The 288358-nt window shown below is 38.4% G+C and overlaps 3 protein-coding genes, 1 long non-coding RNA gene and 1 pseudogene across 9 annotated transcripts; 2 read left to right on the top strand and 3 right to left on the bottom strand.

Annotated features, from left to right (window-relative positions):
* The first annotated feature begins 337 nt into the window (after nucleotides 1-337).
* STK3 (serine/threonine kinase 3) lies at nucleotides 338-140154 on the top strand. 2 transcript variants are annotated; one of them, XM_088149092.1, is made up of 12 exons: nucleotides 338-549; nucleotides 2079-2147; nucleotides 10499-10579; nucleotides 15635-15763; nucleotides 18688-18802; nucleotides 24165-24329; nucleotides 25034-25201; nucleotides 66549-66686; nucleotides 68533-68658; nucleotides 81210-81411; nucleotides 85620-85795; nucleotides 136052-140154. In XM_088149092.1, exons 2-12 carry the CDS (start codon nucleotides 2143-2145, stop codon nucleotides 136208-136210), a joined length of 1464 nt encoding a protein of 487 aa, XP_088005218.1. In that variant the 5' UTR covers nucleotides 338-549; nucleotides 2079-2142; the 3' UTR covers nucleotides 136211-140154. The 2 variants fall into 2 exon arrangements, with proteins under 2 accessions (XP_088005218.1, XP_007424857.1); XM_007424795.4 differs by lacking the exon at nucleotides 2079-2147 and having other exon boundaries at nucleotides 339-549.
* Nucleotides 140155-146010: 5856 nt separating this feature from the next.
* Nucleotides 146011-148217, bottom strand: LOC103065546 (elongation factor 2 pseudogene; annotated as a pseudogene).
* An 8333-nt stretch (nucleotides 148218-156550) lies between these two features.
* Nucleotides 156551-157984, bottom strand: KCNS2 (potassium voltage-gated channel modifier subfamily S member 2). The gene has a single exon (XM_007424797.1). The coding sequence runs from the start codon at nucleotides 157982-157984 to the stop codon at nucleotides 156551-156553; it is 1434 nt and encodes a 477-aa protein (XP_007424859.1).
* Nucleotides 157985-232345: 74361 nt separating this feature from the next.
* LOC107326054 (uncharacterized) lies at nucleotides 232346-241984 on the bottom strand. Of its 2 annotated transcripts, none has more exons than XR_003084329.2 (3): nucleotides 241810-241984; nucleotides 233071-233357; nucleotides 232346-232620 (listed from the first exon to the last, which is right to left on the bottom strand). It is a non-coding gene; the product is annotated as an uncharacterized LOC107326054 (long non-coding RNA). The 2 variants fall into 2 exon arrangements; XR_001559809.3 differs by having other exon boundaries at nucleotides 233071-233360.
* A 77-nt stretch (nucleotides 241985-242061) lies between these two features.
* On the top strand, nucleotides 242062-284326 carry NIPAL2 (NIPA like domain containing 2). Of its 4 annotated transcripts, none has more exons than XM_007424798.3 (11): nucleotides 242062-242300; nucleotides 246517-246585; nucleotides 247791-247962; nucleotides 253630-253689; nucleotides 261956-262077; nucleotides 265829-265925; nucleotides 269574-269709; nucleotides 276664-276752; nucleotides 282372-282435; nucleotides 283646-283740; nucleotides 284075-284326. In XM_007424798.3, the coding sequence occupies exons 1-11, from the start codon at nucleotides 242205-242207 to the stop codon at nucleotides 284173-284175; spliced, it is 1101 nt and encodes a 366-aa protein (XP_007424860.1). In that variant the 5' UTR covers nucleotides 242062-242204; the 3' UTR covers nucleotides 284176-284326. The 4 variants fall into 4 exon arrangements, with proteins under 4 accessions (XP_007424860.1, XP_088005219.1, XP_088005221.1 ...); XM_088149094.1 differs by lacking the exon at nucleotides 284075-284326 and adding an exon at nucleotides 244086-244125 and having other exon boundaries at nucleotides 242148-242300; nucleotides 283646-284068; XM_088149093.1 differs by lacking the exon at nucleotides 284075-284326 and having other exon boundaries at nucleotides 283646-284068.
* Nucleotides 284327-288358: the final 4032 nt, after the last annotated feature.

Raw genomic sequence — 288358 nt, forward strand, 5'->3', positions numbered from 1 at the left:
CAGACTAAAAAAACTACATAACCCAAGATGCATCCTTCCACAAAAGCGACTCATCGGCGCGACGCATGATGGGCAGAGAAGACCTTTCTCCTCCGCGTTCCTCTGTCCGTGACGTCATACCCCACTCCCTCGCCGGCCGCTATAGCGATTGCACCACGCAGTTTCGCTCGGCCTGAAGCAACTTTCTCTTCCGTCTTCTCCGGAGTTCCGGCTGGTACTTGGAAAGACCAATGCGCGTTTTGGATCCGCGCGTTTCCCGCCAATAGGAGGGCCGGGAGGGCGGTATTTCTGGAGTAGCCATCGAGCGCTGAGCCGAGTATTGGAGTCCGGCAGCGGCCCCCGCGCGGCGGGGGGAGGAGGCGTGCTTGATTTTTAAAGGGCCAGTAGCGGAAGAAAGTTGCGGGGAGAGTTTCCTGAGGGGGCGCTTCTTCGGGCTTCCTGATCCGTCCTCGTCCGGCCCCTTCAGGGTGGCAGCAACGCACCGCGCCTTGGTGGGGCCGACCGTCTGGGGAGCCTCGGCCGCAGAATGGAGCAGGCAGCGCCTAAAAGGTAACGGTTAGGGCCTCCCTCGTTCCCGGGAGACTGAGGCGGCGGCGAGGTTTATTTTGGGCGGAAGGGGAGAGGCCGGTGTAGGCCGCGTGCCCCGCAGTTTGCCGCTCCGGAGTGCCTGCCCCGCACCCTGGTCTCCCCGTCGCCGGGGAGGCCTCCCGGGCTGAGGTGTCACTGGCGCTGCCCCATCTTTGGCTCACCCTGTGCGCTTTCTCTGTGCGTGCATGTAGGTGCGAGAGGGGAGGCTCATCCCTCCCGTTTCTGGATAGCGCAGAAGGGCGGCTTTGTCCCAGCCTTCCTCAGCGTAGTGCCTCCCACAGGCTGGCTAGAGGGGATGGGAGTTGTAGTCCAATACGATTGGGGGGCATCCCTTGGAAAGGCTGCCTTAATCCATGCGCGTAGAGAAATCCTCAGTGCACCTCCCCTGAAGAGACACTGGTCCTTCTTGATCCCATACGTGTTTTTAAATACACCCGTACAACTCCTGGGTTCATGTCCTTGTTCTCTGGCTCTCTACAGCTCTCCCATACAGAGCAATTTGTGCCTGCAAACAATCACGTGGATGTGTGAGGCTTGCTGCCTGCTTTCCTAGAGAAATAATGTGATCTACTCACTTGTCATTCCTTAATCATTCACTTCTTGGTATGGCAGTATGATGACTGATTATGTGCCATCAAGTTGTTTTTGACTCCTAGCGACCGCATAGGTAGATTTTCTCCACGACAATCTATCCCTAACCTGGCCTTTCAAGTCTCCCAATGGTGCACTCATCACCACTGTAACTGAGTCTGTCTACCTTGCTGCTGGTTGTCCTCTTCTTCTCTTTCCTTCTACCTTTCCTAGCATTAGAGCCTTTTCCAGAGAGCTGGATCTTCTCATAATGTGTCCAAAGTAAGATAATTTGAGCCTGTTCATTTGTGCCTCGAGTGACAATTCTGGGTTGATGGCAGATGATATGATATGAAAGCTTCAACATCTTGTTAATGTGTCCTTGGTGTGTACTATTGCTTAAGCCCACACAGAAATAAAGACCTCCCACATAGCCCCATCTGTGGTCCTGGTAGTAATGGGGCAGAAATTAATCTCTCACGAAAATATGCGTGCATACCGCCCACCTAAGACCTCCCTGCTGGTGTCTCCCTGGGGCAGTGAATATGTCCCTATTGGTTTTCTTGTCAATGACCGCCAGAGACATTTGACTCTCTGTCTTCATGAAAGAGTATGAAAATGGAGGCTTGGGAAATCTTTGCGTGTTGGCATTACCACAGTGGGTTTTGAAAGTATGTGCTTGAAATGGACAGTGGTGGAAGACTGTGGCTCATTTTTATACTGTGTTTTTGTTCAAATTAAATTGTTACATTATATTTACATAGGCAGTAGATGAGAAGCTCAGTCATGAAATACTAAACTTTTGAATAATGGAAACATACTTTTTAAAACAGCATTTCCAAAATATTTTCAGAGAAAACAAAGGTACTTTAAGTTATCTTTATTGTAATATTAATATAATATTGTCATCTCCTTGAAAGAAGTAGGTCAGTGATTGGTGGTACATGTACTGCAGGTGGGATTCAGAAGTAATCCAGGTGGGACATGGGGTAAGTCATTAAAACTTTAAGTTTTTATCATAAACAACTAACATTAACGCCTATAAACATACAGTGGGGCAAAAAAGTATTTAGTCAGCCACCAATTGTGCAGGTTCTCCCACTTAAAAAGATGAGAGAGGCCTGTAATTTTCATCATAGGTATACCTCAACTATGAGAGACAAAATGAGAAAAAAAATCCAGAAAATCACATTGTCTGATTTTTAAAGAATTTATTTACAAATCATGGTGGAAAATAAGTATTTGGTCACCTACAAACAAGCAAGATGTCTGGCTCTCACAGACCTGTAACTACTTCTTTAAGAGGCTCTTCTGTCCTCCACTCGTTACCTGTAGTAATGGCACCTGTTTGACCTTGTTATCAGTATAAAAGACACCTGTCCACAACCTCAAACAGTCACACTCCAAACTCCACTATGGCCAAGACCAAGGAGCTGTTGAAGGACACCAGAAACAAAATTGTAGACCTGCACCAGGCTGGGAAGACTGAATCTGCAATAGGCAAGCAGCTTGGTGTGAAGAAATCAACTGTGGGAGCAATAATTAGAAAATGGAAGACATACAAGACCACTGATAATCTCCCTCGATCTGGGGCTCCATGCAAGATCTCACCCTGTGGGGTCAAAATGATCACAAGAACGGTGAGCAAAAATCCCAGAACCACATGGGGAGACCTAGTGAATGACCTGCAGAGAGCTGGGACCAAAGTAACAAAGGCTACCATCAGTAACACACTACGCCGCCAGGGACTCAAATCCTGCAGTGCCAGACGTGTCCCCCTGCTTAAGCCAGTACATGTCCGGGCCCGTCTGAGGTTTGCTAGAGAGCATTTGGATGATCCAGAAGAGGATTGGGAGAATGTCATATGGTCAGATGAAACCAAAGTAGAACGTTTTGGTCTAAACTCAACTCGTTGTGTTTGGAGGAGAGAGAATGCTGAGTTGCATCCAAAGAACACCATACCTACTGTGAAGCATGGGGGTGGAAACATCATGCTTTGGGGCTGTTTGTCTGCAAAGGGACCAGGACGACTGATCCGTGTAAAGGAAAGAATGTATGGGGCCATGTATCGTGAGATTTTGAGTGAACACCTCCTTCCATCAGCAAGGGCATTGAAGATGAAACGTGACTGGGTCTTTCAGCATGACAATGATCCCAAACACACCACCCGGGCAACGAAGGAGTGGCTTCGTAAGAAGCATTTCAAGGTCCTGGAGTGGCCTAGCCAGTCTCCAGGTCTCAACCCCATGGAAAACCTTTGGAGGGAGTTGAAAGTCCGTGTTGCCCAGCGACAGCCCCAAAACATCACTGCTCTAGAGGAGATCTGCATGGAGGAATGGGCCAAAATATCAGCAACAGTGTGTGAAAACCTTGTGAAGACTTACAGAAAACATTTGACCTCTGTCATTGCCAACAAAGGATATATAACGAAGTATTGAGATGAACTTTTTGATATTGACCAAATACTTATTTTCCACCATGATTTGCAAATAAATTCTTTAAAAATCAGACAATGTGATTTTCTGGATTTTTTCCCCCATTTTGTCTCTCATAGTTGAGGTATACCTATGATGAAAATTACAGGCCTCTCTCATCTTTTTAAGTGGGAGAACTTGCACAATTGGTGGCTGACTAAATACTTTTTTGCCCCACTGTATAAGCCACGTTCTTGAAACGGTAGGCTATTTATTTCTATCATGGTGGGACCTAGGTTCTTTGATAGAATGACTAGTGGCACTTAAGATTTGAAAGTTTGAAAACTATTGAATAAAATAATTTATATCTCAAGTTTCCATATTGTTCTACAACCACACTAAAAAGGAAGTTGGTATCAATGGGTGTGTTTAATGTCCTTAGCTTGTGCTGCTTAGGTTAATGAATGTATTAAACCTTTAAACTGATCATGATTAAAACCTACAACTCTTTCTTCTGTCATTTTAGATCTAGATTGAATTCCAGTTTCCCCACCTCCAAAAAGTATAAACTGTCATCCTGTTTATTTTCCATTTGTAAATTATATGGGTCCTGATTATACTAGTTATTGGGACTTTCCCTTGGAATCTTTCTGATGCAGCCTGTCTTTTACAGCACCACCCATTTCACTTAAAACTGCTTAGAAAACATTATAGTGCAAAATTCACTACTCTGGATAACCATCATGTTGTTCCTTCTCATCTTTCTTTACCTGAAAGTGTTTCTCTTCCTTGGAAGAATTAAGTCCTTCTACCTTCAGTTGAGCCTTGTAGTTAAGCACCAGCCTAGTTGGCCAGAAATTTCATGCAAGTGAATGAATGAATTGATGGAGGAGGGGCAGACTTGTCTGCTCCCATTTTGTCCCTAGTAGAGATACCAAGTAAGCTGCTAAAAGAAACTGGGACCATTTCTTTTGCATCCCACATAATAATATAGCTTTCCATTTTTTCTGTGTTAGCCCCCAGTAATATAATAGAATCTCTTTTGCTTCTTTCTTAAGTTTATCTTTTCCTTTTAACTGTACTGGTACACTTCTGAACAGAAGTTTCAGAAGGACATCCAGTGCTAGTTTTATGATGTGTGTGACCATATCAAGTATTTATTGCTATTCATTTCAAGAGAACAGATGAAAAATTGAGCAAAATCTGAGAATTTTTTACCCTAAAAATCAAATGCTGCTTCAGCAGGCTATATTCAAGCTTTGTATATTAAAGCATTGAAATCATACCCTTGTGTACATGTACACTGCACTAAAAATAGGAATAACATTATTAAACCTAAACCAAAGTAGAATGTAAAGTATACTATTAGCATGAATCCATCATAACCATATATGGTGTCTAACTTCTGAGCATATGAATATTCTCAAGAAAAAAAACTCGGAAGTTTTCATGCAGAGGTATTTGTAGTCTCTTTCTTTAAAGCTGTTTTATTAGAATAAATGTGAATATTATCTTGTTTACAAAGTGAAAAAAAGGTTTTCAGTATAAAGCCTTATACAATATAAGCTCAGATTAAATTCCAGCAATCTCTGAAAGGCTAGAGGTATAATGAAGCAGTGATGAGCTTTTGGGCTGAATGGCTGTGATCTACTTTTCTTTTGTCCTAAGTTTTGCCAGCAACTGTGGTTGACATCTTTAGAGGCAGAGTGAGCTGCTTTGTGGTATACCTCTCAGCAGTTCACAGCAATTCACCTTGGCTGACTGGGCTTTTGTATTTGAACTTGGCAAACTGATATCTGATTGGTCCATGTCACAGGCATCCAAAGAAGTTGGTTCCTGATTGGTTTATTTATTTAGGTAAACTCATTTAGGTAGACTTCCAATTGGTCTATTTTGAAGAAATTCCAAGAGAATTGGCTCCCAATTGGTCTGTCGAAGCAGGTTGCTGATTGGTTCTTTCCATAGGTGGATCTCTGGTTTATTTTGGAGAATTCCAAGAGGGCTGGTTCCTAATTGGACTGTTTTTGAGCCAGGATACTGCTAGGTGTTCTTTCTGGTGAGGCTGTGCAGATTAGTTTTGATTAGATAAGTGCTTTTATTCTTGGTGTGGCTTAGAGCTGGGATCCATGCTTTACTGATTTTCAAACTCTCCTCCTTTCTGTTGAAGTTGTTGGAATTGAAATTTCAATTTGGGTACCATTATCTGTTAAAATAACTTTCTGAAGACCCATATTTTTACTCCTCTCAAACATGTAGTAAGGAGGGAGTGGTCCAGATATCCAGGCAAACTGTTCTGAGGCTTGAGCCCAGGGCCCTGAGGATGGCCTTCCCTCAGCAGTGAATTTCCCAATTTTTTTTGGATAGACATTCCATTTGGAAAAGGAAATAATGGAGATATCCAGGCCCTGTGTCAGGTTCAGCCCAAGAACAACAGCGAGACAGTCCAGAACAGTTTAGCTTCTTTATTAGCTTACACCTAATAGACAGAATCTCACCAGACTAAATCTATACCACAATAACAGTAACTATAACCATGAGGCCCTAGGGAGGGGCCAGTCTCATTTTCTTGGCTTTCCCACACTCCGGCTGGGGACTGAGGAGGTGCTTCCCCTGGAATGTCTCTCCCCCCTCCTGGCAACCTTGAAGCTCCATTCCAGAACCTTCCCTGCTCATGCCTTCCATCACACCCTGAGCCATATGGGGCTTTAAAGGTGCCGACTAGCACTTTGAATAGTACCCAGAAGCTAACTGGTAGCTAGTGCAGCTCCAATAGTAATGGGTGTTACATGGGTGCCCATAATAATTAGGGCTACTGCGTGTTGTACCAGCTAAAGCATTTGGTGGTCTTCAGAGGCAGTCTATGTGATGGAAACTGCAGTAATCCAGCTGTGAAGTGATAAGAATATAAGAATATGTGAGTGAAGCTCCTGATATAGGAGAAGCTACAGCTAGTGTACCAGTTATAACTGTGCAAAGCCCTCATGGTCACAGCTTCCATATACTGTTCCAGCAGGCGTTCAGAGCCAAGGAAGATCCCCAAGTTGTGGGCCAGCTACATCTGGGGAAGGACTATCACATCCAGAGAAAGATAGACTATCTTTGGACTCATTCGGCTTCTAAATCCATAGCCGTTGTGTCTTGGTAAGATTCAGTTTAAGCCAGTTTCTCTCGGTTCCAGTTCCCAACAGTCTTCGGATACCACATCAGTACCTCTACCACATCTCTTGCATGCTCTGGGGTAGAACTGTGTAACTGGTATTGGTATATTGATGGTATCTCCCTCTCTGCTGGCATATTGCCTTTCCCAGTGGCTTCATATAGATATTAAACAGTATGGAAGAGAGAACTGAGCCCTATGGCACCTATAATGGAGTAGCTCAGGGCTTAGCTTCTGTCTCCCTGCTCCAGCCACCAATTGGAGCAGTGAACTGGCTGCTCACAAAGGAGGAAGACCACTGAAAACAATGTCTCCCACTCCCAAACCTTGCGCTTTGTCTAGGGGAGCCTTTCTCAACCTTTTGACCCTGGAGGAACTCTTGAAATATTTTTCAGGCCTCAGGGAACCCCTGCACATTCAGGCTCAACTATAGACCAGAAATTGCAAAATTATTATATTTGTTTCATGTGTAGGCCTGTATATATGCATTAACAGTATTCTTAAACCAAAAATAAAGAATGAAACTTACCTCTTTAATGTGAAACCTGTGCTTGTTTTTTGCTGCACAAATATTTCTGGGCTGAGCTTGACTTTTGGAGATCAGTTGTGGGAAATCTTTGGCCTTTGCGGGTTGTGTTTTTTTGGGCTACTTTTAAGGGCATGTACAGTTTTTGAGCAACATATCAAACTGTCATGAATGATAACTGCAAAATGCATCACAGGGACACAGATGATGCCAGCATGCTGAGTCAGGTTGGCTGGCCTCCTCCCCTCTCCCTGCACCGCCATCACCTCTTTCCCCAAATCCAGCTTCTCCTTTCTCACCCTCCTTTTCCACCTCCTGTCCCAAGGACCCCTTTGCAAAACTAGAGAGGGGCTGACACTTTGCAACCTCCAACACCCCTCCCCTTAATATTCGGACTCCTCAACTTCTCCTGAAATCTTGGCACCCTGATGCCAAAGCCTTCACCACCACCACTTTTTCCTTTCCCCTGCCTCCTTCCTCCCCGCTTTTGTGGGTGGCTCCTGCTGCCTCTAGTGCCCGGGCCAGCCCAGCCCCAGATCTCCTGCACCTGCCCTGAGACAGAGCCCCCCAGGCAGAAAGGCAGCCGTGCACCTGCAGAAAGACAAAAAGTGTGCCTGCAGAAAGGCAAAAAGTGCTCCTGCAGAACAGCAGGCAGACGCCTGCAGAAAGGCAGAAAGTATGCCTTCAGAAAGGCAGAAAGTGCACCTGTAAAAGGCAAGAGTGCACCTGCAGAAAGGCAGGTGGGTGCCTGCAGAAAGGGCGCCTGCAGAAAGGCAGGCGTGTACTGGCAAGGAGAGCCCCACGACAGTCGGTCTGTCTGTCTCTCTTTCACCACCTGCTGCTCCTCTCTCCTCACTCAGTTCGGCTCACTCCTCACCTCCCCGCCTGCATGCGTGTGTGCAATCCCTGCCCCTGCCTGGGGTCCGTGCATTCTCCGCCAGGCCAACCCAGTGTTTGAGGTCGGAGGATTTTTCTTCGGTCTCTGCTTTTTTTAAATAAATCATGATCTCCCAGGGAACCACTAGTGAGCTCTCATGGAGCCCTAGGGTTCTGCGGGACCCTGGTTGAGAAACCCTGGTATAGAGTACTATATAATACAGCCTCCCAGAGTTCCTTAGGTAGATGGGCAGCTATATAAAATTGTTAAATACATGAATAAATAAATAATAATTGCAAAAGATTCTAATTTATCTTCTGGAATTTAATGTTTATAAATCTTTTTGTAAAAGCCTACTTATATGATTCTCTTGAAATACAGTATTCGATAGAATAAAATTTAAGTATAAAAATATGAATTGAGTGAATTGTAACTATAATAATGGGATTTTGTATGTGTATGTGTAATTAGAAGACTTCATATTGCAGTGTGATAATATATTGAAGTTCAGCGTAGGGGTATGTGTTCTGTCTGAAAAAGTGAGGGAAGAAAACCTCATCCTGTATTATTATTACATCAGAACCTTTATTCTTTTTCCCATTATGTGATGTGTCTTAAGTATCTGCAGAGGAGGGGTAGAAAAGTAATTTGTTTCCTTAATTTGCAATAGATAGCAATAGATGATTACAGACATTGTAGTAAAGGACTGCTATGTATGCCTATTCAGAAATAAATTCCATTAAGCACTATAGGATGTATTCTTAGTTTAGTATTATTTTTGCCAAGTTGTTGTTTTGGAGCAAGGAAATCAAAACAGAATTCTTGCTTCATCAATTCTAGTTGGGTGACTTTGGGCCCGTCACTCTCTCTCTCAGTTCTAGGAAGAAGGTTATGGCCATTTCTGAAAATGCTACCAAGAAAACCTCAGGGACTTGCCCAGCAGTCTCTAAGGTCATTTGAAGCACACAGACACAAAATGGAAAAAAAAAATAATGAACATATGATGATTTGGGTTTCTTTTTCCCATATCTGGTCAATACCATAGCATCTGCACTACAAAGAATTTTAATAGACCTGGAATTCAAAATAGAATTCATCTGTTGGGCTTCATACAAACAGTTCATATTTTTCCATCTTAAATACAAACAAATTGGGAAGACATTATGTATTTATTTATATTTCAAATTTATGTACCCCCCATCTCACAAAAAGTGACTCTGGGCGGTTCACAATAAAACAGCAATAAAAAAAAATACAATAAAACAATATAAAATACAGTAAAAATAGAATAAAACCAAACACATACACAAGTAATATCTTCCAAGATGTTGATGGTCAGTAAGATGTTAACATATGGGAATAGCTTATTTTAAGTGGTGATTGAGAGACGTAGTATATATCTTCTAACTTATGGATATATTTTGATAATAGAAGAAAACAAACATTACTTTGTATATTTCTTGAAATGTATCACTTTGGTCATAGTTTATGGTTTTTATGTTTTGTGTTGTCATTTGGTAGGTATTCTTATCAGACTTGGACTGTAATACATTGGGATCAGTTTTGTCTTGTTTATATAAGATCAAACAGCTTTTCAAAAGGAATTATGGCAGTTTTTAAATTTTATGAATGATGCTGTACTATAGCAGACAAGTATCTGTGTTAGAATTAGTAACACGTATACGTATATGGAAGGAAAATGATACCATTTTATTTTGTTTTAGTTTAGTTTATATGGTGCTCCAATCCAAGTAGGATTCTGAGCAGTTTGCAGTATGATACATGTTGATAAATAACATCAGTGAGAAAGCAAAAAAGCCAAAGCAGTAATGCCTTAATGAACAAACAACAAAATTCAAACCCATAACAGGAGTGCCCCCCTCATCTCTATTCCTGAGGCTCTCTGGAATAGCCAGGTTTTGATGGCTTTCCAAAGAACAAGTAAGATGGGAGCCAGTTGGACAACTTGTTCTGTTTTCCTGTTGGACAGATATTTTTTCCCTCCACAAGCTGTGATCTGCTTGTTTCTGCTATTTCCCTTTTGTTTGCTTAGTTGTCCATTAAAAGTGCATTCAGGTGGGAAATTGACTACTTGTGAGTGGAATATGCTTGTGTTTAAGAATTGGCTATGATTCTGACATTAACATATTAACACGTTAGTTTATATTTTGAGAACAATTATAGATAATTAAATAAAATACTGGAAGTCTTTTTCTTTTTAGAAGGTATGTGGTGCACATTGAAACCCTGCAGCTCTCTATTTATTATTAAGAAAATAAAAGTATATATTTATATTTAGTAAAGATAAAAGTAAATTGCAAATTACTAATTGTAGACTATTTCAAATGTTTTTATATTTTTATTAGCAAGCTAAAAAAGCTCAGTGAAGACAGCTTGACTAAACAGCCTGAAGAAGTATTTGATGTCTTGGAGAAGCTTGGTGAAGGGTATGTACAACTTTGTATATGTAGAGATGTAGAGATGGCTGGGGAAACCTAAAACATGTAGCACGCAAACATAGAGGAGGATAGTGAGCTTGACCTTGGAGCTGAAAAAATCCTCCATGTGTAGACTGGTGCCTACATCCAGCTAGCCTAATGAGACTGTGTTCAGGTAGTCCTCACTTAACTATGCTAATTGGGACTGGAAGCCCCATCGTTAAATGACATAGTTGTAAGTCGAAAAACCGTGTGATCATGCTGCTTTCGACAGTTCTGACCGTCCCAGTTGCTGTAGTTAAGCGAGGATCTCACATGACTGCGACTTCCTGCCAGGGGGAAGGTTGCAAATCTCAATCATGTGACCATGGGATGCTGCAATGGCCATAAGTACAAGAACTGGTCATAAGTACCACTTGTTCAGCGCTGTCGTAAGTTCAAACAGTCACTGAATGCATGGTCATTAAATGAGGACCACCTGTATTATAAAGAAAAACTTACAAATTGTTCATGTATATGTAACAAGCTCAGTGCATGCATTCCCAATATATTAAAAATAATGGGAAAATGTGGTTTTGATTAAAGGAGAAATTCTTTTGTGAGCCTTTTCTGTAGTTTCAAGCTAGGTGTACCTTAGAGGCTCCAAATATATGTTTTGCTTATTAGTAAAGCTGAATGTGTCCCAGTTTAACTTCCATATATATCCTAGGTTAACTAATATTTTCCTAGATTAAGGGTTGTGTAGAATTGTGGGGAACCTACCATGCCAGCTATATTCCCTTGTTCTTAGGATGAGAGCTCTAGAGACATAGAACTTCTAGGACTGCTTTTTCTCTCTCCATTTCAATGTTTGTCTACCTTGCAGCTACCATAGAAGGGAAAGAATGGATGGGGACAGAGAGAAAGATCCGTACTACCAGCTAAATCTCTCTGTTATGGCACCAATCCTAATTGAGCCATTGCAGGGGATTTTTTGTCCAGTATGGACTTGCCAGCTTTCTTTGCAGTGACTAGGAAGACATTGACAATGATTGCCAGGATATAAATAATTGTGTACTCACTGTGGTCATTCTTTGCCATGGGGTCAGCCATGTCATGCGAGTAGTCTCCTTTGGTGCTTTCAGAGGGATGGTTCCTGACACTATCAGTCTCAGATAATTTATCCAGCAGCCTTATTTTTCTTCGCAATGCATAATTGTGCCTAAACTGTATTCTAGTGATGCCTCCAAGACTTGTAGTATGTTAGAGCATTCATTGCTGTTTTTGTTCCATGTCTGTATTGTGCTTATTTACAAGGAAATGATAAATGATTTACTTCTTAGTACTATTATTAGTTAAATTACTTCTGTGCTGGAATCATCAATACATACAGTATAATATGTGGGTATACACATCCTCTCATCTGAGGAGGGTGCCTGAATCTACAGAATTTTTCTCTTTTTCCATACTTATACATACACATGTACTATCCAGTATTAATTGTTGTATACCACCCAGAGTTACTTTGTGTGAGATGAGCAGCTATATAAATGTAATAAATAAATACCGGTATTTGAAAAAGAAAAATTTCAGAACCAGAAATCCCTGTTATTAATTAGATAGAAGGCAAGAATATAACATTCTTGTCTTAAAACTTGCAGTTTACTGTTCTCCATGTGTACTCCGTTGAGCACTCAAAGAAAAAGCAAAATATAAATGTATTAGATCAATGGCTCTCAAACATTTTGGTCTCAGGACCCACTTACATTCTTAAAAATTCCCCAAAGATCTTTGGTTTATGTGGGTTATATCTATTGATATGTAGGGAATCCCCAGACCACACTTTGAGAACTCCTGCCTTAGATATATGTTAATTCTGATAAAATAAAAATCATTACAATTAAAATGAAATCTAGTATTGTGCAAGGGGAAATCTGTTTACATGATAGTATTTTTTCCTTCCCATGAAGTTGCCTCCCCCTCAAAATCTGCTTTGGAGGTTGGAAGAATCTCTGGAGCATACATGACAGTAAATGGAGCTGCAGGAAGAGAGGGTATCATATTTTTCTTATCAGCAGAAACATTCAGTTAGTTGTTTCTTCTAGATAAGTTTTAGTTAAGTTCCCAAATGCATGAAAAATTATTGGACTTCTGCTTTTTTGCAGCCTTTCGGATCCACCTAATTTTTTCCTAATGAATAAAAATAGCTATGTAGAAAACTGCTGCAAAATGCACTTGATATTCTTTATCTGAATATTCTGTCTGACATATTATACGGAAATCTTGATTTAATTTATCCCTATTTATTGGACATCAGCTGCAGTAGACCAAATTCCATCTAGATATCTCCTTGAAATAATGAATAGTTCTATTGCACCTGAAATGGTCCAGATGAGCAGTTACATCTACATTACAGTGGGGCAAAAAAGTATTTAGTCAGCCACCAATTGTGCAAGTTCTCCCACTTAAAAAGATGAGAGAGGCCTGTAATTGTCATCATAAGTATACCTCAACTATGAGAGACAAAATGGGGGAAAAAATCCAGAAAATCACATTGTCTGATTTTTAAAGAATTTATTTGCAAATCATGGTGGAAAATAAGTATTTGGTCAATATCAAAAAGTTCATCTCAGTACTTTGTTATATATCCTTTGTTGGCAATGACAGAGGTCAAACGTTTTCTGTAAGTCTTCACAAGGTTTTCACACACTGTTGCTGGTATTTTGGCCCATTCCTCCATGCAGATCTCTTCTAGAGCAGTGACGTTTTGGGGCTGTCGCTGGGCAACACAGACTTTCAACTCCCTCCAAAGGTTTTCCATGGGGTTGAGATCTGGAGACTGGCTAGGCCACTCCAGGACCTTGAAATGCTTCTTACGAAGCCACTCCTTCGTTGCCCGGGTGGTGTGTTTGGGATCACTGTTATGCTGAAAGACCCAGCCACATTTCATCTTCAATGCCCTTGCTGATGGAAGGAGGTGTTCACTCAAAATCTCACGATACATGGCCCCATTCATTCTTTCCTTTACACGGATCAGTCGTCCTGGTCCCTTTGCAGAAAAACAGCCCCAAAGCATGATGTTTCCACCCCCATGCTTCACAGTAGGTATGGTGTTCTTTGGATGCAACTCAGCATTCTCTCTCCTCCAAACACAATGAGTTGAGTTTAGACCAAAACATTCTACTTTGGTTTCATCTGACCATATGACATTCTCCCAATCTTCTTCTGGATCATCCAAATGCTCTCTAGCAAACTTCAGACGGGCCCGGACATGTACTGGCTTAAGCAGGGGGACACGTCTGGCACTGCAGGATTTGAGTCCCTGGCGGCGTAGTGTGTTACTGATGGTAGCCTTTGTTACTTTGGTCCCAGCTCTCTGCAGGTCATTCACTAGGTCCCCCCATGTGGTTCTGGGATTTTTGCTCACCGTTCTTGTGATCATTTTGACCCCACGGGGTGAGATCTTACCTGGAGCCCCAGATCCAGGGAGATTATCAGTGGTCTTGTATGTCTTCCATTTTCTAATTCTTGCTCCCACAGTTGATTTCTTCACACCAAGCTGCTTGCCTATTGAAGATTCAGTCTTCCCAGCCTGGTGCAGGTCTACAATTTTGTTTCTGGTGTCCTTCGACAGCTCTTTGGCCTTGGCCATAATGGAGTTTGGAGTGTGACTGTTTGAGGTTGTAGACAGGTGTCTTTTATACTGATAACAAGGTCAAACAGGTGCCATTACTACAGGTAACAAGTGGAGGACAGAGGAGCCTCTTAAAGAAGTAGTTACAGGTCTGTTAGAGCCAGACATCTTGCTTGTTTGTAGGTGACCAAATACTTATTTTCCACCATGATTTGCAAATAAATTCTTTAAAAATCAGACAATGTGATTTTCTGGATTTTTTTTCTCATTTTGTCTCTCATAGTTGAGGTATACCTATGATGAAAATTATAGGCCTCTCTCATCTTTTTAAGTGGGAGAACTTGCACAATTGGTGGCTGACTAAATACTTTTTTGCCCCACTGTAATTTTACATCATAAATTGGAGTAAATGATGTAAATCAACACAAATGACATAACTTGCAATTTGACAGCATTCTGGGGTTACGGGCAGCTTTTCCTTACAACTGGTCCCTTCAGTTCAAGTGTCACTTTGAAGTGGGTCTGGGTCCAGTGTTATGTTGTTGAATGGAAATCTATCTGGAAATGTTATTTATGCCACATTTTCTTCTACAAAGATAGAAATGTGGGTCCTCTTCTTTTCATGTCTTTAATTTTTCATGTCTTTAATTTAAATTAAATTAAATATTATTTACTCCTTTTTCTGTGCTAAACATATTACCCTAAAGGAATAGCATGATGGGGAGATATTTACAAAAATGCATATATTAGTGGAAAGTGTGTACAAAAAGCCTAAAAGGAAGCTAAAACTTAAGAAAAAATACATGCACTATTCACTCCTATTCATTTGCTTGTTAATTGTGTGAGTGATTATGTGCCATCAACTCAGTGTCAACTCTGTGTACATACATGCTAACAGTGGGTTCACTCTCCAAATGCCAGTACATTTCTGTCTAAAATGTCAGCGCCCATGCTTAAAAGGGAGGCACTACCACCTTTGCAGAAAGCAGTAATTTTAATATGGTTGTTGGGAATATGTTGGGATGCCCAAGCTTCTCCTCTTAGCAATTCTAAAGAGAGAAGAAGGTAGCATCAAGGCTTTATAGATTGCTGGTTTCCTCCTGCCATTAGGCTGATCACTGGCTACTAGAAGAGGAAAGGCATTATTTTCCATTGTTTTGCTGATCAGGGTCTTACAGATGGAAAAATGAACAGGCAGCTAATGCAAAATAAAAATAATTAAGAAAAAAAAGTATGTATAACCATGTAACAGCTTGCAATGCATAAGTAATAAAAAACTGTATTGGAATGTGACACAAGCCCATTTATTCTTCCTCTTGTACTTCATAATGCTGTAGTTAATGTTGGGTATAAGCAATAAATGTGTCTGTTGCAGAAGCTGTTGTAATCAGTGGCTTGAGTCGACATGGTGATTTTGTTAACAACAGTCTAAATATTAATTTCCCTTTTAGGTCTTATGGCAGTGTATTTAAAGCTATTCATAAAGAATCTGGACAAGTCGTAGCAATTAAGCAAGTCCCTGTTGAATCGGATCTACAGGAAATAATTAAAGAAATTTCTATAATGCAACAATGTGACAGGTATGGATCAATTTATGGTGCAAACTCTGCCATTTTAAGAATTTTTTTTTATTAGATAGTGATCTTTTGAAAAATGTAAGCAGAGTCTGAAAGCCACTTGAATTTTTTTTATAAGATGGTGATAAAAATATAGATGCTTTATTTGCTTTTCCATTCTGCTTGCTGGTGTAGATGAATGGATAGAATGGACTGATGGAGCCAGTGGTGTGAAAACAGTTGCTGCAGGTTTTTTTGGTTCTATGAAAAGTTTTAAATGTTTAGTCCTGGCAAATGCTACACATATCTTAAAGAATCATAGAGTTCAAAGGGGCAATTTAGGTTTTTGAGACCAATTCCCTGTTCAGTGCAAGAATCCAAAATTTAAATATCCATGCCGGATAGCTGAACACATCCAGTTAAGGGAGACTATTAACTTCCTAGGTAATTAGTTCCATTTGTATTCATCTTAAAACATGCAACTTTTAAGTAAAATCATTCTTAAAATCAGAAGCAAGATAAATAGTGAAGTGAAATAACCAGTGGAAGAAGGTGTGTGTTTGTGTGGAGAGAGAGAGAGCACGCTGTTGCCTAGCAGAATATACTATTATGTAAGGTGGGATAGAATGTCTGTGAGCTGACTAACTAGGAAATAAGTGTGTGCAAGCTTGGGAATGATTTGGAAGAATTTTTTTGGACCTCATGTGAGCACAGTGTCTGTCTCTTCTATTTCCATCATTTTTCATGCCTCCATCTGTGCCTGAAAAAATGTGGTTGCTTTAAGAGTCACATTAATTTTAGTGATTCCTTAAAGCAGCTGCAGCTTTTTCAGGGTCACATATAGCCTGAAAAATAATGGCCTGCTTTAATGAGTAAAAGAGAGTTATTGTGCTCTTACTTATTACAAAACCATTTCTAAATGGCACAACTGTACTATATAGTGTGCTCCATATACAGTGGCCCTCAATTTAAGGTTATTTAAATGTTTCCTAATAGAAATGTTATTTATGTTCAAGTGTTTATGTCAGACTGAAAATCTTAGGAATATTGTTGGATTTTTTTTTTTTGCAAATACTATTTGTTTCAAATAAATGCTTATATTTTTATTTAGTTACTGAGACAATCTCCAGGCTAATAAAGCCAAGAGAAAAAAGCCAATATATTAACATGCAGAAATTTCTTAAATTATAGCAGAGTTGTTTGTGTAAGTAAGAGTACAAGACATTGGAGCTTTATAAATGGTTCTTCAGATAGATTACAAAGGTAGACAATATAGTACAAAGGATTAAGTGGAGTTTCTTTACATGCCAAGGTTGGCAGTGATTGATAGGTGATGAACAAAGATAAGGGTGTGCCCTTAGTAAAATATTGGTGAATCGCTCCCTTGTAAAATATTTGCAGGGAGAAAAACTCTCTTTCTTTTGAGGTTTGCTTTATATCAGTAAAGATCTTTATGGACAAATTACAAATGCTCAAAAACACACAGTAGTTAAAGTAAGACTAACATAACCTGACTTACAAAATTGGAAGAAAACTACTTGACTCTAAATATTCAAATATCATATACTTCGGCAGTTCTTTAATCATTCCTTTTATTGCAGGTTGCTAATCTTTAGGGTAAGGTTGTCAGAATTTGTTATGGTGATGGTCCCAAGTATTGTATCTTAGGAATAGCACAGTTGTAAGGTGGAAGGTTTAAAGTCTACTATATATCTCTGATAAGGATATAATAGATTTTATGTACTTTCATTTAGAGTTAGATACCTGTTCAGATGGGGGTTGATGCTCACTGAACAGTGTTGAGATGTCATGATAATATTAGTATGATGTAGTAATAGGTGTACATAACTTGGTAGTAAAAGGACAAAAATAGAGGTTCCCTCTAACTTGAAAGCTACCTAGCTTCAGAAGATTGAAAGTGTTAAATTCTGCCATTATCCAGTATGAGTTGTCTCAGTGCTTTAAACAGTATAATCACTAGAGGGATGAAATCACTTCTTTTGAGTCAGATTATGGGTCTACCCAGCAACTGTTAACACCGACCAATTGCTATTCTGCAGAGGTTCAGGCAGAAGTTTTTTCAACTCTTCCTGGAGATGCAAAGAATGGTCTTAGGGTCCTCTGCATACAAAACAGGTGTTCTCACTCAAGATAACTTGGATGGTCAACTAAAAATTTTAGGGAGCACTTTGGACAAAGTCAGTTAACTGTGAATTGTGGACAAACATGTACCTCAGCCTCAGTTGCTGACTGGAAATTGCAAAAGAGTGTCGTGCATAAGGTTTCCTTGGGATGCCTGGGAGTATCAGATGGTTGGTTGATGCAGTTGACCAGCATTTGTTCTAGAAGGTATATGCAGAAACATTCAGTTTGTAGACTCAATATATTGCCTGAATTGCAAACCTCATGTTCAATTCTGGACTACTTTCTGGACTTTCCTGATAAAGATTTTTGGAAAAACTCAAAAGCTTGTAGAATCATGTGGGTTATTTGATTGATCCTAATAAAGGAATTTGCCAAATATATATTAGAGCTCATGCAGATTTTTGGATGAGAGGTAGACATGTTTTTTCTTTTAAAAAAACTACTTTTCAGATTGTAGTTGTATTTGAATGCTTACTTGAAAGTCTGGTTTGTGAATATTTTCCATTTGAGAATATTTCCATAATCATTTTTTTTTCTTTTACTAATCTTACATGTCTTATATGGCTTATATAAATATTTAAAAAGACATCTGTTTTTGTACAAATTGGTAAGTGATGATCTGTTAAGGACTTTTTATCATTTGCAGGTGCTTAGCAGTTTTTTAAAAAATTCTTTTGAAGATTAGCAAATCTTATCATAAAATTTAAGATCTGTGCAGCTGCTCAGGGGGGAAAAAAACAACTGCTTCCTAATATCCTTAAAGGTTAACTTCTATATGTTGACAGCCATGTTTTTATGTTTAGCCCTTATGTTGTCAAGTACTATGGCAGCTATTTTAAGAACACAGACCTCTGGATTGTTATGGAGTACTGTGGAGCTGGTTCTGTCTCAGACATAATTAGATTACGGAATAAAACGGTAAGTTTTTATTGTTTTATAAAATATTATATCTGAAATTTTTGCTCTAGGGACATGTTTGTACAGGCCCCTTGAAAAATTAGCATATAGTTCCTTTAAATTCTTCAAAAAAGGTTGATATTCTGTAAAGGGCATTAGTAGAGAAGGGGACGATGTTAATTTTTGGCAGTACTTTTGCCAGATTTCTATAGACGATTTCAAAAAGGGATTTTGTAGATTTCCTCATGCCATTTTAAATTTATTCTCTCATAAATAAGATTATACCCAGGCCTTGAGTGTACAAATTGGATAATTTAATCTCTACCCATCTTTTAAATTTATTTCTTAATAAGATGGAGATAGCATGTTTCATTTTGAAAGTTATAAAATAAAACAATATATTTGAAAATCTCCATCCTTCTGAGATTTTAGGTTATAGTACTTTTCTATTTATACCTGCCCTATTCTTTTTGAATACACATTTTAAAATTTATTTGCATGATGTTAGAGGTTTTCCTGATTAAGTAGACTGATAGTGTCTGAAAAAGATATAATAGGTAAGAGAGTATAATTTTTAAGGATACAGTTTTCCTCCAAATAGATAAGTTTAATGAATGGCATGACTTAAGTTGTTGACTTTAATATGCAACATACAGTATATAATTTGGAAACGGGTTAGAGAATTAAAATCCCTAAATATTGTATAAGTTTATGATAAATCTTGAAATAATATTTATCCCTTAATTTATTTTGTAATTTGGCACAATATATATTTTTTAAAAATAAGCCTGTTACCTCCGGATATTTTAATGTTCCTCTATGACCTAAGGGAAATCCTTATTTGACTTAGATAACAGCAAAACAATATGGTCTGCAAATGAGCTCGCAAGCCATTCCCTATAGGGTGTTACTACTATCAATAGTTGAGTTTTTCTTAATTTTGGAAAAAGGCCTTCAATGGTAGTAGAATATATACTACTTATATACAGTAGAGAAGAGAGTGGTCAAATCTGTTTTGCTCCTCTTGATAAATTACTGTATGGGTTGTGAATCCCAATAATTTAGCCTTAAATAATTGGTTTAAAATAAAATATGTGAATTTAATCTATAAACTTAACTTCTACTTTGCATTTTTCCAATATCTTAAGCAATAATGGCCATTCCAATATACTGAAGATCTTATAGGTATCTAAATAAAATTTATTTAAATAAATCTTTTTGATCTAGATTAATATAGTTACCAATAGTTGAATTTAATCTATTGGTCAATATTGATGTAGATATTTTAATATCTTAGTTCAGTAATGAAGGTCTATACTTTTAAATGTGCATATGATCCTTCCTATCTTTTGAGATGACTTCTATACTAGATTTGAACTTAGAGTCCCAAATTAAACCCTCTTATGGGATAGAGTAATAAAAGTAGCAAAAATATGGCAGTGTTTCTTAAATACCTTATAAAAATAACTGGTAAACCGATTTAGACCATAACTAGCTGTATTTTAAGCATATTAGTTATTTCCTCAAGTTCCATTGATAATATACTAGTAAATTGATTTCTATGTTGTTCTGTAATAAGTTGGATTGAGTTTTAATTCAAATAATTATTTATATCTGTTCTTTAGGCTGATTAGTAGTATCAGCTTAAAAGTAGTATCTTTTCAGCCTTGATTAACTGTATCGTCTAGGACAGTGATGGCGAATCTTTTGGGCTTGGTGTGTCAAAAATTCGGAAAATGCCTAACTTGACTTTACTGGCATGTCACCCCTCCCCCCAAAACAGAAACAATTCTTTACGTATTCATTTATTAAAAAAAAAATACAGCCCAATCATATGTGGTGCTATGTATTATATAAAGAAATGTCAAATAATTACAAAAATGAAATATGAATAAAACAAACTCAGTTTCTTTGGTAACTCAAACAGGGAGAATAGTTGTTATCGGGTGTTGGTGAACGCTGGCATGTCACCCAAAATGTGTCATAGGTTTGCCATCGCTGGTCTAGGATTAGATTGCCATGTTCATTTTTCAAAAGGTGAAATTACTTTCCTTATTCAAAGTGTTGGCTAGTAATGTAGAACTTTTTTTAGCTGTAGTAATTTTATGTTGCTGTTCCAATTGCACTGTTTCTTCTTTTAACTCTATTTGCCTTTTCAGATTGGTTTTTTTAATTGAAGCTGATGCTGTAGAAGTATATTGTCACTTCTACCATGATGACAATTTTATTGAAAAATTCATCTACTGCTTTGGCAATCCTTCCTGATGCCTTCCTTCTTTGTTAATAAAGTTGTATGAAGACTCCAGATTATTATTTGCTTTCTTCTCTCTTACATTTACTTTCACTTGCGTGATCTGATATGGTTCTAGAGCCATTTTTTTGTGGATCGCAGATGCTCAGAATATCTGAAACAAGAATATAATCCTTGAATATGTATATCTCATTGATTCATTAATATTAGGTTTAAAATCTCTCCAGTTGTCCCTTAATATACATTTTGTTAAAAATCTCTGCTTTTTAAAAAAAATACTCTTTTTTTTTTACTTGTATCTCTATACAAATTGCTCGGTTAAAGTCACCTCTTAATATTATTTCCCCCTTCCTGAATGTATTTACTTTTGAAGTATTCTATTTACTTGCCTGGTCAAATTGTTCTTCAGATTTGGCAGGTTTCTTGAAGGAACAAAATTTCAGGTTTAATTTTAAAGGTAACACCTGCAGTCCTCTTTTGCTTAATTGTACCCTATTCCTCTTACATTCCAAGCCAAGCAGTATACATACTCCGAGATTTTAGATTGTCAGTAAAGAAGATAAATTTACATTTTCCTTTATGATCCATAAGGCTTTTGCTAGAATAGCTTAGCTTTCCCACTGAGTTTAGGTAATTATGTCATATTAAATGAAATTCAATCTTTGATATACAGGAATGAGAATTTGTTAGCATACTTTCGAGTTGTTCTTACCCTTCATCATTCTGTGATATGTGTTTGTAGTCACTGTATTAGATAATGCAATCCCCTTTACAGTTTTTAGTGCACAATTGAGTTCTGTTTTTTTCTTCCTTTAATGTAGTTGGGTTATAATCCCTTGCATCCATTACATATGCATTGCACTGCTATCCCATGTAAACTCATACAAAATACTGGTCTAATGCCTTAATATTCTTAGTTGTTATGGATAAGCTGCCATGAAAATCTGCAGGACGGCAAGGTGAAGCAAATGATAACATGTGCATCAATACAAATAATATGACTTACATACTGGTGTCAGGCATCATGACATATATTACATAATCACATAATTTGTGCAGTGATATGTTGCAGATGTCATTATTTTAATGTCATGACTTGTAACATGAGTAAGCTAGTTTTTATTACTACAACTAATATAATTGTCAGTTCGATTAAAAACCTTTAAGTTGAATAGAATGTGATAATTATTCATAAGCATTTAATCTTTCAAGTTTTGTTTTAATCTTGGGATGTGAAAATGCAGTATCTGTTCAATGGAACTTTATTTCTTCATTATTAATAAATCTGTAGAGGTAGAAGAATGATACTTGAAATAATTAAAAAGTACTTAAAGTTCATGGCCAGTTTGTACCCCTATTGTGCAAAGACATAAGTTGTTTAACTTAGGATAATTAAGCTACAAATGGGAGACTTCACAATACACACTAAGCCAACCAAAAATAATCCTCATTATGATTTTATTTATTTCTTTATTTAAATTTATATGCTGCCCATCTCCCCCAGAGGACGACTCTGGGTGGCTCACAATTAAAATCCAAAACAGTAAAAACAATAAAAATATAAATATCTGTATTAAAATTAACTAATAACAATTCTGTATAAAAAGACTGTATACAATTCAAGATGATGCGGGGGAGCAGAATCGATCATCCCACCAGCTAATTCCAACAATGCGAGCCCCCATCAGGCCCCCAGGCCATCTGGCATAGCCATGTTTTCACACTCTTTTGGAAGGCCAGGAGAGTGGGGGTGGCCTGCACCTCCAGCGGTAAGCTGTTCCACAGGGCAGAATGGTCATAGCTTCAGTGTTAAAATGTTTACTCTAGTACTTGCATGTTTTGAAAAAAAAAAAAAATATTGGACTGCCTAGTTGATCATTTTATACACATGTGCTACTTATATGTGATACCCATAAAAAGGAATGAAGTCTTAAGACTTATTCTGGCTTTGTAGCAAAATGCAAAAGAACAGGATCTGAACCTCTGGGTTTGGTTTATATCTTTGTTCACATTTGTAGTCCTATTTTGGCTATGAGGTCCTATTGGTCTCCATAGGTATCTTCTACAGAGATAGAGCAGCAACATTTTCAACATCTGTTTTTGACCTACGTGAGCTATTCACAAATCCAGCGACATATATTGTATTGATTTTCATATAACTGTTGTGTCTCTTCTGTTGGAAGCATCCTAAGGATGAAGGACAAACTAAAACATAGTCTGTCCTACTTAACACATGAAACTTGAAATCAAAGATGGCTGATTTAGAAATCTTAACTTCTATGGAAAATGATTTATTTCTATTGCAGTGGTACTCAAGGATTTTAGATGGTATTGGGGAATTATTTATGTTTATATAGCGTCATTTTATTTTTGTATATAATTTTGAGTTCACCACAAAAATAAAAAATAACATATACACTATAAGGTTACAAATATACAGGGATATTAGAGCCCAAATGAAATTTAAAGCAGGAATAGAATGAATATTTAGAAAGAATAAAAATCTGGTATGAAATTATTTTAGAAAATGTTCAGCTATCTTAAGAAAAAACTTAATTTGGATAGGTGCATATGGAGATAAGTGATTTTCATTTACTTAGGGTATTAACTGTGGAGGGTCATGCAGTCAAATCCAGCATATTGAAATTTATGTTTCGCATGTTGGTGTACTCTGTACCTATATATCCCAATGTTATATTATCTGAAGAGTTTTCATCCTAAACTTATTAAATTGCATTTAGAAGGTGTAGAAAATTGAATGTAATTCAGAATCCAGGCTTTGCACATGCTTGTAATCTTTTAGGCATTTCTTACTGTATTTGTTTAGGTTTTTTGTCTGCAGTGTTTGCTTTGTTATTAGTATCTCCGTTTCCTTCTTGAACTTGTTGACTGATTCACAATTTTATGTAGGCTCAAAGAAGCCATATGGCATGAATGGGTCCTTGATGAAGTCTTGCTTTCTGCATTTTAAAAACATTTTGTATAATATTTGTATGCCACATGAGTAATAATTATAAGATAGTTTGTGTTCTTTTGTGTTGTAGTTTGATTCACAGTGTTTCTATAAGTGTGCAATCACTTGGAATGTATATATATCAAAGAGAAACTTTGGTACCTTATTTATTCTTACAGCTTACAGAAGATGAAATTGCAACCATTCTTAAATCTACCCTTAAAGGACTTGAATATTTGCACTTCATGAGAAAAATACATAGAGATATAAAGGCTGGAAACATTCTCTTGAATACTGAGGGGCATGCCAAGTTAGCTGATTTTGGAGTGGCTGGACAGTTAACTGTAAGTGTAAAGCTAAAAGTACTATTTTATGTTAGTACACTCAACAAATAAATGTCTGTTACGCTTGCTGTTTTAGTAATAAAGTGTGAGAGGCTTTTGAAATTTTTAATAGTGAGCTTTGTTTTGCTAATTAAAATTAGTTTGACTTACCAGTTTTATGGGGATATTTACTGTTCTATATGTGATCTGTAATGGGAGAGAAAGCTTTGTCCAGTGAGCTCTTGAATTGTAGCTTTAAGCAGAATAACTCTGAAGAAGGTTTCGCTTCACTTTCTCTTAAGCCCTTTTCTGTGATGTAGAAAGCTCTGAAAAATAGGGTTCTTGGTTATATAGAGCTCTTGCGTTTAGTTGTTTAGGGGGATTTTTCAAGGTTTTGTCCAAACAGTGATTTCCTGGATAGATTTTGAATAAAGATGGAATCTACTATAGTTTATAATGCTCTGAAATATAATGTTCATAATGTAAATAGTTTAATGTGGGACTCTACTGAACAGGGTGGCTTCAACATTTGAGTGATAAACTATTAAAGAAAAACTTTTGGCTGATGGTTGTTGCTGATAAACATAGGCTCAGAGGTTTGGGGATGCTTCATTCATTACACAGTGGCTGATGCAGTTGTCTTTCCATGTAGGTGTGTGTATTGAGCTATCATCAGTCCAAAATGCTGCACATTTTGTGTTAAGTTAAAAAAAATTGTCTTACAGGATACAATGGCAAAACGTAACACTGTCATAGGTACTCCATTTTGGATGGCCCCAGAAGTAATACAAGAAATCGGATATAACTGTGTGGCAGACATTTGGTCCCTTGGTATTACTTCAATAGAAATGGCTGAAGGAAAGCCACCATATGCTGATATTCATCCAATGAGGGTAAGAAACATAAATTGTGAGTTTTTGAGTAAGTGGCTTTGTTTTGTAAACTCTTTTCATTGAAAAGCAGAAGCAGAACTTGCTAAGCTGACTCTTTGTTTTATGCAATTGTTACAGCGACAGAGGGTGTTAAAGTATTTTATGGTATGCTTATGACATTTAAATAAAAGAATGATTTCAAATAGGATCTAAGAAAAATAACTGCTGTTATTAAATTGTATAGTTATACATCTGAAGTGTGCAACTATTTTTCAAAATGCCATTTATTGTTTATTGTTGCCAATATGCTTATGTGTTAGCTTATTTTGGCATTTTAGGAATCATCACTTTAGTACAAGTACAGCTAGCATTCCTAAGGGATAGTAATTTTATCCACTCAATATAGTTTTCTAAATATTCTAGCTGATAAATACTGTGGTTTTTCAGAGGTTAGTGTGGAACTGCCATTTTATGTGATATTAGCTAGTTCTTCTCTCTTGAGATGGCAGGCAATATAATTTGATTCATAATTAGAAAGGAGACTAATTGTTGTCAGCAGTTTCAGATATTAAACTGCAGCTGTCTTTCTCAAGGCATCCTTTAGATGTTCATTGTGTTTCACTCAAGGATGTTGAAACAATGGGTAACAGAGTATAATGAGAGAGAGAGACAATGTATTTTTTAACTCTAAACCTGAGACTTCAAATTGTCCTATCAGGCCATTATTCCTTCCAAAATCATGTGTATAATTCTCACCACATTTTTAAAGGTACCTCCTGAGGGAGCATGGTTTCCTTTCTGGTATGCGGGGAAAAACCTTCAGAATTAAACATCTACTCTTTTAGCCTTGGAGAAAAGCTTTTAAATCTAGGCTTGGGCTGTTGAAGATATTATTCCTAACTTTTAGTTTCTGCCCTTGTGTCCTACTAGTTAGGAAAATGCTTGATTACAATAGTGGGAACATACTGTATTGTATGAATCCAGCCACTGTGGTTTGTAAACCATAGTTTATTGCTTAGTGCAGTATCTGAACCCTGCTAGTTGACCAATATGAACCAACAATTCATATTGGCTATTAAATGCATTGCTACATATATAGATTAGAAACAGAGACATTCACAAAAATGTTGGATATTGTCTGTAATGGTTAAAACAACACTGTAATGGTTAATAAAAAAATTGTTAAATGATATCTTCTTGAGCGTATCTGGAATAATTTTGACATAGTTGTTTATAAGATATACTAAATAATGAAAAGAATTAAATTATTAGAAAGTATTTCTTTTAGTATGAATGTAGCTGCTTCTAAGTAAAGGGTCAGTGTTTCAAACTGACAGATTGTGAAACTTTTTAATCCTTGTAATCAAATGTATTAAAGGGCAAAGCCATTTTAAAAATAACAATTCTGTCTTACACAGAACACATGTTCTTGTTAATAATTTGTGTTCTGGCCTTTAAGGGCTTGTATGCAGTTAATATTCTTTTGTATATTCGATACCCCATAGTTCTTCTTAATTTTTATTAGTGAGTTGTTACAGTGGTTAAGAAGAAATACACAGATTTCAGTTGCGATAGTTTTCCCAGTGTTATATGATCCAACTTCATAAGATTCCTGGACATATGTAGATGCTTTTCTATTTTGTTTTAGTTAAGACATTCAATTGATACAGGCAAGCATGAAAGCTTGGGCAAACTTTCATTGCTTTTTCTGGATCTTGCTTAGATTCTGTGGTATTTATGTAAAACACTGTTTTGTTACTTGGGAATGCATGCTGAAGTTATTCTGTATGCTATTTTGCTGTAGGCTGGTTGGCGCTGCCACAAAGGTAATGCTTTGTCAGTAGGCCATTTCCTTGTCAATTGCATTTACAGTCTAATAGAGATATTACATGACTTTTTAAACAAGTGTTTTGGCAGGGGCGGAAATAGCAGATTCCATGCAAACAAGCATAGCTTCCTCTTTCTAACCACACACTAGCTACTCAAGGAGTTGTGCTAAAGTTTGTGAGGTTGCAAAGGTAAGGAAAGGATTTCGGGTTGAAAGACTGCACTAAAGTACTTTAGGGCTACAGTTATGGGAATATATATCAGATCTTTATACAAAGCGAACACATTCTTGTTGTGGCTGGAAAGGTGGTGACAATCAGAGTACTGTAAACTGGTTGGTTACAGTATATTTTTAAGCTTGCACTATGCCTGGGGCTTCTTTTTATAGGTGACCCTAATGTTGATAATAGTTTTAGGAATGTTAGATAGAAGGCCCACCTGCTTTATTGGCATCAACAAATATTCTTTTTTAGGTATTAAACCTTTTAACTGTCAATCTTTTGTGGCAGGAAGTCTCAAGGAAAGGAATCTAATTGCTGCTTCAGAGTTCATATACTAGATAGGAAACCAAAATGGAAATAAAACTGGAAATAAAAGGGTGACTGTAATTGTGATATTACAGATAAAATTTCTGTTCAAATATTGTGGCTTGTCTAGCTGCCATCAGAATAATCTTTTATAATATATGTAGCATAATATCACTATCCTGAAAGTTTTCTTACCTACCGAACTGTTTGCCAATTAAATAATGTAGAGGTGGGAACATTTACAAATAAATTAATATAATGCCTTGCCCTTAAAAATTCATGATAAAGCAGGGGAAACTTGAACCCTATGATGTTACATCATGCTTTTGGTAGTAGTGGATATTATAGATGGTGGGGGAAAGGAAAAAGTGCATGGCTATTATTTTTGAAGGAAAACATGAGTTTCGTGACAGTATTTCCTTTAACCAGTACCTGATTTTTTCTTTAAAAAATCCTTTAAATCCTTTTAATCTCTGTTAAAGCAACCACCACAAATGTTCCAGTCTGTGTTAAAAATAGCTAATGTAAAGTTTCTTGTCGTATTTCTGCAATTTTTGATTAATAATAAATTTTAAATATTAATTTAGATTTATATCCTACTTTCCCCTCCGGAGCGCAAAGCAGTATACATAGTGCTCTATCCTCCTATTTTTCTTAACAACAGTCTTGTTATGAACACTGTTACTAGGGTGAAAAGCAGTGATTGAACTACTTTTGAACTAGTGAACTACTGTGAACTACTGTGGCTGAGGGTAGACTAGAAACCTGGGTCTTCCTGCTGCTAGTCCAGAACCTTAATCATTGTACTCTGCTAGCTTCCTGGAGATGTTCTAAATTAAACAAACTTCAGGACTCAGATAGATGTAATGGCTGCTCCTTAAATATGGAATATGTTTGGCATGTTTAACCTAAGATTGGACTTAGTATTTGTGTCTTGAACAAAAGTTGCATGAATAATGAAAACTGAAGTACTTCCCACTTGCACTTTCTTTTCCCCAAGCATTTTTCTGTTTAAACTAAGTGTTGCTTACTTTGCATTTATATTGGGAAAAAAGTGTTTGAAAAGAAATATTCTGGGGATATAAACCGGAATAGGGAATCGCGTTGTATTTGACTTTCCATTTTTCTGACTGTAGCTTATAGTTAATGTCTGCATTCAATAGGTGCATACTTTTAATGTTGGGTGGTAGTGTTAATAGACAAATTCGAAAGTAAAAACATACATTCTACTTCAAAATGCTTTTAAGCATGTGTGCGTGCACGCATGTGCATACACGTACAAATGCACTCATACATACAGCTCCCACATGGATAATTCTGGAGGACACAAATTGGCAGAGCATACTTTGATGAATGTACTTCATATGTGCATTGTGTCTAGATGAAGGACATTCATACTTGTGTTCTACACCAAGAATTAAGGAATAGAATTAGCAAGGAGTAGAATATGTATCAACCAGCAAGTATTTGGGAAAGCAAAAAATAGAGAGGCGTCTGAAGCCCAGCTGGAACCTAACCCTGGGATAACTTTAATGTTCCTTCCTTTATCCTTTAGATTACACCCGCATAAGCTTTCCAAGAAGGCTTCAACCCTGGTGGTACTCCAAGAAAACATTGCCAGCCTTTTGTATAAGTAAGCTAGCATTGCAAATTTGCCCCCTCCCCTAATTTATGCTGTTTTGTCTTGGGAGAGGCTTGTAATGCAATATCTTGAAAATATATCCAGCCTTTGCCTTTATTGTGTTCTGTGCTAAAGTTGTTGGTAATGGACATGTGGACATCATATGTTCCACAGAATACTGTAGGAAGCCAATTTGAAATGTTTCCATTTGCCTGAAGTCCAATCATGATATTTATTTTTCCATGGCACTTACCCAGATTATCCATACCTCCTGCTTAGCTTGTGTCACTGCCACCATGGACTAATCTGCTTGTGATCACCAGTTTCTTTCCAATGTATCTTACAAGCAGCTGCCTGTCTCCAGAGTTCTTGATGTTGTTTATATTGCCTTATAGCTTTAGTCTAGATCGGGGCATTCCGTTGGAAACTGGTACCCTTATAAAAAGTGGGGGGAAAAAGAACACATTATCTTTGAGCACCTATAGCTGCAGTTTTCCCTCCCCCCTCCTTTTTTTTTGATAACTGGAGTAATATTGGGCAACTGCAGAGGTCCTCAAACTTTAAACAGGGGGCCAGTTCACGGTCCCTCAGAATGTTGGGGGGCCGGACTATAGTTTGAAAAAAACATGAACAAATTCCTATGCACACAGAGGATCCCTCCCGCGGAGTATGAGGAGAGGAGAGCTGCCGGACCCGGCAGACCTGTCATATAGAATAGTCCGGCTCTGCAATCTCCCTCCTCGTGTATCACCTGCAGCTCCTGACACAGCCCCGACACTTCTGCTTCTGACAGACAGCGGCGGCCAATCAGGCGGGCAGGCCGGATAAATGACCCTGGTGGGCCATATCTGGCCCGCGGGCCATACTTTGAGAACCCCTGGGCAACTGGATATTCTCCCAAATTCCCAAGATAATGCTGAATAATATATAACATGATTGGTAATGAAACATAAGAAAGTATATTCTTACCTTTTTTCTGCAGAGACAATTGCACCTGAAATTGTAGTTTCCTATAAAGCTGCCACTGCAGACTCTGTTTACTCACACCATAGCTCCTCCATTGATCCTCCCCTGATTCTTCTAGAGAGGTTAATTGTTTTTAATAGACTACTGCAAAACATACTTGGTAGTTAGGTTTATTTAGAATTAGACATACTATATATTCCAGTTTTCAGCCAATTCAAAACACAAAGAAGCATGATCTTCTGTAAATTGATTTTTTTTCTTGAATTCTAATAACTTCTAATCACCTGGATGTCCCATTATTTTTTGTGGTAAGAAAATAAACTTATGGTAATAGCAGTTAGAAACTACAGTACAAATGGACAGTGCTGAAGTTCTTCTGTGTGACTTTTTGAAAGAGTTGTATCAGAGATGGTTTGTACTTTGGTTTAATACTTCTTTTAGGCTTGATTTTTCTTAATAAGTTAGAAGAAAACTTGATGTAATCTTGCTGCAATTGTGAATAGACACACATTGGACTCAGTTGAAGGGTCTTATCTGAAAATATTATCAAAGTGATATTTTAGTCTGTAATAAATATACTGTAAATTGCCTCCTCCCAGAAATTGGGAAAATGAAATTTTCCTTATTTAAGTTATATTGTATTTGCCCCTATATACAAATACAATTTTCTTTAACTCAAACTATGCTTTTTTTTTTTAAGTTTAGATGGTTATAGAGTACAAAATGATGACTATTTGTTATTTCTGACAGGTTATTTTGATTTAGGAAATGGTTCGTGACTTGGGGGTCCTCTTGAACTCCCATCTCCTGCTGTAGTAGTGAGTTGAAACCACAGCCACATTTGGCTGGTGTACCAATTACAGCCATACTTCTCCCATGATGTGCTGGAGATGGTAATGCATGCTTTGAGCACTACGCAGTTGAACTATGCAGAACTGCCTTTGGAGAGAACGCAGAAACTACAACTGATGCAGAATTCAGTGGACAGATTACTGATAGGAGTATCTTAGAAAGAATAAAATAACAAAAATTCTTAAGTTGCTGCTTTGGCTGCTGGTATATTTCCAAGCCCAATTCATAGTGGTGGTTATTATCCTAAAAGATTTTTATGGTGCAACACTGGAATATGCAAGGTAATGACTTGCCAAGGCAGAAACTGCCTTTCTGGTATGGACATCTAGAAATGACCTGTTGAGAGTTGCCCCACTTTGTAAGATTCATGCGGCTAAAACACATATATGCAAATAACTATATTTCAAAAATAAAATTACATTTTTAGGAAAAATATTGCAAATAAAGAAACTTAGATCAATGACAGTCAATTAACACCACTCAGTACTTGACTGTGAACCATTCTTGAACCATCATTTTATTCATTCCTTGGTGGACAGTACAGGTCACATAGGGAGAATATTCCAGAACGGTGCAGGGATTGAACAATCCCTGTTGTGCATATACCATCTTCTGTGGGTGGAATATGGAGTAAAGCCCTATATATTTTCATTGGAAAAGCAGGCATAAAGAATGAAGTGACCTGATAGATATAGGAAAAATTGAGCCTGGAAAAGATATTTGTAGATGCTTGAAAGTGATCCTTTTTAAAATGGTGTACCAGTCCTAAACACACATACTCTGGAATGTATGCCATACTTTAAAATCAGTTCCTTGACTGAATTCTGGCTCAGACAGACCACCAGCACATTCTTGATGGCTCTTTTACTTATTTGACATTACAGGTGTTCTTTGTTCTTTATAGAATTGTGTATGCAAAAGACTAGCTTGTGCACTAAGAAATGTATAATCCCTAAGTTTATTTGAGGTGGAAGAAAAAGAGATAAAGATAGAAAACAAAAGGAAGAGAGGGTCACACAGAGTGAACATAAACAAATTTAACTACATGTATTTATAGCCTTAACATTGATTTTTTTCACTTAAGGTGTATCTTCCATGGTTTTTGGTAATATTTTTTTCCCAAGTATGCATGTTTAGAATCGCAACCTCTAGTTTCATTGGAATTTGTTTCCATTGTAAAATTGCTGCTGGAGGGTACATTCCTGTATACTACATTGACAGTGATAAGCTTAACTCTTACTGTAGTAGCAGACGTTAGGCACATAGAAATACTGATCACAAGGTAGGTTTAATTCACAGAATGTAACACAGGAAGGTTTAACTTTGAGAATACGTTTATTATGTTAAAAATATGTTAAGTATATTCTGATTAGAATTGGGGGATAATTTTAGGAAAATGAACATTTCTGCTGTACTTTAAAATGAAGTAGGCTTATTAGTATTAGTGTAGTTAGTGTAGTTAGTATTCTCATTGGGACCAACATTTAACTTCATGCTTTGCTTCACTATGCATTCCTTTAGTGCTTACATCCGAAATGAAAATATTATAACATGTTTTTTTGCACAGATCTGTACAAACTGCATATAACATGCATAGCGTGCTTTCATCTAGAGTCCTTTCCTAGATTTAGACAGAAGGGATTTTTTAAAAAACATCCTTCACAGATGTCTTTGGAGCATGGGAATCTGACTCCAGTCAAATACACTGGAGAAACACTGAGTTTGGCAAATACCATACTTTAATGAAAGAATAAAGAACCCCTGTCTTTTCATATGAAGTTATAGAGTGGCTTGAGTGGCGAGAAAGGAAAAGTTTAATTTTTCTTTGCTAAAGTTGTTGGTGTTTGAAACTGTTTTTGCCCAGAGCACAATAACAAGAAATCTGCCTTTTTTCATTCCAGATTGGCTGGGGCTTTGTCTTTCTTCCTCTTTCCTGTTCTAAGTGGGAAAATGCATGCCAGTCTAAAAAGAAGTATAATTGACTTTGGGGCAGGAATTTTTCACTGAGTTTACAAAGCAATTCTTTTGGATGAGGCCTCACGCAGGTTTCTGCAATCCTGGAAGACGGTCTTATTGTGGGACTTAAAATGTGTATTGTTATTAAGTCTAGGAAAAAAGTATTTGAAATCTTTTATGTAGTTGGGTGTATAAGTAGGAAAACATAATTGGGAATGTGTAATAGAGTAGCAGAAGGAAAGAATATATGAAATCTGGACTACAACTCAAGTCTAATTGAAACCTAAATAGAAAACATTTATTTCAAACTTCTAAATGAGGATTTAATTAAAACAAAATTAGCTCATCTTTTTAGTTTTATCCTTGAATAGGAAATTTGAAACATACTTGACTTGATGGTTGGCTTTCTCTGACTTTGATTAATCACTTTCAAAGTAAGCAGAGGATCAGAACAATAATTTCATAATTACACGCCAGCGAGTTAACTTGAAACCTTAACTAAAATAACTGTAAAGGAAGTATGATGATGGTAAGTTTCATGTAATGCTGATATTTTTGTTACATGTTTCGAATACTTACAAGTGCTAATCTGAAAAAAGAACAGTTCCATGGGTATTCATTTATTTTCAGGATGTTTTAATAGGAAAATGTTTAAGCTGGGGCTATTAATTTCAAAGACACCATGGCAATAGTTAAGAGCTTATTCATTCTCTGATGTCAATAGAAGTCTCCTTTTGTATTGTTGTATTCTTTGGATCAGAACCTAACATTTTTAAGCTTTGTTGAAGATATATTTGATGCAACAGTCTTTGTGGTTAAATTTCTCAACAAATCTTGCTTAATGTGAATTATTATTGTGTGGTAATAAGCTAGCTTGCTTTTCCTAAGAGGAAAGTTAGAAATAGAAGTATGAACTAGATTAAATTGTTTTAAATTGCTCTGCAACATGATTGCTTAGGATGTCAGAGACTAAAATCTCCAGATGGTCAAAAGTGCAAGGAAAAATTATTTTGCAAAAGTTCATAATTTAGTTGACCATGGGGATGTAGTAAACACTGTGTACCTTGACATCAATAAAGCATTCAACAAAGTTTCCCATGAGATCCTAATACAGATGATGACAAAAAGTGAGCTGGACTATGCTACTGTTGTAGGGATACAGACTTGGTTGAACAACTGTACCCAACAAAAATCAATGGCTGCATGTTAAGCTGGAGAGAAATGTTGAGCGGAATGCTGCAGGTCTTCTAGGCTGTGTGCTGTTCACATGATTTATAAATGAATTGGACAAGGATTAGAAAATATGAATATCAAATTTGCAGACAATGCAAGTTGTTTAGAATTATTCCAGAAGACAGGACAAGAAATAATGATCTTAAATTACAAGGAAATATTTTGGTTGGATAATAGGGAAACTTAATGGTAATACTGACCCACAGGACTTCCCCAACAGATGGCCATCCAGCCATCCAGCCTCTGGACTTGCCTCCAGAGAAGGACTGAATCTCCTTCTCAGGAGGTATTTTAGCAGAGGCTGGATGGCCATCTGTTGGGGATGTTGTAGTCATGGATTGGACTTAATATCTCCAAGGTCCCTATGAACTCCTATATTCCATAATTTTATGATTCTGAAGCTCCTGCTGACTGTATTCACCTGTCATAGTATATGTTTCCACATAGTCATTTCTGAGGTGTAATTTGGACTCCTGGAATTATAGATTCTAAACTCATAGTTGCTGTTGGTGTTGCAGAAAACCTACCTATGCTGGGGTTCCAAACCAAAGTGTATGGTGTTTTATTTGTTCCTTGGAACTGAAATGCATTTTACTTACCTATTCTGTTGGCAGATAGAGCCTTCTCTCTCTTGTCATTGCAAATTCAGTTCAGACAAAAATCATTTTATATCCATTGGTTGGAGCATAGTATTTTGTAATGGGATTCCTTAAATTATGATAAAACTTATGTTGGATGGTAACAAAAAGCTAAGCAGAGTCAGACCTGATAGTACTTGGAGGACAAACCATCCAGGGAATCCCAGGGCTGTGGAATTAGACTGGGAAGTGAAAAAAAAAATCTCAGCAGTAGTAAACCTCTTCTGTACTGTTGCCAAGAAAACCTCATGGATGTGTCCATGTTGTCATCAACTTGACTTTACCTTTTCATCTACAATGTACAATCTATATATTTGTGAATCAGCCCTTGGTTGTTCTTTCTGTTCACAGTTCTGGACTCTGCTGTCTTTTCTTTTGGATACTAATGCGAGGTAAAAGGCAAAGGGAACAGCATTTAAGCTGGCTTGGATGACTTGGGGCCAGTCACTCCCTCTCAGCCCTAGGAAGAATTCAATGGCAAACCACTTCTCAAAATGTTGCCAAGAAAATTGCACAGAGTTGTCCATGTAGTTGCCAGGAATTGACTGATTTGATGGCACAATATGTATACATCTAAAGAATATGCATCATTTTAATTGAATTATTATTTACCTTTAATTAATTCCAGATTTGCTGGGTGTTTTTCTATGAATTCAGTTGAACAATAGGGAATCTGATTGTTAATGGGTACATGACAGTGACTTTTGTGATTATTGTCTATAAAAACAAAGATCAGCACTCAGATTTACATTAAATATGAATGTGTATCAGTTTTTAAAAATGCTCCATTATTTCTCACAGAAAACTGATTTGACAAAATCACACGTAGAAGTTTGGCCAACAAGCATCCACATTTGTAACACATTATGCTTTAAAATGTAATAGTTCACTTAGGTTTTTGTGAGGGTTTAAGATTATTATCAAAGTTTTAATCACAAAGTGAGATAAAACCTTACAGTCTGGAGAATATAAAGCTTCCATCCTGCTCTTCTCTTAGTCCAGTACGATGATTGACTGCTGAAACCATAAGATTATTTAGACTAGTAGATAGTTAAAATATAAGGTTTAACTTAAATCCATTAAAATCTTTATGTATGCAATGCCTTTACTTAGCTTAGTCAAAGAAGCATAATACCAAGATATCTTTTGGTGAATATGATGTATATTTAATGTAACAGGCTTATTTATAAAGAATAGGTGCCAATCAATTTAAATTTGTTGCAGGTAGAATTTGATGGTCTATGGATAACTTATAATTCCTTTCTTGTTATAAAATAGTCAATTTTTTGTAGTAGTATCAGTTAAGGAGTTTATGGAAACTTGGTTTAAGATTGTTTAAAAAAGCACAAAATCTTTAATTTGAATTTGATGGCACCTGGTTTTATTTTTGTTCCCACAGCAACACCAATGGTACCAAAAGTTACCAATAGACCACCCTGATTTAAGAATGAAATCACTCTGGCCTTCTCTTTTTAGCCCTTCAGTTTGCTGACTAAATATTTAAACAGAGGTAAAACACATCTGTTATAGTTTGTGACATAGCTGTAGAGCAAAACTTCATGGTGCATAATTTGCAATTTTAAAACAAAAATTCTGGATTACTTTTAAATTTGTCTTTATGTTCAGTGCTCTGAATGAAAACAGAGTTAAACTATGATTTATGTTTTACAAAGCATTAATTAAGAATGTGTATTTTAAATGAAGAGTAGCTCCCTTCTTGAGAAATAGACTTAAAAAGTACATATTTTTAGCTTGCATGGTCTATTTTTAACATTGCTTGAATCCAAGGTTGTTTCCAGATGTGAGTTAGTTTTCATTATTGACATTCCCATGGGAAAGTAAGAGAGCCAACACAAATGTTACCTCCAGATTTTTACCCTTGTGTCTTTTTGACAGTGTCAGTAAGTTTACATTGCCAAGAACATTGGTTAAACTGTATAAAGATGTGTATGAACTTTTAAGCATTATAGGTCTTGTCTTTTCCTTTCCTTTCCTTTCCTTTCCTTTCCTTTCCTTTCCTTTCCTTTCCTTTCCTTTCCTTTCCTTTCCTTTCCTTTCCTTTCCTTTCCTTTCCTTTCCTTTCCTTTCCTTTCCTTTCCTTATTCAAAAAGGCAGAGCAAGGGAGGGCAATAGAACTTGGAAAACTTTGCTGCCTTTCCTAATACCAGAAGGGTTTGAAGAATACTTTTTTGCAACTATATACAAATGTAATGAAAAATGCAAAAGTGTCTTGAAAGTAACATAGATTTTATATAGCATATTCTTTTCTTCCATACAAATGGAATAATAATTTTGGATCCTGGTGGCCAAAAGGAAATTGGATAGGGAATTATTTCTTTTAAAAGTAATAACTATTTTTTTGCAGTTAAAAAAAAAATCAGAGTTGTCCCTTCAAAATAGCAGTCGTGGGTCAACTGATCTCTTGTGTAGCATATATTATTTTTTCCTTCTCCCTATTCTCCTTTGGGAGGAATAGTTCTCTGCTAACATAATTTGCGATTTGCTATTTTCCAGAATCAGCCAAGTTTGCTACTCCCTTGCTCAGTCTGGAGCGGATCTGCTCTAATTCCATCATGTGTAAAACACTTGCTTCTTTTGGCTGTGGACCATTTTTCTCCTCCAGTTTTTCCCACTTATCTAGCATTTTCAGATGAGCATTTTGAGACATTATATGCCAATATTTTCAGTATTGAATTTAAATTGCTGGTCTAGTTTATTTCTGTACATCAAATTGGGAAGAAGGTGCTATTTTACCCTTTACTTCAGGCCATAAATCTTGAGCCAGCTCTGACTTGAGGCTGTGTCCTGTATGAAATGATAAGGTAAAGACAGTTTCTCTTACATGGCCATTCAGAAATCATGGATGTCATATTTTTCAGTATAGACATTTATGCAAGACTATATTGAAATGAGACCCATTTGTACACATTTTGGGAGAGCTCTCTAAAAATCTGCCATCTTAACACAAAGGTTTGCTTTCTAGGGTTGGGAACAGGCAAACTGGCTTTGTGAGATGAAAGTAACTATTTAGAATGTTTCAAGAGTCCTTGTTTACTCAATGTCACAAACCTTTTTTTGATCCATTATTTTTCCTTAGGATACAACCACAAAGTCAGAAATTCAGGAAATGGATGTAGGTAGAAAGGACAATTTCATGTTTGTGTTTGACTGATATTGAGTCATTCCCTTATTCTTAGGAATTTAGTTTATATTATAAAATAGGTAATAAAAATAGAATCATGTATTATGTTGCAAGACAAATATATGGATAACATCTCTAGGACTATGCAGTGTTTTAGATTCAGTAAAGGTGCTTCAGAACATGTGGGAATGAGAACACAAGAGCTGTTTGTAACTTGTTAAAAGCACTTTACTATTTAGAATGAAAAAAAGGATGAACATTTTCTCTGGATATATGGAATTTCTTAAGAAGGAAATATTAAATCCTCCCATGAACTGGATTGTGACATGTATTGTTGGCAACTTTAAGAAAATGTGGGACTATTTTATGTATTCATTCTGGCTATTTTATGCTATTCATCTACTGTGAAGATGATGTAGGAGAAAAATGCTATTAATCTTCCTAACCATGCAACTTCTACAGATACGTTTACTTCTTCTTCTATAATACAAATAGAATGTATTATAAGAGTTGAATGCACAACCTGTGAGTTAGGCTACATATTATGACAGTAGCTCCATGACTTATTTCCTTGCTAAAGCAGAGTCCTGGCTGTGTTCCCAGCTGGCACAAGAAGAGAAGAGTAGCAGACATCTGTGTCATCTGGAATTTTTGTAGCCCTGATCAAACATCCCTGAGAATATGATGCTGGCAATGTAAGAATACAATGTATTTCTCTTCCATCAGTTTTGTGAAGAGTTGGCAATTATAATTTATGGTTGACTTTGCAAAAAAGAAAAGAAAAGAAAGAAAAATGCCATTGAATGAGCAATATTCTTCCATATGCTCTACATGTCTATAGGCACCAAGTTGTCAAAAGTACTGTTGACAATAGTCTGAAGAATGTACTTCTGCTAAAAGGCCTGCTTTATAGTAATCTTTTGCCAGAATGGGAGAAGTGCTATTCTCAGCATATTTCCTATAATAGAAGTCTTGAAGTCTATCTATTTTAACCTTATTTTTGAAAATCTGTATCTAGTTAAAACTTACCTGAAGCTCCGAGAGAACGCTTTGGCAACCCTCAATAAGGAACTGAAGTTCCATACATTTAAAATAAGTCTTAAATTATTACATACCCTTTATCTCCATGAATTTAAGAATCTCCTTTTCCAAAACCACAAAGGATGCTGCAAATTAGAAAATATTTTTGTAGAACTTTTTAAATGTGTTATAAAGCTTAACATGAATATGAGAATGTGTACCCCAAACTACACTTACGCTGTATGTTTTCTATGATATGCTTAATGTTCAGGTAAGGCCCAGTATTTTGTTTGGATGCCAAACACTGTCAAATGCTCTGGGTTCATGCCAATATGAGTAGGAATCTAGCACTGTGCCTGTGAAGTTTTGGACCACCACAAATTGCAGATATAATTATTGATATCACACTGGTATGCATGACAGTGGCTTCTGTCCAAAAGTAGTACTGGACCAGGTGATGCTTGGATATCTCAGGAGCAATCTGCTGGAATTTTGGGAGTATGTGTGCTTATGAGGTGGCCAAAAGCTTAGTTTGGAGGATACCCTTCTGCAAAAACAGTGAATATATTTGTTGTATATTTAAATAGATAATTTGGTCATTTATAATTGCCCAAGTTTATTTTAGGATTGATGAGTCTATAATTTTTACTGATACTGCATGTGCAACTCTGTTTTAAATTCACAAAAACAGAATTGGTATTTCTGGACAAAAAAAAGATTTGGGATGGTGAACAAGATAAAACAACTGCTACCCTTTAATAAGGATAAACTTTCAAAACCAAGAACAAAGGGAGTGTGTAAAATAAATTGCCAGTGTGCGTACAGTTGCACTATCAGAACTGGACATTCTGTAGTGTGCAGAATTAAAGACAATTAAAAGAACATTAGGTTGAAATTGGGACCATTAGGACAGCATTTACAAGGGCCAAACCACAAAAAGACAACAGCATCCTGGCATGACATAACAAATACAGTAGTTATGTTCATATATGCCTGTGTTCTACTTTTTCTTGTTTTTTTTAATAGGACAAAATTATTTTTATTACAGGACAGCTTTTCCTGCTGATCAGTATCTTCACCTAAAAAACTGTTTTTTCCTATGAAGAATAGATTTGGTAATCATTCTAGATTCTTAGCACAACTTTTAGTGTATCTATTTGAATATTGGTTAGGTGCCATCAAGTTGGTGTCAGCTCTTAGTGACCACATAGATACCTTCTCCAGGATGATCTGTCCCTAGCCTAAAACTTTAAGTCTTCAAACAGTGTGCCATTGTAATTGAGTCCATCCACCTTGCTGCTGGTTGTCCTCTTACTCTCTTTTCTTCCACCTTTCCCAGCATTATAGACTTCTCAAAAGAGCTGGGTGTTTGCATAATGTGTCCAAAATATGATCATTTGTCTAGTCATTTACATGTCAGATGAGAACTCTGGATTGATTTGTTCTATACAGTATTTCATTTGTTGGTTTTTGGCTATCCATGGTATCCTCAGGAGTCTTTTTCAACATCTAAATTCAAAAGTGTCAATACTCTTTCTACCCTGTTTCTTCAGAGTCCAGAGTCTTTGCTTCCATAAACGTCACAGGGAAAATCATTGCCTGCAGTGATATTTGTGAGTATAGGCACATCATGACATCTGAGTATCTTTTCCAAAGCCTTCATAGTTAACTCTACCAAGTTCTGGTGTGTGCTGTATTATGGTATATCTTATATATGGTACATATATAATATGAATTATGGTGTGTGGTATATTCAGCACAAGCAAAAGTGAGGGTAAGAGAGTTGGGAGAGTATGTGTGTTTAGTATATACATACTAAGTTTTGTACATTATATTTTCACATGTATATATTAGCTCACACTAAACTCCTCATTTGTTTCAGTGCTTCCATGTGTGTGTCTGTATTAGCTGTTATTCTGACCCACCCTCCAACAAGTAGTTCCTTTTTTATGTATAAATTTTATTAAAGTTTTTACAAAGAACATAAAAACTAACAAACTAATAAAGAGTGAAAAGAACAAAGAAAGAAAAGAAGACAAAGTATAAAAAGAACAAAAAGAAAAAGAAAGAAGCTTCCCTTTTCTTTTGCAGCAAATACAAGTACAATTACAAAATTAACTCTTACTCTGTGATTACAAAAAAGCTCACTTTTTTCTATTATCCTATTTTTTTCTAATCATCAAAACCACAAATCATAAGTGCATTTTTTTCCGTTTCATGCAAAAAGTCTGTATAGGGTTTCCAGTCAGCCATAAATGTAGATATTGTTTTTTCTGTAATCAAGGAAGTTACTTTAGCCATCTTTGCAAGTTCCATCATCTTCACCATCCATTCTTCCATTGTGAATAGTATCGAGCCTTTCCACTTTTGAACAAATAATAGTCTTGCTGCAGTTGTCGTATATAAAAACAAAGTTCCATGACTTTTTTCTAATTGGTTGTCCATTAGTCCTGAAAGAAAAACCTCTGGTTTTAGTTGCATTTTAACCTTTAAAATCTTCTGAATTAGTGTATGTATTTGTATCCAAATTCTTTTGGCCTTTTTTACATGTCCACCAAACATGGTAAGATGTCCCTTCATGTTGTTCACATTTTCAGCAAAGATTGGAAGTACTTTTATACATTCTAGACATTTTCTCTGGTGATAAATACCAACTATACATCATTTTATAAAAATTCTCTTTAAGGCTAGAACATAATGTAAATTTCAGTCCTTTCAACCACATATTTTCCCATTGATCTATTTGTATGTTATAGCCAAAATGTATAGCCTGTTTTATCATACATTCTTTCACTTGTTCTTCTTCTGTCTCATATTTCAGCAAACGTTTATACATTTTAGCAATAACATAGTCATCATTGTACACAATTCTATTTCAAACTCAGTCTTACTTTGTTCAAAACCATAAACTCTTTTATCCTCTTTAAATCTTTCTTATAATTGTACATAAGAAGACCATTGACAAGAATATCCTTCTGTTGTCAAATCTTCTCTTGATTTCATTTTACAATCTCCTTGAGAAAATTCTACTATATCACGTTAGGTTAACCATTTATGTTTACTTATCATTTCTCATCTATAGAATGCTTCTTGTGCTGAAAGCCACAAAGATGTTTTTGGGCAAAACCTAAATTTATATTTATTCTATAATCTAAGGTTAGCCCATCTGATATAATTATTTTTAAAATCTACATTCACCTTAGCTTTATTGTACCATAGATATCCATGCCATCCAAATCTCAAATCATGACCTTCTAAATCCAATAATCTATTTCTTAACAACACCCATTCGGTCATCCAAACTAAACAGCAAGCAGCAAAATAGAGTTAATTGCAGAAACTGAAACGTTTTTTCAGCCAGCTCAGGAGTTGAGCTGCCGGGAGACTTGGAATTCCAGCAAGTAGTTCCTGACTTGTTCCATGGTCAGCCTCTGGCCAAGTCTTTTCTGTAATAACTGAGCTCTTCCACCTCCATATATCAATAATATAGTCAGTTTGATTTCTTTATATCTATTTGGTAATGTCTATGTATATAGTCTTTATTTTGATTGTTTGAATACAGTACCAGTAGTGAAGAAATCATTGGATTGGTAGAAATTTATAAGTTGTTCCCCTGCTTCATTTCTGTTTCCTAGGCCATACAATCCAACTATGTTTTTTCCTCCTTAATATTTCCAGCTTTGACTTTCCTGTCTCCAACCACAAGCAGCACATCTTGCTTGCATGGTCTGTCAATTTCAGATTGAACTTGACCATAAAACTTGTCAGCCTCCTCTTCTGCATCTGTGGCTGTAGCATAACTGAGGATAACCATCATATTAAAAGATTGTCTGCAAAGTCTCATTTACATTATTCAGTCACAGACTGCATTGTACCCAAATACTGTATTTGCCATATCCTGTTTAACTATGAAAGAAACACCATTCTTTCTTTGTTTTTCATGCCCTGAGTGGTAAACATTAGATCTTCTGACTGAAAGTGCCCAATTCTAATCCATTTCAGTTTGCTACTGCCTAAGATGTTAATGTGTAGTCAGTTCATTTCATCTTCCACTGTGTTGAGCTTTCCTGTGTTCGTGCTTCTTACATTTCATGTTCCCACTATAATTCTCTCTTTGCAACTTCAGCTTACAAACTTTATATGTATGTAAGTGTAACAATGTAGATTTTGTCAACCCCTCTTCCCCTTTTTAAAATGAATATTACAGATTTTGTATTAGTTTTCAGAACACCTTTAAGTGCTTTAGTGAGAGTCCATAGTTTCCCATCAGAGATTAGCAAACAAGGATGATAATAAATAAAAGCAATTTGGTGCACAGTGTAACATGTTGACTTCTTTTGCCTTTGAATTTCAGTCAGTGATGGTTTGGATTATGACACCCAGTGCTTTGTTTGTGATTCTGTAACTTTTTTCAGATGCATCAGCTATGCATTGCCTAATTTGTTATGAAAGTGAAAAAAAGTTGTTCAATAATTCTAGCTAAATTATGCTGCTAACATATGTTTCTGATGAAATTATTGGTAATATGATAGAATTGAAAGAACTATGTGATTGGTTAGTTTTAAATAACCTTTCCAATAACAGTCTACCAAAAATGGCTTTTCCTTCCTTTTTTGAAGATCATTTATGAGATGTTATTAAGTCCAAATGGCAGAAATCTAATTCTGTAAGATATAGTGAAATTTAACCAGCAGAGTTGTAAAATGAGTGCTCCTTGAATTTAACATTAAGATTAACTATGGCTTTATTTTATAATTTAATATAATTTTACTGAGGTAGTCCAATTAATCCAGGGGTCCCCAAACTCTTCAGCTCATCGACCCCTTCATGAAATTTCAGATTGTTCATTGACCCTCAAACATTTATTAAATGAAAATAATTTAATAAATGCTACTTTAACTAATAGTACAACTACTACTAATAATAACAGCATCCCCTTGGATAGTCCCATTGACCCTTGGGGAACCCTGAGTTAATCCCAGTTTTAACTCTTCTGTCCAAGATAACACTTGGGTTTAAGTTATTTTTAAATACATCTGTGATGAGTGGATGTACTAGACATATTCCTTTGTGTGTGTGTGTGCCTTTGAATCTTGACTCTTGGCAACTGTGTGGACAAGCCCATATAGTTTTCTTGGCAATGCTTTTAGAAATGGTTTGCCATTGCCTTCTTCCTATGGCTGACAGAGAGTGCCTGGCCCAAAGTCACCCCCCTGACTTCATGTCTTAGGCAGGACCAGAACTCATAGTTTCCCAGTTGATAACCTGGTACCTTTAACCACTATGGTAAATTAGCTCTCTGGACATATTCCTGTAGTATGTATTATATTATGTTTGATAATGAAAAACAGATACTCAAATCTGGATAGTTTCAGGGTGACTTCAAGTATGTTTATTTTGTGTGTGTAGCTATAGGCCATTATACTAGGTGTATGTAAAGAAAGGTATAAGATTTTTTTTTTTCATATCTTCACCAGGTGTATATATATACAGAACACTTACTGTTTTAAGTGAGATACTTAACTCTGAGGCTACTACTTTCAAAGAAGCCATGATTTGCAAGATCAGGGTAGTCATTCTGATTACAAATCAGACAAGATGTTTTTATTTTTTATCTAATTGATCAAAGCCCAGTAGTTAAGAAAATTTTGTTTAGTGACATATGGGGAAAATGAAAGAAGGACATCTTCAACTGTGGGTTGGCAACATACACAGATTCTTTGTGCCAAGGGAATTTAATGATATCTTCCTATCCATTCCAGCTATGGGAATAGAAATCTTAAGGCTATGAAAGCCTGGCACAGTTTATTTCACATTTGAAGGCAAATAACAGACAGCCTCAGAGTCTGTTTTCAGAGACTAATGATTTTCCCTTGTCAGTCCTAGAGATGCCAGATTTCATATTTGAGTTGACTGATTCAGGACACATTTTTTGGATAGGAGAGAATATCAGCAGAGTAGACAGAGGTGGGCAAACCTACTGCTGGGGGTTGCAATAAAAAGAAAAAAAATCAGTCTTCAAGACTTGCTGAAGGCATGGCAGTGACCCAGAGATGTCATTAAAAGGGAATGAGGCTAACATTTTTGGTAAATATTTTTTAAAAGGCATAATAGATATGCTAATCCTATTAGAAGATTAAAAATAAAAAAAATAAAGGCTAACATAAGTTTGCTAAAGTAGGGATAAATAACATTTGTTGATTAAAATTCTTTTGGGAAATTCAGTAGGCTGAAAAAAAAATGGGGCTAAGAGGCTATACATTACCCACAGGCTCTAGGTTGCCTTCTCCTGGATTATATTGTCAAGTAAACATTTGCCATACTGTCTGATATTTGAATAAAAGTTACCACTACAGGTAGACTAAGCTTCATCCTAAGAAGGGTAAGTGTTGGTAATGAAAGTACCAAATCATGTAACTCAAAAGATTAAGATTAATGTAATAATGTAATGTAAGATTAATTGGATATGCCATTTAAATAATATCCCCTTTCTGTCTTTAGACAAACACACAAACATTTATACTGAAGATACTTTGTTTTTTGATAATGTAGGCAAAAAGGCACAGTTTTTAGCAGTTCTCTCTCCTAACTACAGCAGAAAATCTTCCAGTGCACAATCAGTTCCAGAGGCTTAGAAAACACTTTGGAACCATCCCATCCTATATATACCCACTCTCTGGGTGTCCAGGGAGGGGTAGTACCTCTGGTGGAAGGTGGACCCTTGTCGAGGTAGGGGATTTGTCTTTCCCAATGTGTGAAGTCTGGCTTTGGCAGATTGAGCGGAGGATTTTGATCAGTGGTCCAGTGGTCAAGAAGGCAGGCCCAGCAGGCGTTGTAGAGTACTAAGAGCACAACTTAGAATACCCTAGGTTTTTCAAGATGGCGCCTCGTTTGGCTGCGGCTGCATTGGCTTCCAATAGTTTGGTGATTGAGCAGCAGAGCTGTGCAGTTAGATTGATATATGACCAGCAACACATACTGGAACTGCAGTCATACAACGGGTGTCCTGCTGTTTTGGGGAGACTATGACGCCTTGGGCTGCTGTGTCGGCAAGGTCTGGAGACTTATAGGATTGCGGGGTCTCTCACTGGCATTGGCTGCTTTTCGAGGAGATGGAGAAGACAGAGGAGGAGGCGGTATGATAGAAAGCAAAGGCGGTGGAGCCAGGGAGGACTAACAGCAAGGCTGAAGGTTAACCCACATAGAGCACCGCTTCCATCCATTTTGTTTACTGATGTTGGTTCTCTGGAGAACAAAATGGATTATTTGAAGTTGGATTTTACAACAAGGCATGAGGTGAGAGGCTGTTGTGTTATAGTGCTGACGGAGACATGGTTAAAGTCATCTGTTCCTGAGAAGGCTGTTAGTATGGAGGGGCTAACGATGTTCTGGCTAGACAGGAGTCTCGCTCTTAGTGGAAAAACTCAAGGTGGTGGTGTATGCATTTATATCAATAACAGAGGGTGCATTAACTGAAAGGTGGTTTCAACTTATTGTTCATCTGATGGAGAGTTGTTGACTATCAGATGCAGACCTTTTTATCTGCCCAGGGAATTCACAGTTATTATTATTACAGCTGTGTATATACCCCCCTCTGCAAATACGAAGGAGATTTTGAAAGTCCTTTAGCACACCATCAGTGACTTGCAAACTATCCACCCAGAGGGTGTGTTTATTTTACTTGGAGACTTTAATCAGGCTAATTTGAAAATAGTTCTCCCTTATTTCCATCAATATGTGGATTTTGCAACTAGGAGTAGGAACACACTGGATTTAGCCTGTTCTAACATCAAGAGTGCATTTAAGGCTTTTCCCCACCCCAATCTCGGTTCCTCAGACCATCTCACTGTAATGCTAATTCCAGCATATAGGCCTTTGTTAATTAGAGAAAAACCAATTGTGAAGCAGGTGAGAGTTTGGCCCGAGGGAGCAATGGAAGCATTATGAGGCTGTTTTGAGTGTACAGACTGGGATATGTTTAGGGAAGGTGCAACGAATAACCAACATACGAATGTGGAGGAATACGTTTCATCTGTAACTGCATATATTTCGCACTTTTATATGTCGCACTTTTGGATGATCTCTGGCGAGAGCGGGATGGGAGTAGTGCATCCATCCTTGCTCTTCTTGATCTCTCGACAGCTTTCGATACCATCGACCATGGTATCCTTTTGGGTTGGCTGCGGGAGTTGGGGCTGGGTGGCACAGTGTTGTGCTGGTTCAGCTCCTTTCTCCAAGGCCGAACCCTGGTAAAATGGAGTGGCTGTGGGTACGGGGAGCCTCAAGATCTAGGAGTTTATCATCTTTGGTTCTTGATGGGGCCACGCTACCCCAGACAGACCCGGTGCATAATCTGGGGGTCCTCCTGGACTCACGACTCCTGTTCGAAGAGCAGGTGGCAGTCGTGGCTAGGAGGGCCTTTGCGCAACTTCATGTTGTGCGGCAGTTATGCCCCTTCCTCGATCAGGAGGCCCTCCACACGGTTACTCATGCCCTGGTCACCTCCCAGTTGGATTACTGTAATGCGCTCTACATGGGGCTACCCTTGAAGAGTATCTGGAAGCTACAGCTGGTACAGAATGTGGCAGCGTGGACAGTTCTGAATGCCCTAGGAGGGCACAAATAACACCACTGTTACATGAGCTGAATTGGTTGCCAGTTTGTTTCTGGGTCCAATTCAAGCTGTTGGTCATCACCTTTAAAGCCCTTCATGGCACAGGACCAGGTTATCTGAGGAGCCATCTCATCCCAGTTACTTCAGCCCGCCCCACTCGGTCCAGCAGAAGGGGCATGTTGCAGACCCCACCAGTCAAGGAATTTCGACTGGTGGGGTCTAGGCAGAGGGCCTTTTCTGCTGTGGCCCCCACCCTATGGAACAGTCTGCCTCCAGAGGTGCGGTGTGCCCCCACTCTCATGGCCTTCAGGAAAGGGGTGAAATCCTGGCTGTGCCAGAAGGCCTGGGGGCCGGATGGGGGCTCACACCAGTGGAGGTGGCTTGTGGGGTGATTGATCATGCCCCTGCATCATCTTGAATATTTTTAGTATTGATGTACAGGGTTTGTTTTTTATACTTGATTTTTAATGGATTAATTTATTTTAATTATTTATGGGGTATTTTTAATTGTTGATGGGGTTTTTGATTTTACTGCGAACTGCCCAGAGTCACCCATTGTGGGGAGATGGGCGGCATACAAATTTAATAATAAATAAATTCGGAAGTCTATGGAAGATGTCAGTGTTACTAAGAACATTATCTTACAGGCGAATCAGAAACCTTGGATGACTCATGAAGTATATGTGAAGTCGAAAGTGAGGAACGCTGCTTTTAAGTCTGGTGATATGGGGGCTCTTAGAACAGCCAGAGCTGATCTGAACTGAACTGAGCTATAAGAACAGCAAAGCGGGCTTATGGTCAGAAAGTTCAGAATTTCTTTCAAAATCCTACAAATACCAGGTGGATGTGGCAGGGTATTTAGACTGATTATAAGGCTACTCCAACATCATGTGAGGAGAATATAGATTTTCTTAATGAACTTAATAGGTTTTTTGGTAGGTTTGAAGCATTTAACAATACTCCTGCGAGGAAGGTTGTATCTCATCCTGACGAGCAGGCACCTACCCTTGATATAGTTGATGTTTGGAGGAACCTGAGAAAAATTAATATTTGAAAAGCAGCGGGCCCAGATAATATTCCAGGGCAGGTACTGGGGGACTGTGCTGAACAACTGGCCAGTGTCCTCACAGACATATTCAATATTTCCTTTCACCAGGCTGTGGTCCCGGTAGGCTTTAAGACTGAGACTATTATACTTGTGCCTAAAAAATCTACGATCATATGTCTTAATGATTATCACCTGATAGCAGTCACTCCCATTGTGATGAAATGTTTTGAGAGGCTGATGAAGGATTACATGTTACCAGACTCTCTCCTTTGTTTGATCCACTTCAGTTTGCTTATCGGTGGAATCGCTCTGTAGAGGATGCAATCTCTTCTGTTCTTCATTCAAGTCTGGTACATCTTGAGGAGCAGAAGAGTTATGTGCAATTGCTGTTTGTAGATTTCAGCTCAACATTTAATATGATTGTTCCCCGGCATTTGGTGGACCAACTGGGTTCCCTGGGTTTCAGTACTTCCTTGTGTAACTGGCTACTTGACTTCCTTGTTGAGAGGTCTCAGTTGGTGCGAGTTGGAAATAATATCTCCAGCTTTATCTCTCTGAGCATTGGCTCCCCACAGGGCTGTGTTCTGAGCCCATTGTTGTTCACCCTGATGACCCATGACTGTTGTGCTAGGTTTACCACCAATTCCATTGTGAAATATGCAGATGATACAATGGTGGTGGGTCTTAGCAGGGATGACAATGAGTGGGCTTATAGGGAGGAGGTGAAGGGTCTGGTGGAGTGCTGTAATAAAAACAGTTTGGTCCTAAATGTGGAAAAACCTAAGGAGATTATTATATATTTTAGGAAGAACCAGTGTAGTCACACTCCACTTTTTATTAATAACAAAGCTATGGAGTCAGTTAGTGGCATTAGATTCCTAGGGGTGCAGTTAATGAATAGTCTGACCTGATCCCTTAATATTGCATTTTTGGTAAAATGAGCACAGCAATGTTTGCATTTTTTGAGGAAAGTACATCTCTCATCTTCCATTCTCCTTACTTTCTATAGACGTACTATAGAAAATGTACTCACTAATTGTATTTCCATCTGGTATGGAGACCGTAGTGCCTCAAACAGAAAGTCTGTGCAGAGGGTAGTAAGGGCAGCAGAGAAGATAATTGGAATCTCTCTGCCTGTCATCGAAGGCCTAGCATATGTGCGCTGTTTGTCTAGAGCTCAAAAGATTGTTAGTGATGCCTCTCATCCTCATCATGGCCTGTTTTCTTTGTTATCGTCTGGGAAGAGGTTCCGTTGTATCCGATGTAGAACAGCCAGATTGGGAAATAGCTTTGTCCCCCAAGCTATTAGATGTTTGAATGGTTAATGTCAAATGTGTATAGAATGTATATTTTATAGTAATTATGGTATCTCAATTGTATTTTAGTGTTTGATTGTAATTGTGAGCCAACTGCAATGGAATTTCATTTTATTATGCACTTGGTGTATAGTATATAGTGGAATGACAATAAAGCTATTCTATTCTATTCTATTCTATTCTATTCTATTCTATTCTATTCTATTCTATTCTATTCTATTCTATTCTATTCTATTCTATTCTATTCTATTCTATTCATCCATTGTAGCAGGAGAGGTCTCCAGCCGTAATGGTTGTCTGTGGCACTGGATTAAGGTCTCTTAAGAGTGGGACAGCCTCTGTGCAACAGCTGTTCCACTTAAAACTCTATCATGCACAGGTTTCTGTTGTGCAATTCATCTTCATCTACAATTCATCTCAGGCCAAACCTAATTTGCTGAGCCCTGCGGCTATGGGGGAGTGGGTAAGCAACAGGTAGAGATGACCACTAGCAGTGGTAGTCAGCATCCAGGGCAACTGGGTAACCCTTTTTAGGATAGCATTGCCCATCCTTGCATTGGGGGGGGGATTAGAAAAGGTAGCCCTAAACATTGCCTGCCCGACACCATCTGGCTAGCTAACTGTGGCTGGCAGATCATCTCCTTAGCGGTCAAGTATAAAGAAAAACAAATCAAAGAAAATTTATCTTCAGAGCCTGGAATGTCCGCACCTTGCTGGATAGAGACAAGGTGTCAAGGCCTGAAAGACGAACAGTACTCATAGCAACTGAAGTTCGCCATTATAGCATTGATGTCGCTGCATTCAATGAGATTATTACAAGAAGCAGCGAATAGATATATGTTCTTTTGGAAAGGGAAACCACAGACTGACAACAGGACTGATGGAGTAGGTTTTCCAATCAAAAGTTCCCTGCTTTTCAGTTGTAAATCCACTTTCAATCTCAACTCTATCTTGTCAGATAAAATTTGTTCTACATCTGTCATTTCTTCAATAACATTTTTGGACATATTCTATCCACAGAAGCAGACATCGTTACTGACATTATTGATATTGTGGCTACTATTTTCTGATTCCATTCTTCAAAAGTCTCCTTTGTTATTTTTTTTTTTTTATATTTTTTTTATTTTTACAACAAACACAAAACATACATGGACAAACAAAACCACAAAAAGGCATAAAAAAAAAGCATCTTCCATTTTATAGCGTGTGTCAACCAGTTACCAACTCGTTGGTGCCCCTTTCATAATCTTAAATTCTCATATCATCTATTCAAAATATACTTGTATACTTATCAATTAACAATTATTAATCATTCATAGCTAATCTATAAAATCATTTATTACAAGAAATTTTAACTTTCAATAGGATTAGTAATACATTTTCATCTATCGATTATATGTGTATATATATAATAATTAATATCAAATTTCTATTATAAAGTTTCCTAATCCATTACATTACTATATTTTCTCATCCAATCATTAATAAAAACAAGTTACTTATCTTCTTACTCTAATTTCAAATCTCAGTTTAACTCATCTCTGCACATTTCATAATTTTCCATAACTTCCTCCTGCATAAGTAATTTTTAATTTTTCCAATTCTTAAAAGTTACAGTTCTAACCAGTATCAGTTACAATATCAGTTACAGTTCTAACCGGGTTACAGTTCTAACCAGATTCTTCACTACATGTTTCAACAAAAATATCTCTAGTTTAAAATCTATATGTTACTATATTCAACCATATGTAAATGTCTAATCTCTTAAAATATTTAGAATCAAATACAATTTTTAACTATATATCTCAGATTTATACTTTATTCCAGCGCTTGCATAATTTTGAGTTCACCCTTTTCATTCAACATCCCAAAATATCTAGCTGTTTATTCCTTTTTCTACATTATTAGATAAGAGAAAGCAATGATAAATGTCCTTTCAAACATTCTGCTTTTTGAAGCTTCTGTCAGTTCCATCATTGTTGTATTCCCCTCGTTTTTTCTTTAAACATCTGAAATAGTTTCTTTCAATATTGTTTTACTTCTTCTTTTTGTGCATTCTTTTAGTACGATTTTCCATTATAATCTTGTATAATCTTTTTCTCACCCTCAGTGCCAAGAACAAGTCTGTCCCTCTTCATTTATCAGTTAATTAACCACAATAATTCTGTTTAATATTTCTGATTTCTTGTACTATTTCTTCCTTTTCCATTGATCCCGTTTTATGTTTAATTAAGTCCATTTTAGCTTTAGTATCTTTTTTTTTTTTTTTTTGCGGGAATTTCTGCAGCTCTTCTTCCAGTTTTTTATAGTCATCCTCAATAGTTTAGAGATCTTTTTCTGCATTGTGTTTCTCGTATAGTTTATTATCTTGATAAACCTTCATTGAGTCAAAGGATTCTTTATCTTTGTTCTTGCCAAAAATAAGAAAAAAAAAAAAAAAAAGCAAGAGAAGAAAAAAAAAAAGGAGGGAAAAGATTAAGTCTCTTTAAAAAAAAATCCAACTGAGGGGGGAGTGGAGAGCAAAGCAGAGCTTCTAGCAGAAAGAAGAGCTACTGCCACTAATCAGGGCTCTTGTGACTAGCTCAAACTTTCCATCTTGATATTTTCAAAATCGCTTTCAACTCCACTTTCTTGTTTATAGTTACGGATGGCACCTGTATAAACATGCACATCCCACTATCTTTTTAGAAAGCACAGGGTCCTTGAGCATGCGTCACAATAAAAGAAAAAAAGCACTATGTCGAGCCTCTAGATGGCAGTGCAACTTTCTTTCATTTACTTTCTCTTAACTCCACTTTCCCCATTTCAAAATCAAAAAGTATAAATTTCTTACAACAATAAAGAAATCTTAGTCAAAAAAAGGCTTAAAATAAAAAGTTATTGAGTATTAAAAAGAAAAAGCCAATCCAGTTAAAAATATATTTTTTTTAAGAGAAAAACATCTTGCCAAATCCACTAAAAAGGGAAAGTTGAAAAAAAAAAAAAATTCCCCCCCTTTTTTTATAAGGCTTGATCTCGCCGCTTAATCCACTTTTCTTCACTTTTAAAAATCTCTTTAAGTTACTTAAGGTGTTCTCTAAGAATAGTTAAATAGTAAAAGTCCATCTCACCCAGTTGACACCCTTCTCTTCCTTCTTCCTTTGGAGCTGCCCCGGCTTTCGCAGCCATTTTGGCTGGCTCTCCTCCGCCGGCTTCAAGAGCTTCTCCCCGGATCAATCTGGGACTTGCGGCGTCCCTGAGATCCGCGGGACGTGCCCTTTGCGATCGCCATCTCTACGGGACGGCTTAGGTCCATCGGGACCGTCCGGGGGAGGAGATATCGGCTGCCATCCTGGGAGCCCAGGATCGCCCGCCGTATCGCCGCGACGCCAGCTCCGCCCTCCTCCTTTGTTATTTTCATTGTTATAATCTTTTGCAACATTTTACAGGCTTGTGGATCTTTCCTCTACCTAAAAACTTTAGTCCCTCTCGTGTCCAGTTTTTGAAATCATGAAATTGCTTATCTTTGTTTTGTCTTATGAAACTCAAAACAGAATCTATTTCCCGTGAGAAGCTGTTTGTTCTTTATAATGAATTCCAAAATCTTATTGTAAAAAGGTCAATATTCTAATTTTATCTGGACCCTTCATCTATTTATAACTTTCTAAGTTCAAAATCCTATTTAGCTTTTTGCTGTTTATTTCAGATTCTTTAAATTCTTAAGCTTATTATTAAATTTTCTTTTGTTCAGGATTAAAGGCAGACTTACTTCGTGTTTTCAAACTTGTCATTCTGAAGGTCTCTAGTAGCTTTAAGATGATTAATAGGCGATTTCTGAAAGTGATCAGAAAGTGAGGCTTGCAAACTTAATATCCTTTAAATGGCTCTGCTGCGGTTGCAAGCAAGATGGCTAATCTCTGCTCACCAGTTCCTTGGTCTTTGCTGCAGTTGTCGGCTCCACTTTCACAGAGGTGTCTTCGATTCACCATACCTCCCTCAGAAGTACACTTTGGAACCATCCTTTATGACTATTTTTCATTTAGTTAAATGAAATTTAGTGAAAAATTTTGAGTTAATTATAAAAACCTGAACATTTCCAGATAATTTCAAATAAGCATGTAAACATGTTGGGCAGCAGAGAGATTTCTTGGTCACATAAATGCTTGCTTGTTTGGAAATTTTGCCCTGTAAGTTAGTAACTTTAATAAGTAACTTGAAGATTGCATATTAATTATATAAACCAGGAATTAAATTTGTATAAAATATATGGACTTTTGTTCAATGTTTTCATTTTGAAATAAGCAAATTAATCTGTATCTGAAACAAATTTTACTTCAAAAGCTTTTTTTGTCCCAGTATTAATCACCCAATACTTTTATTACATTTCATTAGCTATTTTCCTTGTTCAGCTGGTTTCAAGCCAGTCTTCTAAAGCTTCTTGTAGGGCACTTGGGTTTTTATCATCCTAAATAATTTAATATTCACAAACTTAATTCACTTCTTTTCTCATCCAACATTGCATTATTTATTAAGTAGTACTAGTGTCTGTACAAATCTCTGTGGAATCCATTTCTTAGTTAATGAGTCTATGGGAGTGATGAATGCCTCACTATATTAGTGATAATGCCTGCTGACTTATTTTGACAGTAGCCTGGCTTTCTTGGAAGAAGAGCTCCTTTGTTCCATAGGTATATGAAAAATGCTAGATAGTTGCTAATATCACCAGCACTTCCACTGCTATAATGCCCCTCCACCTAGAGACAAAGTGCTTGAAAGAGTGGTCATAGCCACCTTGAGATGTTCTTATAAGGAATAGATTATTTAGATCTTACTTAGAACTATTCCACATCAGTTTTGGTCCAGGACTTGAGACCAAGATTGCCTTCATTGTGCTGAGAGATGACCTGCCCTGGACAAGAGCCATCTGGATATCTTAGTAGATCATAGAGAATTTCCAGTAGTTAGGATTGGAGGACTTCTGTTTGGCCTCTGACTTGTTAACTCTATGGTACCACAAGGTTCCATTTTATTTTCTGTGTTGCTTAATATCTATGTGAAGCCATTAACATTGTCAGGGAATTTGTAGTTGACATCAATGATGTGATAACAATTGCCAATTCTATTTTTTCCTGTCATCAAGATCAGATTCAGATCTTTTGGATGGCTATAATGGCTTAAAGCTGAATCCTGATATTATGTTAGTTCTATGGAGTGGTGGGTTCCAAGGCTGGAAAATTAAGTAACAGATATACTTTGAATGGATGGATTTACACTCCTTGAAAAAACATATTTGTAGCTTAGGAATACTCTTCAAATAATCTTTTTCACTAGAAGTTTAAGAGTGCTTTTGGCCAGCTTTGATGGGTTCACTATTAGAAACAAAGACATTGTAGTTTAGTACATGTGTTCATGGAAATTTCAGTTAGTGCAGAAAGTAGTAGTTAGATTGGCATTGGCTACCAATACATATCTAGCTTGACTTCAAGGTGTTAGTAATAACAATGAAAGCTACAGTTATTGGGATATCACTACTTAAGGCAGCACTAGTCTGGTACCTGCTTGTGTATTGATGTTTACCGAGGAGATGTCCTCCAATCCTAACTACTACTTTCCATCAATTTATCCAGGATAAACATTAAACTAAATGGCTGTGATTTTCTACATATGTACATAATCATTATGGTATTCCTGTTCAGGATAAGTAACATGATGCAAAGGGTAGAAAGAGTAAGAAATTGTAAGCCAAACAAAGATATGAGATAAGAAACAGAAAAGGAAAAAAACTAAATCGACTTTACACCAACCCTGTTCACTATACCTCTCATGCACACTTTTCTTGTTTGTACCGCATTGCCTTTTGTTTTTTTAAATTTCTCACCTCTCTTTTGAGAATCCTACCAACCCTATCCAATCACAACTTTTTCAGTCTTCCTGTTCCTCTGAGTCCATCTACTCTTCCTTCATATATTTGTTTTGCAGTTCAGACCCTATCCATTCTGTCTATACAGCAAAGCACCTCAACGTACTTCTTTCACATTGGTTGCTCACTTTTGTATTCAATTCACATTCATTCAGTGTCAATTCATTCTTGACCATATTGACTTTTAAGTAATCCATTCCTGCTGCATTTAACTCAATCTTATGTTTCTCCTGATCCAGCTCTCATTTCCATTTAACAATGTGAGCAGAAGCACAGTCTGACAGAAAGCCGTTTAAGCTTCTTTTGAAAAATTTACTCTTTGCATGAAAACTCAAGTGCTTGCACATCTTAAAATTTCTTGTTTTTTAAAAAGAATTTAGCATTATATTGGCTTCTTAGGTATATTGGCCAAATTTATTAGGCGCTGTAAATTTAATAAAGCAGGGAGGTTCAGTACTAGTAAAATATATCTTTAATCAACACATAGTTAAATTAGGAAATTTGCTATTGATGTGGCAATTAGATTAATTCAAGGATCATTAGGCAAGTTCAGTTTGTCTAGGAGATTAGACAGATTCAAGGTGGAAGAGCTATTAGTCATTGTTAGTTTTGATAAATACGAACTAGATCCACGATGAAAGGCACCTGCTTAAAATTCAGTTGCTAGGAAGTATCATTGAATGAGGGCTGCTACTTCCAGGATACTTCTGGTTGTCTATTGTGTCATACAGAGTGCTAGAATGGAGAGGCGATGAATAGGCCATCCAACAGTTTGCAAGATAAACTGTTTTGTAGCTTCGTAGCTATGTTATATCCCCCTGTATGGTTAAGATAAAGTCGTCACTGACAAAATTTCATTTAAGGTTTTTGTCTTTCAACCTTGAAATCCATTGATGTTAATAAGACCAACCAGTGCTTAATTATTTAATTCAGGTTGTCTTGAAAGAATAAATATTGTTGAAGAAGCAGGGCAGGTTTAGACCATTGCTGGTTTTGATAGTAAACCAATCATGACCTTTGTGTTTCCCTTGTATGGAATAGCTTCAAATCATCAGACAGGAAAAAAAGGTAGTCAGTTGACATTTAAATAGAAGTGCAAATTATATTGTTTCTATATCAGGTGTACCAACAATGCATTTTAAGCCAAGAGTAGAAAAGAAAAATAGGAAGCTGATGTTTTTACCTTTTGACTGACTATTAAGTGGTTCTAGTGTAAATGCCAATTTAAGCTTGAGGAAAATAGAAATAATGCAAACTGTTAGTTGCTGCTAACTTCTGTTTTGGGGTTAAGCAAGACAATCATACCTTATAGCCACTGTGTGACCTACCCAATGGCAATCAGAATACTTGCTTTTTAAAAACCAATTGTTCCATGTTTAGTTTAGTAAATGTCATCTGGACTCAGTAAAAAGTAAATGACCTGCATTGAATTAGTATAATTGAAAGACAAACAAAATATCACATAGTTGAGGACTCATACAGGAAAAGAGAAAGTTGGGAAAATTTCCCTGTATGATAAATAAAATGCGAAGATATAAAACAGGTTTAGACATCTGTTTTGGTTGTTACGATCTCTTTAAACTATTGAGTTGAGCTTGTAACATTTGTTCTTCACTACTAGAATACTGTATGACTCTACCAAGACATAAGGTTATTGTGAAATTTTAGCTTATTTTGGAGTTAAAAAATTCTTAATAGTTTGATCATATCTTAACTATTTTGTGGTAATAGCAAAATAGACTGGGTTATGAATTACTTAAGATAATTGGAACTTGCCAAGAGCTTACAAGTTTCTCTTATGAAAGCCTCTCTGATTCTTAGCCTCAATCTTATATACAGGATGGACCTATAAATGTTGAAAAGCTTTTCAAAAGTCTACAAAATTATATCTGTGATCTGTCCTAAACGTTCTTACTGTCTATAAAAATGTCACATGTTTATTTTCCAGCTCAAAAATGTATTTCTTTACCAAAACTTAAATGACTTGCAAAAGAAATTCTGTATACTTTGTTGGATAGGTATTTTGCTACACTGAATCAGAATGGAGTTTTTAAAATTATAATCTAAATTTTACCCAGGATATATTCTTCTTTAAATGCCCATGTTGGTCTCAGTATAAACTGAAAGTTGTGGTTTAAGAGCAGCTAATGTTTCTAAGGTTAAATTTGTAGCTTATGCAAGAAACCTAATCTCACTAGTAGCGATAGGAAAGTGATTTGATCAACGAATTAGCAGTTTAAGAGGTAGGAGGAAGCTCAAGAAGGTACAGATAAGATAAGGAAAAGTAAGTATGAAAGTGTACAATGGGGGAATTTGGGGAAGGTTCAAGAGGGTGTTACTGTTCTGTTGTAATCCAGTTAAAAGTCCTCCTAACTAATTATTTAGGCTGGTGACTGGAAAAACATAGTGTGTAATGAAAGGATTAAGTTATTTTCCATAAATACTCTGGACCCAGTCCTGATCTTCCTCTCTGGAGCTATTATGCATCGTTTTAAATTTTACTTCAGTATAAATGATATGCATCCATTATTGACTTTTTAGTTCTGTACTTTTTTTTTTTTTGGAAAGTTTCCTTCCGTTAAAAAAAAATCTATGCCAAGTTTCATAACAGAAAGCAGTAGTTGCATTGCTGGCATATGCTATTGGTAGCCTGTTGAAAATGAAGTATGCTAGTTTCTTTTGAAAGCAGTGGAACTTCAAATGTTTTAGTCAGCTTGTAGAAACTGCTTTATATAGTCCTGATGCCAGTTTAATGGGATATCTAAGCAGTACTTGGCAACCTTACTGGATTGGTGTTTTCTTCCTATTCTATTAATTACAGCTTCTATTCCCAAGATCTTCAATGCAATGAACAACATACCTCAACTTTTATGTTAAGTATTGCACACAAAAGTCTCAATTTGTATGGAACTCTGCCCCATAGAGAGATTTTAGTGGCATCTGCATAGTGTTCATTAACTGAATCTCCCTGAATCTTGAATTACTTTTGAGCTATGGAGTATACTAGTTATAAATGGTCCAACTTTGTGTATTGTTTGCAACACATCTAGCCTTCACAATTAACTCCCTTTCTCCTTACATATTTATTGTATCCTTTACATTATCTTATCCCCCAGGATTCAGGAAGAATTATTTCCATGTTTTTTTCAGCCTGATTAAACCTTGTTTAAAAAACTGTTTCCGGGATTGCATTCTGTAGACTTGGGTCATGTTAAAACAGTGATGGCTTTTAAATAGTTTATCAACCTTTGGAGTTTACATCAGAATGGATTTTATAGCAAGCAAGCAAACAAAGGAGGGAAATGGAACATAAGCTCATTCTAGGTACATACAGCCCTCTTACCAATGAAAGGCAAGTTACAAGTGTACACATTCTAATGATGGACAACTTATTTTGCTCTAAAAATTATTATTTTTCCATGGGTTCTCAGGTTTATCTTTATAATTTTGAAAATGTAAAATGTCCCTTAAAAACAAAAGAAAAGAAAGGAAAGGAAAAGAAAAGAAAAGAAACAAATAAATCCAGAGGTTCTTGGAATATAAATAGCAACCATTGGCCTGTTTTGCAGTATTATGGGATACATTGTGTTACCTTTCCTTAAAAGCACGCCCTGTCAGACAGATCTGCTTTTAATGTTAGAACATGGTTGGATGAAAATGTTTTAGAACTGAATTTATTCTAGAGTGCAGGAAATTGGGATGTGGAAGAGTTTAGTCATCTGAGCCTGTAATTTCTATTGGCACCTCAGATTGCATTTGTGCTCTCATCTGTGTATGTATTCAGAGTAAGTGTGCATTCAGAATAAATGTTTCTTACCTCTCACATGCAGTTTGATTCCAGGTTGCATATAGGACCTTCATTTATGTGCATAACAAATTAAGTTTCTTTGAAGGATCTGAGTGTGAAAAGTGTTCAGAAAGCCATTTTTATTCATTTGACCTTTTGCATTGCTATCACAATGTGAGTAAAACTGCAGAATAATCTTGTATCTGAACATAGAATTCCTATCTCAGTAACTCATCTTTACTCTTAATCATATGGCAATTGTTCCCTTATCTTTTCCTCCCTCTATGTCAGTTATTACTGCACCAATTTAAGTGCACCACACTTTGCATGAAATAATATCCAAAGGTCATCATTTTAAGGGAGTATGCTGTTCATAGATACAGATTTATAGATAGCCAAATTACTGGCACAAGATACAAAAGCAAAACATTCTAGCTGAATTCCATACAATATTAAAAACATAATTTAAACAGAAAAGCTTAGATGCTATTTATGGTTGCCTCTGTGTGGGAATACATACTTCCGTAATTCAAACTAAGTTTAATTTCCTTAATTGATATTTTAAATGCAAGTACTGTAACTTCTTAAATTTTTCTTCTTCTACTATGGCCTACTATTTCGCTATAGTAGGAAATTACTACTGGATGACTGGAGAGAGGCAAAACTCAATTAAGCTAGTTTTTCAGAAACACTAATAACACTGCTTTCTTTTTCTCCCTCTACTACAGTAATATTGAATCATTACTAGAAGATTTATTCAAACCTGGTCAGAACAGCTGTTTTAGACTGTGCATGATAGTGATAAAAATGTGACAATTTGCAGTGCATTTTGTTGGATATATTGTTTGTATGGCCATAAAATCAGTTATTGTGTCATGTAATGAAATAAGATGGACAGTGCAACATTTTGAATTATAAATACTTGTTCTATAACGTTTGGTCAAAGTATCTAGACAAACGTTTGCTAGTCATAGCTGTTAAAAGAGGACTTGGATTTCAGAGATAGTTAATTATCCTTTGAAGGAAGTCATAACCTCTGATGTTTTTATGGGAGCAGAAGTGAAATACTTACAAAAGAAACTAACATTAAACCTCTTGACTTTAGACAAATATAATAAAGTAACACGTTTTCCTTTGTTCAAGATGCTTTGTGGAAAACAGATTGATTAAATCCCTTCCAGTTCAAAAATAGAATAAAAATAGTCTTAGTTACTGTAGTAAATTAGTTACTTTAATGAATTACTTGTATCAGGCATTTGACTGATATTTATTTATTGGTAGCATTTAATACTACCAGTAATGGTATCCATGCCTGACCAGTGGGCTTCTGATTAGAGACGCAGTAGTTCTTATCCTATCTCAGTGGCCATTACCAGAAGTTTGTATTGAATTTCCTTCCACGTATAAGTAATCCTTGGATTATGATGGCAATTGGAATGAGAATTTCCTTTGCAGGGTCTACAGAGCATGGGTGGGTGTGTGGGTGCTGCGGGCGGGTGCTGCAAATAGGTGCTGTGGAGCGTGGTCAGGTGGGTCTTCAGTCTTCTTTTTTGCAGTCCTCAGAAATTTATTTACAAAGACCAAATGTCCTTTTGTAACCTGAAAAGAAATAATTAAATTAATCTGAATAATCAAAACAAAAAGAAAGAGGAAAAATGAATAGATTCTTAAGTAATAAATAGATTGTTTAAATAAATAAATGGATTCTTAAGCGGTAACAGAGATAGAGCAGGCAGGGGCATTAAACCTGGTTATCCTATGTGGTAAATACAAGATATAAAAAAGTAATTGCCTGTGATGAACAATATATAGACAAACCACACCATTCTGAAAGGGGTTGTATTCCAGTCTTTCTGGAAATCAGCATCAAAATCAATATATGTTTATATTGGCTCTCTCAGTCCCAGGTAAGACCAACTAATGGGTTGATAAGCCATAGCGTCTAAGGTACAATTCAATCTCTTCTGTTAGGAATGATGAAAAACTAGATATTGGGCTCTAGATACAAGAACACCGAAGACAGATACTTAAAAATAATTTTTAGCCAGAATTTAAGGTAGCAAATCTATGTCTATGAGGAGGTTGGCACATCTTCCAAATACAGAAGGGAATTTGAGATGCAAGCTAGATATTAATTAATTAGATTTAAAGGTCACCAAACTCAACCAGTGTGACTCTGGGTGGCATGCAGCATAAAAATAAACAATAAGTCAACGGGAAAAAAAAACATATTAAACAATACAATATCCAAGATGTGAGAAACCTGGATCATACAGTGGAGCAAAAAAGTATTTAGTCAGCCACCAATTGTGCAAGTTCTCCCACTTAAAAAGATGAGAGAGGCCTGTAATTTTCATCATAGGTATACCTCAACTATGAGAGACAAAATGGGGGGAAAAATCCAGAAAATCACATTGTCTGATTTTTAAAGAATGTATTTGCAAATCATGGTGGAAAATAAGTATTTGGTCAATATCAAAAGTTCATATCAATACTTCGTTATATATCCTTTGTTGGCAATGACAGAGGTCAAACGTTTTCTGTAAGTCTTCACAAGGTTTTCACACACTGTTGCTGATATTTTGGCCCATTCCTCCATGCAGATCTCCTCTAGAGCAGTGATGTTTTGGGGCTGTCGCTGGGCAACACGGACTTTCAACTCCCTCCAAAGGTTTTCCATGGCGTTGAGATCTGGAGACTGGCTAGGCCACTCCAGGACCTTGAAATGCTTCTTACGAAGCCACTCCTTCATTGCCCGGGCGGTGTGTTTGGGATCATTGTCATGCTGAAAGACCCAGCCACGTTTCATTTTCAATGCCCTTGCTGATGGAAGGAGGTGTTCACTCAAAATCTCATGATACATGGCCCCATTCATTCTTTCCTTTACACGGATCGGTCATCCTGGTCCCTTTGCAGAAAAACAGCCCCAAAGCATGATGTTTCCACCCTCATGCTTCACAGTAGGTATGGTGTTCTTTGGATGCAACTCAGCATTCTCTCTCCTCCAAACACGACGAGTTGAGTTTAGACCAAAACGTTCTACTTTGGTTTCATCTGACCATATGACATTCTCCCAATCCTCTTCTGGATCATCCAAATGCTCTCTAGCAAACTTCAGACAGGCCCAGACATGTACTGGCTTAAGCAGGGGGACACGTCTGGCACTGCAGGATTTGAGTCCCTGGCAGCATAGTGTGTTACTGATGGTAGCCTTTGTTACTTTGGTCCCAGCTCTCTGCAGGTCATTCACTAGGTCCCCCCATGTGGTTCTGGGATTTTCGCTCACTGTTCTTGTGATCATTTTGACCCCACGGGGTGAGATCTTGCATGGAGCCCCAGATCAAGGGAGATTATCAGTGGTCTTGTATGTCTTCCATTTTCTAATTATTGCTCCCACAGTTGATTTCTTCACACCAAGCTGCTTGCCTATTGCAGATTCAGTCTTCCCAGCCTGGTGCAGGTCTACAATTTTGTTTCTGGTGTCCTTCAACAGCCCTTTGGTCTTGGCCATAGTGGAGCTTGGAGTGTGAATGTTTGAGGTTGTGGACAGGTGTCTTTTATACTGATAACAAGGTCAAACAGGTGCCATTACTACAGGTAACGAGTGGAGGACAGAGGAGCCTCTTAAAGAAGTAGTTACAGGTCTGTGAGAGCCAGACATCTTGCTTGTTTGTAGGTGACCAAATACTTATTTTCCACCATGATTTGCAAATAAATTCTTTAAAAATCAGACAATGTGATTTTCTGGATTTTTTTCCTCATTTTGTCTCTCATAGTTGAGGTATACCTATGATGAAAATTACAGGCCTCTCTCATCTTTTTAAGTGGGAGAACTTGCACAATTGGTGGCTGACTAAATACTTTTTTGCCCCACTGTATTTCTTAGAAGTTTAGTATAGACCTTTTCTATAGATCATGGGTCTTGATGGCTAAAATTATTGTGAGATTTTGGACTTTCTACTGACAGAAAGATGGGGTGTAAACCATATGAATAAAATTAATAAATAATACAGTTATGTATGCCTTTGCATTTTTATCATCTAAGGCTCTAAAGAAGGTGAACAAAGTCTTAAATGGATTTCTGACTGTGGTATTGAGGTAGTTAAATTAGAAGAAGCTGAAACTTGATCCAGGAAAGATAGAAGTTTTATCTGTTGGAAGTTGGCTGATTTGAATAGACGTATGAATTTGGTTCTGGATTGAGTTGCACTCCATTTGATTGTCTAAGTACATACATTGAGTATACAGTGGAACCTCGAGTTACGAATTTAATCCATTCTGTGACTCTGGTTGCAACTCGAATTGGTCACAACACGAGGCAAATTTTCCCATAAGGTTCAATGTAATTACCGTTAATCCGTTCTGGCGTGGAGGACAGGGAAGCGGCTATTGCTTGGAGGGAGAGTCAGGGGCGGAAAAATGGCCACGGACCACGTGTCAGGGGCGGAAAATGGCCACGGACCATGCGGCAGGGCGGAAAAACGGCTGCGGACCACGGGGAACAGGTGGAAAAACGGCCACGGACCATGTGGAACGGGCGGAAAAATGACCGCGGACCACGTGGAACGGGTGGAAAATGGCCGCGGATCCGGTTCGTAACTCGAGGTGGTTCACAACACGAGGTAAATTTTTGGGGCCGGAGCTGGTCGTATCTTGAAAAATTCGTAAGGAGGGGCGTTCGTAACTAGAGGTACCACTGTATTTTTTGCCTGGTGGATTACATGAGTGGCCAGTGCTTTTTATTATTATTATTATCATCAGGTTGTATGGAAATTGCAAGTATCTAGAACTATTTGTTGTTAGTCACTCAGGCACTGGTTACTTTCAAACTAAACTAAACTAAACTAGTTGCAGCTTCAGAATTGTTCTGAAGCTGCAACTAGTACAGTGTTGCTGGCAGGAACGTCATATTGTAAAATATATGAGTAACAGCAGTTTGATTCCAACAGTAAAATTTTGGTGCTAAGTGTGGGTCTAATGTTTGAAGCCATTAGTTAACGCTACTATATCTAGGCTGCAATCATCTGGATAACCTCTAAATGGCAGTAAAGAGATCGTCACTGCAGTGATTATACAGATTTGTGCAGTCCAGATATGATAGTCTTCCCTAAACAACCTTTCTGTTTAAATCTGCCTTTGACTGAACTTGTAATTTTTTCCTTTGATGAAGACATTTTGTTATTCCTTATGCTTCCTGCTAGAGTTGTCTTTCATCTGACGGTGCACATCTTTATATATTGCTTTATGAAGGTGTAGATCAGAAGAGCAACTGAAAATATACTTTGAGAAATCCAATAAAATTATTTCATCTTATTGTTGAATTATTACAGATTTTTTTCAGTAATACAGTAGCAACAAAGTATTGGAAATTTGTCTTCTATAATCTTGTGCCTTGAACAAAACTTGCTGCTTTTCTATGCAAGTCACTAATTCAGCCTAAAGTTGAAGTTAATGAGCCATATTCTTTGTCAAACTTCCAGGTGCTGAATGTATTAAGTTTTGGATGTGTACAGATGTGACGGGGAATGTTAGGAGTGGTGGTAGCTGTGATTAATTCTGTGGTGACTAATCACTATGCAGGAATGGGGTGGGGGTGTGGAGACTCAAACTATTGTCTTCTCCTTGTTGCCTGAACTGATAAGTCCATTTGTCAGGTAGCTATATGAAGCCAGTGAATAAAATGACTTTTTGGTTACAGCTGTAGTATTATTGATGTATAGCATGGGATGTGTCATTTTAACTGTTTGCTCACTCCATTATTACCAGGCTAGCAGTTGGGTTTAATCTGGTTCTTTGAGTAGTCATGTTTAAGAGTAGGCCATGGCAATCAATAGTTCTGACTGTTGTTTTAATTTCAGTGGGGCTATGACTACGTCTGGATCCAGCCCATAATAGCTTGTATAAATAGTTGTATGTACGCTTGTTTTAAGTAGCCTGTTATTTGACCTTTAAAAAGTAGTCATTTTTATCATCCTGAGCATGGCACAGAAAAGAAGCTCAAACCTTATCATTCTAGAGCGCAGGTCATGAAATAAAGTCTGAAGCTAAGGAAAGGCAGATTCAGATTAAATACTAGAAGAGAGTTCCTAACAGTATGCATTGGAACCAGAGATTTATCAGGCATGCTTTAACTTGGATTCCTGCACTGAGCAGATGGTTAAATTCAGTAGTTTAAATTGTGCTTTCCAACAATGTGATTCTCAAATGGCCTTAAATAAAATGCTGAAGACTTCGGAACATCTTGAAAGGCTGCAACCTTTTCTAATATATATGTATGTAGTGGCTTATGTAGCAAAATTTATACTGAGTCAGTATGTCATAGAGCAGTGTTAATTATTATATAGACCAAGCTCATTTTGTGATGATGACACTATAAAAACAGTAGTTAAGACATATTTTTCTTATGGATTTCTGAAAGCTACTACAAATTTGCTTTGTTAAGTTGAAGATAAGTTGGTAATTTACTAAATCAAAGTTCAAAAGCTGATAATTGTCAAGGTCAGAAGCAAATGTATATCTTCAGCATTCTTTAATTTAACATTCATTTAGACAAGTAAAGAATTAATTTGGAGGTATAATGGTTAATCTTTTTACCAGATGAGCAACTTTATTTGTTGCCAGCCTTCTCTGAAGGTAGAAATAGTTTCTGTGATGTATTCACAAAAAATAAATATTAGAATATTTGAACTGACTTGGGGAAACAATGTGACATACAGTGTAATTCTGATGTGTAAAGCGTTAATGGATGCTTTTTTCCATTTGCAAAAATGTAGCTATCACCATTTCCACAATTCCAGTGAGATCTTAGTTGTACTACTTATTGTACTGAACGTGGTAGTGGAAGCTTGGTTCTAAAGCACTTCCTAGTTGTATTACTGAAATAGTGACATTATTTATTTATTTATTTATCCCCCCCCCCCAGGCAATATTTATGATTCCTACAAATCCCCCTCCAACATTCCGGAAGCCGGAGCTTTGGTCTGATGAATTCACTGACTTCGTGAAAAAATGTCTAGTGAAGAATCCTGAGCAGAGGGCTACCGCAACCCACCTTCTGCAGGTCAGTATGCCGTTAGTGTTTTTCAGGAAGCTCTCAGCCTTTGAATGTGTGCTCAGTCAGATGAAAATCTCCCTGTGTGCCCGCACTGAATTGCTCTTTCTCTACTTAATAGCTAATACAAAATTCTGCAGTGTTTCCACAATAAGTGAAAAGGGTTCACTGTAATTTGCTTCTGGAACTGCTTGGTAAACAAGAAAAGGGAGATCTCTTTAGCGAGTGGCTGATTCTCTCAGAAAAGCAGATCTGGGGAATCCTTTTGATTTGCCCTGAGTTCTCCACATATTTGGTATTCAAACTGCTGTTTGTTTTGAACATGTTATATTTGGAATAACACTATCTCTGCAGTCAATATTCCTGCTCCAAACATTTCCTGAATATTTTTCACTAGCCAAAATTTTTGGATATGAATTATCTGACCCTTTTCATCCTTCCCGTTGATTCTTCTTTTCATCCTTCTCTTCTGCTGTTGTCACCCTTTCTTTCTTTGTGCATATTTTTATTCTTTAAATATTAAATTTTATCCATCCATCCATCCATCTCAAAGTAAACTCAGATATTTGTTCTTGTGCTAAATTTTTATCTTTATGTTTTTTTTCTAATTATAATCCTTTTAAGGATTTGCACTGTAATTTTGATAATCTTTTTCTGTTGTGAAAGTCAAGAAAAGTGACTTCAAAAGTGCCCTCACTATTTTTGTGATGATGATGATGATGACGATTTTGCCCAGTATAGCACTGGTAACAAATATGTTATAGAAAAATACCAATTCTTTGTTATATATATGAATCTGGATGTGTGTATTGAGTGGAAAATCAACAAAAAAGATTTAGAAAAAGAAAAACAGAGTCTGTGGACAGTACAGGAAGAAAAAGGGCATAATTTTACTGTTGTTTACATTTGGGCAAATTCATTTTTCCTAACTGATGTCATGGGGCTGTAATACACAGCAACATTTGATTTGGCAATCACAACGGCTTTGGCTATATAATATGAGAGAAAAATGCCACTTTCCATGTTTTAACTCCACAACTGAAAAGAAACTGGTATCCCTGGAACTTATGCACAGTCTTGTGGGAAGGTATCTATGTTGTATGCAGGAAATGAGTAATGATTTTCAGGGTAGGCATCCTGTGAAACTCCAGATGTTGCTGAACTTCAATTCCCAACATCCTTCACCACTGACTATGCTTCCTAGGGATATGTTCTAATAAGGTCCAAATTCACAGTACTGATAGAGGATGCATGAAGGTTTTTAAACAGGAGTGTAAGCTGTCTTTAAATAAATCTGTTTTTGTTGAATTTCAATTGCCCATCCTGATGATTTTAATTTTGCTTCATTTATATTTCATCATTGCCAATGACTCAGTGATTTGTATTCTGTTAGAATACAGGTTTCTCATGCTATAGTGGCTGCTCTCCTTATGACTGCTAATTTGCATTGTCAGCTTGTTAAAATGAATTAAAATGATATAACTGAATGCATTATAAAGTTTGTTTTTCTATGTCAGGCTATCTTCTCTTTGTTTATTTACCACTTAATTCACATTTCCTTTGGACAATTATATCCTTAACTGTAAAGCAGTTGTGTTTTGTTGTAACATTCTTCTCATGGTTGCTGTTTACCTAAACAAACAAAAAGGAAAATCCTATTTAGTTGTAAAGCAGTTAAACAGATCATATGCTCTCTTATTCCAGATTTTAATTGCTGTCCAAAGGGAAATGCTCTCTCATGTGCTGGTCTGTGAAGTTGATTGGCATGTTGTTCTAACATGTTACTTTATTTATAGTGTGAGTACAGATTGTCTGTACGCTCCATGTTGTATAACTGTATGGGTTTATTTTCTAGCATCCTTTTATTAAAAATGCCAAGCAAGTCTCAATTCTGAGAGACCTGATTACTGAAGCTATGGAAATTAAGACCAAAAAGCATGAAGAACAGCAGAGGGAACTGGAAGAAGAGGATGAAAACTCGGTGTGTGAAAATTTAATTAAGTTTTCAAACTACTTTTGGCCTGTTAAATCTACATATTTAAGTAATATAGTTCTGATTAAGAGGGATAGCTTCACTTTAATTTTTCTGAGTTTCCTTCCTCCTTGACGATCCCCAGTTCAAAAAGCAGTTTGTGACAAAAATGTTTTCTTGTTTTTTTTTAAATCCATTGATGTATATATGTTATTTGAATAGCACATGAACAATGATGTTCAGTTCCTTTTTAAAAATGATTGTTACTGATTTCTTAGCTGATCTTTCAATTTATGGGAAAATAAATAGCTTCTATGGTAGAATCTTCTAAGAAGAACACAATTTGAATGGATGCAAAGATCCAACGTGCCCTCTCTCTAAATATGGCTATGTTTTGCCATGTGCACTTTGCATTTTCCACATGTCAAATTATACAGTTCTGTTCTTATAATATTCATCCATCTAACTCAGTAATGATTGGAAGCAGTTTTCCATGGCTTCACAGGAATCTTTCATGAAATACTTGGGGAGAAGGTTGCATTCCTTCCTTGGTTTGAGAGATAAATCTTTCAAGTACATTAGGACTAGAATTTTTAGGAAAAATAATAATAAATAAAAACATACAATCCTTTAGTGACTGATCAGAAATTCTAATAATTCTAGTATGGCTGATTTTGTGTAAGTTCTTTCTCTTTTTTGGTTTTTATTTTAAAATACTATAGGGGAACAGTTATTTGGAACATGTTAGAAAAAAATAGCATTGCTAAATACAAATGTCAGGTTGAATATATGTTAGGTCTAATGGAGTAAAACAGCAATTTACATCTGGTGGCTTAACCAGGGTGTTTGTGTTATGTGTTTCATGATGAGATGCTACTTCACCAGATGTGACTCAAAATACTTGCATTAGAAAGTGAGTTTGGTTTTGCTATATGCATACAGAACTCTACAGGCTTCCCTTCTGCCTGACAAAGATTTCTCAATAATATGAAAGGCAGTGTAATTTTCAAGGGTGAAAGGCATGGCATTATATTAGACTGCATGTATTAAGAAAAGAAAAATTACTTTTGCAGTCTCTCTTACTAGATATGCTAGAAGAAACAGAGACAAGAAAATGATGTAACTTTTACATACTGGTTAGGAAGCTATTAGAACTTGTTCTGACTAGGTACTTTCAGAGGCACAGGTATAACAAAAGACTCTTAAGTTTCATATTAATTTTGAACTTGCAAATAAAGTTAAGATAGGTTTTCCTACTGTGCCTTGGACTTCATGAAAACACAGCACCTCTCTGTTACTAATTAAAGCAGGCTTCTGTGTGTGTCTCAAAAGAGATGCTTTTGATTTAAGGAGTGGATTAATTAAAGTGACTCTTAAAGTCTGAGTGTCTAAGTGACTCTTAAAGACTTTTAAACATGACATCAGGCCTGGTTACTTGAGGGACTGTCTATCTCCCCTAGTACAGTATCTGTCCGGCCAATTCAATCTGGCAGGGTTGACGTGCTCCGGGTTCCTTCAGTTAAACAAAGCCATCTATTGGGATCCCAGAAGCAAGCCTTCTCTGTCACAGTGCTTGCTCTCTGGAATGGGGTTCCCCCTGAGGTCTGAATTGTCCCCACCCTGCTGGTGTTTTTGAAGGGGTCTGAAGACTTGGCTTTTTGCCCAGGCCTTTGGTGAGGATGACTGAAGCCTCCTAGGTTGTTTTCTTTTGTTTCCACCCAATTTGTTATTCTACCAATTTATAAATTGCCCAGAGTTGCTGAGAACTGGGTTGCATATACTACTACTACTACTACTACTACTACTACTATTATTATTATTATTATTATTATTATTATTATTATTATTATTATCTGGGACATTTAATTTGCTTTAATTATGTACTTACATGGAATCCAAAGCAATTCTTCTAAGCCATTTTTGAAGTGTAAATGATTATTAAAGGAAAATGGCTATAGTAATTCAAAAATGATATTTTTGAAAGCTTGAATGAGGTACTTGTAGTGTTTGCAACTCTCGCAGTCAAGTATCAGTTGCTCCCCTTTTTAAAGGTAACCTGAATACAATCACAACAAACTTACAGCTAAGTTTAGGCATGTTACCGAAATAACTTGTATGATGAGGATATGTTCTGGCAAATTTGTATGCTTTGCTAGGTGTTGTGGTAATTTTATAGATTTTTTAAAAATTACACAAAAAGTGCAAGTTGAGTAACCTACAGAAAGTCAATATCAATGTTTAAATGTTAGTTTAAGCATTATTAAACACATTACTAAAAATCTCTTTTATGCATTTTTGAAGTGTGATGCAAATTTGATTCTGAGGTCGGGCAGCTGTATTATGGAAATGTAAAGGAATTTGTTGCCTGGCAGCCTCCAAAAAACATGTCAAAATATTTATTTCTGTGGATCATTTAAGAAATGAATAATAGTCAACTTTTACTGGACAGTATAAATTATTTCCATGTAAATTATCAGAATATTACTTAAAACACTTCAAGTCAATAAATTCAGATAGTACATTTTTTATAATATTTGACAAGAAAGGAAAAATTACAGTGATCTTTTCAGTATAGTATGCTTTCTCCCATGCTAGTGATTCCTACAACTTTATGTCCTTAAGTAGCAAACACTATTTATTTTTAAAAAATAGAGGGAGTTAAAAATGAGAAAACTTGAAAAAATCAAGTTTACTCCTCTGTGACATTAGAAATGCATGTAAAATGTAAAGTAGCTGATACATGGGCTTTAGTGTAGTTTTACTGGAATCAGTAGAAATAATGTATGTGTTACTCAAATAACCAATAATTGAATCCTTTTAGAGTTTGCTGGTTTAGTTCTTTCTGTCTTCCACATTATGCCCCCTTCTGTCCTATATATTCATATAGTTACTAAGTAGTTTATTGAAATGCTGCAGTAACTATGTTTGCATTATTTTTTAAAGACAGTGATTTGTGTTGTACAAGGCATGGTTTTGTTCTTGTACTGTACAAGTTTCAAAAGCTGAACATTCCAATCCACTCAATTGTCTTTGCTGCCCTCTAGTGCACGCTTTCTCTCTCTCTCTTATTTTTCATAATTGCTGGGTTCCAAGATGGATCTCAAATTCTTTACTAGTTTTATTGGAGAAAATCATACTTTGTTAAACTTGGCTAGGATATGCAGAAATACTTAACTTTTTCTGAGAGCTTTTAGAAAAAGGCTTGCTCTGTTCTGATAAAATGTACTTGGTAGAAATAGTATCCTAGCAGATGAATTGCAATTTAAAGTGTAACTTCAACACTAAAAAAAATATGCAGCAAATAAATTAAGAAGAGAAAAACCATCAGTTTTAAAACTGAGAATTAAATTTCAGATTTTTTTAAAGAGCCCCACAGAACAACAAAATTTAATAGACCACTTAAAACTAAACAATGATGAAACCAATTTCATTCCATAAAGAGAAAGTGTCACAGTGGGGGTGATTTTACAGAATAATTTCTGTGCCATGTTTCTACGAACTGATTTTCCCTTGGTGCTAGCCATATAGCAGGGTTCATGAAGTTGTAGCTAAACGCTCTTTTAAGTTTAATAGGAAAGAAGTAATCTTTTTATTTGCCCCGGAGACAAATTTGAGGCCAATGCAGTTAGTGAAAAATAGAAAGTGCTTGCCCCTCCCTCCATTTTTTCACTAGTATCAGTCTTCAAGCCCTCTTAAGGCACAATTTCCTCATGTAGTACAGTGCAGTATTGTACATGGAAGTCAGTAAAAGCATGGATCAGACCTTCTCTATGAAGAAGTACAGCTGGTGTATTATAGGTAGTCCTCACTTACTGACTGCTTTGTTTAGTAACCATTCAAAGTTACGACAGTGTAAAAAAAAAACAGCTTTGTGACCAATCCTTGCATTTACAACTGTTGCAGCATCCTGCAGTCACATGATCCCCATTTGAGTGCTTCACAACCAGCACGCATTTATAACCGGTGTGCATTTACAACTGGTGCAGCATCCTGCAGTCATGCGATTGCCATTTGTGTGCTTCCCAACCAGCTTCTGACAGAGTTAATGGAGAACACTGAATATCTCAAGTTGTGGTCACATGATGTCTTGCTTAATGACCACAGTGATTCACTTAATGACTGAATGGGTAGTTATAAGTCCATCGCAATCACGTGATTTTCCGCTTAATGACTCTGGCGCTTAGCGACAGAGTTGCTGGTCCCAGTTGTTGGCGCTAAGCAAGGACTATCTGTAATGAAACCTGAGAGATGGTGGTCCTAACTACTGCTGCTATCTGACCTTCCTAGACCAGTGTTCAAGCCAGATGTAAGCAAACTATTTAACCTCCTTCCAAAAGAAGGAAATAGTTTATGTGCTTGGACCAGTCCTGGTATCGGTTCATCAGCAATGCTTCATTTTGGTTTGGACTGAGCTTTAGATTCTTATCTGAGTATATGGCTTGCTGCTTTCATCAAACTGAGGAAAGCAGCATTGCCTTGTCATCGCCAAGCTCCCCTCCTTTGGGACATCTATGTGATGTCACAATGCATGTATAAAAGGGGAAGGGCTTACCTTGCAACACTGCTTTCATCAGGCACTGCACATGATCTCCCTGTGGATGCTGCTGCCGGCACACAATTCTTTCCTATGTCTAGACAGGTTGGGGACTTCCTGACTGGTTAAAAAAGAAATGTTGTGTTGTCTGTAAGCATTTCTTAAGAAAACCTGTAAATCAGATGTCCTCCCCCCCAGTAGATGTTAAAAGATGTAAAGAATATACTAAACAATTGAGATACCATGGCTGGTGTGGTCTTCCGAGCTGTGTGGCCATGCTCTGGAAGTTTTGTTTCCTAACGTTTCGCCAGCATCTGTGACCGGCATCTTCAGAGAGCAGGAGCACAGACAGGAGCAGCTCCTGTCTGTGCTCCTGCTCTCTGAAGATGCCGGTCACAGATGCTGGCGAAACGTTAGGAAACAAAACTTCCAGAACACGGCCACACAGCCCGGAAGACCCACACCAGCCATCATATTCTGGCCGTGAAAGCCTTCGACAATAAATTGAGATACCCTTTAGGTCAAGGATATGCAACTTCCATTTGGTTGCAGTTGTGCACCCCCGTTCTTTGAATGTCATGTTGGGGACTGTACAGTAAAAGGGGCCATTTTAAAACATTAAAAGTAGGTGGGAATGAAAATTATTAAATATAAATACTACTTTAATTTTTTTTTAAATTTACATTTTAGTCCATGTACCCACACACAAATAATACTGATAGTGATCCTCAGTCCTTCATATTGTAGTTGATCTGGAGCTTTAAAATGGATTAAATAAATGACAGAAGTGAAGTATATCTATTCTCTTGTAATATCTCTTCCATATATAGAGAGATCAGATGACAGGGTAAGGCAGATGGGGAAAGATACAAGAGGCTGCAGCTGACCAACAAGGCACATTTAGCTCCTGGGCTGCAAGTTGCATGCATATGTTGTAGGCCTAGAGACTGAGCCAGGGTTTTCCAATGTTAGAAGTCTTAATGAAATTAAGATAACTTCTTTCAAAACAGTGGAAGGAAAAAGTAAATGTGATGAGATATACATAATAGGGTTTAAAACATCAGGTATTGTATCTAACATCCTCAAATACAGAGATTTTTAGAAGTCATTTATACTTGGCATCCTGACAACTGTATTTTATTTATTTTTTCCTCAGAGGAGAGCTTTTTGGTATCTTGCATATATAATTTCAGTGTACATATTGTGTAGGATTTGATTAAATGAGGGAATTCTTTAATTTATTCTAGCAGGTTATATACTTTTTTTAAAATAAGAGTATTGGAGCTATAAAATTAATTACAGAATGTGCAAAGCATAGCCTCTGCAGATCATTAAACAAAATATTTTGCTAATCTGCAAAATATCTTTCTGGGACTATCTCTTGAAACTTTGAAGCAGTCATGGTTGCAGTCACTCAAAGATTTTGTGCAAGTGACTTTCTGGGCACCCCTGAGATCTTCTGGACATGTGTGTGGATGCTTAAAAGTTACCTTTGCTATCCCAGTGAAACTATTTTCTGGACAGGCACACACATGCTAAGAAGTTCTTAGGAGGCTTTGAATCAGCCTCAGTTCTCTTTCAACCATCTGGTTCTGCCTCTCGGCTTCAGTGAGCGGATCTGGAGAAGAAAGTGAAACATCTCGTTTCGCACAAACATAATCTGCACAAGTGTCTGAAAGAATGTCATATTAAGGATAAACACAAGTTTATTATAGGAACACTCTAATTCTTTTTAAATGCAGTTTTGGATCTGTAGATAGAAGATTTAGCAGGTGGATATGATAATAAAGATTATATATTTGTGTGATTTTTGAGACAAATGGTACGTAGATTATGCTATCTGTTGTCCATCACTAAAGGAAAGTGTAATATAAATACATTTCATTCATACTAATCTGGCTTACCATTTGCTGGCTTGCCATTTAAAAGCACCCACTGTATTCTCATACACGTATAAAATAAAACTTTGTTTTAGCAAGCAACCTATTGCTCCTCTGTTTGAATATTTTCATAACTCAGCTACTATATTTTAGTGATGTGCTTGCAGTGCTTCTTTCAGAGAGGTTGGGGAAGAAGAATATTATTTTGCATACTCAACAGTGCATTAAATAGGAAAGGCACTTTGGGCTCCAAAGAGAGAGCATATTTACTTGTGGTCTTTCAGAGTGCCCACAGTTTTGTTGCTACTGGCAGCAGTATTATTGATTTTTCAGAATGGCTTGGGAAAATCCTCCTATTACTTCTTTACTTGAGGGAATTAAAATAGGCTTGAAAATGGTAGTTTTTGTGTGACCTATTAACAAAGCTTACTTCTCCATAAAAAAATGTATAAACGTTTCAGAACTTTACAGTAATGGTCTCAATAGAGTCCTACAGTCCATCTTGACATGGATCAGGAATATATGTTAAATATTATGTGTGGGTTAAGAATTTTCAAGTGGATTTTTTTCTTGGCTGAGGCCTTCCTTGGGAACAATTATATCAATTCAGGATACAAGTATCTGCTTGGTAAATAAATAAATGTTGAAATGTTATTTTTTATTTTATTTGATATTTTGTACCGGTGATTTTTGAACTATCACCGAGGTTTACAAAAAAACATAAAATTGGAGATTGGTATGAAGAAACTTATTAAATGTAATCCAGTAAATTTCCTAAATATTGAATAGCATTTGAGAATCAGACATAATTACTGAATTAATTGGCATAGACCTAACTCTTAAGGTTTTGCTCCAAAATAAAAAAGTGGTTATACTCATGTGAGCAATATTCTTCAGTAAACCAAAGCTTCTTCCATTTACCCAGCAAAAACTTTTATCTACTGTATGTATAGTGAAGCACACTTTGGGAAAATATTAAGATTTGCAGTTGTTAAATAAAAAAATAATTAATTACAATTTTATCTCTAAATGAATTTATTTGAACTTTAAGGAAGTGTATTTAAGGTGTGCTTTAAGATATTACCTGCAAACTAGTGGAGGATTCTCACAATCTCACAATTCAGACTGTATTGCTATGTAGGAAACAAGATAAGAAAAACAAGCTGTAGTAAATCGTATTATAATCTACCTCTAGTCAGCCATCAAAGCAAATTTGTTCCAAAGCTTTTAGTAAAGCTTCTGTGCACGAAGGAAGTATTTTTGGATTTTGATTACTTTCCTCATTTCTTGTTGAAATGTACAATGGAATTGTACCATTGAATCAAAATTCAATTAATTATGCAATCATTTATGATAATAATTTGACATATTTAAATATGACTTTTTATGAAAATTAAAAGAAATAAGAATTTCCATTCTCTTTAGAAAAAAAATCCCATAAAGACAGAAGGTGACATGCAATATTATACAAATGAATTTTGGAAAAGATGGTGAAGACTAGAAAAGAGAATGAACAGAAAATGTGGATAAAAAATGTTCAGAAGAGAAACAGTAAACAGAAAAATCATGACTTTTTATTCTAGAGAAGAAGTGAATTAAATTGAAGGCAGAAAATATTAGCAAAAAAACAAAAGAAATATATAAAGTATTTGGATTACTTAAGAATATGTAAACTATTTTACATATTTCTTTTTGGCTTGAAATAGCTGAAGTCTGAATTTTGAACATGTAGATAATGATTATTTTACTTCATTTTATTTTACTTTACTTTACTTTACTTTACTTTACTTTACTTTACTTTACTTTACTTTACTTTACTTTACTTTACTTTACTTTACTTTACTTTACTTTACTGAGGAAAGGGAAATGATTTGTCAATTAACTGCCAAAGTTCAAATTATGATATATGAATTCAAATGGATTCACATTTGGGGGCCAGTGACTGCTATTCAAAAAGAAAGAAATCATTGAGTTATTGGTGTAGCTTCAGAATTAGAGTTTTAAGGTTACATGCAACTAACATATGAATAAGCTAGATATATTTTTTAGGGATGCTTCCATTCATAAAAAAAAACACCAGAGTTTTTAAAGAAGCTGACTATCTTGTAAGTGAAAATATTTTGTACAGGTGGGATTCTCATTCAGAGTTTTAAATTATGTTAATAATTAAATATCTATAAATATGAATGAGGTAAATTATTCTTGATATTTCTTCAGTTTGAAAAATGAGAACTTTCAGCTAGTAAGTATGAACACATATACACACACACATACATATACAGACAGACACCAAATCTGTGTGTATCTAATGAGATTTAACTGCTTTATAAATATCTCATACATAGAATTGCAGTTCTAGTTGCCTATTTTAAAAGAAGCATCATTAATTATGTGGTATTTGGTTTATCCAAAAAGGCAGTAATTTTATGACTCCCTCCAAAGCACTTGGATTATATATTGAATTGTATCCAATTGAAACTTTGCATAGAAAACTCTTCTGCTGATGTCAAGTAAAGCATCTAGTTTTTACTACTCTAGCCTGCTTATTATGAAGTGCTCTGAACAACACAATGCACTGTATAAGAATAGTCCCCAGTGCTTGGAAGTGACTCTTTGGAAGCCGTTAGTTGCATTCCGTAGGAGGAGTTCCTTGAAATAAGTATCTACTCTTGCATAGGTATGTTTTCTGTCACTGCAAAGTTATCACTGAATATAATCCAATGTATGAAAATAAAAGGAATATTTATATCTCAATTGGATAGGAAAAAAGAAGAAGAAAAGCAGGGCTTAAGAAGAAAAACAGTGTTAAAGAGGAAAAAAATCCATAAAAGACCAGTATCATTATATTTTTAAGCAGGATTTGTCTTACCCCCTTAAATGATATTTTTTAACATTCTACGGGTATCATCTGGCATAGTCAGTGCTTCCTAAGATGATTCCTCCCTGCCCCCGAGAACTCAAGAATGTTTTTCATGACGGGATACATGGCATTCATTAGTGGTATTTGGTTTTTTTCTATTAGTTAGTGAAACATGTAGAGTCGTTTTGTAAACTTGCTGATGTTAGAATAGGTTTTGGAAGCATATTTGGCTGATCTCATTTGGCCCCCAAAGCAAACTGAAGTCAAGAATTTTCTTTCTATTTGAGTCACCTAAAATTAGACACTTAATTGAAAGCTTCTATACAATCAAGAAGCAGTTCTTTTACATTCTGATATTTTTTTTGTGGGTAGTAGAATGTGCCCTTGTAAAAGGACTTGAGGCATAGAACAGCATGTTAGTCCTTAAATAGCTTGGATATTGTGCACATCCTCTACATCTGACTTCAGAAAGAGAGTAGGATTTCCTAATAATGTTTTCAAATGCTTCTATTCCATATGGGTTTTATGATTCATGAACTGGATTATCATCAGTTCTCTGTTTTACATTCCTGGCACATTACTGCCACTGATTGGAAATGCTTTTGTATTCTTTGCTGGAATTAACTCTGTTCCACAGTCCTAAAGCATCTGCTCAGCAGATACTTTTCTACAAAGGATCAACAGGTTTTCTTCTTGCCCCTTTTATCATGATTTTAACAAACTCTTTGTATAAAAATGAGAGAAGTTGGCCTTGCCAATTGAGATGTATTTTTGAAAAAAAAATACTTAGTTTTAGATTTACTGAATACTTGTCCACTGAAGTTTTATGGCTGTTACCTAGCAAAAAAAAAAAAAAAAAAGCATGGATTAGTGTTGGAATACATAATTTACATGGAGAAAGTACCAGATTCAGTCCTGAATAGTGTTTGGTTAAAAGATTCTTAAGTAGTAGAGCTGGGAAATTCAGTTGCCTGAGGCCTTGGAGTGCTAATAAACGGAATCACACTGATGGCCCCATAATGTGATTTAAAACAGATTTGTATATCAGTTTTCTGTGTTTATAACTTTTTCTTTTATGGTACCTTTTCCAAATGTTTTTGAGTTTTTGCTATGGCTTTGTAGAAATAGTATGCTTTAATGTTCCTAAAGGAAGTTTCCAAAGATATTATGGATTAACATGGTAGAGCAAGCAATAAAATGAGCACAAACTGGACTGGACCCAGGCTTCTCAATAGTTTTGATCCATTAAAATAAAAGAGAGAATAGTTTCATTGATCCATTAATTGATTTTAATGGGTCCTCTTTAGGCATGACTAAAAATAAAATTCTTTTTTGGAGAGAAAAAGTCAACTTTGTGTTATTGTTATTGTTGTTATTATTAAAATTGTATGCTGCCAAACCTTTAAAACTCTCAGCAGCTTACAATAAAATGAAATACAATAAAACATCTGTCCTATCAAAAATATATGTATGTAATCAAACCTTCATGATAAGAAAAGGAAAAAAACCCAAAGCAATTAACAATTTACTTTATAACTCTGAAAACATCAGGGCTAACCCCAAACAAAACACCAAAACCAACTATAAGAATAAAAATAAAATGGAAAAGAACAAATGGTGATTGTGAAAGAGCATATTGAAAGCCAGTATCATGGGGGCTAGTTTAACTTCTAGAGGGATCCTAGAAGAATAGGTGCCATGCTTGAAAAATAATGTTTTTTAACTACCTCCACCCCACCCTCATGAAAATACTATGAATATTCTTCATTGCCCCAGAATTTTCAGCTCTATGTGTAAATTTTATCTCAGTTTGCCTTATCTAGAAGCAGTGAACAAGATGCTTTGAGAGATGCTATTGAGTCAGATGACCCAAAGTCACTTCAGAGTAGCATAAGTAAATACATAAATATTGTGCTAAGCAGGATATATTTCTATGGCTGCAAGGTAGGGAATGGAGATGGGGAGAAAAATGTGAATTAGAAGAGTAAGTCCTAAGCCTTACCAGTATGTTATTCAGTAAGATTTATTGCTTCTTTTATTTTTATTACTATTTAATTAATAAATAATGTAATATATTGCCTCTTCAATTTCTAAGACTGCCCACTCATCAAGCAATTCTGCACAGATTAAAAACATCAATATAAGAAAAAACCAAAAAATCACAAGGGATAGAATCTTAGACCACTTATTTCAATATACGGTGGTACCTCGGTGTCAGGCCTAGCCCAAAGAACTCCTGGAGATCATGCAGGTTCAATCAGCAAGGTTTATTAGCCAGCGCCTGTTTACAGAAATCTTCTCAGACTGACCACTAGTTCCCAGGCACAACTATTCACTATCTTCTGGAATGTTTAGGGATGCGCCAGTTTCCTCCGCTTATCTCCAGAGCATTGCTCTGGAGACAAGAGCACCGTTTTCACCCCCCCTTCCTCCATTCCAGTCCATCACGCTCAGTTCACGAACATAATTTGTTCCGCGACTCTGGTCGCGACCCAAATTGGTCACGACCCGAATCAAATTTTCCCATAAGGTTCAATGTAAATATGGTTAATCCGTTCTGACCCCTCCGAATTTGGTTGCAACCCGATTTTGGTCGCGTCCCAAATCAAATTTTCCCATAAGATTCAATGTAATTACGGTTAATCTGTTCTGAACCATATTTTTTTTTTTTTTAAACCGCAAAAATATGAAACAAAATACAGTACGAAGAGAGAGAACGCTAACCTTGCTCAACGTGACTTCTGGCATGGAGGACAGGAAGGCGGGTGGGGAGGCGGTTATTGCTTGGAGGGAGAGTCCCCCTCCCTACAGGAAGCCACGGCCATGTGTCACGGGAGGGAAAATGGCCGCGGATCCTGTTCGTCACCCGATCCGGCATTCGCGAACGGAAGCAAAATTTTGCGAACGGAGCTGTTCGTGACCCGAATTGGTCGTGAACAGAAGCGTTCGTGACCCGAGGTACCACTGTATTACATGACTTGCAAAGTATCTTCATATGAACAGAACATTCCTCCCCAAAGCATTGGGGGAGCTGTGACCCATAGCAAGCTTTGTGTTGCTGTTTTGAGGAAAGAAGGACACCACTTGGGAAAGTCCTTGAACATCTGGTGCTGACCCTTCTGAAGAATGGCTCTACTGCTTTTAGAAGGTGGGCTTTCCTTGCACTGATGTCCTTTGCAAAGTACCCCTTCGAATGCTTTGCAGTGCCCTGGTTGTTGAAGGTCACAGTGTTCTCATGATCAGAGTGTCTTTGAAGGTAATTTCTTTTTTCAATGTTTGTTTGCAGGATGAAGATGAGCTCGATTCCCACACCATGGTGAAAACTACATCCGAGAATGCAGGTACAATGAGGGCCACAAGTACAATGAGTGATAGTGCTCAGACTATGATTGAACATAACAGCACCATGCTAGAGTCGGACTTGGGGACCATGGTAATAAACAGTGATGATGATGATGAAGAAGAAGATGAAGATGGAACCATGAAAAGTATGTTTCAATTTTCTTTTTTAAAAGAAACATTTTAAATGCTTTTCTAAATGGTTTTTTCCCAGCAGTGTAAGCAGTGAATAACCACTTTAATTCAGTTATATGAATGTTAGAATTAAGACCAATACATCTGGGATAATATAGCTACTAGCTACATTAATGTGGTTTGTGCAAACTGAAATTCATCTGTATTTTGAATTTTTAAAATTTTCCCTGGCAACTGCTTTCCAATAGTTTGTTCACTTGAGCTACCAAAACAGAATAACAAACTGTAAAAAACGCTCAGATATGTTGATTTCTTCTGGAAGGCAGTTCAAGATCCCTGAATTTCCATCTTTGGAGCTCTAATTCTTTTGCATGCTTTATGCTATGTTATGGGAATCTATGTTTTCAAATGTTACTGTTTTATTCAAGCTGGTAATGCAACAATTTAGTGTAGAAGGAATGGAAAAAATGACAACGTATGCTAGAGCTATAGAATGTTTTGAATTAAGGGCATTTTAAATGCATACATAGATGTGCTGCATCCTTCAAATATTGTGCCATTTTGGATAAATTTGAATATGCATATAATCTTATAATCAAAAATTATGGTTGAATAGCTTTAAGTATTTTTTAGTGATATGCATGTTTAAAAAACTCTTGAATAATACCTTTTCTTTGCTTGAACTGATTTAATTCATTGTCTCTGGGCTTTTTCTATTTCTTGTTATTCATGCTGCTTGTCTTCAAACTACCTTAATATATAGTATCTTCAATTATTCATTGAAATTTCCTAAATGAATTTGCTTGACATTATGTTAAAAGAAGATTAGAAGACTTGAGATACTGAATTAAGCAGTAATTTCTTGTAACACATTTCACTCTTGATTAACTGAGAGTGAATTTCTATCGCTAAGCAATCTGATCGTAAAGCATAACTTCACATGACCGCATCAGTTAGCAACAGCAATCCTACCAGTCCTGGTTGCCGTTGTAACCCCAGGATCATGTGGTCATTAAGTGGAAAGAAGCAGGAGTCCCAGGCAAGCAGACTGGCAGGTGAGAGCTACAGGCAAGCTGTGGGTGCTGTGGGCAGGTGTTATGGAGCACGGGTGGGTGCTGTGGGGGTGCCCCAGGCAGCTGCTATGGAGTGCAGACAGGTGTGTGGTGGTGCTGCAGGCAGGTGCTACAGGATCATGGATGGGCAAAATAACGGTGGGAGCAGGAGCAACTTACAACCTGCTGGCTTCCCCAGTTGACTTTTTTTGTGGGAAGCCAACAGGGAATGCTGGAAACGTCAATGATGTGACCATGGTTCACTGTGATGTTGTAATCATGAGCTGGCCACCAAGCACCCAGATCATGATCATGTGACCGTGGAGATAATGCAATGGCCAGAACTCAGAGGACTGGTTGTAAGTCCCCCTCGTTCAGTGCCGTCATAACTTTTAATGGTCGCTGAATGAGTGGTCATAACCTGAGGACTACTGTATTAGGGTTTTCATATCTGGGCTGTAAAAATCTAGATAACCACTAGATGGCAGCAAGCAGGCTAAAGCTATCTTTTTTCTGATATCTAGTAGTTGTCTGGATTGTTGCAATTCAGTTATGGTAGCCTTGGGTTTCATATTAATAATAGCATCAGAGATAGTATTCCTCTCAAGATCAGTTTTTTGGGATCATTAACTGAAAGATGTGGTCATGCTCACATTCTGCTTAAAGATTTCTGAATTTGTTCTATTTCTCAACATGGAATAGAAAGTTGGATTGGAATGCTTTTAATATTATCTAGGATAGTAGATAAGTTGAAGTTCTTTAGATTCTTAAAGGGTAGAGATAGTAATGCCTCCTGAAAATTAAAAAAAAATCCAAAGAACAGGTTTGAACATACAGTTCAGAAGTACGTATAATCTTTTGGTTATATTATACAATCTATTATGAATCTGCATCTTAGTAGCTATTAAGGATGCAAATTGTCAGAAAGTAAGTTAATTTAGAATAAAGACTCAAGACAAATCTGTATAGTGGGACTAGCAATCCTACCCTTCAAAGTCCAAGCAAGATACTAGGCTTTGGGAAATGAACAATGTATGAAGGAAAAAGAAGATTAAAGTTGGTGCTATATTTAATGCAAGAAGTTGGATGAAAGTAGATAAGATATGATAAAGAAAACTAATAGAAAACTTTTAAGCATATTGCACAAGTTAATGGGGTTTCTATGCATTATAAAAAAAGAAATCTAAAATGTGTACTTTTTACTGCTGTTCATTCTCTTTAAACTATTCCTGAAGAGGATGTTAGAAAGGCATAGAAGAGAGTTAATTGTTCTAGACAGTAACTTTTCAAACTACCAAGCAGCAGGCTTTAGATCTGATCAAAAAGCATGGAAATGCTTAGATGAGTTCAAAAGACATTTGATACAAAGCTATCAATAACTATTAATTACAATGGCTATATATTATTTCCAGTATCAGAAGCAGTATGCTTCCCAGGACAGTTGTTGAGGAACATGACTGAGAAGATGCTGCTGCCCCTTTGTCCTGCTTATGGGCTCCCCGTAAACATTTGTACAATATACCCATGTTTTCTGATCCACTTCATTTTTTTTTATTATCATAACTCTTCCTGTACTCTTGTGGAGTCTGAAGCCTAGGGTATTTCTTTAATTTCTAGTGACGAAAATTCTTAACTCTTGTGCTTTTCATCATTTATCTTGGATGTGCCTTTTCCTTGGCTGATCGCAATGTGAATGCTCCATAGAAATTGCTGTTTTCTCTTTCAATTCATGAATGCATGTATAAACTTAATGCTAAGTTTGACCAATTGTCCATCCAGCCCACTGCAGTATGCTATATCTGGGTAAGTTGCAAGCAGAGATCTTTCTCAAATCTGCTCTTTAAATTAAAATCTCAGAGAGTATAACAGTATCTGTGGCATGCAAAGCAGTTGTTATACCATTATACTACTGTAATCCCCCTTTAATACATTTATTAATAGAGGTTTGTTTGTTTTACTCTAATACCTATAATTTTAGTTTAAAGGCAGGGATTCTTAATATGTCTCTTGCTACTATTGTAGTATTAGGATTATAACTTCTGATCTATTTCTTTCAAAATATAAGTCCTTGAAGGGGGCTTTTGAGCTGGGAATGAATTCTGTTAATATATCTTCCTCCCAAATTCAGCCTAAGTAGTAATGAGCCAATTCTGGAAATGATTGTGACATTCCAAAAGTCAAGCATTATGCTTTAATGTGAAACTTATACATTTTATGAACATCTAACTAAGTGATTTCAGTGCATTTCTCTTGTGTATTATTGCAGGGTTTTTTAAAAAAAGGAATTTCAAGAAGCTAGGCATTACTTTCTCTTCCTATAGGGTATTCTTAGCAAATTTGTTTTTAATCATCACTAATAGCTTGAAAAATTGACAAGTAATATGCATCTACACTTTCTACAAGAACAAAGAATTATTTTTCCCCATAAAACAAAATTGTATTTAGAATCTCTCTTTTGTCTTCACTACTTTGATGTACAATTGGATGATTTTAAGAAACTTTACTTGGGTCTTGAATAGCCAGATAAGATATTATTTTCCTTTGGGTAATTACTTAATTAATTTTTAAAACTGTGAATTATATGAAACAAGATAACTTTTCGTGAAAACCTTATTTACCGTTATCCATAAGTGAAGTCTTCAAGCTGAGTTAAGATTTGGTGATTTCATGAATAAGTTCTTCTAATTTTCTTTGCCAAAATACGAAAGTATTTTGATTTCTTTGTTATATTCTGCAGTCTAATCTCTCTCTCTCTTCCTTGCTTCTCTCTTGCTCTTGGAATTCCCTGGAGCTCTCCCATCCCAGTATTAACTAGGCCTGGCCTTGTTTAACTTACTGTTCACACAAGGTCAGCCAAGTGGTGTCACTTGCTGAATATAAAGGGATTACATTCCAGTCTAATTTCAGTGTATACGTTGGTTATCAATTGGTTATAGACCACTTATTTGCATACTGTCTTAATTATAAAATCATTTTGTATGGTTCTGTCATTCTAGTTGTCTTCTGCCTGGCTGTACTGTCACCGTATCATGTTATCTTAATTTCTAGTAAAAAGCATTAATATTTTTAAAATTAGTTAATGATAACTTTTGTGCCAGCATAATTCACTTTGAGTTTTTTGAATGGTTTCTCTTTGTATTTTAACTACTTTTTTCTTATTTTCAAATCAGGAAATGCTACATCACCACAGGCTCAGCGACCTTCATTTATGGACTACTTTGATAAACAGGATTCCAAGAATAAGGGTCATGAAAACTGCAATCAGAATATACATGAATCTTACCACATATCGAAGAATGTTTTCCCTGATAACTGGAAAGTTCCCCAAGATGGTGACTTTGATTTTGTAAGTTCTTATGTACAGTTTGCTTTCCTAATGTTGTTGCATGCTGTGTGGATATTCTTGATTTATTATTTCTACATGATACAAGTATATATTTCCATCTTCTTCCTTGTGGTTGGGAATTATGTGAACATGGTTGGGAATTATGTGAATATTATGCACTGTGTTAAACATACAGCAATAGCATGTACTCATATGGAATATTACTATGAAAGAATATTACTAAAATCTTACAAATAGAAGTAGCCTGGTCTTTCTCTTTGGTTTCCTGTCTCTAAACTGATAATCTCATGCATTTGGAACTAAGCGTAATACTTTATCCCCATATTCTCTAAAATACAGTTCCTCTGTATGTGTGTTTGAAGTCATTCCTTCCTACACTGGGGGAAAGCCTTTTTCAATCCAGAGATTTTAAAACTTGGACTAGTACGAAGCAATTTTTGAATGAAACATTAGAGAGTCCTTAGAAATATTAGATGTGCAGAAAATAGGAGAAAGAGATGAACCTCTCTTGCACTTATCCTACTTTATCCCCAATTATTGCAGGACTTCTGGAACAGTATGGAAGGTCATAGATGTACTGCAGAATAAATTGTCAGATTTTTAAAAAAAGTTTCCACTCAGCCTTTGCTGAGTCAAAGAGCCTTGTAATATTGGGGGACGCAATTGGATACAATCCAGTGTTTAACTTGCTGCTCTGAACTAGAAAATACAGTTTACAAATAAATAAAATTTGCAGTGCATTTTTTCAATTGCACATTGCAGTATTATTTATTTCTCTATGACCTAGCTGACTCTTTCTTTCCCCCATTGAAGAAATTAATGCATCTAACCTTTCCTTAGGAAATTAGGATATTTGTGAACATTCAGTGTTGTCACAACTGTCAGTGACTTTAAGTCTTAAAGATAGTCAGAGAGAAATTAATCGACTTTATGCTGTTTTTTAAATAAGTAATTTATTTGTGTTGTCAGTCTTACTTGTATGAAAGTTCACGCCATTCACAAGATTTCTACTTTGGTGCAGAAAGGATAGTTGTTAATAAAACTGTTATTTTATGTATAGCAATATTTACTCACATATATAAAATACTTGTTAGTTTTTTTATTAATGAACCTCCTTTTGAAAAATATCAGTAATTCTTCTACTTTTCTTCTTCAAAAGTACATGAATTTAGATGCTGTGTACATTGTTAGCAATTGTTAATGGCCTGACACTTGCTGATGAATAGAGGACAGTGGAGCATATATTTTGTACTTCTTTAAAAATATATTTTTTAAAACAATTGATGACATACAGTTTTATGCAGTTCATAAAAAATATGAATAATGGATAGCTTTTTGTGAGTAAGAATTCTGCCCTTTCTCTTTTGTTGATTTTTTCCCTAATGAGATCTGGTTAATATGGTTTTTATCAGTAAATGCAATCAAAAATATTTAATTGTGAATGTTTTTTTCGAAATGGAATTGCAATTTAATTTCTACACTGGAAAAGGAAACTAATATCCAGGATCGTTCTAAAGCAATATAGTTATTAATTTGTATCAGTCTCATTATAGAGAAAGGGAGGAGATAGTTTTTGTTTGCCAGTAGTCACTTCAAGTTCAGCAAAATGCAAGCCAAAAAAAAAAAAAAAAAATCCATTACAATTAGGTCAGGTACAATAAACCCTCACATAAATTAAATAACTGTAAACTACACAGAAAATCTTGCACAAACTTAAAATTGCCAGAATATACATAAACTTAAATGTTTAAGACCTCCTTCCTGCGGAGTATTGTATTTCCCATCAGCAAACTCCTCTGATCATAATGATAGCAAGTTAAAAACGTTTTTATTGTAAGGTATTTATTTTAAACACTCAACCAGTGTAGCCCTTTCTCCTTTGTAGTCTTCTGTTGAGATTTTCCAATATACAACCTCCCATGTTCCACTGAACAATGTAAAAAATAAGTGATTGGATCTCAAGGATCTAACTGTGCAGGATGAGGCTTGTTACAATATATACCTTCTAACTATGCCGTTGAACGAATCTTTCCAGTAAAAGTCGTTCTGTTTATATAATTATGTAAAACTTTAAAAAATCTTGACAGAATAAAAGGAGGGAATTTCCAGTAAAGTATACCATGTTCTGAGGTAGTAATATTTACTCTTTTTTTTTTTTTAGCACAATAAATCTGTTAGGCTTTATTTATTTATATTTATGCAATTTGTCCTGATGGCAATCAGCAGGAGACTCTGTTCACAGATCCACTCCAGTTGGCCCTGGTGTGTACTAAAAAGTTTAGCTGTTCTAATATGGAAAAGATAGAATATGAGACTCTGAAATGTGGTAGTGACAATTAGAATCTTTACAAATATTTCTCAATCAGCAATTAAACGATAATTTGAGAGCCCACTGTCTGCATTGATATAATCATGATTTTAATCTTACAGAGACTAGAAAGAAAAAACAGAGGTAGTGCCATCTGTAGGGTGGGGGTAGGAGTGAAAATTGACAAAAAATGGGGATTAGGGTAGTGCAGTTGAAGCCCTGCCTCTTGTATGTGTGTGTCAGTGTCACAAACATGTACAGAGAAACAGGGCTTCAGTCGTACTATCCCAGTGATCTTTTGATACACACCCCACAGATGCCCCTGACTTGGAGGGAAAGAAAACAAAAAGTCTAAGAACCTATTTTGGACTATTTTTTAGAAATGCAAGTCTCTTAAGACAAATTTAGCTTGGATTAAAAGAAATGCATAATAATGTATTTTCTTATACAGCTCTAAAGTTGAAACAATCACATTCTGTAAAAACAGTACCATGTACATTTTTTTCTTTGAATGTGTGCTTTTGTGTATTTTTTTTAGAAGTCTTATATGTATCCTATGGACAATTTATTATTAATGTTTGCATTATTGTTTTAACAAATGGATCTAAAACATAGTTCTAAAACAGACGTTAGCTAGAAAATGGTCTAATACAGTAAACTAGCTATTAAAAGCCTCATCAGTGCTGATGTAATTAATTATCTTAACTGAATGCAATAAGTGCTTCTTTTTTCTGGCCAGGATAAGTAAATGAATTAGAAAAGGCAAATGTATTTTATATTAGTGCCTGTGAGGAAAAAATGTGTCTTTGCTAAACTCTGTTTTATATAAGTATGGTATCCAGATTGTTCAATATTAAATAATGAACATGTAGATCATGTGTTGCCATTATACTGTTTAAATAGATATATTTTGGTGGATCCTTTTTTTTTTTTGGTAGAAAGTCATCTGTTAGAAGAGGTAGAATTCTGTAGTGACTTCCAAGAACAGCAAACATATTAAAACATAATTACTTAAAATGACAACATTGTAAATAGGAAATGCTTAATTTGCATTAAAAATGTAAATCTGAAAACTGATTACGTCATAGAGTAAGAGATTAGGAATGTATGAAACAACTACTGTTTTCTGGACCTAAGGGGATGCTCCTAAATAGTTAAAAGAAGAGGTGAAAGTTTCTCCTCTTTTCACAGCTGTGTAAGAAGGCTCAAGACTTGTATGCTGATGTTAAGTTAGTGTTACATCTAAAATAGCTATAGCACAAGAAGCTCAGAGGTTGGAATGGGGACTCAAAGTATCATTAACATCAGAGCCAGTTCTGTATTAGAGGAGGCTGCCTTTTTCTGACAGTTGCCCTCCATATGTAGAGGATAATAAGAATGGTGAGGGGAAAAAAAGGGGAAGAATGGTAAGGAAGAGCCACCCAGCAAGCCGGCCACCTTTGCTTGTCCTCACAAGCAGAGTTTATATATTTAAATACAGAGTCTACTACTCTTGTGTTAGATCTTCCCAGGCTTATTTTAAGAAGTCAGCCTAAGATTTTTTTTAAAATCCTATTGTCCCTTCTTATAGTTAACCCATAAAACAAGCTAGGATAAATTTTGTAACTATTTGACAGTTTCAAGGATCAGTAAGGTTATGAAAGCTGGTGGCCAGCTTTCCTACATCTTTTTAATTATAGAACAGGTTTATTATTCATGAATAATTTGAAAATAATAATAGAAGAAAATGGTGAGAATAGTGAAATAAAAGCAGCACAGTTATATTTGTCACTGTTGCCTTAGTAACTAATTGTTCATATTAATATCTCATGCATTTCCTTATAGTTTCCTGAGTTTTCAGATAGCTTTGAAATATTTGCAGCTTGATTAAAAACATGAAGATGTTTTCCTTAGATGACAGTAACTGAGCTTGGAGATTCAAGATGTCATTTGTCTGATGTGATTCTAATTCTGAAGGGGGATACTTTCCATCCCATGTAAACCTGTGTTATTCCATCCAGCTCTGAATTCTGCAGTATCCCTTGAGGTTTTTGCCTGAAAGGCTGCTGATAGGATTGTATCATATTTTGTATAATTTTCAAGTTTAATACTGTTCTATATTATCTTTCAAAAATATATCCAAATACTTGTGAAATACTTATATTTCATCAAGTTAACATTGAATTCCAGTCCTAAAGATATATATTGCCAGTAGTTTAATAGTTATAGGTACATAATCCTGACATTGTTAAAAAGTTAATTTCACTCTCATAAGCACCATTGGAATTATTATGTCATCATCTGCTACTACTACAGATCATTAATTTTATGTGGGTGATTTGATCTTATTTCTGGTTAGTATATTGGTTGGGATAGTCATTTTAGTTCGGTAATAATTTCAGCTCCTGCTCTACAAAATATGTTTGCAGGAGGGAATGGCAGTAAAAAATGTTTTCTGTGTTTTTTATTGATGAATTAGAAGCTATACTACTTCTGCCTTTTATTACTGCTCCCCTTCCTTTCCAGATCTTTTTTGAAAGGATGCTGATAGAAAGAAATTCAGCACTAGTATACAGATCTCTTTCCCAAGCTACTGTAGGAAGAAGGTGGGTTGGCAAATAAAGTTTGGCTGTTGCAGCATCAACACAGCAAGCAATAAGTAAAGACTCCAAGACTATAATTGTACCATGAAATTACATGAATTATTTTACATTACCACCCTTTCCCATTTTGACTGAGTGGTGAAATTCTTCTTCCTAAATCAGATGAATCCCAACACAGAGACATAAATCAGATCAAATAAGAAATGGTATTGAAAATGACTTATGTTGACTGATTCCTCAGTATGTAGTTACTAAAAAAATATTGAAATCTTGAAAAGAGCTCCATGGATAGAGAGAACTGTCAGCTGTACACTGCTGCCTTTGCTTGTAGTAGGAGATGAGATTAACAATGGGGTGGAGGTTTGTAATATATTCATCTCTCCTTCCCCTCCACTTTACATAGAAGCTTACACATGTTTACTGTCCTATGCAAACTTGAGCCTGATGCCAACAAGAAATATGGCTGTTAGAAATCTGAGTTTTTATTAGCATGTTATTAATCTTCTACCGGTAACCATAAGAGCTAGTAATTTAGACAAAGATTGTCATGATGATCTGTCTGTCTGTCTGTCTGTCTGTCTATCAATCAAATTTGAGGCAGTGAGTATATCTAATACTCCTGCCTCCTATTTTATTTTATATTATGTCAGTTCACAAGCTGCTAGCTTAGGTTTGGAGGCAGGAGTGCTGAGAGGAGACCAAGTCATTTGATTGATCAAATATCAGTGAATTCCAGTCTAAACGGCAAGCCCAAAATCTGATCACGGGGCAAGAAGCGGGAAGAACCTAGAGCAAGCTGTCACAGGAACACAAGTCAGAAGCAGGAGAGTTGTTTCTAAGAATGGGAGGGGGTTGGAAAATGCTGTTATAACCAGAATTCTTTGTTGTCTTAATTAGAAGAGTTAATGCCCCTTTCTCTGGAGAAGCCATGCTGACGTTTTCTGCTTGACCTTTAGCTGATTTAGGTCTTGGCACTCTCCCAAAGATAGGCTCTGATTCCTTATTGTTGGAATCAGTGACCGTCTACACTGAGTCAGACTCATCAAGTACAGGGGGCTGGCAGCCTGTTGCCTCATGAACTGTAGGCTGAGAATCTGCTAGGTTCTCCTCTTCAGTCTCAGTCAGAGGAACCCATTCCAGTGAGAGAAGAGAAATATCCTCCATTTTCATATATGAATGTCTTTCCCATATTTGAGCCATGAACATTCATGCCAACTTTGGATTGCTTTACAGTTATATTAGAAATATATATTGGAAATAAGACAATAGAGTACAAACAAAATGTGGAAAAGGAATGTGAGGAGAGTTAATGGAGGACATCAGATATGTAAGCAGTTGCCTCTCCACAGTTGTTCTTTCCACTCTTTTCATCAGCTGCTATGGCAACAGTCCGCTGGTGATCTTAAACAAGTTGGTTAGTGTAAAACTAGTGAGGGAAATTGTGAATAGTTCTAGGAATCTGACCTGTTTTCTGTGATTAGAGAATTGTTGCCATAGGAACAGCAGCAGAGAACAGAATTATAGTTTTAAGTTTTCATTGGCTCCACGGAGTCAAGTAAGTTGGCCCTGAAATAGGTATGTGTTCCAGATTTTTTTCTTGCCTGTCTTGTTCATATGGATCATTTGCTGCATCCACAGCAATCAAGCTGGACTGAACACTCCACCCCAAATACATTTTTTTAGGGTTAATCATTCCTCTGCAAAAGTTGAGGGTGGGAGAAATATAGTGAAGTTTGGATAGTGGGTGAAATTAAAGAGCTTTTGGGTGAAGTGTTACCATTGAAAATGAGGTAATGGAGAGGCTTTTTTTTTTAAAGCAACAGATTGGCTACCCTCAGCAATTCAATACCATTTATTTTGAACTGTATCCAGAATGCAGAATTCAGAGGGTATCCTGCCAAGCTGGTCATGGCAGTCAAAACATCACTTCCATTTTTTCATGTTAAAAATAAAAACAAGGAAGATATAGTACAGCCACCTTGTCTTTGAAGTCCATTCTCCAATTTTTCCCCTCTTCTCCTCAAAAGATGAATCCAGTTTTCATAGGATGCTTCCAGTCTACCTCACACTAAAAGCATAAAAAACAATGGGTCTATGACTTAAATCTATCTTATCAGGGATGGAGAATCATTGGCCTACAGGTCTAATTAGGCCTATCAGGCCTCTTCATCTTAGGGGTGTTCCCAACCTGCTCACAACCACAGCACAAAAATGCCCTACCAACATTTTTTTTTCTGTCATGTCCACATTACATTGGTTCTATCTCATCCCCAGCCCATGCCTGGTGCAGTTCAAAGTTGTTAGCTGCTCCAGTTTTAAAATGGTGTTTTCCCTGTTAAGCTGGCATCAAGTCATAGCAGTTTTGCCATAATTGCAATCTGATAACATTTCAGTAGCTTCTTTAGGTGGTGGTGTCAGGTAACTGCAATTTCAACCACTGGGGAGTGGGCTCAGCCCAGCACTTATTGGTCATTTTAGGCTAATGCAGGCATGCCCTTGCCTTTTGGTACCTTGGCACTGTCCAGGACTAATCCTTAGCAATGAGAGAGTACAGCTTGTCCCATGTGCCTGCAGGATGTCCATGCTGATCCTGTGCTTATGGACCTGGATCATTGTGAACAACAGCTGATAAGCAGAGGCCAGAGTAGGAGCGCTAGAATGAAATGGGAGAAGAACGTGCCCTCCCTCTCCTGCCTCAAAGTGCAACTCTTCCCATGCCTGTCAATACTCCAGAATAATGCTAAACCCATGTCCAAAGAGAGATAGACCTGTGCAAAGCCATCTGTCAAAACCTGCCTCTTTCCCATTCCCCCTCCCTTGTTAAGGACATTGATGGATGGATGTTTTCCTGACAGCTGGTAATGTTTGGTAGGAAGGGAAGAAAATAAAGCTGAAGAATCCAGTCATCTTTATCTTTAATGTACCTTCTATACCATAAGTAAGGACAGCACCATCTACCAGCATCAAGCTCTTGTTAGAATAGATCACTGGGAGAAGCAACACATGTCTGTCTGTCTCTCTGTCTCTCTGACTCTCTGACTCTCTGTCTCTCTGTCTCTCTGTCTGTCAAATTAATATGGCCGCCCATCTCACAAGCAGTGACTCTGGGCAGCATACAACACTGAATTAAAAACAATAAATATATAAAAAACAACCATGGTTAAACACATAAAAAAGCAGAAGGCACAAGCGAGGATGAATGTTAACTGCTGTAAGGGAGCCGCCTCAAACTCTCACTGGTCCCCTGGGACCCCCAAGTGTAGTTCCCTAACAGAAGTCTTGAGGGACTCGTGGAACATTAACAGGGATGGTGCTAACCTCACTTCAGAGGGGAGTAGATTCCATAAGGTGGACACCACAGCAGAGAAGGCACACCTCCTGGGACCCTCCAAGTGTAGTTCCCTAACAGACGGGACCCGCAACATGCCTTCTCTGCCAGATCTTATGGGACAGGCAGATATAACTGGGGAGAGGTAGTTCCTCAGATAACCCGGCTCCATGAGGGCTTTAAAGGTTAAAACCATGAAGGGCTTTAAAGGTTAAAACCAGCACCCTGAATTGGGCTCGGAAGCAAACTTGCAACCAGTGCAGCTCGTGGAGTAGAGGTGTAACGTGTGGTGGTCTAGAGGCACATATAACTGCCTGCGCCGCTGCATTCACCAGCTGAAGCTTCCGGTTACTCTTCAAGGGCAGCCCCATGTAGAGTGCATTACAGTAGTCCAATTGGGAGGTGACTAGGGTATGAGTGACAGTGAGCAGGGTCCCTTGTTCTAGCAATGATTGCAACTGGTGCACAACATGAAGCTGTGCAAGGGCCCTCCTAGCCACGACTGCCACCTGCTCTTTGAGCAGGAGCTGTGAGTCCAGAAGGACCCCCAGATTGCACACCAGGTCTGGGGCAGTGCCACCCCATCCAGCACCAAAGATGGCACAGTCCCCAAAGCCCAAAGCCACTCATCTTGCCAGGGTTCAGCTGAAGCCTGTTGTTCCCCATCCAGATCCTTATAGTCTCCAAGCACCAAGATAAGACATTTGCAGAATTGCTTAATTTGCCAGGCCAGAGATATACAATATAATTGGGTATCATCAGCATATTGATGATACCTCACCCCATGGTGACAAATGAGCTCACACAGTGGTGCTATGTAGATGTTAAATAGGAGACGGGAGAGCACCAAAACCTGTGGTGCCCCGCATAGTGAGGGTAAGGGCGCGATATCTCCTCCCCAATCACCACTGACTGGAATTGTCCCTGGAGAAAGGAGGTGAACCAGCACAACACCATGCTGCCCACCCCCAATCCTCTGAGCCAATCCAGAAGGATACCATGGTCGATGGTACTGAAAGCCTCAGAGAGGTCAAGTAGGGCAAGGATGGATGCACAAGCCGCATCCCCCCAGAGATCATCCAAAAGCGTGACCAATGCTGTTTCTGTCCCATACCTAGGTCTGAATCCCAACTGAAAGGGATCCAGATAATCTGCTTTTTCTAAGGTCCTCTGAAGCTGCTGCACAGTCACCTTCCTTTAAAAACGGAAGGTTAGATATTGTAGGTGTCAATATAGTTTTCCGACAAGTCAAGGACAGATGGATAATACTGTAACTCAGACAAGAGGAAGAGCCTTTAAAGATCATTCTACTTAAACAATTGCAATTGTGTGGGATAAGGGAAGATTGATGATGTAGCAACCCAGGATGAACTTTGCTAAACATAAATTTCAAAGAGAAACTTCACAATTTTAGCTTAGATAAACCAGAATAATTCAGATTTCCTGGTATTTTAGGTGAAAATCTTAAAATATCAATAATACTCATACTTATCGAAGGCTTTCACAGCCGGCATACGATGACTGGTGTGGGTCTTCCGGGCTGTGTGGCCGTGTTCTGGAAGTTTTGTTTCCTAACGTTTCGCCAGCACCTGTGACCGGCATCTTCAGAGTGCAGGAGCACAGACAGGAGCAGTTCTCTCTGTGCCCAGGGTGATGTGACCCTTTTGTGGGTATTTATAGAGATCTGGGGGGGGAGGGGGGGATTGGAGGTGGGGGGGGTTGGGTTACTGAGTGGCTGCTTGTTTTGGTGTCAGAATCTGTGTGTATCTTCCTGGGGATTAGGCAGGGGTTTTTTTTCTTCTATTGAATTGTTAACGGGGGAGCTGCTGGGGGTGATTAGCAAGTTCATTGTGTGAACTGTTCATCACCCTGGGCACAGAGAGAACTGCTCCTGTCTGTGCTCCTGCACTCTGAAGATGCCAGTCACAGGTGCTGGCGAAACGTTAGGAAACAAACTTCCAGAACACGGCCACACAGCCCGGAAGACCCACACCAGTCATCAATACTCATACTTGTTTTTCTTTTTGCTTCTTCCAGTTCTTATTTATGCATATAGATTTACATATGTACAATAGTGTTTAAAATGCCCCCCTCCCCCCCCAAAAGAGAGAAGGGTGTATGTGGAAAAGACTATGGGGGAAAAAATGGAAAGCAGGGAAGGAGAAAGGACTAAGCAGGCCAGAGCTGGAATTTGAGGTGGTCTGTCATAATGGGAAAAATTCTGCCCTTCTGATAGTTTATCTGCAAAGTTGAGGTTAGGATTCTTAACCAGTCCAGATTGTTCTATTTTCTTTTCTTGTTGAATATTGTCCAGGCATAATAATTATTTTCTATACATTTTTAAAACAGCTCTGGTTTCCTGCAGGAGTCTTGGCTATAATAATAATCAGATATAGCAGCTGCCTTAAATGGGATGTCTTAATCTACAGTCCCTATAATTCTCAGTCAGCGTGGTTAATGGCAGTTGTAGCCTAATACACCTGGAAAGGACCCAGTTAGGGAAGCCTGAACTATAGTTTTTTCTGTTCTGGCTAAACTCAGCAAAAAGCTAAGCAACACCACAGGCCAAGAATTTAAAGTGTATTCTTTCAAAAGTTATGCAGGTTTAAGAACATTTCCTTGTGCTTTTTTTTTCACTTTTGTTTTTGAAATTGTTTTGCAATTGTCAGAACTTTTCTGACTATTTTAATTAAAGATCTAGAGAGTGAAAAGCTGTTTTTTCCCCTAGAGGTGAAATCTATTTTTCAGTGTGTACAAATTGATGTAGAGAGCCACTTTGATGTAGTGGTTAAGGCACCAGGCTAGAAACTGGGAGACGGTGAGTTGTAGTCCTCCCTTAGGTGCAAAGCCAGCAGATGACCTTGGGCCAGTCAGCCCTAGGAAGGAGGCAGTGACAAACTACTTCAGAAATCTTGCCAAGAAAACTGCAGGGATTTGTCACTCAAAGACACCACAACACAACACAACAACCCCAAATTGACATAACCATTTTTTAAGCTCTCCAGTTTATTTTGTATACCTTTTCAGAATTGCTGTTGTGATACAGCACACATCGTACAGCACAATTCTCTTCTTTTTATTTACTTGTGATGAGAGTGTTAAAGCAAAATACTTAATTAGGTAATTTTTCTTTTTTAATTGTTAAGTTTGGAGGGGGATATTTTTAGAGAAACATATGTTGCATTTCATATGTAGATGGTAACCTAGGATCCATTTGCTCCTCTATATAAAACATCAAAAGAAGTTTACTTCAGATGCTGATTCTCACACATAAGCTTGCTTGAAGATGGTGATCATCTATGCCTACTTATGCAAAATGTGCTGTCTTACAAAATAGTATTCTCATTTATTTGTGCCACTAATGGATCCAATGCAAAGTATTTCATAAAATATAGTACATTATATAATTTTTACAGAGTGTTAAAAGGGGGAAATACTGCTATCCATTTGCATAATTGGCATTGAATCACAGAACTAATCACATTGTTCAGCTTTTGTACTGGATTGAAAGATTTTACCAGAACGTAAAGAGTGCAATATATTTAATAAGAATCTTAATTTTTAAATAATATGGCTGATCTTGCTGTCTTTTTCCTTAATATTACATGTCAGATACATTTGCAAATACAGCTGCATCCCAAATTTATTCTTGTTCTTCCTTGTAAATGTAAACTTATTTTTTTACATGTTACACTAGCTTTCTAATCAAGAACCAGGTGATTTACTTTTAAACCACTGGCTAGAACCTGTATTTATATTTGTAATGAAAGAATGTCTTAAAATACTTAACCAAGTTTTGATAAAAACAGATTTTGGGGGTGGCTTGCCAGTTTATGTAAAGTCCATACTTTATATGTTACTGTACTTAAGTGCCTGCAGGAACTTTTCCCCTGTACCATAATACTCTATTTGTGACAGTTAATTAACTACTATTAGTGTTGCATAATCGCTTGCCAAAAATATCCCTTTCAAATCTGCCAAGCTGATTACAGTTAGAAAAGGAAGCTAATCATATGATATTTGCAACATTCATTAAAATATCAAAGACGTTCTTTTTTTCTGTCATATTTTTGAATATATTATGTAAGCAGATGCAGTTTTTTAAAAAATCCTTTTAACATTTAAAGATCCTTTGGCATAGCTGAGGAGGTATAGGTACTTCAAAATTTGTCCTAAATATTATTTTAGACTTCTGGGGAAGCAATGGTGAACTGAAGAAAGCTTCACTTTGAGAGGAGCCAACAACCACTGCAGAATGAGGAGCCGATGAACGGATTGGCACCTCAAAATTCCTCCCCAGACAAAGGGGAAGACTTGGGATCGCCCATAGGGCTTCTTACAGAGGCTCCCCATGACAAGACTGTAAAACAGCGGTCTCTGGCGAGTTTTAGAGTTCTGGGAGCTGGGAGAGTCAGCTTGCCCAAGCCGTGGTGGTTCGAAGCCTTCAAAGAGACACTGGGTTTGCCCACTTCCTTTCTTAATCATTTCTCTAAATGGCTTGTAAATTGCTTTTTGGACACTAAGGACCTTCAGAAAGACAAGTTTTATTTCACTGGGTGATTTTCCTTCAATGACAGAAATTTCATGTAAGTTTAAGAACTTAAAGGAAAAAAATATATTTGGAAATACGCAAAAGTGTGATTAGAATGTTGATTTTGGAAAGTTATAAACGGACTAAGGGGCTAGATTGACTGGAAATAAGAGTTTGAAATTAACTATAAGAATCCTTCCTGGGGTTTGTTTAAAATCCTTTTAAAATATATATGAAGATAACTATAAGAAATCTTTCCATGAGAAAAATGGTGTGGATTAGAGAAAAACATGATAAAAAGAGACCTTGAAGGCTGGTTACTAGAGGCAACCAGAAAGGACTAAAGGTTACAATTAAAGGAGAAGACCCACTAATGGAGAAAAGTATTTTAACTCTGGAAGTTTTCAAGGATATTTGGCAACAATGTACTCAGAACTTTCTCTTAAGATTATCTAATACTACAAAAATGTGTTTTAAAGAGAAGATAGAGGAGATATAACTGAGAATCAGGCTGTTTGGGATATGAATTTAAAAATCATAGAATATAAGAATGATACTGCCAAAGATGCTGCACAGGACTTACAAATGAAACCGGCTGATGTTTTAATAGCTAAAAAGGACAAACAAATAATAAATCAGAAGAGTGACTTGGATGTGTGGATTTCAATGCAGAAGACTGATTTGGACAACTTTCTTATTTTGGACTTACAAAAGGGATGTGTTACACTTACGAAGGAGTTTCTGAGAAAAGATAAAGACAGAATGAAAAGAAATAAGCTTTTGGGACATTACTTAAAAGGAATAAACATCAAGGCTTTTAAAACCAAAAAGAAGGGTTATAAAGTCAGTTTTTCGATCAAGGTTAAAATATATGATGTTTTTTCTTCTGGTAATGTTTAATGGATTTTTCTGGACCAGGACTGAATGACGAGACCTTCTCCTGGGGAGAAGAGATTTTTTTGCTGAATGATTAGAGAAAATGATGGGTTATGATGTTAAAATTGAAAGAAAGTGTTAAATTTGCGAAGGAATTTCTGAGAGAAGACAAAAAAGAAAATGATAAATTAATTTGTGGGATATTATTTAAAGGGTTTAAAGATTAAGATTTTCTGGTAGCTCTTAATGGATTTTTTAAAATTAAATTTGAACAATGAGCTTTTATAGGTTTGCTTATAGATATAAGATAAAATATGGGAAGAAGATTTTTTTGTTGTTGCTGTTGTATTTTTAGAGAAAATGATAAGTTATTGTGTAAAGGAAATGAAATTGATTTACTTGGTTAATGTTATATATATTGTTATTTCTGGTAACTCTTAATGGATTTTGTCGATTAAGATTGAATCATGAGGTTTTATTATTTACTAATAGATAAAAGACAAGATACGGGATGAAGAGATCTTTGGTTGAAATGTTAGCAAAGGTGATAAGTTACTGAAATTTGTAATTGTCTTAATGAAGGGGAAAGTCATTTCTTTATATATTCTTTTTTCTTTATATATGTACATATGCATGCATGCATGCATGCATGCATGCATACATCTACATCTACATCTACATCTACATATATTTTTTTCCCTCCTCCTTTTTTTCTTCTTTTCCCTTTTCATTTTTTTTTATTTTTATATTTTTCTTAGTTTGCATTAGTTTTTTTATCTCTGTATTTTTAAACTTTAATAAAAATTATTACTGAAACAAAATCATCCTAAATATATATCATCCAAAATAAATAAAGGAGACACACATAGTAAGTTAATCTCTTTGTGTATATGTACTGTATATACATACACTCACGAGATGCTGATATTGGTCTTAAAATTGCCCCTCCCCCCTGCCAACATTCCCGTGTGGTCCCCCCGAAAAAACAGTACTCAGAGCTTGGTTGTGTTAAATGTTAGGTAAATCTGTAAGTTAAAATAATATTGGTGTCTGATACCATTTAACTCCTTCATCCTTATTATCCACACATATTTGATATGTATTAGAATTCTTGTAGCAGATTTGTGGGAAAAAATTACTTAAGTGTCACTCATTTAATTAATAACATACATGCTATTACAGTTATTGTAGTATAGTGCTTAGAGTGCTGGGCCTGAACCTAGGAAACTTAAGTTCAGGTTCTACTCTGTACTAAGAATATTGCTGGGGGGGGGGGGGTTGTAATTATTCCCTCTCAGCCCAGTCAACCTCATAGGGTACTTATGGGGGGAAATTAGCATGTTCTTCATGTTGCCTTGAACCCATGGAAAAGAGGTAGGGTAAAAAATTAAAAATATATTAGTAATATTTTTTATATTTGCATATGCAAAACTTCTCCAGGTGCTATCAAAAGCACGCATATGCCAAGCAGATATACTCCATATGTGAAATCCCAAACTTTTGTAAAAAACTTTAAATCTAGAAAGAATATGGTTTATAATATAGTAGATAATGCTTACTCAGATCATCTAACACAGAGCATATGGAAAAAGAGATGCCAGATGTTTAAGCTGGCTTTAGAATAGGCCAGGGAACACAAGATATTGCTGATGCATGCTAGATAATTGAGAAAACCAAGGAATAGCAAAAAGAAGTCAGTTGGTACTTCATTGATTACAGAAGGGCCTTTGATTGTGTGAATCACATCAAGCTGTGGAATGTGCTTAGAAAAATGGGAATCCCAGAACATCTTGTCCTCATGCTAAACGTATACACAGGTCAGGAAGCCGCAGTACAGATAGAACATGGTGAAATGGAGTGACTCCAGGTTGGCAAAGAAGTGCGAAAAGGCTGTATACTCTTTCCTTATTTATTCAGCTTATATGCTGAATATATATTGAGGTAAGCTAAATTGGAAGATGAATATAGTTCTAAAGTTGGAGGAAGAAACATCAATAATTTATGCTATGTGATGACACTATTCTGATAGCTGAAAATACAAAGATCTTTTATTATAGTAATAAAAGTCAAGGAGCACAATAAAAAATGGACTAAAAATTGAATATAAAGAAGACCAGACTAATGAAAACAGGCACAACAACTAGCCTTAGAACTGACAATGAAGATATCAAAAAGGTAGGTAGCTTCTCTCAACAGTAAAGAAACAAGCAGTCAAGAATATGCTGCAAACTAGCACATGGTAGATATTCCAGTGCTGTGATGTGTTGATGCCTACAGAGATTAGCATAAGCAATGGTATTTCCTGTGACACTCTATTGGAAGCAAAAGTTGGTTTTCAAAGAAGCAGGATAGAAGAGAGTATTGACACTTTTTAACTTTGGTGTTGGAGAAGACTCCTGAGAATACCATGGATAGCCAAGAAAACAAACAAATGGATAATTGAACCAATCAACCCAGAGTTCTCACTCTGGGTGCAAATGACCAGCCTCAAATTATCCTACTTCAGACACATTATGCAAAAACCTAGCTCTCTGGAGAAGTCTCTAACGCTAGAAAAGATGGAAGAAAAGAGAAGAGAATGTCCAGCAGTAGGATGGATGGACTAAGTTACTATGGTGATAGGAAGACCTAAAGCCTCAAGGTACAGACTGATCATCATGGAAAAAATCTATGTGGTTGCTAAGAGTCAACACCAACTTGATGGCACATAATCAGATATGCACATATGAAAGAGAGCTGAATAATCACATAAGCAAATTCCTGTTCAAGTGGTGAAATTTCCTTTTACTCCACTGCATTCCCATGTTCCCTAGTCATCCAGAGGAAGTTTAGGGGCCTTGGCAAGCTGGTGGACAATTGCAGTTTGAATCTGATCTCATTGCCCACAGTCATATGCAGTACAGTGTTTTAAATTCTACTGTACTACAGCACAGTTTGGATTTCCCCTTTCCCAATGTAATTTTACTTTGGTTCCCAGTTTGATTTATGGCTTTAAAAAAAAAAGGGGAAACATGTTTTAAAGAGAATAGTTTTTAGAAGCTTATTATTTTGTTATAGGTATAGTTATTGACATTCCAATGAAAATTCCATAAATTAATAGATGGTTTTAAAGTCATTCTTTATATTATATAGATGGAATTTTATGCAATTGGAAAGTGCTATTTAGGCCGCTCAAGCCCATGTTCCATGCAGGAATCCAAATTAAAGTATCTACAACAGATGTTTGTCCAGTTTTTGCTTGAACATACCCAGTGAAGGGGAGCTACCACCACTCTTGAAATTGGTTCCATTGGCAAACAACGCTTATTTCAGGGATTTTTTTCTAATACACAACTGAAGCCTGTCTTACTATGTATTAAATAAAAAATGCTGTGCCCTGCTCTCTGAGAAACTGCAGAATGTGTTTGTCTGCCTTCTATGTAACATCCTTTTAGGTATTTGAAAAGTGTTGTCATACCCCCACTCAGTTTTCTGTTCTCAAGACTAAACATTTCCAGTTTCCCGGTTTCTTCTATTTTCCCCTCATAAGACTTCATAAATCTCCAAATTATCCCACAACATGTCTTTCTCTGAATCCCTCTAAATTGTGTTAGGGTATTTTGCCCAGAATTGGACACTTCTTATTTTATTAGATTGATTCTCATTGTAATCGACTGTTGATAGTTTACAATATCAGTATAAAATGATGAAACGTCCACTGTACAGGTAGTAAAACATTATAGATGAAATCCAATGTATTATCTGAGTTCTCTAAGCATGGTTTTGGGGTTGCATATGTTTCATACCCTACTAGGTAACATAATCAGCCCAGGAGTTTTAGAGAACTGAGGTTCATTAGTTGGTCGGGGTTCAGTATCCTCCTATCATGCCTGCTTGGGTGGGGAGGTAGATCCATATTTTGGGTTCAGTTATTGGAAAGACTATAGTTTCTAGATGTTGCATAACCAGTTCTGCTATGAGTCTTGAGATGTGTTACTTATTTCTTCAGAATTAGCATGTCCTGAAGGAAAGGCCCTCTGCTTTCTTTCCTGGATATCTTCCTTCGAGATTCCAAAACTTTAAATCAGAGGCAGTCAAAGAAACAGAAAACCTGCTTGCTTATAGCCTTGCTTCATGGACCTTTACAGAGTTCTTCTTCTTTGATTTTTAAAAAGTCAACCCTTTTCTATCTACAGTAGAAAGAGGAGATTGGGTAGTCTGAATATGTGCATAACAATAAACCATATCTCACTTGTGCAGATGTGGATTGTCAGTTTGGCATGCAAGTTACATTCATAGCAGCATTAGACCCAGAACTGGACCCCATGGCATTGCATTAGATATTTCATTCTAGTTTGAATGAGGAAGCAGTGACAAGTGCTCTTTGAATACTGTGGGTTCACTGAAAAGACATGCCATCGAGCCCACACTTAACTAGTTTGCTAATCAGAATGTCATAGAATATTTTGTCAAATGCTTTGTTGAAATTAAAGTAGTAGAACATGAATCTTTACTGCGGTCAATGACCAGTCCATAAAACACTTTGCATATGCAAAATTGATATTGATTAATCAATTAGGCAAACAGATCAATTAAACTGCTGTGTATCTTACATATTACATGACAGAATTTGGCCGAACTTAAGGAAATGCAGGAATTTGAATCTGGAAGTAAAAGTTTTATATAAAACTGATCAGAGTGAGCAGGATATTTAATTAGATATGGCGTTAACAGCTTACAATGAGTATCGACGTAAAATGGACAGTATACTAAAACATTTTTGATGGTTTCAGTGACTTCTTCACCACATGGGGAAGACTAGATTTAAATGGGATGCCTTCGTATCTCCCTTCTAGAACTGCTGATGGGGTAGTAATAGTAATTTGGTTGAGATATCTGACTGGTCTATAAGGGATATGAGGGCTACTTAGAAATATGTCTTTGGGGAGGGACATCAGGTCTGTTTGAATGTCAATATCCTTGAGACATTACTTGATTGACTCTACTGTGTGCTTGTGCCCTAGCATGCACACTTGAGTTAAGGAAAACCCAGAAGTTCCACTTTTTTTTATGTATTACCTTGGCCCAAGAGGAAACAAATTTATCAGAAAGGACCTAGGAGTTAGACATGCCAGGGAGAAGAGCAGTTTAATCCAATATGTGAAAATGTGTATCTAAGCACTGGATTCAGTCTTTCACCAGCCTTGCAACATAGGATCGCATTTGAAATGCAACATGGGACTTGGAATAAAGTCCTGAGGAATTTAGTCTGTATTCTTTCCAAAGGGCAAAAGAACTGTATGGGCCCATCTGAGCACCAAATAATAATTATGCCCAAACATGGGCTGAATCCACTCGACGTATGGCAGGAATATACAGTACCCCTTTGGTATAAAATAACGTTTGAAGGGCTGTGGCAGATCTTTGGCCTTTTTAGATTACATATTCCATATGTAACCTTTGTGTGGTTGTTGCATGAAATACTGTACAATGCTGAGATACTTAAATGACTTAACCTGCTCGATTGGATGATTATTTAATTTCCAGGTGTGCATTTTAGGGCATCTTGCAAACACCTGCACCTTGATTTTATTGTATCGAATTTCTATGGCTTCTGCATTACAGTATTTGGCCAATCCTCTTTCTGAGCCAGTATGGGTCTGGGAGAACAGAACTACATCATCTGCATATAAGATAATTGCTATATACTTCTCTGCCAATTTCGGGAAATGATGTGAAAGGTTATTAATCCTGGCAACTATAGGATTGATATAATAATTAAATTATGATGGTGCTGGAATGCATCCCTGTTGAACTCCTCTGTTAACAGGGATCTCCCAGTATAATGGCCTTGGGAGTTACATCTGACCTTTATGGTTGAGTTGTCATATAATTTATAGATAAGCAGAAGGAACCTTCTGTCTAGAGTGGAATTTTGCTAATAATGCTGAGGAGATGACAGGGTGGTAGTTAGCTGAAAGATTCCTATTACCTTTCTTGCAAAAAGCCCCAATCTTTGGGAATGATTGCTGTCTGATCAATGTATGTAAACAGGCAGGCTAATACTAGAATCCACCAGTCCAAATTACTTTGGAGAAACTCAGAAAATCTATGCCTAGTGGAAATCAAGATATGTTATATCCAAAGCACTCCCCCAACCAATTAAGGAAATTATCTAATAAAAATTAAGATCATGTTAACCTGGCTGCTTGTGCTCTTGAAAACTCTATGCTGACTTATGATAGTTGCAGTAAATCCTCTCTTTAACAGATTTCTATTTAGCAGGTTTTTTTGGATTTAACAGACAAAATCTGCTGATAGGGAATGTGCTACCCTGGGGCGGATCTGCTGTTTGCTTATGGATAATAATGTACATCTTTTTGATTTGGCAGGTGACAATAGACATCAACAACTGTATTGCTTTTATTCATTCCTTCCCTTTAATATAGATATTAGTTATGATATTAGGAAGCTCATTTTCTTGAATGTTTGAGGGGCGAATACTTTTAACAGAGTGTAGCTCCTTTTATATTACCTCCGATCCTTTTGGAAAAAAATGTATTATTCACTTGCTATATTCCAATCACGTCAGGTATCCCACTAGTTCTGTTATATCTAGTATGTCAGGTTGGTCTTCCTAAACTAAGAATTCAAGATCATCTTTCTTGCCATACTCTGAGCATTAGTGTATACACAATAAAGGCCAAAATCCTTGTGCTCAGTTATTTCTGATTTTTCTTCAGATATTTTAAGGGTGGATTACAACAATGCCTCTTCTTTTTACAGTGCACAGTTGCTTATCTGAAATCCTAACATGGGTTTTATCTCCATTCCCATTTGATTCAGTTTGAAATCTTCCTGATCAAGATCACCATGCTTGAGCTGAACATATTTTTTATGGTGGTTGTGAGGTACAGCCCTTCTCAGGGAACCAATCCATTATCCAGAGAACTAGTAAATTCAATGGAGTACTTAAGAGGGGTAGGCAGATATATAATTAAGAATGCAGGGGGAACAGGGAGCAGTTAGTAAAACAGGCTTTAAAAGGCAAAGCAGTGCAACAGATAGCAAAAGGTTTGTCACATTGCTGTGCATAACACAACAAATATACTATCCACTCAAAGCTGGAGTGATCTACTCCCAGTTACTGATAGAAAATTAGTATATGATATATAACTGCAGGGGGGAATTGTTTTTTCTGTACTGAGATAGCCACATCTTATGTTAATTTCACAATGCCATATTAGGTAATAGACTAACACTGACAATTAATAATATGATTAAATTTAACCAGGAGTTATTACAAACATTTAAAGATCAAGTCTTTGGGGAAGGTTGGGGGAGAGGAGAATAACGGCCCTGAACTTTTCTCTCAACCCACTGCAATTTGTCTGAAGCCCTTTTATACTTCCTCCTGTGAGTTATTTAAGTTTTATTTAAGGAACCTTTTCATAGAATAATTGTATGTTCTGGTTCAGCTCACAATAGGTCCAATTAATAATAAAGAAGATGATATTTAGCACTTATTCAGCTTTTTCTTGAGTGTTCAAAGCACTAATGGCAGGATATAAGAAAAAGTCCTATTAATGTTGACCTGCAACAGTGCAGGTTGTATGACCAGTGTTACCTCCACAATATTGTTACAATTTTTTCAGGAAATGAAGACCATGTGCCTTGTGAAGATAGAGGATACTTACCTGATTCCTTCAAGCCACATAGCATAATACAGAATCATTTGTAATGAATATCAGTCCCCAGGGGTACCCTTTATTAATCTTCCTAGAAGCTAGTTAAAGTGGAAGCTGCTAAAGACCATATATTTAAGGTATCATGAACAAAGATGATTTGGATTTTTCTTAGCATTTTTCCAAACTAGCAAGAGTACCAGTTTAATTTCATTAAAAATTATGGTGGAATGTCATTAAAGGGGTGGTGTTGGTAACATTTTGCAGTTGTTGAGCAGTTGGTTCAAACAGACTCCATGAAGGAAATAGAGGCCAAGTGTAAGAATCTGCCAAACTCAATTCCCAATCAAAGTAAATCTCATTGGCACCATAAATGGGTTCAAAGAATTTCTTTATTGAGAAGCAGTCTATAGTTCTAATTTATTGTCAAGACTAAAAGCCCACGTGAGCCAAAACCCCTTTTTTCTCCCCAGTCTCTTGCACCCCCCCCCCTTTCTAGTCCATCATCTGTTTCGTGCACGATCTCAGTTCTTCCCAGGTCTCAAGCTGGTACGACCTTGGACATTCTTGGGAACTAGATAACGGTCCACCTGCACCTAATGGCACTTCCTTCCCCCCTTTCCCATAATGGCAGAAATGAAGCAAGCAAATTAACTATTTGATAGATTGCGAGGCTTCTGACACCAAGACTGAGATTGGTCAAATTGGGGCAGATGGAGAAGACAGTTTTCTGAAAGGATAGAAATGCTGGGATAGTGTGATGGAATGGACTTATGAAGGCCAGGCTCAGGGAGATAAGCGTGTTCTTAGCCCCCAACAGGAGCGTGGGAAGTTCAAGAAGATGAGGCTGGCACCTCCCTAAGGAATTCACAGTGTTGTGGCTGGCTAGCTTGGGAACTAGGGTTCAGTCTGGTGAGATTTCTGTCTTGAGGTTGAAGCTAATAAACACAACAGAACTGTATTTGCATTGTCTCTTGGAGTTCTTTGGGCTGAACTTGACATCAATCTCACCAGACTGAACCCTAGTTCCCAAGCCAGCCAGCCACAACACCGTGAATTCCTTGGGGAGGTGCCAGCCTCATCTTCTTGAACTTCCCATGCTCCTGTTGGGGACTAAGAACACACTTATCTCCCTGAGCCTGGCCTTCATAAGTCCATTCCATCACAGATAGTAACTAACAAGTAAGATAACACATTGTGTGTGTTTTCATAAAAATAAGTCTGAAGTCTGGGAGTACCACCACTTGTGGCTGGGATAGTCATAAGCCTATAGAAACCTGATTGTTGTCTATTGGCTACTCCTACATTCTGCTGAACCATGGCTAATTAAACTTGGCTATATTATGATAAATACAAATATATGCTAGCACTGTGCAAAACTACTGTACAATGATATTTATAGTGTACACTGATATTTTTACATGGTATTTTTGATCTGTTTTTAAAAGTGTAAGAAATGAAATAACTTTTATATAAATACTTGTCTATATTAAGGTAAGCTCATCCTTTTGCCATAACACTATATGGAATAAATATCCTAAAGTTCCTTAGCTCTTTGTATTTTTAATTGTCTAGATCTAAAGCTTTCAGTAGGGTTCTATTTTATTGCTTTGGTATGGAACTATTTAAGAAACACTACTGTTTGTTGCTTGTGCACTGATTGAACACAGTTACATTTCCAAAATAATTTGGTTACCATCTTTATATTTTAATAATTCTTAGGAAGAGTGGGTTGCCTAAAAGAATGATACCACTATGTTCATGAGGAAGGGCCAAGTCTGCCAGTGTTCTTTTAGTTTTAAAGCTATGTAAGGAGCCATCATCACTCTCTGACATTTTCTGTTGTAGTTAATATGAGTGCTTAAGAATTTGTGCTTATAAATTACGTAAAAGTCTATTAAAATCTAAATACTTTAATGATGAAAAAATATTGAGGATTCATTGTTTCAAAAAGACTACACAGCTATTCCTTAAATATACTAAAACTGCTTTAAAAGATGTCTGAGCACATAATGAAAATTGTTCTTGTATATCTTGGCAGTTTGTTAAAACCTGCTAACTTTTAAAGCTAGCTGTTGTTTTGATAGATTACACTCAAGGTCACCTTCTTGTTTAAATGAGGTTTTGTTTGGTGTAATTAAACCCTGCCAGGTGTATTGGAAACAGAAGGTTTGGATAATTCAGAGTAAATGAGAACAAAATACAAGGGCATTATTTGTCTCTAGTGAGCTTCCAAGTGGATGTTGTATATAGAACTATTTATAATACATTTTACATGGTCAAGGATTGCTTGAAGTTGCTGCTTGCGGCATTTAAATTAAATCACTCACAGATTTCACATACCTGTAACAACTATGTTCTTACATCTGTCCCTAAGCATTAACTGCATAACATTTAGTATCTAGTCATGTAGCTAACTGAATATAAGTTATAATTATAATGCTTTTTGATTAAAAGGTGCCATTATCTTGCATTTCAACATACTTTTAATATATATGTCTGCCTTCAGCTGGTAACATTCCACGTACTAGGCAGGCTTTGAAATGTTATTTCATTAATCTTGTATGAATGAATTAGGTAAAACTTCATAAGTTTAAATAGTACCATAATAAAGGACCAGGGTACAAGTCCAATTTGACCACCAGAAATCAAAGTTAAAGCTACCTTTTTTCAGGGGAATGCTTATGCCTAGGAAGCATATACAGAGTATGCTCATAACCTTCATTTTCTCCCTTAAAATTTAAATTCAGAGAAATGTCTGTTAACTGAACATATTTTAAAATATTCAAATTAAAAATTGCAGTTAGAAGTTTGAATTTGTATAAAAATAACATTTACCAAATATTTCCTAATTTTTAAAATTATTGTTACATACTGGAAAAAATCTCAGGTATTTATATATTAAGATGATTTGGTTTATTTAGTTAAATTATAAGTCAAATTAACATTCTAAATTGGATATCCCTTGATCTGGGGGAGTAGCACATTTTCTGAAATCATCCTTCCCATGTAGCATGCATCTATATGAACAGTAGTTAATGGGTATACAGTCTACAAATCAATTTAGCCTGCACTATCTTAACTACGTGGTGTCATAGTTGTGGTGTTGGACTAGGACTGAGAAGACTCAGGTTCAAGCCCACCTTCAGACATGGAAGCTCTTTGACTTTGTGCCAGTCACTCTCTCGCAGCCCAACTTACCTCAAAGGGTTGCTGTGAGGATAGTAGGAATAGATATCTCTAAGTTCTCTTGAGCTCTTGGAGTTATGGCAAGATGCAAATGATTGCCAACAAATACCTGGGAATGATGTGAGGGTTGAAGCACAGATGCTCAACAGGGTCAGAATCTCTTTTTAAACCATTGCAAATGGAACAGAGATTACATCCACTGTATCACTCTCATCCCAAGCTTTGTATAGAATATTGCCATTTCTGTCACCACTATAATATGGGAAAAAGTTCACCTTAGGGAAGGTATCTAGAAAAATAATTGACAAGAAAAGGTTCAGAGGAGAGTAATAAAGGAGGTACAGGGACTTGAGAATATACTATATGAGGACAGGTTGAAGGAGCCTGGGATGTACAGTCTGGAGAAGAGAAGACTGAGGGATGGCAAAGATATCAGCGTTCAGGTCATAAAAGGGTACCATAGGAAAGATGGACAAGAATTATTTTTCATTGCCACAGCAACTAGGACCAGAAATAATGCGTATAAGTTGAAGCTACCTATATTTTGTTTAAATACGAGGAAAAACTTCCTGACAGTAACGCCTATACAACTATTGATGTACCTATGGAAGCTGTGGGTTCTCCATCTCTGGAGGTTTTAAAAAGAGGCTGAGCAGCTATTTTTCAAGGATGGTTTAATTCAGTGCTTCCTAAACCTGGGTAAATTACCCAAAATTGGGTAAAAGTGGTTTTTCTTTGGGTAACAACACACTAATCCTTACCCAATCACAACAGGGACATTTAAATTGACTTAAAGATTGCCACGTGTACTAAAATATATCCAAAAATTTCCCAAAGGATTCCTATTAAGACAAAAATTGGTGAAATTACCAATGGTAATTTGTTGAAATGACATAAAGAACATTCGATGATATTGCTTTTATAATACAGGTAGTCCTTGAGTTATGACCATTCGTTTAGCAACCGTTTGAAGTTATGACAGTGCTGAAGGAAGGGACTTATGACTGGCCCTTGAAGTTCTGGCTGTTGAGTACCCCTGTGGTCATGTGTACAAAAATTCAGGTGCTTGGCAACCAGCTTGCACTTACAACCGGTTGCAGCATCCTGCGGTCACATGATCACCATTTGAAACCTTCCCTGCCGGCTTCCCACAAGCAAAGTCAATGGGGAAGCTGGCAGGGGAGGTCACAAGTTGCTTGGGTAAGTCTCCCCCACCCATCCTGGCCTTTCTTCCCTTGCATGCACCATACCCTCCTTAACCCCTTTGCTTACTCGCATGCACCCACCAGATTTTGGGTAATGAAAGAAAAAGTTTGGGAAGCACTGGTTTAGTTGGTTTCCCTGCACATTGCAGAGGCTTGGATTAGCTGGTTTTTGTGGACCTTCCAACTCCATAATTTGTTGATTCTGTGAAAGGAGGAATAGAGGTTTGAAGGGGGCTTTGACAAAGGGTAAGGTCCTGGTTGACCTTGAGTGTCTTATAATGGAGTTCAAGTAAAAACAAAATAAAAACTTCATGATTTTTGATGAAAACTGATATTAAAACTTAATAATATCATAATAATACCTGGAGTAAGTGTGATCCAGTTCCCATCTATTAAAAGTTGTCATCTTATGAAACTGAGGAAACATGCCTTCTTTGTCAGCACGCGTGCACACACACACACACACACACACTGGAACAGCATCTACCCAGAGATATGGACAGCGCCCTTCCGTCTGGGGTTCTGAAAAGGCCTTAAAACCTGGCTTTAGTCTCAGGCCTGGGGTTCATGTGTTTGTGGGGCTTCTGGTGTGGTTTGTTATTGTTATAATAGTTTTAGCTCAGGCTATCTGTGTTATCGTATGTTTTTAACTGTTTTTATTGCTTTCGGATTTTGCAAGCTGCCCAGAGTCTATTGAAGTGGGTGACTATAGCAAATATTATACTACTACTACTACTACTAATAATAATAATACTATTTAAAACCAAAGAGAGCCATTGAAAATAATGCAATACCATTTTCCACTGAGGAACATTGGGATTATATAGTACAAAAACATCACTTCCATGAAGAGAGAAAGACCGATAGGGACGCTTTCATCTCTAGTGAAATCTTAACTATTCTGCTTTAAATAAATATCCTGCCTTTCCTTTGAAAGTGATTGGGAAGTTTTTTGGAATTCATGCAAGACGACCGGTCACCTCTTTGCTATTCATTAAAGCAGCCTGACTTTCAGGCTTCTATACAAGCCTGGAAAAGTTACCACTGCTTTAAAGAGCCAGCTCATTAAAGTTAATGCAACTCTATCTTTCCTCTTCTGACACTTTACAAATGGTATTCGTTTACATCATATGAAAACTTTGTGTTACAAACACAAGGTTCTTTGAATTTATACATTTGTCTTTTTATCAATCACATGGCATGAACAATTAGAAGCAGAGATAATTGTAAAATGATAGGAGACTGTATATCCAGTAGCACTTTATTCAGATGCCACTAATATAAATAATTTTAAATGTGCTATTGAACTGAGGCTTTTAATCCTATTAAGACAATCTTTTTTACCTTAATGTATTTTTATATGACGACTTAAATTTAGGAATGAGAGTTGGATGTAAATCATTGTCAAAAATCACAAGAGACATTTCATTTTGTATAGAATGATGTTTTAACTCCTTTTTTATTTGGAAAACATTTATACTGCCTGAAAACTTTTCTATTTGTGATCATGGCAGCTTGGGAGTGTTATCATGTGACAGTGGAAATGTTAAAAAAAGTAGAAATAAGAAGATGCATTATAAAGCATAACTCAAAAACATCTCCAGAGCTTAGGAGGCATAACTAGTTGCAAGTAATATTGTGTCACTACAAATGCTATGCTACGAAGCTTTGAACTGTGAATTTTTTTCCAGTTAAAGCAAGAACTCTGCTTTCTGTGTGTGCTATAAGTCCTGCTTTGAAGTTTTTTTTCCTTGCTTTTCCTTTCAAAGCTCTAGCTTTAATACTTTTTTCAATTCAGAAGAAGCATATGCATTTGTGTAACTTGATAATCTGTAACCAAATAAAGTAATAAGGTGGACTTGAAGAAACTGGGGAGAAATGTATCACTTTTTTCTGGAGCATCTTATTCTGACCTGGCTCTTCCTGATCTTATCATCATTCAAATCAAATATAAACAAAAACAGAGAGTCCACCTCATTATAGACAAATTGCATAGTTGTAGGTCTCCTGATCAACGTTTTGTTAATGTGACATTATTAAGATCTTTATTATTAAGAATCTTATTAAGTTTAGAGGGCCTATGTGCTGCTTTTAAAGTAACGCTGATGCTGCACACACAAACACATGCGTACACATGCATTTTGTTCATTTTTGCCTATGAATTAGGTTGTGTTTACTAACTTCTGATTACTTGTTAGCCTGTAGCTTAGATTTAGGCAGAGAAATCCCTGTCAGTTTTTTGCCAAGCTTTTGAGGAAATATTTGATATGATTAATGCTCTTATGATTATACCGCATGAAATCAATTTTGTTCATTTTGTATTGTGCAAGCGTGACTGCTTGTTATGGCCTGTTTTGGAGAGGCTATGCTAGTTTTTTAATCCAAGATAATATATTCAGTATTGCCATGGATTTTCCTGGCAACACTAATTACATTGATGTTTGTAATTTATAAACAAAAATTAGCATGTTTTGCTAAGAGAATTTCATGCTGTTCAAAGGTCAGAAGATAATTTTTACAGGATTTGAATAGAGAGTTAACTTCCATCTAACTTTTCAACCTGAAAGAAGTCTTAAAGTGACAGATGGATTAATAGTTTAAGATTAGTTTATCCTGATTTCTGTGACCTGTTGTTATGTCTCCTCCTGAGGAGTATTGTCAGAGGATGAGAAAGAAAGGCAGACATGTCACAAGCTATGGTTGTGTTAGTAACAGAGAAGCTCAGGAAGCATAGGTCCAAATTTAGACAATCATGAGAAAGAGGGATTCTGACATGACTAGGAAAGAAAGACAGAAGCCTCTTCCAGTGCTAGTAACGTGATGCAGGGCATGTCTAAAGATCAAGCCTTCTTATTTGAGAGTTAGAGTCCTACTCAGGACAAGGAGTTTTATTCTATGATAGTTGACAAATAAGGCATAGGAACTTGGCTTTCTAAGCCCTCGGTTCTGATCAGCTAGTCTTGGAAATAATTCACTGATTGCTTTCTACATTTGCATTTTATAATTTCCACTTGTATTTTTATGTATCCCACACAGACAGGCTGCGTAGCACCCCTTCCTATTATTATTATTATTATTATTATTATTATTATTATTATTATTATTATTATTATTATTTTGCACAACAACCCCTTGATGTAAACTGGGGTGTTCCTGAGGAAAATAGCTAGCCCAACTTACCCAGTCAGCTTGCATGGCTGAAATGGACTTGAACCTGGGTCTGTCCAGTCCTTGACCAGTATCTTAACCACTGTGCCACTTCTGGTCTTAGATTTTGACTTTGTGGGGAGGTCCATCTTCAAATTTTTGTTTGATTTATGAATCTTTGTGTGGTTGACATAGTTTTTGGCTTGTTTATTCAAAAATCAATCAACACTCTAATCAGTGGCTCAGTTAGTATTTCTCTTTTAGCCATGTCCATTGCTGATAACTCATTCTACACATTTTACTCCACCAAAGGTTCAGACTTATTTTTCTTTTTATTATAAACTGCGTATCATTTACATCACATAATATATAGGGGATAACTTCCTTACATTATTGTATTTTTCCCACAATCAAAGCTTCCAGTTTTTGTTTGTTTTTTATTCTTGGGGGGCTTTTCAATGCTTGCTTAAATAAGTAATCACATTCTTAATATAATTTGATACAGCTTAATTTCATCCTGTGTGGGAGAAGGTACTGATAAACCACTCTTGTATTTTACCAAGAAGACTACATGGATAGACTAAATAAAATGATTGATGACATAGTGCTGGGTGATGGGCTTGTGGTGGCATTCAGCATGCTGCTGAGAGAACTGAGGATCTTTTGAAGTACTGTTTCTTATGACATGGCTAGGTTAAAGCTTTTGGAACGTGTAGTTGCTGCTGTTGCCACACAGGAAAATAAAATCTGAAGCTGCAAAAATTGAATTACAGTGGGAACATGAAATGTAAGATGCATGAAAATGGGAAAGCTTAAAACAGTAGAAAATGAAATGAACTGACTGAGCATTAGGCATCAGCAGATTGAAACGGATTGAGTTGGAACTTTCAGTCAGAAGATCATACTGTTTACAACTCAGGACATGAAAAACAAGGAAAGAATGGTGTTGCAAAGGGTATAGCAAAGTTAGTACATGGGTATAGTGCAGTCAGTGCCTGAATAAAATAAGGTAGATTTTGTAGACAAGCCTTTAATATGATGGTGATCCAACCTTATGCTTGGATGCAGAAGAGGAGGTTGGCTGGTTTTATGGTCAAGTTCAATCTAAAACTGACAGAACATGCAAGCAAAATGTACTGCTTGGACATCATGAAATGGAGTACATAGAAATCAAATTGAAGAAGAGTTCAGCAAAGATTTAGCTAAAAAAATACACCACAGACTAGCACTTGGTAGAATAGCAATGGAGTGAGTACCAGTGCTTTGTATCTACAGTGGTACTGTTTTCACTGGAGTGCACACACAGATGCATATATATCTGACTGAGCACTCTTGCTACTGGGATATTTTGTTGGATATGTATCTGGAAAGGAGGTTTGAAGTAGATAATATATTTCATTTCAAACCAGTTGCTTCATCAGACAATTCACCTTCCAGGTTTAAAGGGCTGGCTGTTATGTGATGGGCTATCATGTTTTATGGTGAACAAGAAGAAATTCCAGTTAGCTGTACACTCAAGGGACTAAAGTGCAGGTATTATTTGGCACTGACTCCTTTTGCTTCACATCTACGTACAAGGAGTACATATCATCCTATTTATTTTTGGGGTAAGAAGCATTATACAGAGCACCAAAAAGGAGTAAGAAATACTAAGCCAAAGATATTAAAGATCCAAAATAAGAAAAAGAATAGGAAACGTACTAAAAGTTATTTGTAATAACACATTCATTATGCCTCTCCCTCCTTTCTATCCTTACCAACCATTCCTCCTTCTACCATATCTGTATATCACTTCATACATTACCTTTTGTCCTTTAAACTTCTTACCTCTCTCTTTTTATGGATCTCATTAACTCCTCCAACCACAACTTGCACCCCATTCACTCTTCTTTGCTATATTTGTTTTCTAATATGATCTTCATTCATGATATGTGAGCAAACTACCTTAATGTACTTCTTCTGCGCTGGTCATTCACTTTTCTATTCCGTTCACATTCATTCAGGATCCCTTTATTCTTGACCCTATCTCTTCTTGTTTTACCACACCCACTTCTTAAGCACCCCATACCAATTGCATTCCACTTTTATGTTTCTCCAGACATACCCAACTCTCGCTTCTATCTAACAAAGTGGGTAGAAGCATACTCTCACATAGACACATTTTTGCTTCTTTTGAGAAACAATATTCTTCAGAATAAACCATGTATTTTGCATTACCTTTAAGATGTATTTGTACATCCTAAAATTTCTCCATCTGTTTTCCCATCTTTAATAAACATTCTGCCAATGTGCATAAATTAAACTATTTCCATTAGGGTTTTTTGCCATTCTTTCTGTCAAACACAATTACCTTGGTTTTTCATGTACTGATTTTCAGATCTGTGCTCCTGGTTGTATCAGAATACTTTACTAGCATAATATTAAGCAGTCAAGCTTCAGCTCCATATTCATGTAAATAATCCTTGAATATAAGCCTATTCACTTTATCATATGCTTTCAGTAAATTAACACACTTTCTTACGTTTATCCATTTCTCAATGACCAATTAAAAAGTAAAAGTCTGATCTAGCCACTCCTTGCCTGGCAAAAAGCCACACTGCATTTCCCAAATTTTGTTCCTTGTCATCTGTTATACTCTCTGAATGAAATCATGCCATTCATGTTCCTAGGCAGATTAAACAAACAAATGCCTCTGTGGTTTTTGCATTCACTCTTGCTACCTTCCCCTTTGTATAGGGGAACAATAATGGCATTCTTCCAATTATCATGCACAGATGCAGTCATCACACACCATCGCACAGCCATTAACTTCTTCCATTTTTTAACATTTCTCTGTTATACCATCCTCCAACCTTGCCATTTTTTCACATTCTCACAGGATTATAACTTCTTTTATCTTTTTTTTTTCATGTATGCAGTACTAACAATTATAGCATTCATTTTAATTCTCCTTTTCTATACAAAACTTTAAAATTCTCCTACCAGCAGTCTGTCACTTCAGGATCAAACAGTTTGGAATAGCTGAGACAATGCCCTAACCTTAACCCAATCAAAATGTGACATGTCCTGAAGTGAGCAGTTCATACAAGACAGCCCCATATTATCAGTGAGCTGAAGCATATCATAAAGAGGAATAGGCTAAAATACCTCAACAGTGATGTAGGGGATTGATTAAAAGGCACAGGAAACATTTGGCTGAAGTCATTGCTGTAAAGCAGGTGACATCAGTTGCCAGTGTTTAAGTGTCACATACCTTTTCCAGTAATGACAGTGAATGTTGGCTCAGTGTGTTCAATAAAAATATTTCACAGTATACTGTTTTGTGTATTGTTTAATCTCTTTATTAATAGGACTTAGATGATGTTCCGATCACATTGTAGGTTACAGTGTTGCAGGAATATGAATAGCTATAATGGGTTCACAAACTTTATCTTACCACTGTAGTGTGAAATCAAGTTATTGTGTCCATCTTGTTAAAAGACTGCTGATCCTTGACATAAGCATTTAATTAACAAACGGTGCTAATTGGATCATTAACCTTGGCTATAAGCAACTTTGCCAAATAAGAAATCGAGGCTATAATATAATAGGACACTATTTCCATTGTTCCATACTGATGCTGAGTTTATGGTAATAGATATATGTCAGAATGCTAGATACCCAGTTATTAGTTTTTCTTTATTAAATTCTGATTGTCAATAAAATTAAATTCTGAATTAATTAAATAAAATTAAAATGATATTTATAATACATCTGAATATCTTATAAACTATGCCTAAATATGATTCAAAATTGAATGCGCATATGTCATCTTATCATCATAGCAAAATGTTAATTTTGTCCTTGACATATTACTGTCCAACTACATTTATTTTTATTTCTGTAGAGATTAATGCATTAAAGGTGTTTAGCTGGTGGGTAAGGATGTAATATTATCCTGCCTGCATGACTCATGTGCTTTTTTAAAAAAAAAAAAAATCTGGCTGCAGGTTATTTTCTTAGAGGTCATTGGAAAGGTGAATAGCAGAGATTAAATGATATCATTCTTATGTTTACCTTTATTATACTGTGCAGAAGTGGGGCAACCTGGAAAAATCACTTCATTTGGATTTCTTCATAACTTCCTAAATCACTTGTTGGTTCATTCAGCTGGAGGGAATTGCACAGAGATATTCTGAACTGGCAGTAGTTTGACAATTGCTGTACTGTGTTGAGTGCCTTTATCATGCTGAAACAAAGGCAATATTATTAAAGAGAAAGGTATGCTGTTGGATTTATAGAAGAAGGTAAACAAATGTACAAAGAAGCTGGTTGTCAGCTGCTTTCCCTGCTATAATTACACTTTCTTCAGCAATGGCTGACTGGGTCCTGATTTATGTTAGTAAAAGCAAACGTAGGGATCAGATGAAATTATTTTTTGTCAAGTGGCCCTTTATAATATCATTTATCCAGGGTAGGGTGGGGACTTTTGTTGCCATAGTTTTGTCAAATGCCAACCTGTTACTACTGTATTGTGATTATTTGATCCTACTTGAAACTCATTAGGTATGTTTCTGTTGATTTTTGAAGAATGGATGTTATTAAAATATGCCATTAAGAATGTCACCTGTAAGTTTATGAGAAGGATGACTGAGTTTTTACCAGGATAATATTATTTTAGGCTGATGTAAAGTGGAGATTGAAAGTGAAAGAACTAATAAAAATGTTACTGTGATTGGGTCAGATCCATTACATTTAAACAATAATTGGCATGTAGTTTGTTTGAAATTAATTTCTTGTGGCAGATTCTTCATAATTCATTCTGTAATATGCAACTGCTATTACATCTATACTTGTTTGCAGCAAAATGGAGGCAACACGGCACAATATACATCATAGGTTATTGGCAAAGAGAACTAAGGGAAGCCCCATTCAAGCATTTGAAAGAGACTAAGGGTAAATCTGTCACCTGTGAATTGAAGTGGAGCGAAAAGGGGGGAAAGATGGCAGATGGCATAACATGAAACATAAGGAACTGTCTTATGCCAAATTCACATTGTAGAAAGGAAAATTCAGTTAGGGAATCTCCAGCCTACAGGGCCTCAAACAAGGCCAGGTTCTGGCTCCAAGACTAGCCTAAATTCTATCTTCTCTTAAACCAGAGCTGTGCTTGTAAGGGCAAAGCAGGAGAATCTGAAAGCATGATTCTGCTGCTGTGTCTTCTCCTAAGGGAGAAAATGTCAGTGGAGTGAGCTTACCAGAATCAAAACTGCAGGGACCTTGGCTAGAGAACCTACGAGTTTGAGTTTGTCTGCGGTTCCTGATTTGGGGTATCCCATCCAATTGGAATGTCTACAAGTGCAGTTGTCTGACTGCCTTTGAGGAATGATATCAAGGGATGGAGTTTTGAATAAGACTTGGGCCTGTCTCTTAAGCTCCATCCCCTGACATTACTCATACCTCCTAAACTGGTGCAGGCTTGATCCAGCTGTAGGACTCAATCCTTTTCTCCATCCCTGCTATACCTGGCAGTGGATTTCTGTAACATGTGCCATCTGGTCTTTTTAGCATGGGATGCCACAAATTGTAACAAGGTGTTTTTCTCTATGTCACTCATATGCTGTACCACTAAGCAATGGTACATGATTAGTCCATAGGAGCGGATTAATCTTGAGGCCTGCTTTTTCAATTAACTAAAATTTTGGAGAGCACAGTAGGCTCTACATTTTAAAAAGCTTTGAAAAAGATACTGGTTTTGTGGGTGTTCTAGAGCTTTATATGATGGATTAACATTTTTACTTTGAATTGTAATAATTACATTTGTTTTTCAGATTCTGATTTTCCTCTCTATAGACTCTAGGTATGAAAACAGAAATAAAAGGTACCTGTACCTCATCTCCAATATCATGTCTGCTTGACTGTCATTTTAATTTGTATATGAGTATGTGTATGGATTTCAGACATAAATAAATACAATTCTTGTGGGATAATTTTCCTCATCCCTTTCCCCACATGACTGGTGAGACTGAGAATGGTTTTATCTCATACACTTCACAGTTCCTCTCCGAACAGGAATTAGAAGAGGAATGAGTATTGAGCTTTTAGCAGGTTGTATATTATAGGAGCATCTGGGATTTAAATAAATATGGAGCCTCAATTTTAATGTTACTGTCATCATGTATAGACAAAGTGGAAGATTTGTAAAAGTCTGATAGTCACCATGGACTTTCCTTGAGAAAAATTGTATTAGTCAATGTAAATAAGCATGTTTTATGGACACAGATGAAGAAAATATGATATAAACCAAAAATACTTAAAGAATACAGATAAATTTATGGGAGCTGCAAAAGGAAAAAAAACTGTTTCTTAACAAAAATAAATAAGCTACTGCATCAGTAATATACATAGTCATCAATAAAATAGAAGGATATTGAACTTTCAACTCATTACTATATATATGGTTAATAATGTAAAAAATGAATAGCAACAGGATGTGCAAAAGTTAGCTTTTATATCTCTGAGCCAGTCTTAAGAAGATGACCATTATAATTAAACATACAGGTGCAAGCTTAGAGAAGAACATAGAAGAACAAACTAGGATGGAAAAATAGATTGTGAGGCTCAGCTCTCTTATGAAATTATAAGAAACACAAGTTGCCAAGTTAGACTGAAGTAGGGCAAGTTTTTTTTTTTTTTGGTTTACTATGGCATTCAGCAGAGGAAGCTAGTACATTCTGCCAAAACCCTTGTTCTCATAGCATTCATTGCTTTTATTTTTTTTAATCTGTTTTCGTCTAAACTCCAATGATATTAGTTACATGATTCATATTCTTCCATCATCCATACTGCAGGGTGACTGGTGAAGAAGGAATTTGGTTTTTCTGTAGTATTAAATAGTCCTGGCTACAATTGCTAGTAAGAGCACACTGCATTTTTTTCCTCATGATACAGTCCTACCACTGACAGTTTAAATGGTGCCAGTATTTTATCCTTGGGATGCTTAGATTAAACAAGAATGTGAACTGAAGAACAAGAATGTGTTGGAGCCTACTTGTACTGTCTGTACTTTCTGATTTCTGTAAGATAGGTGTTCTCTGACGCTCAACTATATTTCTTAGTTTTATTTATTTATTTATCAAATTTGTCACCGCCCATCTCATTGAAATGACTATTTATATATTATACATGGCCAAAGTTTTTTTGAGAATCTAAATGTCCTCCTCATTCAACCTTTTTGTACTTGGAACTGTGTTTCATTTTGTCCTATTATTTCATAAACAAATGGCTTTATTTTTGTCACAACTAGAAATACCAGGCTATAACAATTTATAGCCCTACTATGTTCAGAGTGGTAGAAGATGCTCAGTTGATAAATAAGCTGAGCCTTATAATCTGTGGAATCAAAATAATAATGAGATTAGAATCCAAGAGAGACAGGTGTCTACCTGAATTTGGCATGGTTTGTTGTTATCATTTCAGTGTTGGTGGATTTTTCAACGTGAATAGCTAGGCAGGAAATTTAATCCATTTCCAAATTTTGGTAGTACAATCTGTTGCAAAACAGGGACCAAATTTTGCAGTACAATTTTGATTTAAAATTATATTGGTTTACCATATGCAGTTGAAGACACGATAAAATGACTCAAACTTACATGCATATTGCTTACTATTCTGTCACTTTTTGGTATCACTCACCAACAATGAGCTGAACATTTGGACCATCTCCAATGGAAAACATGTTTGAGATTATTTGGGGAGATTAGTGATATCAAAAGTCTCTTGTGATCGCTCTGTCTGATAATTAACTCAGCCAGTACTACTTGTAACTAGATAAAGTAAATGAATATAAATGAACTCATTGAAGTTGAATATTTTGAGTGGATGGATTGGATCCTGCCTTAGTCATGCTTAAGACTAAAGCCACTGGTTTGGATTGAGAGTTTTTGTTCTGTAGTTCACAATATTATCACCAAAAATTCTATCCAGAATGCTTCTGCATGCAGAAATTTTTCCTTCCTCAAGCATTATCTCACTTGTTTTAGAGGGTTCTTAAAAGTGTCAGGAAGGGAATTGCATATAACTGACATGGAAAGAACTGAACAGAATAGTAATTTGAAGCAACTAATTTCTCTCCATCTTGCATTTATTAGGGCTTTCAGCAACTGATACTGCTAAACAGTGGTTAAGGAAAGGATTGCCCACTGGTAGTAATAGACAGGATGTTTATGATTACAGTATGTTCATACTCTTGAATTATATTTGCGATAAATACTATGAAGTGTCTATTTACTTTGCATTACTAATTTACTACAAATTTGAAGAAGCCCATTTTATTAAGGGTTAATTATGGTAGCAATATCCTAACTTTTTGTATATGTGTAATGCTACATATCTTTTGTAGCACGGGATTGGAAAAGGTCAGTTTATGTTCCAATTCCAAAGAAGGGCAATGCCAAAGAATGCTCAAACTATCGCACAATTGCACTCATTTCACATGCTAGCAAGGTTATGCTCAAAATCCTACAAGCTAGGCTTCAGCAATACATGAACCGAGAACTACCGGATGTACAAGCTGGGTTTCGAAGAGGCAGAGGAACTAGAGATCAAATCGCCAACATTCGCTGGATCATGGAGAAAGCACGAGAGTTCCAGAAAAATATCTACTTCTGCTTCATTGACTATGCAAAAGCCTTTGATTGTGTGGATCACAACAAACTGTGGCAAATTCTTAAAGAGATGGGAGTACCAGACCACCTTACCTGTCTCCTGAGAAATCTGTATGCAGGCCAAGAAGCAACAGTTAGAACCAGTCACGGAACAACCGATTGGTTCAAAATAGGGAAAGGTGTACGACAAGGCTGTATACTGTCACCCTGCTTATTTAACCTATATGCAGAGTACATCATGAGAAATGCCAGGCTGGAAGAATCACAAGCCGGAATTAAGATTGCAGGGAGAATCATCAACAACCTCAGATATGCAGACGATACCACCCTAATGGCAGAAAGTGAAGAAGAACTAAAGAGCCTCTTGATGAGGGTGAAAGAGGAGAGTGCGAAAGCTGGTTTGAAACTCAACATTAAAAAAACTAAGATCATGGCATCTGGACCCATCAATTCCTGGCAAATAGAAGGGGTAGAAATGGAAGCAGTAACAGACTTCATTTATTTGGGCTCCAAGATCACCGCAGATGGAGACTGCAGCCATGAAATTAAAAGACGCTTGCTCCTTGGGAGGAAAGCTATGGCAAGCCTAGATAGCATATTAAAAAGCAGAGACGTCACCTTGCCGACAAAGATCCGCATAGTCAAAGCTATGGTTTTTCCAGTAGTAATGTATGGCTGTGAGAGCTGGACCATAAAGAAGGCGGAGCGCCAAAGAATTGATGCCTTTGAACTGTGGTGCTGGAGAAGACTCTTGAGAGTCCCCTGGACTGCTAGGAGGTCAAACCAGTCAATCTTAAAGGAAATCAACCCTGATTGCTCATTGGAAGGATCGATAATGAAGCTCAAGCTCAGATACTTTGGTCACCTAATGCGAAGAGAGGACTCTTTGGAAAAGACCCTGATGCTGGGAAAGATTGAAGGCAAAAGGAGAAGAGGACGGCAGAGGATGAGATGGTTAGATAGCATCACTGAAGCAATGAGCATGAAACTGAGCAAACTCAGGGAGGCAGCGAAGGACCGGAAGGCCTGGCGCAGTATGGTTCATGGGGTCACGGAGAGTCGGACACGACTTAACGACTAAACAACAACAACAACATATCTTTTTGTACTTGTTGTAGTAACAAGTTGTATTTTGTTAGGTAAGCTGATTTAAAGCGTAATAGTGAACTATGTGTAATTTCTAGATTTTTATAATTAGTACCAACCACCTTGATACTATTCTTTTGGTAGATTGAGGGTTTTAACATTATCGTTTAATTATTAATTTTTATGTTACCTGTCTAAGGGACTCTTCCTGAGAGCCCTGCCAGTGTGCTTTCTCCCTGTCTTGGCCCTGGGGTAAGGAGAGTGTGTGGATGCACCCTTAGTGACTTTGTTACCTGCAGTTGGAATACTGACAAATCCATTCTAACCTATCCCTGTTCAGTAAGGTCATCATTCTTGGCTTCGAACAAAGAGTAAAAATAAAATTTATATTGCCAAAAATAAGACTCATTACAAATTTTAATATTTTATTCCATGGGAATTCTTAATAACAATTCCTACCTGTAACATCATGTCTGATAAAGTTAGTTACAGCTGTGTGTGATAAAGTTACAGCTGTGAATTGTACAATGCTTGTTCTATTCTTAGAAAAGCTCAGTTTATATCAGATTATTTAATTGATTGAACAGTCTGTTTTATTTGTGGCTATTATGGAAACAAAGTTATAACCAGGTGATACTGTGACTATAACATTTGCTAATAAAGCTTATTAACTATTACAAGCCCCAAACCAAGGAGACCTTGATATTAAACCAAGACTGCAATTTTTCATCTTCTGTAGCTACCTGTTTAGTAGGGACTTAATTTATTTGAATTTCTGATTGCAGAATTAAAATCCATCAAGATGTTTAATAGTCATTTAGCAGCTACCTGGTACTAATCATCACTTTGTTGGAGAAATTACTTCTTGGTTGTCAACACTGACCTTGGTCTTCCATTTGTGATTTTGGGAGATTTCAAAACCCACATAAATAATCTATTTTCAGTAAAAAAATATACTCTCTCTTTTCTACTCATGACTTAATATTATTAGTTGTTTGAAAGCTCTGCTGGCAGTTTATGTACCTCTGTGCTTTGATCTGATTGTCAGACTACAATTATTTGGCTCCATGACATACTAAACTAGCTGTACAGCAGTTTAAGAGCTTCTTCTTACCTGCTTCACTTCTATGGAATAAACTCCTGCCAGAATTACACTTGGAGTCAGAGCACTCAATGTTCAAAAAAGCACTGAAAAACTTTTTCTGGAACTCCTGTGAAGTTGCTTTAAAATAAGTCAATCCGTACATATATACATACCTGTTACTTTGAATGTATAGAGCAGTGTTTGTTGCTGGGGAATTTGGGAGTTGAAGTCCACACATCTTAAAGTTGCCAAGGTTGACAAACACTGGTATAGAGCCTAATACTATTGTAAGTCATGGACCTTTTAGTTCAGAGGCTTCTTATGTTATAATTGGTGCTAATATGCTAATATATCAATTGTTTTATTCTGCATCTGATACTGATAAGCATATAATAAATAAAAATACAACTGCAACTATTACACAGTTTGGCACCTGTAAGACAAAATATTATTTCTTTTTAACTCAAGTATAATAATTAACTGTTGAAAGCTTAGGTAGCAATTGAACTGGAAAGTCCTTAACTGGAAAATCTTAACAATAAGATTTCTGTAAAAGTACAAGGATTTCAATTGCCTACACTGTTCCTTAAGCAACAGTTCTGTATTGATTATAACAGTGACAGTGATTCATTTTTTAGGGGATGGGGAAACCCTTCAATTAATGAATTTTACTTGAGAAATAACAGTAAAGTATACCGTGTAATTCTGAAAATGTTTTAGGTTGGAATACTATGGTTAATTGTAAGCTAACAACTGCCAAGATCCACAGACAGTTAAAAGAAGTTGAAGGCATGGCACTATTCATGTGCCAAAGTGTTTTTATTTGTTTTATTCCCAATATTGATTGTGAAGCCTCTTTTCATTTGCCAATTTACTTTAAATACATATTTCAAGTAAGCAAAATTCTCAGTTACCTGAACTGTTTTTGAAATGCAGTCTATCTAATCGATGTAGCAGAGTCATGAATACTTTGACGTGCAGAAATTAGATATATTTGGGAGTCAATAAAAGAGTCAAAAGAGGAGATCCTGTTGTATGCTACATAGCATAGTAGGTAAGAAACTGAGCTGTGAGTCTGTGCTTTGAATCTTTCACCTGCAGTATGTGTATTAATGGGCCATTACCTTTAGAAGGGGGTTAGAAATACTGCCTTACCTTCCATGATTGCATTTTATGAAGCAGGGTGAACAATAAACTGAAACACTCATGATGTTTTTTAGCTTCAGGCCTCAGGCCTTGCAGATTTGAAGTAAAAATTAATTTATAATTTATCTATTCAGTTGAATATTTTCTATTTAGTAGATTATAACATAGGAAGAATTTAAAAAGAAGCAAATGTACTACATTAAAACACACTGGGCATGATGCCTTTGTAATAATGCCATCACAAAAACTTGTGTTGATTTAGCTTATAGACTAATATACTCAATTTTGGTCACCTACATTTTTTTTAATGTAGCTGCTTGCTGTATTAATTCATATTGAATATTTAACATAAATTACATTTCTTTCCTTCACCATTTTCTATTTACTGGGATTGTCTAGGATTTACTTTGTTATGACCATAATGTCCGTTAATGTCTGTTAGCAGTTAAACCCATTTCACATGCTTCCCCTGTTTTAGTGAGATTTAGTGAGATTGATGTGCACGTTGAAGGGGGTTCCAGCAAAAAATAAACAAAAGGTACTTTCTGCAGGTTTCCAGTATTACATCTGTATCTGGCCCTTTAGCCTGTATAAAATTCTTGACATAGGTATGTAATCATGTGCTACATACTGAAGAAACAAACAGATAAGCCTTAAAAGGGAGAGCCAAGAAGGTCCACTTGAATTTTTTCCACAATGCTTTAAGAGTATTCAAAACGACAATGATAGAATTTCAGCTTGAATATATACTTCAGATCAGGACAGGATATTAGAGTGACCAACAAGCAAAGTCAAAGGTTAAAGCAGGGTTTCTTAAACTCAGCCAGAACTCAGAATACATTTCAGAGCCAGCTTTGCAATTCATGGTTCAGTTTTAAATTAATAATATTTTTCCCATTAATTTACTCTTGTCTATACAAATTAGCATTTGCTTCATTTATGAGGCAGGGTTTCCCCCCCCATTTTTAAGCCAGAAATTGTTTGAGACTGAAATTTCTGTGGGATCTTCAGTTTAGCTACATTGTTCATTCATCTGTATGTTGAACTATTCTGACACTGGGGTTTCAAACAGTCAGTCAATTACCTCTTCTATGTCTCTTTCACATACTTTCCAAAACACAATCACAACAATACATAAAAATAGATTGAGCTGATGGGGAAGTGAGACTGTTATACTGTGATGCAGAATTTTCTTAACAAAATCACTGTTGGTGGAGGAGACTGACGCTGGGAACTGAGAGCCGATAGGACAAGGAGGGGGTGGCTCTTGAGGATAGCAGAAACTTTACCTGCTCATTCAAGGTCAGATCCTCCCTGTGCTGTTCACAGGGTCTGCATAGTGCAGTCAAATCAGCTGATTTCAATTATCACTCGTCTTCCTAAAAATACCTGTGCAGAAGGAAATTTCAATTTATCAATAGGGCCATAGCAGCCCATGCTAAAAGATATAGTGAATAAGTTTGGGGTTGGTGACTCACCTGCAACGTTTCCTTTAAAAATTAATGTCTTGCTCAGATGAGGGGACCAAAAAGGAATATAAACTCTGGCAAAAGATACACTAACCCTAAAAGATACAAAAAACTATGCTTTGAGGAGCATATGGCAAAGAATAAGAAGACAAAATTTCTTCAAACATATTCAGAAAAGGAGTCCAATCAGAGAGTCTGCTGGATGAAGTGACCCCAAAGTAGCCTTGCCCATTTGCACTCCCCCCTTTTCTCCTTTACCTTTGCCATCCAACTATATATATTTACAAAATCACAGAAACTTGTTCTCTTCATCTAGCAAAGTGGATGTGATCCATGAAAATTTGTATGATGATAAAACTGGCTGGTCCTTAAAATAATTTCTCTGATGTGAGTTCACTATTGTTGTGTGAATGCTTATAGAAATATCTGTTGCTAAATGAGACCAATAATGCTATCAATAAGCAGCTTTTGGCTGTAGGTTGTTGACCTCAGATAAATAAACTGGCTGGCTTTTAACATGCTTGTTCTTATTTCAGGCACAGCTTTCAACAGAATTTGCTCCCTGATGGACTAAACTTTATAAAATAAAACCATATTCTTGCAGGCAGCAGAGGAATGAATTAGAATGGCAATGTGGAGTAGAAGAAACAGTGTCTGTTACTTGAATCTATTAACAACTCAAAACAATCTGAGGCATGCACTAGTTAAATCTTAGAAAGTGCTACAGGCAAACCACCATTGCAATTGCCATAGAAAATTATTGTTAGTTGTTATGTTGATAGTTCACATTGTAGGAATTACTAGCAGATGGAAAAACAGATGACTCAGAAATACAGTATTAGCAATCCATATTTTTTTAATCAAAAAACTCTAATAAGGATTAGAGCATCTGCTAGATTTATTTAAATAGTTGCTAGGAAGAACTTGTTTTTGAAATAAACAACTTGTTTCAAATGTATAACATATTTCTTGAGTAAATATCTGTTTTATTTACAATTTTAAGTAATTCCACCCATTATGGAGGTCATAGAATCATAGGGTTGGCAGGGTCATTGGAGGTCTTCTGGTCCAACCCCATGCCCAAGACAGAAATCCTCATACCATCCCAGACAAATAGCTGTCCAGCCTATGCCTGAAAACCTCCAGTGATAGAGCACCCACAATTCCAGAAGACTGGAAGTTCCTCCTTATTTTGAGTTTGGATCTCCCTCTGTAAAGCATCTACTCACTGGTTTTTGTCCAACCTTCAGGTGCTTTTTTCTGTGACAGTGCCTCAAGTATTGAAAGAGTGTTATCATCTCTCCCCTCAGCTTTCTTTTCTTTAAGCTAAATTATGATCTTGACATTATAGCTCTATGGATACAACCCAAGATTGCATTGGCTCTTTTGGCAGCTGCAGCAGACTGCGGGCTCATGCTGGATCTACAAGGATACCCAGATTCTCTCACAAGCAAGTATCTATGCATCTGGTTTTTCCACCCTAAGTGCAAAACCTTACATTTCTTACCACGAGAGAGATCTGATGGATTCCATTTATATAATTAACAGTATCTAATCTGATATCATAATATCTATTATTAATTAATTTTGTTGGAAGGCTTCTGTGTATCTCTGCCAATGTTATTTAAGCAATGTTGCTTTATTGATTAACTACATACTCAGGAACCAAGTAATATCAGTGACCCAGAATGTGGTAATTAACAGTGACATGATGCAAATTTTTGCAGAAGTGAAGTCCAATGCATTCAAGGAACTTAAAACTTCCAGATGTTATCTATTAATTTACTAGGGTCAGTTCAATTGATTTTCAGCTGAAAAGGCTCCTATAGACTCATTGATAAGACTGAAAAAGAAAAATGAGGGATAAAAGTAAGTTGAGGAAAAAAGCAAGTGTTTCTTTAAAATGACTGTAAATCATTTTTATAGTAACCTGCTGCGGTGGGAACCTCATGGAGACAGAAGGATTGAGCTGGTCTCCCATCAAAGCTGATAGTGTAGCCTTGCTTGTCTTCACTGCCTGTTCTGTAGTCTGATGCAATGGCTATTGCCAGGTAACTAGTGAGGGAAGGAAGAACTGATGCAACTAATCTTTCAAATCTTTGACTTCCAGGCGAGTCAAAGGAGCTCAAATATTTTCTATCCCCTCAAGCAGGGGTGTTCATGGGATGGGGGTGTGTGTCAAAAATGTTGAGATGGTGGCTCCATGTGTGATGCATATAAAAAGGGGGTAGGGCTTTGATCACATGGTCATAGCTGCCATCTTGACCCCCCTCCATGGCTGCTGCCGCCTCCAAGTGTATTGCGTAAAGATACTATATAATAACTTAAAGAACAACACCATGAACTGACAGAAAATTGCTTTTCTTCTCACTATAGACTCTATAGTAAAACATGTTATTTAAGCTATTCTGGAAATGAGAGCTTGCTGTCTATTTGAGTGCCCTTAAGGATAAATAGAGCTTCAAATTCTATTCTGAAGTACAAATTTTCAGCCAAGTTTTCTACTGCAGAGTGTTTTGTTTCAGTAACATGCATTATTTATTTTAACATTTAAAAGCTTATGCTCATTAAAACATGCTGGGAAGAAAGGTATCATAGTATTTGGCAAGTACCTTTGTGAAATTTCTTGGGAATTCTTTGGACATCCAAGGAAGAGTTTTGATAAATTGCTCATGCTTGGAACATAACATTTTGAAACAATATTTCCAACAGTCTGCTCTTGGCTTTAGAGCACTGTGTTTGCTTTCAAAACCCAGTGCTGCTGTTCACAAAACACTTTCTCTGTGCGTACCACATTATGACATTTTTTTATCCAAATATTGGTTCTGCCTACCTATTTGGCACTTGAATGTTACAACTGGTGCTTCAGAGGGTTTTTGAAAACACTCCATGATTGTTCCAAGCTGCAAAGTGCCTAATTCCAACAATTCTGCATCTTTAAAGTAGTAGTTGCTTCTAAAATATACTATTTATGCTTTGTGTGTGCATGTGTGTGTCTGTGTGTGCACGCGCAAGTACCTTCAAGTCACTGTGGACTCTTGGCAACTGCCTGGAGTAGTCCCTAAGGTTTTTTCTTGGCAAGATTTTTGGAAGTGGTTTGCCATTGCCTCCTTCCTAGGGCTGAGAGAGAGTGACTGGCCCAAAGTCACCCAGCTGGTTTCATACCTAAGGCAGGACTAGAAGTCATGGTCTCCTGGTTTCCAGCCTGGTGCCTTAACCACTAGACCAAACTGGCTCTCACTATTTATACTAGTTACCTTATAAATGGTTGGGTTTCCAACCAGCAACATTTGATTTACAAGACACGTGTGATATTGACTGCGCTATATAGGATTCTACTTAATTATTTTCCTGTCCTTTTATGCAGAAACAGAAAACTTATAGCATTACATATTCTGTTTCATTTGCTATCTTCGTTTGCTCTTGTAACACAAAAGAAAGCTTCAGTTTTCGTTAAAGCCAAGAACAGAAACTTCAAAGAAGAGATTTCAAGGTTTAGCTGTATGAAGAAAAAATCCATTTTGTAAAAAGAGTTGAAGCATGAAACAGCTTATCTATTATCTATTTGATTTTTCTGCAGTTTTCCAAAAAGGATGATAAGAAAATAGATGCAATGACTACTTAACACAAGTGTATTTATCTCCCCACTGCCTAGTTTATTTGGTTGGTTAGATAAACTTGGTTGATTCTGTTGCTATGATGCAAAGAAGTTGATCTGCATCTGCAGAACTTCTGCATGCTATTTCAGTGTGCTGGATGCAGTAGCATCTAGGAAAATCTGTTGGGACAGAGACAGAAACTTGTAATGCCTCTTTACCTCTGAGCTGAAGATTTGTGCATCTGTTTGCAGATTACAGGTGGCCTTTGTTATTTTCAAAGATTCATTTCCAGCATAGCAATATTAAAACTGGAGGTACTTCCTTATAGCTAAGAGAATGGCACAAAATAGTGCTGCTTGATTTAGAAAAAAATGCATTTTTTAAAAAAAATAAACTTTCAAAATATAATTTAAAGACCTTCCCCATTTTTTTGCAGCTGTCACATTAGAGTGCTGTATGACCTCTTTTTCACACAAAGTAGAGGTTGGTTGTCGTAGGAGATTCTCAGTAGTAATGTCATTGTTTCAACCAATATTTTACAAAAACAAGTGGGTTTTTTTTTTTTGCATTCCAGCTTTTTTCCCCCTGCTATACAACTTAATTAAAGTATGATATATGTTTTTAGTTTTGTAGACAAAAGGATATTTTTGGACTACAGAGTAGCTTCACCAGGAAATTGTTTTTATCTGATGAAGCAATGGAGTATTCATGCCAGAGTTTTCTTCAGCAGGAAATAAAGTTTCTGTTTAATCCTTCCTAAGTAAGCATGATGGAAATAATCAAATCGATAGTGTTAAACTGCCCTTTCTGAGCTGAATTGAGTAGTTTATGGATTTTTTATTCTTAGCTTTTACTTAATTAATAACAGGAGTAAAGAGGAAATGATTTAGCTACACAATTAAATGTTTCACTGAATGCATGTTCATTTTTGGTGTAAAAACCTTTTGTAGGGAAGAGTTGTTACTGTAGTTTGAATATGGTGAGTTGCATTTTCTGCCTATTACATTATTCTGATTTGTGTACACATACATGGGCATGCACATTTTATACAGCATCCCAAATACTAGAGCTATTATATCTGAGCTGCAAAAATCTGGATAGCCACTAGATAGTAGCAGATGGTAATAGAGTTAGTTTTCTCTATCTCTTTGCTCCCACGTAGTGGTTAATTGAATATTTGCAATCTGGATATGGTAGCCCTGGCAAAGGCATTATACTGAGAAAAGAAGTAAATTTTTATCATTTTAAAGGAAGAGAGAAGTATATTTTATGGCTACAAATATTTTCTATTTTTTAGTTATTCATTTTATTGTAATTTCTCTTTCAATCCATTTCCTAGGCATAGAAAAAGTCATAACAATTTTTAGTTACAAAAATTAAAGTGTATTTTAAAACCCAGTTGAGGAATACAAGTAAACATCCTTAGGCATATCCCTAATATGCTGTTGATAACAGTCACATTCTTTAAGCAAGTTTTTCCTGCAATGAATTCTCTTTTGAAATTTTGTTGTACTTTATGATTCTTATTAATACTAATTAATATTAGATAATGTAGTTTTTCATCTTATAACTAATTCTGTTTTTAATCAACCTGATCACAACCTCACATTTTAAATCTTTGATTTATTTGATCTTTTCCTCAACTATCAACAGTTTTCCTTATATTTAGAGGCAATGCTATTGGAAACACTGAGTATCCATTAACTTTGAGACCAAATAATAGATACTAGTGTTGATTTTTTAAAGCCTTTTTAAAAAAATGAATATGGGAACATGATTGGCATACATACACTCATACATACACAGACACCAGCTTTGACAGGACCATGATGTCTTACTGCCCCAGGATGGTGTAATAAATATCAATCTCACTGTTTTGTTTTCCATTCTGAAACTGGATTATTTCCTGCAAGTGCAGGTGGGGAGTCCCAGCCTGGAGCACCATCTTAGTTTACAAGGCTCCAGTATTATCAGGTCACTGCAAGAGTCTTCATAAATAACCTTTATTATTAATTATTTTTGTAAAACTCCTAAGGAATTAACCAGGTACTCCATTTTCAAAATTTCTAATGTATTATTCTAAGAGGGAAAAAAAGCCTTTCTCTTTTCCTTAATTTGGACCATTTTTCAGGTGGATTTTATTTTCCTAAACTAATTTGCCTTGAAATAAGTGTGGGAGTAATCCAGTGAAGTATCTGCATTAAAAAACAAAAACAAAAAACTTTGAGGCCTTGTTAGCATAGCCAGTTCTGTATTGTCATGAGTTTGCAAGAAACTACAAGTAGGCATATGAGAAAACAAATTAAGGAGAAGGCGGGAGATAATAATAGTTTTTCACTACATCACAGTTTTTGTCTTCTTTATATATGAAGAGAAGTGGAGCTTTGAGTCAGCTTTGTTTAAAATCTTTCCTCCCATTCCTATTCCTCATTCTGAGTCAGTGTTCTCCCTACCAACTTCAGTTATTATTAGCTTCCTGGAGTAATCCAGGAAAACAACAAAATAGCAATAGCCACACTAGTAAAATCAGTGTTAGGCTAGTGCTCTCTAGATATATCAGAAGCTGATTCCCCATAATGTCTGCCCAGGCTTTCTCCACATTTGCTGGAAATTATAAGACTTGAAAGCCACCACTTTTGGAGGATTCCAGGTTAAGGAAGGTTGTCTAGATAAGCCCTGTCATCCAGAGTAGGATAAGTTTGATGGCAGCCTATAATATCACATTTCAGAGGGGTCCAGGGATGGGCTCCTTAACAATGGCTTCTTTTTAATTTAAATAGTGCAAACCCTGCCTTTCAATGTAGCCATCCAAAGAGATTTGAGATAAAGCTTATTGTGATATGAAGCCATCCAAACCTCCCATTCTCAGTGTTGATGATTGAAGTTTGTCCCATAAGGCTTGAACTAAGGATGATACAGATGCCTTTTTAACTCCAGTATCATTATGGGATCCAAACTGAATTAATTTAATCTTCAAGAACTGTACAAACTTGTTATAGCAGGCTATTGTGATTGTAAGTCTTCCAGAAAAAGAAGTGCTAGATTGTGAATTTATATTACTTACATAATTATTTTCATCCTATTTTCAAGTTCTGTCTTCAGGAAAAGTTTACAGAATATAAGAAATGCTTTATACAAGGGAACACAGAAGTTTCAGTGATGTCTTGGCTTTGGTATTCCAGGCTAGTATTATCAGAACTAAATAATGCCCAGTAGAGTAGATGATATATAGCAACATTCACTAGCCCATCTTCTGATTAAACTGATAAAAATGATGAGAAAAATATCAATGTGTCAAAATATCAATATGTCAATACTGTATATCAAAATATCCACCAACATGATACGGGAAACCAAGTTGAAATGTTTGCTGCCTATTAACTATTGCTAATTTTGAATTTTACATTGTTTTTAAATTGACTCTTGTTTAGAATTGGTTTACAAATAATATCCTAGCTCTTGTATCTGTGTTTGGACTCTCTATCAATCTTTGGTTAGACATTATTTTATTCTGCATGTGTCATTAAAGTGTCATTATTTTTTTAATCCATATCATACAAATCTGTATTCCCACATGCCTCAACCCCATGAAGGAAACCAGGGGTTAATATTAGTTTAAGAAAGCCCAGATCGATGGAATTAGACATTCAGAATCCTGTTTAATAGCTGATCAGCCTTTGCTTTTTGCACCTCATAAAAGGTAGGCCAGCTCCATAAAGCTGAGAAAAGTAAACTAAGATATATATATATATAGGAAAGAGCTTGTTCAATGTATGTTCTCCCACTCTCCACTTTTCCCTGGGCACTTTATGTCCAAATACTAAAATTTAGTTTTTTTATTGTTAAATGAGAACTATTAAATTAAATAGTTTTAAAACAGCTTATGCAGATCAATATCAATAAATTGCTGGTACATAATCACAAGATGAAGTGAGAGAATGTCAGAAAGTCACAGCTCACGCTGAACCACAAGGAAGTGATCAAAGTGGAAAAGAGAATTATTGCAGCTGTACTGGACCACCTTAGTCATTTTTCACAAGATGATTTAACTTCTGACATAAACTCTGTGTTGAGTTATCAATATATTTTCATACATACTAAAATAATAATTAAAAAAATAAATGGTTCAAAACTGTATACCCTCATGTCTGTCTCAAAATTTTGAAAATTGTCAGTTCTTCAGCTAAATACAAACTAAATTGAATGTAATCTGCTAGTTGATAAATAAGTATAATTTCCTGGATAGTTCTTTGGATGAGATTCATTCACTGTATGATATTTTATATAAGAGTCTATGAGATAAGTAGACAGTTACATATTAATTTGCAGCTTCTACTAAGGGTGGAAATATTTTTTATTAATGAAATTTTAATATGTTTTTATTCTTGCCTGAACAGCTAAAAAACCTAAGTTTGGAAGAGCTGCAGATGAGGTTGAAAGCTTTAGATCCGATGATGGAGCGGGAAATTGAAGAGCTTCGTCAAAGATATACTGCTAAGAGACAACCAATTCTGGATGCTATGGATGCAAAAAAAAGAAGGCAACAGAACTTCTGATTTTCATACTTAAGAAGATAATGCTGCAAGTTGTTGTGGACACTGGGAGAGTCTTCATAACTACAGGTTTTGAAAGACGAGTACTTCGTGCTTTGCAACAACTAAAGCAAAAGTACTAAAGAAAAGCACGTTAAATGTCCTTGAGCCCAAGTGAAAAATCTGCTCTGTTTTTCATGTTTTAATACAATAGAAGTTTCACATTCCTGATCTCTTTCAGCAGTGTTTCAGTAATGCTGTGTGTTATGCAGTAATGAGTTGAGGCCCTGGTTAGACTTAAAGCTATTTCAAATTTTCCAATTAATGCAGAGCTTTAAGTGGCAATGTATGCGCCTAACATTTAAAGGCATATTTATTCCACATGCTTAGGTGATTTATTTATTTTTATGCTTAATGCTTCTTAACTATAAATGGTGCTTGCAGTTAGTACTAGTGGAAACCAGGACAGAATAAGTTAAGTGTATGTTTATGGTCACACTCTAAATAGAATGTATTGCTGTATTAAGGCCTGACTCAGGTAAAGAGGGTTAGCTCCAGCTGGCTTGTAAGCACACACATGGGTCTCATGGGGTTTTAGTCAGGAGCTTGATGTTGAGTGTAGAGAAATTCTTACATAAGGATGGAGCATGCAGTCTACTCTCTTGGGCATCTCTCTTTGAAAATTACAGGGTTATACAGTCTTAAGCAACTCCTTTTTCCAGGGGACTTGCACTGGAGAAATTCCAAGTGGGTTTTGTCTTAAGTCTGTCCCTTTCACTTATATTAGGCAGGATCTTACAATGTAAGAAACAAGTGCCTATGTACTGTGTTTTCTTTCTCTCTCTCCCTCTCTGTCCCTCCCTCCTTCCCCCTTCTTTTTAATACAGAAAAAATGCAGATCACTAATTTTACAGTGCATATTTCTATCTGTCACTATTTTTCATTTTTCATAATTTTCAATATCTCATTTGACTCCACAATAAAGATAATCTTATTCTAATAAGCTAGCATGATTTTTTTTTTGCTTACTTTTTCACTCCACTTACCTTTTCCCCCTTATTTTATTGAAATTTGGAAATGTTTTCCTATTACAAACACACTCTGAGAAACACTAATTGAAAAGCCAAAGAAAATTACTCTGATTCCAGCATTCTTTCGTGTTTTCTCTTTGTTTTCTTTTTTTCCTGGTAGTTTCCCCTTCAACTGCTCTTCTTTGTAATCTTTCCCTGGTAATATGTTTGTCACTGTAGGTATCCTAGTACTGTTGTATAGATCTTTTTGTCTGTTATCTTGCGTGCTTTCTTGGAAATATGCTCTTTAAATTGAATATCTTCAGTATGTTGTAGGGTCCCCCCCGCCCAGCTTTTGATTTATTCTTCTGTCTAGTATGTGAAATGTATTGTTTGTTGTCTGTATAGACAGCTACTTTTGTATGCTTATGGAATCCATTTTGTAAGTCGTGTTACAATTATGCTAACAGGGACCACAGGTTTATTTCGTCCTGACCTTCCCCCTCACCACTAATTTACATGGTAAAATTCTGGATTTTAGTGAATTGTCCATATGCTCTACAGTCATTGTGAACCACTTACATTATGCACTGAAAACTGGAAAACCACACAGCATATTCTGAAAAGCCTTAAAATAATTTAAATAAATTACCATTCCTTTATATTTCAGCTGAGAACAATTTTACCATTGTATGAGTACATGTGCATAGCTTGAAATCCAAAATATAAATTGAAAATCACTTAACCTTTTATAGCTTAAAAAAGCTGCTATAAACCCTAATTTTTTAAATAAATGAAATAGAAAAAGTTATGGTGCAAACCTCACTGGGGCTGATGTCTCCTACTGTTTTTCATATCAGATTTATTGCAATGTACTGTGAATTATTATTTTTTAGGTAAGGCATCTAAATCATTTTACTAAATGACAGGCAGATATATAGTTAATTATAAGTGATTCTAATGTGAATGTTCTTCCTAATACATTTTATAATAATCTATGATACAGAAGAATCCCAATACATGACTGGTAATATGGGCACCCTCCATCCTAAGAGTTGAAATACAAGCAGAGTTGTATGTCATAAGAGCTGCCAAGACTGTGCTAGAGTCTGTAGAATGCAAGTAGGATAGAACTCAACAGTTAAGAATGATTCCTATTTGTAACTCTTAGCCAGTATATGACTGCATAAGTTCTTGGATCTAAAAGTGCAGGAACCAGTCATGGTCCCACCCTGAAAAAAAAAAATCCCAGTACTGAAACAGCATTAGCGATTGCTCCTTGAATAAGTGGAAAGACCAACATTCACTGCTGGTGACAAGGAGTCCAGAACCCCATTGTTTCATACAGAGCTAGGAGTGAACTGTTGCAATACAGTCTTATCAGTATTCACTGAGAAATATGTTCAAGTGTAATGAGATTAGTCCCAAGTAAGTGTTCATTGACCAACAAGAACGCTTCTTTAATGTCCTCAGTTTTTCAGAGCATTTTGAAATCTTGTACATTTTTTAAAAAATGAATGTCTAAATCACTTCTTTTTCAGATCTGTGAAAAATACCAAAAAGATTAATCAAGGCATCAGCCTTGGCTTTTCCTGGTGTGCCTTATGCATAATTGACTTTAACCAATTCAAAATTACTCAATTCTTTCTTTTGGTATTGCTTTGATTATTATTAACACAGTGAAATCCAGAAAGACGATTTATGTAGGCTAAGACATACACATAACACTTGGAAAGATCTCTGTTCAGATACTAACATAGTTTTGACATGTACATGTTGGTGTAAGATATACACAATCTTCACTCTTTCCTCATGCTGTCCTTTCCTCTCTTCTTGACTTGCCAAAGTTACCCAGGAAGTTTTCAGTAAGTATAATCATAGTTTTCCATTGCATTCAGGTAGCAAACTAGGGTTCAGAACAAACCAGTAATTTACAAACAGTTGCAAACTGTCATTTCAGATTGTATCTTGCTCTGAAGCTACCTGTAGTTTCCAGGTGCAAATATAATAGAAACCCATGATTATCTGAAGACTTCCTGAGTTAATTGCAATACACCAAGACAGGAAGGAACAAAGCCAGGATTGAAGGCAAGGGCACAAGACAAATATTTTTTATTTCCAATGTATTTTATTTTTTTGTGATGCTTGCTTTAGTCTCTGCTGCTTATAATTGATTGGTGTTTTAAATGATAATTGTTGATTGTTTTATTGTGTTATTTTAATTTGAGTTATATGGACAATTTGTGCTTTTATTGTAAGTTAAGCTGAGAGATGTTAGCTAGAGGATGAGTGATCATTCTTAGGATAAAATAAATTAAAGTTTACATCTCTCTCTCTCTCTCTCTCTCTCTCTCTCTCTCTCTCTGCTTAAAAAGCTGAGAATGTTACATCCTGAATGGGCCAGTGAATATCACACTTGTCCTCTCACTCCAGAAAATGGAACTATAGTGAACACCATAGTTTAAAAGTTTATTCTCAAACAATTTCATTTTCCAAAGCAAATTAAATTGCAGAAGTAGCACACAAAATACACTATTTGGAATTCCCTTAATTTCTCTACAGTTAGTTTAGTATTAACTATAGTAGTTTGAAGAGATAATTTGATTTTATCACTGTTAATAAATCAGGCAACAAGTTGTATAATAAAAATGAAATTTAGGGATAGGAGTTATATGCAATTGACCTTTTTTATTATTTCATATTTATTAATGTTTACTGAAACATGCATTACTTGTGCCCACAACCACTTTTATTTCCACTGAAAACATACATCTTTGTGAAATACTTTTTTTAAACTAAAACTTGCAATAATTCTAGTATTGACCTTGTGAAATTTTAACTCAGTTTGGTTTATGGTTTGTTTTCTGTCTCATATATAAAAGTTTTAATGTTTTAAAGTACAATTTCCCCAAACCCTGAAAGATAATTGTTTGTTACCATTTTGAATAAAAAGTTATTTTCCATCAATGCCTGATGTTACATCATTTCAACTAGCTTTTTTAAGCTGGGGAGTACTAAACACACTTACTGGAGAATGTTCAGTTGAACTTGGTGGGATTTACTTTTGAATAAACATGCTTGGAATTGTAGTTAAACTATAGCCTTAGACATGCTTACTTGGGAGTAAATTCCATTGAAATTGAAGTATTTAATTGTAGGTGTGCATGTCTTAGAACTGATGCAAAAACCTGCCAGCTTTGCTTAGAATATTGTTTGTTTTAATGGTAAGTCTTTGCATTAAAATTTTCTCTGGAAGACAGCAATGAAAATCATGTTTACTCTGCTATTTGAAAATCAGATAGAGAGTGCTCTCCCAAAAGCTGTGTTAAATAAAGAGATTGTGAGCAAAATGAATGCATTATTTTAAGGAAGTCAGTAGTAAACCAGCTTGCAGCTAGAAATGTTCCCTATATGCAGTAGAACTGACAATAAAAATGTTTTTGTTGTGAGAGTATCAGTTCTACAATAACTCCCTTCTAATTGGAGAAATGCTTTATTTGGGGCAGTTTCATTCTAATATCACTTCTCAGCAGTTAACCCCGTATACAAAGCCAGTGAACAAGCTGAAGGAGGTGGATGGGTAGGTCCAGAAACTTTGACTGCAGCCAGCCATGGGTGCCCACCCCCAACCCCACCACCTCGCAAGTAGTCCCTTTGGCTATTTGGTTGATAGAGGGACTGGGAGGAGAGGTTCATGGGAATAATCTTCCTCCCCTCTTCCCCACATAAATGTTGCACTATCTATTATGTTCAGTAGGTTGGCCACAGCACAGTTGGAATAGGGAACTGTGCTGGGACAGTGCTTCTCATGTTTTCCTCCTTAAAATCACAATATCCTAATTCCCAATAGGTTGTAACTATGAAATTTGCCAAGCCATCAATGATGAGGCTTTATCCTCATTCATATTGATGTCAATAACTTGATTATTTAACAAGTGGGTGAAAACATGTTCCAGAATAAGGCTGACTTGATTAACAACTGAAAAACATTCATTGAAGCCAAACACAATGCAGTGTCATGGATCATCTAATAAAATTGTTCTAGCTGTTTAAAACTCCTTCCAAAAGAATTCATTTAACCAAACATTAGGCTAAAGGTAAAGATGTCTTTGAGTCAAACTTGATTCCTAGTGATTACATGGGCAGTTTTCTTGGTAGCATTAAAAAATGGTTTGTCATTTGCTTTTTCTGGATTTTTTTTTTTTTTTTTACTTCCCAATCTTACAAGGAAAGGCCAGCTAAAGAAAGGAATTCAGACTATAATACGTAGCTTTTACCCAATATTTAGTCACAACAATTTATATCAAAGTCGAACTAAGTTCTGCAGTGTTTAGTGTATCTCTAGATATTATATAGCCTTCTTTATCTCAAGGTCTGAAACATTCAGAACATATGAGATGCATGGAGAATTCTTATGTTGTGGCCAAAACGTGGCTCACCTAAAGCAACCAAATCACTCTGAATATATAACATAAATGCATTAAGTATGTGAACAACTACAGTGTACACTGGACTCCCAGCAAAGCATTGGCAGCTGGCTGAGCAGCCCTGAGCAAAAGCAGAACCACAGCCTATATACCTTTGGCCTACCCCATTTCAATGACAGGACAAAGGAAAAGGCAGACATCGCGTCAATTGCAGCATGGCGTGGAATGTTCTTGATAACCCCATCTGGGGGACCTTATCTATCCCTTCCTACTAGGTCAGCACACTAGCTAAACTATCTTTGAGATATAGTCAGTGAATATAAACAATTTGGTTTACTGGGCCGCTGGCCCTGTCTGATTCCCTCCCCTGTTGCCTAGCTCAGTTCAGCTTGCTATGAATGTTCTCTTACAAGGGTGCTTTAAGCAGTTCACATGTAAAGCTTGGGGGGGGGCATCTCATAGGTCTGGTAGTGAATGCAGCTCACATGTATATGGGTGGCTGCTATGTTTTACTGCCACATTTATAAGTGAAGAGGATATTAATACTGGCTCCAAGTTTATAACAGAGAATAAAGCAGTATGTTTTGTTAGGCAAATGGAAGTTTGCAGTATAAAGCGTTAAGAATCACTTTGAAAGATTAAAGCTCTCAAGCTCAGCTATGATCTATGAGGTCCTGCTTGGAAGCCTATATACTGCATCTCAATTATATATATAGCACTATTTTTAAATTAACCCTAGGGATGATGCAGCCAGATCGCCTCTTTTTCAAACTCTGATCAGACCCAATCTATTTGCTTTCAGCATCACTGTGCGCAATAATCCAAATGTAGGCATGATAGAAAGAACATCTCTGTAGTTTGTATGGCTCAGCAGGAAACAAAATTCCTTCCTTCTCTCTTTCAGAATACCCTGATCTTGTTTTTAGTTACCAAGTTGAATAGTCATAACTAGACTTAATGATCAAAATATTGTTGAGTCTCACGAGACCCCAGAAAGACAGAGAGCAGATAAAACAAGAAGACTGTCATTAGCAAAGCTGTGATTTAGCCTGGAAAGCTGCACAAAAAGTCAGTTCCGTTTAAATTTGATGTGAATTTTGAGAAAATTGGGGTTTTGTATCTTTAAAATTAGTGATAGATGCAATATTTTTAGTATACTATTCCAACCCACAATTGCATATTATATAGTTTATGTTTGTGTCTTTGTCTTAAATGCTTTTGATGCTTGTTAAAAGGAATAATAGATGAACTAAACTCAATTTGAAAAGGAAAACAGAACATTTAAATAAAAAAAACTACCATGCAAATCAATTTTAGATGGCCTTATAGGTACTTTACTAATAAAATATACTACAAAAATGAGTGAGCAAAATTATACTTTAAAATGTCTTTGGATGTCTGCTTCCTTCAGTTTATAACTTTTAGGGTATGACTATTTGCATTAAAAACATTCCATTAAAAGTAATACTGTATGACTTCTTGAGGGTGTCTGGATCTGATTGGCCATTCCATGAACCAAAAGCTCTTTCCATTCATGAGCCTTCATGGGCTTCAATAGAGCTTTCATGCTGCAGGAAATGGCCAGGGAAATCTTTGTCAGTGAGTCTTGTGTGCCCTTGCCCCCACCCCCACTCCCAGTTTCCAGAACATTTTTCTGGATATATCAGGAGCCACATTGGGCTGAAGAATTGTGAGGATCATCTTTCTGCCCTTTCTTCCAATGTCAACAGAACTTCAATATGTTGCATTCTAGATCCATCCCTGTATTGTATATGCTTGAGAGAATACATTTTATCGACCATAACAGTTGTTTCTCTCTAATTTGCCTTGAATTGTCAGCTCTTATCTATATGTTAGTTTTCAAAAATAAGCAGATAGCAATTTAAAATACTACACCTTTTCTTATCTGCTTTTGAAGGACCCAGAAACTCTTTCATAATGTGCTATCAAACCACAGCCTATCCTCTCATTATTCAATGGAGACCTTCCTCTCTCACTTACGCATTTTATGTGGTTATAGAGAGACCTATAGCATACTTCTTATTTAGGCATTTTTTGCTCCACCGTGTGCAAACTGAATCAATTGTAGAAAGCAAGAATGGCTAAGTGAAAATAAGAAATCTATCCCAAGGAAGGGCATAGGTGATTTTCTAAATCCTGGATCTCCAACATAGTACCAGTGTGCCCGCAGATACTTCAATTGGTGCACTTCTAACTCGATCCTCGCCCCCTCACCCTTAAACTGAGTAAGATTTCAGGCAAGAACACAAACACCTCTCATGTTTTAGCAGTCTTGGGAGATTTTAGCCATTTAAATTTTTTAATTTTTTTTTAAATTTAATGTTGGGATTCTGGCCACACCAACTCAGTAGCCAAGCATGTTGAAGCAACAGTGGCACTATGATGTTGTCCCTTTTCGGCATATATAGGAGTTTGCAATAGTTTTTGATGAAAATCCACATACAGGAAAAGGTTGAAAATTAGTGCTCTTAAGTAGCAAGATGCACAAACAGAAACAGAAAGTGACTCCAGCTTGTCTGGAAAGTGTTATTGGTAGCCAAATGCATTTTGGAAGACACCATTGTCAAGAGGGTTAGATTTTAAAAAAATCAAACTATTTGATTACCCAGATTTTATGTTGCAAACAAATCATGGAATTTGTTCAAAATGTAGACATTCTAAACAACAGACACAGTTCTTAAAGGGCAACACTCTTACATTTTATCTATCATTTATGTTAAAACATACTTATTTGTCTAAATGAGAAATAAATTTACTTTGTATTAAACATAAGATAAAATCAAGATAAAATCAACAACTAAAAGGTTATACATAAAAACCATATGCTAAAAAAATTGCTGCAATCCATATTTTTCTATACACTTATTACTAGTCCCATCTGCCTGAAAATAATATTCCTAGGCTATGCAAGGAAAACAACCTGTTCATGTTTAAAAAGTAATGTGTTCATCAAAACAAAACTCTTCTGAAATAAATATTTTAGGTCTTGATTACTGGATATTTTTTTTCGCTTACAATGTCCAAATCAGCTCATTAATTCTACACTCTTTCACTAATTGGAAGTAGGTTCACATGTTTATTCCCAAATCCTTGTAGTGTTTTAATTCTGAAAGAACTATTCCTGAGATAGGAAATGAAAGGATAGGGAGGGAAAAAAGCAGAAATGAATTCTAGGATTTTTGTTGTCGTGTCTGACTCTTCGTGACCCCATGAACCATATCGCACCAGGCCTACCTGTCCTTCACTGCCTCCCTGAGTTTAATCTCCCCTCCCCCCCGTTTCTGATGGCATGCAGACAGGTATGTGTGAGCCTTCCCCACAATCCCTAAAATATCTGTCCAGGAACCATCCTTTTTCCCTTGCCCTGCACCCCTCTCCCTTTGCTCCTCCTCCTATGCTGTTCACTCCCTTCTCACCAACAGAGCAGCATACATGGAAATTGCAAAGACAATAGTTTGGTGGGTGTCATTGGCAAGAACAGCAGAGGACCAGGAAAAGAGGGGGACAAGGTGTCCCCACTTCGAATGGGCAGAAAAAAGAACCAAATGTGAAATAGTTAATTAATTTTTAATAATTCCAACTTCCAAATTTCATAGTTATTTTTAGCCCACTTCTCAATCCTATTGTATTCATTTTGTAGATTATTATTTATGCCCTCCAAATGTGCACGCTATCCTGCCCACCCTTAGAGAAACAAGCTTCCACTATAAGTACAATAATGGCAGGGGGTAATTTGTCAAATGCTTTACTAAAGTCAAGATATATTATATCCATAGCATTTTTACTACTACAAAGGAAGTTACATAATCAAAATGTTAAATAAGATCAATGTGCCAGGACTCGTTTTTGACAAAACATGCTGATCTCTAGTAATCACAGCATTATTTTCAAATCAATCCCTTTAGATCTACTTTAGATTCTTCCCAGATAAATTGAGTGTTCTGTAATTCCTCAAATCCTCCTTTGTCCCTTCCTCAAATATCTGGCATTTTGCTCATTCTTTAAGACTTCTCAAAATGAACAGAATCCAGCAAGGCAATCACAAAGTTCCTCACAGGATGTGATCCATCTGATTCTGGAGATTACAACTCCTTCAAGGTCAGTAAATACTCCTTGTACTTCTAGCAAGCTCAAGCTTGAACCCAATTAGGAACTGCATAGTTCTCCCTTTTGGTTATCAGTTACTCTTTTAACATTTTACTGAACACCTAAACAAATAATATGTGGTTTCTTTTCCTCCCATTTTGAACATAACTGAAAAAGCCCTTGATGTCATTCTTAGTCTTCACTAATTATTCAATACAATTCATTCTGAACTATAGCTGTTCTGGCACCATTTCTACAAATCAGGCCTGCCTATATGTGTCTATGTGGCTCCATGAGGCAGAGCTGAGCCATCGGCACGCAGGTGGGCTGTGGGGATGACCTGGCCACCCCCACGGTGGATGATGTTGGCATGCGGGGCAACATCATGCACATCAAAGCAGACTCCCTGCAGGTTCTCCTCACAGAGGACCCCCTCCTTTGGGACCCCCTGAAAGCCAGCCACCACGCTGTCCTTGATCTTGTTGAGGTACTGCATTGCCTTTGTGATATCTGTCAGGATATTGGGACTGGTACCATCTGGGCCAAAGCACCAGATCCTGGAGGCTTCAGCCATGTCCCACTCATACTTCTCAGCCAGGTAAGAGGCCCACTGCTTCAGCTCCTGGCGGGCCGAGACCTCACCCTTGTCGATGTCTTTGGCCAGGCCATCCGGGAAGGGATGGGCTTTTGTGTACAGGTGGCTGTGTTTGTTGAGTGATTTAGAAAGGCACAACACCCCTGACTCCTTGCTAACAGTCTCCCAGTAAGGCACTACTGGGTCAGATTTCTTAATGGGAATGCAGGCATCGTCCTCCTCTAGTTCCTTCAGGCAGATCTCCAAATGCAGTTCTTGAGCTTCAGCTATGATGTGCTCTCCAGATTTCTCAGTGATGCACTGCACCATAGGGTCAGACTTAGCCAACCTCTTCAAGCCTTCAACCAGTTTGGGCAGATCTGCTGGGTTCTTGGCTTCCATGGCAACATGCACAAGAGGGCTGATGCTGAACTTCATGACATGCATATTGTGGGAGTGTTCAAAGGGGTAATGGTGCCTGTCTTGACCAGGAACTGGTCAACGTGAACCAGCCCCACAATAATCCCACAAGGTTCCATGCAGCGGCCCATCATGAGAATGGTTCTCTGGATTGGCTTCAGTTAGAGATCTTCCTTCTTGCCTGGGATGTAGTTTGGTCCCATGATTCTACATTTGAGGCCAGTGGACACAACCTCAGGGAACAGTTGGTCAAAGGCATAGAAACAGCTCTTGTCAGACGTTGGCACCATCTTGGAGATGTACATCATCAGAGGACCCTTAGGGTCACAATTCTTAATGCCCATGGCAACTCATCATCAGGGAGCCCTTCATAGAGCAGTTCACAGTGGTATTTCTGAGCAGTGATGGGAGAAGGCAGGTGGATGGTGATCATCTGCAGCAAGGCATCCCCAGCAGGGAGCCAGCACCTCATCACAGCCTTCATCAGAGGCTTGCCTTCCTTGCCCTTGTCCTTGCTGTCCAGCTTAATGTCCAGTTTCTCGATCAGTGTGGCTGTTTCCTCCTTTATGATTGCATCAAACACCTTAAAGATGGGGTCTAGAATCAGCTGGCAGAAAGTCCTTGGCAGTTTCTTTCCATCTCGGCTGCTGGCAGATTTTCTGAATTTGCCAGTTGCTGGATCAAAATATCGGTCACCCCAGAGCTTCTTCATCATGTTCTACACCTTTTTTGGCATGTTCAGCAGAGTTCAGTTTCACCTTTGGCTGCAAACCTGGCTACATTCATCTCAGCAAACTGCTTCAGAGTGAAAGCCCAGCCATGCAAGCCAGAACCAAACCCAACAATGCCAAGGGCTGGATCAATCATGATATTGCCCATAGGGGTGCTCTTTCCTTCCCCATACATGGAGATGGTAACAGTGACGTTCTCCACAATGCACTGGAAGGTCTGGTGCAGCTCCTCAGTCTGCAGCCGCAGCATCAGCAGAGCCTGGTCCATCTTGTTCATTATCAGAACTGGCTCAATCCTCTCAGTGATAGCTTGGCGCAGAACAGTCTCTGTTTGCACACACACCCCAGAAACACAATCAACAACAACCAAGGCACCATTGATGACACGTAGGGCAGCCGTAACTTCTGAAGAAAAATCCATATGGCCAGGGGAATCAGTTAAGTTGATCAAGAACCCACAGCCATCTTTGCTTTGTTTGATGAAGGCCAAGTCATTCTCTGAAAGCTCGTAGAAGAGGGAAATGGCCATGGACTTGATGGTGATGCACCTCTCCTGCTCATCTTTCCTTGTGTCAGTGAAACAGGTCTCACAGCATGGGCCAAGGCTATAACTCCAGCTTTGCATACCAGCGAGTCAGTCAGAGTGAATTTCCCATGATTCATGTAAGCAATCACTGACATGTTCTGGATACTGGCCTTCTTGTCCATGATGGCCTGGATCTGGTCTATTGTGAACTTCACCATGTTGGTGGATGGTGTCAAGTTCTCCACAGGGACGGGAGGAAAGAAGCTAAAAAAGGCCGGCAACAATGGTGGCAGCTCGGGTGGCCCTGTCTCGTTGGCGGGGGCTGAGTTGGCAGAAGAGCTGTATCTGTGTGACATCTCAGATATCTGGAAGAAATTGCCTCGAGTCTGAAAATATTGCTAACCCCTCATTAAACACCATTTGTAAAAGAAAATAAGTATATTTTGTTATTACGTTAAGCAAAGAAAATATAAAGCGATGTCTAATGCCACAATGTAGAAACAATTCCCCTTCTCCAAATATTTGAGAAAATGTATTTTCTTAGCAACTGCATTTTGCATTTTCATGGTGATAAAATAATATACCAGCCAGTTACTCATTTAAATCCTAAACTAAGTACAGTATTTGCTGGAAAAATTTCTGTGTCAAGTAACAGAGAAAGTGAAATGGACAGACTACCACCTTAGGTTCACACCAGAAAGCCATGACTGTTCGTTACTTAGATAACATTTTCAAGTTTCAGTTTTCTTCATTATTTTCATTGTGGATGCCTTTTGTCTGCCTAGAGAGAAACTGATCAGACTGAAATCAGAACAATGCCAGACCAGACCCACTTCCAGATCCCAGAGGTATAGCAATACTCTTTTGGGCTAGTGCCATTTAGCAGAGGAAGAAATAAGACACGATTTATGCTGAGTTCATTTTTGATGGATTGTCAAAGCCAGTCAAAAATTTGGGGGGAAGGTGTTAGATTGGAAAATTGTTATTTTGTTTATCTTAATCTTGCCCAAAATATTTTATTCTTAGGAAGATTCTTGAGTTGACAGATATGTTAATGTCTGCTTCTTTTCTTGATTCCACTGCTTGTATTGCCTCTGCTCAATTTATTCGTCAAGACTTATTAGAGTGGAGTCATCAATATAAGGAACAGTTTAGAACTAAAAGGAAGTGCAATCAGAAATGTCTTTGATATTAAGGTTCCTGCAACAGGAAAAATGTGATCTCGTTAAAAAAAAAGAATCAGGATCCCAAGAATTACTAAATTCAGGAATTTCCTCCAAAAAGATCAGATTTTTTCCCCAGGATTGTCAATAACAAGGTATTTAAAGCATGCAGTATGCCTCCAGTCCATTTTTTTCTTTTCAGTTTCTATTAATCTAATCTACCCCAGCCTGCGTACATGTGATGAAGTGTGTTCTTGAAGCATAAATGCTGCAAGTCAAGGTGTGGATATTTGTTTGTTTGTTCCTTTTTTTTTTGTCCCTTTTTACTCATACAATTTTTAATTTGTCTTGAATTTCTGTAAAACTTTCTCTTGTCTTACTTTAGCAAGGAATGTTGGATTGGTTATTTCTACCATGTTAGGAAGAGACCAGAAGGAACTGGAGTGAATATGTTCTTCTCATGTTAGGTTTATTGGCCCAGCGAATTGAGACAACAATACCTTAATTGTTCTTCCCTCATTGCATTTGCAAAGAATCATAATGGATGCAAAACGTGGTGCTTCACTGCACAACTTTCTCATACAATGCTTGCTCAGAATCTACTGTGCCAGCCAAAAAAAAGTGAAAAGTGAGTATCTGGCTATAGCTAAAAGCTTTCATTTGTCCCTGAGCATGGGAAATTTCTACCATGTTGGTAGGAAAGCCTCCAAAACAGCAGAAACAGTTTAAGTGTGACCACTGTGGTTGTATACATTTTATACAAATTGCTGATTGAACATAACCATAGGCTGTTTTCATAGTGGTCCTTTATATTAGTCAGGGATATTGAAGACTGATTGCTCTACTTTCAGGAAAATGCAATGGCATCCAGGTTTGTTTATCTTCCATAATGCAATAATCCTTAAGTTACTGGTAGCTACCCAATAGCACTATGCGGGGTATGGTAAACCTAAACCTTGTTCAGTTGCTAACCATAGTGATCAGCTCTGTTTATATACTCTAAGCTGTCAGGTGTTCCTTTGTCAAATGTGGAGGGGAAGGGGGGAAAACCCTGGAATGTTAGAAGGCAGGACAGCTATAGGAATGTTTGTACAATAGGTGGGAAGGGTATTATGCAGTTTAAAATTACCACATTCAAAACTAAGTTATTTGGGAGTTTTGTAGATGTAGGCTGGTTGATATCTATCCCCAATCATCAGAATTTAATACAAACTTTTCTCCAATGAAACATTTGTGTTGGTAAGCATATTAATGCACGTTTACAAAGGAAATCTTCAGTTCTGGAAAGCTGAACTCAAAGTAACAAATTAGACCAGCCTTCCCCAACCTGGAGTCTTCCTATTATGTTGTATGCTAGCTCATTGCTGGGAATTTTTGTGTTGTTCCTCAACAGAAGAGGGCAGGTTGATTTAGACTAAGAAAGCAGAGTTTATCAAAGATTAGGTTAGCCATGCACAACCTGAAGCCTAGGATTGTATCCAACCCTCAAAAATCTTGGGACTGGTCCTCAGAGCTTGCCCAAAAATTGCAGCTAATTTTTAATATATAATATTGACAGAAGGAAAATAATTAAATACATGAAGAGTAATCATCTTAATGCTAATTAAATTAAATTAAATTAGAGTTTAATTATTAAACTCTGATTTAATTTAATTATTTAATTAAATTTAACTTAAAATGCAAACCAGCTTTATCTTTCCATTTATTCCATTTATTATTATGATTTTGTTTCAAATCCATCCTGGTTAAAAATGATTGAGAACTAAAAAAATTGAGACCCATTCTGTGATATTTTGTTTGTATTTAATAAATGCATTAGCTTGTTGACATGTCATACTAAGCCATAACGTGAGTTGTTTGAATTTGGCTTAGTATGTTGTATGAACACTGCCATTCTGATTTGTAAACTATGATTCAGAGCTTAGCATGTTGCATAAAACCAGCCAGTTGTGGTTTAAGTAAATCATGATTAAACAAACCATTGCTTCCTTGTTTCTCACCCCTTGATTTATAATTAAAAGATGTGGACTATTTTTGCACAATGAATATGCTGGCACTTACTTCTGTGTAGTTCCTTATGTATTGTCTCCTGTTTCAGTGGAATGGATTCCTCCTCTGTTAGGGCTGCAGATATCTGAAGATACTTCTGAAAGCTGGGGCGTGGGGGATGTCATTATAACCTTGTTTCGGAGTGCATCAAGAAAATAGAACCACTTTCCTGACTTCATCCCAAGTGAATTCCAGTTTAGTCCAGGAAAAACAGAAAGGGCAATACCATAAGAGGCCATTTTCCCCCCAGGAATAGAAATAGCGAGAACAAGATTAATGTTGTCCATGATTGCTGTTAGAGATATTTGGAAAGCTTTCAAAAATATTGCATTTGGAGGTAAATAACAAATAGAGTAAAGAACTCAGACTTTAGAAAGCATTTCATGAGGAACAATTGCGCAGCTGAGGCCCCAGGAGAGAAGGCTCATCATGAAAGAGCCGAAAGGTCACAGCATATTGATTTAGCACCTCTGGGTATTGCTGATGCTTTGCCAAGCCCCCAGTCTACCAAAAAGAAAAGAGAACTGTGGTGTCCTCTATTGATTGGCAAAGGGAAGGAATGGAGAGACTGTTTTTCATTAATATTCAGCTTAATAAAATAGGAATGAAACATAATCTCCCCTCCTCCACAAATCTCTTCTGCCCCAGAGGGCAGAACTAGCTCTAATGAGCAGAACTTATGGAAGATCAATTTCCTCTAACATCAAGAGAACCTTTCTTATGGCATAAAAAATTTGACAATGCAACTAATGACTATAAGGTCTTCAAGCAGAGGCTGGACAGCCATTGGTTGAAGACCTGCTAAATTGCAAAAGGGAACCTATGACCCTTGAGATGTTGCTAAACTTCAGCTCCCAGAATTCCCCCCATTAGCCACGCTGGCTAGAGATGCTGGAGGGTACAGTTTAGCACTATCTGGAGTCACAATTTCTGATCCCTTTTCTGTCTCTTAATTCCTTGCATCAAGCAAGGAGTCAAAAGAAGCTATTTTAAGACTTCCTTTTTGTATGGGGTGGGACAGTTTAAGGACAAGGGTTGCTTCCTAAAACCCTCCCCAAGTCTTTCACCTGAAAAATTCACTGTCTCCATATTGCAAAAAATCTTTAAAATAGCTTCATAGCAATGGAAGTTATAGAGAGAGTAATTATGTGTTTATTTATTGGGATGACAGCACTTGGGGAGGAAAAGACTAACTTTTCTCTCTCAGATACTCTAACTTTTCTTGAAAAGTTCCCATCACTGCATAGCAATCTTGGCTTTAAAACATGTTCAATGTCAGTAGAGTCTATTCTAAACTTTAATTAATAAGTGGGGGTGAGGGGAGGATGTTTGAATTCATTTAGCTTGCCAAGAAAGCTACATGGATGTGTCTGTGCAGTCATAGGAATCAAGCTTGACTTGAGGGTCTTTACCTTTTCTGCTGTGGTCAAGTACATTGAAGTCCATCCTGAGTTCCTTGGGTATTCCTTCCATGTAGGACAAAGCTGGAAGTCAATACCCTCTGACTTAACCTACATGGAGTTTGTACATAATTTTCCCCATATATATTTCCAAGAGGATATAAGCCAAGGACATGAAACTATCCTGGGCTTCCTCAAAGGCAAAGGACAAGAATCATGATGGGCCCTCCAACAACAGACAACTAAAGAAAGTGAAAAAGGTTCAGAGAAGGGGGCTCACTCGAGGCCTTTGCACAGAATGTTTGGCTTGGTAGCTTCCATAGGAACACAAAACAGAGCTTTCTCATTGCTGGATTTGAAAGAAACCATTCCAAAGGTATGAATTGCAAACCTCCCAGAAGCCATGCTAAAGTATAGAATTGAATTCTTACATTTCTTGGCCAATTAATCAGTGAACACATCTTTTTAATTCTTCCGACATATGTAGTTAGCAACCAATATAATTGATGTTGACTCTAACTAAACCTGAGTTAATATTCATTGCTTCATTGCAAATGATAGAACAATTCATTGGCTCTTAGCATGGGCAGACCTTTGTCTTAGTATGACATGTTAAGCTTTCATTGGTACTTAATATTCGAAGGCTCAGTTCTATAACAAATTTTTTTTTAACACAGCAGATTGCCCATTTGAAAAAAAATTAATCCATATTTAACCATTTAAAGCCTTTCTTTGTGTAATAGCCACAGTGCATTCATGTGGCCTTTGATGTCACGTATGTGTCCTTTGCATAGTGTACACATAGAAAACACTTGGTCCATGTTCCAATGAGCAGATCAGTGATTGCACAGTTATATATAAACAGTTTGAAGACCCTCAGCAAGTTCCATATATAATGAACAAGCAAAGATTTCCAATGTATAAGTGTATGAACCTTGGCAATATTATACGGAGAAAGTGCTTCAAGGGATTTGTGAAATTGGACCAACTTGCAGCATGAATTTGGACTTTCCTCTCAGTGCTCCAATTATGTGACTTTAGACTCTGGATGTAAGAAAAAAAAAACAGTGGGTGCTTGAGGTGAGGTTTGTTTTACTTTACTCACTTCAGAATGTGAAAAGTCAGTCTTGTTATGCTTGGGGGTCATCCTGCTCTTTCTGTTGAATGGGGCTTGCATTTTTGCACTAAAGTCCTATCCTGATAGCTCTATCTCTTCTTCTGCCTCCTTCATTTTGTTAAATTACAGATTAGCCATCCCTTCTGAGCAGTAAGGCAGGATACAAACTCAACAGGGATAGTTCTGCTTCGGCTGGTCCTAGAATTCAATCTGTGAGCAATATTTGCTACTTCACAGATATCCTACATTGCCTCTGTCATGCCTCACATATGTCTTGGACACCTTAGACATAAGCTGCTTTTTAATTTTTTTGGGAGTTTGACTTCTTCCTCCCTCCCCACCTCTCTTAGTATTTGTGTGAACTCTTGCATGGTTTTAATGAAGAAGTGCCTTTCTACTGGGATCCAAAGTTCTGCCCATTATGATAAAGGTAAGAACCATTTTCAGTACAGAAAAAAAAATTCCAATAGTTTGTTAATATTTTGATGTGATAATAGTGGGGGCCTTCCATATGGCAACCAGTTAATAGTTATTGTTCCAAAATCCAGGAACAATTTTTTGTTGATATTCTATCACAACAAGCACTAGTACATTGTTGGATTTTAATTTCCATAATTCCCAACTAGCATATCCACGATTGCCTTCCTGTGATGGATTCTAGTTCCTATTGTACCAACCAGGCTTGGCAAGCTGATGGAAGGCTCAGCCAATCATCCAACCCTGCAGAGGTTTAAAACAGACCTAGTTGTGATGTGTTCATAAAAAATGAAGTCACCCAGGACTCCTCCACTTTAAGGTCACCAACTCCTCCTGAAGAGAAACCAAAATCCTTTGTGTGCCCTACTGTATGTGTGAGGTCAGGTACCAGCAGGGATAGGCCCATAGTCGCTGGGGAGGGATATGAAGCTTCAAGCACTCCTCAATGGTCATTGAAATCTCCCAGGACAAGAAGTTTAGGATAATCCAATGCCTTGCTTGAAATGTAAGTGAGGTAGTTTAGGCAGAGGGCTGGACAGTATACTAATAGTATCTTGACACTGTCCTGGATACCCACATGCATCAGCTTGTACTCAGACCTGGCTCTCCTCCTATTTTCTGTCTACACACAGCAAATATACATGATAAAATGGTGTTGTCTCTGTGTGTGATAGAATAACACATAGTTCTATCTTTACCTTGAAGAAAATGCACTTAGGAATGTTAGTGTTGAATTGGCTACCATCTCAATGAAACACTACCTGATTGGGCATTAGTTTTCCTCTATGCTTTCAGCCAGTCATTATGATAGAACTGGAAAGTATCCTAGAAATAAATATGAAATTTTTAAAGTATGTTTTTGATCACTGCATAATTTTCAGTTTGTGTATGATTGACTCTATACCACTGAATTTGGTATATTTCTTCTCAACAGGCAGCGGCATGAGTGAGTATCTTAGGTAGAAATCTACACTGCTCACTTAGCTCAGACATTTTAATTTAATTTTATTATGGAAATTTGAGCATGATAGACTCTATCCAAATTTTATAGGTGGTATCATTTAATGCTATCTAGGCATTTTCTCATGTAGCTTTGGAAAATACACAGGAGAACTTCATTTTGCTGAAGATCCTTTTGAGAGAATGGCCCAAGAATGCATATTTCACTAGCAGCAGAAATATCTTTCAAGATCTGTCATTATAGGCCTAAATCTCAATTCTTTGGCATGATAGAGTTTAATCAATGAACCCCAGAGAAAGAAAAATTCTATATGTTAATAGTGCATGGTCTTGAATAGTATACTCAGCATGCTTTACATCTACTTGAAAGTCAATCCCTAGCATTCAGTCACACTCTGTCAATGTTATCCACACTGTAAGGTCACCAAGAAACAGAGCCAGGATGGATTTCTATATATAAGAACACTCTTAAACAGAATTCAGTGGCAGGGTTTAGTATGGGTTAGGTTTTGAAAAACCAGGATTGATCCTGCCTCTTAACTGCCCATGGTGACTTCCAGTAGTTTTTTCATATCCAAGTTGGCATATTTTTTGCTACTTTTAAAATATCTTACAAATGAGACTCAATGTCAAGTTCTTAAGAACAATTGGGCTCAATCAAAATTGCACAAATATGTTACAACAGCATTACTTATCATAAGGGGCAGTTTTAACTCCCAGATGAATTCCCAGAAATGTATGGATGTGGAAAGTGGTTTCTGAAATGCAGTATTAACTATATGTATAGATCTTTGAGATGGCTTCTAAAATTAAAGACAAATTAGGAAATTTTTGCAGTATATCACAAAGATCATGAAATGAGGTTAATCATATTTCTATTTGTGGGGGTGACTTTTGCTTGTTTTTGTGGTCTTCATGAAATATTTCATTGGTCAGAGGGACTTTCAGAACAAATCATATATGTGACAAGGAAGCACAGTACCATCAACGCTAATGTTATAGAGACCACAATACTCAACACAAAAATCAGGAGGCTGCTTCTTAGGAGCTAGATGAAAATGTACTAGGAGCCAACCTGTAACTGAACTTCATTCTTTTTGGAACTCAAAAGTTCCATGATAGCATGACCATTTTCCCATATCCCTTTATGATGAATTCAACATGTGTTCCAATTGCAAGGCAGTAAAATTTGAGCTAACTTCAAAACACACATTGTTCCTAAAATTGATGCATGATGAATCATTCACAATGCTCAAGTAAATGTGAATTATTACAAAATTAATAGCTTATATGGATCTTCTTATTTTGGTGTGCATCAGCATTAGTGGCTCAGATGAGAGAAACAACTAATATAAACACAGTTCTTGGTTTTTCATCATGCAATCTGGCCTTTGAACCATAGATTAATGCAAGGAATCATTTAGACTTAGTTCACTGGGTGTGCTTCTGCTCATGTTTGTGAGACTGGCCATAAGGGATTTAACTTTGTAGGCATAGTAGTCCCTTAAGTTGACAGAAGGAACCACTTTCATCCCATCCCCAAAATCACAGCTCCTCATGGCACTTTCTAGCTGCTTTTGGCGCTTATAAAAGTGAGAGAACTTATTGAATATAAGTGTGATAGGAAGGACTACAACTAAGATGCCAGCTAAGATGCATGCAGAAGCTGTTAGCCTGCCTGCTATGGTCACTGGGACAACATCACCATAACCAACTGTGGTCATGCTAACTGTAGCCCACCACCAGCAGGCAGGGATGGTTTCCAGGGCTCGGTTTTCTTCTTTTTCAATTGTGTAAGCCACTACTGAGAATATAGAGATTCCAACTGAGAGGTAAAGGAGAAGAAGCCCTACTTCTCTGTAGCTATATTTGAGGGTGGCTCCAAGAGATCTAAGGCCTGTTGAGTGTCGAGCAAGTTTTAAGATACGGAATATTCTCATCAGTCTCAGGACTTGGGCTACTCTACCCAAATTGGCTAATGTAGGACTACTTTCCACCACTAAGTTAACTATTAGAGTGATATAGAATGGAAGGATGGACATGAGGTCAATCAGATTGAGTGCATGCTTAAAAAACTGAAGGAAATCTGGGGCAACTGCAAACCTGGCCACCAGCTCAAAAGTAAACCATGCAATACCAAAATGTTCCACAATTTCAAATCTAGGGTCTTCCTCTGAGTTCCCATAGCTGTTAACAATCTGGAAGTCTGAAAGGCTGTTGAGGCACATAGTCACTATAGATCCAAGAACAACCATAATAGAAAGAACACTGAATATTCGGCTCAAGACAGAATAGCCAGGATTGTCTAAAGCTAACCATAGCTGCCGCCTCACTTTCCCAAATGGTTGTTTGTCAAATTTAGCAGCATCATTGTAGAAGGCCAAGATCTCATCAAATGAAGAAGAGGTACTTTCTTGATCACTGTGATCTTCCCATTTTTCTTGATCTGGTTCCATTTTTCTCCCATGGTAGCTATAACTGCAGCAAGAATCAATAAAGAATTCATTGATTCCCCAGTATTCAATTTCCTGGCTGAAGGAAAAGACACAGAGCTCACCCATCACATGTAACTTTCCAGTATTATAAAAATGGAGCACATAAGGGAAAAGTTCAGGGTTTCTGTCAAAGTAGAACTCATTCTTAGTGTCATCATAGTCATCACAAAGCTCTAAAATTGACTCCTTTGAATTGCAGCTCAGCAGCTTACCCAGTCGTGTTTCGGGGAATCTCAATAACGTGTTGTATCTCATCTTTTTCTTAAAGCCTCCAACATTGAGACTGATCTCATTGTCTTCGAAATAGGTATCAGACAAACCCCTTAGATTCAACCCTGTCATTGTGAGCGTTTCCAAGATCTATATGGGGAGAGAAGACCTATGGAATAATAAAAGAAGGCAATCAATGTTAGCCAATAGAACAGAGTGAGAATTCTCCATTCCTCCCCCTTTAGGATATACTTGGATCAAATATAGTCATATATATACCACCACCCACCTTTTGAGATTCCCACACCATCAGCTTCTTTTTATGAGATGCAGTTTTTGTACTTAACCGGAGATAAGGTGGTCATTAATGCTCAATCACAAATTTATGTTATATTTGATTGCCCCTTTTCACTCGTTCCTTTTCCCGCACTCCCTTTGGCAGTACAGTAACTGACACAATATCACATACAGCTCTTGGTTGTTATCCCCCCTCCTCAGATAAGAACGGTGCTGCTGAAAATAGGGCACGGCTTTCAATGGTTGGATGGGCAGCCAAGGCAGCTCCGAGGCTCCAGGTGCAAACAGTGTCTTTCCCTAAACTCTGTAGCACTGGTGAGTGGAGCAAAGGTGAATCCCTGTGCACATTTCCTTTCACTTCTCTTGGCTATTAAGTGAGTATGTCTGCACCATCACAAAGAACTAGGGAAGCCAGTGATTTCTGATGATGAAATTGCTAGAGTAACCCTACAAACAAGCAGTCCTCCCCCTTCCCCACGGCCCCCAATACCTCAAGAGCTGCTGAGACCCATTTTTCCCTGTGAAACTTCCCCAAGCAGCCCGCTAGCATTGCTGGGCGGGGTCCTCCTTCTAGGGGTTAGTTGCCTTGGCTCCCAGACTCGACACATAACCTTTGTACGATGGAGGTAGACGGACCGCGTTGACTAGACAAGGTAAGTGGGCAAAGACTTACATCCTGGACTGGCCGCCCGAGAATAGAACCACCACCCAAGGCGAAGCCGTCGCGCCGTGGTGCTGAATGGACAGCTCCGTTCCAGCCGCGCCTCCCGACTCAGCTCCAGGCAGCGGCAGCGGCTGCTGCAGCAGCAGTCATGGCGACCACCGGCAGCCCCCCGCGCTTCCCAGCCAAGCCCTGCCCGAGGATTGGACGCGCCTCTTCTCCCCCCGCTCCCCAGGTGGGCGCCGCCTTTTTTGCCGGCGGTTCCGATGCTGCAGCGGAGCGAGGCACCTGAGACGCTTGAGGCAAAGAAGGAAGGTGCCCACGATCGGATCGGAGGGGGCTGAAGGTTGTCTAGGGAATTCCCCACCATCGCGTACAGTCTGCTTCCTGCCACCACGCTGGCTTCAGTGCAGCCTGAAGGGATGGCATTATTATCATTATCGTTATTTTCCAGCAGAGTTAGTTACCTTCTGCCAATTAATTTCTTCTTATTTGCCTACACATTTTCTTTAAAGATCGAAATTCATAACCCATCTTTTCTCAGAAAAAGGAGGTGGCTTCAGACAGCCTTCTCCAAAGTGGTCTCCTCCATATATGTTTTCAAGCTGTCTAATGATTAAGGAATTATGGGAATTGTTCAACACAACCAAAGGACAACAGCTTGGGGAAGGCAAGTTAAGGACTATATTGTGTACATGCTCTGTTATCAAGCTGAACACAGGCAGAAAATGGTCAGATACAATCCATTGTCTTCAGAAATTGAATAGAAAAAATAAAAGCCCATCCAAGTATTTTTCCCAGTAAGTGGTTAGCTAGGCAACCGGTTACTGGCACAGTAACCCATAATTAACTATGATCTACTCAACTAACCCAATTGTCTGGGTTTCCATGACACACTAGACCATAAACTAGTCACATGCATTGATTTTGCATAACACACCAGTCTAAAATGTGATTGTGTAGTTTGGGTTTACTATGTCATACGAACCCAACCAGTCTGTGTGCAGGGTGCTTATGGAGGCTTGTCCAAGGGGGTATTGTTTATATTTCCTTGTGACCATTTTATCCTGAGTTTTCTTCATAAAAAAACAACCCCAAAGGGAAACTTCCTTTTCCCACTTCCATGTAGGCCTTCTATAGGTTCCAACCTCTCCTTTGATATACAGAATAAGACCTGTGTTAGTTGTCTTCCTTCAACACTCTTGCCCTTGAAATCCTGCTAGTGGTCCTCCAAGTCAGCCATGCTTCTGCTCCAGATATTTCCAGGTCCTAAACCTTGATTCCTTGCTATGTGTTTCTGTTTTAGCACAATGAGTCCCAGAAAACCTCTGCTGACCTCAGTGGGCAACTTCAGAGCAGAGTTGTTGTTGTTGCTGCAGTTGTCTCTTCCTCTTTGGAAGTGGAACACAAAAAATTCACACACAACACATAATTAGCCTTCTTTCAGATATCCCTGATGCATCTATTAAGGGGTGGAAGGTCGTCAATGGGCAGCACACCTAAGAATTTTTGCTGCCTGAAGCAGAGAAACAGATGCCACCTGCATTGGCAGTTGAATCTTACTTTAGCACCAGCAAGAGATTAGTCTCTTCTATTCTTGGGGCACCAGGAGCCTAGGATAGGCTGTATAACATACATAGCTCCAGCAGATGGGGACAGCCAGGAGGCACTACTACTGCCTGCCCCTAACCTGGCACCTAAGCAGTCACCTCACTTTGCCTAGAAGGAGGACTATTTCGGTATGTGAATTTGACATTAGCATGAAGGAAGAACATACATATACTGCATCTACACAACCCTACACCTGCTTCACTTAAGTGGAAACTGGGTCCAGTTTGGTCATTTTACCTGCAGGGTAATGGCCTAACTCACTCCCTTGGTATCTTTCTATGGGAATTGCTTCCAAATAAGGCAAGCTAACTTAGTTGCACCTGAAAGCCTCCAAGGATGAGTGAGCCTCTGGACATCTGTCCCCAAATCCTGTCTCGACGGTGCCTGAGCAGGAGGCCTGATTAGCCAGGTTTTTCACTTACATGCAGAAGTCCCAATTACTTCCATTGGTAGTCTTATAAACCGATCTTCCTTGTGTGGCTAATGCTTGCATTATTAAGGACTAGGAAAACTGGAAACTTGTCTAAAGGGCTACAGGGCTACTATATCTGAGTGCAAAAATCTGGACCTCCACTAGATGAATGCAAAGTGTTGGTTTTTTTTTTTTACAAATCCCTCTAGCTCATTGCTGCCACCCTCTAGTCAGGATTGTTTCAGCTAAAGTCTAGAGCCCTATTTAAATTTGCGGCCAGAAAATATGGAGCAAAAGTCGAGCTGATAGCTTCACTGGCTACTTCTATTTCTGAGTCTAATGAAGGCAATGTTGGTTGGAATGATGGCAGTTACAGTCCAAATCCTCTGGAAAGCACCAAGTTGGAAAAGCTTAAGAGACTAATATATTCAGATTCTGCAAGAGATTTTCCCAAGTTAAATCAGGCTGGAGAAATCTATAAGATAGATAATTTTGGCATGGGAAATAAACAGTGAACAACAGGCTCGGTCAGCATCTCCTCATCTCCAGAATCTTCTTAAGGCAGGGATACATAACCTAAGGCCCCAGAGTTGCATGTGGTCCCAAAACCCTGGGTGTAACCCCACAGTCCCTCTAAAGGTTGCTGCCAAATTGGAGGTTATAATGTGACTGATGGGGATATTTATTAACTGCATGAGGAAAAAGCTTTTTAATTATATGAACAATGTATGAGTAGTATGCATCTTATATAATTCGTTGTAATTTAGCCTTTGTCCTGGATCCACTGTTATAATCCTGTCAGATGAGAAGGAGGACCAGGAGGATCTGGAGGAGGTGTCCTAAGGCCAGTTATGATCATTCCAGACCCCAGCAACTATGCCAAGCCAGGAAGAGCCACACAGTTCTTGTCCTTGAGTCAGCAGATTCTGATCTGAACTAGGTGTCTTCTCCTAGTACTCACTTTTCTAAGAGACAGCTGGACCAGGCAGGGATACTTGGAAGTAATCTGCTGAGAACAATCAGGCTGGATCAGGAGTCAGAAGCTTCTAATATTTAAAAACAACATTGACAGGATAAAACTGTTGATACGTGAGAACCTGCTTTAACTTTCAGTTGTGAAGCTCTAACTCTACAAAGTAATTCCTGATATTTGATTTTGGTTTGCCTCTGGATTTCTTCATTCATTTACTCCTTTAAACCCTGTTCTTCAGTGAGCTGTCTCGTGTGTTGAGGGTAGGGATAACCCAGATAATGAACTGTTATTTGTGAAGTTAGTATATCTACCTACTTTTGGAGTGTAACTTTAGCATGCCACTCAAAGCCATTTCCCCTCCCTAACTGTTCACCCTTGCTCTGAAATGGATATATTTTCATTTGGCAGAGCAACATTGGTGATGGCAGAAGACCTTCCATTCCCCCCCCCCCTTTCCTCTGAAGTCCTGCAACTGCCTGTCCTCCCCCTCCAAAAAACTGGGGGGGGGGCTTATCATGACAGCCACCATGTATGAATGAAGAATTACAGATGGGAAGTCTGAAATAGTGAAACAGAGGCGTTCACAGACCAGCTACCTGGCCAATAACCCCATTTTCATGGTGGAGGCCCATGTGTACACACCACTCTCACATTACTGATATATCCAGATTGTGATATAAGTATGTCATACTCCAAGTATTTTTTAAGGAGATGCCTCAGGCTCCACACAGGCTGCCCACATCACACTCTACACATATAGTAGAGAAAATGCCAGTTTTTCAATAGTGGCATCATACTTGTGGAATGCAGCCTCCAAGGGACATTTGCCTATTATGCTGCAATTTTGGTCTCTTAATTCATTTTCTCAGGATTTTGCATTTAATTTCATCTAGCCTGGGCCATTTGTTCTCATGCTGTGATTTTACATGTTTCCAGTATCTCTCTGTATTTTAGTTCATGTGTTTTGAATATGCTTTATTGCACGTTGACATTTTGTTTGATACTCTGGGGATTTTTTTTTAAGGGTGGGCTATTAGCTCCCAAAATAAGCAAAACTGTTAGCTGGGAGAACATGTGAACCCATCCTGCTGTCTCAATGTAGCCTGGTATCAATCTGATGATCAGCATAAAATAGGTGCATTTATTTTCTGGCATCACTGCTAGATTCTTTTCTTCTTTGCAAATTATCGAGACACACCATGACCTTTCTCCGAACATCTCCTCCTGCCGTGATTCATCTCTCTTTGTGTTTTCCACAAGCTGAATGCACATTACGAAGATCACATTGATGCAGTGGTTCTGAAGTACTGAGGGCAAAGCTAACACCCCAAAGTTCATTAGTTGTAATACTTTTACTGGAAATTAGTCTGTCTTCTGTCCTCTTTGCAAAGACTGGTAGCACCATGATTTATTGGGATAATCTCTCAATTAAAAAAAGTATTGCTACACTGGTATGCTGACCCGAGGTCCTCTAAAGTAGGAGAAGCTTAAGGCCATATATAATCCCCCAAAGCTTGAGCTGTGTCCTCAGAGCCCCTCCAAAATGGGCCATCCAATTGAAATCTTCAGTGTGACAGAATAGGAAAGTTATTACATATATGGGGAGTCACCATATTACATATATTTTATTAATTTAATTTAATGTACAACTATGCTTAAAGTAACTCAAGTTACACAACTCTGCTCTAACTGTTCCATGAAGGTGTGTAGTTCTCCTCTGTACATACTTGCATTTATCCATCCATTGCTGAATTCAAATTGAAAGTCCTGTTCAGGGGTGCCTGCAGATGGTCAAAAAAGTCCATGTGATTGAAGCCCCACCCCTTTTAAAGGGGCATCATGCATAAAAAAGTGTGGGGTTTCGATCACATGGTTGGAGCCACCATCTTGACTTTTTTCATCTTCTCCTTGTGGACACCACTGGTCCTGTCAAACTTTGCTTTTTTTTTTCATTTGAAGATACTTTTTGCATGTGTCTCACTAGGGTAGCTTAACATCAAGACACTCTAAAACACGTTATACTTAATTATTCCAAGAAGTGTTTACTATTTACTTTACAACATTTATAACATACTCCAATCCTAGCAGATTCTGAGCAGGCTACATCAAGGTCAGCAAAACAATAAAATGCAACAAAAATAATTAAAATAAAGCATCCCAAACCTAAACATTACCATATATGCACCCATAAAATTAAATTAATAATCTAAGCACAGAATGCATGCTGGAATAGAACATACTGTTCCAGCTTGTTTATGAAATGCCATTAGGGTTGGGGGTCATACATATCTCTGGGGAAAGGTATTCCATATAATGAGACTGGCCACTGAGAAGCCCTGTCATCTGGTCCATGTCCCATGCACTGGGGAAACCTGTAACACTCCCTCTCTTGACAACTGGGATTGGACGGGCAGAGTAAATTCTGGCATGGCATTGTCTGATGTATCCCTGTGCTGTGCTGTCAAGTGCTTTAAAGATAATGAACAGCACTTTCCATTGGGCCTGGAAACCTTCTAGCAACCAGGGCAGCACTTTCCAAATGGGTATTTTGGCCTGTCACGGTTGCCTCATCAGGAGTCCAGACACTGTATTTTGTACCAGCTATAGCTTCTGGGTCACCTTCCAGGGCAGCCCTGCATAGAGAATGTTATAGCAGTCCAACTGTGTGGTAATCAAGATGCGAGTTAGCATCCTCAGAACATACTGGTCCAAGTAAGTTTGGAACTGACACATACACTGGAAATAGTGGAGGCTCCCTTGGGCCCTAGTTTCCACTTGCTTTAAGCAAAGGCTGAGAGCAAGAGAGCTCCCATGTCAAAAACCATGCTTTTGGGAGGAGTGCAAGCCGCTCCAGGGTAAGTGCTAGAGCTAATGTTATTAGATTGCTCAGATGTCTACTGACAACTAGCAACTCCATCCTGGTAGGATTTTGCCCCAGTCAGATCTTCACAGCCTCCAAGCACTAGGTCAGGATTTCTTCAACATCTCTGGTTTGACCCAAGGTAGCTGCCCCCCAAAGTGAGGATGGCATCCACTTTTTTGGCTTTCTGGAATCTAGCAAAATTATGGCTTTTTCAGAGGGCCTTCAGAGATCAGTTGTGGAGACAACAGTGCTTCTATTAGTTAATGTATTATGACTATATATTATAATTTAATACTTTATTGTTTTTGCCTGTCAACCACATAGAATCCCTCTGGACTGAAGCAGGACTAGATTTTATAAATAAATACTGTCAACATATTGATGCTACTTCACCCTGAACCACTGAATTACTTCCCCCAATGATTTCATGTAGATGTTAAATAACACTGGGGGTAGCACAGAGCCCTGAGGTGTCCCCATTGGAGTTCCCAAGGGCTGAATCACTGGCCTCTCTATCACCACCAACTGAAACCATTTGCCAAAGTAGGAGCGGAACCACCACAAAACACTGCCTCCAACTTCCAAACTCTACAAATAGCCCAGAAAGACACCGTGGTCAATAATATAAAATACCACTGTGAAGTCTAATAGGACCAAGAATGGTATTCTAAGTTCTGATGAAGGTCATTGACCAGAGCAACTAATGCCATTTCTGACCCCTTCCAGTAGAGGACAATCTAAATGGTCTTTTCCCCCTTTATTATCAAAATTAGTTTGTGAAGTAGGTCATTATAGGAAAGTCCTTAACCCAAAAGCATGCTAAATATTTTATGGTTGAGTAGAGATCTGAGCCTAGGTTGGTTCCTTTCTGACTAAATGTTGTCTCTCTAGTATTGAGTCACTTGGGAACCTCCAGAAGACTAGTGTGTCTTGAGCAAACAGCAATCCAAGTGCCCAGGAATGGTGATTTAGTCACCCTGCAGTTCCCTTCTGAATAAATTAAGAGTATCTAGAAATGCCTGCCTCACTTGTTCTCCTTCCCTTGCTTGAGAGAATGGGAGTGAATCATGCTGAATACATTTTCTGAAGCACAACCACTTACTGGATAAGCATTTGCTTTTTCCTCTGAGTACCATGCTGCCTAGCAAATGTCAGAGATGGGCAGTTCATTATTTTGCACCTCTTCAGACATTTCAGTATTTGTATGTTTGTATCTGACAATTCCTAGTACGCCAACACACATTCACTGGGACAAGGCTGGATTAAGGCCAACTGATCCCGAAGCACAGCCCAATAATGGTACAGCTATATTCCAAGGGTGCAAAAAATGTAACCAGGAACCATATACAGCACACCAACTTTTGGGAGGGGGGCTCCAGAATCTCTCCCCAGCCCTCTGGATGGGGTAAAAAAATCATCCCTTTTTGTGTGTTTATGTATTTGTGTGTGTTTGTGTGGGTGTGGGTGTGATATGTTAACAAGTCTTTTCAACAATGTATTTAACAATTGCCTGCCCCTACTATAATTTTAAAAATTACAATTGGGTCCAGAAGTTCCAGCAGAGAAGGCAGAGAGGGTAGAAAAGTGGTGATGACAGTCATGGCAATACAAGCAAAATCCCACCCCTTTAGTACTTAGGTTGACAAAGAACTGTTGATTTGGCTATAATTTCCAGGGAACACAACCAAAGTCTTTGAGAAATGTATGGAGGCTTTCTTGTCTGTAGGCTCATCTGTAGGCTTGTTGGCTACAATTAATAGAATCAGGCTAACTTTGGCTTTTTTATGTACTGTCACAAAAACAGTATTGTAATGGTATGTGGGAATGACCTTGGGGAGCTGCAGACTGGACAACCGGCGTGTAAAAGATATCTCAGCCCACAGAGGGTGGGATGGTGTGGGAAATGTTTCAGAAAGACCCTTCCTAGTTTTCCAGAGGGTAAAAGGAAAGGATGGGAAAAATACTTTCAGTCTTGCAAGATTCTGTTAATGTAAACTTACAATAAAAATAGAGCTAGGACTCCTGGTTGTGCTTCATGTCTGGACTACCTTGCAGAGCTAACAGATATAATAAGTGGAACACAAGGTACAATAAGGTTGTATAAGCAAAGAAGTCTGACCACTATATCCAAGAAGTTTATGATCAGTAAAAGCCTTTTCTAGAAGATCTAACTTACTGCTATTTTTCGCTGAACAGTTTTCCTAATCTGATGCGCTCCATAGGTCACCTGTTGGGGGGAGATGGGCAGCATACAAGTTTAATAATAAATATTTACCTATTTATTTATTTATAAATATTACCTATTTATTTAGGTACTGTCATACCATCCTTCAGCCTCTATGATCCAGAGGCTATGATGCTGGGGATCATGAAGGTTGGAATCAAATATATCTGGAAGGTCCAAGGTTAGCAAGACTGACTTAATAGTCCCTGTAAAAAAAAAAAAAAAATGCAGTCAAGATGGATGGGGAAGTGTTGAGACGTGCAAGTTGTTCTCTACGGCTGTGACAAAAATACCTATGCTAATTCACACCCTTCACTCCAGGCAAAATAACTGAGTTGATTCCTCATTGCTGTTCATATTTGTAACATGAGCATCAGTCTCTAAATTCAAAAGAGTGTTAAGTAGCAGAAAGACTTTTTGTTTTGTTTTGCTTTGTTTTTCTTTGCCTAGAAATGTCTTAATTGCATGTTGTGAATGTGACAGGTTTATTTTCAAGGTTCAATCTATTTCAATCCAAAGTGAGATAATTTGAATTAATGATGGGAAAAGGAGAAAGGGTGATAGAGGAGATTTTGCTAGCCTAATTAATCCACAGAGGTTGGAGTCAGCTCAAAAAGGCATTTGACCCCAAAGGGCAGGGCAGCTGCCTACGGTGGTTGCTGGCTCAGGCTTCCAGGGAGCAAGCCATCTTTTAGTGTTAATTGCCTTGGAGTCAGCCAGATTAAAATTAGCTGATTTATGGAGCAGGCAGTTAGACGTTCTCTATTAAGTGGACACGTGTAAAAGAGGGTGTGTATATGTTGTATGTGTATGTATATAGGTCATACCAGGGATGGCCAGCCTGAGGCCCAGGGCTACGTCTCTTGGGTGTGACCATCTCCCCAAATGGCCCCAACGCCGCAATTCTGAATGACAGAAAGAAGAAATTGTTAAACACATTAGAAGAATATTCAATTATTTAATAATTAATTAAATAAGCGTGAAAATAAATTATATCAAATTTAGGGTTTATCCTTGTTCAATTTTGTCCAGACTGCACTTACTGTTGAACCAGAACATAGATATTGGGTATGCCACTCAAAGACCTACTACTGGCCTGAAAAAGTTGCACAGCCTTGGCTAGATTGGTTGACTTAGGATTTCTGACTATGTCTGATCTGGAGGTTTGTTTGTTTTTAATATGAGGGATGTTTTTAAAAATAGGGAATTACTATGGGCAGGAGTTGGAAAAGAAGACACACCTTCCAGCTAAGGAAGATTTGTGCTACTGGCCAACTGATCAAATCACCCCAGATCATGTGCTGCCAGCATGCAGCGATAGGTCAAGTGACCATGGAAGGAAATGATTTAATCAGCAATGTCATACAAAGAGGATGACTGTGCATTTACAAAACTGTGTGTGTTTATGTGTGTGTATTTTAAAAAAGATAAGAAAAAAATCTGAGCAACTGCTATGAAGGGGTAGCTGCAAAACCACCATTCTTCGGTTATATTTTAAAGCCTATTGGCAGCTGCGATGGTGATGTTCAATCTGCAATAAGACCCATTGGTGATTTGGTAGTGGACAAGCGGGCAGGCTTGGCATGTATTACAGAGACCTGACTGGGTGAGGGTGGCAATATTACTCTCTCTGAAATCTGCTCTGTTGACTTTTGGGAACTGCACCAGCCTTGGCATTGATCTACCAGGACACCTTATCTGTGATCAGGGTTTTTGTTCCTCCAGTGGCAGGGTGTGAGTGCTTATATATTAGACAGATAACATAAAGGTATAGAGACAAACTAGGGATCCTGCGGGTGCACTGGCTGCCCTATTACCCAGCAGGGTCCCTCCTTGGGCTTCTGGATCTGGTTGCTGGAGTGGTGATAGAGACTCCCTGCCTTCGAGTGTTGGGAGGCATCAACCTTAATATTATAGAAGCCATATCCAGGAGTTCATGGCCTCCATGGCAACCATGGGCTTGTCTCAGGTGATCTCAGACCTAACATACATATGTAGACACACTTTGGACCATGTCTTTTGCTGAGAGCAGTTGTTATATGATCTGGATTTGGGAGACCATTATCACCAACCTTTCCTGATCTAATTTGATTGCCACCCATTTGGTTTGCCCTAAGTGCCTCATGAATCTGGATGTTTGGGGAGGTATTTTGGAGTTTCCTGACAACCTGGTAGGTGAATCTATTGAGGGCTTGGTTTGTTGTTGGTATTGTGAGGCACCCAGGTCCTTGAAGAAATTGTCCCTGAGTGGCCTCTCTTTGTGGGCCAATCTCAAATGGCTGCTTGGTTTATTGAGAACCTGTGGGAGATGACATGAAAGAAACAACACCTAGGGCTCTGACAGAGGTAATCAAAAAATGCATCTGACCGAGTACAAGTATGTGCCCATGTTTGGCCTTATTTTTATTGATTGATTGATTTGATTTGATTTGATTTGTATGGACTCCTATCTCATCTAAGCAACTCTGGGCAGCTCACAACAGGTAAAAACAATAAAAAATGAGTACAAACAATAAACAAGCATATAAAAACTGTCCATAATCAATTCAAAAAATATAAAATCATGATCAGCAGCAGAATTCATTCTAGATCAGCTCAGTGCAGCCACTGTAAGAGCTCCCCACCATTGCCAGACCCCCAGGCATGGTGCCAGAGCCATGTCTTCAGGGCCTCCCTAAAGGCTGAGAGGGTCAGGAACAATCAAAGTTCTGGGGGGATAATGTTCCACAGGGTGGGCGCCATGGCAGAAAAGGCTCTTTTCCTGGGTCCCGCCAGACGGAACTCCTTAGCAGACGAGACCCACAACATGCCTCTCCTGCCGGTCCTGATGGGGAGGCGTAACTGGGGAGAAGCGGGCCCTCAAATAACCTTATCCTGTGGCAGTAAGAGAGGCAAAACCCACAGTCATGTACTTGAGATGGGTGGCCACAGAATTCAAATGAAATGAAATGAAAGCACCATTATTTCTACTCTCTTATTGCAACAGTGACTTGTCCTCCTGCCTCTGTGTTTTGGGTGACCAATTCCCTGTAAGGAAAGAATGAACATCAGGAATTCTGCCTGGCTGCTGTGATCAATTAGCACAGCATTTCGCTGACAAAAATTGTCTAAATTCACTTAATTTTTCACTCCATGTGGGCAAGGTCTAGGATAATGACTCTGGCATTCCCATGGTTTTCAACCCAGACAAAAAGGAAAGAAAATATATTGCTAGTACTCCCTCCATCTCAGGAAGGGAGGGAGGGAGGGAGGGAGGGAGGGAAGGAAGGAAGGAAGGAAGGAAGGAAGGAAGGAAGGAAGGAAGGAAGGAAGGAAGGAAGGAAGGAAGGAAGGAAGGAAGGAAGGAAGGAAGATGCTTATAGAATTCTGATCTGTGTACCCCAGCTTCCTTTGCCAGGAAGATGGCGCTGGCTGTGTGATGGTGGTGGAGGTGGCAGAGAAGACGAGCTCTCCTGGCCTTCGTTGAGGGTGGTGGCTGGACCTACTTGCATGGATGTTGGTGGTATCATGAATAGTGGGTTGCTGGCTGGACTTTTGGTCTGCTTTTTGGACATTGGAAGCCTTGGACTCCAGGAAACAACGTAAATGGTGGTTGTGTGAGCTTGTCCTATGTGGTGGCTGGTCAGCGGCTGCAGCAGTGTTAGTGAGGTGCGGTTTGCTTTCTGGCTGCCATTGTGCTTTTTATTTAGGAAGCTATTCCTGGATTATTCTGCCTTGGTATGTAAAGTTTGTGATCTCAGCCCATGAAGTTGTTTAACGGGGATCTGGGGGTTGTGGGAGTTGGGGTGGGTGAGAGTTTAGGTAAGTGTGATTTGATCCTGTCCTCTGGATGAGAGCCGGGGGGGAGTGGCTCCCTGCTGGGTGGGTAAGAGCAACCAGGCAGGGTGGTGCTTCTGTTGGATAGAGATGTGATTGGAGTGATGGTGGTGACTTGAAGGTGTGGAGAGCTATTGCTATAGCACCTGTTGGGTTTTACCCCTACCCCTCGTTGTATCTTGGTTGGTGGGGGGTTCCATTTAGACTGAGAGGAGAGATCTGAGGATGGGGGATGGAGTGATTGGCGGGGTGAATAGGATAGTGCAGTATATTTCGGTGGGGTCAGGTATGGGGAAATATGGTGGGAGACAGGAGGTGGGCCACTTGTGGGGAACGTGATCTTGATGTCTTATACCGATTTCCTGTTCCAGTCCCCTGAGCTTAACCCATTCACCTGGTCAGCAGATCAGCAGAGGCCCAGGTTTTAGGATGATGCTCTTAAATGCTAGATCAGTCTGTAATAAGGTGCTCCTTATTGCTAACTTGATTATCGTGGAGAAGGCTGATCTGCCATGTGTCACCGAGACATGTTTGGGACCATAGGGAGGGGTCCCTCTCTCAGAAATGTGTCTGGCCAGTTTTTGAGTGTAGTACCAGCCTAGACTTCAGGGCAGGGGAGGTTGTGTGACTGTTGTTATCTGAGAATCTTGATGGCTACCAGAGGTGTCACTCTACAAGTGCCTGGTTGTGAGACCCTTTTTCTTAGGTTGGGCTCTAGGGACAAGCTGGGATTGCTGTTACTGTACCAGCCTCCTGCTGCATACCAGCTTTCCTGCCCAAGCTCCTAGACCTCACTGCAGGGTCAGTAGTGGAGTTTCCCAGGCTTATGGTTCTGGGGGACTTCAACCTGCCTTCCCTGGGTTGGAGACAGCTCTGGGGTTCATGGAAACCATGACTTCCATGGGCCTGTCCAAAGTCATCCAGGGCCTGACTAGGAATAGTGTTCACAGGCCTGATTTGTTAGAGCAGTGCCTATGTGATTTGGAATTGGTGGACCTATCTTTGGTTCCCTTGTCATGGTCAGATCACACCTTGGTGGTTATGAGCTTCTCTAGGTCCATACCTCTCCAGATTGGTCCACCCCTGGTGACTGATGGACCAGGATGGATTTCAGAGGGAGCTGGCGGTTATAATTGAGGATCTGCTGCATAGTCCTGCTGAGACCCTACTCACTGCCTAGAATAGGAGGGTGACTGAGCTTTAGACGGGATTGTGCCCATGCGACCTCTCCTGACCTGTGAACCTCGTTGTGCCCCATGGTATATGGAGGAACTAAGAGGGATGAAATGGATCAAGAGACATCTAAAGTGTCACTGGCAGAAGACAAAGAACGAACTTGACCAAAAATGGATAAGAGCTGCTATTAAAGCCTACCTCATGGTGATTCATGCGGTGAAGCAGAAATACTTCTCCACACTAATTGCATCTGCAGACAATCACCCAGTGGCCCTCTTCAAGGTGACCTGATTCCTTCGGCGCGCTGAGGAATTTGCTGATTTTCTGGAAGATAAAATCACTTGGATTTGTTTCCAGTTGGATGTAGGCACGGATGCTGGTTCGGTGGAGATGCCTGTAGTAGGTTCAGGAATTTTCATCCTGTCTCCGACCTCCCTTTTTGGGGAAGGTTGTTGATAATGTGATTGCTCTGCAGCACCAGAGGATCTTGGATGAAATGGATTATCTGGACCCCTTTCAGTCAGGATTCAGGCCTGGATATGGGATAGAAATGGCATTGTTCACGCTTCTTGATGATCTCTAGTGGGAGCGGGATTGGGGTAGTGCATCCATACTTGCTCTACTTGACCTCTCTGCAGTATCCTTCTGGACTGGCTTTGAGGGTTGGGAGTGGGGGGCACTGTGTTGTCCTGGTTCACTTCCTTCCTCTGAGGCCAGTCTCAGTCAACGTTGATTGGGGGTGAGAGGTCTGGCCCGTGCCCCTGCTTTGCGGGGTTCCACAAGGGTCAGTGCTTTCTCTGCTCCTGTTGAACATCTGCATGAAGCCGCTGAGTGAAATTATCCATCACCATGGAGTGAGATATCATCAGTATGCAACTGATACTCAGTTGTATATCTCTGCCTATGGTGAGTTAAGCGATGCCATGACTGCCCTTTTTTGGTGTCTGGAGACTCTTGAGGTCTAGATAGGGAACAAAAAGATTGAAGCTGAACCTCGGTAAGATGGAGTGGCTTTTGGTTTGGGGCCCTTGGGTCAGGAGAATTGCCATCTTTGGTCTTGGATAGGGTTACACTGCCCCAGACGGACTCGATGTGCAATCTGGGGGTTCTCCTGGACTCGCAACTCCAGCTCGAGGAGCAGGGGGCAGTCGTGGCTAGGAGGGCCTTTGTGCAACTGCAAGTTGTGTGCCAGTTATGCCCATTCCTGTACCAACATGCCCTTCTCACAGTCACCCACACCCTAGTCACTTCCCACTTGGACTATTGTAACACGCTCTACATGGGGCTACCCTTGAGGAGTATCTGGAACCTTTAGTTGGTTCAAAATGCGGTGGCCCACACAGTTTTGCACAAGCTTAGTTCTGCCTATGTGTTACCACTTTTGTGGGAGCTGCATTGGTTGCCAATATGCTTCCAGGTCCAATTCAAGGTGCTGGTTATCACCTTTAAAGCCCTACATGGCTTGGGGCCAGGTTATTTGAAGGATCTCATTTCCCCAGTTACATCTACCTGGCCCATCAGAGCGGGGAGGCAGGCTATGTTGCAGGTCCCTTCAATGAGGGAGGTCCATCTATTGGGACCGAGAAAAAGGGCCTTCTCCATGGTGGCTCCCTTCCTATGGAATATCATTCTCCTGGAGATAAGACTGGCCCCCACCTTGCTACTTTTCTAGAAGGCCTTGGAGATGTGGTTTTGTCAGCAGGCCTGGAGACCCCAGGCTGATACGGGTTCAAATGGTTAGTCTGAGTGTGTTTGTTGCTGCTGGGTGGGGTGGGGGTGGGGTTATTGGTTTTTGTATTGTGGATTTTAATTCTGCAAGCCACCTGGAGTCACTGTGTATGAGTTGGGAGGCCATATAAATTTGTTTAATAAATAAATAAATAAATAAATAAATAAATAAATAAATAAATAAATAGTCAAAACAGCTAAGATCAACCCTGGCTGCAATTTAAAGTGCAATCTGGTGGCATGATTTGTTTGATAGACTTGGCTGTAGGCAAATATATAGATAGAGATGATTAGATACAGATAGATAGAGAGGGGCAAGCAGACAGAGAGAGAGAGAGAGAGAGAGATGATAGATAATTGATAATACAGATAAACAGATAGAGATATAGATGGATGGATGGATGGATGGATGGATGGATGGATGGATGGATGGATGGACGGACAGACAGACATAGATAAATCGATGAGAGAGAGAGATGATAGAGACAGATGATAGAGATAGATGATAGAGAGATGATAGATTGATAGAGAGATAGAGAGATAAAGTTATTCAGTGGTTGCTAGGAAAGGGGATCATAAAGTCTTCTCTTTTGCCTTTAAGAACTTATGACTACAAAGTTATGTCAGATGAAGAATTGGGAAATGGAGTGAGATGACTTCCTGCCAATGGGAAGGAAAATAGACTGATCACAAGGCCTGTGATACTGCATCTCACAAATGGAGAAATTCCCTTTTTTAATTTCATTTTTTGTAATTTTGGATGGACTACAGTTAAGCTTGAAATTAGTCATTCAGATGCTTAATAGGGATGAGCATGTGGCCAGGGGGCTTTTTCTCAGCTGTGACTGGTGCGTCAGCTGCAACCCTACTGATTCTGGAGCAGTGCAAAGACTCCATGTAGAAATGCATTCACTTCTGGGTAGTTAGGTATTGCATATTATAGATACAAATATCTAAGCTATAGTGCTATCAATATTTACCACTCCCACAACATGATACTGAAAAAAATGTATCTTCATATACATTATATAAGGTGCAATGAATAGAAACAAGAAGTGGCATAACTCTAAATCTAATTTAATTTCCCAGAAGGTCTACAAACTGGCCACAACATCAGTGATTTCTCCTAGTTGTTAGCCTTTTGTCCCTGAAGAAGATCTTCAGTTTGGCCCTTGGTAAAGTGTCTACTGGAAAATATCATTTTTAGGTGGGTCATAGTGTCTATCAACTATCCAAAATTCTGTATGCTCTGTATGTGTGGGATGATAATTCCCATAATCCTCAGATGCTCTAGCCAATGCTGTAGTCCAGCACAGATGGAAACCACCAGGTTGGTGAAGGTGACAAGATAGGCTTTGCAATAAATGAATCCTTAGAATCAGTGCCATTCTGTTGCTTCCAGCACATCCTTAAGATAACGAACCATCCTCGCTGCTGCATCTCCCTTATGTTCTCTTTGGGAAACAGGGGAAGTGTCAGGCAGATGCAAGCATGCTGTTGCTATAGAAATGCAAACTTAGCAGGAAGACAATACGCACAACTTCAGACACAGATGTTGTGCTGCAGCCGTGAACAAAGCAATTGTGCCCTCAACCTTAATGTGTTTTCCTTAATACGCACATCCAACTGAGGTTGGGTGCAAACATCCAGTTACCATATTATTGAAAGTCATAAATCTGAAACATGATCATTCTTCAAACCACACAATTGTCTTCATTTCCTCAACTTGTTTGATCTCAGAAGGTATTCATCCTGCCCAGTTTTACCATATCTCACAATAGGAGGTCTACCGATTAATTAATTATTTTGAAGAAATACCCCCTTTTGGACCCATTGGCAGAGCTTCTGCCTGAATATATTTTTAGAAGTTCAAAAGTCATTTCTTTGTGTATGGCCTGGGCTTCTATAATGATTTTTTAAAGTATCTTTTCTTTAATTGTTAATTAGACATTTCCCTTAAATTTCTGGATTATGCTGTGTTTTGGGGCCAGGGAAATACTAAGATACTGACTGGATTTGCAAAATTCACCAAGGTCTTTTCCCCACCACTGCGGTAAAATGCTACTCACCCCTCCTGGAGTCCACACAAATCAATGCCATCATAACATCTGCTATCCTCACTGCTGGTCTCTATCTTGCCTCTGTTCCACCTGTCCCAAGATACTGACCAACAGTGTTGTCCTTACTAGTGACTTTGCTGCTTGTTATAAGGCAAGGTGATTGGTCTCCTCCTTTGACTTGGCTTCTCTTGCCTCCCAGCCTGCCACCAGCTAGGGGGAAGAACATCTACCCATCAAAGCACGAGGTGGGTCTGACTTCAGGATGTTGCCTGAATGAGTCTATCCCTTTCCGCCTTCTCCCATATCTTATTAAGGCATCTCCCAAGTTAAAATAATGTGGAAAAAAAGAGAAAAATACATGAAGACACCAGGGCAGAAATAACTCCAGAGAGGAGAACAGCAGACTTTGCCATGATTGTGTAGCTGACTAGGTCTCTTAGAAGAGGAGAATTAAAACTGACCAGCTGCAGGGCAATCAAGGCTCTCCCCCCCCCCCCCCCATTCAGGGTGAGTAAATGGACAAAGAAATGAAATAGCAGAGGTCTGTTCTTCTCTACTTTGTTGGATGCTGGAAGATAAAGCTGTGTCAGAAACAGGGGCCAATGGTGGCCAGCATCTCCCGAGACTTCCAAAACATACCTCTGATCACATCCACTGCTGGTTATTTTGTTACACTTCCAAGGTAATGGGTGGTGAAGCATAATGAACTTTGCACATAGAAAAGCTATCTTTGGATGATGTCAGAATTAGGAGGAAAATATTACATTTATCTCAGTACAGCATATGCCAAATGAAACATGTTTAAAACTCCCGGGCTGAGGACAAGATAAGAGCCAGGGGATGGGAGTGAGGGGTGGGAATTGCTGTTGTCAAATGATGATGATGATGATGATGATGGTGATGATGATGACAACTTAAATTTGTTACTGCTGCCCACTCCAGAAGACTGGGCAGCTTGTAACATCAGACTATACAATTAAAACTCAACTATAACAATTCAAAAATAGACAGGGGAGCCACAAACCCATTACCTCAGGTCAAGGAACAGAGCCAGGTCATAAGGGCTTTCTGGAATCTCAGGAGAATGGGTGCCATATGTATGGGGGATGCTATTCCAGAGGGTAGGGACAGTGACACAGAAGGTACACTTCCTTGGTCCCACAAGATGAGAGCATTTAATTGAGGGGACCTGGAGTCCGCCCGCTCTGCCCAGCCATACTGAGCAGGCAGAAACAATGGGGTATAGGTGGTCCCTCAGGTAATCAGGCCCCATGGCAGTGTTTCTCAACCTTGGCAACTTGCTGGATGGCTGGGGAATTCTGGGAGTTGAAGTCCATACCTCTTCAAGTTATCAAGGTTGAGAAACACTGCCCTATGGCATAGTTAAGTGAAATGGGGTTAAAGTATGAATCATCATGGGATTTAATTTTGGTTTAGTGAGCCATAACTTGGTCTAGTGTTTGGCTGAGTTGTTGTTTGAACCCTGTCACTGGGGTATCCAAATCATGGTTCATGGCTTAATATGGTATGTGGACTCAACCATTTTGGTTTATTCAGCAACAAACCACAGATTCGGATGTGTGTTGGTTTCTTGGGGTTTGGTAGATGCTGAGTGGCGGATGATAGCTAACACCTTTTTTTCTTTGAAATTATTCTTCACAGTCACAATGCTAGAAATATGTGTGTGCGCATGCTTTAAACGGAAAAGCTGAAGAAGGTTCTGTGGCCCATTTGGAGAAAGATGCCTGGATGCGTAATTAAAAATGATTTTTTAATCTCTGTGAACGTACCTAGCGATAAAAGATACCAAGGAGATTCCTTCTTTGCGAGAACACAAGTGGATAATTAGGAAGCAGAGAGAGAGGAAAGAATGAAAGCGTTTTTCAGCTGCATATTATATTTGCTCATTATATAGTACTTTTTCCAGATGCAAGAATAGATGACAAAGATGAAAAGGCACACCAGACAGCTGTTCCGTGTGAGGGGAGCGGATGCTGAATCCATCTCTTTTTCATTTTCTGGGAAGTGCGAGCCATCCCTGACCCACAGATTGTACCTCCTCAAATGGCAAGAATAGAAACAACGGGTTTTCTTTTGCTCTCCCATTTTCTGTGCTTCATTTTTGGGGAGGTTTTTTGGTTCTGTTTTTGCTCCACCTCAAGGCGTTCCTCGCTCTCTGTGTTTTTAGCAAAATAAAAATTAAAAGTGACAGCCACATCTGTTCCACGAGTTTCCCCGGAGTGGTATCAGATCGGCGGCTGCATCAGACCAGGCAGCTTTCAAAGGAGAGGGTCCCTTTTCTATGCAGGTGGTCTTGAAGCAAATCAAAATGCTGGTGATTCCCAGCTCATGAGCTTGAAAGAGCTTTATAAATATCAATTAGCTGAGCTGCAGTGCACGCCTTGCCTGGGTTTAGGGGGGGAAACGACTGTTAATGTGTAATGTAAATAATGCCTATAAGAAATTTAGTAAAATAGCCTCTGGCTGTTTGCACAGCATTATTTGAGGCTCTTGTGAGTTGGCCAGGTGCACTGATGGTTTCTGATTTCAGCAGGAACATTCCCAAGGCTTCTATTATCTTACTGTAGATATACCGGATGTGGTAATAAAAGTCAAGATGGCAGCCATGACGGCAAGCAAAGCTCCACCTCGTTTTTATGTGCATCCCTCTCATTGCTTTAAGAAATGGAAAAAGGCACAGAGAGTGTTGCTCATTATTGCTTTTCTTCTTCTTTTCTTCCACCTTTTCTTTCTCCCTCTTTTGACGGTGCTCACAGCAATTCGTTGCAAGATCAGTAATAAACATAAACTTAAAAGAACAGTTGAGAGATTTTGTCAGCTCCTGACACTCTTCAAAACAAGCTGAGGGGCAAGATGACATTTGAAACATATTATGTTCTCCTGAGAAGAAGATAATGGGACACCACTTTGGCATTCTGGCTAAGAAAACAACATGGATGGGAGCTGAGTTTGACTTAAGAGAGTCTTTACCTCTATTCTCCTGGAATGCACACCATTTCCATTCCAGGAACATTGCCTTCCAAGTCAGTGACTTTTTAAGACTGGGAGAGTCCCTAGAACAGAATAATCATTCTACACATATTCCTTCACATTCTTTGTACTTCATCTTATGTAATTGTAATTTTTGTTTGTCCATTGGAGTCAGGGGCTTCGTAAAAATAGGGGTTAAGTTATATTTGAATTGCTTGGCTCTGCTGGAGAAGAAGCATTAATCTATCTGATCATTCTAAATCAGTGTTTCTCAACCTTGGTAATTTCACGATGTGTGGACTTCAACTCCCAGAATTCCCCAGCCAGCATGCTGGCTGGGGAATTCTGGGAGTTGAAGTCCACACATCGTGAAATTACCAAGGTTGAGAAACACTGTTCTAAATAATCAAGCATACTCAGTAAACCTGTTCTCCCATGCATAGCATTAATTTCTCCCAGTGCTGCTTCCCTAAAAGAGGCCTAGAGGTAGCATATGATGCCCTCAAACTCCTGAACACTCTTGCCAGGGACCAAGACTGACTGAGTCTTGCAAGAAGATTTTCCTAGAAAACTGCATAGGATTAATATTTCATATTGTCTGCGTTCAGCCAAGTGCTTAACCTACTTATTGAAATAATGTATTAATTATGATTTCATTAGCAATATGTTGAATCATAAAGAAACCATATGCTACTCAGCAGGAAAACTAATCAACCATTGCATGTTGTATGAATGCAGCCCCAGGTCTTTAAACGACTCTGTTAATTGTGTTATGTGAAGGGGATCAGAGTTACATTTCTTTTGATCTCATTGTAAGCAAGGTGCTGGAATTTGCCCTTAAATACAGAATAAGTACTTGAGTAGGTAACCAGCTACAACTTCAGTGACTCAGTGCTCAAAAGACATACAGCATTGTGTTTGCATTTCTCCTCGCTTTGAAAATGTCTGCAAGCAGGGGGATTGATCTGATATTTGAGCATGAAATATAAAAATTGGATCCTGAACAAGTACATGAAATGTTGTTCCAGTAGCTTAAAGTATGATGGTGTCATCAACATCATCACCAAACGGGTGAAGTGACCCAATTATTCTTCTCAAAGATGACCTAATGGCCAGTCAATTGTTGTGGTCCAAACCTAGAACATCAGCAATAGCCAAATTATTCTGTGCCACTGACAGAGACTAAGAGCTAGAATCATAATAAGCGGCAATGGCAGAACAACTATTTGTTCTATTTGTCAAACATCAGAGCGGATTAAAAAACAACCAAAAAAAAAGCAGAAGCCTACACACCAGCCCTAAATCATAGTACAGTATTTCAGTGTCAAATTAAATAAATCTCACAAAATTATAACACCAGTGGAAGCAGATCTCTTGCTGGAATTACCACACTTCATCCAAGAAATGTGTCCTCTATTCTTCCATCACTCAATAATTGAGTAGACAAGACATATGTATTCTCCTGCCAGATCATGTTGTTTACTGCCTGGTGTGCTGCACATTTCAAATCCCTAAAGAGGGACAGATGTCAGAATTGGAATGTATGTGTGAAGAACCATTGGGAGAAACGTTCACTGTCTCAGTTTTTAGACCTTTGGAGGAGGTAAACATACAGAACTTATTGCCAATCATGGACTAACTACTTTCCATAGCAATATCAGAACACTTCACTTGATTCCCAGTTCTCCTAAAGCAAGTTTACAGCAGGCACAGGAGGTCTTTCACATGCAGTAGAATTCCACTCCCTATTAGTTCTTGCTAACGTGGCCAGTAGTGCCGGGTGAGACACACTACAGACCACACAATGACTTTCCCTGATTTATAAGGTTAGGACTAAACATTGCAGTCCTGTAGTAGAATTCCCCAAACTTGTAGCAACAACAATGAAAAAAGTCTCCCCTGACTTAAAAGGATATTTAGAAGGAAGAACTGGAACATCTTTTTCTATCAGAATGATGTAAGATTAAATTGTGCAAGTGAAATTTCATCCTCCTAAATAAGTATAAAAGCAGTCTTACTGTAAAAACTCTAGTTGGAAGTTGTTTTTCTTTATTTATAACCACAAGTTTACTTCAGATTATGAATACAAATGGGATATTTATATAGATAAGAATGGGATGAGATGTTTTCAAGGAATTATTATTGAAACAGTTGCCCAAGTTTAAAGGATGAGATCATGCACCTTGAAAAAACTCAATGGTTTTTATTTTAGGAAATGGATTTTCTCTACTCTTAACTGGAGACAGGGCTGCAGCCTGGCTGCAACTTTATGAGATGCTGAGACTTGAATCCTCAAAGATCTTTCCAAGCAGCAGAATGGGAACTCGCATATGGAAGCAGAGAATGGAAAGTCATCACTGGAGCAAATCCTGGGAGGTCACAATTAAGTGACTTACATTTTATAGCCTCCTTAAAGTATCAAGAGTCAATTTCCATCTGGGGACTTAAATCATATACTTGGTACCAGCCTAAACAAATTACAAAGCAAAATATTGCATTTTACAGTTGAATCTTTTTAACACTGGGTAATATTTAGTTTGTATGGATAACTAGAATCAGTGATTCATACATTGTACTAAGCCCAATAAGTTGGTTATTTTCTCTGTTTAGTTAGTTCTAGCTAAGTGGGTTGTGTGAACCCAGCCATTATATTTTGCAACTATAGTCAGTGGTTTAGTAGTTTGTGTGGACCAATTGTGATTTATACAGTAAAGCATGGTTAACTAAACCATGATTGATAGATTCATTTATTGTATTAGGTGACAAATTAAGATGCATTAGATTCAAATCTTAATATATAAAATAAATGCTAAAAATGTGTCCAAAAAATTGCTGAAAAGGAAGTCATAAATTCTGTGAGAATGTTGAAAAATGGTACTGCTACAGTGTAACATGGCACAACTTGATAAAACATTGATCTGGTTTGCTAATGGAGTGGCTGTGTAACTTATTTAACATCTATGAGAAGACTGTAACTGTCTCTGAGATTTGGAAGAATGTTGTTCCCCTATATATATAGAGAGAAAGATAGTAAAAGTCAGACCAAAAATTACAAATGGATTAGTTTGTTAAGTGATGCATGGATCAGTGTGTGGCTGTGGTGGAAGGAAGGATGATTTGCAAGAACAGAAATATTTGGAGAGGTTTGCAAAGATAATGAGCTTTCTACTATTTTCCTAGTCCTGGTAGAAGACTTTAGCACTACACCGCAGTCATTGCTGGTTGATTTATCATTTCCATTCACTGGAGAGTAACATGTAACTATCACTAACCCATGGATTCCTGCATAGAATCGCAAATATAATGGCTACACGAAGTGATGCTATTTTGGATGCATCTCTGGATTGATGGTCAGTAAAGGTGGAAACCCCATTCACAGATAATGGTGAACAGGAAGCAAGAGCGAGAAGGAAGAACCAACAGGATTTGGCAGTACACCCCTACTAGGACATAGGGACACAACAATGCTGACCCCAATATCAGCCTTCATTTTAGAGCTGAGGTTGCTATAACTAAATAGCAGGGGATATGGAAAGAATGTTGAAAAATCTATATTTAGGACAAATACTATATTCATGAAGTTCGCAATTCAATTAGCATCTGGCCTAATTTTGTATTACCTTTCATGAATTCTAGAAGTTGAGCTCCAACATGTTGGGCGGTATTGGGGAAGTCTATCCTAACATTAAAAAAATACTGTAACTCTCGTTCTCCTCCAGTGAATGACATAAACATATTTATATATATTCTTTTAAAAATCATTTTTAAAAATTCAAAAGGTGTTCTGGACCTAACGTGAGGGAAACTGTATCACTTGTCTCTTGCGCTTTTTCTGCCAAATTTATAGTCACTGTCCTCCTTTATTTTATTTTTTTCAGGAGTAAGTTTGAAGTGTTATGAATTCTTTCAAACTAGATTTGGTCAGAGATTATCACGGAAGACAAAAAATATATATTTTATCTATGGGCAATGAGCAACTTCTACACATTTTTGAAACTGGCTATTAGAAGTGAGACCAAAAAAAAAAAAAAGCTTCAGGTCCATACTGCGTCCCTCAAATTGCATGTTTTCACTGCTAAAAACAAGACAAAACAAGCAATACCATTTACAAGAATTCTGATCCAAAAGGTCTTGCAGATTAAAAGCCAGGGATATAAAAACAGGAAGATGGGAATAAAAAATGTGACAAAGGTTAAAATTTGCTTTTCACCTCCAGAAATATGTGAGTTTAAGCAAAGTACACATGCTTTTAAAGAGATTAAAGTATATAACAACTGTAGAAACTTTATAAACTCTGAGCATCCCATTCTTAACACAGCAAACAGTAACCTAGAAACATATGTGGTGAGCAATAACAGTCATAAATCTTATGAGATTATGTGTTCCTAACGTGAGATTTCAGACTGATCCATTCAGCTCACAGTGCCAAACTTCAGCAGGGTTCAATCAAGTTTGGCTTAATCTGAATTTATTTACTCTGGGTGAAGATGATGATTCATTGGATATGTCTATGGTCCAGACTGTTGAACTAATTTATCAGGCATTTTGATGGACTGGTGATTTGTTTTCTCTGAATATTTCTTTGTTTATTTATATCATCATCATCGGATAAGAGCTGAGTTGCGCAGGGCAAGAGCTGCGTGTTCTGCTATGAATTAAACATTCCAAGCAGCCATTCCATCTGTTAGCAACAGTAAACACCTTGCATTCAGGCATTCAGCTGTGGCTGAGCTGGAAACGAATAGAGAAGGCATTGCTTTCTGAAGATGGGAGTCACCATTTTAATCTCTCTTTCTCTTCCTCCACAACACTTGTTTTAGTTTCCAGGTTTTTTTAAAAAATAGAAAACAGGGATCCCCCCAACTTTGGGTTGGTGGGTATATTAGGAATTTTGGACTGTCACAGGGACTCTCACAAAATGATGGGGGGGCTAGCCCATTCACAAAAGAATTGGCCACTTACTTTGCCAGAATGTTATTTAAACCCCTCATCTGCGGGATGCTCTGTACAATTCTGCCGATCTTTGTTCTTTTTCCAAGCAATGGGATCTATTTCCAAACAAAATGCTGAACAGGCAATTTAGTGTTGTATTTCATTCTTCATCATCCTGAACTAAGACCAGCAATTATAAGGGAGTTATTTATTTATTTAAAACATTTCTATAGCCGCCCGTCTTGGAAACAACTCTGGACAGCTTACATCCCACAAAACAGTATAAAACCAACAACAATAAAACTAGGAATAGAAAAAGTAGAGTTGTAGTTCAAAGCTTCAGGAGGACACCAAGTTGCCTTCTAAGAAAGCTTATGGAACATTGGGGAGCATAGCCATGCTGGGAATTAAAAAATGTGCTGGAAACTGGAGTTTGCTTTTGTAGCATGCCAAGGCTTCCCATTCCTTAAAATTAAAATATTTATATTTATATAGAGAGTGATAAAGATATATTTAAATACATTAAATATCTATTTTATTATATCTAAATATATTTCTAAATCTAGATCTATAAAAAAGGTCAGGTGGGCACAGAATCTGGCAGATGCCATGACAGCTTTCTGCAGCCACACCAGAGATCCAGGTCACAAATACTTTAAAGGAAATGAAAAAATGAAGAATTATAATGCTATAAAGCCACCCAACCATGATTATATTTAGCAGCATCTAATTTCATCACAATGCTGAGATTTATTTTAAGCAAGAGTATGCATTGAGCCCTCCCTGAATCCTTGGTTAATATCCCTATACTTCTGGAGCAAAAATGTGGGGAAAACATGTAAAAAAATATAATGTAACATCTAAACTTATTCCCCCACAAAGGGGTAAAAGAACCTAACTCTGCATATAACTAAATTTCCATGGAAAATCCTGGCTAGGTCTATATATACAATGCATCCCATCCACCCACATTCATTCAGAAATGCTTCTTTGTCACTAAAAGGTGCCTATCTTTTGTCTAAATGTCCAGAGCTTAATGAAAACTGAACCAGGTTTATGCCCAGTGGATCTCCCAGAGTTCTGGTGCCAGACCTGAAAAGGCCCGGCCTGTACGGCCACCTGGCGTGCTTCGCTTCAGCAGAAGGAGAAAGCAAATGAAGGTGGTAGATGGACTAGGGACCCATGTTTAAGACCATCCTCAGGAAGCTATGAAAGCTCACTGAGGGATTTGAGGCCAGGCACTGTCTTCCAGCCCAACCCATCTCACAAGATTGTTGCTGTGGGCAAACATTGGATTTAGGAGTGATAATTATGCTACTTTGAACTCTGGAAGGAAAAGCAGAGAAAAGAAAGAAAGAAAGAAGGAAGGAAGGAAGGAAGGAAGGAAGGAAGGAAGGAAGGAAGGAAGGAAGGAAGGAAGGAAGGAAGGAAGGAAGGAAGGAAGGAAAAAGAAGGCATATTTTACTTTGTTGTCTGTGCACTGAAACATTTTGCACAGAAAACAGAATTGCAGCACTTTTGTCTACAAAAATAAAGGGAACCCCCCCCCCCCTGTACTATTAGCAAAAAAGAAATGTAAGACTTCTCAAATATATGAGGCACATTTCAATATTTCTGGCTCTCTTCAAATGCTTGTGTATTAAAACTGTTTTTCAGTAACACAACCATCATCTCATTTATTTTGTCTGATTAGCATTTCCATGTTATTATTCAACAAAATAGGTTCCTGTGTCATCTCTGATTTAGATTCCTGATGGCAGAACTAGCTAGTCTATATCCACAGAGTATTGGATTCAAATCTATTAATTCCGTAATTTGTTAGTCCAGGAGTATTTTAGGTTTATATCTGTAGACACATTTCATTGTCTTTCATTTGTTGACTGCTGATTGATTCAGCCATCCTGGAGGATGTTTTTTGGGGGGAAAGAGGCAGCTTATGTATTTTGAAGGAAATAAAAATGGTAAGGGACTAAAACTCAGTGCTTTATTTGGAAATATCTCTGTATGCCCAGAAAATAAGACAAGCGAAATGGAACAGAGCATCCTGGGAATTAGAGGGCATGGAGATACTTGATATCCCCAAACCTGAAATCCTTTCCATCTAGTATTCAAAGACAAATTTTGGAAAACCATACAGGGCTATCTCAAACTGTCCACAAAAAAGATCCCAATGGAAGCCACACCTAAAGGACATAACGCAAAGGAAACAACAACTTAACTATGTTGGCAAGCAGGTACCATGTCTAGTATTTGCAAATCATACCTGCATGACAAGTAAAGTATGGGAACTGGCAACAGGCAGCAATGCTTGCTATACGATAGTTGCGGTTCAAAAGTTACTTTCTCTATGGCTGTGACTGATCACTTCTTCACTTTGGAGTCTGAAAATATATCGGGTTGTATCATTAGAGGTAGATCCTCCTGTCTTATGGGGATTATATGAGATGTGGAGTATCAAGAACATACAAAAATCCAGGCAATTTTCTGCCCTACAGGACTTGCCAAACATCTGTTGTTTTATTGTTTCACCCACACTGGTGGTGGATAAAATAGTGGTAGCAGAACATGTTCATGAATAAGGTTTCCTTAATTACTATTAGAAATCTTTGCATCTGTCTGTTGTCACTTTGATAACAACAGTTGCCAAACTGAATTCATGCTGTGAGTTCAGTAGCTTATTTTCTCAGGGCACTGATGGCTACTGGCCATGACCAGGGGGATTTGCTATGAAATATTCTCCTGTTAGGGACCAGAGCAACCAGCAGTGAACTTTACAAGGTGACTCCGTCCCAATCCATCCCATCCTCTTTCTCCCAGTTTTTCTTTCCCATCACACAACAGGCAATCAACATTCTGTTGCCTCTATTATGATGTCAATGGAAGAGTCACGGGCAATTTGGGGGGGGGGGCTTTTATTGTTTGGGAGTAGTGAATTGAAGGAACAACAGTGGAAGGTCTCTGGGATTCAAAACACTGGGATTCATTTCCACACTTAAATCCCTCTCACTCACTCCCACCCAGTTTCAAAATAGTGCCAGCAAAGCTCAGTTGAAAATTGGCAGAACTTTATAGTCATAATTTCGGTGGCACATTTGGGGGGAGGGGGGTTGTTATGTTTAAGGGTGCAAATGGAAATGATTTATGTCTCAATCTCATTTTTAACAATAACGACAACAACAAACCCTGAAAAGTCATGCCCCTGATAATTAGCCATTCTAACAGTGCCATTAAATAATAATAATAATAATAATAATAATAATAATAATAATAATAATAATAATAATCGCCACTACATTTTAACAGTGTGAATTCAGGGTTCTGGGCTGTAAATGGAGTCATGGACCCCATCCACCTACTCTTGCAATAAGCCAATTACCAACTTAGGAGAGCAGGGATGTAGGTAGGCTATTCCCTTCATATCCTGCTTTGGGCTTCCTGCAGGTATGTAGGCCATATCGTTTCCTGGTCATTTCTTGTACATGGCTGCAGCTATATAACAACTCAGCAGCAGGACTTTCAGTATACATGGATTAAGTCAGACGTCATTCCCTTGGCAGTCATCTCTATCAGTTCTTCAGGGTTTATAGAGCAAAAAAGGAAGAATATAACCCTTGGGGTCTCTCCGTTGTTGCTCTACTGCCAAGTAAACCATCAAAGATCTCATTGCATTCCTCATCAATTTGCTGCCATTAATCAATTCATTTGGCTTATTTCCCCAATATGTTCCCTACTACGATCTTTCATGCACGCTTGTGGCTCATCACAATGGGATTGGGGCTTTTTGAACTGCTACACTTCAAAATCTCTCCTTTCCAGTGAGCATTTTTGTAAAAAAAACAAAAACAACCCCCTCCCCCCCCAAACACTATTTCCAATATCATTTGCATTGTGTCATTTTCAAACCAGAGTCTCACCAGCTGCTGGATATTGATTGTCCACACTGTGTGTGTTTCTTTCAATTCTCCTTTTTTTCTCAGGATCTGGCAGCAGTTTGCAACACCTCCAATTTGTTATAATCTACTACAATGAATATAAACTAAGTTAACATGCTGTTTATTCCTCTCTTCCAGATCATTAATATAGATGCTAAATAAAACCAGATCTAACACAGAGCCCTCTAGTATCGCACTGGATACTTCCTGATGAACTCTGCGTCTGGCTGTTTATCATTTAGTACTCTTTGTTTATAGGGCTCAGCCTGTTTCTAATCTATATGACGGTACTTGTATTTCAGCCAATTTACATTAAAAAAAAATTAAAGGGAATATTGCTGTCCCAGAAGCTCCATTCTATTCTTCCTGTGTTGTATTTACTTAGCTGCTATTACCCACCAGTGCTGTTAATTCAGTTGGTCCAGGCAGTAGGCCTGTTTCAACATGTGACATCCTTGGACATTATGCCTCCCCTCCCTACACCAACACTTAGCCTGAGCCTTCCTTTGGCTGCTCAGAGCCACCATTTTACATCAAGCAGACTGAAAGAAATTAAAATGGCAGCTCCAAGGCACCTGGTGTTGATCACAGCCATATTGCTGCTACTTCTTGCTGTCGCCTTTAGGTAAGGCTGTCAAGCTGGGCTTGCAAACCCTTAAGAATGATTCAGGAATTATACAGAGCCAAATCCTATATTAAACAACCCTATTTCCAATGCTTCATTTTCTAGAGTGGGCCTTTCCCCCCCATAAAATTATAATGCTTGCCTACCCATCATTGAGCAGAAGACTATAGTGTTGAAATATTTTCTTTATTTGTTTACAATAATATCTAAAGTAGCATAAGAACTGGTGAGAAGCTAGGAGGTTGTAATGAGCAATAGTGAGGCCATTTTGCAGAGGAGGTCTAGCTCTGCCATTATGGGTAAGTGGACACATCACAAGATTAGTGTATGGGGAAGATTAACGGTTTAGGCGTTGTAGTTAACTGTAGGCGCTGATTCTGTGGGTATTGTGGCTAACCACAGATAAGAGGGGAGGGGGACTGCAAGGGAGGCATCCATGCTAAGAAAGTATAAACAAGTGAAGGATAGTTAAGTGATAGACCCATGCCTTACACCCACATTGTTAATGATTGGCTTAAACTTTTGGATTAGAAATCTATAAGAAAGGTGGTGAGGCATGATTGGTGTGGCCATCGCCATCTTGCCTATTTGCTGATTTGGGCTCTCTACAATAAACAGTTTCCTGATCTTCCACATGCATCTTCCTGCCTTCTATTGTAGCCCGGCTTGGGAATGAACTTCTTAACTTCTAACAATAGTAGCATAAAATGTGCTGTCCCCATTGTGGGTCCCTGTCTGCCTCTCTATTCTCAGTCCCTGCCATTTACTTACCGTGGTCTACCTGGAAAGCAAGCACCAGTCCCTTTCCATGGGCAGGTCTTTGAGAACCTGCAGTGTCCACTGATAGACTTTGTATGAGACCTCCTCTCCTCGCATTTGACACCTTACCTTTCCACTTAACACCACAGCTTTACTGTTCTTTGTGTCATCTGGGATAGAAAGGGAAACTGGGAGAACTTTTTTGAATTTCACCTGGAAAAGAAAAATAAAATCGAGTCAAGTCCACTCTTTCAATGGCCCACTGATCAACTTACTAATATATTTAAAAATCCAGCCTTTTACCAGTCCATCAGTGAATCAGTTAAAAAAAAGAAAAGGTCCAGTGCTTCGCTGGCCCATCATGGGAAGTTCCCTTCTGAAGGGAGAAGGCAGCCCAGCAGCTCAAGGTGAAGTGACTGGGGAGGGTAGCAACCAGTGAGAATTTCTGCCACAGTGTGCAGTAGGCAGTCACAGGCAAGATATTTGCCTACAACAGAAGTGGAGCACAGCAGGCATGCTCCAGCAGGAGTTGGAAAACTATTTTTTGATGTGGAACAAGAAAAGAGGGGTGGAAGTTAGAGTGAGCTGAAAGTAGCTTGAGGGTGATGGTCTACATTCCCGTTTTCAAGAAATGGCTACTAGGCCAACCTTGTGCCAAGGCAAGCTAGAGATGTGGATGAGCCCCAAACCTATCAGATTTTATACACTTTGAGGGTATCCTTGCACAATGTCAGAATAAGAGGAAAATATTACTTTAGCACTGCACTATAGATACAGACAAGCCTGTTTTAGGAACACAACAAAACCACAGAGCATGTCGGTCCATGGTTTGCTACAAGTGGGGACATGGTCTCTGTTTTTTCCTATTGTCTCCCTGTGCTGTTTGCTGAGTCACTTCCTAGTAGCTATTGTCTCAGACTCTTTTTTCTTACTGTGTTTTCTCATGAGTTACTTTCCCTACCCATACCCTCCGCTCTCCTACTTTATTGCACATATATTGATCTACTGAATTAACTTTCATTAACATGAAAGGAGTCTTTGATGAATTCAGTGTTGTTGAGTCCTTGGTGCTCTCTGAGCTTGGTTGTTTGCTTGCAGACATTTCATTACCCAACTAGGTAACATCAACAATGTGGGTGAGTGTGAGGTTTGCTCCCTGTTTATATACAGTAGTTTGTCCTGTCAGTGTTGGTGGAGGTATGGTTTTCTCCTTGGTAGTTCCTTGATTATGGTATTGTTTTCTGCTTGATTGTTTGTCTGGTGTTAATCCCTGCTTATCTGGGTGTTGGCTGCTGTAGAGGATGTGGTCTGGTCTTTTTGTTTCCTTCTTAGCTTTTTTATCCTCTCTTTTGAATGGTGTATAAATGTAGTTTATCTCTATGAATCTATTGCTGGCTGATTTATCTGAATGCCAAGCTTCCAGGAATTCCCTTGCGTTTTTGGATTTAGCTTGGTCTAGGATGTTCACAGTTTCCCAGTTGAAACTATGACTGAGTCTGTCCATGTGTTGTGAGATTAAGGAATTTTCATCATGTCTTCTGACTGCTAGCTGGTGTTCATGGATGCGCTCTGCTAGTCTTTTGCCTGTCTGTTCTACATAGTGGCTGTTACAGTCTTTACACTGTATATTGTAGATGACTCCTGTTTTTTCTTCTTGGACTATTGGGTCTTTAGGCTTACTTAAGATGTTTTGGAGGGCGTTAGTTGGTTTGTGTGCTATGGTGATGCCATGTGGTTGTAATAGTCTGTTGGTTGTTTCTGAGATGTTTTTGATGTATGGCAGTAATATCCTTTTCATAGCTTGTGTTGGTTGTGTTGTAGTGGGTTGAATGGTCAGGCACTTTTTGATAAAGTTGTGCGGGTATCTGTTTTGTTGGAAGATGTTGTATAGGCAATTTGTTTCCTTTTTCTAGTGTTCTGGCTGGCTGCAGTGCTTTTGATCTTGTCTGAACAACATTCTTACACAGCTTCTCTTGTGAGAGGTTGGGTTGTTACTTTGGTAATGGAGCACTTGATTAGTATGAGTTGTTTTTCAATAGACTTGTGTTTCTAAGTTGATGATGAGGATATCCAGGAAGAGTAGTGTGTTGTTGCTTTCTTCTTCCTTTGTGAATTTTATTTCTTTGAAGATGTTGATTGTTTCATGTGTCTTCTGTAGTTGTTCCTTCTTTATTATGACGAAGGTGTCATCTACATACTGGATCCATACTTTTGGTTGTATGTGTGGGAGTGCTATAGTTTCTAGACGCTGCATTATGGTCCCTGCTATGAGTCCTGAGAGTGGTGATCCCATGGGTGTTCCTCTGATTTGTTGGCATATTTGTCCATCAACCTGAAAGTAGGTAGTGAGGCAGAGGTTGATGAGGCCCATGATTCTGGTATTTCGATCTTAGTGTATTTGGCTAGGTCAGGTGTGTTGTGTAGTACTGCTGCCATGGATTCTCTCACTAGTTCTGGGTCTATGGACATAAAGAGTGCTGTGACCTTGAATGAAACCATAATTTCATCTTCTATTTTTAGGTCTTTGATTTTCTAGAGGCACTGTGGTGGGGAGTTGACAGAATATTTGCTCCTCTCTGTGAGTTGTCCAAGCTTTTTTGTAAGAAGCTCCATGGAGGAGTTCGAGCTAGTCACTCTCTCAGCCTGTCAGCCTTGCAAGGTAGCCCAGTCAGGAAGCACACACAGATGAACTAATTCTACTTTATTGTAAGGTTACATTAACAGAATCCTGCAAGTCTGAAAGTACATTTCTACCCCATAACCTTTACAGCCCAAGAAACTAAGGAGGTTTCCTTCTGAGATGTTTGCCATGCCCACATTCCTGGTGCAGGCTAAGCTGTCTCTTATCTGATCATTCCCCTGGCTGTGGCTCTTTCCCTGTCTCCCAAGGTCATTCCCATATACCATTACTCAACCTGACAGATCTCATAGGTTTGGGAGGAAATGCTACATATGCCAAATTGATCTTCTGAATGAAAGCAAGATAAAATATAACAAACAAAATACATAAATAAAGGGATCTATAGACCTGATGGGTTGTACAATAGCCATATCTAAGTGAATAGCTTAGGTACAGAAAACCTGGCTTCGATTGGATTAAGGGATGAACCAAACCTAATCTATAGAATAGCAGATGTTGTTGCTTTCCATTTAGGACTGTGAAAAAAGTGCAGTCCTACCAGCAGCCTTTTTCCAGCTCGCAGAGTGGATGTGGCCAAAAACTGTATCCCTTCTGCCTATTTGGGGGAGCTTGTGGGAATAAGAGCCAAAATGGATGCCTTAAGCTTTGCAGGGACTTAAAGAACCTATTTTGCCTTGTTATAAAAAACCAAACACCCCTCCATTCCACATCAGTTCCTTGTCCTTCCCACTTTCGGTCCTGACTCCTGACAGAAGTTGCCCTCTCCTGCTTTACTCCATTAACCTGTTAAAATTGTACAGGGGTTAGATGCCAGTTTGATTTAGGAGAGAAGGATCAATAACTGGAATTACCCAAACAGTCAACACTAAGCAATCCTGAGAGATCACACAGGCTGGAATGCAAAGCAATCAACAATAGAACAAACTAAAATATGTAGACCAAGCACAAAGATCAGAATCCAGATGTGCACAAGATAAAGGAAGGAGAGAGAGAAAAAGATGAAATGGGGAGGGAAATTGCTTTTAAAAACAACTCCTGTCTAGATAAGATGGTAAGACAACTCTCAAGGCCTATCAAAAGCCAACCACAGCCAAGTGTGATTTTTCCACTGAGTTCATGCTGTATTTCTATGGCTTGGTGAGCAAACAAGATGACAGGGCTGGGATGTGCTAATTCTGACTCAGAAACTGCACTTTCTCTCTAACACCAAATCAAAAGTGCTCATTATCAGCTGCTCCAGCTTCCAACAGGGGCAAATTTGACCCACAGCTGCTTCTAGGACCAGGAAAAGTATAGTGACTCTCAGAGGAACAGCTCTTGGGTGGCGTACAGATCTAAATCCCAGCAGAGGGTATTATGTTTTATCCCACTGTGACAGTAAACGTAGCTAGTAACAGGTTTGCCTCTGCCAGATTTTAACTTGGAAGGCAATGCTGAAACAAGAAAAAAAAAAGTAAGAAAAGGTTGTTGCTTCCATTCCATTCCCCTTCTGCATTTGACTGTGTTTATGCTATGTTGTTATACCAGGATTTTAGCTGTATTTCTGTGGGGAATAGTTTCGGCATATCAGGTTTAAGGCCATTTCTCCTATGCCATGTGGTGGAAGACAAACAAGAATATAACTAGCTGACAGTTTTCCTTTCAAGCTGCTGTTTGACTTGGGAAAATGTTAATTGTGGAATGTTAAACCTTCAAGGAAGCAAGTCTAGAACAACAGAGTACTTCAGGATCAAAGAACTCATCAATATCTTATGGCTCTCATTGCCATGGGTTATTTACGGATTTGGAATCTGCTTCTTCTCCCAATACGTATCAGGCTGACCTTAAAAAATATGACACAAAATAACTGTATAAACGATTTATTTGTTTGTTTGTTTGTTTATGCTTTCCCCCCTCCCTATTTGTAAGTAGCGTACAAATATTTATCCATTTATTGAATTTGCATATTGCTGGCTTTAACCAATACAGTCAAGTATATCAGTTGTAAAACAACCTATATAGTTAGGCTTATAATCAAAAAGGTATGACCCATATGAGAATGTGGAGGGTGTGTGTGGAAGGACGGAGCAGATAAGTAGGCATCACTAACAACGCCATCTATAACCAGGGAAACAGCGAACCAGAAAATGTTTTCAGCTGGAGTTGAAAAATCTGCAATGTAGGTGCCAGTCAAACCTCCTTAAGGTGGATATTCCATAACTGTGGTGGTATCACAATAAAAATAAAAATATAAAAAGAAATGCATACTCTGAAGTCCTCTTGTAAATATTTGGGCCCCAGGTTGCCCTGCAGAAGGCAGCCCTGAAAACTCAGGAAACAGGGGTGGGACTAAACATTAAGAGAAGCTTCCTAGCAGTAAGGTTAAGGGCTCCACAGGGCAATGTGGGAGTGCAAGTAAGCCCACGGACACTTACTTTGGCACCTGCCAGTTTTCCTGTCCCACCTGGATTCTTTACATTTTAAAAAAAACAAACGTAATTTAAAAAATGGAAATATGGCATGCTACAAAATAAGTTGCCAACCTCTGTGTGTGCAGACCTTCTAGTCAGTGTTGACTCTTGGTGACTGCCTGGAAAGTGCCTGCAGTTTTCTTGGCAAGATTTCAGAAGTGCCATAGCCTCCTTCCTAGGGTTGAGAGAGAATGACTGGCCCAAGGTCACCCAGCTGGCTTTGTGCCTAAGGCAGGACTAGAACTCACAGTCTCCCAGTTTTTAGCCTGGTGCTTTGAGCACTACACCAAACTGGATCTCTTGCCAGCCTCTACATCACCTTCATTTTCATGAATGCCTCCAGACTCCAAATGGGCACCATAAGCCTTCTAAAAAGTTAAAATCAGGGTAGATTCACCAATGTTTGTTTAGAAGTATGCTATCTGCGAACGAAAGGACAGAGATACACAAGTCTAGAAGGGAACATTCTATAAAAGAGGAAGAAACTGCTGCTTTGACACCTCTTGGCAAGCTGTGAATGGGCAAGTCCCTAGCTCCTATGTTGTAAGAGCTCACATGACATATTCTCAACAGTTCAAGTGGTCCGCCAGACCCAAAAGTAGAGTTACCAGATATCTAAACAGGCAAAGGAGGACACAGACAATTGGAAAGGAAGACACACTAACGCTTTAACTTTCTTGGCATCAGTGACAAAAATTACAAGAAAAAACTACAAAAAAATGTACTTAGGCCTACATGTATATTAAATTTATTTTTTCCAGCGTCAGAAAGACTGGTTTTTCGATCCCAATATTTTTCCAGCAAATCTTTATTTTCAAGAACATATGATAGCAATAATATAGAATCAAGGACAACGCACTTTTCAAATTTCACCAGAGAAACATATGATGAGTCCTGTGATCTACAGACTACAGTGATCATAGATTTAAAGGGGCTGGATTGAAGCCAATTGCTGGAGTCAGGAAATAAATTAAATAATGTAAATCTAGGCCGTTGAGTCTGTTGATGGATGAGGAAAAGAAAGAAGCAGACAAGGTCACAATACATGAAAATCTGAATGACTGCTGTTGTGAAAACAGACCAAAATTTAGAAAAACAAAGCAAAACAAAAAACAAGACACTAAAAGTCTGGTAAATATTTGACGTTAAGGCTTTACATGCAGACGGAAGACATGAGGACAGAAAGGAGAATGTGTTCTCCTTTTGCTGGACTCTGATAACCTTGGGAGCAAAGGTCATGAGAAGAATTCACTGGATGGATTTTGTAGAGTCTGGACAGGCTTCTCCTGAGAATGTTTCAGTTGTACCCTGTATTTCAGAACTTGCATTAAGAAAGGGACTAGAAAATACAATTTCTGAGTAACCTTTCAACTCTTAAAATCTATGAACCATCATTCCATGAGTTTACTTCTGCTTCACGTGTCAAGAGTATCAAATCAGGCAGGTAGCCTAGAGTTGGGAATTGTGCACCCCTGATTTAACAATATAGTGTCAGGTGCAATTGTTATTCTTCCCCTTCAAGATGATGGTGATAATAAAGATGATGTCTGCTGCTCTTTTTCCTAGAGGTAGGAAGAACTGCCTTTTCAAAAGGGAAGTTGAATGAAGCAGAGGACCCAAGGGGTTGCTCTAGAGCCGTGTTTCTCAACCTTGGCAACTTTAAGATGTGTGGACTTCAATTCCTTCCCCAGCCAGCAATGCTGGCTGGGGAATTCTGGGAGTTGAAGTCCACACATCCTAAAGTTGCCAAGGTTGAGAAACACGGCTCTATAGAATGGACTCCCTTTCCCTCCCACCCAGCCCCATGCTCTCTTCCCCTCCCTTTCTAATGAGAGCCTGCTTTTGACACAAGGCTCAGTCAGCCTGGGCAAGCAATTAAGGAGCTGTAACTAGATCATTGACAGACCCAATGGGAAATTAGCTACAGCAGACATACCAACCCCTTGTGCTTATAAATAAGACTAGGTTCTCCAGCCAAATTTATGAAGTGTCCAAGGGCCAACTCACAAAGGATCAAATTGTTGACATTTTCTTCTTAGAAAATGTAAAATTATCCAACTGTTAAGGGCTGTTGAACAAGCCTGGGCTGCAAATGCTATTATAAAGCTCATGTTCAGGCCAGCCATAGTGAATTTATCCTCTTAGGGACCTTGGAGCATCAGCTTCTGCCTTTAAAAGGGTCCAGTATTGCTCATAAAAACCTCTGGTTGTGATGTAACCACAGCTGCAGGCCTGACAGCCAGGCTGTTTGCTCTTTCTTTCTTCCCCTCCGTGGTAAAGAGAGGCTTTAGAATAACTTCGCACCTACGCTGACTGACAAAGCAAGGCCTAGTGTAGAAGAGGATTTGGTTGAGGCAAACCAGGCAGAAGTTCTGATTTCTTTCTGCAACAACTTAAAATCATCATCAACACGAAAAAGGAGGCTTTTGTTAAAGCTCCCGGAGTGAGGGCAGATGGGCAGGAATATGCTCTGTAGACTGCTGTGCAACTTGGCCCAGTATCTAAAAGATAAGGCTATAGCAAATGCCAGATGATAAAGATTCTACTTTTCCTGTGATTCTGGAAAAAAATCTGCATGTAACTTGGCTCTTCCATATGGTCTCATTAATGCGCTTTCCTTCAGTCTATGAAGATACACAAAGAAATGCTACTAAACTTTGCACTGCTGTCATTGCAACCAGTGCTGTCCCCACAGATTTAATGTGTGACAACTCAAGAGAAGTGATTGGTGGGTTCAGATGTTAACTGGAAAACAAGCCACCAATTGTTGTTCCTAAGGAAGGAAACAAATGTTTACAGATGGCTAGTCCACTATCAAAACCTGTCCCTGAGCTAGCTGAGCCACTCTGTGTGCGTGTGCATTTGTGTGTTTATGGTCAATAAAGTACGAAACACTTTCTTTGACAGTAATAGCCCACCACCCACACAGATGACCCTGGAGAGCAGTGACAGAGACTCAGTGACCTTCCAGAATACTGTTTGATACGTATAAAAACAACCTCTCTTCTCTTGAAAATCTCTTTGCAGGCTGGCAAATGAGGGTGAGGAAACTATCTCAAGCTGATAGTTCTCCAGCCCCTGTAATGATCTATAGCAGTGCTTCTTAACCTTGGCGACTTGAAGATACGTGGATTTCAACTCCCAGAATTCCCCAGCCAGCATGGGAGTTGAAGACCACACATCTTCAAGTCGCCAAGGTTGAGAAACACTGATCTATAGCATTGGAGATCTGGAGGCTAAAGAGCCATTCCCTCCCTGATTTTCTTTGCCACCCCTCCAGTAAGAGCCTGGGGGGCTGCTTCCAGGTGTGGCAAGAGTGGCTGGAGGAGTGTTAAGAGGCCTGTCCAGTTTTAATCTCATGCTATATGTTTTGCTCTGTGTTTCTAGATTTTTTGGGGAAGAGAAAGGTCCAGGAGGTGAATTCAGCATCCTTTTGAAGCAGAGCTACCAGATCTTGGTTGCAGAAATCTGGATGGCCGTTAGATGGAAGCAAAGTTTTCTGCATTTCTTTTTTTGCCATCTGATGAACATCTGGAGTGATAGTAGTGTAGCCTTCTTGTCCATGTGAGCCCTTCTATCTCTATGTACACAATATCAATATTCTTAAGATATCATACTCTCTTCGAACCCATAGGAATGCACTTACTAAAGTTAACATGACTCTTAAAGCAGCAACATATTTTTAGGCTTGCATGGAAACTTGAAAAAGTTGGGCTGAATTAATGAATAGCAGAGAGCTGCTGGTTTATCCTGCCATAATGCTAATGCTTGCCATTGACTACAAGATTTGCATGTTTGTATAATTATATAGTATAGGTTTGGATTCAGATTTAATATCATTAGAGTAAGCCCATTGAAATGAAAGGACCTTAATTAAACCCAGGATTTTAAAAGTGACTGAATATGGATCCATTATCCTTTGGCATTCCTGAAGATAAGAGTGCTTTGTCACTTCTGCCCACGAATTTAGCTTCTACAAGCTTGCAGCTGCATCTCACATTGCATGTATTTAGAAAATGTTTTATTCACGGCCATTACGTGAAGTATTTGTATTGTTATATTTCCAGAAAAATCAAACCCCTTCCAGAGCAAACAGAACACTTAGGCATCTTGCCCTAGGGGGTTGAACTCTCCAGATGATGTGATGAAATAGGAAAGAGAGGCAGATATTAACTGAGTTTCCAGATGCCTCCTTCCCCACGCACTCATTCTTCCACACATACACACCTTGGCAGAAAAAAAAAAACATGAAAACCACATCATACAACCACTTCTATAGTTACTATCGAATACATTTCTTATATCATAAAATGTTGTAAGAAAGTCTAAAATCTAGTTGGTGCAAGTGATACAAAAACAGTCTCTGTCATCATGAGCAATTTGTTTTCATATGTCTTGTAAACTACGATTAGGCTACATGGTATGCGTGAACCCCAATATGCTGACAAGTATTTCTGTTTCCCTTTCCATACTAGTAATCCCTTCTGTTTTCTATTGACTCATAGTTTCAGTGACACTATGAAACAATCACAAGCTACTCATCTTGTCTCTGAAAAAAATCTACTTTTTTTTTACTCTGGCACACAGCCTGTTATTTAGGGTACTGACTGATATTGTAACTTCATCAGTTAAAATGCATCAGTTTTTCCCTTGTCTTATTCCATACATTTCCCCAATATTTTAGCTATGTCCAGTATTTTTTCCTGCACTTGACCTACGACTCATCCTAGCTGATTCCTGCTGCTTTATGATGTCTCTTCTCTAAATATTTTTGGGATTGTTATTTTGCCGTTTCACAAGATTTCCTGCTATCCCTGCAAAATATTACCAGGCACTGGAATGATGGCATGATATTGACAGTGTAAAACTCATATTCTTATTCTGGGTGGCGTTCATCCCCTCTGATCTAAGGACCCTAACTGGATAAGGTACTGTTTGTACATCTTCTGCCTTTGACTATCTGTATCAGGGAACATAAGTATTAACCTGCCCAGAGAATAAGAGTTTAGCCTAAGTTCTATTGTTAACTGTGATGGAAAAGTAATTTGTATTTCTCTGAGTGGCTTACAGAGCATGCTGATAGTCAACGAGCGTAATGGCACCCCTAAAACCCAAACCTGCGGCATCTTTGTCCAAAGACCACAACTAATGACAATTAGTAGGAATTAAATTTAAGAAATGCTTAAACTTCTTTCCTGTATGTCCCCATCCCATGTTATTTTTGTTGTGTTCTTTCAATTAAAAATTAAAGAAATCAGACGTTAGAATGCAAAGGAAAGTGCATCATCTTCATTGTAAGAATGCCTCTGGCCCACACATGGCCTCCTAAGCATTCTTATAGTACAAATATGATGGGTGGCTTGGTTAGAACTGTGGGTATTTGCTCAGAAGGAAAGACAAAGTGAGTGAGCCTCCTGAAAGGTTAGATAATGTTTCAGAGAGTAAAGTCATCAGTTTGCCTTCTAGTAAATGGGATGGTGGCTGCATCTAATGTGGCATCCATTTTGTGACCATGCTGATCACAGGCTCTCAGAATTTCATATATGCTTCCCAGCCCCCAAGTTCTCTGGGCCTGTTGTAAATAAAAGAGCTACTTAAATACACTCAGCTCCTGATACCCAAAACTCAAAAAAAGGAGCTGACTCACATTATTTGGGGGCAAATGATGCCTAAGTGAGTTGCCTGACAGTATTTGCTGATCTCAGGTTGTTGTATACTTATTTTTCTATATAACACCGGTATTTTGTGGTATTTCCATAACATGTGCAGAAATAAAAGAAATACATTTGCTGAAAACCAAAACCAAGAAGTACCTCCTTCTGAAGTTGAATTAATTCGCACTAGTCTCTCTTCTCTTGGGATACTGCACCAGCAAATTGGTCTCTTTGAGGTCTCCAGCTATTTTTTATTTGTAACAAGTATTTATATCCTTGTTATTTATATACAAGCAAGTATTTATATCATATGTTCCGAATAAGGGTCCTCCCTAAGTAGCCTATAAGCACTATGAACAACAGCTAATAAAAATGCAGTAAGTCACTTTGAGGATCCCTCCCGCAAGGCTATTGTGGATAATGGCCCTGGGGAGGAAAGAGGAAGGCTCAGATCTGAATGAGCTGCTGGGGTGGTCGTTGCCTTCCTTCTTCCCTCGCTTTCCCTTCTAAAATGGCTATGGTGTAATGGTCCAGGAGGTGGGTAGAGGGCCGTATCCAGCTGAACAGACTTCTGGGCTGGTGCACAGCACTTGCCTTCCAGAATAGTACTGCATTAACCCTGCTTAAAGACTTGGTTTTTTCTCCAGGCACTAGGCTAGGAAGCATGTGCTGCCGTGGGAATTATATCAATGGGATTGTTATTGTAATCCCGGTTATTGCATTCTTCGTGCTTGCATTGTTCTGGTTTGTTTTGAACTGTAGGCCACCCAAGGTCACTATGAGTGGGGTGGCCTATGAATTTGACTTCAAATAAATACATGGATTTTGCCAGCTTCCTCCCTCCCCTATCATTATGGTGTCAGAGAAGATGGATAGGTGGCCCAATCACCTGCTGTGGAGATGACTGACATGTCTTTTGGCCTACTTCCTGTCCCGTCATCATAAACAGCTGTGAGGCCATATACAATTGGATTTTTAAAGTTCTGTTCCTATTTCAGTTTATATCCTTCCTTTTATATTTTTATTTAGATCCTGCCTTTTTACACAAAGAGAACTGAAAGCCATAACAGAATAGTAAATAGAGAAAGACAAAAAATAAATTGGTTAAATCCCAGTAAAAGCAACAAACCCTAACAAAAGCAACTATTAAAATCATCATTAATCCAAGAGTTCTTATTTCAACTGCATGCAGAATCCTTTCTTCAACTTCAAAATGACAAAACATGGCCAGCTTCCAAAGGTCACAAACCTTTTTCAAGTTCCTGGCCTTTGTGTTGCACAATAGAAACCTGTTTCATCACTTCTGAGTTCAGAATTTATTTATGAAATACTGGGGAAGGCAAAGATCTTAGAATGCGAAGTGAGGATAACATTAAAAGGATATCAGGCTCTATTAAAAGGGCCAATCTCTTTGATTAGCTAGTGGACAAATGATATTAATAAAGCAAATGTGTAGACATCCCAATCTATGCCCTAGAGATGGGAAAGACTTTCATTCAAAGGTGAAGTTCAAACAACATGCCAAGGCAAAACCAAGTTTGAGAACCACCCCCTAGGTCTGTTATAACATAAAAGTGCCAGCTGAAATCTTTGGTAACTCAACCTCATGTTGAGAGGCCTATATAAATGGGATTTGCTTTTTGTCTTTAAAAAAAGCATCTCCTATATTATTTTTAATACAAAGCCACAACTGGTGGAAACTAGACTGTCTTGTAATTCCAACATGGCTCTTTAGGAAAGTAGGTTCAGCCACTCAGTAACGTCTGATTTGCTGGACATCAGAGATGGAGTATTTGTTTGACGGAGAAAATGTCAGTGTCCCCAAAGATGCTAGCTTTCATTTTTTCTTTGTATCCAGTGAAATGGAAGGAAGGAAGGAAGGAAGGAAGGAAGGAAGGAAGGAAGGAAGGAAGGAAGGAAGGAAGGAAGGAAGGAAGGAAGGCAGGCAGGCAGGCAGGCAGGCAGGCAGGCAGGCATGCAGGCAGGCATGCAGGCAGGCCTAATAACATCCAAGGTGACGACCCAGATACTCCCTGTTCAGCTATACTCTCTGCAATGAATGCTGAGCGTGTCCTGAAACCCAAGACCTTACTTAAGAAGGAAGGAAGTAATTACTTTAGCTAAACTTGACCGTATGGACTTTATTTGGAATTCTGCATGTAGTTACTGATTCCCTGGGTTTTCTTGCATTCTCCTTTTCTCAATAAACTCTTTATTATACCTAGAGATATGGCTTCATTCGTTTAATAAGAGAATTTGCTCCCATGTGCAAAGCTGAGCAGTTTCCCAGCCACCCCTTAAGTTTCAACATTTGTACAAGATTGGTCTGTTTCTGGGACTTGCATGGGAAGATCCAAGGCACCTTCCTTTTTGATTCTTCTGAATTCAGGGCTGAAGGGAGAAATTCCTGATACAAAAGCAAAAAACTCCCCACCTAAACAGATTAGAGTGCATCAGGAGGTTCAACCTTATTGTTGGCAACCTATTTATTTATTTATTTATTTATTTATTCATTCATTCATTCATTCATTCATTCATTCATTCATTCATTCATTCATTCATTCAATCCTATCTATATAGCCGCCCATCTCACAAAACATGAGTCTGGGCAGCATACAATAAAAAACAACCCATCAAATAAACAGTATTAAAAAGCATTCTGCAATTAAAAATATCAATCAGTGTTACTATTAACAGACTAGCAGAGAGGATACTGTTATAGGCAATGCAGCTACCTCACTAATTCACCACTTCCTTGAGATCCCCAAGCCAGTTGACATAACCATATACTGAGGGACTTCTGGAAGGATATCAAAGATGGGGCTGGTCTCATCTTGGGGGGAATGACTTTCCACAGGGCAGGTGCCATGGCAGAAAAGGCCTGTCTCCTGGGGCCCACCAGATGTAACTCCTTTGCAGATGGGACCCACAACATACCTCTTCTGCTGGACCTGATCCTATCCTAAGCATTTTTTACATGTGTCTGAATCCAAACAATGTGCATTTTAGGAATGTCTAGATAACATCTGACAGAGCCATCCTATACATGCCTACTCAGAAGTAAGCCCCATTTAGTTCAGTGGGGCTTGCTTTTGAGTTAAAAGATTTTGAGTTGCAAGGCTAAATACATTTATCTAGAATGAAACTAATGTCCTGAGTTGATTTCTCTATTTAGAGCAACATTATACATATAGCTTAACACAATGGATAGAGACTGAGACCAAAAAGGAGAATATGCTAAGTAATACTTAATACTTCTAATACACTAGAAAGAGAAACAAAATGAAACAGCTCAGTGTAGTTTAAGTGCTGAACTAAATTTTGGAAGACAGATTAATATCTTCTGTCTCCCCTTCTTTTCTCAAACAGCCACCTGATGCTTCTTGAAATAACTTAGGTTCAAACTCTAGGGTGGACCACAGAAGCTGTGTTCACAGATGTACTGCTAAGGTCAGAGCAGAAATGGAGCAATTTCAGTGATAGCCTCGTTTATTGAACTCTGTTCCAAAAGATAGACATACAATTTTAGAATGTGCATTAAGGATCTTTTTCTTCCAGTCTAATTTTAGTTAAAGGCATTTGACTGGGTTTGTTTATTATTTCAGCTTATATATAATCTGTGGATTTCTATTCTGGCCAAAATATGGCGTATGATGTACTGCTTCTGAAAAGAAAACAAGTTTAGCTGCAGTGATCAACCACCTAATCATATTAATGGCCTTTGCTTCATGAAATTGTCTAATGCCCCGCTAACCATCACGCTGCTGCATCTGAAGAGTTCCCTGAGTGAAGAATCGCTGCTTCTTCTGATTATATTGGCAGCCAATTCACTGGTGACTCTGACTTATATTATGAAAAAAGGGGGAAGTGCCTCTCTTCTCACTTTTTGTACACCATTCACAATTCCATCACCAGCTTTAGTTTTCTTTCATTCAAAATATGTACCACCTCTTGAAAATTTGGCTGCCTTCCTTTTCTACCCTTCCCAACAAGACAATCAGATCCATGCCCAATATTTGAAAAGCAGCCATATCATTTGGTTTTTTAAAAAGAAGATACTGTTTTATCTCCACTACTGGTTTTAATGATCCCTGACATGGAGCTTGTCACTGTTTTCACAGAGCTACCCATCAAAATTCCAGATAGTCACAGTTAGTTTAAATCCTATCTTTGCCTAGGCAAAATTGGGTTTTGTGAATTGTCTGCCTTAAAATACTTCATTTGACACTTACTTCCAATCATCTCACTTATCATCATGTTGCCTATTTACCCAATATGGAAAAAACCCTTTTTGAGACTTTTACAATCAGTTTGTAAGTCCTGAAAAATCTGATGGAATCCACAATCAAGCTCATTGTGTGTTTGTCCCTAAGCATGTCTACAGCAAGGTAAACCTTCTCTTTTACTTTTATGGCTGGCTGGGGAATTCTGGGAGTTGAAGTCCACACATCTTAAAGTTGCCAAGGTTGAGAAACACTGGTTCAAAGAAGCAGTTGAAAAAGCAAGGCATTTTATCAAGGAACAAAGAATAGGAACAGAAAAATTTATTTTTGCAACATTTATGAGTTGCTCTAATTAAAATGTTCTCAGGAAGATGAACAAGGACAGATACATGCAACCTAAAACAAAGATACATATAAATAAAATAAAAATAAAAATAAAAAGCAACAAACTTGGTAATAATGTTTAACTACTGCAAAGACCCAGCTCTCTGGAGAAGGCTCTAATGCTGGAAAAGGTGGAAGGAAAGAGAAGAAGAGGACAACCAGCAGCAAGATGGATGGACTCAATTATAGTAGTGATGAGTGCAGTGTTGGAAGAACTGGAGGACCAGGTTAGGGCAGGTTGTCATGGAGAAAATCTATCTATGTGGTCTCTATGAGTCAACAATGACTTGATGGCATGTAATCAATCAATCAATCAACTGCCTTCCAGTATCTGAAGGGCTGTTTTAGCCAAAACAGAAGTTTCACCTCTATTGCACCAGAGAGTTAAATCCATCCTCCGATATGGACATTCTTGGGGTAAACTGGACTGGTCACTATCTCTTAGAAACATGTAATGCACAGCTTTATTGTTTGGGGAGAAAAATGGAGGCAAGGCTATGACATATGCTGCCTTGAACTCCTTGAAGAAGGAGAGGGACATACTTCTAGCAATGAGTAAATAACAGGTGACAATTATAGGAGAACAGATTATGGCAAAATATTCAGAGAAACATCTTGAGAGGACATAGAGGAACCTGCTGATTCCTTTGTTATGGGTCCCTAAGCAGAAATTGAACTAATAGTTGTTGGAGATGTTACAACTGCATTCTGCATTGCAGCTGGAATGCCAAAATAGATTCAAACATGCAATCATACTGGTCTTGAAATAAAATCAACATAGAGAGAGAGAGAGAGAGAGAGAGAGAGAGAAATAACAAGAAAATGATAGCTGACCATAACCTCCAAGCAAATAGAATGGTATGCATTTCAGAATCAAATCATTGCCTTCTACCACCAATAGATTCAAATCCAAGGTCCCTCCCAACTTGATTATTTTATGGGCATTTAGCTAGAATATGTTTGATATTATTTATGTAACTATTTGCTCAATTTCTATCTTGCCTTTTCTTCATGAGCTCAAAGTTGCCTCCATGAGGATCTCCCTTTTATCTGCTCAGCAACAAACCTGAGAAAGAGAACAACTGGCTCAAAGTCACCCTGTGAGTTTCTAAGGTTGACGGTGAGCTTGAACATGAAGCTTCCCAACCCACTATTTTAACCACTACACCACACAGGGTTTAACAGAAATTGTATCCTGAACTGGTAGTTCCTGGCTTCCCAGTCACTCACCCAAGGTCAGCTGTTAAGATGCCCCCCTCCCCCTGTCACATGCAACCTCCAGCCATCGCAATCCAGTTAGTCCTGGTTGGTGGTAAATTTGTTATGGCTATGTTCTCTGCATCCTATTCCTATGGATGGCACACTTAGTACTAACAACCCACAGACTAGATGGGAGTACTAACAACTCCAGCCACGTAGGGAGGAGCTGGGTGTTTGCGTGTCATCATCATAAAGCATATCAAGCAAGTTTCATGTGTGTTATTAAATGTTGCTTAAACATAAATAATGGACTGGATTAATTATAAAATCACTGCAGAACCAAGATGGTAATGAAAGGTTCTTTTATTTTATGTTTGAGTTATATTCTTGTATGTCCTGGCTATGGGTTTTAGCAGTTTTCCTATTATGAACATCTGTTCAAAAGATTTCCTTGTGATTATTTTAGATGAACAACACCTTGGAATCCAGAAACATACATCTGACTGCTAGCTGGCTGAAGAGTGACATTAACATCAGAAATACATTTTTCTGATGTGCTGTTTTTCACAGATGAAAGGATTCCCCCTTTCCTTTCCCTGCCCCCCCCCCCATGGGGTAAGGTGGTAAAGGAAAATCAGCTAATCTAATTGTTATGGGTTCTACTCTATAAAGTGGAACTGAAAGCAAAAAAGAAAGTCTGAAGTTTTACTGTTTGTGACCCTGTTTTACGTGAAACCTACTGCCCTTTTGTAGATCAATGGGCCCCAGGAAATCTTGTAAGAGATGGTTACTGCTTATAGCAAAGTAATGTGGAACAGCCACCCTCTGGAAAGCAAGTAGGATAGATTGTCTACTCATGCATGTTTCTCTTTAAATATTTTAAATTGATTGCACTCCTTGAGCAGCTTCTCTTATACCAATTATAAAGCTCAGGGCAGCCATACCTAACAGTGAGCTTCCAAGTCAAATAAGCCAATAAGTGCATACACATTTATTTTTCTCTCTGGGTAATCATGACCCTTCCATGCCATTGTACAGTTAATGCTATAGCTGTCAGTGATATAATACAGGCCTGTGCCCCTCCAATCAAAGAAAGCTGTGCAGTGAACATGCAATCATACTGGTCTTGAAATAAAATCAACATACACAGAGAGAGAGAGAGAGAGAGAAATAACAAGAAAATGATAGCTGACCATAACCTCCAAGCAAATAGAATGGTATGCATTTCAGAATCAAATAATTACCTTCTACCACCAATGTGGTTTCTATCAATTTCACAGACAAGCTTCCCCCCCCCCCCGCTTCCCCTTCCTCTAACCCAGTGTTTCTCAACCTTAGCAATTTTAAGATATATGGACTTCAACTCCCAGAAGTCCCCAGCCAGCATGGCTGGCTGGGGAATTCTGGGAGTTGAAGTCCACATATCTTAAAGTTGCTAAGGTTGACAAACCCTGCTCTAGCCACACGATCCTCTAAATGGATGGATGGATCCTATTTTTATCAGCTCTAGATAGCAGAGCCACAATCAGGACTGATGGGAACAGTAGTCAAGAACACCTGAAGGGTCATATATTCTCAGTCCCTGTCCTGTGGAGTGTGACAATGTCAAGAAATATTGAAACATGTAAACATGTAAAATATTACTGCAAAAATATATATGGGGCTCATTGCCATTTCTCATTCCTCCCAAGTGTACATGACTTACATAGACAGGAAGACCACAGCCTACATAGATCCTGGGGAGAGCAACAAAGGGTCCTCTTTTCCTTTTTTTCAGGTAAGCACCCAAAACTTAACTCTTTTTACAATTGGTTCCAAAAAAAGTGTTCTTATTTCATCAGAAATAAGTCCTGTTGCATTCCATGGGGCTTTCTCCCAGTTAAGTTGGTATAGGATTACAATGGGCTTTTTCTCAGATACTTTTTCAAGCAACTTGATATTATTAGTACCCACATTAGTCCTGTTCGTGCATTTTAATTCAAGGTTATTGTTTTAATGTTTGGATTTATGCTTATGTGTTATGAGTAAATTTTCATGCCAAAGCAGGATTTACATTTAATAACTAAGCACCACTTATTTATTTATTATATTTATTTATAATTATATTTATTTATTAATTATTATTATTTATTATATTTAATGACTTAGCACCACTTATTTATTATATTTATTTATAATTATATTTATAATTATATTTATTATTATTATTATTATTATTATTATTTATATTTAATGACTTAGCACCACTGGCAGAAACAGCATTAGGTAGCTCCTTCAGCTACACCTTAGGGCAGCGCATTCCATGATTTCATAACAAGTTGTGAAAAGGCATATTTCCTTTCATTAACCAGAATCTTCTCCCAGTATCTTTTGTGTGTGTGGGTGTGTGTGTGCCTTCAAGTGGACTGTTGATTCCTGGCGACTGCCTGGACTAGTCCCTGCAGTTTTCTTGGCAAGATTTTCAGAAGTGGTTTGCCATTGCCTCCTTCCTAGGGCTGAGAGAGAGTGACTGGCTCAAGGTCACCCAACTGGTTTTGGGCCGAAGGCAGGACTAGAACTTAAGGTCTCTTGGTTTCTAGCCTGGTGCCTTAACCACTACACCAAACTGTAGTGGTTAAGGCCCCAGTATCATTTGGTAGCCCATTTTGGCTTGAGGAATCCTTGGAAATGGCATGAGATCTAATGGCACAGCAGATGGAAGGGTAGGGTTACAGAAATCTCCTCCCACGCTGTTGTGAAGAGAGAAGCAACTTAAAACAGAAGCCCATGAATTCTGATGCTACAAAGCAAGGAGAAAGACATTTCCCATTACACATACTGTTATACATCCTCTACCATAGTCCTCCCCAGTCATTTTTTCCTAAATTAAAGCTCCCAAATTTCCTACATACAGTTCACATTTCCACACTGATAATTACTGTATTTTTCCGTTAATAAGACGCCCCCATGTATAAGACGCCCCCCACTTTTCCAACCCAAAATTAAGAAATCAATATTTTAAAGATAAAGCAGAACACATTTTTATTTAGTAATTAGGTAACATTTACATGATACACTCAGTGGGAGGAGGTCCAAACTGTCTCTCTGCAGCTCTATTTCCATGCTCTTTTGCATAACTGATTACATTCAGTTTGAATTTTGCAGAGTAAGACGTTTGCTTATTTATTTTTTTATTTTCTGACATCTTTATGGGCTCAGAATGCTCTGACATTACCGGTCCCTGTCGCATCTGCACACTGCCTACACGCTCTCCACCTCCAAGGGGATGTGTTCCAATTGGTTTGTTCAGCATCAGCTGACGTCAGTTACATAAGGCTCGTGATTGGAGGAAGTCTGTTTGCAGAGACAAGCTATAGGCAGTTTCACTCGTGATTGGAGGCTCATGATTGGAGGAAGCCTGTTTGCAGAGACAAAGTATGGGCAATTTCACAACCGCGTGGTTCTCTCCTCGGCTTACTTCCTTGCATAAGAAGCTCTTCAATTTTTAGTGTAATGATTTTAGAAAAAAGTATCATCTTATAGATGGAAAAATGCGGTATGTCCTCAGTGGACTAACTGATTTCCTGAACAACAGAAGTGCTTGCAAAAAAAAAGAACACTTTATATTCCCTGGAAATTGAATTGCATTGGACATTTTATTTTTTAACATACAGTCAAACCAACTTGGGTTATTTTTCTCTAGGCTGGTCAGATGTTCTTCAGGGTCCTCACAGAGACAATCATGTGACAGGAACATCATCACAACCCATGCAACAAATTTGATAGGGATGACTATATTGTCAGAGTGGGTGGGGGAGTGAGAAACAGACTGCCAAGCACAGGTGAATTTATGCCAGAAATAGTGTCCATCAATGTTTTTATTTTTCTGGAGAAATGGTAGTGTGACATCTTAATTCCACCAAGGGACTACTGATACATGTAGACAATTATGGAGCAGTTGAAAGAGAACTCTTATCCAAGAGAAAGTTTCTGAGTTAAAAACTGGTTGTTTCAGTTCCACAGAATTAGGACAGCAAGAATCCAGACAACCACTAGATGGCCACCAAGAGACACATAAGGCTCCAACTCTTTGCTGCCACCTAGTGTTTATCTGGATTTTGCAAGAGTCCTCCATAATACTGTATGTCTATGAGAGGGGTATTTAGAAACACCACCTGCCCCAATTCCATTTTAGTTATTTCTCCTCAGTTTGGGATATATTTTTCTTCTCACCTTGGATACAACAACTTTCAGAATGGTTTTTAACCTGCAAAAGTGGAGGGGGTTGCAATAGATAGGTGGGGAATTCTATCCTGCTTCTGCCAGGTTTTTCACACTGGGTACAGGGGAGACTTAACGTGCCTTTTTGTCTGTAGGGGAATTTGCCTTGCTGTAACATAAGCCTGTTCTCTATGGAATTAGAGAACAGACTGTGGCCTTCTTGTGTTTCCCAGCCCCTCAAGTACTTGGAGAGTTCTCTCATCTCTCTCTCAGTTGTCTTCTTTCAAGGTTAAATGTACCTGGTTCCCTCAAATCCTCTCATGGAATGTATTTAGCAAGCTCCAGATCATCTTCATCACCCCTTTTTGAAACTGTTCTAGAGAGATGGAGTTCTTCTTAAAGCATGTACCTAAATATGGATGCAGAACTTGAGATGATGCCTGACCAACAGAACAAAGTGGAACTATTGTTTGTACAGATGCACCCTAAAATGGTTGCCCTTCTCTGCCCATTTCAGTTATTCTGAATCCTTCTTAAAGTGGGCGTGTGTGCATGGGAGTATGGCAGAACAATGTCATCTATTAAAACACATGGTCCTTAAATGAGTCTTGCTCTAAGACCTATTGATTTCAATGGGCCCATTCTAATTATGGCCCAGTGTCCATTTGTTAGGACTAAAATCAAAACCATGCTTCCTTAGATTCAAGAATCCCTGCTACTTTTTAGGCCTTGTTTAATAGAGTAAAAAACTCGTACATCTGAAAGACATGTCATTCTTTTTATTGCTTGCGTGCTACAGTGATATTAAAAGTAAACCAGCCTGTTGTTGCATTGAAAGAAAATATATATAAATGAAAAGCAGACAAGTGAACAATAACTCAAAGAATCCACATCATGAAAAGCTTAAAAGGACACTGTCAAGTTGATTTAGGTTAAAATTTTTAGGTTTTGTGAAATGGGAACAATGCAAAAGTCTCTATTAAGTAGGGTTTTTCCCCCCCACATCTAAAATTTCAAGGGGGAAAAAAAAGATTTCTCATATCCATGTATGCATTCTTTTTCCAAGGATACTTTTCTTATGACTGGATATACAAGACAGTGTGCAAAATAATTACTGCTAATAAACCAATTAGACCAGCTTTCTCTAAACTTCCCCTTCAGATGTGTTAGGTTTCAACTCCTGTAATCACCCAGCATTGGATCCGGAGTTCGACACGTCTGACGGACACTGGTTTGGGAAAGCTGAATGACACAATCAATGTACTGCAAATGCAAATTGATGACATCTTATTTATTTTATTAAAATATGCATTTGTTTAAGTGTGTTTATTCTATCTTTCAACAAGCCAGCGTGGTGAAGTGGTGAAGGCACCACGCTAGAAACCAGAAGACCGTGAGTGCTAGTCCTGCCTTAGGCACAAAGCCAGTTAGGTGACCTTGGGCCAGTCACTCTCTCTCAGCCCTAGGAAGGAGGCAATGGCAAAGCACTTCCAAAATCTTGTCAAGAAAACTGCAGGGACTAGTCCAGGCAGGCGCCAGGAGTCAAGAGCACACCTACAAACAGTAACAAAAAAATTACATTTCAATGCAAGTTGCCGAGGGGGCTTAAAGTATTGTGTTTTTAATGTTATGCGCATTGTAAAATATAATAGCCACGCAATAACATTTTGCAATAGAGGAAGTATGTAACAATTCAAAAGTAAGACTACAGTAATGATTTAAAACCAGAAAATATATATCTGTTTTTATCAATTGTTTCAAAAGGACAACTTGTGGTGCCAAGTAAAGCGCTAAAGGGCAGGACTTTATTAATAGGGGTGCCATTACCAGCAAGGCCCTGTCCCTAGAAACCACCCACTTCACTTCAAGGAGGGAGGACTCAAATACTTGAAAGAGCACATCAGAACTTATACCAACTACCTGTCATTTCTTAAGATTTTCAGGGGAAATTGTTTTTCAGATTCTTTTGTGAATGTCACTGTGTAGGAACTGGGAAAAGTCCCTTCTCTGAAATGATTCCCAGTCTCTAAAATGCCCTTCCTGTTGAAAGCAAACTAATGTTGATACCACTTTATTAGCTAATTGTTAAGATTGCACCATTAATCTGAACTCTGCTGTGTTTCTACAACAACATTTATTTTTATCACATTATGTTTATGATGTATTTTGGTTTTGGTTTTTTTAAAATGTTTGCTCATTATTGCAGTATGTTCGGTGGCTTAAACTTAACTTATTCATTAAGTAAAAGATCCAGGCAGTAAAAACTGTTTAATATTTATATTGCAATCCATGCCTTACCATTTTTTTTTAATGACTAACTACATTCTGGTGTATGTTTTTTTCTCTGACGCCTACTTAACCCATTGGCTGTCCCACTTCAGCATCTTTATTCATTATGTTCTCCAGCATCTCATAACACGTGGAGGGGTTGGCTGAGACTATGCCAAATGAACATGTTCTTTGCAATGAGTCATCATGCTTATAGTTTGGCTTCAATTTTTCTAGCTTTCCATGGATAGAAAATAAAGTTAGGAAAATGAATATATATGAATCTGTTGAATCATCTATTGATATGGCTTTCCAAATATCCCAAGAAAAGTTTTTTCCCCCAGCATTTCTGCTTGAGAGCTTTTAAATAGAAGACAAAAAAACAAATCAAGGGAATATGTGTCTTTCTGATCAATGCCATTTTCATGTGGGTTTATTCTTGTTTGTTCTGTCCCATTCTTCCTTCAAGCAAGTATGATTAGAGTCACCATTATTCATAGTATTTTAAGACATTCAGATCAGGTTAGTAATGTTGTCAAAGAGATGGATGTTGAGCAGAGATAACTAATGCAGCTGAATAACAAAATCTAGCACAATGGAATAAACGTAACTAAAATGAGACCAAAGAGAAAGCATGAAAAGCTGGGCTTCTCCTATTAAGTGCACACCTCACTGATGAAGATAGTGGAAGATATTACATGCTTTCTAAGCTATATATCCTGGCAGACTTTTAAGACATAACCTCAAAATCAAGTTATTTACTAGCCAAAGAAAGGTGGGAAAGATTAAGTGTTATTCTTCTTCATTCCCTGCCTCTCTTTTAAGGAAATTTTTCAGGATGGAGGCATGGCAAAGGGTCCGAAAAGGACAGGAGGAAAACAGTCACAGTATGACTCAGTGTTTGCCCTGCAAAATAGATTATTAATTGTCTAAAGACAACTAATGTGCCCTTCTAAAAGTGTAAATAGTAATTGAAATAGATGAAAAAAAGAATGGCAATGGGGCAGCTAGGAGAGGACCTATTTCTATTTGTCTCTTCAATATCTCCATCCCCTGGAACAGTACAAGGCTTCTTTAGCAGCTTTGTCCCTTAAGCCTACTGTGATGGTGGGCAGATTGTTAACTTCTAGCTCAGCAGTAATTACGACAATGGAGAATGGTCCAAACCCATAGAAAATAAAACCAAAGACAACTTGGTTAATGAAAGCTCATAGATTTTGTTTTGGGGGAAGCAAAGGAACAGAGATCACAAAAAAACCCAAACCCATCATAGGAAGGTGATGACCAGTGAAGAGTGCAATCAGCATGACATTGGCAATGGCAGGAAAATAATATGGTCATCTTCCAGGCTTATAGGCTATTCTTGGTGCCATGTGGTTCCGTGATCAAAAAACCACAAGAGTGGTAATGGTTTCATCCTAACTGCCCATAGCATTTGGCAATTGTGGGTATCTTGCCTTTGAACAAGATACATAATGCAATACAGAGTAGATAACCATATGGGAAAAAGCCCATCGCCCAACCTCATGTTTCTTTCAGACATTCAGTCACTTCCATTTCTTCATGACCCAGCCTCCTAGATGGTAGTAAAACCAGTATTCTAGGAATCTCTGTTACCTCTGCCCCAAGGCTGTCAAAATAACTTGGATAATGAACTCCCAGCAAGCTATCCAGCTTTAGACAGGGAAAGATATGTAAATGTCTTCGTTTGCATAATACGCACCAGCTGAACAATTCTGGGGATTCTGTGGTTTTTCTAAAAGAAGAAATAAATGCAGATCTCCCATCAGAATCTCACAAAATTCACTTCAAAAAGAAATGATGGTGTCTTCTCTCCCTAGCTTCACTATGCCTTTTGCTAGGGCAGCTGAGAGGGAGGCCTTCCATTTTTGCAAAAGGGGCCAAGGACTGTGATTGTCTGAAAGATTTGCACTCTTGAAATGTACATTTAGGGAATATGTGGGGATGGAGGATTCCCAATATGTGCGCGCACACTTTTTGCAACATTTTTGCATCCTTATGCAGATAGAAAATGGTGTCTAGCAATAAATAGAAGCTGGGCAGTCATGTTTCAGGGATACTGTCATTGACAGTTTCCTGCACTGAAAAGAGTGGGAGGACTAAGTAATTTTCAAGATTCTTTCCAATTCTAAATTTCTAGAGTTACATGATCATGGGTTTTTAATTCTGCTTTTAGTTATGTTACTGTTATGCTTGGTTCTAGAATTTTAGTTTTATGGGGGTGGGAGTGGTTTTCGACTTTTAAGGAAAGGAGAGTTTTAAAAATTTAGTCAATCAATCTATCAATTAAGATAGAACTGTAATGCTGTTTTTATTATATAGTACTGTAAAAAGGAATATTTTTCCAGTATCACGGAACTGAGATGCTCTGTTTTCCAAACTGAGATTTCCAAACTGTTATTAGTGGGCATTACTTTATCAAAATGCATACCTTTCCCATGCTAAACATGTTTAAATTGCAACACACCAAATCAGGATAGCACAGCTGATTTTAAGGATCTGATGCACATTAAAATGTGATCCACAACATAGCTTCTATCTTGAATCCAATCCAAAATTCTTAGTCTAAATATTTCTTGTAAAACTATCATTCACTTCTCATGAACATAAAATCACTATTTGTTTAAAACTGTTTCTTTTGTGGAGTCCTTGGTGATCTCTGAGCCTGGTGGCTTGCTTGCAGATGTTTCATTACTCAACTAGGTAACATCATCAGTGCTAGTGAGTGTGGGGCTTGCTCCCTGTTTTTATACAGTAGCTTGCCTGCCAGCATTGGTGGGGGTGTGGTTTTCTCCTTGGTAGTTCCTTGATTAGGGTATTGTTTTCTGCTTGATCATTTGTCTGGTATTAATCCCTGCTTATCTGGGTGTTGACTGCTGGACAGGATGTGTTCTGGTCTTTTTGTTTCCTTCTTAGCCTTTTTATTGTCTCTTTTGAATGGTGTGTAAATGTGGTTTATTTGGGCTCCAAGATCACCACAGACGGAGACTGCAGCCATGAAATTAAAAGACGCTTGCTCCTTGGGAGGAAAGCTATGGCAAACCTAGATAGCATATTAAAAAGCAGAGACGTCACCTTGCCGACAAAGATCCGCATAGTCAAAGCTATGGTTTTTCCAGTAGTAGTGTATGGCTGTGAGAGCTGGACCATAAAGGAGGCTGAGTGCCGAAGAATTGATGCCTTTGAACTGTGGTGCTGGAGAAGACTCTTAAGAGTCCCCTGGACTGCTAGGAGGTCAAACCAGTCAATCTTAAAGGAAATAAACCCTGATTGCTCATTGGAAGGACTGATAATGAAGCTCAAGCTCAGATACTTTGGTCACCTAATGCGAAGAGAGGACTCTTTGGGAAAGACCCTGATGCTGGGAAAGATTGAAGGCAAAAGGAGAAGAGGACGGCAGAGGATAAGATGGTTAGATAGCATCACTGAAGCAATGAGTATGAAACTGAGCAAACTCAGGGAGGGAGTGAAGGACAGGAAGGCCTGGCACAATATGGTTCATGGGGTCACGAAGAGTCGGACATGACTTAACGACTGAACAACAACAAAACGTGGTTTATCTCTATGTATATGTATATATTTTCTTCTATTGGAACTGTTTCTTCTGCCTGATAAACCTCCAAATTCCATTCAAGCACCCACGTGTTAAATGGCTAAAGAATGTATCACATATCTTGGTTCTGGAGTTGAGATATAGTTATCATTATTAAAGAAATTTCCCCCCTAACAGTCCTTGAAAATTTAGATTCGGGACTAAAAGCAGCTGTTTTGATTTTGAACATTGAGATGATACACCACCTCGGATGTAGGCAAAGAGGATTATAAAAACAAAATCACCATATTTTGCTATGTCTGAATGGGAAACCTTGGTTTGTGTTCTAAATATACTGGAATTTCTGAATGACACAGTTTCATTTGCTACCTCTTTAAATCTGATTCTACCTAAGTTAGGATTTAAATTAGGGTTCTGTCCAAATCAAGGATAGGCAAGCTGGTTTCCTGTGGCTGTCTTGAATGACAACTCCTATAATCCGAAGTCAGGAGGTGTTTCCCTTCAGTCTTAATGAAAATGTAGTTCTAAACATCTGGGGGCACTCTAAATTGTATCCTCCTAGTCCATTTTTCTCTACAGTTAAAGTTCATGATAACAGTGCTGATCCAGTTGTTGCAGTGACAAGGAAATCCAATTATATTAATATCAAAACAAGGGTTGGGCAATAGTTTGGTAGCTGTGGAAGACATGCAACAATTGGGGGAAGACATGGACCTCACTGGGTGGAGCAAGGATGGAAAGTGGACAAGGTTGAATTGTATGCATGGGAAAAGACACAGTTATCTGTATTTTTCTGGCCTTGATGGGGAGGAATATGGAATGTTTTCTTTCTTTTTTCTATCCCTATTTTTGGGGGGACACACTAGAGTTTTTGTATGTATGTTGCAGGAAAATATGCTGTGCTGATTTTTAGCAAATGTGGTCAGATGGGGTTCTGCAAGGATCAGAAACCAGGTCGTCCTTCCTTGTCTATTGTTAATACCAAATATTGGCAAGATTGCAAACCAGCAAAACTCCTATACATTTACAAGCAGTTAATCTATGATGTCTGTGAGCTTCCGTGTTTACATATCAACCAAAATTTGGAGCAGAGACTTTTATCTTCACCCAGTTCTTGTGACTGCATATAGACGGAAGGGAATATCATTTCCAGACATAAAATAGGCTGTGCAAACAGACTTGATATTAGGAAAGACCTGCTTGTGTCTTTCTGAATGGAATTAGTTGGGTTGAATGTCTTTTACTCAACACAAGAACTTTATTTCTCACTATCAAGGTATTAAGCAATGAGAAAAATCAAGGTAGCTTAATTTAAGAGAAACTGAATATGCTAAACATAAAGAATGAAGTATTTTACATTTGTTTTTAACTTAGTAGATATATCATACAAACCAACAGGAATGTAGTTGCTTGCTACCTAACTGGACCACACTAGAATCTAGTCCAGGGTTGAAAATGCAGCTCCCCTTGCCAAGATTAAAGACAGATTCAGCTGCCAGCCCAATGGCTTTTCTTTCTGGAATGGAAGTGGATCCTAAGCCAGCTCTGACCTGTGCTGTTTGGAATATAAAGGTTCCATGTCTATAGCTAAAAATGATGATAGTCTTACTTTATGATTTCATTTTGGGAACCATGAGGACAGAACTTCACAACTTACTTCTTGTTCTGTTGTCCAACACAGCCAGAAACAACCCAACACAGTTTAGCACAACAGCTGTGAATGTCTCTTGGTACTGTTTTCAAAGCCAAGGTTTAAGCCACCAATGACATGGCCTGGGGGCAAAATTAAGACTCTCTTGAGCTGTCTTCCACTAAGGGAGAGAATGGCTTTCGGCTCCTCTCTCCCGCTTGAGCAAGATGCACTCATGGCCAATGGATCGCTTTTCTGATCTACCCTGGGCTCCATTTGGCATCCATTTTGGCTCCACTGGGGGAAGATAATATAAAAACTAGAAAAGGAAAAGGGGAAAAAAAGAAAAAGTCCAATCAGCATTACCAAATGGGAGCCTTCTCCTTCATCTCTGTAATTCCGACATATGGTGTATGTTAAAGAATAGAGCTGTGTTGGTAAACACACCCATGGCAGCATTTCGGGAAACTGCTGCCAATCACCAGCAGAACAATAGAGCTCTGAGGCTGAAATTGGCCATGAAGTGTGATATGCCATGCAAGGCACATGCCTTTGTTTTTCCAAGTGTGTTCATGTTTCCATATGCAGTTTACTAAAACACAGAGCGTCTCTGCGGAGCTGGAAGCGGCTGTCATCTGGCACGAGTCTTGTACCAAACAGAGCATCAGTCTGGGAAAAGAGGAAGCCTGAGAAAGATCGTAATGCTTCTCAACTCCCTCGCCTGGCATTATCTCCATGACAATAATAACTGATACTCCATCTCTCCCAACAGAGGCTTTGCAAGGCTCCTTGTGGATGCGAGAATCCCTCCAAGTGAGTCTATGGACCACGTCCTGTTTTGATTGTGAGAGGCTGCAGAAGTGTGCAGAGCAGTGGGTTGGAGCAGCAAGATGGAGGAAACAGACAAACAGTTCCCCACATCCTGCATGTTGCTGCAAGGAGGACCAGTTCGAGTGGAAACTCTCCAAGGTGGCATCTTTGAAGGCCCCATCTAAAGCAACGATCAGCAACTTGGGGGGGAGGGATGCAGCAAAGGTCTATAATTTGGGTGCGGGGGCCACCCTCCCCAAAATAAACGAGTCTGGTAGAAAGAACAATACTTAAATTGGATTACACATAATGTGATTAAAATGTCATTTAATTATTAAATGCAGTTCATACGATTCTTGCTTCTTTATTGTCATGTGCTCTTTTGTCACATTAAAAGTGGCAATTGCAATCTTAGGAGGGGCTCTGGCAACCATATTCCTTGCAGCCAAAGCCTTCCTCTAACCCTCGTGGCCCAAACTGCACAACCCATACTTAAGGCCTGATCTGAACAGAAGCTGGATGCAGCAGGAGTGTTGGAGATATCATTAATATCGCAAGTGAGGGATGTTTGCATCATGTCGAAAAAGCACCCCTCCCTGCACGTAGCATTTCGTACTTCCAGGGAAACATCCTAAACGAGCCCATCTCCTACTGGGCAGGTTGGCTAGTTGCAAGGAGATTTTTGGGTTCAGTTGAAAGAGAAACATTGAAAACAAATCCCCTGTCATTTTTAAAACATCTTTGCAGAAAGACGGTAATGCAGCCCCTTCTATCACTAGGGGAAGCTATTAGTCCTATTTTATCCGCTTTGTGTGTAAACAAGGCTTCAGAGACAAGGTCTGAAGTGGTAAATCTGTGCATGAGAAGAAGATTCCACTTGTTTCTTTTAGGCGAGTGACTCACTACTTGAAAATTAGTGAGAAGAGCCTAGCAGCTCAGTAGACCTTTGAATGAGGTCTCCTGCTAATGAAGACAAGCTGCAGCAGATATAATGCAGGGTCAGATACTTTCAGCTAAGGGGCTGGCTAACCTCCCACATCCCACTATCATAATGGGGCTTGTCAGTGTGACATGTAAACCTACCTATTTCAGCTTAATGTTACATGTGAGCTAGAGCAATGGGGCTTGTTCAACAAATTATGCTTTCAAAATTTGGCTTAATCCAGTGTGTAAACCCAGTCAACAGATTTATAGGAACTTGCATGAAGGTGGTCACATGTACATGGATTGCTTTGACCAGTTGATGCAATTTGCTATCTGTGCATGGATGGATGGATATTCTGGATACCTTCATGATAGTTGCAGAGGAAGTCATGTGGTTACATTGATTCACACAATATTTATAGGTGTTTTTAGATTCCACTTTAAATGACTTAGAATTAAACAGCCTTAGCTCATCTAGCGCACACGGACTGGCAGTGGATTCACAAGGTTACAGAGAAAAAAATTGACCAACCTTGTCAGGTCAGGCTTGGTTGGATGAGAGACAACTAGGAATGACTGGAAGAGTTGGAAAGTCAAAAAAGATCCCAGAAGGATGCAGCAACAACCTCAACTATATGGTTGCCAAAAATCCTGCGTGGGTGGATTCCTGTCATTATCAAGAGTCCAGCTCAACTCAAGCTAAGGGTGTCTATCTAAGATCATGATGGAATCCCCCAATGTGATTTCTTTTGAAAGCAGCTACATTACGCAAGTATCTGTGTCTGTATCTGTGTATTTTGGGTCAGAGCTACACCATAGGAGAAAGGAGCCAAATCCTTTCCCATCCCCTTGCCATGACTACAGTTCCCCCATCTCCCATAATTCTAGAAGCTACATACAGGAAAACACCTAAGCATAATTAATGCACATATTTCCCCTTTCTTTCTAGTAACTGCAGGAGGGGACGAAAGAATTCAGTCTTTCCTTCCTCATGACCCCAGTCCAACTGGTGGAAAGAAGATGGATTTTTAGAAGAGTTCATTCCAAAGCTAAGCTATTTGGGATGCTTGGTGGGGTAAAATCTATGGGCTAGAACTGCTAATGGACTAACCCAGTGGCTCAAAATTGCCATGATACAGTGAAACTGACTATCAGAAGAATGGCATAGGGAATAGCTTCCTCATACCTTTTCTACCCAACCAGAATGCATGTAACAGATGCTTGTTTTTTTAAAAAAAATGTCCGTCAGGGATGCTGACATTACATCCTAAATCCTGCACTAAGCAAATGCTTGTACTAAATTACTTCCAATTCACATTCTTTGATTCTATGATTTTAAGTTATTACCTGCCTGGACATAGAAACTTAAACAAAAGAAAATGCCTTCTCCCACAGTGTGCATTTGTCAGTGGTATGATCACAGGCACACTTAAACAATATGAATTGGTTTGGAATTGAAAAGTGAAGAGAGTGATCTAGACTAAATAGTAAAGGATGCCCATACAAGTCAATGCCTAGTTCTCAAATTGATCTTGAACATTTCCAAAAGCAGCTGGAAATAAATTGCCAAAGACAGATTCTTTTATTTTGATTGCAAGATGTGCCTTGAGGTTGGATCTCTTTGTCGTTGGGGCTGTTACACTGTTTGCATCTTCTGGCTAAGCAAATAAAGTTGAAGGACATTGGGAAAATTTCTTGTTGTACAATGCTATAGCAATTGCCCTAATTGTGTGTGATTCAAGACTGATGTAAATCAGCAATGCCACCTCTCTCTTTCTCTTTTAATCTGTTTCCTTGGCAGTTGTTCAGTCAACTGCTGAGTTTTAAACACAGTTCACTGTACCACACCTAGTATATTTAGTGTTTGCCCCATAAAAGACAGGACAACAAAGACAAATATATCTGACACATATTTCTTCTCAGGAAAAGGGGGAAAATAATGCAATAGCAGTGTTCTGATGCTGAAGAAGTTATGGATCTCAGATCATAGAAGGTGCAGTTGAAGAGACCTTTTGGTCTCATCAGCCCAGCCCAGATTATAATACAAGTTGCCCCTTCCTCCAGAGAAACATTCAGGATTCAGTTCTAAACAGTAATGTTTGGGAAAGGCACAATCTAAAACAGACAAATCTGTATGTGTTTAGGTTTTGCTTTCTTTCCACTTTTAAATATTAAAAATTGACTCCAGCTGTGGGGTAAAGTAACGCCCAGCCTATAAAGACTTTGACAAATAAATCACAGTGCAATTTGCTGCGCATTTTTGTGAGGTCTAAACACCGATTCTTGAAGGGAATTTTCCATTATTACATCTTGGGAAGTGGTCTTTGCCACCACCAACTCATTTTATTTTTTATACTTCATAAAATATATATCACTGAATTCCAGTAAGGACAGGTTCTGCCATGACTCCCCTGGCAAATTGATCACAATGTTTAACTCCATGAGTTATAAAGAAGTCTTCCTCAACCCAGCATACTGGTTGGGAATTCTGGGGGCCGTTACCTCAACCCATCTGGGGGGTGACTTGAAATCTGTTCTAAACAAGTTAAAGGCAACCATGTTATTCCATTGTAATGAATGCAACAAATAGTCTAACACAGTGTTTTTTCAAACTTGGCAACTTTAAGATGTGTGGACTTCAGCTCCCAGAATTCCCCAGCCAGCATGGTGGCTGGGGAATTCCGGGACCTGAAGTCCACACATCTTAAAGTTGCCAAGTTTGAAAAACACTGGTCTAACAGCACCTGGAAGGGAAGCACAATTTTTTTAGATAAGCCTTTATAGATCAAAGCTGATTCATCTCAGATGGATGGTTCTTACTACCAAGTCCTCTTCTGGACAAGCCCACATCTACCACCTCCCTAAATGTTGATTAGCCCCTGGGATTCTCCAGTGAAGCTACAACTGAACGCAAAACCTTAAATACTTTTCTGTTTGTTCTTTGATGAGGTGCTGAACCACCTTTTATCTCCCAGATGCAAAGGCCATTAGGAGGCAAGAAGACAAGGAGATTTTATATCATCCATGGGAAAGAAAACTGCTACAAGATGTTTAGTTTTGTTAAAAGTCATCAGAATCTAGCCTTTGAGTTTTAAAGAAATGTAGGTGAGGAATCAGCTCTTTGATTCCACTCCTTGATTTAGTGGGGATTTGTGAGTTTAAAATTTCCTCCATTTATTTACTTGCAAATACATCCATATCCTGTTTCCTCCTTTACTTTAGTGGTATATTTGGGAGTTTAAACTCATATTATCCTCACCCCAAGAGTTCTGTGAGAGGAGTTTGGCTGAGGGATCATAACTAGCTTAAAGTCACTTAGTCAGAGCCATCACTGATTGGGCCTTGGGTCTCCCTAAACCCCTGCCCTGCACCTTAACCACTGCATTATGCAGGCTGTCCTATGGGAGACAGCTGAGGTCTCACTGCTATAACCTGAACATTGCTGGTCCAAGGGATAATAGATGTGGAGTTGGTATGGTTATTTTTAATATTTGTCTAGGAATGAGAGCAATGTCCTTGATAGCCCTTTGATCTCTTCTATTTCCAAGGCTTTAATCCCTAGTTTATCCCTAGGCAAGGATTTTCACATCATTATGAAAGCACCCATCCCTAAATCAATGTTGACAACAATAGAAACTATTACAGGAAATACTCTGTTAAAATAATATTTTAGAAATAAAACCATTGATTAGGAAAAACTGTTGAGCTTCCTTTGCTGATTAATGCAGAAGCTTTTAATTGAGCTGGATGAATAATTATTGCAAGGGGCCTGACATTATGAGGAGCCCAGCCTATATGTTGGATCCATATGTTTATTCATTGAACAATTCATTTATTGCTAGGGGTGGGGGGAGAAGTGAGAAAGATTTTTTTCCCAGAACTTTATTAAAATACAGCTTCCCTTTTCATTATGAAAAGTAATTACACCAATGTAGGCAAAAAGGTTGCATTGTCTATCAACCCTGGATTAAATAGCCAAGTCTTTGCACTGTGTAAGTACTCCTTATCACTCTGGGGTTTTTCTAAAAATTCCACAGCAGTTATTACTGGGGTTCTCATGCTTACTGAAAATCGGAAGATGTCCCATTGTCAGACTGCCATACCTCAGTCTGTTATGACCAGAAAGTTCATAAGATTTTTTTTAAAAAATGTAATATTTTTCAGTGAACCTTCAGTCAAGAGCTTTTATGTACTGGCTACATCAGGGAAGAAAGTCTCCTTAGGCAATGCTTAAACAAGTGTTTTTGATAACTTATTAAAATAATTTTCAAGCTGCCCACAGATCTCTGCTGTGTGAATGTCCTTTAAGCCTCCACAAGAGATTTCTAAAGGGGAATTAAGCCAATTGCAATGGAATGAAGCTCTGATTTAAATATTACTCTTTAATGAATGTCTAATGAGAGAACATCTTTCTCTGCCTGTTTTGAAATTGTGAACATTACAGCAGAATCTTCGTCTCCAATAGCTATAACTGTCATTGAGAGTCTTTGTCCTGCACCCCACATTCTTGCCTGTAGCAGAGTTTGAATCACAAAGGGGAAGAAGTCTTGAGCAGATATTTATCCTGCACAGTCAAAGATTCAAAAGGGTATACTAGAGGCAAGCTCTGCGTCAGTGCCTCCACACTTCTGGTTGTTCTGTCAATCTTCACATGTTGAAGATGAAGGACTGCAAAAAAGTTGAAAGGGAATATCCTCAGATACAACATTTGTTATATTCTTTGAATCAGATGCACTGAGAGCCTCTGAAACTCTTGTGGTTTTAAATGTACTCCAGGATACAATTTAATTTTATTATCAATTTATAAACTTTACTAAAATAAATACTGTTAATTTACAAGAACTTTGAAATAGAGAATTGGATTCTCTCAATTTACAAAATCAATGGCCTAAGCTTTTAAGCACCTTAAATATATGTCTTATGATCTTAATTTGAGTTTAATTAAAAAAAAAACTTTTTTGAGTTAACAGGACCCTTCAATGGATGGTTAAAAAGCATTGGTTGTCTGCTTGATATTGGAGATGCAATCAACTGAAGGCACTTCAGTAAACACTTGATTGCTTTGTATTGGTTGAAATTCCTATTATTGTGAACCATGTTCTTGGAAGAATATTTAGATTTTAATGATGTTAATGCATTGCTAAATTATCTTCCAAAATTTGAAATTGATCTAGCTATGAAGAACTCAAGATTTACAGTGCATGGATTGTTGCTAAAAATATCATTATGTGTTTATAGAAAGACACTTGTATATGAGATTTCAAAGCTTGGCTTGATGAAACATGCCTGTTTGCAGCCTTTGAATTCACTTTTTCTTGGTATATAGGAAAAAACTGAACAATATGATTTCATATGGTTAAGGTTCAGTTTGCTGTTTAAAAACTGACTTGTAGTAATTTTCACATAGCTGTAATTACTGAACTTTTGTTTGTTAGCTTCTTTTATTTGTTCTTACATCTTTGTTTTATTTGAAAAACATTTTGTTTTTCTTCTCTTTTGTAGTAAAGGCCTGCAAAAGAGTTGCAATGAAGCATACTCAGCTGAGGATAACTACAGACTTCACCGCAATCAGGGATGTTACTCATTCATTTATTCAGTGCATATCTTCCTTTCGTTTCATAGAGGTGGTTAACAACATAAAAAACAGAAATACCAAACCAAACGAAACAGTTTAAAAGAAAGGACAAGTGTAAGACACCTTACACCAGATTAAAATAGTATATTAATGTGACCATTCACAATGGAGATTTTAGCACTGAAAGTGTAAGAGTGCCAAGAATGGACTAGGTGACCTCTGCCATCTTTCCAACGTCATGATTCCATGCTTTTAATGAAGAGAGTCAAGACATGCCAATAAGTATATTTTTAAAGCACCTGCTCTCCCTGAGAATTCAACAAAAGAGTTGCTACTTGAGTAAATGGGATTATGCTGATTTCAACAATACATATTGCTGCCGCTAGTGAACACAGGGGCGAAGTCCTTTCCTTCAGAAACCTACAGGGAAACAAAAGAGTAGTACAAAGCCTCTTCAGCCTGCTGAGAATATTGTGCTGAGAACTGGGCTGAATTCTGAAACAGGAAGACAAAAGACTTAAACAAAACCCAAAGAGGAAAGTGCCCGTCAGCCCTAAGAAAACATTAAAATGGCAACAAATGTGTTGGCACTGCAGACATTAGAACATACTTGTGCACGAACCAAAGAAAGCTTGATACCTATATAGATGTTCTCCAGTGTTTCATCACGGCCAGATGCTGGTTTCCTGGGAAATGCCCCCAGCAGACCTCACTGTCTTCCTTCCCAGAAAGACAACATCCTGTGAATCCAGCCCATTGCAGAGTCAGTGTTTTCTGGGCTGCTGTAGTATTATCATGCATGCACCATTCACATGTATATCATATTTGTACTGTTGTACAGGCACATCAAGTGTCAGAATGAAGAATCTTTTGCAAAAGTGTAACATGCATATAACATAACTATGCACTGTGCATCAACAATGAGGAATAACTACTTCTGAAGTGGGGAGCATTAGCTTATACACCCATTCAAATCCAAACTTAACGTATTTCATTTTTTTAATATGCATAATCAGGAACATATATTACAAAGGGAAAATATATTTATCTAAGCACACGGACTGTAATATTCTCTTCCAAATGCCCCTAGGGAGAAATAGAAAAAGGTGAAATTTTGAGAAGCTAGTATTTGCAAAATAAGAAGTGGAAGGAAGTTCTGGAAATGGCAAAGCAAGCAAATGCTGTAAAAATGAGAAAATCTTGAGTGCTGGTGAACATACAGTAATGGGCAAAATGGATATAAATTAGGGAAGCAAGGAGAACTAAAATGTACACACGTAGAGTTAACTTTTGTTGACCAAGGGCAACACAAAACACATCTGTTCTGGTTTAATCACAGTAGTGTGAGTGCAGGCTCCTCTCAAATCTTCATGCTTATGTTGTGAATGTAAAGGAGGCAAAGATGTCTCAAGTCACCTAAAGGACCTTGAAAACACTACTACAGAGAAAAAGCTTTAATTATTATATATTGGATAGAATTCTATCATAAGTTCTTCTGATGTTCATGAGAAGACCAAAAGGAGGCTCATTTGCTCTTAGAACTGCAGGATTTGATACGAAAATAAATGGGACTGCTCTAAAGTCTATCTGATCACTCCAACTTTTGATCTGAAAAGTAGCAACTGACACGTAAAATGTGGTTGGATGGAGCCAGACTTGGATTCAGTTAGCACTGTACTCTGCATAAAACCTTCTTTCTGTGTATACAACATAAACTGATCTCACAAAGCAAGTTCCAAAAAAAGATATTCAAGGAAGGAAAGCTAGGAAAAAATAATCATGAGGAACAGCTTTGGAGACCAGGTGAATGTTGGCTTAATCTTATAGCTGAGCAAAAGCCCACAAACATGATGGAAGTTCAGGTACAAAAGAAAATGACCAAAAGTCCTCAGACTCAGCTGCAATTACAGGTTTCAAGAGAAAGAGCACAAAAAACTCAATCATTTTGATGCTAGATTCCAAATTGAGCAGAGCAGCTAGATTAACAGCAAGTGATGGTGGAATGAAAGAAAATCTCAGAGAAGTTCCTGGTTATGAACTACAAATTCATTCTGATTGACTAAAACCCAACCCAATCCAAAGCAAGAAGGGACAAATAGATACATAAAGTTATGAGGGAAAAAACATTTCAAGGCACAAATGTTACAAATAATAAATAGATATCATGACCTGAACTACCTTGCCAGTTGTAGGTCAGGGCTGGAGTATTTTTTCCTCACCAAGGCATTGAATTTGCAAGTTCCTTTGTGATCCCATGGCTTAAATAAGTATTTGCACATATTTCTATGTTCGATCTAATCAAGAAGACACATAATCCCCCTTTGGGCTAATCATTGGAGGACCCCAATTATTCTTGAGGCTCTGATTTCTCTGTGATATTTGAGGCTGTTATTCTTGCTCCTTTTTTCTGAGGACAAAATGGCTTCTCAAGCCAAGGTGTCAGGAAAATGTCAGTAGAAAATACGAGGGGAAATTACACATGAAGAGTACATTGGCACAGCTGAGCTCCTTGGTAACAGTAGCCTTGGCTGTTTGCTTTCTCTTTGAAATGTTTCTTGAACAAGTGAGGCAAATGTAAAGAAAGCAGCTGAATGCTGGATCTGCTTTGGCAGAACCTGGGGCAGTGATTAGAACAAGGAGGCAGGGGTCTCCAGGTGATGGTGGCTCTGCTGTGGGGTCAGAGGCATAGCCTCCTCCCCACGTGGCAGGAGAGGACACGTTTCAGACTGCTGAGCTGTTTAAAATGCAGTCCCTCTTTAGAAGCAAAAAATCATCTGCTCTGTACCATCTGGCTGCTGTGAAAAAATAATAATATTGCGTATAGAACGGCTGTCAATTTACAGTTTTAATAGGGCTCTTATGCATGGTAAAAATTGGGTAACAAGAGATTTCTTATATGTGTTCTGAATTATGTCTAACATATACCAATCCTATTCCTTTGCTACAGCTATCTTCCTTGGGGGGAAAGGAGAAAACTATTCCCACTTTTAAACTCGAACAAATGTAGTCCAATAGGTTGTTTGCACAAATGAGACTTAAAATTGAATGTTTGTGTAAAGTAAAACTTACAACAAATAGAATATTCATTTGTGTGACACTGTGGTTGTTTATTACTTGAACACTGTCAATATGTAGGCTTCCTTAGAAAATACAAACAGAAATCCTACATAGAGAAGATTTTGACAGGGGATAGAAACAGATCTGGTAGGACAGAAAAAGAAAATTAATTTATTTCCATTTTATGGAGATTGGCTTAAAAGTGATTAATGTATTAAAACATTTTTAAAAGACATCTTGTTAATATGCAGGCACCCAATTAACAGAATGTGCAAACGTTCGCAAAATATCCTTAATTTCACACACTAGCAAAATAATGCTTAGAATCGTCCAATGCAGGTTACAGCTCTGCATGAAAGGAAGATGTCAGGTGTTCAAGCTGGACTTAGAAAAGGCCAAGAAACAAGAGACATGATTGCTGATGCACACTGGATAATTGAGAAAGCAAAAGAATACCAACAAGAAGTCAATATGTGCTTCATTAATTATAGAAAGGCCTTTGATTGTGTCGATCATGCCAAGATGTGGAATGTGCTTAGGAAAATGGGAATCCCAGAACATCTCATTGGCCTCATGAGAAACTTATATACAGGACAGGAAGCCACCATCCAAATGGAAACATGTTCCATTCCAGGTTGGCAAAAGAGTGAGACAAGGCTATATATTCTCCTTATTTATTCAATCTATATGTTGAATATATATTGAGAGAGGCTAGATTGGAAGAAGATGAGTGTGGTTTTAAAACTGATGGCACATAATATAATCAATAGTTAAATATGGTAGTCCTTTGGGTTCAAAGAAGACACGCGGTTGTTGCAGTTCATCTGTGGACACGGAGGTGGCTCTGCAGTCCCAGTCCAGAAGCACAGAGTCTAGCACGTTGGAGGCACTGGAAGTCCATTGTTGTAGTAACTGTAGGTGTTATTCTGTGACACCACTCAGTTTTCTATCAATTTTTGGTGGTGCCTGTCGGTGGAGTCTTCATAGCACAAGGCTTGCCAGCAGGTTCTGTCAGCAGCTGCAGCTTCCAGTTCCCTTGGCTGGATATCACAGTGGCATAGAGTTTCTTTCACAGCGTCTTTGTAGTGCTTGGGTGGTTGACCTTGAGGTCTCTTCCCAGACTCCAGTACACTATAGAGGAACTGGCAAGGCATACAGTGGTCATCTATTCTGATGACATGTCCCACCCACCACAGCTGGGCTCTGATAATCAGAGACTCAATGCTGGTGGGCTCTGCACAATCCAAGACCTCCAGGTTGGAGACATGGTCTTGCCAATGAATGCTGAAGATGGAGCGGAGAGCACACATGTGAAATTTCTCCAGTTGTTTGATGTGCCTTCAGTACAGAGTTCAGGACTCACATCCATATAGGAGAGAAGGGATAACTACAGCTCTGTAGACTTTCAGCTTTGTGGAAATACGGATGTGGTGTTGATTGAGCACTCTAGTATGCAGCTGCCCTAGGGCCTGGCTGGCTTTGGTGATCCTGGAGTCAATTTCTTTGTCTAAAGACCCATCACTCAAGATGATGCTTCCCAAGTATTTAAAGGTGTTTACACTTGTCAGCTGGGTGTCGTCAACAGTGATTTTTGGTTCTATGGGGTTGGTATTTGGCACGAACTGGTAAAGTACTTCAGTCTTGTTCAGGTTGATAGTCAGGCCAAAGAGCATAGCAACTTCTGAGAATTTGTTCAGCATCAACTGTAGATCACTCTCTTTGTGTGCAAGAAGCACATAGTCATCAGCAAAGAGGGTTTCTTGGATGACTGTATGGAGGCACTTCATCCATGCATTCAAGCGGTGAAGGTCAAAGAGAGAGCCATTCAATCGGTATCATGTACACTCCCTCCTTCAGACCCTGAAGAGCACATGACAACATGCAAGCAAAGAACAGATTGAACTGGTCTGGGGCTAGCACACAACCCCATTGGAAATGGCAAATGTATCACTGTTTAAAGAATCTGTCTTGTCATTCCATGGTGTAATCAATAGTTAAATAAGTTAATTTTTAAAATAAAAATGATAATGATACCTTTGCTTTCAAGCGGGGCGGGGGGGGGGGGTGTGCTCAGGGAAGTTGAATTGATATTGTCCATGAATAATTCTAAGCAACTTGAAACACAGAGCAAAAGCCTTTATCCTGTTTGCACTTGGACCAGCACTTCAAGTTTTTAATGACACCCTTCTGTTCCTGCTGCTGCTTCTGACTTAAAATCACTCTCTGTTCAATGAATAGTTGAGTTTCCCTTTGTGGTTAGCGTCATGCACAATCTCATCAAGTGGAATCTCATCAAAAGCCACTTCAAAGACTATCACCCTCCCTTCTTCCTACAATTGTAACATCATCTCTTATGCTTTGGCAGCGCTAGGATGCCATGGAAAATATCTGTGCATGGTGGGAAGGAACAATGCATTACAGAAGGAGTTCTTAAGCCGTAACATTCAAGCCAAATATCTGTAACTGCAAGACATTTCAAGGCCTGGGAATGGTGGACAGGATGCCAGGGAAGCAGCCAGATGCCAGTGGCACTACTGCTCTCACTAGTAAAATTATGGCATAGCACACCCTGGGCTGTGCATTGTCAAGATTACCATATTTGGCATAAGAACAGCTGTTATGAAGTGGCTATTTCTTAGTTTATATTTAAACACGCACATGTACCCAGAAAGTAAGTCACAAAAACCATGAATTCCATTTTAAGTTCAGCTAATTCTTATTTAGGCTTCAGCAAGGAATTTAGCCTTCTTACTAAAATTAATGGAGCAAATAGCCTGCTTCTGTAATATATAACCCTTGAGTTCCCCTGAGATCACTTCTGATTATGTTTAAGATTGCAGAAACCTCACAAAACCTTTTTTTCTTCCCTTCAACAGGCAAGGATGGACATCCGTCAGAAAACCTTTAACTGTTTTTGTCAGGTTGCTCTCCATGAAATTGACACCTGATAGCACAATGAGATCTAGAATTAGATATTCATAAATCTGATCCTAGACTCTGTGCTTTCACAGTAGTTACCATTCATGTTCTTGCAGGAGATTTGCTTGTCCCTACTGCAAGACCACTCTGGTTTCCTTTCATGGGATTAGCTACATATTCATCTGTGGAGATCAGGGCAGCTTGTGAACATTCAGATGATAGTTAATGGTAAGGTAGAGAAATTACGGCCCCCAAACTGCATCCAACTCCCAAAGGTAATTTTTGAAAGCTTCCAGAGCCCCCTCTAACTGCAATTGCCAAAAATCAGTTTCCCATCATTTTTACGCAGAGAAGTCAAAGTGTAGTATAAGCCTTAAATATGCTGAACTCAGTTTGAAAAAGAATTTGATAACTGGCAGTAGAACAAGTTTAGAAACAAACAAATGCCCTTCAACCTCCTCCAATAAATAAATAAATAAATAAATAAATAAATAAATAAATAAAATGGGGGAGGAGCGAAAATCCAGGTCCTGTCAACATGGGGGGCATAGAGCCATATTCTTCACAGTAGCATTCACCCACCACAGTCCCGGATTCCCCAACATGTGTGGAATCAATAGAAGTGAATATGTGTAGCTCAGGGTTGAACTGTGGAATTCTCTGAGCTTGGTTGTTTTCTTGCAAACGTTTCGTTACCCAGCTAGGTAGCATCTTCGGTGCTGAAGTGCACTGTGCACCGAAGATGCTACCTAGCTGGGTAACGAAATGTTTGCAAGAAAACAACCAAGCTCAGAGAACCCCAAGGACTCCACATGTGTGGAATCCTTTCCCCTCTGTCATCCAAAAGTTGCAGTCCCTTGATTTAACAGAAGCATTTTTCTAAGCAATTCAGAGGAGTAATTACTAGAGCAGCATTATAGCCACATGAATCAATCGTTGTGCCAATCAAGATTCTAAGGGTAGCCTTCAACCAAGAGGGTTTCAGGAACTACCACTGTGGTTGCTACTGCACACTTGCTCCTCCTGTCTCAGAACTGATCTACGGCACTTTGCAGAAGAACAAGGCATGTAGAAAGAACTAATGAAAGCCCCAAAATAGCTTTCATTTTGGTTTTAAATCCTCCTCCCAGAAAATCATTAAAAAAAATTATGATAATTCTGACATGGCCCTGCCCATTTCATATCACCACACAACCCAATATGGCCCTTAGACTTTCCCCAAACGTGAAATATGGCATCTGGCCACCAAAAGATGGCCCAGCTCTGCTTTAAACAATGTTCATATCCAGCTTGGTTTCCATTTCCAGTACTAGTGTTGGGAGTAGAAGAAAGCTGCATAATAAAACAATTATGCAAACAACACCGCCCAGAGTCACCTGTTGAGATGGGCGGCTATAGAGACCTAATAAATAAATAAATAAAAACAATAACTTCCTTCCTCTCCCTTCTCATGTAAAGAGCTTCCCCCCAGTTTGATTTGGAATACAGTTCCCAACCAAGGTGAAAAAGGCTGATAGGGGGATTCTACAATCACCGCTTTAAAAGTTTAATGCAAATAAATAAGGAATTTTGAGACAGATTCCTGTATAACACATCAACTGATCTTAAAGACTTGGTTGAATCTCTACCCACTGTATAGATAGCAACTTTCATCACTCTTTGGGGAGGAAAATACTGTCTTTAATAACTATATTTTATACTATACTTTGTAATAGTGACTTTATGATGATCAAATAAAGAATTCTTGGGTTCACCCAGCTTTGCCTCTTTTATGGAGCCAAAACTTTTGAGCTGGATTTATGTGGATTCATCATGTACAGTACTTCTCCATGCAGCTCAGACAGCCCAACTATTTTCAATCAGCTAGAAAGTGGCATTGCCTAACCCCCACCATGTCGTACATATGCGGTGGGATTACAGTCCCTTAGAAACAAAAATCTTGTAAGAGTAAATTACAAAGCAGAAGAAAGCCTTGGGGGCTTTGAATACGGGTGGATTCCATTTATTCCATATGTGTGAAAACTGGACATGGAACAAGATTATCCACAACCACCAAGTCAAGTCGTCTTCATGTGTTACGCCCATAAGCCTCCCTGATTGAAATCCCCATAAATCTCTTCCATCTATAATCAACTTCCTTGTTTAGTACCACTTGATTTCAATTTGGGGTGCTCTTTTTTCTTTCCATCATGTTGATCCCTGCAGGAAAAGAAACAGAAGACAATCTCTAAATACTGTATATAAAATAACCTTTAATACACATAGCAAAAATGTTATTTTCAAAAAGAAAGATCAGTTCCTGATGACAAGGCACTGACCTTTCAACTTTCAAATTGCTAGAATATGTTGAAAACATAATAAATATGATAAGGAATGTCCCGTAGATTCTAAACATAGAATCAAATTCATAATAGGAAAAAATTGGCCTCCCCAATGAAAGCAGGCAAATTTCACATGACATTTCTGGAAAATATATTTTATATACTGATCATTTTCAAAAATGCTTCAGTAACATTTTTAACCAAAACCTTGTGTGGGGTATGTGTGTGTTTGTGCTCTGCATGTGTCCTTTTGAATTAAGCAAAGTGTGTTTCCATTCAGGTGGTGTCTCCCTTTAGAAAACAACCTTTTATTTCAATATTTCCCAACCTTGGTGACTTCCAGATGTGCACTCCAACTTCAATTCCCAAGATGCTCAGCAACTGCCATGCCTGACAGCATGTACAGGCGTGTAGAGAGAGGGATGGAGAGGACACCAAACATTTGGCCTTTCCAAAAGCTTCTTCACCAAAGACTCTTGTGAAAGTTGAGCAGTCGTGGATTAAGAAGACAGGTCCTCACTGATGAAAGGACAGGAAATGGAGGGTAGGAAGGTGGTCTCTAAGATACTGCTTTCGAAGCAGGAGGACTCTCTCATGGTAGCGGATGTTGTTGTTCTGCTTTGTAAAAGAGAAGATTAGAGGCAGTTGTGACAACAGTTTTACAGAACTGTAGAAAACAGAAAGCAAGGAAAACAATTTCAGAAATAAACTATTTTCTTTCTACAAAGGAAACCTCTCTCTCTAAAGAAGGAAAAAAATGTTTTTTTTTAATAAGTTTTAAGAATTTATCTCCAATATGTTTCTTCCAGCTACATCTTTAATTTTTAGTTCGGACTGTGGGTATTCCATTTTGAATCCATAGTTTTAACCTCTTGTTTGGCTGGAATCCATCTGTGATGTTACTCTAGAGCTGAGCGTGATGGTGGGGGCGAGATGAGGTGTCTTCCAAACCTTCTGTTGGTTTGGGCCCCAAATTCTTAAACTGGCCCTGATCTCAGCTAGTTGGGATTTGCACAATTAACAACATGTGTATCCACTGTGATCATTGACAACAATTACATACGTACCCTCCTTACATCCCAGCTTGACTATTGCAACATGCTGGTGGGAGGGACTGTTGAACTGGTGAATGTAATCCTTTCTAAAACCCTTTTGCTAAGGAGAACTTCATTCTGTTTTATTTTCTTCCCTTGACTTCTGGCCTGGCAAACAGTATGCTATTCTCTTGAATACTATCCTGGTGTCACACCTAGCTTTTCTCCCACCCCAGCCCAGCTTTTCTCCCACCCCAGTTTTATTGTAAAACCCAGTTGCAAGTTTTGTTTCAAAGAGATGGACACAACATGGCTATTCTTTGCACTGTGCAAATTGAGATTCATTCTAGAAGACATCTGAGAATCCCCACAACACACAGGAATTCAGTGGCAAATGTAAGGGTGGTGGCTTAGTAAAGGCGAAAAAAAATCAGTGCAGGAAAGGTCCCTGAGGGAAGTTTGTTTGAAAACCACCAGGGTAGATAATATGGCTTATATTTGCATGCCTGCCATCTGGCTTTCTGAATGCCTTCTCAATTCTTCTGCAAAAACTAAGCTATTTTTAGCATCCCAGTATTCTGCATGCAAGGATTATGCTTAGGGAGATGTGTTTTGCAGATTGGATGTCTGCAGTGGGAGATGCAGACCCTGTCTAGGAGTCTTAGCAGGCTGGAATAACAATGGCAGAGGATCACACCAAGGAGCAAACCTATTTGTCCTTCGAATTATAACTGCAAAAAGCCAGAGCTCTAATTAGAAACGTGCGTGTATATTACCCAACTAATCTGGTGAAGTAAAATAGGTTTGGGGAGGTTTCTTGTCTCAGTAAGGTGCTGTATAGATAATCTGCACATTTGCATTATTTTCTGATCTTTCGTGGTTGATCTGCAAAGGGTTTGGTCTGAAAAACCTCTTAAGTGTGCAGGTTCTGAATTCATTGGATTCAACTTCTTTATCTCATTCCTCATTTAAAAAGGAAAAGAGAGTGCAATAGCACCATCCAAGCTGAAATTAATTTGAGATGGAGGCAATCCTGTCTGTGGGGGAGGACAGCAGCAGTGGGGAAGGGAACTGGCTGCCCTTGCCCACTTCCAAAAGCGTACCTCAAAGGGAGATCCCTAAGAGCGATTACTGCTATTAGTTTAGATCGCACTGTCAACCCTTATGATTTTAGTCATGGAGTGTAAGCGGGCATCAACTAGCACTGGGGAACTAGATCTGCTATAACGTATGGGACATTCCAAGATTTCCAAGGCCCCTATTCTTTACCCCAGCATCTATTATTTAGTGTGTTTTTTTAAATTCAAAATACACGCAAGGTTGACTAAGAATTCCCCTGGCCAGCATCTTAAAGTTGCCAAGTTGAGAAACACTGCTCTAGTGGACCCTGTCCTAAGCAGCAGGTTGATCTTTAAGACCTCTTTCAGCTCTGAGTCTTTGTCTCTTACTACTGTAAGTACAATTTAGTCAACCTCGCATGTATTTTTAATTTTAAACAGCTAAATAAAATTTAGAATACTTTGTTGAACAGATTACAGTTGAAAAATAGATTCCCTGAAAATAGCTTGTCTATCACTCTACCTTTTTCAAGATGCACATGCAGAATTGTCTCATCATTTCAATTCACTCTCTTAGCATACATAACCACTAGATGGCAGCACCTAGCCAAATCTCTGAACTCAAAGGTTAGCCCTTGTTACTTAGATGGAAGACCACCAGGAAATGCCATAATTGTAAGATAGATGGAGAAATTGAAAAAAGCTTCCCAGAAGACGACAATGGCAAACTATTTCTGAGTTGTGTCCAGAGAACTCCATAGACGTTTTCATGAAGTCATCAGAAGTCTAGCATCATAATATGAGGTTCAGGTCTAACCATGTTCTCTTTCAAACACACCCTATCATCATCAAATAGATGGTCAATATACATTTGATAAATTGATCAGGGTAGGAAAATGTCCTACAGAAACTTGAACACTATTGGTGTAGCTGAATGTGAGTTCTATAACTTAGTTCACATGACGAGCTACCCCAAAAGCTACTGAATATCACATGCACAGTGTATGTTATTTTCAAAGATTGGGTTAAAGAGCATAGGATATAGCCATACCAAGTTTGTGCACTCCTGTACATCTCTACAATGAGTTGCTAAGTGTTGCTAAGATGCTTCAGCTATGATCACGACCATCCCTTGCCATGATCTATAAAAATTCACTTTATAAAAATGCCATTGGTTGCATTGGTTGGTACTGAAGGTCAAGGTACACAAAATACGATGGATGCATTTTTCTGAAAGGAAATACAGGGATTACTGCACAGAACAAGGATGTCAAATTATCTGGAGCTGAATGCCAGTCCTTCCAAACCTGTGGCCAAACTGTATCATTTCAGATTACCACTGAAGCAGACTCATATGATTTGTATAAAAAACAAACACTGTATTTGTCCACAGAACTTTCATGGGAACATGCAAATAAAAATGATAAAATGACTAACAAGTAACAAAGTTAAGAAGAATTTGTTATGCAAGGCTTATGTTCAACATATTTAAAAATGACTTGGATGTGGGGTTAGAAAATATGATTATCAAATGTGCAGATGACAGAAACATCGGGAGATGGCAAAGACTTTAGAAGACAGCATCAAGGGTCAGGAGAATCTTGACAAGCTGGAACATTGGTAGAAACCGGCAAGATGGATTTCAACAGCGACAAATGCAAGATGCTACTTTTGGGTAGGAAAAAGGCAGCAGATGTGGGATGGAACCTTACTGGATGTGCAAACAGAATGTGAGTGCATCGCAAGTTGAACATGAGCCAACAATGTAATGCAGCCTAGCACTACATCCACTTTTTTTCTTTGCAGCTGCAGTCAAGATCAATAAACATCACCATTCCTCCCTGTACTGCATTATTCAAACCACACCTAGAGTATTGTGTCCAGTTCTGGGCACTGTATTTTAGGAAGAAGATTAGCAAACTAGAGCGTGTCCAGAGAAGAACAACCAGGAAGGTAAGGGGCCTGGAAGGGAAACCTTGTAAGCAATGGTTTGAGGCTTTGGGTATATTTAGCCTGAAGAAAACTGCGGGGAGACATGATAGCACGTCCAAGTACCTGAGGAGTTGCCATGGAGAAGATGGCGCAGAATTTTCAGAGTGGTTCCAGAAATCAAAAAGGGTTTCAATTACAAGCAAGTAGTCTTTGATTGGACATCAGGATAAATTTCCCAACAGCAGTTCAATCATGGAACAGTCTGCCTCAGGAAGTGGTGAATCCCCCTTGCTGAAGGTCTTTAAACGATCTCTTGCGGCTGTTGTAATAGTGGAATCCTGCTCTGGGCAGAGGGTTGGGCTAGATGATCTCCCAGACCCCTTCCAATGTTTATATCCTGTGATTCTACGACTTAGAAAGATTGTCCTGGGTCCCATACACACTTGGCCGAATTTGTAATAACATACAAATGATGAGGGAGGTCTGTTCAAATGGAGTTTTTCTTAACATGCCATGGTTTAGAGCATATTGTTTAATATGTTTAAAATGTTTAAACTGAATCAGAGTTAAAATGTTTAAATATGTTTAAAATGAATCAGAGCTGTTCCTGGTAATAAAATTGCACCAAACTGTATTAAACAAGTTTCAAATCTGCCAGAGATGGTTATTAAACAGATATACTTAACATAATTCAGGAATCAGTGACTCCATTCACACATAATGCTGTTCCAGGTTTTTTAAATCATAGTTTGTTCAGCAAATAATTATTGCCCAGTGAACTCATAACCCTAAGCCATATAATGGATTTGAACATAATGCTAAGTCCAACACAAACAAATCACATTAAGCCTTCATGTTATGTATGAACAAGAGGTGTACAGAAGTAACCATGATGATGTCCTGTCATAAACTATGTAATTTGTCCCAGGTGCATCATAATGACATACAATATATAATTTGCCTGATGATGTCATGATGTATGGGATGTCTCTTGCTCCCCCTGCAGATGCCCATGGAACCAGCTACACGTAAAGGCTGAGTTTGGGACTGGCATTATCTCAGATCTGATCAAAGTCCCAGAATTTCTTTACTAATAAACATGTCTACCACATTGAGAAATAGATGTGAAAAATCTTCCTTTAAGCCTAATCTTTTCTCTGACATCTAGTTTTCAGTGTTCAAAGAAATGCTTGGTACATAAGAATCATAATTTGTATTCCCCTACTTGTCGTACGACATACAGTATAGCAAAGGCAAAATGACAGTGGCGTTGCAGTTTCAGCTCGCTTAGCCCTTGATTTTTCATAGATGAAAAAGACCAAACAGAATATTACAGCTTATATGTAATGGGTAGCTCTCCCCACACATACATACATACAAACAAACAAACAAAGCCAATTTCACATCATCAGACAAGGAGATCAAAAGTCTGGGGATATGTTAATATTATCACAACTGACATTTTAAAGACATTGTTTGAATAAGAAGAGAGTTAGCCATTTAACAAAAGAGCTTGTTTGACAGTGAGCTGTCAAGATTTAAAAGAGGTCCATTATATGATTGTTCCTTGCATTAAATTCTGGATTAAAATTACATTTAAATTTCACTTCCTTTACTCTTACCCTGCTTTTGATTATCTTTAAGAGTAGTTGATGGTCTTGTGACTTGGACTTTTTAAAAATTGTAATATTTTGTGTACATGGACTGGAATTTTATATGAAATTGTGGGTTTGATCTTTGACCTCTGTTTACTATAATACTGATTTCTCTCTAATTTGATAGCAGAGAGTCCCTACTAGTACAGTGGTTTATTGTAAACAGGCTGCTCACTTTACATAGCTATGTTTGGCGAGCTCTTAAGTGAAGAAGTATGCATGGTGTATACTTTGGATGCTGTAGTCTACTCTAGGAATAATAAAACCCACATAATAACTGTTCAGCTTCACAGGTAACATACACATTTGAAAAAAGAGATTGCATGCCTATTGGGGGGAAAAAAACCCACAGTTCAGCAGGAGGTTACCTCCATGCACCTCTGCACAGATCTGCAGCTTTACCCACGAGAATTTTATGTACCCCAATGAATTTGACGGGGGTGTCTCCCAGATAAATATATACAAGATTGCAGTTTTAATCACTTGATGTTTCATTGCTTTGCATTATTCAGAATGTATAAGAACTATAATTATATAATGCGGAACTGTAATTTCCTCATTTTATTACCAACCCTAATTTCTGTCACCATAGCTTCATCATTTAAGACATCAGGAGAAAATGTTTTCAAGTATATCGGACCAATGCAGATAACACAAACATGGAAAGAAATGGCTGTTGTGATACTATGGTTGATTTTTGCTGTCTCTTCTCATTTATTGATTGTAAACCCTTTGGTAAGGTAATGCAAAAGATATTCCATTTACAAATGAGGTTGTCTGCATTAGTTTGCAATTTAACACAGCTTTACACAAGTTTAGACAGCAAATAGCTACGATACTTGTGTGCAAAGTGTTCCTGCTTGTAACCTCTGCAGCAGTAGCACAATACGAATCATGAAGAATCTGATCTAACAGGTATTTCGAGTTGATCAATACTGACGCAGTCTAAACGAATCCTTTTTTTTGGTTTGCTTTGAATCATCTTTCACCTGTTAAAAAAACCTATTCAAATTTCTTTTAGGATTTACCATGGTTCCCATTCTGCTCCCTGCCATCACAATTCTTTTGCATTATTTACATGCGTTCAAGTGTTCAGAGGAGAAAGACCTTGCTATCCCGTGCACAGCTCAAATGCTTAAACCCCACCACATTCAATGCATTTCCTTGCATTTGCTCTCGTTCCTCACACTTCCCCTTCTAATTATGGGTATAAATATTTCTCAGTAGTAATACAAGTGCTCCCTGCCAAAGGAGCCTTGAGTTTTTTCTCACAGTCAACGAGCTGAGATGCATTAGAAGAGACTGCTGCTATTATTATGGCTGGATGGCCTGTGTTTCTGGGACTGTTGCCCAGTAATAAATAACCAACCCTGGAGGAGAGCAAAGATTGGCTGCCAATCTCATTATTCAATCAAAGAGTTTTGCCTGACAATATGGTCTCCTTGTGCCCCAATGTAAGCAAACGGCAGCTGCTTTGTAGCCATGGGAGGAGGGCAATATTAAAGCACCAGGCCCAAAGAAATGGTCATTCTTTTCTAAATGTTACTGGCATTTTTTTCTCAAACAAATCCTAGTTTCCTAATTATAGCTAGTGTCCTAATGACAGAACTACCCCTTCCAGTCTGCAGGCCCACGACTATTTATTAAGCATCTGCTCCTATCAACCTTGACCACGGGCCAATGGACAACGTGTCTGAAGAAATCCCATATGCAGCCATTCAGGGACCACCATGTCTCTGCAGTGATTCTTACCATATCATGCGTTCTTGGATTGGATTACACCAAGGCATGATTTAATCATGGTTTCATGAATAGTTGGCTGGGTTTGAACAACTTGCCCGACCTTTTATAACTGTGTTCAACACAGCATGCTAAGACAAAACCAAGCAAACCACATGATGGCTTAGGCCAAATCCACACAGCTGGCATCCTCTGCCAGAGCCAGACAGAGCAGGAATGCTGGAATTCTCTTCTCTTCTCTTCATAGCTATGCCGTGCACTGCACCAGGAGACATGATTGGCTATTGCATTCCCACACCCTAAAATGTCAGTGGCCACGTGTGATGTCACCACTCACTGACACAATGATCACTTTTTAATTTTCCCCCCTACATTTTCATCATGCTGGTGACTTGCAGAGTCGGGGGGAGGGTGGGAGGGTGTTGTGCCATTGACCCAATGACTGTAAGGAAAGGCAAACGTCCTTGCTATCTGAAAACAGGGGTTGCAAACTGTGCCAGACCCTCTTTATGTACATACATCACCCTGTGCAGATTCCTCAGTGGACTCCAACAAAGCTTCCTGAGTGGGATTGTACCATGCGATGCTGTGTCCTATGTGCTAGAGGTTGCTCTCCTCTGCCAGCACAATGTCGCTGTCACTTCCAGAATCCAGATTTCCCTGAACTTCCTTCCAGGTGGTTCCTGGCTCCCCATGCAATGCCACTGTGGGGGAAATCCCTCATAATGGCATCCTCACAGGCCAAAATGGAGGAACAGCACACACCACCCCCAAAGTATCCCCAATGGCTCCACAATTCAGCACATACCACACATGTTGAGAAGCAGTTGTGGGGCAGAGTTGGCACTGTGTTGTTGGACTAACAGAGAGGAACGATTGGCATTGCTGAAATGAATGAACTGCGGAGATAAATGTGAGGTTCTGCTGTGCTCACATGACCCCATCATTCAGTCAACCCAAAAATTCCCAAAAGGGAGGAGTAAGCAACCAGGGGACACCATTCCACAGCCCCATCCGAACACTGACAAATCCTGAAAGGGCGGCTGGGGCAGTGCTGGGGTGCCGTAGGAAAGGGTCAGAGCAGATCTGTAGATCCCATATAAGATGTAAGTCACATTTGCCTACCACCCCATGCCCAACCTACACATTACACGTTGACCACGTCTCACAACTCGCTCCAGCACAAAGGTCAGGTGGAGGAGCAGACCACATAAAGCTGCCGTTGGAGTACCTCAACCAGGGACTGATCTTAGGGTAGAGGCATAGAGGCATACAAGCACGCTATCCAGGGACAGTGGCTGGCGGGACAAGCATGTCTCCATGTTGATGTAGCCTTAATTTGATGTGTGTGTGTTAACCCTTAACTCCATCCATTAAAGTTTGAGACTATGCTGAATTGAAACTGTTGAATTTATCTTGGTGTGAGCTACAAAGCCACAGACCTAGAACTGACTTGTGGGGGGGGGTGCCCTCCTTTTCCAGCCTTGCTCGCCTTTTAAAGGGCTCCGGCAGAAAGCATACAACCCCTCGGCCCCACGCATTCCTAGGGCCGTCTGAAACCAACCACTCCGTTGCCTCAGCCGTTTGCTTTCAAACCAGGGGCCTTCCTGGCGTGGCTCTTCTAGGAGACGCCTTGCGCGGCACTTACTTATCAGAAGTCAGAGAGTTAAATTCTATGCGGCTACTCGAAGACAAGATTAGCAAAGTTCAGCCGCCAAAGCAAACAGCTTCTGCGGCAGCAAAGCGCCTTGCCTCGTTTGGCCGGCAACTCGCTTTCTTCCCGATTCACCTTTTAAAAAGGCAACAAATCACGCCCCTTCCAGTCCCGGACTCCTTTGGGGTCAGCCCCACCCCAGTACAAACACCTGCTTTGTAAACATCCGGCCAAGGAAGACGAGAGCCCTTCCCATCGCCCAACAGCCCGGCCCCAGGAAGGGTTTTCAGGCGGGCTGGAAACCGGTTTCTCCAGCTCCCAGCATCGCCGGGGGCGCGTTCTGGCTTTCGGAGGCGCGCAGCTGAAGACCGCGGAGAAGCGGGGCGACCATGAGACCGCCACGCTTACTCCCAAACGCCACTTTGGGAGGGAAGGCGAGCAGCAGGGAGTTTCTTTCCCAAGGCTGGTATGTCGCGAATGAGCAGGTGAGGAGAGGAGAAGCTCGTGCCAAGGGCTTCCTCACGCCCTCCCGAAGGGGCTCATGGTGCAATCCTTTAGAGCGGTGTTTCTCAACCTGAGCAACTTTAAGATGGGTGGACTTCAACTCCCAGAATTCCCCAGCCAGCCATGTTGAAGTCCACCCATCTTAAAGTTGCTCAGGTTGAGAAACACTGCTTTAGAGGTTTACTCTGAAGTGAAATCCATTAAACTCACCGGGATGTTCTCCAAGTGAGATGAAGCCAATCTGAGCTAGACGCTGCTCTCATGTGGAAGATTCACAGAGTCAGCCTTGGTTTGAGAAAGCCAGGGCAAGCTGCAAGGCAGCTGGGAAGGGCATGAATGCAGACCCCAAGAATCCACTCCCTTGAGGGATTCTTCATTTTTGGGTATAAATAAGGTTCCTACTCAGTGCCGCACTGCAGGAACCTTAGTCTGGGGATTAAAATGGGGTAACTTTAGGCTGTGCTGTGTATCTCTTCGGTGATTAGGTGCCCGGTTCACATTTCTCTGCTTGTGATTTAGGACCACTGCTATGTGCTCAAATAAACACAATATAATTTACCAGTCAGATCCTGTTCTCCCCACACCACATTCTGAACATGTGTGGGTTCTTATTTCAAATGAAAATCCAGGCACTGTTATAATTAAAGGCACAGAAAGGAGTTTGCTTCTATTGCTAAGCATGTTTCTTGGGGATGAAGCATCATCCTTTGTAGAAAGGGACAGTATGCATACTTTTCATAAGTAAAAAATGAAATATTATATATAAAATGACATGAAAGATATAAAATGAACTGGAGAATGTCCATTTTTAATCAGTGTATGGCTAAATTATCACGGAGGAAATCTATCTGTGTGGTTGCTAGGAGTTGAAAATGACTTCATGGCACATAATGACTAAATCATAGTGAAGTATCTTTCTTGAAAATTCTCAGCTCTTTTTGTTGGTGAAAACTTAGCTTTTACATCATATTTATTATATGTATATTTACTGTCTACTTTGCAGTATATTCTTTTAAAAGATGTTGTCATTATTACATTAGCTTTTCAGATGCTTCATCCTATTTTACTGACAACAGAGCTTTACCAAGTCATTCCTGATTAAATATTTTCCTTTTTAAGTACATGTAACCCTTTAGTATTTTTCTTATTTTCTACCATTATGTTACTGAATTTACAGAAACCTACAATTTGGAAAGTATGAATCAACATACTACTTCTGTAGTATTGTACTTTGGAATGGCCAGGTGAAAGCCCTGATTGTAATGCAGGTGAAATGTAATAACAAGTTCATGCAAGGTATACAAAATATCATTGAGTTAAATTTTATTTTCCCCATTACTCTTGAATCCCACTGCAAAGCTATGTCCTTTTCTTCATTCCTGATTTCTAGTGTTGGAGTGTCCATGATTAGATGCTCTGGCTAACTGGTCATCAGCCAGCAAAAATAACATGGAAGAGTAGAGGAGAAACAGGGTACTTTTAAAATGGATGGGAAGGGAGTCAGTTTATTTTGAAGGTAGGTGGCAGGGAAGGAGGTATATTTATGTTTACAGATGGATTTTAAAGATGTATCGGAGATAAAACATGTTTTGATTATGTGCCATCAATTTGGTGTCAACTCTTAGTGACCAATGGATAGATTTTTCTCCATGATGCTCTGTCCCTAACCTGGATTTCCAACAATGCACATCACCATTGAAACTGAGTCCTGAGTGGATACCTTGCTGCTGGTCATCCTGTTCTTCTCTTTCCTTCCACCATTATAGATTTCTCCAGAGAGCTAGGTCTTCACATAATGTGTCTGAGGTAGGAAAATTTGAGCCTGTCATTTGTGCCTCGAGTGAGAAATCTGGGTTGATTTGTTTGATGATTAGTTTGTTTTATTGCCTGTCCATGGTATTCTTAGGAGTCTTCTCCAACATCAAGGTTCAAAAACATCAGTACTCTTTCTATACTGCTTCTTTGAAGTCCAACTTTTGTTTCCATAGAGTGTCATAGGGAATATAATTGCTTGCGTGATTCTGATCTTTGTAGACATAGACACATCATAGCATCTGAATATTTTTTCCAAGGCCGTCATGACTGCACTACCAAGTGCTAGTCTGTGATGTATTTCTTGGCTGCTTGATGCTTTACAATTGATGGTTAATCCTAAAGGCAGAAACTATCCACCACTTTGTTATCTTCATTGACAATTCAAAGACTGGTTGTTGAACCTGTTATTAGTTTGGTCTTCTTTATTTTCAATATTTGTCCCATTTTTTCCACTGTGTGTCTTGACTTTTATAACTAGAGCTCGCGGATCCTTTGGATTTTCGGCTATCATAGCATCATCAATATAGCATTTGCAAAGGTTATTGCTGTTTGTTCCTCCAGTGTTAAACCATGTCCATCTTCTTCCAATCCAGCTTCCCTTAATATATATTCAACATATAGTTGAATACATAAGGGGAGAGTATACAGCCTTATGTCACTCCTTTGCCAACCTGAAGCCAGTCTGTTTCGCCATGTTCTGTCTGTACTGTGGCTTCCTGACCTGTGTATAGGTTTCTCATGAGGACAATGAGATGTATTTATTTATTCATTCAGTTTATATGGCTGCCCATCTCAAACACATGACTCTGGGTAGCTAACACTACTTAAAAACAGAATAAAATCCATGATAAGGGCTCAACCATGCATCTAAGACCCCAGGCTCAATGAGAAAACCAGATTTTTAAGGTCTTACAAAAGACCAGAAGGGTTGAGGCGAGTCTCATCTCTAGGGGAATGATGTTCCAGAGAGCGGGCACCATGAAAAAACTCGCTTACCTGGGTTCCACCAGATGACACACTGTAACAGACAGAACCTGGAACATGATGTGGGATTTTCTAAGCACATTCCACAGCTTGGCATGATCAACACACTCAAAGGCCCTTCTATAATAAGTGAAGCACATAGTGACTTATTTGTGGTATTCTTTGGCTTTTTCAGTTATCTAGCCTGCATCAGCAATGTCTTGTGTTTCTCAGACATTTTTAAAGCCATCCAAACATCTGGCAGCTCCCTTTCCATGTAGGGCTCTAATCTGCGTTGGACAATCCTAAGTATTATTTTGGTAGTGTGTAAAACTAAGGATATTGTACAACAGTTTGCACACTCCCTTTAGTCTCCTTTTTTGGGTATTGGTATGTAGTTTAATCTCTTCCAATCTGTTGACCACTGTGGTGTTCTCCAGATTAGCTGGCATAGCTTAGGACCTTGACTAATACTTCTTCTGTTGCTTGCCATATTTCTGTGAGTATTTCATCTGTTCCTGTAACCTTCTGACTTGGTAATGACCAGAATGCTGAGCTAACTATCTTCTAGTACTAGAGTTCTTATAAGTAGGAAATATCTTCTGAGATATCTTGGATGTTGACATTTTTATGATAGTATAAATATACTTCCCACACATCAATCATTAATAAATCTGTTTTGATAGCTCTGTTACTGGCTTATTTCAGGTAGGGGTTAAGCAGTTCTTAAAAACCATTTATAGAAGTTCAGCTATAATCAGGTAACTTTGAATGTTGCTACTCAGTCTTCTGGAGCCTCAAGGCACTTTTTTTAAAAAAAAATCTGTACTGCATCTGAACTGTTTGCACCTGTTTCCCTCCCTCCCTTTTATTCTAGCTCCATCCTATAAGATTTTTCAATAGCTGCAGCCTGAATCTTTAGTCAGATTTGCTGTCTGATTTGTTATCCAAATGAGTATGTAGCATGGTCAGGAAATGCACTTGGACACCCTGTCCCCCTTTCCCTACTGGCATGTGCCTTTTGACACTTTTTCCAAGGAGTAAATGCAGTTCTTGGAATAATTATTTGGAATAATACTCCCAACTTTGGGTCAGCTCTCTAGTTGGCTCTTTAGCTTTCTGATAAAATAGCTGTGTGTGTGTGTGTATGTATACAGTATGTATAAGTATATACATATACAGACACGCTTGCGTGCATACATACATACCTTCACATAGTATATATAGCCTGAGAGCAATGGATATTTTAATACCAACCCAGAGCAAGTTTAAACTTGATGTTGCTTGGTAGTCTTCTCAAGCTAATTTGTAGAATAACGTGATTTAAGAAAGATTTAAAAAACAAATGATATAGGAATATATGCTGGATGCTTTGAGAATTCTCTCTAACTGTACATGGATTACATGTATATTTTTCAGACTTTGCTCTTAGGCATCTTATTGGCAGTCACGGGAAACATTCTTATCAGCATCTCATTGAATCTGCAGGTATGAAAACCTTCATTGCATTTACAAGCTGTGGAACTATGTATAGACTTGGAGGCATTAGATGAGATTGGAATTTAGTCACACTTAGGGCGGGCTTTTTGAAATAATAGATTAAGTTAGCTGTGACGCCTTAAGTGTAACTGATTTCACTGAATTAAGATTGACTAAGTCTAGTATTAGTTAATGTTGCTCTGAGATAAAGTAATACTGAGCTACATTATTGTTGCAATGTGGTTACAGTATGTATACATATATATTTGTAAAACATGACCCATGTTTCTTTTTGATTTATAGTAATATGCATAAGTGCAATGATTTTGCAAAACTTATATGGGCAATGCATGGGCAAAAATGTCTTAATGTAGAACTACATTAAGGATAAGAAATGTTTATAAAAATGTACAATACTATTATAATAATATTGATCCAACTTACTAGCTATGCTATACGTATTTTTCAGAATTAATGTCTGTGTTGTATAGCATTACAGCCTCTATTAACACCAACAGAGTCTGTTGGAGTGGGCAGTTATAATAAATTTAATGAAATAAATAAATCATAGGAACAATTCTGTGTTAAAGCAAATCTAAACTATTTGTATTCTGAAAATCAATGAAAGGCAATCAATTCTTATAAAAGGTCTCAGTTGTATTTTTCTTTCCTCTCATGTATGAATAATTTGGTCAATTTATCTGTGCGTTGCTGATTAGTCCACTTAACAATTGATAGAGGCCTCCGTGTATTATAATTTTGCCACCAAGTCTTGTGAAGATTGCAGAACATATTATATCACCTTCAAGATACAAATCTTAGGAATAAAATTACTTATAGGATCAAAAAGTTGAAAACCTCTTAATGATTTCATACAGAATTTTCTATTTTTTTTTCCTATACTGCTAGGTTAAGTTTTCTATATCGCTGAGAAGAAATTGGTTATATTGGAAGTGCCTTTGGGAGAGAGAAGGGAAAGAAATACTTTTGTTTGAAAGTCCAAAACATCCAAGCATTACAAACCACTTACACAGAATACTAACTTCAGCTCATCCTGACACTTTTTTCTTATTTAGGGACCAAAGATTCATATAATATCCACAGTGTTGTCTTATTTCACAAAGGTGAAAAAAACATTTATAGTACCATATTAATATGCTCACTTACCATTAATCTATTACTCCATGTCTTTCATTCTTATATCTTACTTTCAGAAATACTCTCATCTTCGGTTGACCCAACGAACCACTCAGAAACCTTGTTACAGAAGTAAACTCTGGTGGTGTGGAATTATACTTATGGGGATTGGAGAAATTGGGAACTTTGCAGCCTATGGATTTGCTCCAGTCACGGTTGTTGCTCCATTAGGAAGTGTGGCTGTCATTGGTGAGACTTCCTGTCCCTCCACTCAATGTGTGCTAGTCAGGGGTGAACCCTAACAATACTGTTTTAAGGTTCCTTGGAAAACATGTGGCTATGTCATGGGATTGTCATGCTCAGGCAACATTGGAGGTCCTTTTCTGAGTGGTAGCTGGTCTCATTTTGTCTGGCACTGAGAACTGAGTTTGCTATTAGTGTATATAATGAGTAGTTCTCAAATTCTTCAGACAAATGACAGTCATAGATAAAACAAATCCATGCAGATCTCTTACTGTTGTCAGTTTGTTCCTGCCAAGCTGAATACTGTTCTGAAACAGTAAAAGCTGAAGCAGAGCATGGTTGGTACATGTGATTGGCTTCACACAGGCTGAAACCACTTAGGATGCTACTGAAAATAAGGGCTGATGCTAGTTAAGCTTCAGATCTTAAACTTCAAAATACTTCATTATGTCCAAGGGCCAGAAATACTGAACACTATAAAGATAGTAAAATAAAATAAAACATTGGATGGTGGTCAACAAATAAACTGTGGTCAAGGTGGTCAACAAATAAACTGAGTTTTAACTATGAGAGACCTTGCATTAGTTGGTGCCTCATTTTCACTGCTGCTGCCCAGTATATTACTACAGTCTGGGTTATAGTTTCAGTTTATTGATTAGTCAAATGACCATATCAAATCATAACATGTCATCAGAATAGTAAAATAGGGTAAAATTAATACAACATATCAGAATATATAAAAATATTCAGTAAAATAATCCAGTAAGATCATATCCTTGGTAGTTGACCCCAGTCTGAGCTAGGTAGGAAGCTCTCAGCTGGATGGCTTTAACTATAAACTTGCTAGTCTTTCTGACTGCCCAGGTGTTTGTGTCTTGAAGGAGGTGAGATAGCATATTGATGGGGTCCCAATGGGCTGTCCAGTCAATTTGGGATATAGATTTAGAGTTTGAAAAAAGTAAAATCATATAAAATATATCTGTTCTTCCAGGGTACTGATGAAGCAGGGATTAGACGTAAGCAGGGTGAATGTCCCTATAGATCAATATTTCTCAATCTTGGCAATGCTGGCTGGGGAATTCTGGGAGTTGAAGTCCACCCATCTTAGCATGGTCAAAGTTGAGAAATGCTGCTATAGATGCTACAGTAAAATAACACACGTTGAACTGTTTCAGTTTCCCTTGGTTCCACAGGGGCAAACACATGTCTTGCATGGGATCTTAGAATATGTTCTTTGCAATAGTGCCAAAGGCAAAATATTATGTCTAGCCCAGAAAAAAGCTTTCCTTAACTTGGGAAATGTGAGGAAAGATAACTGACTGCTTTCCTGTACTAAACTCTTGACTTCCATCTGGAATTCGATATTGTTCAGTCTCTGCAGAAGTATATGTTTCACACAGTCATACCCCAGGGATCGTATAAGCCCTGCTGATGACCCACATGTCATTAATTTTTGTTCTATGACATAGTGAGAGTAAACTTGAGACATCTTTAGAGACATCTCATCTTTAGAGAAGATTTGGGCCTAGCTGATAAGTTATATCAGAACTGTACCACTGTATACTGCTGGGGGATGCTCACATTGTAGAGTACTCTCCAAAAACACAATATAAATTCTTCCACATAGATTGCCAGTGTTTCAGGAAAGAACTTACCATACCTTCTTTCCCACTAATATCTAGTCTTCTATATGGAGGCTATTTGAGACTCAGGGCCCACTCCCTGACCCCTGCAATCTAAGGGGATCCATTTGAGATGCAAGTCTGTCATTGTGATGAGAAATAGATCTTGGAGGGAGAAGTAATTTATATTCTAGCGTGTTTCCCCCACACACTCACTCCTTTCGATCATTCTGATGTAGTTTAACGTTGCTTGGATACCAGTACTTTTCGCTTGCGAAAGCTGTCAGCCTAAATGTTTCACATGAAGTGATGATCTAAGTAGATACATATTTTAAGTGCATCTCCAAAAAGATCACTCTTTTTTTTTTTTTAACTGTATATAGATCTCAGTATCTCTTTATAGCAATTACATTTAAACTACTTAAGGGTGGGGGAATTATGTTTCCTGGGGAGGGGGAATTCCTACTAAAGAAGCACATTTTTGCAGGCAGCTATTTCTCTTTTTAATCCCTTGATAGCAGGTCAGTTTTCCTATTTTCATGGGTCATTCGCAGAATAAAATATGCTAGATTTTTTTTTTCAAAAAGGAACAGCTGAAATAAGCATATTCCCTAAATGTAAAGCCTTCTTGCTAGAAATCATGAGAAATAATCTCCCAAAGACTGGCAAAGATATACAGTCAGGTCCAGAAATATTGGGACATCGACACAATTCTAACATCTTTGGCTCTATACACCACCACAATGGATTTGGAATGAAACAAACACAATGTGCGTTAACTGCAGACTGTCAGCTTTAATTTGAGGGTATGTACATCCAACTCAGGTGAATGGTGTAGGAATTACAACAGTTTGCATATGTGCCTCCCACTTGTTAAGGGACCAAAAGTAATGGGACAGAATAATAATCATACATCAAACTTTCCCTTTTTAATACTTGGTTGCAAATCCGTTGCAGTCAATCACAGCCTGAAGTCTGGAACGCATAGACATCACCAGACGCTGGGTTTCATCCCTGGTGATGCTCTGCCAGGCCTCTACTGCAACTGTCTTCAGTTCCTGCTTGTCCTTGGGGCATTTTCCCTTCAGTTTTGTCTTCAGCAAGTGAAATGCATGCCCAATGGGATTCAGGTCAGGTGATTGACTTGGCCATTGCATAACATTCCACTTCTGTCCCTTCAAAAACTCTTTGGTTGCTTTTGCAATATGCTTTGGGTCATTGTCCATCTGTACTGTGAAGCACCGTCCAATGAGTTCTGCAGCATTTGGCTGAATGTGAGCAGATAATATTGCCCGAAAACACTGCAGAATTCATCCTGCTGCTTTTGTCAGCAGTCACATCATCAATAAATACAAGAGAACCAGTTCCATTGGCAGCCATACATGCCCACGCCATGACACTGCCACCACCATGCTTCACTGATGAGGTGGTATGCTTAGGATCATGAGCAGTTCCTTTCCTTCTCCATACTCTTCTCTTCCCATCACTCTGGTACAAGTTGATCTTGGTCTCATCTGTCCATAGGATGTTGTTCCAGAACTGTGAAGGCTTTTTTAGATGTCGTTTGGCAAACTCTAATCTGGCCTTCCTGTTTTTGAGGCTCACCAATGGTTTACATCTTGTGGTGAACCCTCTGTATTCACTCTGGTGAAGTCTTCTTTTGATTGTTGACTTTGACACACATACACCTACCTCCTGGAGAGTGTTCTTGATCTGGCCAACTGTTGTGAAGGGTGTTTTCTTCACCAGGGAACGAATTCTTCGGTCATCCACCACAGTTTTCCGTTGTCTCCCGGGTCTTTTGGTGTTGCTGAGCTCACCGGTGCGTTCCTTCTTTTTGAGAATGTTCCAAACAGTTGTTTTGGCCACACCTAATGTTCTTGCTATCTCTCTGATGGGTTTGTTTTGTTTCTTCAGCCTAATGATGGCTTGCTTCACTGATAGTGACAGCTCTTTGGATCTCATCTTGAGAGTTGACAGCAACAGATTCCACATGCAAATAGCACACTTGAAATGAACTCTGGGCCTTTTATCTGCACATTGTAATTGGGGTACTGAGGGGATATCACACACCTGGCCATGGAACAGCTGAGAAGCCAATTGTCCCATTACTTTTGGTCCCTTACCAAGTGGGAGGCACATATGCAAACTGTTGTAATTCCTACACCGTTCACCTGAGTTGGATGTACATACCCTCAAATTAAAGCTGACAGTCTGCAGTTAACGCACATTGTGTTTGTTTCATTCCAAATCCATTGTGGTGGTGTATAGAGCCAAAGATGTTAGAATTGTGTCGATGTCCCAATATTTCTGGACCTGACTGTAGCATAAAGCTTGATGAAGGTTTGTAGCAGACTGAGATAAGCATTAGGTAGTAGAGTCCTAGGGTGATGCAACTGACAATATTTGAGAGTTTGGCTCCTGCAAATACAATGCAACAGTTTATTACAATGGTGGGGAATTATTTTTTCTGTGTGTGCTAATTACGTGCAGGGAGATATTGCTAAATAAGCTTGTCTCCTCTGTACTTAATAGAGTTACATTAAGTATTTATCCAATAGATGTAAATGCAGATGTTGTGAGTTGCCACTATCAAGAGGACAACAGTGTCCTTGCGGTAACCACACTGGTGGTTGTCACCAACCCACAGGACTTTTAAAAGTGAGCTGAATTTCAGTAGCTGGAATACTTCATAGGAAGTGGGGTAGAAGAGGAAGAGAAGTCACAGTCAGACAGATTATATTATTGTGACACCACAATCTGTGGCCTGGTATGAGCCCAAGGGTGATATGCAACTGATGAAGAGAATGAAGCTGTGTTGGGTCCTGAACAGATTAACATGTAAGAGAGCTAATGTGCTATGTAAATGCTATCTTGGCAGGCATAGTCAGTTGACTTTCATCCAGTGCCCTTCACGTGACTCACTTTAAATTATAGATGCAAAGATGAGGAATACATCAAAATAGGAGCTTGGTAAAGGGCCAGGGCTTTACTGAAGAAGCCATCTGAGTGGACATAATTCTGTTCACTGGTGCCTTAGTTGATTATTGCTTTGTACAATCCAAATCTCTCCACTGGTTATTCATTTTTACTGTCTTTAATTTAATCATGTCAAGATTACAAATGGACTGAATACCTGACTATCATGATCCTTCTACGTCCTAGCTCAGCAACACAGTGTGCACATAACACCAAAGCCAAACTGAAGAAAAATTAAAATGTTTATTAAAAATGGCCAACATTTTACAAGATTGCCAAGATTTCATCATTGTTCCCCCATGGAATTTGAATGCCAAAATGTCATGAAATTGTAGGCATTAAGAAAAAGGAAATTACAACTTTTACATGTTGGTGCCCACACCGTTATGCAAAATTGCACAGTGGTTTCCACTGCCAGAAAGCCTTGACTCAGATCACGAGTGCTCAGTGAATTAATGGGGGAGTAGGTAAGAAGTTTTCTTTCTTTAATTGTATGATTTGTACACCACCAGCTACAAAGTGGCTCTTGGCAGTTTACAGTCCTAAAACATCCTAACTAAAACTACCATCACAGTCTCCCGAATAGCGGCATCCACAGGAGATGTGCAGTTGTGGCAGTGTGATGGAACACCCTTCCTTTTGTAGGTGCATTGACACACACATGTACAAAGAGGCAAGGCCTTGATTATGCTGCCAGAACCACCATCTTGATCCCCGCTGTATTGCTCCTAAACAGTGGAGAAGTCCTATATCCTTATGGATTTTTCTAGATGTAGTCCTATTTCTTCAAACTTAAACTTGTGACCAGTGGGCAATTTAGCACAGCTAAGACAGGCCAGAATACTTGTTGCATTATCCAAATGGTGGAAGGATTTTGTTGGTGCATCCCTACAATCTCAACCCTTCCCCATGGCAAATGTAGTACCTACTTTAGTATCCCATTATTCCCCATTAACCCCACTTAGCCTTGCCCATTACAGTAGTCATTATCCAAATAACTTATCCAAAACTGGCTGGATTTTTAAAAATATGTTGTCTTATTATGTAATAATAATGCATATTTGTTTCCCAGGTAGTGCGGTTATAGCTGTCTTATTCCTAAAAGAGAACTTTAGATCTGAAAGTATATTGGGTAAGTACTGTAAACAATCACCATCAAATCTTTAGTTGATGTATAGTTCATTATGAAAACATGAGGCTTTGCAAACACATCACCTTCACTGTAATTCAGCACAATTTAAAAATTAATATGAATGGACATTTTTTTCCTTTTTATACTAATTTGGTCACTTCCAAAAGCATTTTAAGAAGATTTTGCTGGTGAATCTTTACTGTATATTGAACTTTCTCTCCACCTCAAAACAATATTTTTGCTGAACAGGATTACCATGCTTTAGAATTAATTTATTAATATCTTTATTCTTTTACATAAGTTAGCAGCCCAATGTTATTTTTGGCATTGAGACTACAACAGTTACTTACAAATGTTGTCAACATATTAAAGATGTCTGAGGGTCTCAAACTTTATTATGATTATCCTTTTGTAGCATCTGTTTATGTTTCTAAATGGGACACTCTAATTTTTGCCTTCTTAGAAAAAATTCCAGGATCCGATTCAGAAGCTAATTGTGCAAAAAAGGTCATCCTGTTTTCACCTCATTATTGTCTCCACAAATATTACAGATGAATGGAGAATTTTCTGTCAGCTGTATGTGAAACATACACAGTATATGATTTCTTAATAAGTTTTATGTCTTCATTATTTTGCTGATAAGTGAGCTGATTATTTTAAAAGGAATGGCTCCTATGATTTGGGAATTATGGATATGCTCAAGATTTTTTGCACAATAAATAATACACAGGCATGCCTTTGAGAATTGAGCTAAAGCAAAAAATAATGTATTTTACACCCACCAGGGATAGCTGATGTCTAATGAGTATGAGTCATAACGGCTGCATGTAATCTCCAAATTCGCTATAAGAAAAAAACTGATATTACGATGCTTGCAAAGAAGGCATTGATAGTACAACTGCTCTGCTTCCTGCTTTGAATGTTACATTATGCTAGATAAAATCATCTCCCTTTTGTGTTTCCCCGTTGGTCGCTGCATCTTTTTCCTTTTCCACAAAAACTGTTAAGCAAAACATGATGAAAATGGCAGACAGGACATTCTGATTGATCACACTAATCCCTGGAGAATACCCTGAGCTTCCAGAAACACATCTGGTCCTGAATGTTTTGGGTACACCCCTCAGACCCTCTCCAAAAATTGGTGTCAAATAATTTGTCAAGAGAAGTGGAAAACTGCTAAATACACGTAGAGTGACACATTCACTTATTTAATGTTAGATAAGATTAGATTTAATTTAGATTTAAATTTTGTCAGGTTCTGCTTGCTTCCTTGTTGTAGTGAGGTCCATAGCATACCATTCAGTGGCCAAGCACAGCCTTTGCCTCTCTTGCTCCGGGTCCCTACTTTAGAAACCTTCTATCTTGCCACTTTCTAGTCCTGATGATGCCCATGTTGGGAGCATTTGCTTGACTAGTGTGGAATGCAGGAGGCCTGGAGAGACTTATGATTAAATTCAACAAGGTTGGTCATAACTAAATATTATTAGTCCTGGCAGTAGTTGTTCAGTTTATTATGCACTTATACTTAAGCACTGTACAGATCTAGAAAATGGCAATTAATGCAATAACATATTACCATTGATGATAACTTCATACAGTATTATAAAATTAGGAGCATCTAAACAAAAAGGTCCATGACATACTGTATATTAATATTAACCTCCATACATTCAAAATAACAGGCAAAAATTTATTTCTTCATTTATTTTAAAGCAGCTTCACAGGGGGTCCTTGAAGTATAAGTACTTTTAATGCCTTTGTAACCTTTAAGGGCCCTTCATGGATCACTGCCTTGTCGTGGCGAAGGGGCTTGCGTAACTCAGTGAAGCCATGAGCTATACCGTGCAGGGCCACCCAAGACGGACAGGTCATGACAGAGAGTTCTGACAAAATGTGGTCCACTGGAGAAGGAAATGGCAACCCACTCCAGTATCCTTGCCAAGAAAACCCCATGGACAATGTTAAAAGGCTAAAAGATATGACGCCGGAAGATGAGCCCCTCAGGTCGGAAGGTGTCCAATATGCTACTGGGGAAGAGCGGAGGGCATTTCCAAGTAGCTCCAGAAAGAGTGAAGCGGCTGGGCCAAAGCCGAAAGGACGTTCAGCTGTGGATGTATCTGGAAGCGAAAAGAAGGTCCGATGCTGTAAAGAACAATATTTTATAGGTACCTGGAATGTAAGATCTATGAACCAAGGCAAGCTGGATGTGGTCAAACATGAGATGACAAGATTGAACGTCGACATCTTGGGAATCAGCGAACTGAAATGGACGGGAATGGGTGAATTTAATTCGGGTGACCATTATATCTACTACTGTGGGCAAGAAACCCTTAGAAGAAATGGAGTTGCACTCATAGTCAATAAGAGAGTGGGAAAGGCAGTAATGGGGTACAACCTCAAAAACGACAGAATGATCTCAGTGCGTATCCAAGGCAAACCATTCAATATCACAGTCATCCAAGTCTATGCCCCAACCACTGATGCTGAAGAAGCTGAAGTTGACCGCTTCTATGAAGACCTACAACACCTTCTAGAACTAGCACCAAAAAAGATGTCCTTTTCATCATAGGGGATTGGAATGCTAAAGTAGGAAGTCAAGGAGTAATCGGAATAACAGGCAAGTTTGGCCTTGGAGTACAAAATGAAGCAGGGCAAAGGCTAATAGAGTTCTGTCAAGAGAACAAGCTAGTCATAGCAAACACTCTTTTCCAACAACACAAGAGACGACGCTACACATGGACATCACCAGATGGTCAATACCGAAACCAGATTGATTATATACTTTGCAGCCAAAGATGGAGAAGCTCTATACAGACAGCAAAAACAAGACCAGGAGCTGACTGTGGCTCAGATCATGAGCTTCTTACTGCAAAATTTAGGCTTAAATTGAAGAATGTAGGGAAAACCACTAGACCACTCAGGTATGACTTAGATCATATTCCTTGTGAGTACACAGTGAAGGTGATGAATAGATTTAGAGGATTAGATTTGGAAGACAGAGTGCCTGAAGAACTATGGACGGAGGTCTGTAACATTGTACAGGAGGCAGCAACTAAAACCATCCCAAAGAAAAAGAAATGCAAGAAAGCAAAATGGCTGTCTGATGAGGCTTTACAAATAGCTGTGGAAAGAAGGAATGCGAAAAGCAAGGGTGAAAGGGAAAGATATAAGCAACTGAATGCAGATTTCCAGAGAATAGCCAGGAGAGATAAGAAGGCCTTCTTAAATGAACAATGCAAAGAAATCGAGGAAAACAATAGAATGGGGAAGACTAGAGATCTCTACAAGAAAATTGGAGATATGAAAGGAACGTTTAGTGCAAAGATGGGCATGATAAAGGACAAAAAAGGCAGGGACCTAACAGAAGCAGAAGAGATTAAGAAGAGGTGGCAAGAATACACAGAAGAACTATACAAGAAAGATCTTAATGTCCCTGATGTCCACGCTGGTGTGATCACTGACCTTGAGCCAGACATCCTAGAGAGTGAAGTCAAGTGGGCCTTAGGAAGCATTGCTAACAACAAAGCTAGTGGAGATGACAGTATTCCAGCTGAGTTATTTAAAATACTAAAAGATGATGGTGTTAAAGTGCTGCACTCAATATGCCAGCAAGTTTGGAAAACGCAACAGTGGCCACGGGATTGGAAAAGGTCAGTTTACGTTCCAATTCCAAAGAAGGGCAACGCCAAAGAATGCTCAAACTATCGCACAATTGCACTCATTTCACATGCTAGCAAGGTTATGCTCAAAATCCTACAAGCTAGGCTTCAGCAATACATGAACTGAGAACTACCGGATGTACAAGCTGGGTTTCGAAGAGGCAGAGGAACTAGAGATCAAATCGCCAACATTCGCTGGATCATGGAGAAAGCACGAGAGTTCCAGAAAAATATCTACTTCTGCTTCATTGACTATGCAAAAGCCTTTGATTGTGTGGATCACAACAAACTGTGGCAAATTCTTAAAGAGATGGGAATACCAGACCACCTTACCTGTCTCCTGAGAAATCTGTATGCGGGCCAAGAAGCAACAGTTAGAACCGGTCATGGAACAACCAATTGGTTCAAAATAGGGAAAGGTGTACGACAAGGCTGTATACTGTCACCCTGCTTATTTAACCTATATGCAGAGTACATCATGAGAAATGCCAGGTTGGAAGAATCACAAGCCGGAATTAAGATTGCAGGGAGAATCATCAACAACCTCAGATATGCGGACGATACCACCCTAATGGCAGAAAGTGAAGAAGAACTAAAGAGCCTCTTGATGAGGGTGAAAGAGGAGAGTGCAAAAGCTGGCTTGAAACTCAACATTAAAAAAACTAAGATCATGGCATGTGGACCCATCAATTCCTGGCAAATAGAAGGGGTAGAAATGGAAGCAGTAACAGACTTCATTTATTTGGGCTCCAAGATCACCGCAGATGGAGACTGCAGCCATGAAATTAAAAGACGCTTGCTCCTTGGGAGGAAAGCTATGGCAAGCCTAGATAGCATATTAAAAAGCAGAGACGTCACCTTGCCGACAAAGATCCGCATAGTCAAAGCTATGGTTTTTCCAGTAGTAATGTATGGCTGTGAGAGCTGGACCATAAAAAAGGCCGAGCGCCGAAGAATTGATGCCTTTGAACTGTGGTGCTGGAGAAGACTCTTGAGAGTCCCCTGGACTGCTAGGAGGTCAAACCAGTCAATCTTAAAGGAAATCAACCCTGATTGCTCATTGGAAGGATCGATAATGAAGCTCAAGCTCAGATATTTTGGTCACCTAATGCGAAGAGAGATCTCTTTGGAGAAGACCCTGATGCTGGGAAAGATTGAAGGCAAAAGGAGAAGAGGACGGCAGAGGATGAGATGGTTAGATAGCATCACTGAAGCAATGAGTATGAAACTGAGCAAACTCAGGGAGGCAGTGAAGGACAGGAAGGCCTGGCGCAATATGGTTCATGGGGTCACGAAGAGTCGGACACGACTTAACGACTAAACAACAACAACAAACCTTTAAGGGATCTAACTCCAAGTGTAATCTCAGTGGGAGTCAATTCCAGTGACCCAGAGGTGAGTAAGGAGAAGATAATCGTGGTGTGGCTGATCTGCTAAGTGGTAGAACTATATGACCATGACTGGGTCAAGAGCATAGGTAGAAAGACCAATAGGTTTCCAAATAACTGGGTGTAGCATGTGAAATTTTTGTGTCACTTTTGAGAAGCCACAACTACCTATCACTTCTTCTTTAAATGCAGCAAAATAGATATTTGTCTGCCATTGCACATAGTTTGTTTGCATGTTTTTTCCTACCCAGAATTACCATCTGCATGGCAACCTCAGATTCTCTGAAGTGTTCTCCTTTTGCACAAATTGCAGTAAATGACTTTGGGCAGCTTTCTCCAAGCTGGTGCTCTCCAGATGTTTTGGGGTTACAACTCTCAGAGTTCCCTCCTCCTATGTTGGAGGAGGCTGGTTTTTGAGTCCAGGGCAGATAATACAGGCTGCAGAATAGCCTCTGTAGATGTTTGCAGGGGGGAAAAACAGTACTATTGCACTAACCCTGGAATATGTACAGTAGTTTCTTGATTAATGAGATATATGGAGAATTTACTTCTCAGCTGATCATGTTCCTCTTATATACTGCTCATAGTCTTAAGCAGCATTCTGTGCTGATTTATTTTATTTCTGTGAGTGTCTTTGTCATGGAGGTTTTTAACAATGTTGATGCATTCCATTGACATTAGCAATATCATGGCAAAGAGAATGATTGCTGGGAGGATTTGTGTAAGCACATAAATACTATATAGAACTCTGCCACGCCTCTGCATTTTTCTCCTCCTTCAAATGATCCCATTAATATTCTGTGCAGTCTTTTGTACCCCAGAAACTCATATTCTCCATTGATTGTGGAAGCAGAGAATTTTAAACTTGAAGGAAAGAAGACCTTCCTCCCCCAAAAAACCCTAGATTCCACTGTGCCAACTTTATATTGGCTGGTCACCAATACCACAGAAGACATTCTGATGCAGAAAAGGACATGTTTATGTCTGTATGCTTGCATGTTCAAGTATACTTAGTCATAAGCCAGTGTCCAATGTAACATGGATGCATTACATCTTTTTGTTTGAGTAGTTCTTCTGATAGGATCTGGGTGGAAAAGGGGATGTCTCCATATCCTGTCCTATCATAGTATAGAGTTCTCCCTGGAAAGGACTCTGGACAACCTCCTGAAGACTCCAGTCTAGATGTGCTCCTTGCTTGCTAAGGGATTGCTCAGAGTCTTCAGGGTAAAGAACATTTCTAACAGTTTCCAAAAGCAGTGACCATTATTTAATTTATTTATTTATCAAATTTATATAGCCGCCCACCTTACAAGAAGTGACTCTGGGAAGTGTATAACAATCAAATAAAACAACACTATAAAAACAGTCATTATAAAAACAATCATTCTAAGAATATAGACAATCATTATTGAAAATTTAAAAATTGTTAAAAAGAGTATACAAACCACAAGGAGAGAGTAAATATATCAACCACATATCAACCACAATACGGGAGACACCTTGAAATGTTGCTGGTTCCCTGGGACCTAACCAAGCCTGGTGACATAACCAAGTCTTGAGGGATACCCTTATTCTTATCCTTGACTGATAGGAGAGGAGGGAAGTTATTCCCAAAGCATCAGGAGCAGCCAGTTCGGAGTTCACTTACCTGTCCTGTCCACTGTTGAATTCTTCATTTAAAGAAAACTTTCCCATTCAAGATGGCATTAAACTGTTTTGAGCTTCTGTAGTTGAGCCTTCCAGTGTGTGTGTAGGGTTAAAGAACTTGAGTTTCAGGGTTTTTAAGCTTTGAAAAGAACACCATCTTATCCATTTAGTCAGTGCTGTGGCCTGTTCCTCTGGTTCCTCCATAGACAATCTCAGTTGTATTCTATAGCCCTGTAGAAAAGCGAAGACTGCTTTTAGTCAATTTCAACTCTTGGTAACTTACAGTAAATTCTTGTTATTTGTGGTAGTTACATTTTATAAAATCGCCGTGAACACTGAATTAGTGAGTACCGAACCATTGCTCCTAAGCAAATACAGGGTAAAGTTCCTACAAGCCTCTGGCCACAACATTTTTGTCGACTGCTCAGTACATAACCTTGTTTTATGTGTGTTTCTGTTTAAAGACACCTTATTTAATGTTTATATATTTCTTACAAGTAAAGTCCTGAAAAAAAAAAGTTAAGCATTTAAAGTATGTTATAAAAATAAAATCTTACTTTTGATGGCCATTTTAACCAGCGAGATCACTGAGAGTAGGCAGATGTGTGCAGAGTGGTCACTTACAATTTTCACCACTCTGTGCATGTCCATGAATAACCAGGAACACCTTGCAAGTCTTGATTTTGGGGTTACAAGTAAATGTTAGCAAATAGGCGAATTCGCAAATACAGAACCTGCAGATAATGAGGATTATCTGTACTTATTTTGGCAAGAACAAGGTTGTGGTTGCCTTCTTCCAGAGTTGTTTTCAACATCTCAGTCTAGCCTACAGCTCTGGATTAGCTAACAGGAGGATGAGTGATATGATAGAAAGTAGAGTTTGTGTTGGTGTGCTTGTTCCTGTTCCCACTCCGATCCACTTTTTAAATATTCTTCCTCTAAGAAGAGCTGTCACTACTTGATAGAAATTAGTTAAATAGCTGAAATTCTACCCCTCCATTGAAATGCTGAATGATATTTTATTTACTGTTGCTCGCATTATGTCTTATGGATGGGAATGTGATCCGAAATTTAAAGGCTTCTGTATAGGAAATAAACACAAGCTATCATTCTGTGCATGTAATACCTTTTTTTAAATTTGAGGCCCTTTGTTTTATCATTTACGAAATTGCTTCATAATCACGGTCTCTTCATTTTTTATCAAAGTTGCTTGGGGGTTTTCTAATTGTATGTGGTATAGAAATAAAATGTTTATCTAAATGGATTTCCCCTTTGGCATAGATTTTATAATATTTTACAATAGATGAATCTCTATGTATAATTTGATAAATTGTTATTAAATGTATATGTGATATATTAAGGTGATTTGTATCAGTTTAACAAGTTGATAATTCTTGAGAGGTCATTTTGTTTATCTTTTTTTGGGTTGTTTTGGTAATATAATTTAACAATTAGATTATCCATTGGACAGATGTATATTACCATTTTTAAAAATCTGATTTCATTCATTTTTGTGTATTTTTTTAAAAATGCAGTAAAAGAAAAAAAATGTTTGTCTAAATCTATTTCAAGGTGGTACAGTGACTCTTGCAGGAACATTTCTGTTGGTGACCTTTGCGCCTCACGTTACCCAGAAAGTCACAGCAAGAACAATACAGAGTAATTTAGTCAGTTGGCAGTTCTTGATTTATATGGTGAGTGTAAAATTCTTAATTCACTATATAGAAGCATGACCTGTAACAAATTTTTGCACTGTACAGTAGTCTGCTCCTGTTCAGTCTTGCTGTTTTTCTTGATTATTTCATTCTGTTTCCCCTCCCCTCTGATTTCTCTATCTTCTGTCTGGTGGATTGTGAAGGGTGCCACTTTGGATACATAAAGATTGCTACTCCCAAATGATATATGAAGGATAATTTGGGCATCTTGGTGAAGAGTCGAAAGCTATTTCTTCTGCAACACATTCTTTAGAATAAGGATGTTGATATTTGCTCACTTCAGCTGTTATTCTGTCCACATTCCTTTGGTGAAGTAGAGTGAATTTTGGAGTGTTTCTCCATGAGAAGCAATATAGCATAAAAAGGTTAGTGTAACAAAAGTGATATTTATATGTTTCTGTAGGTTAGGGTTCCATATATCGTAAATCACAATTTGCCAAACTAGTGACAAATCATATGACTGGTTATTTGAAATCCTTAAATCAAGGACTGAAAAAGTGAAAGACTCTTCAGACAATCAGATGAATCCCTAGTAATAAGATTTTTTTTAACCTGCATTTTGCTGAGAAGTTTTTTTTTTTTTAATTAAACTTATTTTCTGGCTCACACTATAGTTGTCATGGGTTTCCAACCTCAAAATGGTGTGCAAGCTCTCCTGCTGATTTTCAGAAAGCTGAAGTATGATGCCAGGTCCACAGGAAAGGGGAAAAAAGCAGGTTTCAGGAGCTGCATGTAAATGCAAGTATGAAGTGAATAAAGACATTTGCAACACTGCTTCAAATGCCAGCTGTAGGTTCTGGTTTGACGATCTCTATGAATTGCATTAATGTTAGTGAACATGTACCATGGCATGATGATTCAATCTGGAAAGGAAAAAGAGCATTTGCACAGTAGAGAGGAAGCAAGAAAGCATGGCCCAATCTGTAATAAATATGATTAAAAGATTTAATACAGCATAGAGCCAAAGTGTTCAGTTCTCTTTTGTTTTTTCAGAATTTTAAGTGGAAATTTTCTTTGCCAAAAATGGGCACTTTTTTCATCTTCTAGCCTGTAGACCAATCCAGGAAAGTTTAGAGTTAGGAATCACAAGCTCCAAGTGCGGAAGCTGAGCGACCGAAGATTGTACCTAATTGGTTCTTTTATTTCTCTATTTTTAAATTATTTTTTCTACTTACTGATTATAAGCCACAACAAAATTGAATATATATATATATATATATATATATATATATATATAAATTGATTACAACAGAAATCAAAATTATTTTAAGACATTTATCACAGGATCTATTGTGTAAATGTTCTCAGTCTTTCTGCAGAAAAACAAAAGAAGGAACTTTTTCGATCATTGTGACTTGCAGAAGAGAAAAGCTTTCGGGGCCATTGAGCTCTATGAAAATGAGGAGGGGGCTGGTATAATAAAACATGGGAGTGAATAGTTGAGAATGCAATTTCTGCAGTGCCAGTTTCTGCCCTCTGTAGCATAGAAGAAAGATGGAGAGCAAACTTCATCCTCTATGATTTGTGATGGCTAGACCATGATTTGTTAAGAAAAATGGTTCTAAGAAGAAATAACAGTGAGAATGGTGCTTTTCCTATCTAAAAGAGTTGAAAGATGTACATGAAATCAGTCTTTGTTTAAAAGGAAAAAAAAAAAGGCTTTCCCTCCAGTGTCTATTATCTTGCTATGGGGGAAATTGCTTTGCAAGTATGATTTATATTTCTGTTGCCTCTGGGACAAACTGTATGAAGTTCAGCTGAAAAATGACTTGAGGCTGGGGGAGCAAAAGAAAATTTGGGATTGCTTACCCACTCATTTTTCATACTACAAATGGATTTTTATATTAAAGTGGCACCAAATGTATATAAATGAATCTCTCTCACACACAGACACGCACACAATAGAGATATAGTTGTAAATGTAGTAAATTTATTTAAATGGAAGTAAGGACAAGAAGGGAGAAGCAGCAGCTCTTTTATGAAAACTAGGACAGTGAATGATTATAGCCCTTGCGTTGATTCAGATTTTTCTTTTCTAAACACCGCTATTAAAATACATGTTGAAAACCCTAAAGTAAGAAGTGCCTCAGGATGCTGATGAACCTAATTGATCTTTTTTAAAGAGCAAAGCTGCATGATTTGCATTTCACATATTAATATGCAGTTCAAAAACAGTTATCTTTGAATTGTGCACTTCTCTGAATTTCTCAGTGGAGTTCTTGGCTCAAAAACACATACAAAAACATACTTTAGCAGAAAATGCATACAGTTTAAATCTAAATTTTCATGCGTATTTTGAATCTGGAAAATGGGATGGAACAGATTTATGACAGAACACATGTGAAACTCATCTGGACCAGAAGTAAACAAGCTGTCCATTAGTAGAAGTGGCAAGTAGTTTATTGGCTATAGTTCAGAAGCATAGGTCAACTCCAGAGCATGGAGAGGATGGACATTTAATGAATACCCATGTCCTCCTCTTCTTGTTTTGCACAGTGCCCAAGAAGGAAGAATCATAACTTGGGGCATTGGCTTACATACAGATGTTTCCAGAGTCAATTCCAGGCATCTCCAGGTATTGGAGAATCAGGTGGTTGGTGACAGAAAAGATATGCTTCTGAGAACTTAAAAGAGTTGCTTACCCCAACTGCTCAGATTTGTGCTAAATGTGCAAGCCTGGTTAAGGCAGTTTCCTGATAGATCGAGGACTCCATAAGAGAATTTTGTAAGTGTATGGCCTTGTTCTACTAGGGCTACTCCAGAATCTCCACACTAATGCTGTAAAGTTACTCTGTAGAACCATCTTCCCCAATTTGGTGCCCTCTGGGTTTGTACATCATCCAGTACTATAAGTTTCAGCCAGCATGGCTGTGTGTGTGAGAGTTATAGACCGACATAGCTGGAGGAGATCAGGTTGGTGAAGGCTGAAATTCAGTAGCTAATTCCAGAGCAATCTATGACCCAGATGAAAACTACTTTGAGCAGGAATGTCATGCAGATTGGGATGTTGCTGTTAGCTGTGAAACTGCAGGTCTAGGTTATATGTAGTGTTAAGGCAGTCCCATCTGTAAAATGTCTTTCAAAGCAGCCTCCCCTTAGCATACGATTAAACCCTGCTGGTATATTTTTCTTTTATGCAACCTTTTGACAGGTAGTTGGCTAGGCAATGATTGAAAGCCAGCATATGGTTACAAATGCATTGCAGGTGTGTTGAACTGAACTATAAGTTTATTCTGTGTTTTATTGTTTAGAGTTTAAGAAGAAATGAAGGTAGCTGATTAATATGAATGATGAATAAAATAGGCCATAGTTTAGGAATTAGAATCTGCAGCTTACTTACACAGGAGTGCTCTCATTGCATTTAGATTATAGCTGGCCTTCTTTGTTTCCTTTCCTAACCAAGATGGCTAGGTACACTTATGGCTCAGTATTATTAAACTTGGATGCCTTTGTTTGCGAGATTATTACAGCAAAACTCCCCTGCCCCCACTGCTCCTTCCTTTGTTTAAATCTTTCAAGGCATGTGAAAGGGTAAGAAAACATAGGAAAAAATGGGAATTTATCTTAGCCCTTGGAAATGTTTATGGAGATAATTACTTGATAAATGGTGATGATGTTACTCTTCTTACTCATCTTAAAAGGGGAAACTAGATTGTGTTAAAAGTTTTGTGGGAAACTTTTTTTTTTTGGTTTTTTAGCAATTTAAGCTTGTTATCCTTTCTATTTTCAGATCGTGGAAATAATAACTTTCTGCATTCTTTTGTATTTCTACAAGAGAAGGGAAGCAAAGCACATTGTAGTTTTGTTAACAATGGTAGCACTATTAGGTAAGAATGTAGTTCATCTTGTGTTTCGTGCTAAGTACATGCACACTGGTATTTTGTCGATTTACCACATTTTGGTGGCTGGTGATAAATTGGTAGGGAGCCTGAACAGAACATTCCTGTCCTCTGTCTCTACTCAATGCTCCTATAGGTTTTTATATAAGAACATTCAGAAATACTCAGAGCCCGCATAGTGTAGTGTTAAGACTGGAACTGGGGAGACCAGGGTTCAAGTCCCCCTCCATCACAGAAGCTCACTGGATGACTTTGGGCCAGTGAGTCCATCCCTTAAAGTGTTCAAGTAGGAGCAGACCTAGGTTCTAGTCCTCCCTGGGCCATGGAAGCCCACTGGGTGAATTTGGGCCAATCCCTCTCTCTGCCCAATTTATCTCATAGGGTTATTGTTGTGAGGAAAAATGGTAGGAGGAAGTGCTATATACGCCACCTTGAGCTCCTCTACAAAATAATAGAATTGACCACCTGCAGTCACCACTATCAGCTCAGAACCCTGCTCACCCGCTCTGAAAGTGTGTTTGAGCCAAATCACAATCTTTACATTTTTCTATATAGCCAGAGAAAGATTGTATACAGGACAGTTTGCAGTCAAATTCAGCACTTAGCTGCCAGCCATAGTGCTTATTCAGAGATCATATTGGCTGCTAAACGTGCTTTCTAAATGGAAGCTTTACCCTCTCCTTCAGTGTCACTATTTTCATGAGCATTTCCTGTCAAACTATGTCTCACAGTTTTCCATAGTGTACGGAAAGCTGGCAATAACAGTATTTATTATTAAATCATGCAGTTATGTGGACCAGGGTTGGAGGACATTTCTGTTTAGATGGGATTCATGAGCCTCACATTAGCTTAGCTTTGATGCTGTAGCATCAGAACTTCCAGGTGTTTGTTGTTGATGTAGTCTTACCTGTGTAAAGCTGGGCATTGTGAACTTGCTTTTGGTTAGGTTTCTAGGGTTTATACCTTAAGAAGCTTTCCCATTTCCTCTCAGGAGGAGTGAATTAGAGTTTCTGTGGCATTCTGTTAATGCAGAAAGAAATTCTTACCAGCTCTGGCTGAAACAAACCACATAGTCATAAGAAAAACTTGAGTCTATTAAGCACTTTCAGCAAAAGCATGTATAGGCCATGTGGTTATATGAGCAGCATGAGACATGTGCTGTCATTTGCACATGTATTTTCTGTTCACAGTTAAAGTAAATATACAATTCAGGATCGTGCAATTGTTTGTATTCTTCATGGCACACTCAAGGTGAAACATGATTTTGTTGGTCATCCTAGAAAATCAGCTAGATCCCTGGAGGACTCTTATGAGCTAAACCCACACAAATACATGGCACTGACTGGGACTCGGGAACCTAGATGCACATTGCAGGGTGTGCTGAGCTGAAGGTTGGTTTCAGCAGATTGAGCCAAAACAAATAAAGGTCCTAATGGGCTATAGCAGCTTTCCCCAATCTAGTACCAGATGTATTGGCATTCAGCTTCCAGAATTCATAGGTCAATGTGATTATGGTACCCAGGAATTCCAAGAATTGTAATCCAACACCTTTGGAGGACACAGGGTTGGGGGAAGCTGCTACAGCCCATAAGAGTACTTGTTTTGGCTCAGTTTGCCATGGTCAACGTTAGGCAACAATTTTACATCATTCACATTTGCACATTATGGTTCCCTGCTTGCATTCAGTTTAATCCATGGATTATGTTTCACACAACATTCTAATATGTTTTGTAAGAGATCACATGCTACTCTGCTGGTGGATTTGGATACTTTGAATTTGGTCTTACAATATCATACAGTGCGTACAATATTGCAATGTACGATGCAATATTACAAGCATTTCCAAATGTTTTTACAGACATTTAAGTCTCTTATAACTGCATCTCTTGTGGTAGAGAATTTGCTGGCCACGCTGGCTGAGAATAACAAGAGTTACAATCCCATCCCATCCTATGGGTTACCAGTCTGGAGAAAGCTGGTACTGTATACCTGGCATCACAACTGCTGTGAATTCATCTTTAAAACTTTATCTAATTCTCCTTAAAAAACATTTCAGATCAGCTACCTGTCCAGACCATCCAGAATGACACTGAACCAGCAAATGGCTTTGGAAAGATAGCTTGTCACAGAAGTATTTTCTGAAAGTTTATAAAAGACTTTTTTATTTCTGTTTTCTTCCATGCTCCATATGTACCGATTGCCTTTGCAAGGAGAATGGGAGAAAATAAGAATGCTTTTTATATCTGACCCACTTGCCTTAATAAGGTCTGTATTTCATAGGCATGAAAAAAAATTATGTTTCCTGGAATGAGACTAGAAAAGAGTTTGGACAAATCTGTAGATGGTTTGGGCAATGCAGCTCTGCAAAATGACTCACTGCACAGCATCTTGCTTCATGCTTAATCTGGGATTTATAATATGGTTAGATTCAAGGGGCAAAACAGGGAGAATGAAAAGGATTTCTGTGTGTTCTGCTTTTGGAAGTGACGTCATCTTTTTTTTTTCAGCTGCTGCAGTCACAGCTAAGTAGAAATTGTTATCAGAGTCCACAACCCAATTCATCCTCCTTTGGTTCCATGTTAACCAGAACAGAAAAATAATTGCTGCATTTAAATATTAAATGCTTTTATGGGCTCCCTAGGCCTGATAAGGGTGAAAATGGTCTTACCATTTCTGATAATGCCATCAGTTTTAATATCTTCACCTTCTAGCAGTATATCTGTCAGCAGGAAGAATGGAAGTGGCAAGTTTTATTGGGAAAAAAATTACATCAGTTGACTCTCGTTCCGCAAAGCCAAATGCCAACATTTTAACTTGCTGAGGTCTACCCTCTGTTATTTCACCTTGGTTCTCATGATGGACAAAAGAGTTTCAGAACAGTGCCAAACATCTGAAATTGCCCCTGTGAATAAAAGGGCAACCACAAATTATATACACACGTATAATGGTTGTGCTGTATTATGGAAAAATACCATTTTTCAGTTAATATCTAAGTAGGCTTAACAAAGAGGCACATATTGCATATATTAGTGGTATAATTTATGGGTGTGGGAAGGCTGGGCAGAGAATTAGGAATGAACAAGATTATGTTTTCTTTTATGTACCCTGACAAAAGATCATTTTGTTCTTTAAATGAATTCAGCGGCATGATTAGATGAATTATGCCACTGTGAAAAAGAAAGACTAGGACTTATAGGGACTTATAGGGGAACTTGTAAAATGTGCTGATCATACAAAGAAAACCTATTTATTCAATAGATACAAAATCCAAAGATTTATTGATCCAGACATTATAACCGTACTGTATACATATCTACAGAAATACAATACTCTTTATATAAGTTCAATTTGCCCATTGCTCAATGTTGGCAATATCCATTGGTGTTTTACGTGTTCATTTTAGTTCAACCCCATATTGATGTTTCACCTACTTTAGATAAAAGAGGCTCTTCATATGTAATTAGCTACCATCTCTGTGTTGATAAATTCTTAAATATTTTCAGTACAAGGCCATTGGTAATTATTATTATTTGATAAATATATGAGCATACTTACCAATTTCTCATAATTGGTTGACTGATAAAATCATATTTATTAATTATCTGTTTGAATCGGCTTGTTTTTATTTTTCTCCAGTATCTCTGACCATCATTTCAGTGAAAGCTGTGGCAGCCATGTTGACATTTTCTGTGAAGGGGAACATGCAGTTAACATACCCTATTTTCTATCTTATGCTTATTCTGATGGCATTAACTTGTGTATTTCAAGTCAAGTAAGTTTTTATAAAATGTATATTAATATACTGTTTTCCTCATTTTTCCATTTTTCTTGTTAACACTTGGTGTTATAACTGAAAAGTACAGCCAAGTCCTGCCAAACTCAACACTGATTATTTCAGACACAGATGCATTTATGAGTTTCTCTTCTAGTTTTGATTTATGACTATGATGCTTTATATTGCTGTTAACTAGCTAGGCAGGTTTTCTTAAACACACTTTTGTGTTTCTTATGGATTTCAAGCCAACTAAATCTTACATTTATTATTTTTTTTACTGCTTTGTTGAATCAACAAGGTAGCTTTTAGCTCTGTGGTCAGTCATTAACACCCACCTTTCTGTTCACCTTAATCTCTTTCCTCCCTTTCTGCTTGGTATTTGCAAGTTTATTCCTTGGTTTCATCTCTATAAAACAGCTCCCCATTGTCAGCAAAGTTTGTTTTCTAAATGTGAATCGGGAATATTAAAGCCATATTCTAACACATGGAGTTTTCAAACTTTTCCTAACTTAGTTCACTTTAGATGTGTTAAGATTGCTGGTTGGGAACTCTGGGAATAGCAATCCCAACACATCTAGAAGACCTTGTTTAGAGAAGGTTGCTCTGGAGCATTCCTCAATTTTTTTTCCTCCCGATGTTTTGGATTTCTGATCCAATGTCCTCCAGCGAAGTTGGCCAATGGCACAAGGCTAGGGAAGACAGCCATATCCATTCTAATCAAGAACAATAAACTTTAACTTTATTCCCATCAGTTGTGGTCACCCAGAGGCAGAAGAATTGTTTGAACATCACTGGGGTATGATCAGAGAAGAAATAATTATTAATGTGTTATAGGGTCCATATTCCCCTCCGCTATGAAGTTCACTAGGTACCCTGAAGAGTGTCACTCCCTATTTATATACAGTAGCTGTATTGCAAGTCATGTTCTTCCAATTCAATACTGTATACTTAAACTGGATCTCAGGCTGCAATTTTCTCCATCAATTTGTCTTATTAATGGGTCTTGCTAGAGATTGAGCTTGGGTCCTTCTGTGTGCAAAGTTTGATATCTATAGCCCCTCTATAGCCTAACCAAGATTATTAGAAGGATAAAATGGAATGATGGTAGTGCCTATCTTTAGACTGGGAGGAGGAACTGCTGCTAGGGTCTTCCCTACAAAAGCTACAATTCTTGGAGCTTTCAAAAAAGGCAGATAAGGGGAAGGCATAAAAGTAGATTACAAAATCCTGTAAGGTATGGAAAATTTAGATCAGGTTTTCCTTCTTCTTAAGTACTAGAATTCAGAATCATTTTATGAAACTGCCAGAGAAGAAATTTAGGATGGAGATAAGGATGTGGATCTTTAATTGCCCTAAGATATAGAAGTGCATAAATGAACAGTGCAAAGAAATTGAGGAAAACAATAGAATGGGGAAGACTAGAGATCTCTTCAAGAAAATTGGAGATATGAAAGGAACGTTTAGTGCAAAGATGGGCATGATAAAGGACAAAAAAGGCAGGGACCTAACAGAAGCAGAAGAGATTAAGAAGAGGTGGCAAGAATACACAGAAGAACTATACAAGAAAGATCTTAATGTCCCTGATGTCCACGCTGGTGTGATCACTGACCTTGAGCCAGACATCCTAGAGAGTGAAGTCAAGTGGGCCTTAGGAAGCATTGCTAACAACAAAGCTAGTGGAGATGACAGTATTCCAGCTGAGTTATTTAAAATATTAAAAGATGATGCTGTTAAAGTGCTGCACTCAATATGCCAGCAAGTTTGGAAAACGCAACAGTGGCCACGAGATTGGAAAAGGTCAGTTTACGTTCCAATTCCAAAGAAGGGCAATGCCAAAGAATGCTCAAACTATCGCACAATTGCACTCATTTCACATGCTAGCAAGGTTATGCTCAAAATCCTACAAGCTAGGCTTCAGCAGTATGTGAACCGAGAACTACCGGATGTACACGCTGGGTTTCGAAGAGGCAGAGGAACTAGAGATCAAATTGCCAACATTTGCTGGATCATGGAGAAAGCACGAGAGTTCCAGAAAAACATCTACTTCTGCTTCATTGACTATGCAAAAGCCTTCGATTGTGTGGATCACAACAAACTGTGGCAAATTCTTAAAGAGATGGTACCAGACCATCTTACCTGTCTCCTGAGAAATCTGTATGCGGGCCAAGAAGCAACAGTTAGAACCAGTCACGGAACAACCGATTGGTTCAAAATAGGGAAAGGAGTACGACAAGGCTGTATACTGTCACCCTGCTTATTTAACCTATATGCAGAGTACATCATGAGAAATGCCAGGTTGGAAGAATCACAAGCCGGAATTAAGATTGCAGGGAGAATCATCAATAACTTCAGATATGCAGACGATACCACCCTAATGGCAGAAAGTGAAGAAGAACTAAAGGGCCTCTTGATGAGGGTGAAAGAGGAGAGTGCAAAAGCTGGCTTGAAACTCAACATTAAAAAAACTAAGATCATGGCATCTGGACCCATCAATTCCTGGCAAATAGAAGGGGTAGAAATGGAAGCAGTAACAGACTTCATTTATTTGGGCTCCAAGATCACCGCAGACAGAGACTGCAGCCATGAAATTAAAAGACGCTTGCTCCTTGGGAGGAAAGCTATGGCAAACCTAGATAGCATATTAAAAAGCAGAGATGTCACCTTGCCGACAAAGATCCGCATAGTCAAAGCTATGGTTTTTCCAGTAGTAATGTATGGCTGTGAGAGCTGGACCATAAAGAAGGCTGAACGCCGAAGAATTGATGCCTTTGAACTGTGGTGCTGGAGAAGACTCTTAAGAGTCCCCTGGACTGCTAGGAGGTCAAACCAGTCAATCTTAAAGGAAATCAACCCTGACTGCTCATTGGAAGGACTGATAATGAAGCTCAAGCTCAGATACTTTGGTCACCTAATGCGAAGAGAGGAGTCTTTGGAAAAGACCCTGATGCTGGGAAAGATTGAAGCAAAAGGAGAAGAGGACGGCAGAGGATGAGATGGTTAGATAGCATCACTGAAGCAATGAGTATGAAACTGAGCAAACTCAGGGAGGCAGTGAAGGACAGGAAGGCCTGGCGCAATATGGTTCATGGGGTCACGAAGAGTCGGACACGACTTAACGACTGAACAACAACAACAATAGAAGTGTGGTCAATTAGCTCAGACAATTTTAGAAGGGAATTAGATACAGTCAAGGAAGGCAGCCTTCCCCATTCTAGTGCCCTCCTGTCAGCCTTGTGAGGTAGTCTAGACAAGAAGCACACCCAGAAGAACTAGCTCTACTTATTGTAAGGTTACATTAACAGAATCTTGCAAGTCTGAAAGTACAATTCTTCCCCACTGCCTTTACAGCCCAAGAAACTAGGGAGGGTCCCTTCTGAGACTTTTGCCATGCCCAGATTCCTACTGCAGGCTAAGCTGCCTCTTATCCAACCATTGCCCTGGCTATGGCTCTTCCCCCTGTATCCCAAGGTCATTCTCACATACCATTACACCTCCCGAAGTGCTAGGATTAGCATTCTCAGGATTCACGGTTCTTTGATGTCAGGAATTCTGGGAGTTGTATTCCTAGAATATGTGGAGGGCTTCCAATTGGGAGAATGATATAGGAGATGTCTGCCAGTGACCACTACTGTCATTGGTTTTAGAAGTCTCCAGACTATCAGCTCCACAAGAGTGGAGAGACTTATGGCCTTCATGGTGGGTTCTCAAAGGCATCTGGTTGATTGCTATGGGAAGAAGGACCTGGACTTTTTATCTGATACAGCAAAGTCCTTCTTACATTTTTGCAGCTTAACTTATCTCATTTACTGCAGTGAAAGTTGAAAAAGGATTTGAACCAAGAATTTTGCAATTCACACTTTTTGCCTCTACTTGTTCCAAAGAATAGCTTGCAGACAAACTTAATGCCCAACTTATTTTAGTGGACCATCTGTTTTTGCTTTCTGCAGCATTTTCACACATTTGTGTTGGATTTCCTCAGACTGACATTGGAACAAATAGCTAAAATCAGAGGAATTTGCAGTGACTTTGAAATCTTGACTATTCCATGAATATGCAAGGTTTAAAATTTTTGTGGGATCCGTGGAGACTGCTCAGTAATTGCTAAAATAGCTACAGTCATTCCTAATGGCTAAAACAGATTAGAAACTGGACTTTAACATGGTATCGAAAGGCTACTTTGGGATATCATATCATTCAAGGGCACACCATCTTCTGCAAGGTGAAGACTTTTACATTCAAATTGTGATGAAAGTTTCTTAAGACACAGGGTACGGTAGCAGATTTTCACCATTGCTTAATGTACTTTAACAATCCACAAGCCTAAAAAGATTGGAAACCCTGGTGGTCAGAAAAGAGGTGCCATTGCTTATAAAATGAAGTATGTTCTGTTTGATTACCTTTAAATAACCAATGGCCACATTCACTCTAATAAAATTAGAATATAATGTACAGTTGCATGCAAAAGTTTAGTGCCCCCATGTCAAATTGTATTTGTCAGTGAATCCTTAAGTGATAAGGTGACCCAACGTTTACATGTTGCACAAATTTTCTGCAAATTTTAACATATACGTAGCATAAATGTGAGTTGTCTACAGATTCAAAACAACAACAACAGTGAATATGGCAGGTGCAGAGAATCGAACACCTTTTGAGGTCAGTACTTTGTAATGCCTCTGGCAGAAATATCAGCTTCTAAATGTTTCCTAGCTAAGAATCTGTCTTAGCTATTAGATAGAGAATAATCTATCCTAGTTTTCAGATTTTTTTTCTAACTCTTCCTTGCAGAACCCTTCTATCTCAGAAATAATTTTACTCTCTTAGCCAGCACTAAATGTTTTGAGATCTCTCCACAGATTTTCAGTAACATTAAAGTCTAGGGACTATGAAGCCCATTCCAAAACTTTAACCTCCTTTCTTGTAACTAAATGCTCCAATGATTGATTTGTCTCACTACAGTATCCCACATCTTTCCAGTTCAGTTTCTTCACTGAGAGTGGGACGTTAGCTTCTAGGATATGTTGATATTTAGTTGTATCCATGTTTCCTTCCATCTGCCCAATATAGCCTTTGCCAGTGGCTGCCACAGAACCCCAAAGCATAAATAGAACTATCTTCAAGATTAACAGTTGGTAAGGGTTTTTTCCCCCCTAGAATTACATCACTTTTTTTCTCCCAATGTATCTTGCGTGGATGTGGCTGAACGTTTGTTTCATCATTCCAAAGCCCTTTGTTCTAAGATATTTCAGGGTTATCACATTTTTACTTTTGCATGTTTTAGACAATGACTTTTGGATTGAGGTTGGAGAAAAGGTTTGCTTCTGGTAAGTCATACAGGTAATTGTAAAAGCAACACTGTGTGATGAACAGCTATTTCAGTGTCACCGAAAGTTTTTAGCAAGTCATTTGCAGCGATTTGTGGGTTGTTTTGCAGATCTGACCCATTTTCGGGCAGTAGTAGCAGATTTTTCTTCCAGATCTTGCTTTGACATCAACAATTTCATGTAACTTTGTTTCTCACAGTTGAAATTGCTAGTTGGAACCATTTAGAGATTTTTTTATAGCCTTCCCATGCTTTGGAAGAGTGAATTATCTTTATTTTCAAATATGCAAGCAGCTGCTTGGAAGAGCCTGTAACTATTGAATAGACAGGAAAATAATCACAATCTAAGAAGTTAGAAGCATCAAAATATAGGTCGATCTGGGGAATTGTCTGCTCTGGGTCAGTTGTAAGTCTAAAAAGTCAATCATCTCTTTGGGCCTTTTTAATGACATTTTTTTTAAGTAGCACTGAATCCACTGGAAGGGTATCCAAACTTATGCACTTGCTCTTTTCATTGTTTTCTCATTTTAATCTGTAAATGATTGCATATACATAGTAATTATATATTCTAAATCACAGAAAGGTATGTTTAACTTTGTACCATGTAGAAGTTAGGTAATTTTCTGTCCTCTTAGAGATTCATTGAAACCATTTGACCAGAGATGCCTAAACTTTTGCATGCTACTGTATTCATTCTGATGTTGGAAGCACTGCAAATATGCACATATACATCCATGCACGTGCGCAATATCCAATAGCATAAAATGGCTCTGTAAGTTACATCAGACTCTTTAGTCATAGAAACATAAGACTTTATGTTTTAGAACTGATTATTGTTTTAGATCTCTGCCCAATTCTTTTTTCCAGTTGGATCTGTACTGCTTTGGATTTAATCCTGATTTTTATTTTATTTTTTTAAAGATAAATATTTATAAATATTATACAATACTTCACGCTTTTTTCCCCTGGTAAAATCAACTTCAAGTAGAATAGGTGATTACTTGGAGATAAGCTTCATTGTGACTTTTAGTAAGCAAATATGCATAGGATTTCATTAGATTTCTGAAAGGTAGGTATTAATTTAAGTTTAGGGTAGCTTTCCCTAAGATGTTATCTTCCAGATATGTTGAATTACAACTCCTGTAATTCCCAAGGAGTATTAGTGTAGTCTAATACATCTTGAGAATGCCGAATCAGGGAAGGCAGTATTAGAGCATAAAGAGTGGGGAAAAAATAGGGCTCTTGTGATGTTCATTATATGATAATACATTATTAAATAAAATCTCCCTTGAGTTATTTCTGAGGAGTACATAGACACATTTATGCTGTTTTCTTGGCAGTGCTTCCAAGACTTTTTCCCCAGTCTGACTGACACCTTTGGCATTTCCAGGTGGTCTCCCATCCCAATGCTAAGAAGGTCCATTGGTTTTTTTCAAGATCAGCCAAGGTCTGCTAGGTGCTGCCACCTGCTGTGTTTTTTAAAAATCTTTTTAAGATATATGTAGTACAGGATGAGTTGATTTCAGGATACAGTGTTTTTCTAAGGAAGAAACGTTGAAATTCCTAAAAGCAGATAACCATGTCTTAGGCTTCAAATTCATACGGATGTGACACTGACATTCTTCTCACAGGTTCTTGAATCAAGCAACGGAGATCTACGGTTCAGCCGCAGTTATCCCACTGAACTATGTGCTCTCTACTCTTAGTTCTATCCTGGCAGGTAGGTGTTGACCAAATAAAGGCATCAATCCATTTTTCCCTTCTCCACCCAGACCTGGGAATAGAGGGGAGACTCCTTGTGCTTGGAGCTTTTCCAGAATCGTGTATTCTTACATAGCACCCTTCCCCCCAACCTGGCCCCCTCCAGATACTTTGGAACTGCAACTTCTAGAATTCCCAAGCCTCGTGTCCATTGTTTAGTGGGAATGAGAGTTATAGACCAATAATATCAAGGGCAGAAGTTGGAAACTGCTCTAGCTTGTCCAGGCAGTGGAAAGCAGAGGCACACTATTGATGGGAGCAGGCTCAGCTCTCAGGGTTGCCTGTTAACTTTGAGGAGAGCAAATAAATGAATTGTAATTTTTAAAAAGGGCAGTAAGGGAAGATGGAAACCTCATGCTTCAAAAGATGTTGGGATCTTACCATAAAAATTTCCCCAAAGTGATTGGCTGACAGCTGATAAGGACCCTGGGGGTGCTGTTGTACTGGAAACTTACCTTCACCACAATCCGTAGACTAGCTAAGGATGGCTAGTTTCAACAGAGATCCTGGGAGGGACGGAGCGGAATAGAATTAGGTTTTGCAAGGGGGTGTTCCAGTATGTCCTCTTGTGCATGGCCAGGATTCCCTCAAAGATCTGGGACCTCTCTCCACCACCCATCTTAACATTAAAACAATTTCCCTTGGAGACATGATGCAACCAAACATAAACATTTCTTAAGCTCTACTGATCATCATTGTCATAATAAAACATTAAAGTCTGTGCTGATTTCTGCCATTGAGGATTTATTTGTTTCTGGAACATGTCTAATGTCTGAAGATCCAATTTGGATAGGCCAATTGATTCAGAGGGCACCAAAATCTAAATGTAATTTTCTCAACACCAATGGTCTTCATCTATCTTGCTTTATTGGTTTATCACAAGTATTTGCAGTGACACACAATGAATGTTTTTCTAATATACATTGTGGTCTCCCATTCTCTTGCCTGCTGAAGTAATTTCAGCATTAAAGCAATTGCCAGCCAACCATGTGCTTGAAGCAGTCCTATTCTGTTTCAACATGCTATACTTGTAAGGCCAAAGTGAAGAAATTAGAATTAATCCAAGGTCATTTTAAGTTAGTAACATTATCCTGGGTGATATGGAATGGATATGATTGAAAAGAGACTCCAGTTCCCAAGCACTGTGTGCTGAGGTAACGCAGAAGCAAGCAAAATGGGACCAATATACTACATTTTCAGTGAGCCAGAAAGTTATTCTTACTCTAAATTTTATGATCCCTTTAACATACACTGGGGTCTGTTCTGTCATTGGTTTGTTCAAGAGATTTCCATACAGGAATTCCATTATTTTGTATGGATTACTTATTTGGAGCTCACCGAAGTTTGAAAATACAGATTGGTTCAGCAGCTGGGTTAAAATAGGCCTGTGTTATTTGATCCGGAGGAAAGATTTACCCAAAACAGCTGTAATGATGTAACCAAATGGAGAATTTGATTTTCTGTGCTTCTGGGCCAACTCCTAAATATCCTTACTCATACTGAATTTGACCTGAATAAAGTCCCATTAAAAATTAAAACGAAGCAACTTACTTATAGCACCTGCGTGCCATATTTGTTACTGGGAAACTGTTATCATTACTATTAAGGAATTGCCATACAGAAGAGGTCTTCTGCAGAACAGCTAACGTTTGGAAAGGCTTCTAGTTTTCTCCATGTGTCCTTGCTAGCTACGTGCATCTATTGGTCCCTTGGGTAAATAGCAGTAGCGTGGCAGGGAGGAGGGGAGGGGAGAATATAGTCGAGAGGACCATCGTGGCAACGCAAGCAAAGCCACCCTGCTGTGACCACATCTTGATTTTTTTTTGACACCCTGCCCAAGGGATGCCACTGATAAATACCCAAAAAACCAGAAGCCACAAAAATAGGCATGTGTTCTCACTTAAGCATAGTCATTACTGTGGCTCAGGCATTCCGCCATCTGGGTTCTGCAAAACTGGCCATCTGAAATGTAGCATTTGGTACTGCACTACCAAAAAGAGGCAGGACATCGAATGATTCTAAGAGGGTGTTGAGTACGAAGTAATTTGTGAAAAAGGTAGAGAAACTGCATTATTATAAGCTCATTTGGAAACTCCCTGAATGATTAATCAGCCCAAAGCATATCATGGCAATTAAAAACTTTTTAATTCATTGAATTAGAGAGATAATCAACTGGATTTTTAATTTCAGGATAGAATTTATCCCTATTTACTCAGGCTGAGAATGTTATTGACATGTTAGCCCCATTCTCATTTTTAAACTCAATTTTGAGATACATGTCTGTGATGTCCAGTATGCTTGCAATCTGGATTTCCTTTACAATTTTCCAAACTAGACTTGATGGTACTTTGAGAACATCTGGGAACCTCTTAGAATCACATTCAGGATTACATTCCTACTAGCTGATTCTAGGCCCAGTTGTTCTATGGTACATTTGTAGGGTATTCAGAAATTGTACTTGCTACAGCAGGACACAAATTTGTCCAGTTTTTGCAAGGATACTTGATTATTCTGAGTACAGCTCTTTCTTTTTGGATGATTTCTGAACCTGTCACAACTACCTTTACAGTTTGCTCAAGGTGGTGATCATGTATCCCCAGTGCTACTTTATTTTTTGGGCCTGGCAGTGTTAATCAAAATAACTTTTGATGCTTATCAGAACAGTGGCCCTCCAGATGTTAGACTCCAACTGCCATCAGGTCCAGATAGCTTGGCCAAGTTAGAGAGATGAGGTTTGTAATCCAGTAATATCTAGAGAGCTATTTATTTCATATCTCTTCATTAAAGGAGGTAATCATTGTGAATTTTCTTCAGTTTTAGAAAACAGAAACAGTAATCTTTAATATTCCTTTTAAATATTTCTTTTAATATTCCTTTTAAATTAAGATCTTGTACAATACTGATGAAATTTGAACTTTTGAAACAGTTCTTGCGCTGATATTTTTCTGGAATAAGATGCTATTTTCTATACTCGATTAAAAAAGAAGCACTAGTGATAAACTTCTTTTCTGATATTAAATGGTATCTTTTATTTCTAAATTAGATGTAATCTTCCCTTCCAAAAATAATGTCTTTACTCCCAGGCCTTTTTGTGTGAATGTTGGATAAATGTTTTTGCTCCTGCTTTTGTTGTCAATTCTTCCTTCCTTTTAACTGAATGGGGTTTTTAATTTTTTTTTTAATTTATTAAATTTATTTTCCATTTTATATTTTATAAATCAGTTCAAAATGCTATTGTATAGGAAATATTTTAAATGTACAACCTTCTTTAAATGTAATCAGCTATTTGAGTAAAGTGCGAATGATTCATGAGCTGGAAGTCTTTAATGATTAGGTCCTAAAGCAGGGGTCCCCAATCTTGTTGGGTTGGTAGGCAGATTTGGAATTCTGAGAACACCTTGCACATGTTCTTGTGAAATGGCTGCTGTGGAGGCTTGCCCATATACAAATTTTGTTTATTTTTATTGTTATTTCAAAAGCAATGTATATGGCCTCCCAACTCACTCATGGTGACTTAGGAACAAACGTATTAAAGTACTGATTACTAGAATGGTTTTGGTAATTGCCACTTGTCTCCTCCCTCCTATTGGATGCCCCATGCAACCTCTGCTTATGTCCTTTTTTTGGACAGTTGAGTACATTTTCTAATAAAACACTGGGTTTCAGCTGTCCTGCTCAGCATTCTCAAGTTTAGGAATGCTTATGGGGCCCATAACCTTTGCAGGACTACAGATGACCATTAGATGACAGGAAAGAGATCCAGAAAACCCTATCGCTTTGCTGCCATCTTGTGGTGGTAGGGAGGGAGCCTGGTGGCCTCCAAGTTGAGGCCCTAATGAATTGGAACCCTTGGGAGTCTGGCATATTTGAATCTCAATCTCTCTCTCTCGGTTTTTTAAACTCTATTTACCATATATCAATAGTTACAGGTGTGTATAAATAAGCTTGTGCTTTTAACTTACTCATACTTAAAATGATAGTTTTACCAATTGTTGTGTTACAGTTTACTAATTGTGATGGTACACAGTAACAGTACACACAGTTAAGGTTTTTATGGCCTAATCTTCATTGCTAAAATTGTGCCCTGCATTAGCCAGAGGATAAAAGGGGAGCTATAGTTCCATATTCCTTTAAGCAATTAGAATGAATGGCATCCATTAAGAGGATGTTGATCCTTTGAGATACACCAGACTAGAAAGCCAAAGTTGTGTATGCTAATACTACTTTTATTATAAGGTTATAGTAACAGAATCTTGCAAGTCTGAATACGCTTCCCCCCTCCCTCCTGTTATCTTCAAGAGAACCAGGGAGGGTCAAGTCTCAGATGTTTTCTCAAATTACATTTCTGTCTCACACCCAAAATTCTTTTATCTGACTGTTGTCTTGGTTTTGGCTCTTCTTCCTATTCCTCATAGTTATTCTTAATGCCCATTACAGAAGACCATGTGCATTCTTCACATGCCCTGGAACTTTTTGAGCTGAGCATTCTTGCTACCACATCTTCTATGGTAGAAAACACCATTGTCCAGATGACAGATCTGTGTCAAATAGCATTCAATATGGCATAGCTGGAAAGGAAAATTAACACATTTCCTGCATGAATAAAGAAGTGTAGTATTAACAGAAGTACCTTTTGGTATCTGAGATAGATACAGGTGGTCCTCATTTAGTGACCACTATTGGGACTGGCAACTCAGTTGTTAAGCAAAGCAGTCGCTAAGTGGAAATCACATGACCATGGCCGTGGTTATGATTTTACTTCAGCCTTTGCCTTACAGCATCCAAAGGATATGACCCCAAACAGCCGGTTGGGCCCAAACGGCGGGAAAGGTTTCTGGAACTCAACTTATGAGGAAGCTGGATAAAAGAGCAGATCTTATAGCCCTCCCCCCACCACCGCCCTTGGAAATGCTCACCCCTTGCTGGGATAATTAGCAAGAAGGGAATTGATGTTTGTATTTACATTCATTGGAAAGGAAGGGATTACAAGAGAGTAAGCAGGCACACAACGGGGAATACACATCAAAAGGAGTGTGCTAGTGTCAGCTGTTTGCCTAGTGTGCTCGCTGTGAGCCACAAAAGAAGGAGGCAAAAGAAATCCTTTAATGTGAAACTGATTAGGGTCTTTAATGGCTAATGCAGGCAGCAGCCTGAGCCCACCAGAGGGTCCTAATCAACTAATTAAGGTCACAGAGCTGAGCTTCTGAACTTGCAGTTAGCACTTTTTAGGGACATGCTGCACTGTGGAGAAAAGCAGCGCAGGAAGAGAGAGCTTGTTTAGGCAATCTCTCTGCTTTGCGAGGAGGGGAAAAAGAAAATAAAAATGGGGCAGGCACAGGACAATGCATATTAACTGACTGTAATGGTGGACACAGAAGCACTGCAAAGGTTGTAAATGCGGGCATTGGTTGCAAAGTTACTTTTTCATCAGCGTCGTAATTGCGAACAAATGAGAAATGGCTGGATGGATTATAGGTTTGGCATTTTTGTTTGTTGGTTGAGGCTAGAGGAAATGTCATTGTTGTCAAATGTAACTGCAATTTAAGAGATGCTGTTTTGGGTTTTGTCTCAATCCAAGGAGCCATATTTTATCAGGAGTTCCAAGGCGCAGATATCCTGAGCGGTTTCATGTTTCTCTTTGGGTAAGTCATTTACTTTCAAAATTATGCTCAAGTTCTTAACTACAGTAAGAGGAGGAACAAAGATGCAACAGGTTCCATCAAATGGGTCCAGTCAGTCTGTAGTTACAGAAGATAATCTGGGCTCGCCTGTCTGACTACTGCTTCTCACGCTAGAGGATAGTTTTAAGAAGGATCACACATGGGTTTTATTTTATTCCATTTTAATTCCATGTATGAATGGGAGTATTCATCAATTAAACTGGGCAGACTAAGCATTACAAACAATTTAGGATGTATTAATAAATAGCACAGGAAAGATAATGAGAATAAAATATATTCAAACCACTTATACAGACACATAAAGTAAAAACAAATGATCACACTGCCAGGGAGATGTAGACTCTTTTAGCTTAGCCCTCCCAAAGATATTGCCACAGAACCCAGGAGGGCTTTATTGCAGAAGATTTTCTCAAAAGGGACTCCTGCTACTTGTCCCTTGTAGTCACTTATTTCACTTCACAGGGCAGGGGCTGCAGAATAATGTCCAGCAAAGTATGTTTCTCAAATCCAGAACAACTCCTCAGTTATGGATTTCTTCTTCTGATTTTAAAAAAAAAAAAGCCCAAACACCAACCAAGTCATAGTAAAATAAAACCAAAAACCACATCAAAGCTACCCAAAGGCAACATTTTCATCTCTGAGCAGCTTCTTACATTATCCAGTGTTACTCAGGTGAAACTCCAGTAGCTATCAGCAGCTGAACCAGCGTATACTAGTCAGTTCACTTTTTAAAAGTGCATCTCTGAGATAAAAAGGCTTAAGGCTCTTCTGAGATTACCAGCAATAGCAGATGTACTCCAGTTATACAAAGCAGCCTTGCCTGTTATCTTCTAGGCATACTGGTTTTTGGAGGCATGAGAAAAACAGGTATGACTTGAGAGGTATTATGAATTAAGGGCACCCTTACATTCAGCCCACCATTCTTCAGAGGGTTACTGAGGTAGTATTAACTTTGTCCTAGATTCCACCCTATGTGTCCTAGATAAACCTGACTTCCAGATCTTTCAGCCACAGAGAAAAGCCCACAATAAGTTCCAATGATTTGGGGCTTCAGATCCCATCACCCCCAGCCAACATGGCCAGTGGACTTGTTGGAGTTATAGACAAAACCATCTGGAAGATAGCCAGTTGTCGTTGCATGAATGTCATGAATCTGACAACTCTTCTGCAGGTCTTCTCTGACGTTTATTGGCGTTTTTATAATAACCCGGAACAGAAGCAAGGAACATTTGACAACTTTTTATATAGACTGTGGACACATTCCTGGTAAGTCAGAGTCTGGAAATATTTTGTCTGTCATTCCTATTCACACAGCTGAAAAACAACCATTAGCGGGATGGCTGAAGAGAAAAACCACATCAGATACCTCTTCAAATCATTTTTAATAAAAATTACTTTTCACTTAATTTCTTTCCTATTGCTAATGCACTTTTTTTTTAAAAAAAAATTGAATTATTTCCACCCTGTTGCCACAGTCTATCACAGCAAAACAAAGTGAAGCCTATAGTGAGAAACGTTTTAAAAGGAAAATAATTAAACATGTTGGATTTGATTTATCATAGTTGCTCCAAACATTTTTTTGTTATTTTAATCCCCACAGGGAAGAAGAAGAGCAGCACAATACAGCCAGATTTGAACAACCCATCCTATGGTTCTTTATATAAAGAAAGTGCCTCTCTTAAGACTCCAACCAAAGAGTAAAGAGAAATTCCATTTTAAAAAAAAGTTTCCATTTATGTGTTTTTGATTCACCATGCTTTTATCACCCATTAATTATGTATCAGATTATTTTACCCTCGCAGCTCTTGGGTTGTTTTTTTTTTTTCATAATCTTCCAGGATCCCTTGACTACCACAAATACATTCAGCAGAAGCTCATTAAACTGAATAGGGTGTATCCCTTTAGACCAGTGTTTCTCAACCTTGGGAATTTTAAGATGTGTGGACTTCAACTCCCAGAATTCCCCAGCCAGCATGGCTGGCTGGGGAATTCTAGGAGCTGAAGTCCACACATCTTAAAGTTCCCAAGGTTGAGAAACACTGCTTTAGACTATTAGTTCTGCAATTACTGCTTATTGTTTGCAGTTCTTGGGCTGAGATAAATGTGCCAAAGGGTTTCCAATTGCTAGAGTTACACAAAAAGTCTTGTTGACTGCCATTTCATGAGAGTCACAGGAGGAGAGTAAGTCAGAATTGTGCCTGAGCTTATGTATGCAAGAATACATGTTTGTGCTCCAATGCAATTCATCAGCTAATTACAGTTTTAAAAGTTGTGGCAAATGAAATGAAACACGTTTATTTCTCAGCCCAGCTCTTGTTTACCTCACGGTGTTTAGAAGGAAAACTTTAAGCAACTCTTTCATGCTACGCTATTTTTAAAAAATGCGGCTCTTCCCGGTAATGTTTTTTGTCCCAATTATGGACTTATCAATAGCGTTGGACCAACAGTATAGCAGCAGACACAAGCAGATTCAGCTTGAGCAGTTGATGTTTGTTCCAGGAACTGAACTTTGTAACTTCAAAATTGGCAAGTAAATATACAGATGTTGGAAGCTAAGCCCAACACACTCAGTTTTTCCCCCCTAATGGGACTTAGAGGAATCTAGGCCTTGGCTTAATCACTGAAGCAGAGGCCATGTGCCACTTCCCACAGAGCATTGAAACTGCAGCAGGCTACATTCACTGTCAAGCCAACTATTCAGTCATTTTCTCAGTTCTTCCCTAGTTGCAAATATTCTGTAATCTTTTAGCACCAATGTTGTGTTGTCATTTATGAAGCTGACCAATTGTGTGTATAAGTGCATGGACGTGCATGTGCGCGCACACACACACACAAATGAATTGGGACTATGGTTCAAGTTCTGAGTAAGTTATTCTCCAAGTCTGGATATTAGCTCTAATTTTGCTTTGTCTGCTTTGCCCAATTTGGTGCCTTCAGGTGTGTTGGACTTCAACAAACAACTTTGGTTGGGAATTGGTCCAGAATTCAAACACATCTGAAGGGCACCAAACTGGCCTCGGCTTGCTCCTCTGTTGCAACACCAGCTTAATGGTACTGACTCACCTCTTTGCACTGATGTAACATGATGAATCTGTCCGATAATGAGGGAGGACTTGGCTAGGCCAAGTAGCCTGTTCTGCAAAAATTAGAAGTTAAATATTATTATCTGCTAATAGCCTGTGATCAAATTATTGTGACAAGGAACAAAAGAAGAATTGGCAGTCACTAATTTACAAGCATAACCTCTATCTGAGGCTGATTACCCTTCTTACCTTTTTGATAGCTAAACTTCTCCCAAAGGAGGAAGTTACAACATGGTAGATTATCTAAATACATAAGATTCTTTGTTGACATACGGTTATAGAATTCTGATGCCATTTACTACTTTGTATAAGGTCTCATTTTTGATCCAGGAATTGCCTTTGTTCAAAAACAGCTGAAAGGTAACCTAGTAACTTGATTAATTTTGACAAATAAGCATCCCTAAGTTGGGTATCTTTGTACTTCATGCTCTTTTCCTGTGGAAATGTTCTCCTACCTAATTCATTCATATTTGATAGTATTTATGGATACAAGTTGTTTCAGATTCATCAGTTGGGGTGCAGCACACAGGCAGATGACAGATACTGTTTCATCCAATGTCGCTATTTATCCTCACCAACCTCTCAGCCAATTTTGTTGTTTGTTTGCTTTCAACCCAGATGGACATGGATATTTGCATCAGTATTTGCCTGTCCATAGCAACATCAAATCTTCACAAGCCAGGTATCCAGTCTCTCTTGCAACCCTGGGCTCATCATCATCTCGCCCTTGACTCTGCCTTGCCAGCTTTGGCAGCAAGGGGAGCAGAACCTTTTTCTGGCTCATGATCACACTTGGCATTGCATGATCGGAGTAAAAAGGGGGGAAAAAATCAATGGGAGCTGGTGGTGTAGGGATTAAGATATTGGATGGGAACTGGGGACATGCAAGAGCACATCCTCACTTGCCCATGGAGCACACCAGGGTTGACTGGGCCTCGCAAGTTTGTTGTGGGGAATAAAATAAATAGAAAACTAACTTGAGTTCCCAGAAGAAGCATGGAATATAAAAGCAATGCAAATGAATATTATATTACATGCTTAATAATAACAGTAACAGTAACAGGAGCACCACCAGCAAGTGAATGGATGCAGAAAGATAGTTAGCCTCTCCATCTCCAAGTGGATTAAGAGCCCATGTCTTCAGTTCCAAACACACATCATTGAAAGTTCAGGGAAATCAACGGGATTACAATGCAAATAATTTAAATCAGTGGTTGGTTATCCCCCTGCTCTGATTAAATTCCCAACTGCTCTCATCTCTGCTAAGCCTAGCTTAACATGTGTTCCACGAGGAGCCTAGCTGGTTTGTGCTCTGATTGGGATGACTCATTTGCTAATGGCTATTTTTGTGACCAAGACCTCTTCCAGTGAACCAGGGTTACTGCTCTTTTCCACACATAACATGAAAAATATCCTTCCACGAAGCCGAGTGAGCAAGAGCCCATCTGCTGGAACTTGGCTCTTGTTCACTTAAGCATTACACATGCCCTTTGGTAAAGCAAACCACCTGTTGCCTGTGCACAATTTAGCCCCAAGCATTCTAAATGTTTCTCGGAGGAGGAAATCCATCCAAACCACTGATGGGGAGTGACAACCTTGGCATTCTTTTCAACTCCATTTGCTGGAGTGCCATTTATTGTTCTCTCCACAAAGCCCTGTGGTCTCTAGTGGAGTTTTTGCCCCTGCTAACAAAAACAGAAAAGGGGGTCTGAACAATGCCAAAAGCAAACAGCTTTTGCATTTCCCAATTCTCTCCTTCCCCTTTTCCCCAAGTCACCATTCTAGAACCTAAGAAAATATATGGCAAATAAAAACAGGCTAGTGGGAGAAGGAGTATCGCACACTTTGCAGCATGAGGTAGTGAAATAAGCTGCTAAACTAATCTATCTTGTATTTGGTTTCTGGCCTGGGACCAAAAATTTACTTGTACTTAAATGTTTTATTTTTAGAAATGCAAGCTAATCAGGAAGTCTGTGCCAAATGTCCCTTTCAGGCCAGCTCTCTTGAAGATTTTTTCACTGTGGGGTTTTGCCACCTTTGTGAGGCTACAAATATAGTCCTTTGAGTTTACCCTTTGCGTGGGAAGAGAATGGAAAGATCCCACCTGCAAAAAGTCTGCACAGCTGCTTTGCGTGAGATAGCCGCCTTCTCACCATGAGAGGAGAGGGGAGCAAAATTAGATGTCCCCAAATGCTGGCAAAGGGGGAGTCACTGCTTTGGTTGAACTTAGATCAAAAGTAATCCAAACTGAATGTTAAGTTTCTGCTGCCCTAGGACTTTAGGAAAAAAAGAAGAAGAAGAAGAGGAGGCTATTACTGGGAACTCCAATATAACACCCGTTATACCAGTGTGCTCTTAGAATATTCCCTAGCTGCACCTGATTGGATTGCTGTGCATGTTTGAATTGCAAATAAACCAATAAATGGGAAAAACAAAACAAAACTACAGACTCCAATATAATACTGATTTTCAAGCGTCCTGTTAAGCTTCAGATGTACCCTGGAGACATTCCTGGAAAAACAAAAATGGTGGGTGTTGGCAGCCTGGTGCCAGAGGTAAGCTAAGCGGGTAGAGAATATCTTGGAAGACCAGCAGGATGGGTTGAGGAGCAGAGTCCCCTGCTGGCCTTCTGGTAGACTGGCAGGATTTTCAGATCTGGGCTGTAAAAAAGCAGAAAGACTCCCAGATAGCAACAGAGCAATACAGAAAACACTAACTCCTTATGGCCATCCCGTAGTCAGCCAGAATTTTGATGTCCAAATCTGGCTATTCTAAGTTTGTGACTGGCCATGGCAGCAATT

The sequence above is a fragment of the Python bivittatus genome, unplaced genomic scaffold, assembly GCF_059951505.1.
Source record: "Python bivittatus isolate LINGU-HERP-01145 unplaced genomic scaffold, Pbiv_v1 ctg000590_np1212, whole genome shotgun sequence".
NCBI classification, from domain to species: domain Eukaryota; kingdom Metazoa; phylum Chordata; class Lepidosauria; order Squamata; family Pythonidae; genus Python; species Python bivittatus.

What these genes read in the sequence shown, in the direction of transcription:
- NIPAL2 (XM_088149093.1), top strand. Translation starts at nt 242,205, where the DNA reads ATGAGACCGCCACGCTTACTCCCAAACGCCACTTTGGGAGGGAAGGCG. An exon ending in GCATCTCATTGAATCTGCAG is followed by an intron (nt 246,586 to 247,790) that starts GTATGAAAACCT and finishes TCTTACTTTCAG; the next exon opens with AAATACTCTCATCTTCGGTT. An exon ending in AACAATGGTAGCACTATTAG is followed by an intron (nt 265,926 to 269,573) that starts GTAAGAATGTAG and finishes ATTTTTCTCCAG; the next exon opens with TATCTCTGACCATCATTTCA.
- STK3 (XM_007424795.4), top strand. Translation starts at nt 527, where the DNA reads ATGGAGCAGGCAGCGCCTAAAAG. An exon ending in CTGATATTCATCCAATGAGG is followed by an intron (nt 25,202 to 66,548) that starts GTAAGAAACATA and finishes CCCCCCCCCCAG; the next exon opens with GCAATATTTATGATTCCTAC. An exon ending in TGAAGATGGAACCATGAAAA is followed by an intron (nt 81,412 to 85,619) that starts GTATGTTTCAAT and finishes TTTTCAAATCAG; the next exon opens with GAAATGCTACATCACCACAG.
- KCNS2 (XM_007424797.1), bottom strand. Translation starts at nt 157,984, where the DNA reads ATGACAGGGTTGAATCTAAGGGGTTTGTCTGATACCTATTTCGAAGAC.